This window comes from Diabrotica virgifera, chromosome 8 (assembly GCF_917563875.1).
Source record: "Diabrotica virgifera virgifera chromosome 8, PGI_DIABVI_V3a".
Classification (NCBI taxonomy): domain Eukaryota; kingdom Metazoa; phylum Arthropoda; class Insecta; order Coleoptera; family Chrysomelidae; genus Diabrotica; species Diabrotica virgifera.
The window spans coordinates 59,527,254-59,815,611 of NC_065450.1; the positions used below are offsets into that span (position 1 = coordinate 59,527,254).

General features: G+C 33.3%; 1 protein-coding gene across 1 annotated transcript; it reads right to left on the reverse strand.

Moving 5' to 3' along the window:
- Positions 1–507: 507 nt before the first annotated feature.
- On the reverse strand, positions 508–150,420 carry LOC126890163 (dual specificity protein phosphatase 15-like). The gene is made up of 6 exons (XM_050659016.1): positions 150,205–150,420; positions 108,288–108,404; positions 107,563–107,687; positions 87,897–88,068; positions 49,433–49,751; positions 508–992 (listed from the first exon to the last, which is right to left on the reverse strand). The coding sequence occupies exons 1-6, from the start codon at positions 150,418–150,420 to the stop codon at positions 811–813; spliced, it is 1,131 nt and encodes a 376-aa protein (XP_050514973.1). The 3' UTR covers positions 508–810.
- Between the last annotated feature and the right edge of the window lie 137,938 nt (positions 150,421–288,358).

Consider the following 288,358-nt stretch of genomic DNA (forward strand, 5'->3'; position numbering starts at 1 on the left):
CGGTACAGAGCCTAATTTGAAAAATATATTAATATGTGGAAATTACTCTGTAATTAAATACAATATTAAAAAAACGAGCCTGTACCGCCATTAAGAAGAACAAAAAAATACACTTTCTTCAAATAAACTTTTTTATCCGATGCCCAGATTTTGTGTCATTTTGGAACTACTAAATTTTTTTAGTTCATTAGTAGTTCCAAAATGACACGAAATATAGGCATCTGATAAAAAAGTTTATTTGAAGAAAGTGTATTTTTTGTTCTTCTTAATGGCGGTACAGGCTCGTTTTTTAATATTGTTTTTAATTACAGAGTAATTTCCACATCTTAATATATTTTTCAAATTGGGCTCTATACCGTCATTCTTTATTATATTAGAAATACGTGTGCCAAATATCTCGAAAAAATATTTAAAATTACAGCCGCAATCTTGGAACGCGTTTTGGCTACCTGTTGATCGCTACTGTATCACTTTAAATTCTTTTTGATATGCTGACCATATATTTATTGCTTATCATCAAATTTACGTAAGAGTTTACAAATTTAATATAATTCTAAAAGAATTTTAAAAAAATTATAAAGAATTAAGAGACACATCAAATTTAACTTGAGCAATTTTATGAACCTTTGTGTATTGACAATCTTTATTACTTATTATTACTATATTATTGACAAGTAGAGCAATGTAATATCCAAAATGATCCCGATTTATAAAAGTAGATTTTGACTCATTTTAATCATATCACTAAAAATTACCTTAAATCACTAAAGTAAACCACAACTAAACCTAAACCAGGGAAACCTAGTGGGGCTATAAGTCGCATTCGTCTTCTTTTAAAGCGAGTGGTACAGAAATGTTATCGGGAAAGACCCCACGACGTTTCGGCGATATCGGGGGGCTTCCCATAGGTGTGGATGGGGCGGTTAAAGTTCCAGATGATCCCAACGATGAGAGATCGACTTTTGATCCGGACCTCGACGGTGGGGCCGATCCTGAAACATTAGAAAATGTTACATGTCGTTTAAAATTTTTCAATAAGTACTTTTTTCATTCTAGTTCATCAGATTCTTAATGTTAATATGTTTTAATAAAATTATAAAGAATTAAGAGACACATCAAATTTAACTTGAGCAATTTTGAATTTTTACCGTTTATATGAACCTTTGTGTATTGACAATCTTTATTGCTTATATATATTAATTATATATTATATTAAACATATGGGAAACGTAGTTATGTTAGTAGTCCAGGGCGCATCTGTTTTGAGATGGACGTTGAGAGGTGACTCAAAGAGGACGTTTTTTGCAGAAATTGCTTAAAAATAAATCAAATAATAATATTTGAGTTATCCTCCCTCTCAAAAAGGTCCGAAACATTGTTTAAATAATGAAAATGTCAAAAATTGAAGGAAAAATTCGATTTCTATCTTCGCTTTTTGATTATAACTTTAAAAGTATTCATTTTCGAGAAAAGTTGAACTAACATAAAAGTTGCGTAATTAAATTTACTACAATATAGAATTGGTTAAAGATTTAAAAAATAGTCACCCTAGTTGCAAAATAGCAATAATTGCGAAAAAACCATACAAAAACAAGTATTCGAATTTTACGTTTTTCAACCATTTATGCTACACTTAGGACCTTCATATTTCACCCAGGAAAACTTTACGATATAGTAAAACAATACTGTAAATTTCATTAAGATCGGTTCAACAGATTTTGCAAAATAAATTTTGCAATCCAGCTTTCGCAAAAAAAATTCATTTTTTCAAAATATTACAGGACTGAAAATAAAGCAGATAGCAAGTTGAAATTTTTTTTTCTTATAGAAGTGTACTGTAAATTTCATTTGCAATTTGCAAAATTAAAATCGATTAATTATCACGGCGTCAGGAAATTTTTTAAATAAACATTAATTTTTGGTGCTACGCGCAGGACAGCGGTGTTCGATTCACACAAATTGATTTCCACCAAAATGTGTTCCAATCTTTATCTAATATATTATTTTCTTACTCTATATTTTGTTGTATTTTAATATTTTAATTCCACAAAAATCATTTATTATTTTTTGTGAAATATTGTTTAAACAATTGCATATGTTTAAAAATAATAAACTTTTATTCTATAAGTTAAAATATATAAACAAAGAAAGTTTTTGCTAATAAAAGTGTTATTTCAAAGGAGAGAGTATGTGTTTTTATTTTGCAATAAACAAATTTATTTATTTATATCGAAATGTAATAAAAATTAAAATGTATCAACCATTATCAAAGGTAATTGGAATGCCCAATCAGAGCAAACTATCCGCTGTCCTGCGCGTAGCACCAATAATTAATGTTTATTTAAAAAAATCCTGACGCCGTCGTGTTAATCGATTTTAATTTTGCAAAATTGCATATAAAAGGTACAGTACACTTCTATAAGCAAAAAAAATTTCAACTTGCTATCTGCTTTATTTTCAGTCCTGTAACATTTTGAAAAATGATTTTTTTTTTGAGAAAGCTGGATTGCAAAATTTATTTTGCAAAATCTATTGAACCGATTTTAATAAACTTTACAGTATTATTTTATTGTATCATAAAGTTTTTCTGGGTGAAATATCAAGGTCCTAAGTGTAATATAAATGGTTGAAAAACGTAAAATGCGAATACTTGTTTTTGTATGGTTTTTTCGCAATTATTGCTATTTTGCAACAAGGGTGACTATTTTTTAAATTTTCAATCAATTCTATATTGTTGGAAATTTAATTACGCAACTTTTATGTCAGTTCAACTTTTCTTGGAAATAAATACTTTTAAAGTTATAATCAAAAAACGAAGAAAAAAATCGAATTTTTCCTTAATTTTTTGACATTTTGATTATTTAAACTATGTTCCGGACCTTTTTGAGAGGGAGGATAACTCAAATATTATTATTTGATTTATTTTCAAGCAATTTCTGCAAAAAAATTTGAGTCACATCTCAACGTCCAAATGTACTAATATTTTTACAGATGCGCCCTGGTCTATAGGGAATTTATTTATACGACAGCTCCACTCTTCATTCGGTTTAATAAAGGTTGTCCCAAAATTTATGAAAATTTGAATTTAACAGAAAAGACGTTTTTCTCTTTAGATTGAACTTTTTTTATTGAATCAAATAGTACATAGGATATGGTTATGTATGGAATAGCAAATCAGGCAAATGGACTACACAACTTTGCTAACACATCGCACTCTTTAGTTGAAATATAACTATTTTGCATAAACGTGGCTGCTGTTCGTTGATGGGGCTAATTCTGATCACCCAAACGAGATATTACCATTAACATATTAAGCGTAGACTCGGAATACTCACCAAAAAAGCGTAACGCGGAAACAGGATGGAAACAGTCGATCAGTGGTATATCTATCTCTTTTAACCAAACGATCCCGCGCATGTGACTGACAAGGATGTCTAGACCACTCAATTCTATGTCGACGTTACACCCCGATGCATTGAGTGGCATATCCCTAGCCAAGTCTATCCTTAACATGTATCTGGGCTCTATGGCATGTGGCGCCGTCTTGTTGAAATCACATGTCGTTCATATCGATATCATCCAATTTAGGTAGCAAGAAATCTGTTATCATCTTTCGATATCGAGCACCCCTACACTCACTGCTTGATCAGCCTCATTTTCAACGAAGTATGGTCCAATGATAACTCCAGCCTAAATCCGCACGAAAACAGTCACACGTTGTGGATGCATGCATCAAGGTGAAAATGTGCTTCATCGCTTAAGATGATTTTGCTCGAAGAATCAGCATCCACTTGTTGATGTTCAATTCAACGAACTCTCTTCGATGTACATAGTCAGTAGGCTTTAGTTCTTGTGTTACACTTTGTAAACATGGAGATGCAGATCTGTAGCGAGGATACGCTGTACATAGCTTCTTGAAATTTGTAATTCTTATCCAAAATGCCGAATTGATGGTCTTGGACTTCACCTACACTCTCACGAACTGCTTCGAGCGTCTTGGGTTTGGAGCCATGTTTAGCATCACCAATTGATCCTGTCTCCCGGAATTTTTCAATTATTTTCTTCACAGTTACCGGTGCTAAATTACCATATTTTGTACGAAATTTTCAAACTGTGACTTTCTCATTATTTTTAAAATATTATTCAACAATGAAAACTTGTTTTTCTCTAGAGTAGCGCTCCATTTTTATTAACCCTAAACTGTCAGCTTTCAAACTGTTTATGTTTTATTGCTGCTAACAGCAGTACAAAATGGAGGTAAATTTAAATCTTTCTTGGATTTTGGGACACCTTTTATATTTGTGTTCATATCTAAGGTCAGGTATTATTGCTCTAATCTTTTTTTGCTAGTCGTAGAGATTTTACTCTTACGGATTCTGCCATCTGTACAAAGGGCAATAACCGTGTGTTGCGACCAAAGGAGACTAACACGGAGGGTCACATCTGCAGTTAGTTGTACACTGTACACCTCTGCAGTTAGTGGTATTGTTTAAAAGCATAGTTGAGTCTATATTTGTTGTCTATTTGGCGGAAAAGATGTAAGTATTTACTCTTATAAGTACACTTCGCGTCATATAAAACTGGTACACTTTTTTTCCCCAATGTAAACCTGTGTTCAGACTGACAATTATTGTTCGTGAATCAATTCGTCGTTGCCATCACAAATAACGGAATTGCACTAAATCTAAATACAAAAAATAACATTTAAAATGTATATTTCGAATTGTAAAAGTTATTCATTTTGTATTAATTTCAAATTAAATTTTTAATTTTTCCAGTATGTTTTATTTATTCTACACAACTTAATGCAGTTTTGTCATTGTCATTTGACATTAAACATAATAATTTAAAGTCATGTCAAGATTTATTATCTATCATTATTTTTGAAATGAAATATTTTCATAAATTATAATAAAACACGAATCAATGTATATGGATACTTAATTGAGATGACGGAAAATTACAATTGTTTTAGTTTTTAGTATATTAAAAATGCGGTCTGTCGCACAGCCCCGTTTTTACCTAGTTTGATATAATATTTTCGTTGAACTGGCAACGTTGCCCTAGAAATTGAAATGACACTTGTGACAAGATCAACTTACACAACTTGAAAAACACGATTTTCGGTTATAAGAGTTGTACCAGTTTTTTTTGACGCGAAGTGTACCATTAATTTCTAATTACATTTGATATTTTTTAAAAAACTCAGACTGAACTTGATAGAAGATGCTGCATGATGATAAAACATTTAAAAAAAATGTCTGACATGATTTGTATATGTTTTAATATTTAAAATATATTTTTGTTTTAATAGATTTTTTTTGTTCGTCTTATGTTAGGCCTTAGACATTTTTTTATGACTACCAGCTATTTCCCCATGTTTGGAAGGTTCTTGCTGGTGGTCTGGTGTCTGTGTTGGTCTTAAATCATTTGGTGTTCGGGCTGGTCTTTTACTATTCTTTCGAATAACATGTTGGTTCCATTCCTGTATTTTCTGTCTTCCCTGTCTCATAATTGTTGTATTTTATGGAGACTTCTTCTTCTTGATGTGCTTATCAAGATCTTGTGCAATCTTTATCTTGTCTGTAGCAACTCTGAAAAGCTACACATATGTTATGTTGAACTGCGTTCTCAGGTTCTTTAACCAGGATGTTCTTCTTGTTCTTAGACCTCGCCTTCCAAATGTTTTTCCCTGCAGAATGACTGCTAGAAGTGCACATCTGGATTAATTTTGCATAAAGTGTCTGAACTACTGTAGCCTTCGAGATTTTATGGTGTTTAGTACCCCTCTCTACATTGATTTAAAATAAGCATATGACACGGTCTCCAGAAAACTATGGAACTACAAAAACAATGAAGGAAATTGAGATATCTCAGACGTTAATAGAAGCCCTAAACAACTTCTTCAAAACTACAACTACAACGGTGTCAGAGTCAAAGTCAGCAATACAAAATAGAACAAATTTAAAGTTACAAAGGAATGACTTCAGGGATACTTTAAATCTCGGACGCTTATTAAGATCTTCCCAGCACCAATTTTAAAGCCATGGACAAGCAAATGTGAAGGTAATGGAATAGCAATCCTAGATGACTTCTTGTACACATTAAGTTTTGCAGATGACGAAGTGGTAACGACTCAAGATGAATAAGATTTATCCTATATACAAAACTAGAAGATGATTACACAAAAAATAGAGTGGAAATAAACCTAGGAAAGACCGAATACTTAACAAGAGTACAAGAACCAATGAGAAATTGGGAAAATTAAATGCATTGAAAAATTAAACTACTTAGGATTCATAGTCTCAAAGACTGGAGCCATTGAGCAAGAGATAAACAGCGGAAAGAAAGGTAGACATGTATTTAACAAATGAACGGGGTAGTATATTATAGACAGAAAACCAGAAATACAAAAAAGAAAATGAATATAAACATGTACTGTGACTTACGGAGCAGAGAAATGAGTAATAAATAAACGAAAATGGACCAACATTACATCAACAGGAATGTAATTCAAGAGAAGAAGCTGTAGAGTAACAAGACTGAATCGTATTGAAATGAGGAGATAAAAACAAGAATAGTAGTAGAACAAGCCATACTAAGCAATGAAGAAACACGTTTAATTTGGTATGGACACGTGAGAAGAGCAGATCGTACAACGTGGATGTCAAAGTTTCAAGATTAGGATTAGAGCCTAATAGGAAAATAGGATAGAGAAAAGGAGGCAAATCCCAAAGATCATGGAGCAATGAAGTGGAAGAGGCCATGAAAAGACGAGGTCTTAGGGATAGAGAATAGTAGGATAGAAAGGACTGGAGATCTTGGCTGAAAGAAGAAAGTCGTCAGCTGAAAGAAGAACGTGTTCAACGTGTTTAGGGAAGTTAAATTGTCCTAAGATTCTGCTTCTAATTTCAGATTTTCTTTTTATTGTCTTATAATTTTGTCCATTAAAAAAGAAAGAATCGTAAAAACATCAAAAATCTTTGACTCCTAATATCTTAATTTAAATTTCCTGAATTGATCCTAATTTTTCAAATTTCCGATTCTTCGAACAAACTTACAAACAAGTTTTCCAGATCTTAGATCCTTTATTATTTGTTCTCTTTCTTATACCGTTTTGACAAAGCAATACTTTCTAAACTTTTTAATAAAACTCCTAACTATATCCCTATGTTTTAGCATAATATATCATTCTGAGAAAATAACCGTACAAGAAATTGAAAGACATTTTTAACTACTTCATATTTATTGTAACAATAAATTGGAAGAGTTGGAAAATATTGCCATAAAATATATATATACAGGATTTAAGAAACATATTTATTACATTATGTACATATCTCACTTTTGTAGCTACAAAGCACACGGAAGAGCTTTGAGTCCTAGAAAATGTATTTGTTTCATGTCAGACAATTGTGACTTCTTACTATTCTCATTTGTTATTTTTCATTGCATGATAAACGAGTCAACAATCCCTATGAAAAATATTTTTGCCAAAATTGGGAAAAATATCTTTTAAAATGCGATTAATAGTCCAGGAACCGAAGCTTTTCACATAGCAATTTTTACAGAATGGATCGATTTGGTGGAAAATTTGAGAATAATTACTGGAGAGTTCAAGGATCAAAATCTTTATGATGCCGGAAGACGCTTTTACCATGGGGGTGGTTGCCACCCCATCTGGGGGGTGGAAATTGTTTATTATATTTTGACCACAAAAATTGATAAAAACATTCATTCTAAGCAAAAAATGTTCTATACATTTTTTTTGATAAAATTAATAGTTTTCGATTTATTCGCTATCGAAAGTGTTAGTTTTATATCAAAAAAATTAATGTTTTTCGATATATACTCATTTACTATCCACTCAATTTTTGCCATAGAAAAAGTTTTTTCAAGTCGAGTTCTTGGGAATTAAATAACCTACAATTTCATATCTAAACATTTTTCGTATCTCTGATGCTAATCTTTATATTCTGAAGAAAATCGCATTTTTACCAAACTACAAAAATTCGTTATTCGCTTTTAACTCCGATTTTTTAAAAACTGATTATTCTAAGCCAGTAGAACTTCTAGAATCTATTAATAATAGACAAATACAGAAGAATGAATAAAGCTAATAACTAGAAACACCGCTGACTTACATTATTATGCTTCCAATTGGATTTCTCCTTATTTTTTCAAAAAAATATATTGATTTTTGAACCGTAACTTTTTTATTTTTAGCTTAGAAAGTTTGTTAAAAAAGAAATTTGTAGGTTTTTATAAGGTCTATAAGAATATTAATATTAAATCCTTTTAAAATCCTCAGTCGCAGAAAGTGTTGACTTTGAAAGGGATGGTAAAAGTGGTTTTTGCATGTTATTACACGTTTTAATTGTCAATAGCTCGCTCAATTTTTGCCCTAGAAAAAATTTTTGTAAACCAAGTTCTTGAAAATTAATTAAGCTACAATTTTATATTTAAACATCTTTCGTACCTCTGATGCTAATCTTTCTATTCTGAGGAAAAGAGATTTTTTTTTCAAACTTCAAAAATTCGTTATTTGCTTTTAACTCCATTTTTTTTAAAACTAATTATTCTAAGCCGGTCAAACTTCTAGAACCTATTACTAATATATAAATAAAGAAGACCATTATAAGCTCAATGACTAATTTTAATTAGGGTGGTGATTAGGGGGTTGATTCCGATCACTTTTTCAATGAAAAAAATAGGGACTGACATTCTTTTCATTATAAGTCACTTAATTTTTGAGCTAGAAACTTTTTTTTATTTCTGAAGATAGATATTTCAAATACTTTAAATTAGTTTAAACAAGTTATCCTGGAAAAATGCATAGTTTTGACTTTGAATCTACAATATTTAGCATTTGACGAAGAAGAGCTAACAGATAATAAAATATAGCTCGATTACTATTGGTCTTAAAGAAAATTTAAAAAACGGTTTTCTTTATTTTTTCAAAAGGTACATTTTTGTTAGTAGCCCAGTAAATGAACGGGAAATTCGGCGATACCGTGTAATTTTCAGGGGCAACTCCGAATTGCATGAAAATTTGGATTTAGGTTCTACTTACCCTCCACTTCAAAGTTGAAATTGTGCCGTTGGTTGCTTTTACTTGGGGGGGTGACAGTCATTCTTTCTCGGGGGTGAAAAAACATACGTTCAAGATAAGACCGGAAATGGATAAATTGACTAATTTTAAGCAACTTTTGTTCTATAGAGTTTTATACGTAAGTCAATACTTTTCGAGTTATTTGTCATTGAAAGTGTTGATTTTTCGACAAAAAAACTACGTTTTCAGACGGTTTTTCGCAAATAACTCAAAAAGTAAATATTTTATCCAAAAAAATATCCTTAGCAAAAGTGTAGCTTATAAAAAAAACTATGAGTAAAGTCTATCAGTCAAATAAAAACAAAGTTGTAGCTCATGAAAAATACGTTCTTATTCGTCTAATTCCAAATCGAATATTTCAAGGTGAAATCACCGAAAAATTAAGCAATTTTCGGGAAAAACCCATTTAAACTTTTTTAAAGTGTTTATAAAAAGCTTTGTTTTAATTGTTAACAAAAGTTTTAGCATTAAAAATAAGCGAGTTACGCTCAAAATAAAGTTGGCCCTCTATTTTTTTGTAAAAAATCATGAAAATCTCGCCGTATTTAGCTCCCCAAATGAAATTAATCGCTACCGCTTTACAAACAATTTACTTACCTATCTATTTTTTATATGATCTATTAGTCTCACCGGTTTAAAGTGTTTATTTTTGAAAGGGTTATAATTGAGAAAGCCTGAATGGGTCACTAATCACGAGTGTATGCAAATTTTGAACAGCCATATCTGAACCAATTTTTGTCTTACGGAGAAACAAAATAAAACTAGCATATTTATAATAGCAAAACCTACATTTTTTTACTCTTTAAGATTATTCTTATCACTAATACTTTTTAAGTTATTTTGAAAAAATGAAATTTTTCAAAAATTTTTAGAAATTTTTTTTTACTATAAAACCAAATATTTTTAAAAATAAGCACTTCAAACCAATCAAACTTACAGATCATATAAACAATACACACATAGTTAAAATAGATGGTAAAGCCAAAACATTAATTTCATTTAGGGTGCTAAATAGAGGGAGGTTTTCACGATTTTTTTACCAAAAAAAGGGTCCAACTTTTTTTCAGTGTAACTCGTTTATTTTTGATGCTGTAAACTTTTGTAAAAAACAGATAATAAGCTTTTTTCGATGCTTTAAAAATGTTAATAAGGTTTTCCCGAAAAACGCTCCTTTCTTCGGTGATTTCTCGTTGAATTATTCGATTTGGAATTAGACGAATAAGAACGTATTTTTCATGAGCTACATTTTTGCTTTTACTCAATTTGTAGACTTTACTGATACACCATTCTTTTCGTTTTTTATAGGCTACACTTTTTCTAAAAATATTTTTTTCGACAAAATAGTTACTTTTTGAGTTATTTGGGAAAAACGGTCTGAAAACGTAGTTTTTTTTTGTCGAAAAATCAAAATTTTAAATCGCGAATAACTCGAAAAGTATTGACTTACGTAAAAAACTTTATAGAACAAAATGTGCTTAAAATAAGTCAACTTATCCATTTCCGGCCTTATTTTAAACACGCGTTTTTCACTCCTCGAGAAGAGGTAAATGTTACCCCCAAGTAAAAGCAACTAACGGCACAAATTCAACTTTGAAGTGGAGTGTAAGTAGAACCTAAATCCAAATTTTCATGCAATTCGGAGTTGCCCCTGGAAATTACACTCCAAAACGGTCATTTATTGGGCTATAGGTAAAGTTGATTTGATAAAACGAAAACTTTTTGAGTTATTATCAGAAAACTGATTAAAAACATTGATTTTTTCGATATAAAACTAACACTTTCGATAGCGAATAAATCGAAAACTATTAATTTTATCAAAAAAATGCATAGAGCGTTTTTTGCTTCGAATTAATTTTTTTATCAATTTTTGTGCTCAAAATATAATAAAAATTTCACCCCCGACGTGGGGTGGCAACCACCCTTATGGTAAAAGCGCCTTTCGGCATCATATGGATTTTGATCTTTGGACTATCCACTACTCCTCAAATTTTTAATCAAATCTATTCATTCTGTAAAAATTGCGAGGTTTTGTCCTATTTTAAGCTTCATTACTTGGACTATAATATGAAATGCTTTTGGCATTTTGGTAACAATATATAGGAATACAGGGGAGATGGTCTAATCTGAAGTAAGTTGTAAAAAGTACGTACTTACGTTTTTACAGATTTTCTAATAATTATTAAAAGATGAGATGAATAAGTTAGAATAGTAAAGTAATAGCAATAATAAGCTGAGGCAGGGTTGAGTTGGCTGGGTGTTGAGGGAGTCCTGTCCTATAATTACCTATAGCCCAACAACAACCACCACAAACGAGCCAAAGAACACCAAGAGCTTTACTCGCTGAAGGTGCTGCGCTGGAACATCAGCCGGCGCTCATTCTCAAACGAAACGAGTCTCCTTCAAGTCTGACTCTGTCAATTGCCTTCTTCAAGTTTATCAAACATAGGAATGCGGGTCTATCGTATTATAATCCTTTCTCTGTAATGTGTTTTATGATGAGTATTGTATCTGTACACGACCTTCCGTACATAAACTTTGTTGCTCAAGTTTATGAGATGATTTAAATAATATTTTTCTTTTAAAAAACACCAAGTAGCAAATTAAATAGTTTTTTTTCATTTCCTGTAAAATGGCCATTTCTGGACGTCAACACTTTTTCAGATTCAATAATGTTTTTCACTCTTTCTTTCTTCTTCTCTTACTAAGGTTTCCTAGTATAGTTAACTTAATCTTGAATATTACCGTTGCTTAATTATTCTAATGTCTATTCTCTCTATTATTTCATATTTTTGGGGTTTTCTGTTTCCATGTATCTCTACAAATCTAATTCATTCCTTCATTTTTACCTCTAGTTTTCTAAAGCTAAGTATTAATATTATTACTAAGTACTATATTAAATTAAATAAATTAAAATAATTTTTAGAAATTTATTGATCATTTTATACTATTATAAAATTAAATAAATTAAAATAATTTTTAGAAAAAATAAAAACGCAGGCTTAGAGTTAATAATTTTAAAATCATAGAGATAAATCATCATTTTATGGAAACTATTTCAGTTTGTTACGTCACTGAAATTTCATTTCTAATACATTACAAGACCCAAATACCTAATGTAATAGTTTCATTCCAGAATATTGTATATAATCCTAATATAATCCTATTTACAAACCTAAAACAGTAGAAAGTTGTGGATTTCAACAGGATTTCGAAACATTTAGAACAAAATTTAGTAAAATAAACAAAAAAGATCAAGTATTAATACCGGATGTAGAATCGTCAAATGAAAATGAAGCAAATTTGGATTCATCGGTGAAAAGAATGTTTGCCCATTTTCGTTCTTGCCAAATTTAATGTTCTTCGGTTCGTTTTAATCTCCTTGTGCGATTTCCACGGGATAAAACTGGAACTCTAATACTCTAATGGTGCGTGTGGCGTGAAGATTAGCCTTATGCAACCTATTCCTGATAGTTTGAATATTAGTTTTAACATTAATTTCATGAATATTTTGAAGCTCACTTCTTAGCTGACTAGCAGTAACATTGGGGTTCCTTAATGTCTGAAGGCTAACAAACCGGTCATGTATCTGTTGTGTTCTTTTTGTTGGACCCTTGGTCTTTCCCTTACATCACGAGTTTTTTTAAAACGCTGCGATAACCGTTCTACAGTACTTTTGGTAGAATGCAAAGCTTCTGCTACGTCGCGGATGTTCATACCACCCTGTACCATACCAATAATAGCTCGTAGCAATGTTTCACGACAACGGGACAACGATGATTTATTTGCATATTAATTTGGTTAAAACCATAATAACAACAAATTCTAACTACACTTGCAGCAAAACTTGTACTAAATATACTTTTTACGTTGAATGGATAAACTTAAAACAATTTACCTTTTTTTTAAGATCAACAAAAACACAATACGATATAGTAAATTATGAGAGGATATGTCCAACCAATAATATACAAATCTTATTTTAATGGAAAAATATTGCTTCTTGAAAGTAGACGACTTTCATTTCTTGTCCCATAGACCATTTTTATGTGTGTATATTAAAATGTTTGTTTAATTTAGTTTATTCATATTTTATCAATACTATAATCTACTGCAATATTACAATATTCGTAATATTTTTAAATTTGTCGTGATTTTCTTATTCGAATTCCTGTTGATCTACAACTAAAAAGCAAAGAAATGAAAGCTTTCGTGAAAGTTGCAGTGGAGAGAAGTTCATGCTGACCTTGTGAGGCATTTCTATTTTGCCGTCCTAAATTTACTTACTTATTCAATTTGATTATTGATGCATACCTGTTAATTAGAACAAATAAAACATTTTATTATCAAGGAATTATTAAGTATTACCTATTTGTGATAAGAAATATGAATTAAGTTACCAATTGGCAAATATTGTTGCGCAGTATAAGGCGCTATAGGCCAGGGTAATAAGAGAAAAATATACCCTGTCAGTGACACTTCAACAGCCAGGGTACTGAAGCGTTTTTTAGACGGGTAATACCTATAAGAACAAATTGTAACTATTTCCTGCGTAGGATCTGGCGGCCATTTTTATTTATAAACAATTTAGTGTAAAATAAGGGTCTTTGTTCCCTTTTTTTTGCAAATTAATGGAAAACAGTAAGACTCATGGTTTTCTTAGTACAAACATCTTCGAGAGAATGGAAAAATCTTTAAAATGGCGTATTACAAAGTTTAATACACTCATCTATTGTTAATATAATTGCGAAAAAAGGTCGAAATTTCAAAAAAATTAATTTCGCAATAACTATAGTAAAAATAAGTATAGAGCTTTGAAATTTTTGTGAAATGAGGGTTCTTTGGTGCTTAATATGTGACAAAAATTTGAAAGAGATTCATTCAATTGTTTAAATTTTATTCAAATTGTTTATCCCAGAGAGCTTTTTTGCAATAACATAAGTCAGAAAAAAATAATGTTAGAACCATTCTATTGGTGTCAAATGAAAGAGCATGAACTAAACTTTCAAACTGGTTTAAAAAAAGTAAATAAAAAGTGCATTTATTAGTAATAAATAATTACGCAAAAGTATCGTCAATTTTTCTTTTTTTGAATCTTAAACTTTTTGAATAACTTTTTTCAAAAAAATCTGTTTTTTACCGTTTCTTAGGTGCATAACTACCAAGTAATGTTATTTATATGAATTGATGAAAAATTGTAATAAATATATATAATTTATTATATAACAGTTATTTATGATATAAGTGTTAAAAGTACACGTTTAAGGCACGTATGTGAAAGTTTGCAGAATGAGCGAAGCGAGTTCTGCAATTCACATGAGTGCCTTAAAAATGTACTTTTTAACACGCATATCATACAATATTTTTTTTACAAACGTAATTACAGGACAATATCTAAAAAAAACTTTTACTTGAACTTGACTGACATTCCATTTTTATATTTTTTTGACATTACATCAAAATTGCCTATACGGTCAATACGAACTGCAGTGCCATACAAATTTTAAAGCACTAGTGCCCTAAAGTAGCATTTTTAATGGTCGTATGGAGTGCTAAAAATTGCATTTTTAACACGGTTGTACAAAAAACTAAAAAGTGTATAAGGAAAAATGTGAACATACTTTTGCACAGTTATTTATTACTAATAAATGCATTTTTTATTTACTTTTTTTAAACCAATTTGAAAGTTTAGCTCATGCTCTTTCATTTGACATCTGTATAATGGTTCTAGCATTATTTTTTCTGACTTATGTTATTGCAAAAAAAGCTCTCTGGGATAAACAATATGAATAAAATCTAAACAATTGAAAGAATCGCTTTGAAATTTTTGTCACATATTAAGGACCAAAGAATCCTCATTTGACAAAAATTTCAAGGCTCTATATTTATTTTTACAATACTTATTGCGAAATTAATTTTTTTGAAATTTCGGCATTTTTCGCAATTTTAATATCAATAAATGAGTGTATTAAACTTTGTAATACGCAATTTTAAAGCTTTTTCCATTCTCTCGAAGGTGTTTGCACTAAGAAAACAATGAGTCTTACTGTTTTCCATTAATTTGCAAGAAAAAAGACCATTTTTCACACTAAATTGTGTATAAATAAAAATGGCCGCCAGATCCTACGCAGGAAATATTTACAATTTGTTCTTATAGGTATTACCTGTCGAAAAAACGCTTCAGTACCCTGGCTGTTGAAGTGTCATGGAAAAAATCTTATTACCCTTGACTATAATATTAAGGGATCCAAATATAGGTCGACCTTCACCCATCTGTTTACCGGATGAAACATTTTTTTTTTATTAAATTTCATACATAGATAAATAGGAATTGCATGGGTTGCCTATATGCCGAAAAATATATTTTTTTATTTTTCGTAAAATTAATAGGTGTAATAAAAAACTTTTCCATATTGTTCCATTGTGGGACATATTGTATAATTATATAACTACTACTCGCACTTCAACTTTTTCTTCTTCTTCAATTTCTGTTTTTTTGTCTCATTGTTTCTTTCATACCAATGTAGATTTGAATCAAATTTTATTTGATCATTTGCCAATAAACTACAAAAGATTCACTAAGCAAACCGCTGTTTAACGATTGATTTAATATCCTCCAACACCACGAATCTTACATCTTCTGGCAACGTATCTGATAGGCATTAATCGTATTAGCAGTGCGTGACCAGTCAGTCGAGCATTTTACGTTCCGGTAAAAAGCAGCTAAAAAGGCTTTGCCAAAAATATACGGTATTCTTTAAAAAGTTTGCACGAAATATGAAACATTTCCGGGAACTTCTGGTGTCAACTGTTTTAGAACAACGTTTTTATTAAAAAGAATGTTACGATTTAAAAATATATAGCTATTGATTTACATGCCAAATCATTCGATTGACTTTACGTATTTGCATAAAAATACAATAGCTATTTGGCAAACTTCCAAATCGAACTTTATTTTTAAGAAACATGCGAAATTATAGAATAAGTTGTCTACAGTTTTGGAATTACTAAAAAATTTGCTAAAAATTACAAGCTACAAAATTTCAAAATATGTATAACGATCTAAACAATTCATTTGGTATTATTCATTTAGGAAGTACTGAAATGAAATTTCAATGTATTTACTGTGGGTCAATTGAAAATGATATTTATAGACCTGGATCCCACGTACCAAAAAAGTTGATTAATAACAAGCTGAAAATGTGTTAATAGCTTAACGGTGTCTAGTCGAACAAACTTTGATGTATTGGAACAGGGGAAGTTTTAATTGTGGAACAGGTTAAAAATTTGGAACGTCAGATTACGAAAACGCCTCATGTATTTTGTTTAGTCGAGGAAATGAAACTGAAAAATGTCAAAACCTTGCAATTTTTTCATACAGTATCGATTTGTACAAAAATTTGGGATTATAGTCCGATCAGGGAACACAAAATTTTACGAAAACCTCCAAAAAAAATAAAGAAATAATGAAAATTTGGGAATAGGTAGTTGAAATTGTTTATTATTATATAAGAAAAAGTTTACAATTCTACATCCCCTTCATTTTACAAAAATTGGGAAATATGGGGTGAAAAATATTTTCTCGGGAGTGAAAAAATATACGTTCAAAATAGGCCCGGAATTGGATAAAATGACTAATTCTAAGCAACTTTTGTTCTATACAGTTTTTTCACTAAGTCAAGACTTTTCGAGTTATTTGCGAGTGAATATGTTCATTTTTAACAAAAAAAAAACAAGTTTTTGGACGGTTTTTCGCAGATAACTCAAAAAGTAAGTATTCTAACGAAAAAAATATTCCTAGTAAAAATATAGCTTATAAAAAATTGAAAAAATGGTGTACGCGTGAGGTCTGCAGACCCAGTAGAAGCAGAGTTGTAGCTAATGAAAAGTACATAGGTTCTTCTTCGTCAAATTCCAAATCGAATATTTTAATGTGAAATAACCAAAAAACAGAGCACTTTTCGGGGAAAATTCATTACAACTTTTTTAAAGTGTTTAAAAATGGTTTATTTTTGTTTTTTAAAAAAACTTCTAACATTAAAAATAAGTGAGTTACGCTCAAAATATTGTTGGCCCCTTTTATTTTTTGGTACAAAAATCGCGAAAATCACCCCCTAATTAGCTTTCCAAATAAAATTAATCGTTACCGCTTCACAAGTTACTGTACTTATGTATTGTTTATATTATCTATAAGTTTCATTGGTTTCATTGGGTTCATTTAATTTTTTTAATTTTGAAAAAAAAATTTTTCATGGAATTAACTTAAAAATTATTAGTAGTACCAAAAATTAAACAGTATTACATTTTGCTTTTCTGAATATTTTTACTTTTTTGTTTTCTTGTTAGACAAAAATTGGTTATGCTATGGCTGTTCAAAATTTGCCTAAACTCGCAATAGTTACTTGTTCAGCCATTTTAACTACAGCTTTTTCAAAAATAAGCCATTTGAACCGATGAAACTTACAGATTATATAAGTAATACATAAGCAAAATAACTTGTGAAGTGGTAATGAGAAAATTTATTTGTGATGCTAATTAGAGGGGGGTTTTCGCGATTTTTTTACCAAAAAATAAAAGGGACCAACAATATTTTGAGCGTAACTCACTTACTTTTAATGTTACAAGTTAGAAAAAAACAAAAATAAATCTTTTTTAAACACTTTAAAAAAGTTGTAATGAATTTTCCCCGAAAAGTGCTCTTTTTTTTGCTTATTTCACATTGAAATATTCGATTTGTAATTTGACGAAGAAGAACTTACTTTTCATTAGCTATAACTCGGCTTCTACTGGGTCTACAGACCTCAAGCATACACCATTATTTTCAGTTTTTTATAAGCTATATTTTTGCTAAGAATATTTTTTCGATGAAATACTTACAGATTATATAAGTAATACATAAGCAAAGTAACTTGTGAAGTGGTAATGAGAAAATTTATTTGTGATGCTAATTAGAGGGGGGGTTTTCGCGATTTTTTTACCAAAAAATAAAAGGGACCAACAATATTTTGAGCGTAACTCACTTACTTATAATGTTACACGTTAGAAAAAAAACCAAAAATAAACCTTTTTTAAACACTTTAAAAAAGTTGTAATGAATTTTCCCCGAAAAGTGCTATGTTTTTTTGCTTATTTCACATTGAAATATTCGATTTGTAATTTGACGAAGAAGAACCTACTTTTCATTAGCCATAACTCTGCTTCTACTGGGTCTACAGACCTCAAGCATACACCATTATTTTCAGTTTTTTATAAGCTATATTTTTGCTAAGAATATTTTTTCAATGAAATACTTACTTTTTGAGTTATCTCCGAAAACCGTCCAAAAACATGTTTTTTCTGTTAAAAATGAACATATTCACTCGCAAATAACTCGAAAAGTATTGACTTAGGGAAAAAAACTCTATAGAACAAAAGTTGCTTAGAATTAGTCATTTTATCCAATTCCGGACAAATGTATATTTTGCACCTTCGAGAGGGGGGAATTCTGCTCTATTTTTGTAAAATGGAGGGGACGTAGAATTGTAAACATTTTTTTATATAATAATAGACAATTTCAACTACCTATTACCAAATTTTCATCCTTCCTTTATTTTTTTTTGGGGTCAGATTGTTCTTTGATCGGGCTATTAGGCTCATTACACCCTCTAGTTCATTTTCTATATCCAGCCGTGGTATGCTTTTAAACCTATCCACCAAGTGTCAAGACAAACTTTGTTCTAAACTTTAAACTGAAACTGTCCTTCTTTAAAAAGTTATACGAATATAATGAGAAATGAGAAGAAATTCAACATAGTTCTTCCTAATACTAATGGGAACCTATGTAGCCAGTTTAAGACTCTAAGACGTTTTCTTCAACATTTATCGTACAAACGGATGGACTGTTCTCTCAGATCTTTTATAATTACAGCTTAATAATTAGTTTATGGTTAAATTATCACGGTGTTTGTCAAATTCAGCCAATATTACAATACTAGATTTCATGATGAAACCAATTTGATATTGTTTCCTACAAAAAGAATAAATTTTTCACAAGCTGATTTATAGAAGTTTTCACTTCAAATGACGAAAATATAGCTCCCTATAAACTGTTAGTTTTATTCTATTTTAAGACATACGTTGCTGTTTACAACAATCCTCCCTAATAAAAAATAAAACTCCCCTAAATATTTCGTGACTTCCGCTACCAGCTTTCATCCTCTCTTGTCAATGAACGCTATCGGTAACATTGTAGGTATGTGATATTCAGTTGTCATAAATAATTACACCGTGAAAAAGAGATTAATGAATTGCGTGCATTTAATAGATCGACGAGATTATTTTTATCACGGTATGAACACAATCGAAAATAAGGTTCGGCTATTAAAGTGTAATTTTCTTTTTCAACTTTGAGGTTGAGTTATATAATTATGTTGTGGAAATGGAGAGATTCTTATAAAGAAAAATTCGTAGCTTTTTTAAATCGCTACAAAAGATTAATCATTTTTAAAAGCTATGTATTTAAATATAAGATTTTCCCTATCTTAAATCGGGATTCAACGAAACGTGGAGTGTGCCGGTTCACTGTCAAGGGAAGCCGCACACCAAAGAAACATGAAACGTAAAACATGAAACGTGAAACACGTTTCATGAAAATAAAACAATGCTAAACAAATAGAAGTCCGCGTACCAATGAAACGAGTGATTCACGCGTGTGAAACATTTTTATCTTCGGGAGGTCGCACACCAAAGAAACATCAAACGTGAAACACGTTTCATGGAAATAAAACACTGCTAAACAAATAGACGTCCGCCCATCTATGAAACGAGTCTGATTCATGCCCATGAAACATTTTTATCTTCTTGAAACCTGTTTCATGAAATAGGACGTGTTCTATTTTTCGATTTCAGTTTCATTGTTTTGAATAATTAATTACGTGCGTAAATAAACCAGGAGCCTGTTTCATAAAAGTGACAATTCCTGTCGGATAAGTGCCGAACAAGACTTTTGACAAGTTTGTGTTTCATAAAATGACAAGAGTAGATTATCAGTGACAAGTAATAAGTCTTATTTTTACAAGTTTGTTTTACAATTGTAGGTAGGTTTTTGTTTCATAAAAAATAAATCAATGAAAAGTTGTCATTTTTTCCTAGAATTTATTAGTGTAAAGTGACAGGAACTTAATATCCTATCACAGTCGTATTTTCTCATAAAAAATGTGGCCCAGCGACAGTGAGGACGAAGTCAACGTGTTAGTACGGCATCGACGACGAAGACGTGTATTTCGTCAAAGAGTAAATTTTAATTTTAATGCATTGATGGAGTTCAACGAAAGATTTCGAATGAATTCTATAAAAATGGAGGAAATAATAACAGAAATTGGTCCCCGCTTAATGCATCCAACGAACAGAAATTATGCCTTGTCTCCTTCGCAACAATTACAAATTGCCCTGCATTGGTTTGGAAATGGTGGACAATACCATGGAATAGGAGACATGCATGGCATATCCAAAGCCACTCTTTGCAGATGTGTAAAAGCTGTAGTGAATGCTTTACATGATATATTATTTCCAAGGGTAGTACGTTTTCCTCAGAATATTATAAACATTGTTCATCGTTTCAACGAAGTTGCCGGAATGCCAATGGTTGTTGGCTGCGTAGATGGAACCTTAGTAAAGATAGATGCACCCACACATCATGAAGAAGCCTTTGTTGATAGGAATGGAAATCACTCCATTAACGTTATGGGAATTTGTGGCCCTGACTACATGTTTTATTATTTTAACTCCAACTGGCTCGGAAGTGTCCATGATTCAAGAGTTCTTCGAAATTCTCAAATAAAAACCAATACAGAAGTAAAAACTTCGAGATGTATTCTGGTATAAAATCGTTTATTTAAAAACTATAAAATGTCATCGATTGCAGAACGTTTTCGTTCTAAACAGAACATCTTCAGTGCCTAGAATGAAGTATTTCCACGTTAGATTAAAGCAAAGGGTTAAAAATGTGACTGTTAAAATGAAAAAAGTGTGGGAATACTTACATCCTGCCGAGTATTTTGAAACTAGCACACCGTAAATAGTGTTAACATCATCATATATGGTTTACATAATGTAATATGTTAAAATGTTATGACTACAAGTCGATGTTAATGGATAAAGTGGAACACATGCTAAAAGGGTGCCATGGTTCCCTGCTCGAAGATACTAGGTACTTGCCAATTCAATGGGCACAGACCAACTGAGAAATTATGAAGTGGATTTACAATTTGACAAGGGTGACATGACATGACAAGATAAAGCCAATTTTTGGTTAAAGTTTCATTTGATTTTGGATTTTTTAATAAAATGCGGAGGTTTGTCTGCAAAAATAATTTAAATTATTTGAATAATAAAATCTACTGTAAAGTTTAAATTAGCAACTCTCTATTCCAGAATAACTTATATATTCATTAAATTTAATGCAGATATATTACGTGGTTTAAGTTGTGACGTCATCGGATGTGAAATGACGAGTTGAAAGTTAAGTTTGTGGAAACAAGGAAATACACCACATAGTAAGATAATTAGACTTGCATGGAAAAACAAAGCTAAACAAGCCGAGAAAACCAGAATTTAAGAGTGTTTTTATGTGATGAAATGTTGGTTGCCTAACAAGGCAAGCAGACAACAGGTTGAAGGTAAACGGTAGAATATTGCGAGAAAACAGTATATATACAAAAGGTGGCTATATGTTGTGTTAAATTTATTATTATACTATTGTAATGAATAATTATGTCTGTTAAAAGTTGGAAAATAGTTGTTAACAAAATTAAATAACTAAAGATTACTGTTAGTGAGGTAGATATATGTGTGAAGGATATGATTGTATATAGTATTGTGAAATGAATGAGAGTATGTAATAAAATAATAAAATTAAACTATGTGACATAAAGTCTAATTCATCTTTATGTAGTTTTGAAAGGACTGAATGAATTGGAAGTAATGTATCTTGATAGTCTACCAACGTGGAATAGTGAATAAAATAATTAGAATGAGAGCTACCAATATAGGTCAAATTGTGGGTAGGTGTCAGTATGTAAAGAAGAATCTAAATTGAATGAGTATATGAAATAGAAAAGTATGAGATTGATTTCTATTGGTGATAGTGGAGTAAATAGACTGAACTAAATGATATATATTTAAGTGCACAAACTTTATGAACGTATGTGATTGTAACTGAAATCAAACAAATGCAAAATGTGAAAAAATTTTTATTTTAAATTGGGATAAATGGATATTGGAAGTTGCCTGGTATGAATGGAAATGAAAAGATAGATGAAAAAAGAAGAATAGTGAATGCAATAAAACTTATGAAAGAAGAAACTTTTATTGCATTCACTATTCTTCTTTTTTCATCTATCTTTTCATTTCCATTCATACCAGGCAACTTCCAATATCCATTTATCCCAATTTAAAATAAAAATTTTTTCACATTTTGCATTTGTTTGATTTCAGTTACAATCACATACGTTCATAAAGTTTGTGCACTTAAATATATATCATTTAGTTCAGTCTATTTACTCCACTATCACCAATAGAAATCAATCTCATACTTTTCTATTTCATATACTCATTCAATTTAGATTCTTCTTTACATACTGACACCTACCCACAATTTGACCTATATTGGTAGCTCTCATTCTAATTATTTTATTCACTATTCCACGTTGGTAGACTATCAAGATACATTACTTCCAATTCATTCAGTCCTTTCAAAACTACATAAAGATGAATTAGACTTTATGTCACATAGTTTAATTTTATTATTTTATTACATACTCTCATTCATTTCACAATACTATATACAATCATATCCTTCACACATATATCTACCTCACTAACAGTAATCTTTAGTTATTTAATTTTGTTAACAACTATTTTCCAACTTTTAACAGACATAATTATTCATTACAATAGTATAATAATAAATTTAACACAACATATAGCCACCTTTTGTATATATACTGTTTTCTCGCAATATTCTACCGTTTACCTTCAACCTGTTGTCTGCTTGCCTTGTTAGGCAACCAACATTTCATCACATAAAAACACTCTTAAATTCTGGTTTTCTCGGCTTGTTTAGCTTTGTTTTTCCATGCAAGTCTAATTATCTTACTATGTGGTGTATTTCCTTGTTTCCACAAACTTAACTTTCAACTCGTCATTTCACATCCGATGACGTCACAACTTAAACCACGTAATATATCTGCATTAAATTTAATGAATATATAAGTTATTCTGGAATAGAGAGTTGCTAATTTAAACTTTACAGTAGATTTTATTATTCAAATAATTTAAATTATTTTTGCAGACAAACCTCCGCATTTTATTAAAAAATCCAAAATCAAATGAAACTTTAACCAAAAATTGGCTTTATCTTGTCATGTCATGTCACCCTTGTCAAATTGTAAATCCACTTCATAATTTCTCAGTTGGTCTGTGCCCATTGAATTGGCAAGTACCTAGTATCTTCGAGCAGGGAACCATGGCACCCTTTTAGCATGTGTTCCACTTTATCCATTAACATCGACTTGTAGTCATAACATTTTAACATATTACATTATGTAAACCATATATGATGATGTTAACACTATTTACGGTGTGCTAGTTTCAAAATACTCGGCAGGATGTAAGTATTCCCACACTTTTTTCATTTTAACAGTCACATTTTTAACCCTTTGCTTTAATCTAACGTGGAAATACTTCATTCTAGGCACTGAAGATGTTCTGTTTAGAACGAAAACGTTCTGCAATCGATGACATTTTATAGTTTTTAAATAAACGATTTTATACCAGAATACATCTCGAAGTTTTTACTTCTGTATTGGTTTTTAAACTATGGTATACAGCCAACTATTGGGATTTTCCCATTGAAATTCTCAAATATTTCAACAATTTGAACAAGGTACTTACTTATTAATATCGAAAAAAAAAAACTGTGCATATAAAATAAATTCCCATTAACTATTTTTAGGATGGAGACCAATTCCTGGGGCTATCATTTTGGGTGATAGTGCTTACCCGCTTAGAGACTGGTTAATTCCTCCAATTTTAAGAAATCCTGCCGATCCGGCAAATTTAGTCTTTGTTCAACGACATAAGCAAACTTGCCGATTTATTGAACAAAGCTTCGGAATCCTGAAAGAAAAATTTCCTTGCCTAAATTATTTACGTGTAAACCCATTATTTGCATCAAGAATAATTAAATGCTGTGTTACTCTCTGCAATATTTCTAGAAGTTTTGACGATGAAAACTGGCTCCAAAATTTCGAAGTTAGAAATGATAACCATATTGTCCAACCATACAATGGACCAATATTTAATGAAGGACGATTGATCCAAATTATAAATAATTTTCGATAAAATTTTGATAAAAGAAATTTTATGAAATTAATCTAATTGTTTCAATAAAAAGTTAAGACTAGAAATACTAAACTTTATTTAAACTATCAAACGTATAAAAAACATAACTAAAATTTTTCTTCGCTTGAATATTCAACAAGAGGCCCATTTTTTTTATAAAACTTTTGTGTAAATCTGGATTTTTCAAGTCCTTGTTCTTTTTCCAGAGCAAAAATTTCATGCAAATCATTTTTTAAATTAGAAAAATGTTTTATAATACCTTTAATTTTTTTACTTGTAGCTTTAATTTTTTTTTCCTTAAATCTTCTAAAGTACTCTTGTTGTCATCTTCTTTACTAGAACACTTTCTTTTTCCTTTGTTGGCCATCATTTCCGTGGATGAGGATGAAGCCACATTATTTATTAAAGTTGGTGTCAGACTATTGGCAGTTGAAGATCCATTATTAACAAGATTTTTGTTTCGCTCCGGGCTATTGGTGGACACATTATCAAAAAAGTTTGGAATTGGTTCCATTTCTGCCGCTGTTTCTTCAATTCTATTCAAAATCGGTGAATCTTTTCCCAAAATCTCATACACTAACAGATCTATCTCCGTTTTTTTGGCAATCGCGCCTCCTCCTGTGCCTGTTTTTCTGGCATTGTCCAGCTTCTCCACTGCACGCTTCCGTAAATTTTGCCAAAGTACATTACAGCAATAGGTATATTGCTTGGTTTCATTGATGAGACCCATTGCAAGTGCTATTTTTCTTACTTCACCCCAATGTTCACTTTTCAACGTCTTTGTTAAAGTGGGACTAAATTTTCCAAATAAAATATCTTTCTTCGCTCTAATCGCACGCAAGAATTCTACCCTTCCCAATTCGCGAGACATGACGTTTTGATATACTTTTGACGTTTTGACGTGAGTTTGAAGTTAAATAATTATTACACTTGTCGAAAACAAATGTCAAAAATATTTTTTGACTAGTGTCAACAATCATTTTATGAAACAAATTTTTTAAATACTTGTCAGCCAACACTTGTCACTTGTAAACTTGTAACTTGTAAACATGTCACTTTTATGAAACAGGCCCCAGGACCCACAATAAAACAATTAGACGAAGCAACGAAGCACTAAAAAGCCCAAAACCTAGGAATTTTGTGCAGTAAGATGAATCGTCATGGAACTTTTTGCAATCGATTAGAGAGAGTGTCAGGCAACTTTGTGAACTAAATTCATCTAGGGCAAAAATTTTTGTGCATAAGAAAATGCATTTTAAAAGTGCATCTAGAAGAGGTGAAAATGAAAAATTTAGAACTTGGGAAATATTGACGGAAATGTGTTGAATTTTTATACTCGGAGGTTTTGGGGATCGCTGAGCACGAATTTCATATCGGCGATGGTCTCCAAGGTACCTGGTGCCCACGGTGGAACTCGTCGCCTAGAGTTTTATGTTATAATCATTAAAAATTAGTCAATATCCATTAGGGGGGGGGGGTTTAGGGTCGCCGGCCACGAATTTAATGTTGGCGATGGCATCCAAGATACCTGGTGCCCAGGGTGGACCTAGTCGCCTAGAGTTTTCAGTTATAATTATCCAAAATCAGCCAAAAACTATTACCCTGGGGGTTTTGGGGATCGCTGAGTACGAATTTCATGTCGACGATGGTCTCCAAGGTATCTGGTGCCCAGTGTGGAACTCGTCGCCTGGAGATTTTTGTTATAATAATTAAAAATCAGTCAATATCCATTACACGGCGGTTTTTGGGGTCGCTGACCACGAATTTAATGTCGGCGGTGGTCTCCAAGATACCTGGTGCCTAAAGTGGAACTCGTCGCCAGGAGTTTTTAGTTATAATTATTCAAAATTAGTCAAAAACTATTACCCTGGTGGTTTTGAGGGTCCCTGAGTACGAATTTCATGTAGGCGATGGTGCACAAGGTACCTGGTGCCAAGGGTTGGAACTCGTTGCCTAGCGTTTTATGTTATAACCATTCAAAATCAGTCAATAACCATTACTCGGGGTTTTTTTGGAGTCGCTAAACACAATTTAATGTTGGCGGTGGTCTCCAAGGTACCTGGTTCCAAGGGTGCAACTCGTCGCCTGGAGTTTTATGTCATAATTATTCAAAATCAGTAAAAAACCATTAATCTGGGGGTTTTGGGGGTCGCTTAGTACGAATTTCATGTCGGCGATGGTCTTTAAGTTACCTGGTGCCCAGGGTGAAACTCGTCGGCTGGAGTTTTATGTTGTAACCATTTAAAACCAGTCAATGACCATTACTCAGGGGTTTTTGGGGTCTCTGAGTACGAATTTCATGTCGGCGATGGTCTCCAAAGTACCTGGTGCCTAGGGTGGAACTCGTCGCCTGCAGTTTTATGTTATAATCATTCAAAATCAGTCAATGTCCATTACTTCGGTGTTTTGGGGGTCGCTAAATATATTTTTCATTAATAATTTTTCTTAAAACACTTTTATATTATATCCTAAAAACATACCTATTTAAAAATTATTTTAAAATTTTGTCGCTTTTAAAGCAGTTGTCGTTAAATTTTGACACTAATGACATTTATGAAATTTTGACATAATTGGCATTTCAAGGGTAATTAAGTTATATCAGCGACTTTTTGTGTTTTCTGCGGTAATATTTTAATTTTTAGATTTCTAGTCTGCTTTTATATAAAGAAACAGTGGTTTTTAGAACTCTTTAGCGACGTATTAGTATAATATAATGTTGATGGATTACCGTCGAAGGCCGATATGATCAACCAAAAAAGAAGATGTATATGGTGATTTTTCTATTAACTTTCTTGGGTGTGAATCTGTCTTTTTATTTTATTGCTCCTGGTTTAAAAACAAAGCATAGTATATATGTGAATACCTCCAAGCCACACTTTTATGTAGTTCTGTTCTTTTAAAAATTTTTAATTAATTATAAAAAAACATCTAAAAAGTGATACCGTATATAAAGCAAAGTAAGTTTTTAATGTTGGTGTTTTGAAAAAGTCATATATTTTATACTTATTAGTTTTGTTAATTACAGAATAAATAATAATATTATAATATCAAGCTTTTTAAGATTGGTATTAAAGTAATTTTCATTATCTACAGTCTATAGCTGCGCTGTTTTATAATTTTGGTTTTCGAAATTGCGGAAGAGAGAAATTTGTGTAACTTCAAGTAAGTGCAGTAGAACCCCGATTATCCGTGCTCCTCGGGACCGAAGGGTGGCACGGATAATTGAAAAGCACGGATAATCCGAACATGTATTTCTTATGTATAATACATAATATGTACGTATACACATACATATACATATGTACCTACCATAAAAAATAACAGAAAAAAATAAATCTTTCATTATGAGTCTCTCTTTCCTCATATAGAGTTTCCGTCAAGTGATTTACGATGACGCTATTTTGATAAAACCTCAAAAACGCAACTTGAGTAATAGAAAATCATAGCACGGATAATCCGCAGCACGGATAATCCGCACCCGGATAATCGGGGTTCTACTCTAAATACATTTTTTTATTTTATTTTATTTTTTATTAATTTTTTCATTATATTATAAAAATAAATTGATTTTGAAAACACGTATTTTTTAGATTATTGTATACCTACCTTGAAGACCATCGCCAACATGAAATTGATGCCCAACGACCCCTGAAACCTTCATAGTAATGGTTATTGACTGATTTTGTATGATTATAACATAAAACTCCAGGCGGCGAGTTCCACCCTGGAGACCAGGTACCTTGGAGACCATCACCGTCATGAAATTCATGTTCAGCGGCCCCCAAAACTCCCCGAGTAATGGCTTTAAATGATTTGTAATAATTATAACATAAAACTCTTGATGACGAGTTCCACTTTGGGCACCAGGTACCTTGGAGACCATAGAACACATGAAATTATTGTTCAGCGACCCCCAAAATCCTCAGAGTAATGGTTATTGACTGATTTTGAATGACTAACATAAAAATCCCGGCGACGAGTTCCACCCTGGGCACCAGGTACACAGGAGACCATCGCCGTCATGAAATTCGTGCTCAGCGACCCCCAAAACCCCCCGCGTAATGGTTTTAAATGATTTGGAATAATTATAACATAATACTCCAGACCACGAGCTCCACCCTGGGCACCAGGTATCTTGGAGACCATCGACCACATGAAAATCTTGTTCAGCGACCCCCAAATGACCCCATCTTGACTGATTTTGAATGATTATAACATAAAACTCCAGGCGACGAGTTCCACCCTGGGCACTAGGTATCTTGGAGACCATCGCCAACACTAAATTCGTGGCCGGCGACCCCAAAAACCCCCCGAGTAATGGATATTGACTGATTTTTAATGATTTTAATTTTAAAACTCTAGGCGACGAGTTCCACCGTGGGCACCAGGTACCTTGGAGACCATCGCCGATATGAAATTCGTACTCAGCGATCCCCAAAACCCACGATTATTAAAATATAACTCATTTCCATCAATATTGCAAAAGTACTAAATTTTTCATTTTCACCTCTTCTAGATGCACTTTTAAAACGCATTTTCTTATGCACAAAAATTTTTGCCCTAGATGAATTTAGTTCACAAAGTTGCCTGACACTCTCTCTAATCGAATGCAAATAGTTGATTGCACAAAATTTCTAGGTTTAATGCTTCGTTGCTTCGTCTAAATGTAAATGTTTGAACCATCATTCTACAAAATTATTGAAATTTAGCAAGATGATTATTTAACTCGTTTGCAACCAAACATCTTTTTCAAACATCAAAAATATATTAATATGGAACAGCGCTGTAACGAGTTAAACACAAAAAACGTAATTTCATTTTTTTTCATTTTTAGGGTAAAATTGTGATTTTGACAAAGTTGACCCACTTAAAATTAAAAAAAACCTCATTTTCGTTTTCAGCGCCATCAAAAACAAAAATTTGATCAAAATTAGCCAATTGCCACACCGTGATTGCCTCGAGAAATCATTTTTGGGGAGTGCCATTCGTATATAAAGTCACATAATAACTTTTTTCATATTACATATTTTGACTTAAAATTTTTCAGAAAACTTCTTCATGACCTATGTTTTAATGCTGTGTTGGTTAGAATTATAAACTAAAAAGTTTGTCACCCAACTTTTTTAAGTAAACATGAAACTAACGAAATCTGACGACAAAATGTTTAAAAATTAACAACTCCTCTTTTGATTTGTTTAATCATCTCGGACCAACCTCATTGTTATCTAAATACTTCAAAGATAATATAATGAGCTTGCATATCTCAATCGGTTTCGGCACAATAAATAAATTTTCAGTTTAAAAAAAATTCAACACCTCGTATCTCGGAAACAAAGCGCCAAAATACATTTATATAGCAAATTGTCAATATTTGTTCATTCAAAATTACCTCCAGAAGTTTGTCGCACTGATTTACGAACATCCTGTACACCATTTTAAAAGAAAAAAAAACTTGAAATCTAAAAAAACTCTCAATATATTTAAACGTTTTAACATCAATCAGCCTTCACCGATACCAGTTATAAAAGGAAACTTGGAATATAGTAATATTGAAAAATGTGATTTGATTTTTTCTGTCCATATCTTAGAAATTATCAATTCACAAAGCAAGCAAAGAATGGTGCCAGTAGAGGTTGGTTTAGTCCATATTGTGAGGTCCCTCCCGTTTGAAAAAATTTATGATTCGGTTTGTTTGCTGATTGCTATTCAAAAATATCCATCTTGATGATCTGATGACAAAAAACGGATCGACAAAAAAATGGATGCAAACAGCACAAAACAGGAAGACATACATGGAAAAGACTGAGGGAGACCTATATCTAGCAGTGGATAGATCTGGGTTGAATGATGATGATGATTCAAAAATGCCCCCTTTAAACAAATCTGAAGGGTGAAGGGTGCCGGGCGAGATTTTTGGGTAAACATTGTTTAAACAATTTCTTTAAACAAAATCAAAAGGTTTTTTGCTCCAGAAAATACTTTTTTAGGTTTTTTGGATGATTCTAAACAAGAAATTTATCGTGTAATTTTTCTCAAAAATTGATAGTTTTCGAGTTATGGGTGATTTAAAATCTGAAAAGTGCCAAAATACGCATTTTCGAGACTTAAAAATTCATATGACTATTTTTGGGGTTGCCAAGTGTTTAAATTGAAGTTTAAACATTCAATTTGAAAATTATGATGAGTGATTGGGGCTAATTTAAATTTAGACCATTGTTTTGAATTGTTAATTATGCGCGTCTACTCGAATTTTAAGCCGCCGCGCCGTAAAGTTGTCGCGCATAATTAACAATATAAGACATGAATCAAGACCCGATTACCCTACAGAATCTTAAAATTGAATAAACTTCAATTTAAGCACATAGCAACCTCAAAAATAATATTGTAATGAAGAAAGAAAGACGTTCTCACAAACAATTTATTTTACAACAGACGACCAGTTTCGCTGTCAACACTTTGCACAGCATCTTCAGGTCCCGGTTAAAGTAAAATTAAATGTTTCCGGTAGAAGAGATGATTGTGGTAGAAGTCAATATCATACTTTTGCTCAGTAATTTTCTAAAAGGAGGATTGGTAGTTGGATAGATGTGACTGCATTAAACTAACAAAAATTTTGGCAGGATCTTGAGGGGAGTACGGTGGTAATAGTAAGAAAACAACACGACATTAAAACCGAAAAACCGAAAAATTGTTAGTTATACAGGGTGTCCAGAAACTCTACCGACAAACGAAGACAGGAGATTCTTCAGATAATTTTAAGACAATTTAACCCAATTCACTTAGTCCTAAAATGCTTCCTTAGGGAGCTAGAGCTCTTTGAAGATGGCGTCCATCGTATCGTATTATTTAGAATTTATTTAAAAAGTTATATTGTTTAAACAATTTCTGCTCAAAAATTTCGCCTGGCACTCTTCAGATAGCTCTATTCAATTCACTCTTCAAACCGAATCAGAATTTTTTCAGACGCAAACAGCCTCACAACATGGACTATTTCGACATAATGAAACTTATAAAATTTGCCCCTCGCTGCGCCTAAAATGGAAATTCGGCATAACAAAAATAACGAGAAAAGTCTCCAGGAAATTAATATTCGAAACTTCTGCCACGACTAAAAACACCTTCCGTTCAGGTAACTTTCATAATGAAAAAATTATATTGTGTTGGTTAGATTAAAAAATTGAAGAAGACGAGGGTGTATCATTAAGCAATAACAGAGCGTGAACTTTTTCTTGTTTTTTTATGTCGGTGAATAAAAATCTGGAATTATTTTGGTTTTAAAGTCGGAGGAAAACTGTCAGAGATGAGTTTAAAATGGGGAAAATATATTTTTACGATTTTTGTTTGTATTTTTTATTAAAATGCTCTTATGGAGCCTTTGCTGTGAAAAGTGTAGGTATAACACATGTGTTAAATCATTTTTATAAAAGTTTTTGGCTTTGTGTATTCACTCTACACTAAGATATAGATAGATACTAGATAGACATAGATGGACATTTTCGATGATTCAGATTGTATAGATGTGATGACGATTAAAAAGTAAACATGAGTTGCCAAAAGAAGAAAATACAGGATGGAAAAATAGTAGGTACTAATAACATATTTTTATTTATTAAGCGCAACAGGCCTTGTAGGTCTAGGACTAAAATGTTTACATTTCTGATTACATAAATAATAAATAACTTTATATAACTTACATAACTTATAAATTTTATTTAATTATAGTTCAATCTATTTATACACTCCTTCACCACCTCCCTCCATCTCCTTCTGTCCAATGCTAGTTCCTTTCATCTCTCAATGTTACTTTTCTTCAAGTCTTCCATCTTTTCCTTGGTCTGGCTTTCCTTCTCTTTTTTATTGGTCTCCGTGAGAGTACCATTTTTGGCATTCGTTTACTTCCCATTCTCGCGATGTGCTTTGATCGTCGTCGTGATCGTTGGCTCTTGATATAATTCTTCAAATTCTTTATTGGTTCTTGTTCTCCACTGACCTTCTATTTTCACACCTTCATGTATTGCTCTTTGCATCTTTCTCTCCCATCTTTCTAAAATGTCTGTTGCTGATTTTTTGAGCACCCATGTTTCGCATGCGTATGTTACTGTAGGTCTAATAACAGTCTTATAAATTCTTATTTTTGTTTTCCTTGATACGTATTTGGATTTCAATAATGTGCGTAATGCTCCATATTTTTTAATTCCTTTAGCTATTCTTGCCTTTATCTCCCCTTCTTCAAGTCCGAATTTTTTGGCTTCTGTTATTATGTTTTTAATTAACTTTTGTAGTTCTTTTTTGCTTGTTGCTAATAGCGTCAGATCATCTGCAAATGCTATGCATTGGAGGCCGTTTTTAAATATCGTTCCTTGCATGTTTATTCTACTTTTCCTGATTATTCCTTCCAATGTTAGATTGAATGCAGTTGTTGATAGTGGGTCTCCTTGTCGTAATCCTTACTTGGTTTCAAACTTTTTGGATGTATAATGTATACCCTTTCCATGCTATTTCATTTGTTGTGTTTTCCATCGTCATCTTTACCATCCTGACAATTTTACTTGATATCCCCATTTCTTTCATCAGTTCGTACATCTGCCGTCTGTTTACTGTATCGTAGGCCTGCTTAAAGTCGATGAACAAAGCGTATAGTAAGTACTGTTTTATGTTCGTAACAGGGAGTCTCTATTTCTTTTAAGGCAAATATTTTTCTTATACTTTGTGCCAAGATTTTGTAAACTATTTCTAGTAGTGCGATGCCTATGTAGTTTTCGCATAGCATTCTACCACCTTTTTTATGTATAGGGCATATCCTTGCTGCTGTCCACTCTTATGGCATTTTTTCTACTTCCCATATTCTTTTTATTTCCCTCCTGATTTTATCATTTCGGCCGATATTTCTGTTATTTCTGGGCTTTAATTATTTTTCAGGCTCTTTATTTCGTTCTCTATTTCTTGTTCTGTGGGTATTTCTATTCCTATCTGATCATCTTCAATTTCATGGTTTATTTCCTTTTGTACTTCGCTCTTATTTAGCAGTTCTGTGAAATAGTTTTGCTAGTTTCTCATTATTTTTTCCGGCTCATTTAGCAGCATCCCGTTATCATCTCTCATGTATGGGTTGTTTTTCTGATATCCTCTTTCCATTTTTTTTTGCTTCCTGGTAGAATCTTATTTCTTTTTTTTTAATTTTTCTTCTATTTCTTTCAGTTTGTTCTCGTTGTATTTTCTCTTTTTGCTTCTACATTTTCTTTTCATGATTTTTCTCAATTCTTTGTATTCTTCTCTATTTCTATCTTCGTAACTTGTGAGATTTTTGATTTTTACCTCTCTGATTGCTTCTGCTACTTCTTGACATTCTCCATCGTACCAATCTTTTGTTTTGTGTTTTCTCTTGGTTTTCGCTAGGATTACTTGAATTGTGTTCAAGATTGCTTCTTTTATGTTTTCCCATTGTTTGTCTGGGTTTGCCGTTCCTTGTTCCCTGATTAGTCTGTTGGTTATTCCCTGTTCATACTTCTTCTTTGTGTTATTATCTTTTAGTAGTTCTATGTTGAATTGTTTTGCAATTTCTTGTTTTGTTTTATTGTTTTTCTTTATGTTATGCTCGATTTTGTATTCTGCTCTCACCGAGTAGTGGTCTGAGTTACAGTCCGCTCCTCTCATGCTCAGGTACTAATAAAAATAAAACTCAAAAATAAAAGTATAGAAATAATATTTCTGAAGAAAAATAGTCCAACGAACGAAAGGAACTAAAACGATTATGACTAATTCAGTAATAAAACAAACAACATCAACACGATGAAAAAAGGAAGATGAGTCGTGAAGTAACCGATAGAAGCAAAACTTCTTACGATCTGTATACAGGGTGAGTCATGAGGAACTGTACATACTCCTACCTCGTATAGAGGCCCCTATGGGGAATAACAAATGACCATTAAAAAGTGTCTGCTCCCATTGTTTAATAAGATACAGGGTGAGTTTCGGATTTTGACAGAAATTTATATTCGCCATAATTTTTGAACGGTCAGATCGATGTGTCTCTTATTTTGGTCAATCGTTACACTATTACCACCCAATCAACTGATTTAATCAAACTAGAAAAAAATCAGGTCCGGTTTTAAAAAATTAGTTCGTTTGGGTCTTAGAAAAAATTTCACCCTGTATACGCTTTTTGAAAACTCTAATATTAATTTTACAAATTAGACAAATAGGCAATTAAAATGACATATTTATTTTTTCCCCACACCGTTACTTAATTTTTTACAAAAAAATCAAATTTGACTATGAATTAAAAATTTGGTAAAGTGAACCATAGATTTAAAAAAAATTAACTTCTATTACAAAAATTAATTTTTTTAAACAAATATTTAATTTATGTTACCACCCAATCAACTGATTTATTCAAACTAGAAAAAATCAGGTCCGGCTTTAAAAAATTAGTTCGTTTGGGTCTTAGAAAAAATTTCACCTTGTATACGCTTTTTGAAAACTCTAATATGAATTTTACAAATTAGATAAATGGGCAATTAAAATGGCATATTTATTTTTTCCCCACACGATTACTTAATTTTTTATTAAAAAAATCAAATTTGTCAAAATCGCAATTTTACCATAAAAATAAAAAAAATTAAACGTTTTTCTTAAAATTAAAAGTTTCACCTTTTTTTTATAATCTGTCTAGATCTAAAACTCCCCATACCACTTCTCTTTGGACTCTATAGTTTAACATAGACGTGATCAAATAGATAAATTTTAAATTTTTTCACTTAATTTTTGCGATTTAACTTTGCAATTCACGAAGCTGCACCTTTTGTTTTTAAAAATTCATAATTTTTACGAGAAGAAGACTGAAAGTCTACAACAATTGTCATAGTCTTCACAATGGTAAGAGATATGTGCTGTAAAAATTTCAGAAAAAAAAATTTAAATGGAACGTTGTAGCGAGTTAAATCGTGATTTCATCTTTTTTTTTTCATTTTTAGGTTAAAATTCCGATTTTGACAAATTTGATTTTTTAATAAAAAATTAAGTAATCGTGTGGGGAAAAAATAAATAGCCATTTTAATTACCTATTTGACTAATTTGTAAAATTCATATTAGAGTTTTCAAAAAGCGTATACAGGGTGAAATTTTTTCTAAGACCAAAACGAAAAATTTTTTAAAGCCGGACCTGATTTTTTCCTAGTTTGAATAAATCATTTGATTAGTTGGTAATAGTGTAACGATTGACCAAAATAAGAGACACATCGATCCGACCGTTCAAAAATTATGACGAATATAAATTTCTGTCAAAATGCGAAACTCGCCCTGTATATTATTAAACAAGGGGAGCAGACACTTTTTAATGGTAAATATTTGTTAAAAAAAATTAATTTTTGTAATAAAAGTAATTTTTTTTTAATCTATGGTTCACTTTACCAAACTTTTAATTATTATTCATAGTCAAATTTGATTTTTTTATAAAAAATTAAGTAATCATGTGGGAAAAAAATAAATATGCCATTTTAATTGCCTATTTGTCTAATTTGTAAAATTCATATTAGAGTTTTCAAAAAGCTTATAGAGGGTGAAATTTTTTCTAAGACCAAAACGAACTATTTTCTTAAAGCCGGACCTGATTTTTTTCTAGTTTGAATAAATCAGTTGATTGGGTGGTAACATAAATCAAATATTTGTTAAAAAAAATAATTTTTGTAATAAAAGTTAATTTTTTTAAATCTATGGTTTACTTTACCAAACTTTTAATGCATAGTCAAATTTGATTTTTTTATAAAAAATTAAGTAATCGTGTAGGGAAAAAATAAGTACGCCATTTTAATTGCCTATTTGTCTAATTTGTAAAATTCATATTAGAGTTTTCAAAAAGCTTACACAGAGGAAATTTTTTTTAAGACCCAAACGAACTAATTTTTTAAAGCCGGACCTGATTTTTTCCTAGTTTGAATAAATCATTTGATTAGGTGGTAATAGTGTAACGATTGACCAAAATAAGAGACACATCGATCTGACCGTTCAAAAATTATGACGAATATAAATTTCTGTCAAAATGCGAAACTCGCCCTGTATATTATTAAACAAGGGGAGCAGACACTTTTTAATGGTCATTTGTTATTCCCCATAGGAGCCTCTATACGAGGTAGGAGTATGTACAGTTCCTCATGACTCACCCTGTATACAATATATGAAAGTTAAAAATATTTAAAAATGTATACCATTTTTATTCATTTGCAATGCGAAGGCGAAACCGCCTTATTTTTCACTTAGTATAGAGAGCGCAAACCAGCACTCTTAATCGACGATTTTCGCTTCTTGATGGAAGCATCATCAGAGAGGCCTAGGTTTGCTGCTCTCTGCCCCAAGTGACGAAACTCCGAGAGCTTATCCCCGCATTGCAACTGACCTTTATGATGTAGGTGCCTAGCGACATCTGCTAAATGAAAGTCAAAGTTTTTCAACCTAATAAAAATATTTGAAAAATATTTTTTTCTACAACCGTGTTAAAAATGCAATTTTTAGCACTCCATAGGAGCGTTAAAACTGCTACTTTAAAGCACTAGTGCTTTAAAATTTTTAAGGCACTGCAGTTAAAAGTGAATTGTCAAATTGTGAAACGTCAAAATGTTTATATTTCATTTATTAACATTAATATTAATAGCACAATTTGAAAAAGATGGTTTAAAAGGTTTTTTAAAATTTAATTTAAACTGTATTATTGCATTTTTAACACGTTTGTGGAAAAAACTATTAAAATTTGTTAGAATATACAACAATAAAAGTAAGATGTTACTCTATAGTTGTTATGATTTACGTATTGATAGTATAGGCAGTTTTGATGAAATGGCAAGAAAAATATAAAAATGGAATGTCAGTTAAGTTCAAGTAAAAGTTTTTGAAGATATTGTCCTGTAATTGAGAATGAATAAATTATAATTTTTGATATATAAGACGTTTGTAGAAAAAATATTGTATGATATACGTGTTAAAAAGTACATTTTTAAGGCACTCATGTGAATTGCAGAATTCGCTTCGCTCAGTCTGCAAACCTTCACATGCGTGCCTTAAAATTGTACTTTTAACACTTATATCATAAATAACTATTAAAAGATATTTAATTGAAAAAGTTATTGGACCATTTTTCTGGTGACACCTCTATGGCTTCTAAAAATTGCAAGTTAGATGGATACTGCAGTGAAGACAAGAGGGAATTATAACAAGTTGCAATTCACAACCCCGTCTACAGCTTGGTAAAATTCCAACGGAAAATGGACTTAGAGGAGTAATACTAATAAAAATAAAAATGTATACCATTTTTATTCAGTTGCAATGCGAAGGCAAAACAGTCTTATTGTTCACTTAAAATAGAGAACTCAAACCTCTTGTCTTCACTGCAGCATCCATCTGGCTTGCAATTTTTGAAGCCATGGAGGTGTTACCGTGTCACCAGAAAAATGGTCCAATAAGTATTTAAATTAAATATCTTTTAAAAATATTTTTCAAATATTTTTCAAATATTAGGTTGAAAAACTTTGACTTTCATTTAGCAGAAGTCGCTAGGGACCTAATCCATACCGTCAGTTGCAATGCGAGCACGACTCTCGGTAGTTTGTCACTTGGGGTAGAGAACAGCAAACCTACGGCTCTCTGATGATGCTTCCAACAAGAAGCGAAAATCGTCAATTAAGAGTGCTAGTTTGTGCTCTCTATACCAAATGAAAAATATGACGGTTTTGCCTTCGCATTGCAACTGAATAAATATGGTATACCTTTTTATTTTTATTGGTATTACTCCTATAGAGTAACTAGGTCCATTTTCCATTGGAATTTTACCAAGCTGTAGACAGGGTTGTGAATTGCAACTTGTTATAATTCACTCTTGTCTTCACTGCAGCATCCATCTGGCTTGCAATTTTTAGAAGCTATGGAGGTGTCACCAGGAAAATGGTCCAATAAGTTTTTCAAATCTTTTAAAAATAGTTTTCAAATATTTTTATAAGCTTGAAAAACTTTGACATTTTTTTTAATATTTATAATATTATCGTATACAGTATTTCTCATGATCATTTTTCAGTGCGTAACAAATGATAGGAAAAAGGGTAAGTCCGTGATATAGTCCGTTCGCTAAACTCAGACTCAACTGGCTAGTGATTTAAGCTAGTAATTTTGCCAATTTGATAAAATTGCCAAAAAAATAATTACTAAATAGTTAATAATTACTAAATATTTAGTAATTTTGCAAATTTTGTCAAAATTGGCAAAAAACCAAAAACTTACGTACTAAAATCATTAGCCATTTGCGTCTGAGTTTAGGGAACCGACTATAATACACATTTATGACATTTATTCTAACATGACATTTTAGTTAAATCTGACAGTTGTCACATTTTATTTTCAATTTGGAATAAAAACAAATCAAAAGTGTTTCTTGCATTTATAAAATGGTATTTTCTTTGATTTGTATAGTCTTATAAATTATACAGATTATATTTGTAATATTATTATCTAATTAAAAAAAATATTTTTTTATTATGGCGCCATCTATCGACAACTAGAATAACTAGAATAAATTTTATAAAAATGTCACTGACGAAATGTAATCACCGACGTGCCTTTTTTTCTGTCACATACAATTTAATGCGTTAGAAAGAAATCGAAAAACTGTGACGCACTGAAAGATGATCATGAGAAATACTGTACCTTATATAGCCCAATAAACGACCGTATTGGAGTGTAATTTTCAGGGGCAACTCCAAATTGCATGATAATTTGGATTTAGGTCCTAATTACCCTTCACTTCAAAGTTGAATTTGTGCCGTTGGTTGCTTTTACTTGGGGGGTGAAAATCACCCCTTCTCGGGGGGTGAAAAACGCGTGTTTAAAATAAGCCCGGAAATGGATAAATTTACAGATTATAAGCAACTTTTGTTCTATAAATTTTTTTCAATACTTTTCGCGATTGAAAATGTTGATTTTTAGACAAAAAAACTACGTTTTTAGACGGTTTTTCGCAAATAACTCAAAAAGTAAATATTTTATCGAAAAAGTATTCTTATAAAAAGTGTAGCTTATAAAAAACGAAAAAAAAAAAAAATAGTGTATCAGTAATGTCTATAAATTGAGTAAAAGCAAAGTTGTAGCTCATGAAAAATACGTTTTTATTCGTCATAATTCCAAATCGAATAATTCACGCAAAATCACCGAAAAATTAAGCACTTTTCGGGAAAAGCTTATTAACATTTTTAAAATATCTAAAAGAAAGGTTTATATTTGTTTTTTACAAAAGTTTCTAATATCAAAAATAAACGAGTTACACTGAAAAAAATGTTGGCTCCTTTTTTTGGTAAAAAAAAAGAGGGAGGAAAACCTCCCTCTATCTAGCACCCTAAATAAAATTAATCGTTACCGCTTTACCATTTATTTTAACTGTATGTGTATTGTTTATATGATCTGTAAGTATGATTGGTTTGAAGTTCTTATTTTTAAAAAAATTTGGTTTCATAGTAAAAAAAATTTTTCTAAAAATTTTTGAAAAATTTCCTTTTTTCAAAATAACTTAAAAAGTATTAGTGATAAGAAAAATCTTAAAGAGTAAAAAAATGTAGGTTTTGCTATTATAAATATGCTAGTTTCATTTTGTTTTTCCGTAAGACAAAAATTGGTTAATATATGGCTGTTAAAAATTTGCATACACTCGTGATTAGAGACCCGTTCAAGCTTTTTCAACTATAACGCTTTCAAAAATAAACACTTTAAACCGGTGAGACTGACAGATCATATAAAAAATGGATAAGGAAGTATGTAAATTGTTTGTAAAGCCATAGCAATTAATTTCATTTGGGAGCTAAACACGGGGAAATTTTCATGATTTTTTTACCAAAAATAAGAGGGCAAACTTTATTTTGAGCGTAACTTCCTTATTTTTAATGCTAAAAACTTTTATAAACAATTAAAATAAAGCCTTTTATAAATACTTTAAAAAAGTTGGAATGGGGTTTTCCCGAAAAGTGCTTAATTTTTCGGTGATTTTACCTTGAAATATGCGATTTGGAATTAGACGAATAAGAACGTATTTTTCATGAGCTACAACTTTGTTTTTACTCGATTGATAGACTTTACTCATACACCATTTTATTTGGTTTTATATAAGCTATACTTTTGCTAAGGTCATTTTTTCGATCAAACATTTACATTTTGAGTTATTTGCGAAAAACCGTCTGAAACGTAGTTTTTTTGTCGAAAAATAAACATTTTCAATCGCAAATAACTCGAAAAATATTAAGTCAAATAAAAAACTCTATAGAACAGAAATTGCTTAAAATCAGTCAATTTATCCATTTCCGGTCCTATCTTGAACGTATGTTTTTTCACCCCCGAGAAGGGGTGACTGTCACCCCCCAAGTAAAAGCAACCAACGGCACAATTTCAACTTTGAAGTGGAGGGTAAGTAGAACCTAAATCCAAATTTTTATGCAATTCGGAGTTGCCCCTGAAAATTACACGGTATTGCCGTATTTCCCGTTCATTTACTGGGCTAATATATTACTTATTTTCGGATTTAATTTCGGTCTACAAATAAATTTTTATTTGTGCAATTTTACCATACGTTACTATTTAGTAACAGTATTTATCTTCAAATTACAATTTGATTTATAATAATTGTTACATAAGGTAGGATAGGGGTCATTTCTGCCCCTGAAGTTATTGGTTCAATAGCTAAAATAAGGGACAAATATTTGCGAATCATTTTATTAATGCATCGGCAAAAAAACAACGCCAATCGTTGTGTTATGCAGTGGCATATATAAATCGATACAAAATGGCCTACATAGAGGCTATACATACATCAAAACGTATCACACAAAATATTTTAACTGTATCATCATCAAAAACTAGTAAGATACAAAACAAGCAATTCGGCTTTGTTTTCACCCAACAGGACCGGAAATAGAACTGAAAGTCAATATTTGCTAAGATTACACTAATTTTAAGTCATTTTTGCCAAACTTCCGGTCATAATTTTTTAACCTGAAATGAAATCAAAACTGGACCAAAATATTCGAGTTAAATTTTTCAATACGAGTCGATTATTATATGATATGTACTATTTATGCGACTATAATACTTCCCGGTTACAACTTTTTAATGCGCGTCGAAAAATATATCGCTTCTGCTATTTCAGCGACACTAAAACAGTACTTCCGGTTGCAACTCTAGAACCGGAAGTTGTAGGTCTAATTTCTCATCTTAAATACCATTTTTTGGCAATAAGCTCTCATTTGACACGTCATTTGTCATTCTATCTGTTCTAATAACGGAGGAGTTATGTTTACTTCTTCTTCTTTATACTTTATAAATAGGCCCAATTCCTGTTTTACTTCGGTTTTTAGCCTCAATTTACATTGTCTGACCATCTTTTCCTCGGTCGTCCCAATGATCTTCTTACATTTGGCGATTTGTCTCTTGCTATTCGTACTATTCTATTTTCTGTCATTCTTTCTATGTGTTGATTCCATTCTATTTTTCTTCTTTTGGTCCACATGTTTATTTCTTCTATACCACATCTCGCTCGTATTTCCTTACTTCTTACTCTGTCTCTTAGAGTTTGGTTTGTTATTTTTCGTAAGACTTTCATTTCTGCTGTTTCCAGCAGTCTATGTGTTTTCGCCGGATCTGCTCTTGTTTCCGCTGTATACGTCATTATCGGTCTTATTGTTGATTTATATATCCTGGTTTTCGTTTCCATTGTGAGGTGTTTGTTTCTCCAGAGTGTGTTGTTGAGACATCCTGCTGCTCTGTTCGCCATATTCACTTGTTTTTGTACTTCTTTTTCCACTTTTCCGTAGCTTGACAGTTTTATTCCCAAGTATTCTGTTTCCATCACTTGGTCTATTATTTTGTTATTTACGACCAATTTACATCGTCTCAATTCGGCTGATACCACTATCGATTTAGTTTTCTCTGTTGAGATCACCATGCTGTATAATAATATGAGAGCCGTGTCTTCGAATTCTTTAATTAATCTTTGTAGGTCATCTTCATTTTCGGCTGATATTATGGCGTCGTCGGCGTAGCAGATTATCTTTATTTTCTTTTCTCCCATTCTATATTCTCTCCTTTTTTAACTTTATTTATTATTTCATCCATTATCAGCTTAAATATTAATGGGGTCAGCGAATCTCCTTGTCTAATGCCAGTTTCATACTTGATAGGTTGCGATAGTTTTCCCTTACATCTTACCATAGCTATGTTATCTTTATATATTTATATTCTCAAAGGTTTTTATTAAATCCAGTGATATTCCCTTTCAAGTTATGTTTACGTACGGACAAACTGAATTGGATAAGTTAAGATTTTGTAAAATGGGTGAAAACAATTAATAACTGTCTCAGTACAACAAAGGAGTTAACTGCAGTTAACTACGAAATTTTAAAAATCAAACCTTAATAGAATAGAATAGAATAGAATAGAAATATGCTTTATTGTCACTGAAAATACAAATTTTATGGACAAAGCTTAATTAAAGTCAGAAAAAAATAAATAAATAATATCTAACAATAACAATAACAAATACAATTTTCTGAAATTTGATAAATCGTCAATATAAAAAAAATATACATAAATACAAAATATAAGTTAATAAAGTAAAGAAAAAAAAAACAAAATCGATATATTGCAACAATTTATAGAAATTGCAAAGTGAATATACAATAAAGCAAACTATTTATAGACATAGGAACTAATAAGTTTAAGCTGCTGCATGTGACACCCAAGTATAGATAAGTTTGGTTACTTGTACAGCCGGTTCCTAAAAAAACTGATACGACTCTTAGTAAGATTTGATCATGTTGAGCAGTGTATTTGATTGATCTGACATTATATTTATTATGACAGACAAATAATAAAATAAACAAACAACAAACAACAAACAACTGATTACATATTATGTTAATTCATAAATTGTACTAATTATTAAGGTCTAAATGTTTATATTATTTTGAATTCCTATATTTTATAAAGAACATATAAATGATAGTTTTTACATCAAATAGATCACATAATTATTGTAAACATGGATTATACAACAAAACAAATTAATATTCAATTCAGCCCTGTAACTTATTAAAATAAATATTATAGAAGTTTTCAGGGACTTTCAGCCCTCGATAATAATGTAGTCTTTCATTTTGAGTTTAAATTTTTCAAAAATATTTATTAGTTTTCTCCGGATTCGAAAAAAAATTAATACAATTAAAATACATTGAGAATTTTGACATGCGTCACAATTTTGCATTAACTCAATGTAAAATTCTAAACTGTTGAATTCCAGCTTCCCTAATTATTTGACATCAAATGACATTAGAAACTATTTGTAGAGGATTGAAATCTGTATTGAAAACAATTGTTAAAATTGGTCTACGTAATTAAACATATTCCAAAATTTTGTAAAAATGTAATACATTTCAGTTTTCAGCCCAAACTTAGGCCACACACAATGCAATATGTTCACATTTTTGAACTGTCAATATTTTTATTTTATCATCTATTGTTTAAAAACAATACAGTTGATAAGATACCCTCAGTTGCGAAGAAATTATTAATAATAAAGATTAATAATAAAGTCTAATAACCGTGGAACAGAATAATATATCTGACAAATTTTAAGATTTGGCAGTGACATTGACAGTATGTAAATATTAAGTATCTATCCTTCAAAATACACTGCTCAATTTTCTACAAAATACGCTTCAAGAGTCGTATCAGTTTTTTTTGGAACCAGGCTGTAATTTCTTAGTTAGTCATTAAGAAACTCTTCTACTGAATAATACGGTCTTGTAGATAGATGAGCTTTTGTCATTTTACGGAACTTGGGGAAAGATGTTGCAGATTTGAGTTGTAAAGGAAGATGGTTGTATAGTTTTTTTGCGGAATATAATATAGATTTCTTTACTAACTCAGAGGACGGGATCGGTAAATAGACATCAAAATTTGAATTTCTGGTGGAGTAGTCATGACGAGGCCTTGCTGGAAAGACATGCATGTGTTTACGAATTAAGCAAACAGTTTCTAAAATATATAAAGATGTAAGGGTTAAAATGCCGTGATCTTTGAAGTAACTTCTGCAATGTGTTGTTCTTCTGAGGCCAAACAGATACCTTATTGCTCTTTTTTGTAATTTAAAAATAACATCTAACTGGGCAGCTGTACTAGAACCCCAAAAAGGAAGACCATATCGAAGATGAGACTCGAACAAAGAAAAATATGTTAGTTTAGAAGATGCTAAATTGAGTTCTTTCGAAACAGATCTTATAGCATAGCAGGCTGAGGCGAGTTTCTTACTTACACATCGATATGAAGGGACCATTTGAGGTTGCTGTCTAAAAAAATACCAAGAAATTTTACAGAATCAACGGTAGAGATCTGGCTGTTATTAACAAGCAGGGGTTGAAGAGCACTTTTATAGGATAATGCTACTGTCTTATCCACGTTAAAAGAGAGTAAATTAGAGTCAGACCAGGTTTTTATCGTAAGCAAATCAGAAGTTATAGTTGCATGAAGAGATGCAATAGTTGAGTTGCTCCAAGTGATACTGGTATCATCAGCAAAAAGAAAAATTTTTCCATCGATTTTTAAGTTAGTGATGTCATTTATAAAGATAAGGAACAGTAGAGGACCCAATACTGAACCTTGTGGTACTCCACATACAATGTTTTTGAGACTAGAGTCAGTATCATTTGCTCTAACTAGTTGTTTCCTATTATTCAAGTAAGATTGGAACCAATTCAAAGAAATACCTCGAATCCCATAGAAATTTAGTTTTTTAATCAAAATGTCGTGATTTACACAATCAAAAGCTTTGGCATAGTCACAGAAAACAGTGGCAGTATAAAGATTATTGTTTAGTGCTTGGTAAACCTCATGAAACACAGAAAACAAGGCATCAGTGGTATATTTATTAGTTAAAAAGCCGAACTGATTTTGGGATAAGATGTTGTTATCAATGAGAAAGGACATAAGACGGGTTTTTATGAGTCTCTCAATAATTTTTGAAAGTACCGATAGTAAGGCAATAGGTCTATAGTTGCAAGCATTAGATTTTTCACCACCCTTATGAAGGGGAATAATAATGGCTATCTTTAGGCACTCTGGGAATTTGCCTCTTTCAAAGGAATCATTAATTAGTGAGACGAGGTTTTCCATCACATTTTCTGTGAGATTTGAGAAGATTTTTATGGATAGTCCATCAGTACTACAGGATGATTTGCTTTTGATACTATTGATAGTTTGGATCAGTTCAGATATATCGATTGGTCTTAAAAAGAATGAATTCGAGAACACTCCCGAATTGGGGAGATAGGAAATGGGATCTTTTTGTGGCAAAATAGTAGAAGTTATATTTTTACTCACATTAACGAAATATTCGTTTAGATTTTCCGGGTCTGGAAGGGCAAATGTTTGAACTGCGTGAGTTCTATTTCGAAGATCGTTTATTATGGACCAAGTTTCTTTTGCAACACTTTTAGAGCTTTCCATACGATTTTGATAGTAGGCTTTTTTAGCTGATTTGATGAGTTTTAGATAGGTTACCCTGTACTTGGTGATATATTGAGTGACAGAGACGTTGGTAGCAAATTTCTTGATATACAATAGTGAGCGCATATTTTTGGCTGATATGCGAATACCTTTTGTAGCCCAGGGTTTGTGATGTTTTGGCTTAATTGAAATTAAAGGAAATGCCTTATTGAAGATAGAGACAATCTTTTCTATAAAATCGTTGAAATTATAGTCCACGTCCGCAGAAGGAAAATGCCACTCAGAAGTTAAGCATAAATTTTGAAATTTATGAAAATTCCGAGCGGAAAAAATCCTACCTAAACGTCTGGTTTTCGAGGAGGGTTTGCTGAAGATGTTAAACTTCGTAAATACTGCTTCATGATCTGATAATCCCGCATTAATAATTGTAGAGCAGACAGCAAGGGGTGAGAAATCTGAGACAATATAGTCAATTATGGTAGATGAAGTTTTTGTAATCCTTGTAGGAGAATTAACGTGCATAGAGAGACCATATGATTCAAATATGTTGACCAAGGACATTTGGGTAGCACAAGCAGCATCATAATTAATGTTGAAGTCCCCGCATAGAATTTTTCTGCTTCTATGAGGCAAGTCATCTAACAAATTTAGCAGGCTCTGAAAAAATAGTTCCACAGGGGAGTCAGGTGATCTATAGATGCAAATAATGCCAATAATGAAGTACCTACCTAGTAAAAATTACTATATTAACAATTAAATAGACAAAAAAAAACGTAGCTTTTTTGATGATTAATGAATAATAAATTAACACTTACGTTCGTTTTAAAATGTTTCTAAAATATTTCACAACAAAAATAATTTTATATTTATTAAAAAATTATAATTAAAGAATTATAAAATAGTACATTCTTTCACGGTTTTTGCTGTAAATTTTAAAGAACCGCTTGGATTAATATGAAATTTGGCATACGCATAGCCCACATGTCAAAGAAAAAAAGTGATATGGTGCCGATGTGTGCTTTTGCCCTGAGGGTGAGTTTCACCCCATCTCGGGGGTGAAAAAATATATGTCCAAGATAAGTCCCGAAATGGATAAACTGACTAATTTTAAGCAACTTTTGTTTTATAGAGTTTTTTCAGCAAATCAATACTTTTCGAGTTATTTGCAAGTGAATATGTTCATTTTTCAACAAAATAACCACGTTTTTAGACGGTTTGTCGCAAATAACTCAAAACGTAAGCATTTTGTCGAAAAAAATATTCTTAGGAAAACTATAGCCTATCAAAAAGTGAAAAAAACGGTGTATATATTAGGTCTCTATACCTAGCAAAAGCAGAGTTATAGCGAATGAAAAATAGGTTCATATTCGAAAAATTCCAAATAGAATAATTCAATTTGAAATATCCAAATAATGAAGCATTCTTGGGGAAAACCCATTACAACTTTTTTAAAGTGTTTTAAAAAAGCATTATTTCTGTTAAAAAAAAATTTCTAGCATCAAATGTAAGCAAGTTACGCTTAAAAAAAGTAAAGTTGGTCCCTTTTGTTTTGGCAAAAAAAAATCACGAAGATCACCCCCCAATTAGCAACTTAAATGAAATTAATCGTTACCGCTTCACAAGTTACTTTACTTATGTTGTGTTTATATGATCTGTAAGTTTCATCGATTCAAAGTGAAATTTAAAAAAAAATTAATTTTGAAAAAAATGCTTTTTTTCTAAATAACTTAAAAATTGTTAGAGATACCAAAAACAATAAAAAGTCAGCTTTACTTTTCTGAATATTTTGTATTTTTTTGTTTTTCTGTAAGACAAAAATTGGTAAAGATTCAGTGTTTCTAAATTTGCATACACTCGTGATAAGTGACTCGTTCAAGCCTTTTTAACTACAGCTTTTTCAAAAATAAGGACTTTGAACCGATGAAACTTGCAGATCATAAATATGACCAATACGTACGCGAGTAAAAAACTTCTGTGAAGTGGTAACAATTAAGTTCATTTGAAATGCTAATTAGACTTTCCCGATTGCTTACAAAAAAAGGGACAAACTTTATTTTGAGCGTACCTTGTTTACTTTTGATGCTAAAAATTTTATTTAAAAATCAAAAATAAGCATTTTTTAAACACTTTAAAAAGTTAAAATGAGTTTTCCCCAAAAAAGTGCTTCGGTTTTTGGTTATGGCACGTTAAAATATTCGATTTGGAATATGACGAATATGAACCTATTTTTCATTAGCTATAACTCTGTTTCTACTAGGTGTGGTGACCTAATATATAGGTACACAATGTTTTTTACTATTTTACGTGCTATAATTTTGATAAGAATTTTTTTCTCGACCAAATACTCACTTTTTGAGTTATTTGGGAAAAACCGTCTGAAAACGTAGTTATTTTGTAGAAAAATTAACATATTCACTCGCAAAAACAGTGAACTCACAGTGAAAAAACTTTATAGAACAAAAGTTGCTTAGAATTAGTCATTTTATCCATTTCCGGACTTATTTCGAACATATATTTCACCCCCAAAAGGGGGCGAAACTCACCCCTAGGGCAAAAGCGCACATCGGCACAATATCACTTTTTTTCTTTGACTTGTTATGTGTATGCCAAATTTCATGTCAATCCAAGCGGTTCTTTAAAATTTAGAGGTTTTGCAATATTTTACATTTAAAGAACGTACTCAAAGTTATACAATATATAGCTTTAAATAAGCATTCTAGCTGCGCTGTCTATCGTAAAATAGCAACATGATGATAGGTTAATGCGTATATTAGCTAAGCCTATTACTGTGAGACCAGTTCTAAAATTGGAATACATATTTTTCTGTAAATGACGCTAGTGTAATAAGCATTGTTACATTATAGAGAGCACTTGCTCTATTTATAGGTTATCTACCTGGCTGCCCAGCCAATCAGGAGTAACTTGTAATATGTAAGTCTTCATTCCTGATGAGATTTGTTAAGGAGGTTTGCTTCAAAAGCGAAAATAAAATAGTGACACATAGGTGTTTACCATTTTTTTGTCATATACATACAGATAAAGCATAACTACGTTTATTCAATTACCATATTAAAAGACTCGACAAATTATCGAGTGCGGCAGTACTCGAAATAGAAATTTGCGTTTTTGTTGGACCACAAGAGTCTTCCAATTGAACTGAATTGGCGGAAATAGTTTTTAAAAGTTTAAAAAACATATCACCGAGACTTTCATCTTCGAAGACTGCTAGGCTGACCCTGAGCAATGCAGCGAGTCGAAAATAGTGGGGTGAGAGAGAGGGAGAGTTGATCTGTAAGCCGGTGTTGCCAGATTTCTCCCAACACGTCTCACTCTTTCTCAGCGGCATGCATAGGGAATCTTATTTTACGAATGACCCTAGTAGCTAATAATCGTTTGATTAAAAATGAATAATGAATTACTTACCAGTATAGCTTCGTAGACCCGAAGGACTGGACCGAGGTCTACTACTACTCGTACTGCAATTGCTATTGGTACTTGTACTACTCGGACTCCTGCGCATTTCAGACTGAGACCTACTATTTCTTCTTCTCGTCGTCCTCTTTTGCGTACTTCCAGACCGACACAACCCAGTAGGGCACTGCTCCCCTAAGGCACATTTTCCTTCACAAATCGAACGGGATTGTAACAGTTCTTCGTAATTATTGAGCATCAGAGCACACTGCTCTTGATCCCTATATACTAACGCCAGACTAGGATACCTTTCTTTTAAACGTCTTCGTTCCTAAAAATATGAAAACCGATGAAAATTGTTTGTACATCTACATCTACATACGTCTACATAAACACAAATAAACATTATAGACTAGGTGCCGGTATAGCCCAGTAGGGTTAGACGAATAACAGGCCTAACCTTGCATTAGGAGCTGCCCCAAATTTTATTTTTTTAATCTTTAGGGGGGTCAATAGTAGTGTAAATTTAAAATCCCGACTGAATTACGCCATTGCGTTAGCCGCCATCTTGATTTTAAATGAGAACCGTTTTTGCTCAATATCTCCGCCATTTTCAACTTTTCCACAAAAAGTATAACAACCAAAATTGTTGAACATGTAATTTTCTATAATTTCTATTTTTACAATTTTTTCGTGCCATAGATATTTTCCGAGTTATAGCGGAAAATAGTGACAGTTATATATAAATAGAGCATAATTATTGAATTATCTCGTTTATTGTTAGTTTTACGACAAAAATGTACCTATACAAAAATAGTGAGAATTGAATTCTACACAATTTTAGTTTCTTTCATTTTTTTGCTAAAGTTAATATTTAAGGTAGTATGTATGCGATAATGGCGCGAGCCTAAGACCTGATTGATTTTGTAGCAATTGTTTTTGTTCAATATCTACGCCATTTTTAACTTAAATTGTTCCAAATATGATTTCCTACAATTTCTTTTTAACAATTTTTTCATGCGGTTGATATTTTCCGAGTTAAGTGGGAAAATAGTAAAAAGTGGTGGGGGGGGGGGAGCATAATTACTGAATTGAACCTTTTTTCCAAGCCGCCCCAAATTTTATAATTCTATCCTTTAGGGGAGATCAATAGTAGTGTAAATTTAAAATCTCGACTGAATTCCGAGGTTGCATTAGCCGCCATATTGATTTTAAAGGAGAACTGTTGTTGCTTAATATCTCCGCCATTTTCAACTTTTCGACAAAAACGGTAGGAACTAAAATTGTTGGAAACGCAATTTCCTACAATTTCCTTTCCACAATTTTTTTATGCGATCAATATTCTCCGAGTTAAGGAGGAAAATAGTGGAAGCGGAGGGGAAGCATAATTATTGAATTGTCTCATTTATTATTACCTTTACGACATAATTGTACATAAACAAAAATAAAGAGAATTATATTTTATACAATTTTTGAAACTTCCAATGAAACATCAACCAAACTAAGTACATAAAAGGCATAAATAATAACTTATATGCATTAAGTTCACTGAATTTTATTAACTAGCGGGTTTTATTGGTTGAATTTGTCTGTCGATAATTAAGTTTCATATCAGCTAACATATTTAAATATTTCAACAATTTTTTTTTTAATTTTGGACCCCGTTGGGGGAATTTTTCCATTCCCCCCTCTTAGAACCGCCACTGGTTCTCTCAAAAAATTGTAGTAAATCGTAATTGCAACAATTTCAGTCCTTACACTTTTTGTCGAAAAGTTGAGAATGGGGAAGATATTGAACAAAAATCATTGCTTTAAAATCAATCGGGTCTTACGCTCGCGCCTTTACCGCATACGTACAACCTTAAATATTGATTTTATCGAAAAAATGAAAGAAATCAAAATTGTACAAAATTTAATTTTCTGCATTTTTGTATAAATTAAAATTTGTTGTAAAAGTAATAATAAACGAGATAATTTAATAAATCAATAATTATGCTTTAACTGTCACTGTTTTCTCCCCATAATTTGGAAAATATGGACCGCACGAAAAAAATTATAATAAACTAAATTATAGAAAATCGCATTTTCAACAATTTCAGTTTGTATATTTTTTGTCGAAAAGTTGAAAATGACGGAGATATTGAGCAAAATCCGTTCTCGTTTTAAATCAAGGTGGCGGCTAACGCAACGGTCAAATTCAGTCGAGATTTTAAATTTATACTACTATTGACCCAACCTCAGGATTAGAAAAATAAAATTTGGGGCAGCTTCTAATGCAAGGTCAAATGGTATCCCGACTGGGCTAGTATAGGTGACATTTGCTAATCATTTTAGGCACGATAAGACCCTATAACTTAAATATTAGAACCTAAAATAAAACGTATGAACACTCTCCCGTCACTTTTTAGTGGCACATGCGTCGACAGCGTATCAAACTTTCCACTTATGGACGGGATAAATAAATTAAAAAGTACCCTCCCTCACTCCCAGAATTATTTTTTTTTCATTTTCTTAAGTTCTATGTGATTAAATAATAAGACAGCGTAATTTTAACCCACTACCCCCTTCCCCTTTGCCCCACCTTCAAAAACTTAATTTTTCGTTTTTAATGTTTTTAAGTGGGATGCAATCAATTTTAAAATTTCAAAGAATTCATAGACATATTTGAGGTTTTTACAAAACATGTCCATTTTTTATAGACCCGTAGGTTGAGTGTACATAACCTCAAAAAAATGTTTAATTATTTTTTTGGAAAAAAGCGTATAACTTTTTTATGGAGATGGCTATAGGTCTAGTGTATTTTATATTTTGTGTATTTTATCAAAAACTACGTTTTTAATTTTTTTCAGATTTTTACGTAAGGTTCGCCACCTTCAAAAATCGAAAAAAACTGTTTTATGGGGTTTTTGGGGGTTTGAACGTGTTTCTCTCATTTTTAAATGTTCCAAAAGACTCAGTTACTTCAATTTATATATAAAACATACAAAAAACATTGATTTGATCTATTTTGAAGTCTATAAACTAGGGAAAATCCTCAAAAACCAGTGGCGTACTGAGCATGGTCCCGCGGGTTCCGTGGAACCAGGGCCCGGGCCACACAGGGGCCCGCTATAGCGCCCCTTTTGCTTCTTTTGTTTCTAACTTGATATGGACATTTTGAACCACACAAGTACGCAGTGCACACTAGGAAATATAACTGCTTAATAAATTTTAATTTTTTTGTAGGTACTTATAAATAAAAACGAAGAATACCTACCAATATCAAAATCAAAAAATTTAAAAACAATATTTATTAAGAAACACAGGGACTGGATAAGTCCGGAACTGGATGAACTAACTAATTCTAAGCAACTTTTTGAATAGAATAGAAATATGCTTTATTGTCACTGAAAATTTTTACAATTTTATGGACAAAGCTTACATACAGTCAAAAGAAAAACATAATATAAATAACAAATAACAACTACAATTTACTAAAATTAGATAAATCGTCAATAATGTACAGTATAAGATATAAAAGCCAAGACAAAAACAATTTATTGCAAAATATATATAAATTGCAAATTGAACATACAACAAATAAAAAAAAATGGGTACAACATAAGGAACTGCGCATGGAACCCAATTTTCTTAGTTATTCATTAAGAAATTCTTCTATTGAATAATATGGTCTTTTGGATAGATAGGCTTTTGTCATTTTACGGAACTTAGGGAAAGATGTTGCAGATTTAAGTTGTAACGGAAGATGATTGTACAGTTTCTTTGCGGAATATAATATAGATTTCTTTACTAACTCAGTGGATGGAATCGGTAAATAAATATCAAAGATTGAATTTCTGGCGGAGTAAAGATGATTGGGCCTTGATGGAAAGACATGAAGGTGTTTACGAATTAAACAAACCGTTTCTAGAATATATAAAGATGGAAGTGTTAAAATTTCGTGATCTCTGAAGTAACTTCTGCAATGTGTAGATCTTCTGAGGCCAAACAAATATCTTATTGCTCTTTTTTGCAATCTAAAAATGACATCAAATTGAGCAGCTGTACTAGAACCCCAAAAAGGAAGACCATATCGAAGATGAGACTCGAACAACGAAAAATATGTTATTTTAGAAGATGCTAAATTGAGTTCCCTTGAGACAGATCGTATTGCATAGCAACCTGAGGCGAGTTTCTTACTTAACGAATTGATATGAAGGGACCATTTGAGGTTGCTGTCTAAAAAAATACCAAGAAATTTTACAGAATCAACGGTACTGATCTGGCTGTTATGAAGTGGCAAAGGTTGAAGAGCTCCTTTATAGGATAATGCTACTGTTTTATTTACGTTAAAAGAGAGTAAATTAGAGTCAGACCAGGTATTTATCGTCAGTAGATCCGAAGTTATAGTTTCATGAAGAGATGCAATAGTTGAGTTGCTCCAAGTGATACTGGTATCATCAGCAAAAAGAAAAATTTTCCCATTGATTTTTAAATTAGTGATGTCATTTATAAAGATAAGGAACAGTATAGGACCCAATACTGAACCTTGTGATACTCCACATACCATGTTTTTGAGACTAGAGTCAGTATCATTTGCTCTAACTAGTTGTTTCCGATTATTCAAGTAGGATTGGAACCAATTCAAAGAAATACCTCGAATTCCATAGAAATTTAGTTTTGTAATCAAGATGTCGTGATTTACACAATCAAAAGCTTTGGCATAGTCGCAGAAAACAGTGGCAGTATAAAGATTATTGTTTAGTGCTTGGTAAACCTCATGTAGTACAGAAAACATGGCATCAGTGGTACATTTATTTGTTAAAAAGCCGAACTGATTTTGTGATAAAATGTTGTTATCAACGATAAAGGACATAAGTCGAGTTTTAATGAGTCTCTCAATAATTTTGGAGAGTACCGGTAGTAAGGCAATAGGTCTATAGTTGCAGGCATCAGATTTTTCGCCACCCTTATGAAGAGGAATAATAATGGCTGTCTTTAGGCACTCTGGAAATTTACCTTTTTCGAAGGAATCATTAATTAGTGAGAGGAGGATTTCCAACACATTTTTTGTGAGATTAGAGAAAATTTTTATATATAGTCCATCAGTACTACATGATGATTTGCTTTTGATACAATTGATTGTTTGGATAAGTTCAGAGTTATCGACTGGTCGTAAAAAGAATGAATTCGAGACCTGTATTGAATTAGGAAGATAGGAAATGGGATCTTGTTGTGGCAAAATTGTTGATGTTATATTTTTACTTACATTAACGAAGTAGTCGTTTAGACTTTCAGGATTTTCAGGATTTTTCTATACCTTTTTTTTTCACGAAGTCAATAGTTTTCGTGTTATTTGCGAGTGAAAATGTTTATTTTTCAACAAAAAGCCACGTTGCAGACGGTTTTTCGCAAATAACTCAAAAAGTAAGTATTTTATCAAAAAAATATTAGCAAAAATATAGCTTATAAAAAAGTGAAAAAATGGTGTATGTATAAGGTCTGTAGACCCAGTAGAAACACAATTGTAGCGAATGAAAAGTGAGTTCTCACTAGTCAAATTCCAAATCGAATATTTCAACGTAAAATAACCAAAAAATCAAGCACTTTTCGGGGAAAACTCAAATTTTTTAAAGTATTTGAAAAAAGCTTTATATTTGTTTTTTAAAAAAGTTTCTAACATCAAAAGTAAGTAAGTTACGATCAAAGGAATGTTGGTCCATTTTTTTGTAAAAAAAATCGTGAAAATTACTCCCAGTTATTAGCATCCAAAATTCAATTAATCGTTGCCGCTTCAGAAATTACTTTACTTTTTATTGTTTACAACATCTGTAAGATTCATTGGTTCAAAGTGCTTATTTTTGAAAAGGCTGCAGGTAAACGGGCTTAAACGAGTCACTAATCACGAGTGTATACAAATTTTGAACAGCCATATCTTAACCAAGTTTTGTCTTCAGGAAAATAAAAAGTCCAAAATACAATAGCAAAACTTATAATATAATTATTAAAAAAATATTATTTTTTTACTACTTGAGATTTTTGGTACATATCACCAATAACTTACAAGAGACCAAATTTATTTTGAGCGCTACATACTTAATTTTGATGCTAGAAACTTTCATAAAAAAAAACAAAAATAAAGCTTTTAACACTTTAAGAAAGTTGCTATGAGTTTTTCAATAAAAGTGCTTCATTTTTTGGTTATTTCAAGTTGAAATATTTGATTTGAAATTTGACGAATAAGAACCTACATTTTATTTTATTACCTACAAATCTGCTCCTACTGAGTCTATAGACTTCGTATATACACCATTTTTTCTTTTTTATAAGCTATATTTGTACTAAGAAAATTTTTGTCGATAAAATACTTACTTTTTGAGTTATTTGAGAAAAACAGTCTAAAAACGTATTATTTTCTTGTTGAAAAATAACCATATTCACCCGCAAATTTTATTAGTCAGTTTTTTCAATTCCGGACTTATCTTAAACCTATGTTTTTGACCCCTGAGAAGAGGTTAAACTCACCCCCATGGCCAAGGTACTTATCGGCACAATAACACTTTTTTTTCTTTGACATGTTAGTCATGTTGTACGCCAAATTTCATGTCAATCCAAGCTGTATTTTTAAAATTACAGCAAAGTTCTGAGTAAATGAACTATAAATTAGCTTGAGTTTTTATAAATATGTATATGATAATATATTTTATGATATATGCTGATTTATCTTTATTGTTTATTAAAAACTTTGATATACAATGTGTGTTTTTATTGGGCGAGCGGGCCCGCATCCCAACTGGAACCAGGGCACGATGATCTATCAGTACGCCACTGCCAAAAACCCACAAAAAAAACAAGTTTTTTGGATTTTTGAAGGTAGCGAACGTTACGGAAAAATCTGAAAAAAATTAAAACATATTGTTTGATAAGATACACAAAATAGAAAAAAAAATAGACCTCCAGCCATTTCCAAAAAAAAGTTATACGCGTTTTTCCAAAAAAAAAATAATAAAAAATCCAATAAAATTTTATTTGAGGTTATGTACACTCAAACTATGAATCTATAAAAAATAGACATGTTTTGTAAAAGTCTCAACTATGTCTAAAGTATGAATTTTTTGAAGTTTGAAAATTAATTGCATCCCACCTAAAATAAATAAAAAAAATGTTGGGGAAGTTTTTGATGTTGGGGCAAAGGGGAAGGGGTGGTGGGTTAAAATTCCTCTGAGTCTTATTATTTAATCACATAGAACTTAAAAAAATGAAAAAACTTGAATTCTGGGAGTGAGGGAGGATACCTTTTAATTTATTTATCCCGTCCATAAGTGGAAAGTTTGATGCGCCACTGTCGACGCATGTGCCACTAAAAAAATTAGCAAATTTCACCTATAGCGGCTCTTAGTCTATTACAGTGAATTGTTTATTAATTTTTACACAGCGTTTATATTGTATGCAGTATTTGACTACATGCGATTACTGCTTGCACGTTTTTTAATCTAAAGAGCTACTGGAAAAAGTTAGTGAAACAAACTATCACATAATAGTTTCTCTATACTCTTACTGGGTTGTGGTAAAGCAGTCTGCAGACGAGTCCTCCTACAGGTGTTGTCAATTATTACGCCTGGCCGTTACCTAGGCCGAGGACGTAGCCTAGCGTAATGAACTGTAAAATTCTTCAGCTTAAACTAGCGTAATGAAGTATGCAGTTCTTCAGGTCAATAATGCTTCTTTTAGATAGTGTTAAAACAGATCATTATCCATGCTGGATAAAAGAGAAGTGGCAGAGAAACGACAGAATTGGTCAGAACATCACCATCGATTACTTTAAATTTGAGCCCGCTTGAGAATTTAAGTATCTTAGAACAACAATAACTGAAGACAGTAACGAATCACAAGAAATAATCAATAGGATACAGGCCGGCAACAGATGTCTTTATGTCCTTCAAAACCTTATAAAATTGACAAAGGTAAAATCGTATAAAACAATCATAAGACCCGTTGTGATGTATAGAAGCAAAACTTGGGCGATAACAAAGGCAAACGAAGAGAGACCACGTGTTTGGGAAAGAAAAACCCTAAGGAAGATCTTTGGGCCTGTGCTGGATGAAGCCCAATATAGGACAATATAGGATACGAACTAACAAAGAGCTCGAAGAACATTACCCATACGCCAACATCGTAAAAGAAATAAAGTCCAGAAGACTCCAATGGGCAGGACACTTAGAAAACATTCTGACCAAAGAATAGTTAGGGTACGAACATGCCGAAGATACATGGATGAGCGCGGTGCAGGTCGCGATCGTTGTCGAGGTTTACATACATACCGAAGATACGTCCTTTTCAGTGTTCTTTGCGGTTTCCATATAACCAAAACTTATCGCAACCTGATTACAACAAGAAATGGATAAATACACCAGCCGTATCTCCGGCAAATGCCACGTGGTTTAAAAACTTTAATTTACCACACGATCAGCAGCTCGATCGCGATGTAAAACAAACTATTTTGCTTTGGCATCGACATCGCTGTAAACCGCGATGATTGATAGGTTGCGAGGGTGAATGGGTGACACATCCTTGGTATGTGCGATCTCATAAGAAAATGAAAGTTTGTTGTGACATCGATGTAGCGACCGAAATCGCGACCTACACCGCGCACATCCATGTATCTTCGGCATATTCGTACCCTAAGACTGGCATGGGAGGAAGTCCCAACTAGAAAAAGACCACTTGGACGCCCTCGACTCCGATGGCGAGATAATATAGCAGGAGACCTAAAAGTTATGGGCGTGGAGAATTGGATAGAGGTTGCTCAAGACAGAGAACAATGGAGGCATGTTGTCGAGTCAGCCAAAACCCAGTCGTGGTTGTAACGCCACGGAGTACTAAGTAGTATAAATGGTAAATAATTACGGCCCCTTTCACGTCGACTGGCTGCTATGACTGACCTCTCATGTATATTGACTACCAGACTGCCTAGCGCGTGTAGGCCCTTAGGCCAGTATTTGACTCAGGGGCGTCATTTGACAGGATCGGGGGGCATTTGCCCCCCCTGACCCTGAAAATGACTCAAATTTACAAAAAATACATCGTCGCTGATTTGCAAAAAGGGGCCAAGTAACATTTTTATATTTTTACTAAGTGGGACTTAGCTCCTTTTTTTACGGCCAGTTTTTAAAAAGATGTTACTTGGAACCAAAAAATTATGAGAGTATCTCAACAACAGTAAGTAATACACTTGACCCCTTTTTACAGAATACGTAGAACCTTCGTAATTATCATTTTTGCACATAACCCCTCATTTGAATAAAATGTCACTTGGCACCTTTTTGCAAATCAGCGACGACATCAATTTTATTACTATAGTATTGTATAATGTATTGTATATATAATGCCTGCCCCCCCCCCACAATCAAAATTTCAAATGACACCCCTGATTAGACTAGGTAATTGGTGACGCAACTAGTGGCGCAACTGGTGGCGCAACTAGTGGCGCAACTGGTGGCGCAACTGGTGGCGCAACTAATGGCTCCACCAAATTAAAGCACACAAAATATTATGGGCAACTTGTGGCCGATATGGGCAACTGGTGGCACAAATAGTTACCGTAGTCTAATAGGTCTTATTTATTTTAATGTCCCGTGACGTAATGAGTCACTGGTGGATTAACTTGGTGACGTCACCAGTTGCCTAGTATAATACTGGCCTTAGCGGTTTTAGGCCTCTGCAGTCTCTTTAGTGACCAGCCACAATATCTAATTAGTTCTTTGGTCACTGTACGGTTTGACTTGCGCTCCTTTCACAAGCCTGCAAGAATTTGAAGCCGATATTAAAATATTATTGCATTTTGCTTACCTCCAGGCACCGAAAGGTTTTCTGGATCAAATTGCTATAAATTTATAGACGGACAATAATCAGAAAAAATCTACCTGAGCCCTTAGTTTTCTCCCAATATTCTTACAAACAAGAATTCCAATTAAATAAGGAAAAAGCTAATGCAGCACTCTTTTAGAGTGTTGAGTAAAATAGAAAGTTCCTAATTTTATTGTGTTTAGATTTCTGTGTGGAAGTTTTTTTTCTTCTGACTCCGAGTAGTTTATTTAATGTTTGCTACCGGGAAACGTTCTCAAAGTTTATTTCCGAGAACGGAGTTCCATAAGTGATGTATTACAACATAAATTAATTAGCAAATTTCCCCAGTCTTGTTAGTTTCAACTAAAAAGACATGAGAAGACAAAGTAGAAAGTATCTCTAAATAAATGAGCTTTGAACTTTTAATTGCACTCTTTTTATTCCTGGAAAGATTAAACCTGTGCTGGTAATAATTTTGAGATGTAAAGTCAGAACAAATTATTAAGTACTAAGTATTTTTGTACTTTTTCTAAACTGTTTAAAATAACCACATTGACACAAATATTTATTTTTAAAACGTTTGTTAGAAGATATTACAATAATTAAAACAGAAAAAAATGCAAAGGAACCAAAACATGTTACTAAAAGGATATACAGTCGAAAAAATGAAAGAATACCCATGAACGAACATATAAAACACGCTGTATTTTCCTGTCACCGTGTCACAAAGAAAATTGTCCAGTGCAAGTACATGTAACAATAATTATTACATGTATTGGCGCTGGCCAATTTTTCGTGTGACACGGTGACAGGAAAATACAGCGTGTTTTATATGTTCGTTCATGGGTATTCTTTCATTTTTTCGACGTAAGTAATATTAAAATAGTAAATAATATTTTAGAACCCATGGATGTGTTAGCAGGAAAATGGTCCAATAAGTTTTCAATTAAATGTCTTTTGGGAATATTTTTAATATTTTCAATATTTTTAATATTTCTATTAGGTTGAAAACTTTAAAACTTTGAAATAATATTTTATTTTGAAAACACTGATAAAAACGGAGAAACTGTAGCAGATAAAAATATCGTTGAAAGATTGAAAGAAGAGATATATTTGTTGAATCATATATTCTGGAATCAAATTATTCTTTTTTTGTCATATCAACATGTCTGACTATTTAGAGCACCATCGAGAAGGCTAAATGGTCTTGATGCAATACTTTTTATATTTCGTTTCAAATTCGAATGCTTTCTACCAGGAAGCTGAATTTTTTATTCACTCTACACTACTAATAGGCTAGTTCTAGCATCAGTTTCAAACGGTTTGAAACCATCAGCGAATAGTGGACCAGCGCGAGTAGAGGGGATAGCACTGATGACTGTATTATGTTCTCTCACTGACCAACTGTTTGCTGACGGTTTCTGACTAGTTTGACTGTTTGCTAGAACAAACCTTATGTTACTCCTAGCGACAAACGAACAGCTCGCAAGCGTTTAGTCCTGCCGTACAAACTATACGAATATAGCGTCCGCATTCACAACAGTTCGGTTCGCATATGTGTACCCGGTTTTAATATTACAAAGATTGTGTATTACATGCAGAGTGTAAAGTGGACGTGTGGAATGAATACACCATTATATTAATTTTTTAAGTTTCGTTTTTCACACAAAATAATTTATAATTTATTTACTTTTTTGCGTGACAGAGTTTATTTAAAACGTCTATATTAGATTTTTATCTAGTAATCATCTCTCTGCATAACATCAGAGCCGGCCCGAGGGCCGTGCGAGCCGTGCGCCCGCACAGGGCGCCAAGGGTTTGGGACGAATTTCCTTCCACCCCAAAAAAAATTAAAATGCGATAAATTATTAAATTATGTCAATTTTTTAAGCCAATTATTCATTCATTTATAATGAATTAGTAATATTTCAGAAAGCCTTAGTAAGTTTTAATTTTTTATAGACAAATAATTTCTATGTTCAGAATCATCCAGGAGGTCTACAATTTCTTCACAGGATTACCACATCGTTAAGATGTTCTGAAACAACACGTAACAAACTTGACCCTGAAACCTTTGAGTTAGACTAGGTGGGAGAGTCGAATTAATGTTGTGCCACTGATATATCAGCTTGGGGAAGTCTATGACACGCTTTTTGAATGAAGTCAAGACCAAAAAAGGCTAGACGGATATGCAAGAAATACAGCTACAAGTTTGGCCAAAAAGTTGAAAGATTTCCGATTCATCTGCTGCTTAGTAACGTGGCATATGATTTTGTTTAAGATAAACCTCATACGCAAGAAACTTCAAGAGGTTAACATGGACATAGCAAACTCTTTTGCTTTGATTTCTTCAACGAAGCAATTTTTTCAAGAAACAAGGAGTTGTGCAAGATTCAAGAGAATATTAGTCGATTGCAGGGAAGTGGCCGAAACGATTGAAGTTGACCCAGCATTCCCTAAAGAAAGTGAACTGCGGCCGAGAAAAAAGAAGAAAATGATTTCTCATGAATCAAGTGATGAAACAGTTCTTGATCCTGAGATCGTGTTTAAAACTAAATTCTTCTACGCGGTCTGGGATCAGTATATTTCTTCTCTAGGAGACAGATTTGAGCAGCTTCAAAGCTATCACCAACTGTTTGGGTTTCTACATTCAACGACCACAAGTGATGACAAAACCTTATTAACATGCTGCAAGGACCTACACACTGCTCTCACTAATGGCCAGCACAGTGACAATGATAGTCTTCAACTATATTCTGAATTGAAACTTGTCAAAAAAATGATTCAGAATGTCGAAAAAGAAGACAAAGGCAAAATCAAAGGCCCAGTTAACATGTTGAGCTACTTAGCAGACAACGGATTTGTGGAGAACTTTCCTAACATGTGTGTAGCACTGCGAATCCTTCTTACTTTCCCAGTGTCTGTCGCGAGTGGAGAAATAAGGAGTTTCTTAAAGTTGAAAATAGTAAAAAATTATCTGAGGTCTTCCATGTCGCAAGACAGATTGGTGTGACTAGCTTTGATTTCAATTGAGTTTGCAGTGCTCGATGCAATATTGATGTTAATGCAATTGTAAATGAGTTTTCCCAGAGAAAATCTAGAAAAGTTAACTTTGTTCAACTTAGCCTATAACATAAAAACACAATGTCATGTCTCATTGCCTTACAAGACCTACCACTTTATGTCCAAAGCTCAACATTGTTATTTTCAAGTTTAATTCATTTTAAAGCTTAATTCTTATTAATTTAAAACTATTTTTTCATTGATAAATAACCATATTCATTAAATTTGTATAACCATTTTCGAAACTGTATTCAGGACTTGTAAATAAAATCTAATTGTGTATAACTTGTCAACTTAAGCTCAAATAAAACATGATACTTACAACCATGATTTTACTATAAAGTTGAACTTTTGAATTGCCCCCTCGGGAAGGGGGGGGGGCGCCAAAATAGTAATTCGCACGGGTGAAATATTACCCACGGGCCGGCTCTGCATAACATAATAGACTTTAAAATAATAAATATATAAATTAAATGACCTTTGTTACCATTCTACATGCAATGCATTTTTCAATAACAATATAACAATAATATTTGTATATAAAAGAGTAGAAAGACATATCCAGTCATTTATAAGTTATACTATATTCGAAAGACTAATCGATATTGGAGACTTAAAAACTCACCTCCACTTTATGATGCTTTTAGAGGCCTGTCAAATGTTGATATTACATATTATTTTAACTCAGAGGATAATCTAAACATTGAACATTTTTATTCATGTTTATGTTTGCAACTTATTACTGTGATACAACACAAGCACCATGTAAATTTTTACATGGTTACAGTATTTTGGGATCCTGTTTAGATCGTCTTTCAAATTTTTTAGTTATTTATATTGATGACTCACTGTCTACTGTTGATACATATGCTTTCTACATCCCATCAACTAACATAAAAAAGCTTTGTTGACTAAATTCTAGTTCAAATTTTTAGTGCTGAAGCTGTAGCAATATTATGAAGCTTTAAGTACTAGTACACTTTAGAACAGCGGTTCTCAATCTTTTTGAGTAATGTACCATCTAAAGTTTCTTTTATTATATTTCTATATTTTTAGATTGTATAATCAAGACTTACTATGTACTACTATTTTAAGTTTTTGTGTGTTTTGTGTACCACCGCAAATAATGATATGTACCACCAGTGGTACATGTACCACAGATTGAGAACCGCTGCTTTAGACGATCAAAAATAAGCATTTTTTCAAGATTTTTTTTCTCGGAACCCTTATTAAAAATGAGCATAAAACTTTTTACATATTAATACCTAACTCTTAGTGAATACAAAAAATATATCTTTTTTCATTTATGCATGTACACTGATATTGTAGAGGGTGCCAAAGTCGAGGCCTCGAAAAAAAGTAGTTCCTATGGCGGACAGTTAATCTCAGGATTGGGATCTCTGAAACAAAAAAATCGTACGGCATTGGAAAAAGAAAGGTCTCTTACGTGACAATTTACCACCTTTAGTGAAAAATTTCGCAAAAAACGATTTTACGGAAATTTGAAAAAAATTTGTGAAAAAATCGCCCGTTTTTTTTTCAGTTTTTCATTGTTAAAAAATATTTATTTTTTATTTTTTGGTCAAATTGTGGTAAATTGTCACGTAAGAAATTTTCCTTCTTCAAATGTAGTACGATTTTTTGTTTCAGATATCCCAATCCTGAGATTAACTGTCCGCCATCATTTTTCGAGGCCTCAACTTTTGCGCCCTCTACAAAATTAGTGCACATGCATAAATGAAAAAAGATATATTTTTTGTACTCTCTAAGAGTTATATATTAATATGTATAAAGTTTTCTGTTCATTTTTAATAAATGTCCTAAGAAAAAAATTCTTGAAAAAAATGATTGTTTTTGGTCATCTAAAGTGTACTAGTACGGCTTTATCGAAATGCCTCCCACTTTTTCAGGTGAAAGTAGGATTGCACCAAGGCTCGGTGCTTAGTCCTTATTTATCCTCATTAGTTTTGGACCAGATAACAGCGAAACTACAGGGTAGCATTCCATGGTGCCTAATGTATGCTGATGATGTAGTGTTAATAGAAAATAATGAAAGAGACTTAGAACAAAAACTGAAACAGTGGAGACAAGCTTTGGAGGAAAAAGGTTTAAAACTTAGTAGGACAAAAATAGAGTATTTGAAATGTTCATTTAAAGATGGAGTTACTACAAGTAAAATGGTATCTTTGGATGGTGAAATGATTGTGAAAAGGAATAGTTTTAAGTACCTAGGATCGGTATTACAGAGTAATGGAGAAATAGATGGAGATACATGCAGTAGAATTAGGGCTGGATGGATGAAGTGGAAAGAAGCGAGTGGTGTATTGTGCGATAGAAAAATTCCAATGAAGCTGAAGGGAAAATTCTATAAAACAGTCATAAGACCGGCTAGGATGTACGGAACTGAATGTTGGGCAGTGAAACAGAAAGAGGAACAACGAATGCATGTGACGGAAATGAGAATGCTTAGATGGATGAGTGGAGCGACAAAGAAGGATACAATTAGAAATGAGTATATTAGGAGAAGTCTAGGTGTGGCACCAATTGATGCCAAAATGAGAGAGCATAGGTTAAGATGGTTTGGTCATGTTCAACGTCGAGACGTCAATCACCCAATACGAAAAATAGCTGAAGTGCAGATTCCTGGAAGGAGTAGGAGAGGAAGACCAAAGAAGACGTGGGGGGAGACGATAAGGCAGGACATGTTGGTAAAGAGGATTAACATTGATATGACCCAAGATAGAATTGTGTGGAGAAATGCAATTAGGGAAGTCGACCCCGCATAGGGATAAGGCAAAGAGAATGATGATGAATTAGAATAAAATTTGGACACGCCTATTATCCTAGTCATCTGGCAAAATTAAAATTTTAAATTCAAACTGATGTTTGAGTATCAAAATAAAAGAAATTTGATTTACATTTTCGTGATACACGTGATACCTACACATCGAATGTAAAAAATACATAAAACAAACGGAAGATAATTTTAATAAATGGAAGATTTTATGGATTACAAATAACGGAAGATTTTAAGAAATATCAAAATTTTTCTCCGTACAATATTTATCTACTACACCTAAATGTGAAAATTGTAAATTAATGTTTAATGAAATTTATGTGCAAAAACAAGCTTAATATTTAAATGTAATTAGAATCCTAATCTCTGCTTGTCTGTTTTACTCCATTTGTTGTTACCTCCTATCCATGACCTAATCTAGTTTGCGTTAAAAAACAATGTTTTGATGGGTCCCTAGACGAGAAACGAGTGTCCATGTTTTATACCTATCTTATCCGTAATAAACATTTTGATGCTTAAAATTTGTAATGCTACTTGAGCTTGAAATTTATATTACAGTTTTATATTATACTAGACAATCTTCCTTCTATTTTTTAGAAAATATTAGCGTGTGCCTGGCAGCCTCCATATGCAATAGTTAATCCTTCCTATGATTAACTATTTATATGGAAAATAAGCCACAATTAAATTGAAATAAAAAAATATGAAAAAAAAATTTTTAGGAAACGCTTTTCTTTAGTTACGAGTGACTAAAATTAAAAATATTATAAAAAATCAACTAAAAAGCAAAAAATAAAAAAAATTGACAAAAACCTAACACATTCGTTAAAGAAAAGCGTGGCGCGTCTTCATCGAATAAACGGTTTTCGCTTTTCTTTAACGAATGTGTTAGATTTTTGTCAATTTTTTTTTATTTTTTGCTTTTTAGTTGATTTTTTATAATATTTTTAATTTTAGGCACTCGTAACTAAAGAAAAGCGTTTCCTAAGAATTTTTTTTTTCATATTTTTTTATTTTTTACTTTTTAGTCTTACACTTTTCAAACATTAAAATACATCGTCATGTATATTAAAATATGTATAAAACATATGATGTAGGTACAAACATGAAAAGTAGTTGGAATCGGCAAAAAATTTGAAAGTTTATTGCATAACGTAAACAATTAACGTAAAAAGTGAAATTATGTATAATTCATATAATTAGCTACACTCTGTAAAAGTTTCAAGTTTCTTCATTGTAAAAAACAAGAGATTTTAATCATTTTCCGTTAAAATCGTTTTTTTATTTAGACAATTATTAATAAACATAAACAATTTTTTTATTGACTATTCGTGTATTGTTTCCGCGAATGCATATGTCTGCAAATTTTTAGTCATTTGCATTGAGCAAAAGGCTGTCAAATTAACGTCCAAAGATTTGGCCCAAACGATTGAACTAAAGAAAAGCGTTTAATTAATACGCCAAAACCAATGCGTTAATGTTAATTGTAGCACAAAACCTCTCTACCGGTGGTTTTTCTAAGACTACGATAAAAACAGGAATTTTTTTAATTCGAAGTTTGGTTGAACGATGACTTAGTGTAAAAACCTCGTATCTCATTGTAGAGAATATTTTACATGAGTGACTTTAAACTGAATTTCTGCATACTATAGTCCAAAATATATATATGAAAAATGTATGTGTAATGCTCTAAACATATTCAGAATCAAAAATATGTAAACATAGTTTTTTTGTTTTAAGTTATAATATGCAGAAATTAAGTTTAAAGTCTCTCCTGTAAAATTTTCTGTGAAATGAGATACGAAGTTTTCACAATAAGCTATCGTGAAGTTTTGTTTCGTATCATATTGAAATTTGACACGAATAATAGGGGAGCAAAGTATGCTAAATTTGCAGTCACTTGAGCGATATGGGGACCTATTGAGTTGTGATTATTAGGTCCTAAAACCAAAAAAAGTTAATAAAAATTTTCTATTTTAGTGGGAACTTCCCACTTTTTAATTTAATTTTCCATTTCCAACAATCGTTTTTTCCGATTATAGCGCCATATATCCATAGCTCGAAAAAATGTCTCGAATAAAAGTTGCCTATTTTTACGTAAACAATCCAAATCTGCAATAAAAATTTGGGGCTTCTATTTAAGATTTTAAAGTAACCTCCAACCCCACCTCCGTAGGAGGTCATGTTTGATACCATTCGATAGATTTTTCAAAAACATAATGAAATTGTATTTTGCAGTTTTTCGATCTGATGTTTATTTTGCAAAATATCGCGGGTTTGAATTTAAAATTTTAAATTTACCCCCAACCCTCTCCGTGGGGGGTCATGTTTGGTACCATTCAATCGATTTTTGAAAAATATTGAAGACATATTTTTTAGTTTTTTGATCTGACGTTCATTTCGCGAAATATTCGCTTTTTTTGTGAAACTTTTTGATTCACGCATTTCCTTACGCCCCGCTCAAATCGTCAGATTTTTGAAATATACACTCTTTTGCATGTACTTCACTTACCTTATCTTATGACAATTTCGAGTATTTTTAAGGATAGATTTTTTTTCGGGCCCCCCATAACGAAATTCCCTGTGTTAAGAGCCAATATATGGCAGATGTACATCTGCAGGGTACCAGGTTTCTCCCCATATGATAATCTGACGCGCTCAAGTAACTGCAAAAATCCCCGCTTGGGCTCCCCTACCATAAGCGCCGATTTTTATATAAACAAATATGAGCGTTCAAAATTTGAAACTTCATTGTTTATCTATGAAGCATAACGTAAACAATTAACGTAAAAAGTGAAATTATGTATAGTTCATATCATTAGCTACAAAAGGTAAAAGTTTCAATTTTCTACATTGTAAAAAACAAGAGAATTTAAGCATTTTCCCTTAAAATCGTTTTTTTTTATTTAAACAATTAATAAACATAATAAAAAATTTTTATTGACTATTCCTGTATTGTTCCCGCGAATACATATGTCTGCAAATTTTCATTCATTTGCATTGAAGACAAGGCAGTCAAATTAACGTCTAAAAATTTGATGCAAACTATTGAACTAAATAAAAGCGTTTAAAAATAATTTTATTAACGTTAAAATTATAAAGTCGTCCCAAGACTGCAACTCATAAATATTAGCAATATCATTTTAAAGTCTTCTGCTTTAAAATGTATAATATATGTCTGAATTGCCAATATAAATGAGTCAGATTAAATAAATTATTAGAAGAATATTTTACTCAGCAACAACATTTTTGTTTAATTTAGTAGTATTTTGTATTTTGACAACGACACCCGATTCGGGCGTCGAAACGTTAATAAAATTATTTTTTCAATTTAATTGTGGCTTATTTCCCATATAAATAGTTAATCATAAAAATGCCACAAGGAAATAGCTTCAGAACACCATTAATCCTTCCTAGTATCAAGTTATCACAAATAAATTAAACTCCTAAATCACAAATCAAAACTTTCGAGATTTACCCATAAATTGTTTAGTTTCAGCTTGCAATTTGTTTGCTTGACTAACTAAGATTTATCTTCATCCGAAACCTATTTGTGGAAATATTTAACCTAAGTAGCTGCACGTGGAAAACTAAATCAATATCAAACAACATCATCGACATGGAATTGGAAACAGAAGTTTTCTTAATCGAAATAAAGGATTATATCATCGATGCACAGAACTGAAGCAAAACATTTCAATTAATGAAGTTAAATTTGAAAACTAATTGAATCGAATTGAAGTAATGTGGTTAAGTTACGACTTATTCAGTATTGAAATTTGGAAGAAGCTTAGAATTCATAAATGTATTATCTATTCTACTTCTGAGAATTTAAACAATATTTATTCGCTCAAGATTCATAACAAGACTACCGCTGCATCTCAGTTACCAGCACTCTCAGTAGATTGTACGGAAAAATTATGAAAGCCCTAGAAAAAAACGAATATGAACCATTGGAGCTGAAACATCAAGCAGGATATCGAGTTGCATTAACCACATCTACACTTTAATCCACCTAACTGAAAAAGAATGGCTAGGGATAGATCAACGCATCTGTTTATTTGTGGACTTGATGACGAAAACTTATGATACGATACCTCTATGTAGACTGGACTTGACGAAAGCTTATGATACAATACTCTTATGTAGACTATGACTAGCACTGGAAAGCTCATCTATTAGTATTACACTTGTGAAAGCAATACAACGATTTTACAACAATCTTCGATCAAAAAGATTAATCGATAACAACCAGGTCTCTGAGAATTTTAGAGTAAATAAGCGAGTAAGGCAAGGCTGCAGTCCATCTTCTACACTCTGAAGGAGACATTCAAGAAATGCAGGAGATCACGTTCTGAAATATACCATTAAACGACGACACAATCCTATATACGCATTCTTTCTCGGATGATCAAGTATCAAGTCATCGCACAGGAGCAGGAAGATCTGCAATTTATTCATGAAAGCACGATTAACACAAGAATACGAGTGACGGTGTCTAAAAAGTTTAGCTCAGCAGAAACTAATTATTAGTAGGGGAACATGGTTAACAATGAGACACGGGGAACAATGATACACCTATATTTCTGGCTACCCATACGACTTTTTCGTCAAAATTTTGGCATGCGCGCTAAGGACCACGAGGTTTCTGTTTATACGCAACCCAGGTGTTGCCAGGTGTTTAGTTTCGTTCCGACCGGCAGTGAGTGTTGATATTTACCAATTCTTTTTTTTTTAAAGGTACGTATTTTTGACTTTTTAAGTATTTTTGACTTTTTAACGAAAAACACGTTTTCTTTCATTTTTTTGCGAATGGATAATATGCAGGGCCTTATTATTTTTGATGATTAGATATACTTTTTAATCGAATCGATTAAAGGTTAGATTGAAATTAATTTTTGTTGTTGTACAGGTCGTTTGGGCAACAATGAGACATTGGTTGTTGAGTAACAATAAGACATGTCTCATTGTACCCCATAATGTAAATTATTTTGTGTCTTAAGTTTAAACTTATTTTTTTTAGGATTTTTTTTTTGAAAAAATGCAGCGAAGTCCTCCTAGGAAATCGGACAAAGGGAGCTTTTCAGAGGAACAAATGCGTACAGCTGTAGACGCCGGATCCAGCATCAGAAGAGTAGCTAAGACTTGAAGTTTTGGACATTGGCAAGAAAATGGAGTTACTATTGTAACTTTTCCTTCGCATTCAATGAACAAGTTGCAACCTCTGGATGTGGGAGTTTTCAAGCCATTTATTTTGGCGTACAACGCTGCCAAAAATACATAACAATGATTTTGTCATGTCCTGTTAAACTATGGCACAACGAAACGACAAAACGCTTTTTATTCATTTGAAATTAAGTTCAATTTGAATATTCAGTAAAATTAATATTTATCTAAGGTTATCTTTATTATTATTATTTTTAACTCATGCTGGTGTTTTATAATAAATAATTAAACATTTGATATAGTGTTTCATCATTTTTCTAATGTTTTGCATAAAAAATGCCACTTTTCAAATAGTGTCTCATTGTACCTCCGGTATGGGTAACAATGAGACAAATGACATTTTGATAGCATATTTGTTGTATTTTCATTATTTATCATTTTTTGCATTATATTCTATTCAAAATTATTTTGAGATACTTCTACCATCATGTAACACTCAAAAAATAAATATTATTTGCCTTAGTTTTTAAAATACTAAGCTCCAAAAAAGTGTCTCATTGTTACCCATGTTCCCCTACCTTTCACCCTCCAAGTAACAAACTTGGGCTCAAGTCCAAGAGTAGAGGCAAATACCTCATGATGTTGAAAATAACACTCCAAAACGGTCATTTACTGGCCTATTTAGTTGTTCCCTTATATCTTTGCACAAATGTCATGATTCATTTGCAAACAAGGAAAAGTACGTCGATATGTAACAGCATGTACTGTCAATCATGCCTATTCTGTAACTCATTTCGATGATAGAAGTCAGTAAAATCGAATAGAAGTGACCAAGTCGAATAGAAATAGTCCAAATCCGTATTCCATAACTACTTCGGAATCTCTACAATCGTAATGTGAATAGAAATCACTTCGACAGCATAGGGCTTTTCATTCACAGTCATTTGTTTCGAGCTTCTGTCATGTGTCACATAATATTAATATATCTATGTCATACGTTATTGGTATATACCAATGATACAAACTAAAGACGTATGACGTAGATATATAAATATTATGTGACACATGACAGAAGCTCGAAACAAATGACAATCGATGAAAAGCCCTATTTACCCTGTCGAGATGAGATTTCGATTATCGGAATTGTGGTTGACGCAAGCGCATTTTGTTTTGTTTTGACGTTTATATTTTATATATAAAAATAATTAATTACATACTACTTATTTATAATTATTTATAGTATTTGTACCATTTTTTAGCTGCTTAATTTTTAGTCTGTGGTGTTATTTGTTTAGAGAACTATATATATTTCATTTAGACATGTTGTACGAGTATGAATAATTGGACCTAACCTTATTTATTTGCTACTTGGCGTCTGAATGTTTCCCATTCACATTGTTGCCATATTTTGTTCGCATATTTCTTGTACAATTGCAATCAATGGTATAATGCACAAGAATAGCATACGATAGACTTCTTATGCGTTAATTGATAAATAAATATTATACCAGTATACTTGTATATTTATCAGTCAACGCTCATAGTCTGAACAAATTATAGAAAAGATGCCATTTTTGGGAAAAGCTGTTTAGCAGTTATTTCAACTGGAATCGAATCTTAAAGATTGCATATTATTAGTAATATCAATTTTAAATAATTTATTAATAATAATGAATTAATAACATCAATTTAAATATCTTTGATTTAAAAGCATTTATACTTCTTATCTTCACTTATCTTTTTTATTTATCAGTTTATCTTCTTTTTTATATCAATTTTAATTAACTTTAATTTAAAACCATTTATCCTCTTTTGAGCTTTTTGCATCCAGTATTTACACGAATATTTTATTTACTTCTCAAAACTTTGAGGATAGTATGAAGAAAGTATGAAAACATTGAGGAAATGGCAACGGTGTCATATTTCAAGTAACAAAATAGGTCACAGAACACAATTTCGCTGGTTACTGCGCGGTTGCCACCTCCTCAGAACCGCGTGAAATAGAAGTCAGAGATTTCGATTACGATATGAGTTACAGAATACCGATCCAAACACAAAAATGACGCGATAGATATCAAACATTCCGATTTTGGGTAATTACGATTCGACTTGGTCATTTCTATGCGATTTGTTAAAAGTTACAGAATAGGGCTGAATGTAATAACTAAGGAAATGGTTATTATCAGTGGACGTATTTTATATAGTTATATTGTACATTTACATTTATTGATGTTATGATATATTTAACACAATACAGGGTGAGTCATGAGGAACTGTACATACTCGTACCTCGTATAGAGGCTCCTACGGGGAATAACAAATGACCATTAAAAAGTGTCTGCTCCCCTTGTTTAATAATATACAGGGCGAGTTTCGCATTTTGACAGAAATTTATATTCGTCATAATTTTTGAACGGTCAGATCGATGTGTCTCTTATTTTTGTCAATCGTTACACTATTACCACCTAATCAACTGATTTATTCAAACTAGAAAAAAAAATCGCTGTATACGCTTATTTCTCACACGATTACTTAATTTTTTATAAAAAAATCAAATTTGACTATGAATTAAAAGTTTGGTAAAGTAAACCATAGATTTAAAAAAATTAACTTTTATTACAAAAATTAATTTTTTTTTAACAAATATTTGATTTATGTTACCACCCAATTAACTGATTTATTCAAACTAGAAAAAAATCAGGCCCGGATTTAAAAAATTATTTCGTTTTGGTCCTAGAAAAAATTTCACCCTGTATACGCTTTTTGAAAACTATAATATGAATTTTACAAATTAGACAAATAGGCAATTAAAATGGCATATTTATTTTTTCCCCACACGATTACCTAATTTTTTATTAAAAAATCAAATTTGTCAAAATCGGAATTTTAACCTAAAAATTAAAAAAAAAAAAGATGAAATCACGGTTTAACTCGCTACAACGTTCCATTAAAATTTTTTTTTCTGAAATTTTTGCAGAGCATATCTCTTACCATTGTGAAGACTATGACAATTATTGTTGTAGACTTTCAGTCTTCTTCTCGTAAAAGTTATGAATTTTTAAAAATAAAAGGTGCAGCTTCGTGAATTGCAAAGTTAAATTGCAAAAATTAAGTGAAAAAATTTAAAATTTATCTATTTGATCACGTCTATGTTAAACTATAGTAGAACTATAGTTAAACTATATTAGAAAAAATAATGGTGAAACTTTTAATTTTAAGAAAAACCTTGTTTAATTTTTTTTATTTTTATGGTAAAATTGCGATTTTGACAAATTTGTTTTTTCAATAAAAAATTAAGTAATCGTGTGGGAAAAAAAATAAATGTGCCATTTTAATTGCCTATTTGTATAATGTGTAAAATTCATATTAGAGTTTTCAAAAAGCGAATACAGGGTGAAATTTTTTCTAAGACCCAAACGAACTAATTTTTTAAAGCCGGACCTGATTTTTTTCTAGTTTGAATAAATCAGTTGATTGGGTGGTAATAGTGTAACGATTGACCAAAATAAGAGACACATCGATCTGACCGTTCAAAAATTATGACGAATATAAGTTTCTGTCGAAATGCGAAACTCGCCGTGTATATTATTAAACAATGGGAGCAGACACTTTTTAATGGTCATTTGTTATTCCCCATAGGGGCCTCTATACGAGGTACGAGTATGTACAGTTCCTCATGACTCACCCTGTATAACTTAATAAAATAAACACAATATAAGTTATACATTCCAATAAACACAACAAATGTGCTAATGTCACTGTCACTGAAAATGATAAACGTCAAAACTCACAGTAAATAAGGTATCAAAGACATTCCGTATTGTTTATCCTTGTTTAACTTATTGTGGTTTCTATGGACAAGCGGCTCAATTTTTCGATACTAGTTTCTTTGTGTAAAAAAGAGACCTAGTATAAAAAGTAGTTCGTTAATAATTTCATGCATGTGCAAAGATATAATGGAAGAACTATATGAGCTGTTTGGTTAATTATACGCCAAAATCTACCGTGGAATATTCAGTTTAATTACGCTTTTTAACATAATTTTATGAAATTACCACAGAAAAAACCCGGTTTATTTCTACTCTGGTAAGTTTTTAATTAAAGTCAGATGCAGAACTACTGATACAAATGTACCTTCACCTACGTATAAGCGAACTGGCAATGTAGGCTCCATCCCCAGATTTAAATGGGACTACCCGAGCCTATCCCTGTTTTAGCGTGTTGTAGCAGTATTACAATTTAATAACCAAATTCCTTCGTTTATTTTTAAAACAAAAAGTCTTTATTGGTATTTTAAACGAGACGCAATATATTATATCAATTAGGGTGTCTATCAATAGTACTAGAAATTTGATGAATAAAGTTTTAAATGAATTTACTTTTTTCTTATTATTTGCTCATAATTTCATTCTCTTTGTTACCAAGAAAGACGCTTTCTCTGTAACAGCTATAGTTAACTTAAAGAAAACAAACAAATAAACCATAGACCATAGAGATTTGCGACTTCTCGTGGGTGGGTTAGAAAACATAAGAAGGAATCATTTTAGTCTGGCCTAAAATGATTTATTCAAAGTAGATTTTAGGAATATCTAATTACAGGGCGCCAGCAAAATATGTGAGAATTATAAATTAAATAGTAAATACATATTATAGCTTTATTACCAAAACAAATATTATTTATTATAAACATCAATATAATATATCGTTACAATGTTTGAAATGAAAGAGAAAAACACTTGATAAAAAGTCACCTCGAAGAGGTTTCAATTAAAGTACCTAAATTCCCTAAGAGCTCTTTACATTATTTTAAAATAAAACTGTTGAATAATAATTTTGATATGACTTTAATGAAGTAATAAAATATTAAGTATCTATCTTAGGAACAGATTGACTAGTGAGATATTGAAGTGTCTCTCAAATAAAAAAAAAACAAAAGAATAGTCTTTTCTACGCGAAAGTAGTGATGTAAATAATTTCACTAACCTTTAGTTCCAAAACTTGAACGTCTTCACACCATCAACATTCTTACAAACAACCAATAGAAAAAGTTGCATCCAACAACATCATTACTGCATTTCGGCAAACATCAAATCGGAATAAATATCCGACTTCAGCGGACAAAGGTCTCCAACTAATATTTAAAATATAATTTTCACAGCCTCTATATAAAATTCTGGAAAATCTATGCGGTGGAAACACGTGGTTTTTCCTTTGTACAAAAAAAATGTATGGCTAACGAAGGCTTTCACAGAAACTAGATTCTATAATCTCCAACAAGGAATCGGAATACTAAGTCCATACGATGTTCCACAAACTGATGTAATCTTTAGAATAATCCAAAATATCATTTGTGATAATATATGCACATTTTGATCGAAGGCCGATCGGTTTACTTAAAATACCATGCTTTTACTTCCAGCAATCAACGAAGACCAGCCCTCAAATTAATTATCTATTTCTCACCTGACAGAAACCTTGAACTTGGCCCAATCAAAATAAAATTTAGGTGTATACTATTTCCGTTACTATTTAAACGTTAAATAGGCCTAATAGCTATACAACTTGTTGTACATTTTATCAAGATCAGATATTTATTGATAGTTATACAAGAACTTTGAGAAAAAGACCTTTAAATTTAAACCGTAACATCTTCCTTAATTGCAATTTATTGCTGGTTCTGCGTTTTGTTATTTCCACTAACTCCCTAAGAAGCATAGAGCATTAGTTTCCCAATACTTCGTGCTGCCTTGTCAATAATGCTTCTCCAAGTATCTACTCCGGGATCTGCCTAGCCTTCTATGAGGATTCCAGGTCAGCGCTGTGAGTCTGACCCAGCTACCTCCACTTTCGTTCTATCTGCTTTTCACCACTAATTTGTCCTGTGTCCCAACACAAGTCTTGAAATAATCTCAGGTCACCATATATTTATGATTTACCTCAGACTACGATTGATAAACACCTGGAGCTGCGACGTTATTGATCTATATACTTTCGAGGTCTCACAATCGTACAACAGAACATCCTTAACGTTGGTGTTGAAGAAACGAAGCTTACTACTTCGGGAGATGCACGTGTTAGGGTGCGTTCACTACGGAGACCAAAGGATGGTATTCTAGCCTAGAGCATGGTATCGTACTCTTCATATTAGTCATCATCATCATCATTTGGCTCTACAACTCTATGTGAGTCTTGGCCGCGTTTACTATTTCCCTCCATTGTTGTCGGTCCTGGGCCCAGAGCACGCCATATAGAATTCTATTTTGCTGACGTCACAGAATAGAATTTCATAATGGGAGAATCGACGGTTGCTAGCCAACGTGACGTCACTAAAATAGAATTCTATTTGGCGTGCTCCCGCACCTGAGCTGCTATTTCCCATTGCTGTACTCCCATTTTGCGTAGATCGCTGGCTACTGCGTCCTTCCATCTCTTTCTTGGGCGACCAACTGACCTTTTTCCATCGGGCCTTTCCCAGAATGTGGCGTTTAGAAGTCTTTCGTCACTTGATCTTAGTACGTGACCCGCCCATCGTATTCTGTTTGATTTAATGTAGCGTACTATGTTTTCATCTCCGTATATTGTCTGGAGTTCATCATTGTGTCTTCATATTAGTGAATTCTCGCATTTAAAATAATGCATTTATTTAAAAAAAAACTAAAAAAAAATTAAGTTTTCAATCTAATAGCACATAAAACAACATCCAAAAATGTTATTCTACATCGTACCAGACTGAAAACAATGGGAACCTTCTCTGGTAACACCTCCGAGGCTTCTACAATTTGCAAGCCATAACGGATGCTGAGACTAAAAAAGATGAGGGAATTTTACAATTTATAATTCACGTCCCATCTGCTCAGCGCGGTAAAGTTCCAACGAGAATGGTTCCCTTCGTACCTCAATCAGAGTAAACATGTAAATCAAAAATGAATAATCATTTTCAATTTCGTTGCAACACGAAACTACAGCAGCATCATTATTCCAGTTCAATCAGAGAGCGCAGCAAGCACCTCTACCGGTTTCGAAACTTATTAGTCTCTCATCAGGAGGCACATATGCTGCTCTCTCTGACCCAACTAGGACAAACCCCGGCGTGCAGTCACGGATTGCAACGAACAAAATTTCAGGGTGCCCTAGCGGCAACTGCTATCAAAAAACTAAGTTTTCAATCTAATAGTACATAAAACAACATCCAAAAATGTTATTCTACATCCTACCAGACTGAAAACCCAGGTTCCCCAATGGGAAGGTTCCCATTGAAAACAATGGGAACCTTCTCTGGTAACACTTCCGAGGCTTCTACAATTTGCAAGCCATAACGGATGCTGAGACTAAGGAAGATGAGGGAACTTTACAATTTATAATTCACGTCCCATCTGCTCAGCGCGAAACCGGTAGAGGTGCTTGCTGCGTTCTCTGATTGAACTGGAATAATGATGCGGCTGTAGTTTCGTGTTGCAACGAAACTGAAAATGGTTATTCATTTTTGCATTTACAGTAGAACGTCAATAATCCGGATTAATTGGGACCGAACCCATCCGGGTTATCAAATTATCCGGATTATCGAAATTACCTCAAAAAAAGGCCAGTATACAGTATACACATTAAAGTACAACAAACGTTTTAAAATTTTATGTTTTCTCATAATCACCGACTAAGCCTACCTGGGGCTTAGTCGGTGTACCGGGTGTCCCAATAAGAATGGCTTTCGGCCATATCTCAGGAACCGTTTATAGTAGAGCTTTAAAATAAAAAATTTTATAACAAAAGTTGCCTCAGGAAAAGCCTGGAAATTATTTTCATAATTGTGGGACCACCGCTAGAGGGCGTAATTGAATATCAAAAATTAAAAAATCTAAATTTTACAAAATTTTCCTAATGAAGGGGCACTGGAAATCCGATCGTCGTATTCTTCATAAAATTCTACGCATATTTGATTTGACAAGTTTAGGTCTACCTTTGGAAATAAGAGGTGGGGGTGAGTGGGAACCTTGTTATGAAAAACTGGCTGTGAGTCCGGTTCTGCTTAATCAAATTTTGCAAACTTGGTCTTGTTGTAGACAGATCTTTTTCCTCAATGTAAAAGTTATGATTTCGAACCAACTTACTGAGTAATATGCCAGCTAGAAGGCGTTATTTAATTTTTTTCAGAAATCTAGTGTTCCTTGGAAAATATTAAATACAAACATGCATTTTTAATACCATATTACAAAATTAGACAAAATTAGCAACAGAATAGCGAAAACCCCATGTTAATACCTTTTTTCTATCTCGAGATATCTTGCAAAACGTGTAAATTTAAAAACATAAGTGTTACTGTCACCGGTAAACGAAATTCATTAAAAGTAGTGTGCTATGGAAACAACAAAGAAACATTTTCCAGCTGTCAACGTATATTAGGTCTTTTCAACGCTTCTCATTTGTTTCGAGCCTCGTTCATATCTCGTATATTAATTATTATACACGGATTATACGGCATACGACAGAGGCTCGAAACAAATGAGAAGCGTTGAAAAGCCCTATTACAAAGAAATAAAAACAACTATTTAGTGATGACATAAACGTTCAAATTTTTGCCAATCATTTTCGTTGCAAACATTTACTCTTTCAAGAGTAGATTGAAAAGCAGTCTCAATTTCTGCTCTCGATATGCTTTGAATGGCGTTTAGTATTCTCTGGATAATGTATTCTAGAGTAGTGTATGATGGGCAACAATTTGAATATTTAGGTCGTCACTAAGTGGTTCTTTTTGTTCTGTGTTATATTTAATTTTAATAGTATTGTTTCTCTTTATATTGTTGTTTTAATTAATTATATTTTTATACGTTGACATCTGGAAAATGTTATTTTGTTTTTTTCCACAGCACACTACTTTTCATTAACTTAGTTTACCGGTGATAGTAACAGTTATGTATAAAATTTACACGTTTCTCGAGATATCTTGAGATAGAAAAAAGGTATCGACATGCGGTTTTCGCTATTCTACTGCTAATTTAATCTTATTTTATAAAGTATGATTAAAAATGCATACTTGTATTTAATATTTTCCAAAGAAAACTAGATTTCTGAAAAAAATTAAATAACGCCTCCCAGCTGACTTATTACTTATTAGGATGGTTCAAAATTATCACGCTTACATTGAAGAAAAAGATCTGTCTTCAACAAGATCCAGTTTTCAAAATTTGATTTAGCAGAACCGGACTTACAGCCATTTTTTCATAACAAGGTTCCCACTCACCCCCACCTCTTATTTGCAAAGGTAGAGTTAAACTTGTTAAATCAAATATGCGCAGAATTTGATGAAGAATACAATAATCGGATTTCCAGTGCCCCCTTCATTAGGAAAATTTTGTAAAATTTAGATTTTTTTATTTTTGATATTCAATTACGCCCTCTAGCGGTGGACCCACAATTATGAAAATAATTTCCAGGCTTTTCCTGAGGCAATTTTTGTTATAAAATTTTTTATTTCAAAGCTCTACTATAAACGGTTTCTGAGATACGGCCGAGAGCCATTCTTATTGGGACACCCGGTACAGTAAAGTGTCTAGAGGTGAAATTAATCAAAACATTTTGTATTGTAATCAATGTATTACACTGTATTGTAATTAATTTATAATAGCACCATGTGTACAGTAAAAACATCAGACACTATTTGGGCTTTTAAAAAAATGTGTAAAATATTTTGAACTGCGGCAAAGGTTCGTTTTTCGCAGCGATATTCTTAATTTATTTTAAAAGAATCAGATATTTTTGCTAGATACAAATCCGGATTATTGACGGTCCGGATTTTTGACGTCCGTATTATCGACGTTCTACTGTATTTAACATAACGATCGATAATATAGTTTCGATCACCAGGTAAAATAAATACATTATTTTAAATGCGAGAATTCACGAATATGAAGAGTACGATAACATGCTCTAGGCTAGGATACCATTCTTTGGTCTCCGTAGTGAACGCACCTTTAGGCCCCTTCATTCATTGTTACAACGCTTCCTAGATGGCTCTATACTTTATGACCAGGATCCCGCGTACCAAAAAAAAAGTTGATTAATAGCAAGCTGAAAATCGGACAACCTTTGATGTACGGGAACACTAGAACAGGGGAAGATTTAATTGTGGAACAGTTTAAACATTTGGAACGTCATATTACGAAAACGTCACATGTAATTTGTCGGACAGAACATCCAATTGATTTGTTACCCTTTCATTAAATTCTTATGCAAAAATCGGACTGCTATTACTAACCAACATGATTTGTGTCATTTGACATGTTCTTCGTGTTCCATTCATTAAAAAGCCCAGTTGGTGATAAACACCACTCTGAGTTTTGCGTGAGAATTTATTGAAATGGTAACAAATCAACTGGAAGTTCTGTTTGACAAAATACATGGAACGTTTTCGTAGTCTGAGGTTCCAAATTTTTAACCTATTCCACAATTAAAACTTCCCTGTGCCAGTGTTCCCATACATCAAAGTTTGTCCGACTAGACATCGTTAAGCTATTAACAAATTTTCAGCTTGCTATTAATAAACCTTTTTTTAGTACGCGGGATCCAGGTCTATTTTATTACAGTAATAAGTAGCAAAATTCTCTTTACATAAAAGGTATTTTTTTAGAATTTTACTGAACTTACCAGACGCATCTAGTGACCCCAAAGAAAGGTACAAAAAATTACCTCAAATTAGATTTGCTTCTACATATTTGCTTCCTTTAGAAGCATTACTTACTGAAGGGTGTGCATTCACTACAGATATATGAAGGAAGTATTTCTCATTTTGTCTACTAAGTAGGGTATACTAAATGAGATCAAAAGATGGAAATATATGTAGGGCGCTAGTAAATTAAACCAAATGCTCCTATATTCTTTGAGTAATTTAAAACTTTGCTTAAAATAGAAATGGTTATATAAAATTAATAAAATTTATTCAGAAACCGGCAGATTCTTCTTAAAATTGTTTATACCTGTAGATCTGTCTGCACGGCTGTCTCTTTGTGTATGTATATACGGTAATTCTTGCATAAAAAGTTGCTAAAGGATTGCAAAAGAATTCCTTTTTGTTTGAATTCAAAAAATATATAATTTGGGTTAGAACGTGGAGTAATAGGGCAAAGATCATCACAGTTATAGATATCTCCAGATAGAGAGTTGGTATCTAGAGTTTTGAAACTTTTATATTTTTTTAGAATATGTGACATCATTACATAATGATCCAAATTTAGTATCAATATAATTATTAATGAACATAAGAGCACATAACTTAAAGAACTACATGCCCGAAATCATTGACTTGCATCAGATGAATAGATGTGTAAATTCTTTGTATTCTGCAAAATAAAACAAGTTAGTTTGCGCTTAATTCGCTATTAAATCCTTCGATACTATTGGTATATAAATACTACGGTGTAATAAACATTACCGATATACAAGAAATACATTCAAAAGATCCTCTCATGTCTAAGTGACCCTTTATTGTATAACTTTCAACCGAACATTTCCAGTCGACCGTATTGTGGAAACTTCAGAACTGCAATCCTGAAATGGCAATCAAACTAATACATTTGGCGAAAACTTACAAAATTGGCGTATGTTCTGAATAATGTAGGTACTATTAAGAACTCGTTAAAAAGCAATGAAAAATGAATGTCGCAGCAAAATTACAAATAAAACTTATCCAATACCAAAGAATATACTCTCTCTGTCCAAAAATGTGATATTCACTTATTATGCATTTAGTGCTGTCGTCAGGGGAGGTACAACGGCCTCCTTTATTTAGGTGGACTTACCCAAGTTTTTTTATTTATTTTGACCCGTAGAACACGAATTTTTTGGGTAACAGTTGATTCGGATGTCGATAAGTTTGTTATAAACAAAGAACTTGAGGAATTACATAAGAGCAATTTTTTACAAAACAAAACATTTTTTTTGTATCTTTTGGGTCATTCTAAGCAAAAATGTTCTTAAAAGTTTTTTTCGTAGGATGCATAGTTTTCGAGATAAACGCGGTTGAACTTTCAAAAAATCGAAAAATTGCAATTTTTCAACCCGAATAACTTTTGATTAAAAAATAAAATAGCAATTCTGCTTACCACCCCCTCTGTGTGGCTCAGTGGTAAGAGCGCCTACCTTTGGATCGACAGGTCCGAATGGTCGTGATTTCGAATCTCACCAGGGTCAGAGATTTTTCGTTTATTATAAATTAATAAATGAAGATTGTTTCTGTCCTTGTGGGATCGGTATCCTTGTGGGATCAGAGGGACCGCAGACGTTCGGATACAATTTTAGCGTCTCTTTTCAAAGACAATGACGTCGACTTTGCAAAGAAACAAGACACTTACTCAACACACACACTACACATGACACTAGGTACCTAACTGCAAAAATTCACCGTACCTGCCATGCCAATATTGCCAATGGCCATTAGTTGTCGAGGCATTAGCTAAATAAAAAAATTCTGCTTACCGCATTTGAAAGTTCAATTCAAATTATACCGGTTTTTGATAATTTGCATTCCTAAAAATTATTTTTTTTATTATTATTATTCCCATTAAAAAAAGTTATTACAAAAATGCCACAAGAAAATAGCTTCAAAACAACATTTTTTTTATTGTTAAACAAAGCTATAAACAAATAATGTTTTAATGCGTTTTAATGCATGCTACGTATAAATGGCCTGTTTGTAGGCGCGCCTACTCGTTCGATTTTATATGGGAGATGCATTGAAAACATCACTCAAGCACTATATGCTTATAGTGTTTATAGCTTTGTTTAACAATAAAAAAAATTTTTAGGAATGCAAATAATCAAAACCGGTATAATTTGACTTAATGTTTTAAATGCGGTAAGCAGAATTGCTATTTTATTTTTTAATCAAAAGTTATTCGGGTTCAAAAATTGCAATTTTTCGATTTTTTGAAAGTTCAACCGCGTTTATCTCGAAAACTATGTATCCTACGAAAAAACTTGTAAACATATTTTTTGCTTAGAATGACCCAAAAAATACAAAAAGTTTTGTTTTGCGAAAAATCGCTGTTAAATAATTCCTCAAGTTCTTTGTTAATAACAATCTTATCGACATCCGGATCAACTGTTAGCCAAAAAATTCGTGTTCTACGGGTCAATATACATAAAGAACGTAAGTCCATCTGAATAAAGGAGGCCGTTGTACACCCCTTGGAGACAGGACTAATTTGTAGATGCGTATAAAAATATATCTGTATTTTCAGATAGAACTAGTATATGTCGTGGTAAAAGATTTAGTTCTTATTTTGTTATTTAATAACTAGATTTGCATCTGGGTTTAATTAAAAACTTACCAGAGTAGAAATAAACCGGGCTTTTTTCTCTGGTAATTTCATAAAATTATGTCAAAAAGAGTAATTAAGCTGAATATTCTACGGAAGGTTTAGGCGTATAATTAACCAGGCAGCACATATTAAATTTATTTATATATGAATGACTCATTTTGTGTAATTAATAAACTTTTTCAGGACGAGAGGCACCTGAATTAAAAAGAACTCTCATGAAAAGGGAACAGTTTAGTCACTTGTGTTTTATTAAATCTAGTATTGAAAATATATTTTATAGCATATATGTTTCAATTTCTACACAAGTTATGTTTACAAAATCGAAAATACCTAATAGTAAATAGAGAATATTTCAAACTGTAACAGTTGGATGACAGATAATTCTAGACACAATGGAAGAAAAAAATATGTAAAAATAAGAATCAAAACAAATATGCAAGAAGAATACAAAAAAATAATGAAAGAACTAAAAAAGAAAATTAAAGGGGAATAAAATGCATAGTCTGCAGTACAGTAGAACTGCTGCTTTCAAAATTTGATACACTCAAGTTCCATAAAAGTCTTCAAAGAAAAAATTACAAAACATTTCAGAAAATGTATGCAAAATCTGGTAACCGTCTGTAGTAGATGTTTCAAGATAAGAGGAAATGGCAAAAGGCATTTGACAATGTAAAACAGGAGCTATTGATATAGACGCCAAATAAATTTGGGCTTATGGTGGTTCCTGTTTTTCTGAACCATCTCAGATAGTTAAGGGGTGGTTACCCCCTACTATAGGGGTTGATGAAGTAACACTACTCACAGTATATTCATTTATTTATAAGTTGAAGTAACTACGGTAAAGAGTTGGTGGCTAAATATTTATCCGCTGTGATGTTTACCCGCTGGGATCTCAAATACCAATGATTAATCTTTACGCAATGCATTTAGAACTAAGAATGTGGAATCCCCTGTTTAATGTTTTGGTATATATAAAAATTGAAAGTGTTTGTATTATAGTTGCTGAATCGGCTTGTTTATAAATAAAGAATAATATTTGCTACTACAGCTGACCTTGCATTATCGACAACTGATACACTTGTATAGTAATATGGGTCAATCATGTTTATGATAAACAACGCGTATTCGTTTACCAAGGACATTTAAATATTAAAAGAATTAGTCTTGCACTTAATAAGATGGTTACTAAGAGATGCTGTGAATCCCAATACAGGCTCGATGGACTAAAATTACACAGATAAATGGAAGAAGAATCGCTTTATGAAATATACAAAACCATCAACCAATTAAAATCATAACAAAATATTCCTAACACAGAAGGTCTTATTATAGTAATGGGTTGCTTAATCATCAACAAGGACTGCCAGCAATCCTTGACAATAAAAAAATTTATTTGTGTCTTGTTTTTGAAACGTATTTCACAAAACGGTCCTATGGTAAATTTATTTAATTTAATTTATTTAATTAATGTATTTTTTAAATTTATTTAATTTATTTAATTTATTTAATTTATTTAATTTATTTAATTTATTTAATTTATTTAATTTATTTAATTTATTTAATTTATTTAATTTATTTAATTTATTTAAATTATTTAATTTATTTTATTTATTTAATTTATTTAATTTGTTTCATTTATTTAATTTATTTCATTTATTTAATTTATTAATTTAAATAAAACTCAAAACAAACACAAGAGATTAAAAACCGTATAGAAATAGCAAAACAAAATTTGTGAAAATGAAACATCTATTATGTAGTAGAGATCTAAGAATGGATCTAAGGATAAAGTTGTTGCGCTGCTATGTTTTTACAACTTTGCTCTTCGGATCTGAGGCCTGGACATTGAAGCAATTAAGAATTAAGGAATTGGAAGCTTTTGAGCGTTGGTGTTATCGAAGAATGCTACGAATATCATGGGTAGACGAAATTAGCAATATTGAAGTTCTTGGTAGGGTTAATAGGAAGGAAGATATCATATATCATACAGACAATTAAAAGACGGAAGCTTGAATATTTCGGTCATATAATATATGCCACGTTCATACTATATTATAGTAATAGGTCCTCGTTATAGTCTGCTGTGTTTAATTATAGAGGGCAAAATAAAAGGTAAAAGAGATGTAAAAAGAAAACGAACCTCCTGGTTACTCAAGCTAAGAGAATGGTTTAGTCTGAGCTCTAACCAACTATTTAGAGCTGCTCTAAGTAAAATAGGAATCGCAATGTTGATAGAAGATGGAACCTTAAAAAGAAGAAGAATAATACATCCTGACAATATGGCCAAAGAGGGCAGTGCAATAATCATAAAAGATAATATTATATATTATAATGAAGAGTTGCAATATAAAAATGAATATTATTGCTACTACAGTTCACCCAAAAACTAAAACTTTTGAAATAAATATCAATTCGATCTATTGCCTACCTAAACACTCCATTAAAAAATAATAGTATGTTGAATTCCTGAAAAGCTTAGGGGAGATGTTTATTATTGGAGGAGACTTTAATGTTAAGAACACACAGTCCAAAAAACAGACAACCAACAAGGTACAACTAGTAAGTAGTTAACCAAATTCATAAATGGCCAAAAAATGGAAAATCGGGCTTAATGATTTTTTTTTGTTAATTTGAAAATCTATTTTTATTAATTTTACTAACAAAAAAATAAAATATATACCAGTATTTAAAAAAAATCAAGTATCATTGTGTAGATACTGCTAAGTATTTATGTATACCATTAGATGCCAAACTACGCTGAAAGGCTCACGCCAATACAAAATACTAAGAATCATTGTAGAGACTCTTTGGTACGTTGCAAACAGTGACCTCCATAATGATCTAGGAATAGAAACTGTGGATATAATCATCAAAAAGATGGCAGGAAGTCACGAGGAACGACTTCATAGACACGAGAATATTGAGGCAATCCAGCTCCTCGATACTACTGAACAAACTAGAAGATTGAAGAGGACAAAGTCTTTTGAACTAGTTTGAGTGATAGGTTATAGTGAAAAGCAGAGTATAGTGCTTGTGCACGTGTGCATGTTAGAATCGTGAACTATCTTGTTAGTTTAGATAAAAAAGGCTATAGAGTCAGATCTTAATTTTAAGAAACAGTATGTAATAGTTTAGGTTAAATTAAAATTGTTCATTGGTCATTTAAAATCAGATTGTAATCATCGTACTGATAATTATTAAAAAAAATTCTAGTAGCAATACTTTTTGAAGTTATACTTCTTTAGGTACGAGGGTGAATTTTTATTTTCCCAGGCGCATGCGCACACCGACAGTAAGGTATTAGTCGGTCAAACTTTATACGGGATCTGATTGGGTGTTTAAAGTATCTGTCAATAATTGTTCAATATGGAGATTATGGATAAACTGGGATAAACAAATGTTGTATATATTAGTTTTTATTGTTGTGATGGCAGAGAAAAAAGCAAGTTTATAATTGTATTGACTTTTTAAATAGTTTTTAAAAGCGACAGGTACGTAATAATTGTTAATGTTTCAGTATCCTAATAAAAAAATACATAGGTACCTACCTATTTGGAAAATTTAAAATGAATCTACCAAAATAGTATGTAATGCTTTGATTTACATAATTTGATTACCATCAAAATTTCTACCAATATTCACCTAATATATTGTTATTCCACAAAATATTCCTTTAATTCCACAAAAATCAAACTAATTTGATTAAATTCATATAGGTAATAGACAACTGTCAAAAAGTTTATGGTGTAAACGTTCAGTTGGTGTATATTCCCATATGACAGATACGCGAAGATGGCGCAATGGGAAAGAACTTCGATTTTCGATCGGCGGGATCGACGGGAAGCGGGTTCAATCCCAAATGCAAGTTACTATTTTTTTTATACATTTGATGATTGTAAGTATATTATTATATAATTTTTTTCAGGAAATACGTATTTAGTTAAAATTTTTCGCAGCAATTATTGTTCAAAATAATTTCTAAGTGGCATTTTTCAATGTGTTTGTGTGTGTTTTATTATTTTATTTTTTAATTTTTGGTATTGTTTTAATAAAAATTTTTGGAAAGTAGTAAGTATTAAAATTAGTTTAATAGTTAAATTAAATATAAGTAAACTGTTTAAAGTATATTGATTTCGTTGAAATCATATAATAGAAGTATAACTTCTTACGTGCATACAAAGTACACACATTCTTTTTTTTTTATTTTTATTTTGCAAAGTATTTCTGAAAGCAATATTCTCTAGAAATAAATTACACAGAAAACACTGTATAATATAAACTAATGATATGCATTTTCATTTGATTTAAAACTTACCTCAAGTAACCTAGTGCATTCAAATTCCTCTAATTGCTTTTGAAAACCTAAATTAGGATTGGCAACTGCTCGTCCTGCTCTCACGACTTTTAGAGCTTCTTTCCAATTCAAAGTAGTAACAGACATAATATACGCCACTGCTACGGTTACACTTCGAGACATTCCTGCCAAGCTGCAAACGAAAAACTCAGTAAATTTATATGAATTAGCTAATAAAACAGATTTAATATATTTATGTCTGTCAATGTACACGCATACTCGGCAATGGTGAATATAAAATTCTTAATTGCATATCAAAAAATGCGCAATAACTATCTCTTAAAACCTACAAAATTTCATTTGCATATCTCAACCGGTTTTAGAGCAATAAATAAATCGTCAGTTTGTAAGAAAAAATTCAACATCCCGTATCTCGGAAACGAAGCATTTGCGGACATATGTTTATAAAGCAAACGGTAATTATTTTTTTATGCAGAATTACCCCTTAAAGTTTGTCGTATTATTTAGAAACACCCTGAACTGATGAAGAACGTGGACAGTTGTTAAACTACCTAACTTTTTTGTTATCCAACATAAGCGAATGAATAAAAAAAAACAGAATGTTAAGAAAACCTGAAGCTATAGTTGGATTTTAATTTCAGTATTTTATATATGCTAGAATATTCCACAGGGTTTTGCGAACTTAGAGAAAAAAAAACACAGTTTGATTGGTTCACCCGGTATACAATGAAAATTTACCTGTTTAGCAACAATGTTATTACAGCGATATTGTTAAAGAATAAGGATATAACATGTTAAAAAAATCACTTAAATCGGACAACAGGTTTAGGAAATTTTAGACATCAAATATGACCAATTTTGTGGGCCGCCAATTTTCTCTGACGCGCAGCGTATAATGGATGACCTATTTGCAAACAATCCCAGAAAAGCCCCCTTCGTTATAAAGTTTCTTTTTATAAACGATTTTTTCGCCTATGTCGCCTAATTGTATATACAATTTATCTATAATTCATCCAGCTCTCGTTACAGTCTCTGAGTTTTTATGCATAAATTAGTTTAACAACTTGTCTTCGTTAAATTTTCACACAAAAGAAAATTTATGCCGTGCTTAACCCGAGAATTAAAGGACATGAATAATAATAAAATGTCGGATTCGCCATTGCAGAATAAATAACTATTCTTGTTCTCATGATCATTTTTCAGTGCGTCACAGTTTTTCGATTTCTCTCTAATGCATTAAGTTAGATGAGACGGAAAAAGCGGTAGCTCCGTGATTAAACACAAAAATAATGCAGCATTACAATGGTTATATACATAAGATGTCTATTCCTAACCTACGTTTGATTCGTTGATATTTAGAATGCGCGTTTTTTCTAGCCAATCAAATACTCGTATTACGAACATTTGACGAAAACTTCGTCCATTTTGGCCATTTTTTAGAAGTGTCAAAGAGTCAAGTGACGGTTATTATTCAGGTCAGTATTATGTGTACCTGTCATTTTGAAATTCGAATTCGACTTCCCTTGTGTTTCACAACGTTTTTGTGCATTATTTTGTGTTTTGGTTTAGAATTTAGTTCGTTAAAAGTTAGTCACTGGTGTGAGGAGACTAGAGACATTCGAGATGTACCGAAGAGTGCTAAAAATCTCATGAGTAGATAGAATAGCCAACGTGGAGGTAATGAGACTTACGCATAGGGAACGAGAAGAACTAACAAATAAGAAGAAAACTGAGATATATGGGACATGTGATGAGAGATGTATATCTAATACTCCAGGTCATTATGCAAAAAAAAAAGATCCATAGTAAGGAGACGTAACTCATGGCTAAAGAACCTTAGGAACTGGTTTGGATGTAATAACAATGAATTATTTAGAGCCGCGGTTTCAGAAATAAAGATCTCTCTGATGATTGCCAACTTTTGAAGCGGAGACAGCACCTAGAGAAGAAGATAATAACACAGTTTATGGATAGTTTTGTGTCATTTTTTAATGTTTCCATATTTATAAATTTAATTAACAATATTGTTTACTTTTTAATTTTATTCCCCTTTATAAAAAATACTTACATGTTAACATATTGTGTAAAAATCAAATCTACTAAATTACTAATTAGTTTAATTCCACAAGCTTTTCACCTATGGCGAAGTACGATTGTGGCATCTGTCAGATTCGTCAATAATTACATGAAATAAGTCTCGACACACCCAATACAGTATGTGACGTCATAATTAATGACGCACTGAAAAATGATCATGAGAACAAGAATAGAATGTATTTTAAAATGGAAATGATCCATCATAACGTACCAGATTCATGTTTACATTATATCCTAGGAAATTTACATATTTGTAACATTTGCCTGAGTTTATGAAATCAACTGAAGGGGATAATACTAAGCTGTGACATCTCTGTCCTGTCGTTCCCCATTGCTGAGGATCGTGATTTCTTCCAATATTCCTAACAATGTTTCTCCATTGGTCTCTATCTTCAGCTGCTCTAAGAGCTTCGCAGAATAAGTTTCAAGCTGAATGCTTTATTTGGTCAGACCATCTAGTTGGTGATCGTCCTCTTGATGTTCTCCCCGGAACGTTTCCAGAAACAATTAATCTCTCCAAACTGTCGTCATTTCTGCGAACCAACGTGACCAAAGAATTGCAGAATTAATTGCAGACATATTGTGGACAGCCTTTTTAATATTGAGTTGGTTTATAATGGAAACGTTTGTCATATGAGCTGTCCAAGGTATGCGCAGCATTCTTCTCCAGCACCACATCTCAAAGGCATCAAGTTTTTAGCGCTCGCATGCTCGAAGAGTCCAAGTCTCTGCTCCGTATAGAAATATTGAGAATACAAGGGCATTCACCAGTCTCATCTTGATATTTTGAGAGATAGATCTGTCTTTCCAAACTTTAGTTAGGCAACTCATCGCATTTTTGCCATACCAATACGTCTCCGAACTTCTGCTTCACAGTTACCATCGTTAGTTATACTAGACCCGAGATAGACAAAGGTGTTTACTATCTGGTATTCCTGTAATATGTTAGTCAGTTGAACAGTGTTAAATCTGTCGACCACCATTATTTTTCTCTTAGCTTTATTGATTTTCAGACCAACTTTATTGCTTTCGTACTCAACTCTTCGCAGAAGATCAAACATTTCTTGCTCATTTGCTGCTATAAGTGTAGTGTCATCAGCAAATCTTAAAAATTGGAGATTTTCCTACCAGCTACTGTTACTCTACCGGCCCATCTTTCTTAAACCATCCTCATGACTTGTTCACCATAAATTTTAAATAAGTCAGGTGACAACACGCATCCTTGTCTAACACCTCTCTCGGTCTTGAATTGGTTTGAGAACTTCTGATCTAGTCGTACTGTCGCTATATTAGACGGCTACAGATTTTTAATAAGTGTCATCAGGTGCATTGGTGCGCCCATTTCTATTAAAATTGACCACAGATTTATCCAGCTTACACAATCAAATGCCTTTTGGTAGTCAACGAAGCATATAATCATAGGTACTTGAAATTCTCTAGACTTTTTTAATAGTTGTCTCAGGTTCAGGATTTGTTCCCTTGTACCTTTACCCTTTACAAATCCCGCTTGTTCCTGAGGTATTTGGTAATGTAGATAGGTTTTTAATCTGTTTTTGATGATATGCAACAAGATTTTACTGCCATGTATTATTATTGACAGTGTGCGGTAGTTTTCACATCTGGTACTAGTTCCTTTTTTGTGTAGCGGGATATAAATTGAGGTGCACCAATCAGATGGCCATTTTCCTGAATTCCAAACAGCGACACAGATAGAATGGATGATATGTAATCCTTTGTCACCTAGTAACTGTAGTATTTCACATGGTATTGAATCAATGCCTGGGGATTTATTTCTCTTTAGTGATTTAATGGCATCATTGACTTCAGCGAGTCATAAGGACATACAAAAATCTTAGAAATTCAAATTGAACTCATTTACATGTGTTCGATTTGAATTTAGTTCAATGCCAAACGTGATATTAGAAATGTAATTAGTAAACAAGAGAATGCATTAAATTTATTATCATAATCAAAGTACAAATCTATCTAATCTAGTAAAAACTAGATGAAAATACAGATCCCATCCCCATCAAGAAAGCAGCTAGACAAGAAGACGTAATATCACCAAAACATTTTAATCTAGCCCTCGAAGACGTCTTCAAAACTAAAAATTAGTCAACAAATGTAATTAGTAAACAAGAGAATGTATTAAATTTATTATCATAATCAAAGTACAAATCTATCTAATCTAGTAAAAACTAGATGAAAATACAGATCCCATCCCCATCAAGAAAGCAGCTAGACAAGAAGACGTAATATCACCAAAACATTTTAATCGAGCCCTCGAAGACGTCTTCAAAACTAAAAATTAGTCAACATATGGTATTAATGTTAATGGCAACAAGTTAAAACACCTCAGATTCGCTGACGATATGGTTAGCCGTCATTTGAATTTTAAACGGGAACCGTTTTTGCTCAATATCTCCGCCATTTGCAACTTTTAGATAAAAAGTATGAGAACTAAAATTGTTGAAAATGTGATTTTCTATAATTTCTTTCATTACAATCTTTTTCGTGCGGTCGATATTTTCTAAAACATATTAACAGTTATTATTTTCCCCCATTACTCTAAAAATATCGACCACACGAAAAAAATTGTAATGAAGGAAATTAGAGAAAATCACATTTTCAACAATTTTAGTTCGTAAACTTTTTGTCGAGAAGTTGAAAATGGCGGAGATATTGAGCAAAACGGTTCCCGTTTACAATCAAAATGACGGTTAACGCAACGGCGGAATTCAGTCGAGATTTTAAATTTACACTACTATTGACCCTCCCTAAAGATTAGAAAAATAAAATTTGGGAGAGCTCGGCATGCAAGGTTAGGTCTGTTATTTGTCTAACCTGACTGGACTATCCCTGCTATCTTTGTTATCTACCACATACAGATATTGTTGTAAGAAAAAAAGTTGGCGTCTCGTTAAAATGAAGCTACTCACAAAAAATTAGCTTGCTAGTAGTAAATGGTGAAACTAGGCCTGGGATCCCTGACTATTACCGTAATTTACCAATCGATAGATAAATATTTTATGCATTTTTATTCATATTGTTCAAAGCGATTAATAATTAAATACCCATAATCAATGCGACTGGCACTCTTGTGGATTAAATTGAATTTTATCACATTTATTTTCATTTCACAAGCGAAAATAACTATATAGCAAAAATTGATTAAATTATCTATATTATATAAATATGTGCTACACTTGAAGTTTCCGCGGAAGCTATTTACACCAGGGAAATAAGGCAAAAATATACCATGTTCGGGACACCTGAGCAGCCAGGTTGCAAATGGATTTTTTGGGTACTTATAAATACAAAAATGACCGTCACATTTTGGACGAGAAATTTAGTTATTAACAAATAAGGGTCAAAAATGAGAGTTTTTTCGTTTAAATCGCTACAGGTAAAAATAGGGTCATTAAATGTCTTATTTATAATATTTTTCTTTTAGTAGATGAGTCAAGGTTTAAAATACCGTTTTTTGAATTTTGGTCCGATTATTTGTTGCTTCGGATATTGCAAAATAAAACTAAAATTTCGAAAATAAAAAATTTGCTATAACTTTTGCGAAAATGAATTAAGGACTTTCATATTGCAGGAAAAGTTGAGTCAAATTGTCCATACAATGCACAAAAAATTTTAAGACGATGCGTCAATTAGTTTAAATTTTATTCAATTTGTTTATCCCAAAGAGCTTTTTTTCGCAATGTTATTGTTTAGAAAATAATAATGATACAGCAATTATGTTAAAACAACATGAAAGAAGAATAGTCATATTTTCAAAGAACTTAAACAAATCATTAAAAGTCATTTTTATCACTCAGAAAACATTTTACTAACATAGAGTCATTTTTGGCTTATAAACAATTTGAATAACTTTGTTAATATTGACTCTAGGCTAAAACTACAATGGAAATTGAAAAACTGGTATTTTTATACGAATTTTCAATGAAAAACTTTTTGCCTAGGTTAATTACAGTCAAAGTTAGCCACTTTTTTTATTTAATTGACGGCTACTTTGTTTATAACAATTAAGCAACCTAACTAGAGCCATTTTGAAGTTGAAGATATATATTGTAAAAGTTTGAGTAAACTTTGAACCTCAACAGAGTGGTTAATAAAGCTTTAAAAATGGCGTCCGAACGGAATTAATTCGTGGTCGGTGGAGGGGAATTACTAAAATACGTGCACTTAAAAAATGAAACTGAATCTGCAAACATATGCTGCGATTAATATCGCTGGAACTTGTTGATGGATTTTGATAAATTTTTTTAATTTGTATGTACTCGTAGGCTTATAGAGTACGTTATGTACACACAACCCTACCTAACAATACAAAATGCTGGGGGAAACTCCCCTTATCACTCAGAGATATGAAAAATAGATTACGACCGATTCTAAGACCTACCGAATTATACCTATATAATTTCATAAAAATCGGTCAAGCGGTCTCGGAGGAGTATGGAAACTAACACTGTGACAGGAGAATTTTATAGATGTAAATATATAGATGGCTATTAACAAATAGAGGTTAGTGATAGAAGAGTGAAAATTAAGGGTTGTATATATTTTTTAATTCTACATCATATAAAATTAAGGTAGACAATTTTGTTCAAAAAAAAAAATGTCAGGGTGCCAAGCCCCCTTATAACTTATGGGTATAAAAAATAGATTAAAACCTCTTTAACGTCCTACAGGATAAACGTGAAAAATTTTATAAAAATTTCGTTTTGCAGTAGTATGGTAACTAACACTGTTACAGGAGAATTTTATGTATATAGAAGTTACTGCGAATTAAATAATAAAAGTACCTAACTTTAAACCTAATTTTCTCTGAAAATTCGTATAAAAATACCAGCTTTTGAAACCCCAAAGTAGATTTACTCTATAGTCAATATAAACAAAGTTATTCAAATTGTTTAAAAGCCAAAAATGACTCTATATTACTAAACTTTTTTCGGATTGATGAAAATGACTTTTTAATGATTTTTTTCAATACTTTAAAAACATAGCTATTATTCTTGCATGTGGTTTCCACAGAGTTGCTATGTCATTATTATTTTCTGAACAATAACATTGCGAAAAAAAAGTTCTTTGCGATAAACAAATTGAATAAAATTTAAACTAATTGACGAATCGTCTTAAAAATTTTTGTTCATTATATGGAATGTTTGACTCAACTTTTCGTGCAATATGAAAGTCTTAAGGCAATTTTCGCAAAAGTTATAGCACATTTTTTATTTTTGAAATTTTAGTCTTATTTTACTCTTTTCGAAACAAAAAAGGATCGGACCAAAATTCAAAAAGTGCCATTTTAAACCTTGGCTCATCTACAAAAAGAAGAATATTATAAATAAAAAATATTTAATTACCCTATTTTTACCTGTAGCGATTTAAACAAAAAACTACCATTTTGACCCTTATTTGTTAATAACTAAGGCCGTCCGCACACGGGGCGACGTCGAACTACTCGACTCGATTCCAGTCACGTAGGTCTCTCTCCGCCAGTAAAGTTCCTTCGTTGTGGCATTGAGTTCCTTACACGTTTAAGCGGTCCGCACATGAGTCGATCGAAAACAGGTCTCGAGGTTCGCGCGTCTTGCTCGTCTTGTACGAACCCTGCGGCACAAGCGATTGCTCTCCGCACACTAGTCGATTCAGTTTGCTCACATCTTTTTTATTCATCAACCCAAACGACTATTTAGCTCTGTAAAAAGTACGGTATTGTTACATTTTTAATATCGTTTGTATACAATGAGCATTATACAATTGAGGGTTCTATTTCCCCAAAGAATTTTATAATAAACACCTAGAAACAAAAGTTCAATGTTTTCAGAATTTTATATTACAAACAATATATTTCCACAAAGTTAGTAGGTAGTACTACAATAAATGAACATAACATGCACCGATCTTTAAATAAAAGTAAAATTTCATTCAGCGCAAAAAAACAACAGAAATCGAAGGAAACAAATAAAATAAACTACCTATATGACTGGAAACGTGCGTCTCACTCGAACTTTCTCGTGCACTACGGATCGCAAGAGACGAGAGTCGTACAAGACGAGGAGATTTTGCAATCGTAAACGCCTCGTGTACGGAGCCCAATGCCACAACGAAGGAACTTGAGTGGCAGGGAGAAATCTACGCGATTTGAATCCAGCCGAGTGCTTCGAGCGTCGCTCCATGTGCGGACGGGCTTTTAGTATTGCAAACCTCCTCGTCTTGTACGACTCTCGTCGCTTGCGATCCGTAGTGCACGAGAAAGTTCGAGTGAGACGCAGGTTTCCAGTCATATAGGTAGTTTATTTTATTTGTTTCCTTCGATTTCTGTTGTTTTTTGGGCTGAATGAAATTTTACTTTTATTTAAAGATCGGTGCATGTTATGTTCATTGATTGTAGTACTACTTACTAACTTTGTGGAAATATATTGTTTGTAATATAAAATTCTGAAAAAATTGAACTTCTGTTTCTAGGTGTTTAATATAAAATTCGTTGGGGAAGTAGAAAAATGTCTTCAGTATAAGGCTCATTGTATTCAAATTATAATAAAAATATAACAATACCGTACTTTTCAGAGATCGAAATGGTCATTTTGGTTGATATATAAAAAATGCGTTCTTCCTAGTTGGAAGATGTGAGCAAACTGAATAGACAAGTGTGCGGAGTGCAATCGCTTGTGCCGCAGGGTTCGTACAAGACGAGCAAGACGCGCGAACTTCGAGACGTGTCTTCGATCGACCCATGTGCGGACGGCCTTAATTATAACTGAAAAAATGTTTTGACTTGAAGTATGATAATGAATACTGTAAAGATCAATTTAGGTCAATTTATGGTCGAAGTCAAACAATAAGGCCGAATAAAAATATTTTCTTGACATACATCGAGCATTTACATCGAGCATTTCGTTGGGTAGAAGTAGTGACGAGTATATATGACGTCATTATTATATTTGGTGAGATGGTAAATGGTAACTGACGACTGTCAAAATATTGAAGGTTAAATATAATGTCAACTTATTGTTTTCAAATTAAATTTTATTTATTTAGTTAATATTTTAACGACAGTTTATTTTTTAACCAATTTCACTTTCCCTTCCTTATCCTTGATTGGTCGATTAGGTTCGTAATAGTCTTGTTGTATGGTAGGTTTAGTTAGGTGTTAATTTTAAGAAACGTTGCTGGCTAAATGGGTACAGCTCCCAAAGGCCATAAAAGAAGAAGAAACAAAATATACCAACTGAAATATTACATAATCTTCTATAGAACATGTCTTTGATACATAGGTATATTACAGATTTTTTTCACACTTTTCAAAACAAAGGGAAACTGTGTAGCCGGTAGCTGCTTTGGTAAATACATATGTGTTTTATTTGACAACAGCCATTTTTTGCTAAACTTGACGGTACCGAAAAAACTAATATATGAGGAAAAATTTGTTAAATTGTTTGCCGTCATGTTTGTTCTGGTGGGTTATGATGTCATTAAATATATGACATGCATTCCTAATTGTTTGACTTTTAGTTTAACTTTGTCACTCTCATCGATTATACACATTTAATTATTAATCTGCGCTACAAAAGACTAATAAAGTTTGTAAATGATTTAATTATTGATTGGTAAATTGTAATGCATTGCAATTCAATAGACTGAAAATTATTACATGATTTCCAACAAATAACTGAAATTTTCCGATCAATTAATAAATATTTAAACATTTTCCAGATTTATTCCATACAACAATGCCGTTCAAAAAAACATAAATGCGCAACAAAAACCAATACTTTCCAGAATATTTGATAGAAATCTAGTAGCGAGTGAATGAATGAATAATCAATTGAAGAAGTGTAATGTACGATAATCCTCTACTGATAAAAATTCTCAAGAAACGTAGGCTAGAGGGTCTAGGTAATGTAGAATGAATGTATGTATATTATGGTTAAGAATATTGAATGAAGGTTATAAAAGTGGAAGAGAGAGATAGGTAGAGCATGCAGAAAATAGAGTGAATACCTTGGAACAAGAATCCAACAAAGTGGAAGGACACAATTCGAAATGGAAGAAAGAATTATGAAAGGAATCAAAGTAATAGGAGCTTTGAATTCACTACTATGATCAAAAACCACATCAAAAGAAAAGAAAGCACAGCCATTTAGTAGCATCTTTAAAAGCGTGGTATGTATTGTATGGATGTGAAACCTGGTAACTGAATAAGCGAACAGAACAGAAGTTGCTCGCACTGGAAATAAACTTCTGGCGAATATCGGCCTGCAACTCTAGAGTCACCACACACATAACGAATGAACGAGTATACGAGATATGAGTAGAAAAACAAACATAATAGAAGAAATCCAGCAAAAACAACTTTGTCGGTATGGACATGTACAAAGAATGGAGGAACATAGACTCACCTAGTTGATAATGGAGTGGCAACCCCCGGAAAGTGGCAGACCGAAAACTACCTGGATAAGTGGAATCTAAAAAGCAATGTCTGAGAGAGATCTACAACCAGGAGATTTGACAGAGATTTTTTATCTCAACCCGATACAGTTTTTTTCAAGGTATCTACTGCACATTAGTAGAGCAATTTTCTTCTTTTTCTTTACGTGCCATCTCCGCGACGAACGTTGGCAATCATCATTGCTATTCTAACTTTTGACACTAGACCCCGAAAGAGTTCAGTTGAGCTGCACACAAACCATTCTCTGAGGTTTCTCAGCCAGGTCATTTTTCTTCTACCTATGCTGCGCCTTCCTTGAATCTTTGTCTGCATTATTAATTTTAGGAATTTATATCTGCCACCACGTGTTATATAATCCAAATATTGTAGTTTTCTTATTTTGATGCAATCCAGTATCTCCATACTGTTCTCTATTCTTCTTCATTGGTTATTCTGTATGTCCAAGAGCTTCTCAGCATTCTTCGATACGTCCACATTTCAAATGCTTCCAATCTATTGAGACATTGTTTATTAAGAGTCAATGTCCCCACACCATACAAGAGAACAGAAAATACATAACACTTTAATACTCGTTTTCTAAGATTTAGGCTGAGGCCTCTAGTACATAATATTTGTTTCATATTATTGAATGCACTTCTAGCATTTTTTATTCTAACTCTGATTTCTTTGGTTAATCGTTTGTTTTATTAATGTTTGTCGCTAAATAGTTATAATTCTGAACTCGTTCTGTCGTCTTATTATTTACGTATAGATTGATGTTTCTAATATTTCTCGTTGATATATCTCAATATCTAATATTGGTCCGGCATAAGAATGGCGTAACTGCAAAAGCCAAATTTCTCAGGAGAACAAAGAAACGATTTTTAAATATTTAAAATAGGGATTAACTAAGGAGTAATGGTCCAGGAGCATCGGTATGGCGTTTATTTTAACAATTATGACTTTTATTTTTATCCCTGTTGGCGAATTTCATTATCTTAATTTAATCCCTCCGTTTTCAACCCTTTTTACAGTTGCCTCATTCTTCATCTAAAATTTTTTAAATATTTAAAATAGTGATTAAATAAAGAGTAACCATCCGGAACATTGGTATGGCGTTTATTCTTACAATGATGGATTTTAGTTTCATCCCTATGGGTTCGAATTTCATTATCTTAATTTAATCTTTCCATTTTTAACCCTATCTACAGTTGCGTCATTCTTGATCTGAACATTTTTCTGTACAAAAAAACTATTTTTAAATATTTAGTATGCCGTTTATTCTTACAGCGATGGTTTTTATTTTCATCCTTATTGGTCCGAAATTCATTATCTTAATTTAGTCCCCCCATTTTCAATCCTATTTACAGTTGCGTCATTACTCATCTAAAACAAGGTCTAAAATGGTGCGTATTTCAATAACGACGCAACTACCCTGTAGTGGCTCAGCACATAGTTACAGTTCTGTCGCTTTTATATCATCTGTATACAGTATTTTAGAAGCTAACTACGCAATAAACAGGAATTGACAAAATTTGAAGTTATGCCATTCTTAATCCGGACTGGCGATATTTGGTGACAGACCAAATTCTTCACTCGTTGCAACAAACTTTTGGCCATTCCATTTTATCCAACTACTCCCCTACTGTCTATTTTCCCCTGGATAATCAATTACTGTAGACGGTGTAACGTTAAAAACGTCACATCTTTGCTATTTTATTTTTAAATAATTATTTTATTTTATTTTCTTTGTAATTATTTTCTTAATAATTATTATTACATGTACTTGCGCTGGGTAATCTTCTTTGTGACACGGTGACAGCAAAATACAGCGTGTTTTATATGTTCGTTCATGGGTATTCTTTTATTTTTCCGACTGCATATGCACGTGTAAATCAAATTTTAACTAGTATCAATCATAATTCCATTTAATTTACCCTTGCCATCTATGTACTCGTTTTTGAATACTATTTGGCAAAGGTACATTTTGGTTATTAACTTCTTGATTGTCATTTATACTCATTGTATCTTCTAGTTTTTGGGATAAAAGATCACCGTTCTCCCTCCGGGAGCTTCAACAATCCTCAATCGCCGGCGATACAACAACGAGGGATATGTCATCTAGACTGCAACTATATCACCTAGACTGCAACGACCAACATCTGTAGGCCTGGTGGAATGCAGCCTCTAGAACCCCAGTGCCAGTTGTAGAAACAGCAGTACCATTCGACATCAAGATGTTACCATCAACCAATACCAAAAGACATAAGTATAATCCAGAAATTGTTAGTTTTTGGCAAGAATTTGAATATATTTGTTAATGCATTCAATAAGTTACATTTTTATTATATCTTTATTGAACAATAAACATGATTAGTTAAAGTATTTTTTTGTTTGCTTCCATTGTAAATTTTCATTAGTCCAGGGCGCGTCTGTTTTGAGATGGACGTTGAGAGGTGACTCAAATTTTTTTGCAGAAACTGCTTGAAAATAAATCAAATAATAATATTTGAGTTATCCTCCCTCTCAAAAAGGCCCGGAACATTGTTTAAATAATGAAAATGTCAAAAAATGAAGGAAAAATTCGATTTCTTTCTTCGTTTTTTGATTATAACTTTAAAAGTATTCATTTTCGAGAAAAGTTGTACAAACATGAAAGTTGCGTAATTAAATTTACTACAATACAGAATTGGTGAAAAACTTAAAAAATTGTCACCCTAGTTGCAAAATAGCAATATTTGTGAAAAAACCATACAAAAACAAGTATTCGCATTTTACGTTTTTCAACCATTTATGCTACACTTAGGACCTTCATATTTCACCCAGAAAAACTTAACGATACAATAAAACAATACTGTAAATTTCATTAAGATCGGTTTAATAGATTTTGCAAAATAAATTTTGCAATCCAGCTTTCGCAAAAAAAATTAATTTTTTCAAAATGTTACAGGACTGAAAATAAAGTAGATAGCAAGTTGAAATTTTTTTTGCGTATAGAAGTGTAGTGTACCTTTCATTTGCAATTTGCAAAATTAAAATCGATTAATTACCACGGCGTCAGGAAATTTTTTAAATAAACATTAATTTTTGGTGCTACGCGCAGGACAGCGGTGTTCGATTCACACAAATTGATTTCCACCAAAATGTCTTCCAATCTTTATCTAATATATTATTTTCTTACTCTATATTTTGTTGTATTTTAATATTTTAATTCCACAAAAATCAAACTAATTTTATTACTGTCTGTGAAATATTGTTTAAACAATTGAATATGTTTAAAAATAATAAACTTTTATTCTCTAAGTTAAAATATATGAACAAAGAAAGTTTTTGCTTATAAAAGTGTTATTTCAAAGGATAGAGTATGTGTTTTTATTTTGCAATAAACAAATTTATTTATTTATATCGAAATGTAATAAAAATTAAAATGTATCAATCATTATCAAAGGTCATTGGAATGCCCAATCAGAGCAAACTATCCGCTGTCCTGCGCGTAGCACCAATAATTAATGATTAATGTTTATTTAAAAAAATTCCTGACGCCGTCGTGTTTATCGATTTTAATTTTGCAAAATTGCATATTAAAGGTACAGTACACTTCTATATGCAAACAAAATTCAACTTGCTATCTGCTTTATTTTCAGTCCTGTAACATTTTGAAAAAATGAATTTTTTTTGCTAAAGCTGGATTGCAAAATTTATTTTGCAAAATCTGTTGAACCGATCTTAGTGAACTTTACAGTATTATTTAACTGTATCATAAAGTTTTTCTGGGTGAAATATGAAGGTCCTAAGTGTAGCATAAACGGTTGAAAAACGTAAAATGCGAATACTTGTTTTTGTATGGTTTTTTCGCAATTATTGCTATTTTGCAACAAGGGTGACTATTTTTTAAATTTGTAACTAATTCTATATTGTTGGAAATTTAATTACGCAACTTTTATGTTAGTACAACTTTTCTTGGAAATAAATACTTTTAAAGTTATAATCAAAAAACGAAGAAAAAAATCGAATTTTTCCTTAATTTTTTGACATTTTGATTATTTAAACAATGTTCCGGACCTTTTTGAGAGGGAGGATAACTCAAATATTATTATTTGATTTATTTTTAAGCAATTTCTGCAAAAAAATTTGAGTCACCTCTCAACGTCCAAATGTACTAATATTTTTACAGATGCGCCCAGGTCTACATACTTAGTTCATTTCTAAGATTAGGACTAGACGAACACACACCTTGAGAGACTGAGCTAAGCTAGGGTGAACGATAACTATCTTGGTTGGTTGAAATATTATTTTCGAATGGTATTTCAATTAGCTGAGGTAGTCTACCATCCTTTTCGCTTCAACAATACTTATCGTGTCTCAATATGTGGCCTAGATATTCAAGTTTCTGAAGTACTTCTTTAGGCGCGATTAGGAGTGAATGTATGTGCGCGAATTCATCAAAATTGTTGGTGCTACGCGCAGATACGTTATACGTCTGCTCTGATTCCTCTGATTACAACGACATGTCAAAAATTATCCAATATGGCGGCTGTGGTTAAAGAATGTGTAGTCATTGTTGTCATTTTTATTATTATGGTTATGGTTATATTATTATCATAAGTTGTATTTTAAAAGTTGTGAGAGCAGAGACAAAAGTGAGTTTATAGTTGTACTGACTTTTTAAATAGTATTTATATATATTTTTGGACTTATTAATATACAGGTGTCCCGAAAAGATTGGTCATAAATTATACTACAGATTCTGGGGTCAAAAACAGGTTGATTGAACCTGACTTACCTATATACAATAGTGCACACAAAAAAGTTACAGCCCTTTGAAGTTACAAAATGAAAATCGATTTTTTTTCATATATCGAAAATTATTAGAGATTTTGTATTGAAAATGGACATATGGCAGCAACATCTTAAAAAAAATTAAAGTGAAATTTTTTCAAACCATAAAAATTTTATAGGAATTTTGTTCTTTTAAATCCCCCCTCCCAAACTTTTGTGGTACCATTAGTTAAACACACCGTTTTTAAAACTTTTTTGCCTCTTAGTACTTTTTTAATAAGCCAGTGTTTATCGACATATTTTGAATATTTGTCAAATCCACCACATATTTGTATATTATGGTTAATTTTGGTTATGGTTACATTTTTAGGTATATTTTGAAAAAGAAGGCACATCTCGATAAAAGGTGACATCAAAAAAGGCTAGGAGGCAAAAAAGTTTTAAAAACACTGTGTTTAACTAATGGTACCACAATAATACCACAATAACAGCCATTCTTGCAAAAAATTTAGAAGATCTCCAGACATTAGTAAATCTAGTAAGCGAAGCAAGTTATCGGAGAGGCCTAAAAATCAATATTTCAAAGATAAAGTGGATGGCAGTTGGAAAGATAAATGTAGATCAAGGCGTGCTTTATCTTGATGGAGAGGAGGTAGAACGAGTAAATCATTTAAAATACCTTGGCAGTTGGTTAAATGTAAATTGCGATTGTGATGAAGAGATAATAACCAGGATTGAAATATCACGTAAGGCTTTTACGACCTGGAAACTAAGAAAGTCCCAAAATGTTACGTGTGGTCTATATTATTGTTTGGTTGTGAGCCATGGACGTTAAAAATCACAATGCTAAATAAATTAAAAGCATTCGAATTGTGGTGCTATCGACGAATCCTAAAGATATCGTGGGTTTCGCACACTTCGAATAAAAATGTTCTCCAAACGATGAATTCAGAACGTCTGCTGATAAGCATCATAAAGAGGAGAAAAACAGAATACTTCGGCCATATAATTAGAGGGCCTAAATAACATCCTTTGCCTTATAATACAAGGAAAAGTGGAGGGAAAGAGATTGATTGGTCGAAAAAAACTTTCATGGTTACGTAATATTAGACAATGGTGTGGTTCCACTGTAGAAGAATTATTTCGCGCAGCAGCCGATAGAGAGAGGTTTCAGGAACTTGTAAACATGATGACAGCCAACGTCTGAATACGGACACGGCACCTGAAGAAGAAGACCACAATAATAGTTAAATTGGAACGTACCCAAACATTTGGGGGGTTTAAAGGAACAAAACCCCAGAAAATTTTTATGTGAATATATTAAAAAAGAAGCCGCATCTCGATAAAAACTGGCTTATCGAAAAAATACTACGAGGCAAAAAATTTTTAAAGATGTTGTGTTTAACTAATGATACCACAATAATGAATTAATTGGAAGGTACACGAAAGTTTGGGGGGGGGGGGGGGGAGTTAAAGTAATAAAACCCCCACAAATTGTACTATAATTTTGTTTTAAGATGTTCCTGCCATAAGAATAATACATGTCCATTTTCAATAAAAAATCTCTAATAGTTTTCGATATATTGAAAAAAATCGATTTTCATTTTCTAACTTCAAAGGGCTGTAACTTTTTTTTGAGCACATTTGTACTAAATTAGGTTCAACCAAACTATTTTTGACCCCAGAATGTGTGGTATAATTTACGACCAATTTTTCGGGACACCCTGTATAAAACAAGAAAGTGTGTGTACTTTGTATGCAGGTTAGAAGTTATACTTCTAGTAAAATTGTGTAGAAAATCTGACGTTTTTTGTATGTTCAACGATTCCTCAAGAGAAAAGCAATTGCTGGGACGCTCCAATTCGACAAAAAATGACGGATTAACATTATTTTTCGAGAATTTTAATTTTATTGATTGATTCCTCACGAGAATAACAATTGGGGGAACGCTCCAGTTCATAAAAAATGACGTATTGACGTTATTTTTAATCTTGAAATCATAAAAATAGAAGTATAACTTCTTACGTGCGTACAAAGTACACACTCTTTTTTTTTAATTTAATTTGTTTAATTGTGTGTAATTTGGGCGGTAACAAATTTAATGCAGTTAATTCGCGGAAAGTGTTTGTCTAACGATTTACGAATTGAATGATTGCGAAATTCCATTGTTGCGGGCCATAACAAAGGACTTTCTGGACCTAAAATTCTTCAAAATTTAAGTATTTTGCAAGAAACCCTGAGAAATATTATTTCACTTAAAAAAAACGGGAATTGTTGGATCAAAAGTTTAAACTGGTCGTGTTTCAGAGATCCCTGAAAGGAATGAGTTTATCCCAAAGGATAAACTACGTCTTACAAAGAAATAAAAAAGAAAACGATTTTTGTGGGCAAAAAAGCACCAAAACGGGGTTCAACGTCAATGAAATTCAGTAAGTGATGAATCTTGGGGTCTGTTTGGCGATACATAAAGTAAAGTTATTCGAATGAGAAGGGAAGAAGATTACAAAGATTGCCTCAAAAGAAAGGTTAAGTTCCCGGATTCTGTAAGGATCTGGGAATGTATGCATTCTTAAGGAGTTGGACATTGAATTGACATAATAGAGTGAATGAAAACAATTTTATTACTCAAGACTAAGTTATTTCTACTTACAAACATTGAAAGTTTTCCCGATATTTGGACAAAATTAAAAATATCTCGAGAATTAATGAGTTTAGTAATCAATAAAACTGATAAAATTAAATTTTTCAAAATCCATTTTAATAGGCTGTTGATTATGTTCAAAATAAGAAGCTAAAAGGAACTACAACGTTAACGGGTTCTATTGTTTCATAATATGGTCAATGGACTTCTAAATTTAACAAAACCGCGGAGTGCTACCATTTAAAGGGGTGCGTTTTTGAGAAAGGGGTGAATTAGTCCCTAGGCACAGGGTGAATTAGGGTGAGTTCTATGCACTTTTGGGATAAACACGTCTATAAAAAAATTGTTCCAGGGTAAAATTTACTACCGAAATATCACCTTTTAAGGTCAAAAATATATATATTTTTAAATATATTCAAAGAAGAAAGCAAAAACAACACGAAAGAAAGCAATTTTGTTTTTTGCCCCATAACTTTTTTCCACGGGGATATATGTATAGGCATTGCTTCACAAAAAAATCTACCATCCTTCCTCTTTGAAATGACGTTTCGTAGAAGTCTTCAGGCTTTATAATTTCCGGAATATAATTTTTCAAATTTCGCCGCTCACGGCATTCTTGGGCCATTTTCCCTACTACTTTGCAAACATTGTTCTGCAACTTTTTTCTACGCATTTCTAGGTATATGCAATGGTGCATTTAGTAGGAAGAGAATTAAATTACCTTAAAAATGGTCTACTGCTGTACGACTATTTTTAAGCAAGTTATGGTTTTTCAAAATTTTATACTTTTAATGATTTTTGATATTTTTTACGATTATTTTTAAATTTTTCATTATAACTTTTTTCTTGTATATTTAGTTATATACATTTTGCAATAAAAAGAAAGCTTATTTTTTTCTTTAAAATGGTGTATTGTAAAAAATTCTAGGACTATTTATGAATAAGATATTTCTTATCTTTTTCAATTAGAAGAATATAATTGCATATTATTACATAATTTTTAATTCCAAATAATTTTTCTTTAATAACAGTTTTCGATATTGTGAAATATAAAAGTACTTTACTCTTGAACGAATTTCATATTTTTTAACATACCTATTACACTATTGATAAAATGTTATATATAAAACTTATACTTGTATGAAACAATACTTGTTTCATTGTAGGCATTTCTTTCTTTAGATTTTCATTTTTCCTTATCTCTTTCATTTGTAATTTATATTCACTATTCTCCTCCCTTATTTCTTTTAGTTTCTCAATCATATTTCCTATTGTATTTTTTATATCTTCCAGGTCCTTGTTTTTCTTTTTATTATCGCTTGCTAATTGTCTCATCAGTTCCATCATTTCTTTCTGGCTGCTTGTTTCATTCGTTGGTTTATTTTTAAAAGATACAAAACATGATTTGAAAAAGGGGTATATCTTTATAGATATACCCCTTATATAAAAGGGGTCTATCTAGATTAATAACTTAGTTTTTTGGGTATATCTTTATTAGATTATTAGATAAAAAACAATAATTATTAAATTGTTACAATGAAAATTCAAATCTTTAAAATGAAAACGCATTATCATGTTGAAGATTCGTATTCAGCGGGTCAAAATACATAAAAATCAGTTGTAAAATCTCATGGACCTCAATTGGCCAGGAAGCCCATCTTTGTCCCTAGACTAATAGAGAAATATTATTAAAAATTAATGCTTACCAATGAATGAGCACATTTCCATCCCGGAGTCGGGCTGCGTGTATAAAATCGTTACATAGTGAAAAATATTGAGTTAAATTTTGATCCGGTGAATCCGACGCCATTACACACAAATAGTGTTTATCCTGAAACAATAGAAATAAAGTACAATATACGTTGATATTTATATAGCTAAATAATAGTTGTTTATGATATAAGTGTTAAAAGTACACGTTTAAGGCACGCATGTGAAAGTTTGCAGAATGAACGATATCGAGTTAGAAATATATTCACCCATTCCGACAAATATATCCCACTAAAAATACGGCTGCTAAAATGCTATGTATTTCCAGTCTTGCTGTATGGCGCAGAGGCATGCACACTAACGGAAACATTAATGAGGAAGCTGGAGGCATTCGAAATGTGGGTGTACCGACGTATCCTCAACATATCCTGGATGACTCACACCACCAACGCAGAGGTATTGCGCCGGATGGGCAAACAAAAAGAGATCTCTTTCACAATTAAGAAACGGAAACTTGAATACCTCGGTAATATTAAGAGACATGATAAATATCATATACTCCAACTGATAATACAGGGTAAAATAGAAAGCAAACGCGGACCCGGAAGAAGAAGACACTCATGGCGTCAATGGTTTGGACTAACGTCGATCGAGTTCTATCTATGATGATAGCCAACGTCCGCAACGGGCAAGGCACATGAAGAAGAAGAAGGGTACTTACCGAATGTATTCTTCGTGCAGTGTCGTGGATAGCTAAGATGTGAGTTATACTGTATTTAGAAAGTTGCGTAGAATCCTTAGAATCTCTATAATTTCCAACGTAGAGCCCTGGAAGGACCTGTAACGAATAAACGAATTATCATTGACAATTAACAAGAAATAAATAGGTATGTTAATATTATGTAGGAATGTAGGGGTTAGGACATGATTTCTCTCCAGTAAGGGGGTTGAGAGAGAATCAAAGCTTGCGTATGGAAGGTTGCATATCTAAAGTAAGTCTGTTCTGCACTGGCATTGTGAAAGAGCACCTATACATATAGTACATTCTTTCACGGTTTTTGCTGTAAATTTTAAAGAACCGCTTGGATTGACATGAAATTTGACATACGCATAGCTAACATGTCAAATAAAAAAAGTGATATGGTGCCGATGTGTGCTTTTGCCATAGGTGTGAGTTTAACCCCATCTCGGGGTTGAAAAAATATATGTCCAAGATAAGTCCCGAAATGGATAAATTGACTAATTCTAAGCAACTTTTGTTCTATACCGTATTCCACGAACATACGCCTGTTTTGGATTACTTCGACAACGAATATTTTACTCTGCAAAATAAGAAGAACAAAAGTAAATTGCAAATTACATTGTTGTTTATTTGAATAATTATTAGCGCCATTTACTTTCGTACTTCTTATGTTGCACAGTAAAATATTCGTTGTCGAAGTAATCCAAAACAGGCGTATGTTCGTGGAATGGCCCATATAGAGTTTTTCACCAAATCAATACTTTTCGAGTTATTTGCAAGTGAATATGTTCATTTTTCAACAAAATAACCACGTTTTTAGACGGTTTTTCGCAAATTACTAAAAACGTAGGCATTTTGTCGAAAAAAATATTCTTACTAAAACTATAGCCTATAAAAATGTGAAAAAAACGGTGTATATATTTAGGTCTCTATACATAGCAAAAGCAGAGTTATAGCTAATGAAAAATAGGTTCATATTCGAAAAATTCCAAATAGAATAATTCAATGTGAAATATCCAAATAATGAATCATTCTTGGGGAAAACACATTACAACTTTTTTAAAGTGTTTAAAAAAAGCTTTATTTCTGTTTTTATAAAAAAAAATTCTAGCATCAAATGTAACAAAGTTACGCTCAAAATAAAGTTGGTCTGAAACTTAAATGAAATTAATCGTTACCGCTTCACAAGTTTTTTTACTTATCTTGTGTTTATATGATCTGTAAGTTTCATCGATTAGTGCTTATTTTTGAAAAAATTTAGTTTTAAAGTAAAATTTTGAAAATTTTAATTTTGAAAAAAATGCTTTTTTTCAGAATAACTTATAAATTGTTAGAGATGCCAAAAATCTTAAACAATAAAAAAAGTCGGCTTTAAAGTCGGCAAGACAAAAATTGGTTAAGATTCGGTGTTTCTAAATTTGCATACACACGTAATAAGTGACTCGTTCAAGCCCTTTTAACTACAGCTCTATCAAAAATAAGGACTTTGAACAGATGAAACTTACAGCTCATATGAACAATACATACGCAAGTAAAAAACTTGTGAAGTGGTAACAATTAAGTTCATTTGAAATGCTAATTAGGTGGGATTTTCCCGATTTCTTACCAAAAAAAAAGGGACCAACTTTAGTTTGAGCGTAACTTGTTTACTTTTGATGCTAAAACATTTAAAAAAAAACAAAAATAAGCATTTTTTAAACACTTTAAAAAAGTTAAAATGAGTTTTGCCCAAAAAAAGGGCTTCGTTTTTTGGTTATGGCACGTTAAAATCTTCGATTTGGAATTTGACGAATATGAACCTATTTTTATTAACCATAACTCTGGTTCTACTAGGTATAGTGACCTAATATATACACCATGTTTTTCACTTTTTTACGTGCTATATTTTTGATACGAGTTTTTTTTCGACCAAATAATTACTTTTTGAGTTCTTTGCGAAAAACCGTCTGAAAACGTGGATATTTTGTAAAAAAAATAACATATTCACTCGCAAGTAACTCGAAAAGTATTAACTTGGTGAAAAACTTTTGTAGCACAAAAGTTGCTTAGAATTAGTCATTTTATCCATTTCTGGACTTATTTGGAACATATATTTTTCACCCTCAAAAGGGGGTGAAACTCACCCCTAGGGCAAAAGCACACATCGGCACAATATCACTTTTTTTCTTTGACTTGTTAGCTATGTGTATGCCAAATTTCATGTCAATAAAAACTGTTCTTCAAAATTTAGAAGTTTTGCAATATTTTACCTTTAAAAAACGTACTACTACCCGCTGTAAAATTATGTCGGGTATTATTGTCAGTTAAAAAAAATCTGCAACATACTTTATAAACCATAAAATTAAAATAAATATGTTATTAAAATTTTTGTGTTATTCCAATGACGTACTCATTAATTTTAAATAAAAGCATATAGCAAGTAATATTAGAACTGGATCTCGCGTACCAAAAAAAGTTGATTAATAGCAAGCTGAAAATTTGTCAATAGCTTAACGGTGTCTAGTCGGATAAACTTTGATGTATGGGAACACTGGAAACAGGGAAGTTTTAATTATTAAAGAACGTGATTTTAATTGTAGAACGTATCGTCCTGACAAGTTTATGATTGTGAAAACGAGCAGGTTGTTTTTAAGTTTATTCAATAGCAAACTTTATATAATATTATATGAAAAAATTTTTATCCGACAAATATATTGGGCGTTTTAATAAGTCCGACACATAGAACATTTCAAATGACAGGAATTATGTTGGTGATAAATAGCAGTCTGATTTTTGCACGAGAGTTTAATGAAAGGGTAACAAATCAATTGGAAGTTCTGTCCGACAAAATACATGGGACGTTTTCGTAGTGTGACGTCCCAAACCTGTAACCTGTTCCGCAATTAGAACTTCCCCTGTTCCAGTGTTCCCGTACATCAAAAGTTTGTTCGACTAGACACCGTTAATCGTTAAGCTATTAACAAATTTTTAGCTTGCTATTAATCAACTTTTTTTTGGTACGCGGGATCTAGACTTATATATTGGAAAGCTCATTTCAAATGTTTTCCAAACTATACATTTTAGATTCCGAGTAGTTTCCAAATAAATTTAAGATTACTTTCACAATCCCATCTCTATTTCTCTTTTGCTGTTTCTATTTTTTAAATTGAATAGTTGATCCTTCACGCTCTAAAATTTCCAGCAAATTTCCGCTCTTAAACTTTTATTGTTTTCTATTGTTTTTGAAAACTTTTTCTATCAGTCGAACGGTGACTGTCAAATACTTGAAAGAGATCTACAACACGGCGTCTGCGTCTGTGAAAAAGAAAATCCCATTAAAAAACAATGCTTATTCAAATTAGTTGTATACTCGTTTGTTTATAGTTTTTGAATAAAAATAAAGATCGTATTAAAACGATTCTATTAAAATTTTATACGAGTTTATAAGAGTAAATATACGAGTTCTTTTACAAGTTTTTGAAAGAAATCTCCTAAGGAAGAAATTTGGAACTATTAACATTAATGAAGACGGAGTATGGAGACTCAGGTACAACAATAAACTCTACCAACTGTTCAAAGAGGCACCGATCTCAGAATTGTACATTTGAGGCAGAACATGCCCCAAAGTACACATCAATAATATTCCAATTCCACAAAAATCTGAAGTAAAATATTTAGAGCTGCATCTAGATCACAAACTTTTTTGGAAATGCCATATTAAAGCCAAACGGACACAACTAAACACAAAAGTTAGACAAATGTACTGACTGTTTGAATTACCAGAAATTAATGAGGATGTGTAAAATAGTTCGAAAAGCATATATCCCTTTTCCACCACCATGTGTTCCTCTTATCGATATCGCGGTTGAGGAATGCGAGTTCGGTCGAGCGGGTACCACTTGAACCCGAGATTCTTCCCCCATGACATAAGGAAGAAAGACGCATATTCAGACGTGAAGTGTGCACACACATCGTCGTTCGTTTCCTCGTGTTTCGAATTCGACAAGTTAGCGGTAAGTGGTTTTAATTACCTTTTATATGCTATTACCTATATATTTCCTTTATTTTCGTTTTGAATTAATTACCAACGAATTTGAATTTGTGTATATTATATTGCGCTTGTGGAGAACTACCATTTTCTCTCAACAATAGGCTATCGAATGTATAGTTGTTAGTAGGTATTGTAATTATTGCTATTGTTAAATATACTTATTAATTGTCTCGTTCAATAGCTAGTATTCATACACTGGCTATTTGGAAATAAGTCGCAACTCTCACTCGAGAATAAAATATCTACTGATTTACAAGATCATCCTCAAACATATTTGGTCTTACTGAATTGAACTCTGGGGTCAGGGCCGTAACTACCATTGGGGCAACCGGGGCAGTGCCCCGGGCCCCTGGCCAAGGGGGGCCCCGCAGGTGCCCCTTTTTTGACCGTGCATAGAATTTAACGAGGAAAATAAAAATATGTATTTTAAAAGCCGATTCCAACGAAATATTTTCCAATGACCCAATTTTAAAAAGACCTTACAGGGGCACCCTAGAATAGAACATAAAGTTTTAATTTTTTACTGGAGAAATTAGTATTTTCGACCAAAATGCAATTGGAACAGAACCCTTAGAAGGGGCCCTTGAGGCCTGAGCTAAGCAGGGGCTCCCGAGAACTTAACATAAAAATTTAAATTAATACTTAGGAAATTAGTTATTTCGGCGTAATAAAACCTAAAATGCCATTGGAAGAGGGGCCCGGGCTAAGCTGCGGCCCCCGAGACCTTTCGTAAAGATACAAATTGTTACTGAGGAAATTAGTTATTTTTATTGAAATAAAAACTAAAATGCAACCGGAATAGCGCCCCCCGGTCCCAGCTACTTTGTCTTAACCAATTTACCCCAGATCACATCTTGGTACGTGAACGGAACCACATGGTACCATAAGGGTAAGATGGAATGAGCACATTGAAATCAGCCCTACCAGTACCACAGCATAATAAATCTAACAGCAGTGACGGTATTCGCCCTCGAGAGTGTCACTGCTGAAGGTACCGGATATCGTTTTCTAATATCCTCGTCAAATAGGATTCTGCTCTCATTAGAGCTGTATACAATTATTACTTCTCGACGGTCTCCTCCTTTTTGACATATTCCTATCTCCGTCAATTTTCTTCCACTTTTGCCATATCGAATTTTACCGCATTCTTGAATTTTTCTTCCACCTTTTCAATTTTCTGTATCTCCTCAGCAATCTGATTTACCTATTCCTACATTTTCTCTAAATAAACCTTCATATCTTCATATTTTTCCATTCGGTTTTTGAAGTTTCAACAAATTTTCTTTTTATTGTTTCATTATATTATCTCATTTTGTTTTACTATTTGTTCATTTTGTTGTTTTTCTTTTAAATTTTTCAAAGCGAATAAAAAATAAGGTGATTTCAATTTTTTTTTGTGTTGGTCAACTAAAATAGTAAGATGTAGGTTCAAGAAACTTAAGTCATAGAATCCATTAAAATGCGTTTTCAGGGGGTTAAATATCAAACATTTTTCCGGACCCCGCCTTCCGCTGGGGAGTAAACCCAGACCCCCCGGCAGGGGGCCCCCAGATCACCTTTGCCCCGGGGCCCCTAACATCGTAGTTACGGCCCTGTCTGGGGTTGCAGTAAACCTTCCAACACCAAGATTCTACAAACTTTTCAGTCGAAAACCCTTCGGACAATAGCCAATGCTCCATGGTACTTTTCCAACCATACAATACACAACGATCTTGGTATTCCATTCATAAGAGTAGTCATTGACATTCAGGCAAACAGAGCCAAAGAAAGAAATTCCACAAATAATTGCCAAATCATAAGAGAATTATACCATCCACCACTTCTCAACCCAATCGATGGTAATATCCAAGAACCCAATTAGATGTAAATTAGCAGTGGACGACTATATAATCGAACAGATAATGGATTGTAGATGCTTGTGTGTGGAAATATCTAGCGACAGGCATCTGTGGCAAGAAACAAAACATCCGGTAACGAAAGCAGCGAGAATATCTGGTTTTCTGAGGGATATAATCTGGCGGAATAAATCTATGAGCATCGAAAGCAAAGTTCGCATTTATAAGACATGTGTTAGACCTGTACTGACATACGCAGCTGAGACAAGGGCCGAGACAACAAAGACCAAACAAATAATGGGAACAACAGAGATGAAAATCCTAAGATCTATAAGAGGTATCACACTCAGAGATAGAATACGAAACGAAGACACATTGAGAGAGCTAGGCGTTCAAGACGTAGTGAGATGGACAAGAGAACAACGACGCATGTGAAGAGACCACGTAGATCGGATGGACCCTGAACGTATGACGAAATGGGCGAAGACACAGAAGCCCAACACCAAGCGACCCCTAGGAAAACCCAAAAAACGATGGTACGAGAGCTGGAGCTCCGGATCACAGCAGAGACCGTAACATAAGAAAGAGGTCGCAGTCCTATTAAAAGAAGAAGAAGAAGGCCACTACCTAGACGTCAAAACAGAACCTGGCCCGAAGACCTTGGGGATTAGGTGAAGACTTGAAGAACAGTTAATGAACGGTACCCACTACAAGCCACATATCATATTTACTAAATACTCCTGTACTACTGAGCAGATTGTAAATTAGTTGTAGTAAAAAAATGTTTACTAATATTTAGAAATAGTATTTCGTATTAGTATTTAGTATTATTTGTCTAATTCCTCATGTATTTGTAAATCAATTTAAGTTGGCTACGACCCTGGATCAAGAGTACATATTATATTACTTACTGATCAATCTAATGTTAGCAGTTCCTTTTTTTGTTTTTTATTTATTTATTAATTGCAATATTAATTTAGTTTTGTAGCAAAATGTATTTTTTATCTATCGTAGCTGAATGGATCAATCAATCCAGAGCCATTAAAAAAAAGGTCCTTGGAACTTCTAAATTGTATTGTAGCTCTAATTTATATCAATCAAACGTCATGAAAAATGTCTGCGTGAATACATATATGGATTTGCAAATATAAAAATGTTACGAAAATTACAGGCTATATTTTACGCATATAAAAGAAAATTTCGTCTTTCATGAACTTTCATGAGTTTATTAGCCTTTTCTTTATGTCCTTGAAGTGGTCATTATTTCTAGGCCCTTTACCTATATCTAGAAATATACCTTTTGCTAATTAACATCTTGATAGTCACCAAAAATTGTTAAAATTTTATGGTGTTGTGTGTATTATTACGTGAAATAATTCAGTCGTAAGTACTTTTCGTGCAATTTTTGACCATAAAAAATGACAAAAGATAAAAAAGCCTTTTCTTAACATTATGAATGCTTGCAGAATAAAAGAGGATATCAAATAAAAATTAAGGAAATAAAAATAATTATTTGCAGAAAGTTACGCTTGTGAGAAAAGAAAGAGGTGGAATGAAAATATTCCAATATAATACGAGACAATATTGAAGAATAACAGGTGTACAGTTTTCCTTTAGCTCACCTGAATTTGAAAGAAGAAGATATGGAAGAAGAATTGAAATTGTTGCCATAGCTACTTAATGTTTTATTTAAATCAATTTTGTTTTTTATACTGGTTTTGTAAATTGCATTTTCCTAATACATGTTTAATTAATACATTTAAATCAGTATAAAATTATTTCAACCACTGGAAACACAAAAAAGAGAACAACCCTAATATACAGTCCAGTTGCAGCCCCAAGTTTATTCATTGGTCCTTCGAGCCGGATATAAGAAAAAAACGAGAAGCCGACTTTTAGCCGTTATGCCAATATGCTTAGCTAAGAGTAGAAGTAGAAGAACTTTTAAGAGCGAAACTTTGATTTTTTAATGCATACTACTTGCTACTAATGCTACTTCTTATCGCTTGGTATGATGTTTTTGCACGGATCCAAAATAATATTTATCGTGACGCTAAATATTGAGACGCGTGCTTTAACCTATAAAATGATTTGAGAAAATGATAAAATAACGTCATTTTACTTTTTATATCTTTTTTATAACAAAATATTTGTAGAAGTACAAGGAAGGTTTAAAAGGTGAGAATGATGAAATTGTAGGGAGACTAAGCTTTGTTTTTAAACCAAGAGGAGTGAAATAAAAAGACAGATTCACACCCAAGAAAGTCACTAGAAATATCACCAAATACGTCTTCTTTGTTGGTTGATCATATCGGCCTTTGACGGTTATCCATAAATATTATATTATACTTATGGTAGGGGAGCAAAGTATGCTAAATGTGTAGTCACTCGAGCGTTATGGAGACCTATTGGGTTGTGAAGAGTAGGTCCTAAAACCAAAAAAAGTTAAGTAAAATTTTCCATTTTAGTGGGCGCTTGCCATTTTTTAATTTAATTTTCCATTTCCAATAATCGTTTTTTCCTATTATAACGCCATCTATCCATAATTCGAAAAAATGTTTCGAATAAAAGTTACTTAATTTTACGTAAGTAATCCAAATCTGCAATAAAAAATGGGGGCTTCTATTTAAGATTTTAAAGTAACCCCCCACCCCACCTCCTTGGGTAGTCGTGTTTGGTGCCATTCGATAGATTTTGTAAAAGTATCGAATAAGTGTATTTTACAGTTTTTCGATCTGATGTTCATTTCGCGAAATATCGCGGGATTCGTATTTAAAATATTAAATTTACCCCCCACCCCTCTCCGTGGGAAGTCGTATTTGGTATCATTCGATAGATTTTTAAAATATATTGAGAACGTATTTTTTAGTTTTTCGATCTGTCATTTATTTTGCGACATATTCGCTTATTTCTTGTGAACTTTTGGGACTCACCCATTTCCTTACCCCCTGCTCAAATCGTCAGATTTTTGAAATATACACTCTTTTGCATGTACTTAACTTACCTTATCTTAATCTGACAATTTCGAGTATTTTTAAGGATAGATTTTTTTTTTCGGGCCCCCCTTAACGAACTCCCCTGTGTTAAGAGCCAATATATGGTAGAGGTTCATCTGCAGGGTACCAGGTTTCTCCCATATGCTAATCTGACGCGCTCGAGTAACTGCAAAAATCCCCGCTTGGGCTCCCCTACCATTATATGCCGCTAAAGAGTTCTAAAAACAACTGCTTTTTATATAAAAACAGACTAAAAATCTAAAAATTAAAGGAATAACGCAGAAAATACAAAAAATCGCTGATATAACTATAATTAACCTATGAAATTCCAATAGTGTCAAAATTTTATAAATGACATTAGTGACAAAATTTGATAACACTGGATTAAACTTGCTTGAGGTTGGACCAATTACAAACAAGCTTTAGGACGCGGGAAATTTGAATTAATCCTCTTGGTTTAAAAACAGACTATAGTATACTAAAAACAACAAATTTATTTTCACATACAAACAGTTATATATTATACTCCTTTGGATTGACGTCAATAAAACCGTGGCTATCTTCACCTCTATTTACTATTTTTACTTTTCACGCGAATGACCGGAGTTCGATTTCCCGCTGAGGAGAAATTTTTTGTTTTTTTAAATCCATTATGGTGAAATATAATAATAATCAAAATGAAGTAATTAAGCATATGATAGAGTTCCTCGAGAGATTATGTGGTGGACACTCAATAACAAAGGGTCCCCGGTGAATATGTAAAGATTGTGAGCTATATGTATGAGGGAGCAACAACTAATGTTAGGACAGGTGTGGGAGAGACTGATAAATTTCATGTGAAAGTAGGATTGCACCAAGGCTCGGTCTTTATTTATTCTCATTAGTTTTGGATCAGATAACAGCGAAGCTACAGGGTAACATTCCCTGGTACTTCATGTATGATGATGATGTAATGTTAGTAGGAAATAGTGAAAACGACTTAGAAAAAAACTGGAACAGTACAGACAAGCTCTTGAGGAAAAAGGTTTAAAACTTAGTAGGACAAAAACAGAGTATTTAGAATGTTCAGTTAAAGATGAAGGTAATACAAATAAAATGATATCTTTGGATGGTGAAATGATTGTGAGAAGTAATAGTTTTAAGTATTTACCTAGGATCGGTATTACAGAGTAACGGGGAAATAGATGGAGATGCATGCAGTAGAATTAGGGTTGGATGGATGAAGTGGAAGGAAGTGAGTGGTGTGTTTTGTGACAGGAAAATTACAATGAAGCTGAAGGGAAATTCTATAAAACAGCCATAAGACCGGCTATGATGTACGGAACTGAATGTTGGGCAGTTAAAAAGAAATAAGAGCAACAAATGCATGTGGCGGGAATGACGATGCTTAGCTGTATGAGTGAAGTGACAAGGAAGAATAAGATTAGAAATAAGTATATTCGGTGAGGTCTAGGGGTGGCACCAATTGATGCCAAAATGAGAGAGCATAGGGTAAGATGGTTAGGTCTTGTTCAACGTCGAGACGTCAGTCACCCAATCCCAATAAGAAAAATTTTGGAACTGCAGGTTACTGGAAGGAGTAGAAGATAAAGACCAAAGAAGTGGGAGATGCTTAGGCGGGACATATTGGTAAAGGGGATTAATATTGATATGACCCAAGATAGAAACTTATGGAAAAATGCAATTAGGGAAGCCGACCTCACATAGGGATAAGGGAAGAGAGAATGATGATAGATGATGAATAAATTATATATTATATTTAACAAATTTTGAAAGCTACCAAAATCATTAAACAAAATTTTTAAATTAAAAAAAATGGTAGTCTTATGCTACTAGTTTATTGAGCTGAAACTTGGATTCTTGCTTAAAAGACGAGGCCCACCTGTATTTTCCTCCTTTAGCTTTCTTACCATGTAACTGATATCTTCCTCATCTTGAGCCATCACCACCTGGTCGTCTGCGAAACACAATGTGTAGAGATAATCGTTTATTATCGGTATATTCCCTTATCACTACATTTTGACTTCTAAACTGTTAGGGCGTGTTCTAAAAATATTTTAAATAAATGTAGTTGGTGATATTGGGCATCACCGTAGTAGTCCTTTTGTTGTTTTGAAGTTGGGAACTATCTTGTTTCCGATTTTTATGTATACTTCATTTAATGTAGTACTTAATAATATACTTTTTTAAACCAAATATCATTAAAATCTCTAGAATTTATATTGAATACTCAACTCTACAATAAATAATGAAATATTAATATCATTATTTATAATCAACATTAACATAAATATAGAGTATATAAATCAATAAATAACTAGTATTTATTTTGCTTATCATTACGGTCTTACTCGGTGGTCTTACAAAAACCGGCAAGTGCCAAGCCTCCTAGAGAACTAGTTAAAAGTTTGATCATAAAATTCTTAAGTGTTTCCTCGTGAACTTTTCATTGGTTCTCCATTTTTAATGTAAATTGCAAGAAGAAACTACTCCTAAAATTAGATTTGTTCAAAGAAAAGTGAATTGTATAAAAGAAATTAAATTATGCTGCTGGAACTTTACAAATTAAGCACTATTAGGAAGATTATAAAATAAGATATGCAGATAACACCGTAATTATGGCAAGCTTTGCTGAACAACTCCAACAATTAATAAACAAACAGTGTTTGTGAAAAATATTGACTATAACAAACTAAATACACTCCTCCAAGAAATTAACTAACCACCTTAGAAATTGGTCATTTTTATTGTCTCGAATTTCCTAAACCTGTGGTCCGATTTAAGCGATTTTTTAACATGTTTTATCCTTATTCTTTAACAATGTCGCTGTAATAATATTGTTGCTAGACAGTTAGACTGTCATTGTATACCGGGTGTACCAATCAAACTGTGATTTTTCTCAAAGTTCACGTCACCCTGTAGAATATTCTGGCATTTATAACATACTGAAATTAAAACCCAACTATAGCCTCATGTTTTCTTAACAGTCTGTTTTTTGATTCATTCGCTTATGTTGGATAATAAAAAAGTTAGGTACTTTAACAATTAGTCTTCTTGATAAGATAGGATAAGGTCTGTAGGATGGCCTAGAAAAAGGTGGAATACAGTCAGAGAAGATCTGGAGAACATGGGAGTGAGTCAATGGGAAATAGTGGGAGAGGACCGAAAAACATGGATGGCAATAGTAAACGCGGCAAATACTCTCGAAGAGTTATAACGCCATTGAAGATGATGATGACTACATATTTTTGACGTTAAATTACCAAAGAGGAACAGGTCTTTTTGCATTGCAATCAAGAATATCGTTTTCAGGACAAGCAGTTGTCATCACGAATATGCAATGTTTTAAACAGAGTTATTCAAAGCAGAATGAGCAATAGATTTATGCGAATAATTACAATATGACTCCCACAGCCAAGAAACTAACAATTCGAATTCAAAATTTGGTAATCCAAATTACAATAGGGAACTTGCATAAATTTTTAAATTCGAAAAAATGTTATAAATCACAACAGAACATAATTTAAAACATGTATCAAAGATAAAAAAGTTTTGTTTGTCTTTCGTTTGGCCCCTAAAGACGATTAAAAATTCAAATTAAAACAGGTGGCCCAAAAAGCATCGTGACGTCACTTGGTTTTACGTTTACATTTTTCCAATAAAGTAAACAGAATTTTAAATTAGACGTTATAAACGTCAGTAGAAAATACATTTATGTGACGTTACAAGTGTTTTTGATCGTTTGAAATATTCATAGAAAATTTGTACTTTTAAAAAATGGTTTTATTTTCAATAGTAAACCTTCGTTCCTTTCCTTCAAAAACAGTATAAAACTCCAATTTTAACAAACTGGTATATATTATTATAATGACATACGGTAAATGTCATTAGAATATAAATATTTTTGACTTATTCCACGACGATGAGCTGGCCAAATACCCAAGTAGGTGGAGGCCAATAAACTAAAGAAGGAGAAGAAGAATGTACCTAAATATAAGGTTGTGTCTAGGTATACGCTAACGTGTACGCAAATAAAAAAGTTAGAGTGTCAGTGATTTCTTATTTTTTATTTGTTTAGTGTTTGTTTTTAAATTAATCATGGAGTGTGGACAATTATTTAGTTCTTTTAATGGGTTTAAGAACATTTTAAAACAGTACGAAAAAGATAAGAGACTATAAATTAATATATATTTTTTTAGTTATAAATGAAATAGTATTACCGTCCAAGATTAAAATAAAAGGAAGACCTAAAGCTTTCACAATAATAATTAATAGTCCTGTCGCCAGGGGGGGTACAACGGCCTCGTTAATTCAGATGGACTTACTCAAGTTTTTTTTATGTATTTTGACCCGTAGAACACGAATTTTTTGGGTAACAGTTGATCCGGATGTCGATAAGATTGTTATAGACCAAGAACTTGAGGAATCAAATAACAGCGATTTTTGGCAAAACAAAACACTATTTTGTATTTTTTGGGCCATTTTAAGTAAAAAATATTTCTACAAGTTTTTTCGTAGGATGCACAGTTTTCGAGATAAACGCGGTTGAACTTTAAAAAAATCGAAAAATTGCAATTTTTGAACCCGAATAACTTTTGATTAAAAAATAAAATAGCAAGTCTGCTTACCGCATTTAAAAGTTTAAGTCAAATTATATCGGTTTTGATTATTTCCATTGGTAAAAATTTATTTTTTTATTGTTTAACAAAGCTATAAACACGTAGGGTTTCCCGTGCTTTTACATGTGTTTTAACGCATGTAACGTAGAAATAGTCTTGATTGCACTAGTACCTATTCTACCTACTCGTTCGATTTTAAATGAGAAATCATAGAAACATCACTCACGCACTAGTTGTTTGTAGCTTTGTTTAACAATAACACAATAAATTTTTAGCAATGCAAATAATCAAAACCGACATAATTTGACTTGAACTTTCAAAGGCGCTAAGCAGAATTGCTATTTTATTTTTTAATCAAAAGTTATTCGGGTTTAAAAATTGCAGTTTTTCGATTTTTTGAAAGTTCAACCGCGTTTATCTCGAAAACTGTGCATCCTACTAAAAAACTTGTAGAAATATTTTTTGCTTAAAATGACCCAAAAAATACAAAATATTGTTTTGTTTTGCCAAAAATCGCTGTTATTTGATTCCTCAAGTTCTTGGTCTATAACAATCTTATCGACATCCGGATCAACTGTTACCCAAAAAATTCGTGTTCTACGGGTCAAAATACATAAAAAAAACTTGGGTAAGTCCATCTGAATTAACGAGGCCGTTGTACCCCCCCTGGCGACAGGACTATAACTTGTTCTGAAACTATTATCTTTGTGGCATTTTTGTAATCAACTATTCTAAATGGGATCTAAGCCACAATTTAACTAAAAAAATGATTTTATGAACGTTTCGACGTCTAAACCGGATGTCGTTGTCAAAATACAAAATATTAAATTAAACAAAAATGTTGTTGCATAGTAAAAAATTTTTTCTAATAATTTATTTAATCTGACTAATTTTTGTATTTTGACAATGACATCCGATTTGGACGTCGAAACGTTAATAAAATAAATTTTTTAGTTAAATTGTGGCTTATTTTGTATTTAGGATAGTTGATTATAATAATTCACTTACGTATAAAAATTATTTTAACAATATTTTGTACCTACATGTCATGTCAACTAAATACATATAATTATTTAGCTAACCTAAATATTATATACTTTTATATATATAAATTGATTTATTACAATTAAGGTTGAAACATCTGAATAGTTCTGCTTCCCTTTCCTTAACAAATATTTTTCTATTAAACAAACACTAAACATATCAAAATAGCATGTACCAAAATACAGTTGAGTCCGCGAGTCTTTACCCGTGCGTCATCATTTAAAGCATACGAAATAGGCATAGAGTTACATATTAGCATAGAGAGATTGTCATTCAGAGCGAAGTGACGACACCATCTTTTTTATTTGGATTAGTGCTGTTTCACTCTTACGCATAGTAAAGCTGCTACAGTTGTCCTCCTCCTCCGTGCCTATCTTCACACTGAATGTCATCATAGATTTTCGCTACAATGTGTTAGAAAGAGATACAGCAAACCAGTCCATGAGATCTTGTCGTCAGGAAGCGCGGAAAGTAGGCTCCCTCTATGTTAATATATACCTCTATGGAAATAAGTCGGAAATTTACTAAACGCAATAGCAAGTGACAGAATTAGGCGTACCGATTTTCGTTTTTCTAAACAGAAGCGTTCTGGAGCTATTAAAAAAATACTAATTACAAGACCTAGCTCAATTAGCTCTAGCTCCTTAGGAAGATGGATTAGATAAATTGAAATAAATTATCTTCAAATTATTTCAGCAATCTCCGGTCTTCGTTTGTCGGGAGAGTTTCTGGACACCCTGTAGTAATAAGGCGCTATAAGAAGTATGTATTCACTTCTGTCGGCTCTCCCCAAAAGCCACGCTCATTTTTTTTTATTTCCGAAAACAATATTTTTAATAATTGATAATTTTTGGATTTTGTGATAAACCCTTGCCACATATCATCATATGTTTTGTCTGAGATAAATAAAATAATTTCATCTCTTCGTATATTATTAAATAAAACGACCAATTACCACTTCCAGGCGTTTCAATCTGAGTCGGCTCAGAATGAATTTATAACAGTTTTTGGTGGTGGATAGAATTATTCATTTAAGCACTACTTACGTTTCGGTACGTGCCTAAGGGTGAAATAGAAAACTGAATAATTGAGTTAGTACAACGACCTCGTCTAAAATCAATTAATAACTCAACAGGAGGGTATAGTATAGTGGTATGGCTTGTATTGTAATAATATTTGCCTCAAAATTATTTATAACGTGAGAGTGATACATGGTTAAATATATTATAGCAGCTTAAAATATTGATACTTCTAAGCTAAATAGAGACATATCGATTTGGGATTGTTTTTAGATTGTTTTTCACACATGTTTACATACAGGATAATATTTTTACAGAAATTTGGGGTAGATTTGTTAACGTACTGGAAAACATTTCTTAAAGATATGAAAAGTCCAATATGTAAACAATAAATCTGAAAATTCTCGTGGAACCACTTTTTGGTAACATCCTTAATCTCTGCGTTTTACAATTTATAAGGCAAGGGCACGACGAATACAGAAGATGGAAGGGACCCTAAAATATGCAGTCACATTCCGTCTGTTCGTCTAGGAAAAATCCCAACGAAAGTTGATTCCGTGTACTCAAAATATGAGTAAAATGAAAAATTAAAAACGGCTTGTGTTTCATGTAGGTTCAAATATGATCACCATCTTTTTATTAACAGAATGTGACTGCATGTTCAAAGACAACTGAACGAAAATTTAATTTGGGAAAATATCGGTGAGAATGTCGATGAGGGCTTAAATAAAATCGTAACAACAGTAAAAGAAATCTGTGTGAGAAATTTACAAGGCAGGTCAAAGCTAAAAAAGCAGGCTTGGATGACAGAAGACATATTGGATTTGATGGAACAACGGCGATTAGCGAAAAACAACGAAACAATTTATAACAGCATACAAAAAGAAATTCGACGTAAAATACGAGAAGCAAAGAGTCAACATCTAGCCAAACATTGTCAAGACATTGAAGAAATTGAAAACAAATATGACACGTTTAACATGTATAAAAAAGTGAAAGAAGCGGCTGGTATCTTCAATAAGAAACAAACTGCATTGCTACAAGATGAACATGGTAAAGTAATATTTGAAGTAGAGGACAAACTTAAAGAATGAGAAAATTATGTTACGAACCTATTCGAAGACGATAGGAGTAGTTCACCACCCGATATTACTAACTGCGACGGACCCCTAATAACACGCTCTGAGGTAATAAAAGCCATACAATCATCAAAAGATGGCAGAGCGACTGGTCCTGATGAAATTCCAACTGAAATATACAAGCTTATAAATGACAGCAATGTTTTAGAGGCTATAACTTCGTTTTTCAATACCATTTATACAAGCGGACAACTTCCCAATGGCTGGTCTAATTCAATGTTTATAGCTCTACCTAAGAAGACAACAGCAAAAACCTGTGCTGATTATAGAACCATCAGTTTGTTAAACCATTTATTGAAAATTTTTCTGAAGGTAATACATGGTCGTATCTACAATAAATGCGAGGAATACCTGGATGACACACAGTTTGGTTTCCGTAACGGGTTTGGAACGAGAGAGGCATTGTTTGGAATGAACGTACTTGCTCAAAGATGTCGAGATATATCTGTAGACATATACTGTTTGTATACTCGGTTTGGAACGAGAGAGGCATTGTTTGGAATGAACGTACTTGCTCAAAGATGTCGAGATATATCTGTAGACATATACTGTTGTTTTATTGACTTCCAAGAGGCATTTGATTGTGTTAAGCACTCTATATTGATCGAAGCTCTAAAAGACATAGGCTTGGACGGCAGAGATGTTCGAATATTTGCAAATTTATATTGGAATCAAACAACATCAGTTTTAGTAGATGGTGTGGAATCACAGGCTCTTTATATTAAAAGAGTAGTATGGCAGGGATGCCTCTTGTCACCACTGCTTTTCAACGTTTACTCCGAAAGAATTTTCAGAAAAGCGCTTTCTGAAAAACAAGAAGGAATACTTGTGAACGGTGAAGTCATCAATAATTTGCGATATGTGGACGATACAGTACTCCTAGCTTCTAGTCAAGAAGATTTGCAAACACTACTTGATAGTGTCGTTGAGAGTTGTAGGGAGGCAGGTCTGGATCTGAACATACGGAAAACCAAAATACTCGTAATAAGTAAACAGCAGCATATAAAACCGTCTATATATGTAAATAATACCAAAATTGAGCAAGTTGATAAAATCGTGTACCTTGGACAGCAACTAAATTGTAACGCAGAAAGTCACGGCGAAATTAGATCTAGGATAGAGCAGGCTAGAGCCGCTTTTAGAAGGATGTCCAAGGTGTTATGTAACAGAGACCTAAAATTGGCATTGAGGATCCGCCTACTTCGCTGCTACGTGTTCTCGGTCTTACTTTATGGTGTCGAGTCCTGGACTGTGAATAAAATCGATTTAAATCGCCTTGAGGCTTTCGAAATGTGGTGCTATAGAAGAATTTTAAAAGTTTCCTGGGTGGAGAAGATTCGAAACTCCACAATAATAGAACGTCTCAGCAAGACTACTGAGATCATAAAAAGCATCAAGCAGAGAAAGCTGGAGTACTTCGGACATGTAATGAGAGGTCCCAAATATAGGTTGCTACAAAATATTATGCAAGGAAAAATAGGAGGCAAACGCTGTGTCCAGGACGAAGAAGAACCTCATGGTTGAAGAACTTGCGAGATTGGTATGGTGTTGATACAAGCATGCTATTTAGGGTGGCAGTGAATAAAAGTAAGATAGCTATGATGGTAACCAACGTTCTGAAAGGACATGGTACATGAAGAAGAAGACTGCATGTTGTAGAGTTGCTCTTGTATTCTTTATTCGTCATCTCCTTGTCTTATAAATTGTAAAAGGGAGAGATTAAGGATCTTACCAGAAGTGGCTATACCAGAATTTTCAGATTTATTGTTTACGTCTGGGACTTCTCATTTCTTTAATAGATGTCGCTACAGCATCTGATACGCGAATTATTTTGATAATTCTGCTTAAATGAACAGCTCGGATTCGCTTCGATTTAGAGGTATTCATGTAGTCCTGCTGAAGAGGCCTAGAGAGCAGTGGCGGCCGGTCAGGACACATTTATAGATATAGATTTTTTTAAATATTTAATTTAATCAGAGTTGATGTCATTTGTATCTGTGAAATAAAAAAAATCTGTCAGAAAATACAGACTGAATTTTATTTATGGTTTTTAAAAGGATTCGGTCAATCCGAGCGTTAAGTGATCCCTGCGCATGAGAGACTTTTCAAAAAATGAATGATCCGAGCCATTCATCTGACTGTTTTCGGCAAGCCGACCCCAGCTCATCTCGAGCTTGACGATTTACACGTAAAACTCAACGAAATACGAGTCGAAGAGCAACCAAACGTATATTTCTCTCCGTAGGCATTAAGCGGCAGGTACGGCACATTTAAATCTGCCGATGTTTCATTTGGAAGCATCGGCAGAAATTGTAAAAAATAATCACGCCGTTCTACGTCGTTTAATTGATATTGTAATTTATTTAAGTTGTCAGGAATTATCATTTACGGGACATGATGAATCGGAGCATTCGTTAAATCAAAGCATCAATTAAATAAAATTGTTTAAGAAATACGATTTGAAATTTTATAATTTTTTTTCTGATTCGAAGATATTTAGCGGCGTGTCTAAAACAGTACAGAATGAACTAATATAATCAATTAGTTACATTTTGAATAACGTTGAATCTGAGATTCTGAAAACCATTTGCTTTTCGCTAGAAGTAGATGAAACTTCTGATTATCATGTCATTCACAACTATCAATTGTTGTTTGATAGGCGTTACGTGGTAATATTTATGAGATTTTTTTAGGTTTTACAGACGTCAGTAAAAGCAATAAGGCAGAATATAATTTTGGTGTTTTAAATAACCGATCAGATTAAAATTTTTGGATATCAAAAATAAATTGGTAAGGCAAATTTATGACGGCGCTGCCGTAATGTCTGGTCAATTGAATGGTCTCCAGCAAAAGTTAAAACTGTTGCACCAAAAGCTTTATTTACTCACCGTCATAAATTCTCTTATTACCACTAACTTCTGCCTCAAATTAACGGGATTTCTCTTGTCTCAAAATAATCAAAACGTATTGTCGAAACACTATGCACAAGAGATAATGTCAAGTAAACCAAACAAAAAAAAAAGAAAAAAATCTCCTATAATGATTTAAGCCTTTTAATTAGATGGTATACCTATATGAGGAAAAAAATCTTGCCGACCCTGTCTCTAAGGCCACGAGCCGCCACTGCTGGAGAGACCGAAACGGACGTACTAACAGGGATGGTGGATCATCTCTGAACCTAAATGAAACATAGGCTTTTAATAGTTTCTAAAAAGGTTTTAAAACGGATTTTTAACAAATTTTAATGCCGTAAAAAATGGTCAAAATCAAGGGTAAGTGGTGACCAGTAGGTAAATAAACCAAAGCTAACAAGGTGAAAAAGAGATGTAATGACACTGGAAATAAATCAATCAAATGCTAATATTAAGCTAATATTATGCTCGATATCACAGCGTGATATCGAAATTTTTAAAATGCCGATCCGCCTTGACAGCCTACTCGGAGAAAGAAGATGGCGAGTATGGTCAGGAGGAGAGAAAACGAAGCAAAAGCAAAACCAAAATGAAGAAACAAATAAGCGATATTGATAGTGAATCAAAAAGAAAAACAGGAATAAGAAAATAAAATAGAAATGTCGATAGTTGCCATGGAGGAAATATGAGAGCTATGAGGAAGCAAATGGACAAATTGCAAGAAAACATAGGTGATCAACGAAACAAAACAAAAGTACAAAACTAAGCGCGAAAATAGAAAACTTGTACAAAAATTACTATCACTCATAGAAAACCTGTATTAGATGAAAAAAACACCGAGGAAGTAACTGAGTCCAAAGTACTCTCTATTCACTGTAGTCTTGAAAAGGAAGAAAAAATGAAAAATAAGAACAGCGAGGAAAATTCTTCCTCTCCTTTTTTTCTATTCCCATTCTATTTACTGCTAGTTTATGTCCTTCCTGCTCCTGAAAATGTACTTTTTTAGCCAATCCAGAAGTTTTTCTCCTTGCTCTCACTTTTGTCATTTTTAAAATCTAGTTGGTCCTTTTTGGATCCCTACATTTTCTTTGCGATTATATGGATATTTACTTCTCCAGAGTAAAGTAAAAGTATCCAGACTTATGAAGTAAAAGTAAAGCGAAAAGTGTATGTATGTTACAGTTCAAGTTGATTCTCAGTTAGAGTTGACTCCAACTAATGTCTGTCCCACCTTGACTTTACAGTACACGAACATACAGCAATACAATCCTTATGGGAGTTTTTAGCGCGGCGATGCCGATTTTCTTCAAAAGAATTTTCAATCGGACATTACCAAGGTCCTAAAAATGTAGGTCCCTAAAAATGTTAAATTAAAACTAACCCGTTACAGTCAAGTAAAACAATATTTTTCATTGTTTTTTTTTTGTGAGTGATAGTCATTTTTGAAAAGTAATCAGCAATTTTATAATTGATATGCGTAATAACTTTTTTGGGTTAAGAATGTTAGAATATTCAACATTAAAAGTGGATGTTGTTCTATGGTTGTTAATTTATGTATTGACAGTATAGACAGTTCTGAAATAATTTCAAGAAAAATATAAAATAAAGTCGGTCAAGTTCAAGTAAAGTTTTATAGTGTCCTACCAGGTCCTCCAGTTGAGAATAAATAAAGTATAATAATTGTTGATGGTCAGTTCACCTAAATTAATTATAACAAAGAATATTGAATAAGCTTAACATTATTACTGATAATATTGTATTGAGTAACTCAATACAAATAATACAAATAATGCTTATTTGCAAAATTTGGATCCTAATTGCAGTTTATTGTTATTCTTAATGACTGATTTTCAAGATGAAATTAATGTCATTTTAATGTGTTTACACCCTACGACAGTTGCAGTGAAAGCGAGGAAGACGGGGTTATAGAAAGAAGCTAAAATATATAGTTTAAATGTATTTTAATTATTTCTGTAGGTACCTACGTATTTATTAAGGTTTAACATATTTATGCGCTTAAATACATTAGATATTATACAGAGAGAGTCTGTAAAGTGGAATAAATTCAATATCTCAAATACTAATTGTTTTTTTGGAAAATGCTCAGACCCGTCGATTAGTATTTCAAATTGTCCTTTTTGACATTCAATAATAATGTATACAGGGTGTCCCAATTTAGAGATATGACGTCATCGTCGATTTTCTTAAATGGCAACACTGTCATTTTGATAGCTAATTTGATAGGGTTTGTAAAGTTATACATAACTGCAAAATATCAAATTTTTATTCTCTACCATTTACAAGATAATAGAAAATAACAAAGTTATATCTGTAATTTGGAATATATTCAATAATTAAAATACTAACTGTTTTTTTGAAAAATGCTCAGACCCGTCGATTAGTATATCAAATTGTCCTTTTTGACATATAATAATAATGTATACAGGGTGTCCCAATTTAGAGATATGACGTCATCGTTGATTTTCTTAAATGGCAACACTGTCATTTTGATAGCTATTTTGATAGGGTGTGTAAAGTTATACACAACTGCAAAATTTCAAATTTGTATTCTCTACCATTTAGATGATAATAAAAAATAACAAAGTTATGAAAAAGAAGTAATCAACTAATAATTGAATTTAATTATTTCAATAAATTAAGCAAAAACTCATAATGTTGCCCTCAATTATTGTCAAATTGTCAATGGGCAACGTTATGAGCATTTGCTTAATTGAAATAAATAAATTCAATTATTATTTGATTACTTCTTGTTCTTCATAACTTTGTTATTTTTTATTATCTTGTAAATGGTAGGGAATAAAATTTTGAAATTTTTCAGATGTGTATAACTTTACACACGCTATCAAAAAATCAACGATGACGTCATATCCCTAAATTGGGACACCCTGTATACATTATTATTATATGTCAAAAATGACAATTTGATATACTAATCGACGGGTCTGAGCATTTTTCAAAAAAACAGTTAGTATTTTTAATTATTGGATATATTCCAAATTACAGATATAACTTTGTTATTTTCTATTATCTTGTAAATGGTAGAGAATAAAAATTTGATATTTTGCAGTTATGTATAACTTTACAAACCCTATCAAATTAGCTATCAAAATGACAGTGTTGCTATTTAAGAAAATCGACGATGACGTCATATCTCTAAATTGGGACACCCTGTATACATTTATATTGAATGTCAAAAAGGACAATTTGAAATACTAATCGACGGGTCTGAGCATTTTCCAAAAAAACAATTAGTATTTGAGATATTGAATTTATTCCACTTTACAGACTCTCTCTGTATAAATGTTTTATAAGAAATTATTTTTATTTTGTTCAGATAAAGGTATTTTTCGAAAAAAAAAAATGTTTTAGAACCCCTGACAGCCACAAAATGTCAATAATATTAATTTCTAAGTTATTGATAGTTATCCTATAGAAAAAAGTATGTTTTCTTAAAACCTGTTTCTGATAAAATTTGGCATCACTGTTGGTCATAAGAACCTGTACTGTAAAGTCAAGGTGGGACTCAATAGTTGGAGTCGACTCCAACTGAAACGAGCAGTAAAAGTTGATTTTAAAAATTTAAATCAACTTTTACTAGTTGGAGTTGACTCTTCCTGGATCGATTCAGTAAATGTTGATTATACGAGAATCTCAAGTGCATTTTTGATGAGTGTGCGTTTCTTTGTTTTGACCGTTTCAACTACTTATTAGTATAGCCTGTAACGTCGCCCCCGTTAGGTAAATTATTCTGATTCGATATTTTGCACAAACTTACCCAAAGAAATACATCCGTATAACAATCCTTATAACAAATACACAGGGTGTCACGCGGTACCGCGGTCGAAAAATTGTTTAACCAATTTTTGTTAACCAAATTTACAAAAATAATTTTTATTTACTCTATCTCATATTATGTAAAGCAGCAGTTCTCAATCTGTGGTGCATGTACCACTGGTGGTACATATCATTATTTGCGATCCTGCCAAAGACAAACCATTTTCATTTCCAATAATGACACGAGCCGTCTCACCATGCCTCGGAGAGCACGTTAAGCCGTCGGTCCCCCTGGTCTAGTGTACATCGACACTAGTTGCTTGAAACAGGGTTAAAGATGTAATTGGCGCCAGAACTGTCCGAAAGGCAAAAACGCCATACGACATTATATATTATGAAAGTCAGAAACTAAAAAAAAATCAAAAATTAAAGCTACCTCTATAAGATCCTGAAGAAATTTTTGTCATTATTTCATTAATAAGATATTATTTTTAATTATCAACAATGTATCAACAGCGCTAAGCGTGTATTGAGGCGGCCGTCAATGTGAGTGCGAGTTAGATTCACCATTGGACGGCCGGAATGGTGCATCTCTTTAGCACTCACCATTGACGGCCGCCTAATACGCACTTAGCGCTCATTGTTAATAATTAAAGATAAAGCTTAGTAATAAAATACAGTCCTCTCTCTCTATAACGATATGTAATAGACCGGGAATTTTCATCGTTATAAGGAGAGATCGGCGTAGCGCAGGTGGTAGTGTGCTTGCCTCGCATGCCGGTGGTCCGGAGTTCAAATCCTACCGCCGGCAAAAACAAATAGACATTTTTAAATGTCTATAGGCCCTAGGTCGCCTCAGCCTGAATAAAATGAGTACCTTGGGTAAAACCAGGGGTAATAATAGGCAGTTGAAGCGTAGCACTGGCTCTGTTACCTTCCTTTGTATACCGTAGACCCAAAGCCGAGTGCGGTATAAAACGGGAATCTATTATTATAAGGAGAGATCGTTATAGAGAGAGAGAGAGAGAGAGAGAGAGAGAGAGAGAGAGAGAGAGAGAGAGAGAGAGAGAGAGAGAGAGAGAGAGAGAGAGAGAGAGGAGAGAGAGAGAGAGAGAGAGAGAGAGAGAGAAATCGTTATTGTAATAGTAACTAGATTCGCTTATACCGGTTTTTTTTTGCTTACGGTTTAACCTGGCGGTTATAACCGGCCAAAAAAACCGGTTTTTGGAAAAACCGGTTTTTGGTTTTTTTAATCCAATAGGTTACAAAGTTACATTTACAATACACTTTAGTTTGCGATATTCCATTCGACTCGATATCAATATGATCAAAATTAGTATTTACTATCGAAAGAACATGTATTACTTTTAACACGTTTGTATATTTGTAGAATAGGTACATTTTAACTCATTTAATACTTCCTGTATGAGTGTATCGTTTTGAAAACGTAGCGAAATTCTTGGTGATTCGTATTCGTAATCAGTAATTCGATATTCATAGTCAGAGCATTATTTTTGGTAATCAGAAAAAGTCATTCACCCACTTTCAATGTCAAGAGTTAAGTGTGAAAAATAGATGATGTTTGCGTCTAATTCAACCAGATCACTTCTTATGTAAATATTATGATTACAAATACCTTTTCAAGGAAATATTATAATAAAACTTAATGATTGTTTCTGGCTGATGTGAGATTACACTTTCAGTTTGCTTTTGTATTTTATAAAATAAAATAAAATTTGAATTATGGTTTTGTTTAGAATAATTACTTGAGAATAATAATTATGATTGGGATCCAAAATAATACCTAATCTAATCCTAATCACCGTAAAAACCTAATAACCGGTTTTTACTTTAAAAAGATAAAACCGGTTATAACCGGGACAAAAAACAACCGGTAAAACCGGTTATTGCGAAGTAAAAAAACCGGTTTTAGGTTTACACCGGTAGGTTTTTCCCATCCCTAACCGAGAGTACTCTACGCTTTTTCGAAAACACCTTGACTGTTCACAGACCGAGATACAACCGAAATTGAAACTTAGAAGTCGTCAATAGACAATAGAGGACAACATCTGTGTGAAAACAGTTAAGGCACACCGCCCGAACGATAAAAGCGTGTACTCAACTTTCTGCATATCGGATTGAAATTTGAACCACCAAATTTTTGCTAAATTGGAGCCACAAAATGAATCACTCACTAATCACTTTTTATCAAGTTACACCTACGCAACAGCTTTTTCAGTTATTCCCTGTGTTTCAATTAAGTGTTATCTTTAATTCTTAAAATTCTCACGGTTTAGTTATCTTAGTTATTGCCAAACGCAAATGGTTATCAGTTGTTTCTTGAAAAGTGAGGACATCGAATATTGAAAAGTTATCGTTATAAAGAGAGAACGATATCGGTATAGAGAAAGAATTGATACATTGTCCTTATGACGAACCAAACAATGTTTAGTATTTTGATCGTTATAGAGGAATTATCGTTATATAGGGAATCGTTATAAAGAGAGACTACTGTAGTGACAAAAATTTCTGCTGGATCTTGTAGAGGGGGCTATAAACTTTGATTTGGTCACTTTCTGACTTTCATAATAATAGATTTTAACCGAGTTATTAAGCCTTGAAAATGGCCATTTTCGCATTTTTCAAATTTTTAATCGCGTATAACTCGACAACAATCAATTTTAGAGAAAAATCACAAAATACCTTTTTTTGCTCAGACTAACCCAAATGATCTAAAAAAATTGTTCGAAGTGAAAAAATTATTTTTGTGAATTTGTCTAAAAAAATTGTTTAAACAATTTATCGATCAAGGTACTGCCTGGCACCCAGTAGATTTGTTATAAGGACCACTTTTTGAGTAAGTTTGTGAAAAAAATTCGAATCGGAGTAATTTACCTAACGGGGGCGACGATACAGCCTAGACTAATTTGAACATATTCAGTAACATTTAATTTCTAGAATCGGCTGTTTGTGTGAATCAGAATCAACTTTTACTAAATGGCATTGGGAAGAGTATACTTTTCCTAGTTGGAGTCTACTTTTACTAGTAAATGTTGAATATAAATCTTCATTTTATATTTATAATCAACTTTTACTGAAACCAGCCGTTAGAGTCCAACTAGTTGGAGTCAACTCCAACTGGATAATCAACTGTAACATGTATATTGATTGCATATTGTGCTTTTAATAATAATATAGTTATTTTTGTTTTTTAATATAGGTAGAAATAATTTATTCCAACAGTCACGCGACTGCTTGTCTAGGTATTTATTATATTTCATTGATTTTGATTAATTATTTAAATATAGAATTAATTTTTCGAGCAAACATTATTATTATAATATGTACTGACATACACCTAGTCAAAAGCTGTAATATATTATATTGCTCAGCAGCGACGATAGTGGCATAACTCAAAATTGAACATTTTAGGGAAAACCGATCACGAAAATAATGGCATTAAAACTACTATTTTGACAACATTAATACATTAATTATATAAAGGGTAGCCCAATGAAAACAACTGTGGGAGCACGCCAAATAGAAATCTATTTTAGTGACGTCACGTTGCCTAGTAACCGTCGATTTTCCCATTATGAAATTCTATTTTGTGACGTCTGCAAAATAGAATTCTATTTGGCGTGCTCCCGCACCAGTTCTTCTCGATATTTGGCAGTATTTATTAGATTTTAAGAAAATGAGGAAATAAGTCGATTTAAGTTCTAAGGCGGACACATTTTTACGATACATACATCTGCCATTTTTCAACCCCTCCTTTCCACTTCCCCAACCCCTTGTTTTTAAAAAGGGAATATACCATCATTAGAAAGACATATACATGAAACATTCAGACAGAACGTTTGTCCATAATTTTTTTTTCGATATTAACACCGTTTTTGTAAAAAAAGTCTTAATTCATTTTAAGTAAATTACCTCTTCAAATGGAACGTAACGCCTATGGTTTGCTAATATGTCATTTTTTCTGTCATGGACACCATTTTTAACATCTAAATAATTAATTTGATATTAATAGTCCTGTCGCCAGGGGGGGTACAACGGCCTCCTGTATTCAGATGGACTTACCCAAGTTTTTTTATGTATTTTGACCTGTAGAACACGAATTTTTTGGGTAACAGTTGATCCGGATGTCGATAAGATTGGTATAAACAAAGAAGTTGAGGAATTAGATAACAGCGATTTCTCGCAAAACAAAACATTTTTTTTTGTATTTTTTGGGCTATTCTAACCAAAAAATGTTCCTACAAATTTTTTCGTAGGATGCATAGTTTTCGAAATAAACGCGGTTGAACTTTTAAAAAATCGAAAAATTGCAATTTTTGAACCCGAATAACTTTTGATTAAAAACTAAAATAGGAATTCTGCTTACCGCATTTGAAAGTTCGAGTCAAATTATATCGGTTTTAGTTATTTGCATTGCTAAAAATTTATTATTTCATTGTTAAAAAAAGCTACAAACACCTAGTGCTTGAGTGATGTTTTCAATGATTTCTCATTTAAAATCGAACGAGTAGGTAGAGTAGGTACAAGTGCAAGCGAGGCTATTTCTACGTAGCATGCATTAAAACGCATGTATTAGGCACGGGAAACACTATGTGTTTATAGCTTTTTTTACCAATAAAAAAATAAATTTTTAGCAATGCAAATATTCAAAACCGATATAATTTGACTTAAACTTTCAAATGCGGTAAGCAGAATTGCTATTTTATTTTTTAATCAAAAGTTATTCGGGTTCAAAAATTGCAATTTTTCGATTTTTTGAAAGTTCAACCGCGTTTATCTCGAAAACTATGCATCCTACAAAAAAACTTGTAGGAACATTTTTTGGTTAGAATGGCCCAAAAAATACAAAAATATTTTGATTTGCGAGAAATCGCTGTTATCTAGTTCCTCAACTTCTTTGTTTATAACAACATTATCGACATCCGGAACAACTGTTACCCAAAAAATTCGTGTTCTACGGGCCAAAATACATAAAAAAACTGGGGTAAGTCCATCTGAATAAAGGAGGCCGTTGTACCCCTCCTGGCGACAGGACTATAATAGTAAATTGATAGAACGCCAAGAAGACGAAATTGGAAATAGGATAAAAGCAGCCACAAGAACATATCATTCGCTGTATAAAAACTTCTTAAATAAAAATTTAATAACTAGGAAAAGCAAAATGATAATATTTAAAACAATTTACGTACCTTACCTATCACTACATATGGAGCAGAGAATTTCGTATTGAACGACAAACAAGAAAAGAGATTGCAAGCCGCCGAAATGAGGTATTTAAGAAAAGTCGTGGGAGCTAGGAGAACCGATAAAAGACATAGCGAAGGTATTAGAAGAGAATTAAAAATAAAATCACTAAAGGAAAAAATCCAGGAAAAGAAGTTAACATGGACTGGGCATTTATTTAAAATGAACGACGACAGACAGGTTAAAATGACATGGGAAGCGAGGCCGATAGGGAAAAACAGTAGAGGCCGACCAAGGAAAACGTGGAATACAAGTGTGATGGAAATATTGCAGAATAGAGAAAAATCGTGGCAGGAAGCCAAAGAATTAGCTAGGGACCGAAAAAAGTGGCGTAAGTTCGCAGAGAATAACGAGTAAAGAAGACACCTCGACACCTTACGGTATAAGAGGATCATCGATTATGTATGTATGTTAAGTAAATTATTTAATGTATCATCACTTCTAATTTATTTAATTTTCGTTACATTACAAAATTAATTTATTGCTTTTGTAGTATTTGTTTTAATTCACTTTTGATGTGACAGAAAAAATGACATATTAGCAAACCATAGGCGCTATGTTTCATTTTTAAGAGTTGTTATACTTTAAATGAATTAAGATTTTTTTTTTGCTTAGACGGTGCAAATATCGAAAAAGAAAATCGTGCACAATCGTTATGTTTGAATACTCCATGTAATTGCGAGGTATATATGCCGCTAATGATGTGCCGCACATGGTATATTCTCTATTTAAAAACAAGGGGTTGGAGAAGTGGAAGGGGTTGACCAATGAAATATGTATCTATCGTAAAAATGTGTCCCCCTTAGAAAAAAAAATCGACCTGTTTCCTCATTTCTTTAAAATCCAATAAATACTGAAAAATATCGAGGTGGACTGTTTTCATTGGCTCGCCCTGTATAATTGAAACCCTAAGCAAGATCGTTGCAAAGATTTCCTGTTTTGAAGTGTATTTCCACGATAATTTCTTCAGGTAAATATGGTTTACAAATTAAGTGCAATAACAAGTATCGCATTTCAACATACTCGTAGTTTAGAGATATAATTTATAGGCCATAATTTTCATGGGCGTGTGCATGTGTATACTGTAAATATAATGTGTACTAATAAATTACAGCATTTAACATGTAGCTTTAATCTCATGACGTAGTATGTTGTATATTTTCAACGGTAATTGAATAAAGACTTGGATACACCTGTCATCCAGCCTTTCGGTCATAATCTGGTCCGATATTGCTCAAAAAATCTGATCGGTGTAGGATCGGTGTGCAGAAAGGAATGAGCACACATGTCATACTTACATATATACTTTTTTTTAAAAGTTTAAAGTGTAGTACACAAAAAGATAAAAGGAATCTATTATAGGTTTTATAGCTGTTATTACATCAATTATTGACAGAAAATAATACCAAGGAAAAATTGAAACATCACACGTCAAGATTCCCGCAGCAACAATACGAATAGTCTGTAATGTCGCTCTATGGGAGGAGATAAGTGGGAATAAAACTGGATTCGATAATTCTGAAAATATTAAGGGCAGAATACGTCACAAACAAAGTGGTTCTGAGAAAAATAAATATAAAGAAATGTAAGTCTCAGCGGCGGCTCGTGGCCTAAAAAAGTGGTGAAGATGAGGACAGTCTGCCGGACCCAAAAGAAATTTCGGTATACTTATACCTATGACGCGCCCAAATCTCATTAAAAATTCTTTAAAAAATGTTTAGAGTTTAGGGCCCTAACAACTTGAAAACTTTTTTATGGCACTTATATTAGAGACGAGGATGAAGCGATACTTAAACAAAAAAGCAGTATGTATTAGATAGATTAATAAAACTGACTTAATCAATTTTTATAAATCAAGTCGAGACTTTGATCGTTTATGGAAGCAAATCTATCAATTATATCTTCATAGAAAGGATAAACTAAAAGTTTTTAGCCTTTTTAAGCACGAAAAACTTCTCTTTCTACAGATACGGTATTAGATGGAATTGTCAGAATTAAACAAAACAAATTAGAGGCTTCTGTAACAATGTCTTTAATTGGTTGTAATTTTATAACCATTTCTTGCAAATTACCATTTTTCAAATTTCCGTCAGCATAAAAAAGGCAGAGCTCTCTTTTAAGTCTTTGAGTTTTAGTAAATATTTGCCAAAAACTCAAAATAAATTTTGAAAAGCGTCGGAAGGAATGATCAAACTGTATGACCCAAACTTTGTTGTATCTGCTAAGCTTATTCATTACAATCACAATTCACAAAGAATTTTAATTCATCACAATCCTGAAAATGTAATCCATTTCCATTAAAATATATATATTGATGTGATCTTTATTATTGATATGAGATAATATTCTGATATGTCATTTAATTTAATCAATGCATTAATAATAATCTAATTAATTTACCAGATCACATTTCAATATGTTTTCAATCTCAGGGCTTTTTATAAAATTAATTACTTACTTACGTGGCTTCTAAGTATTTCTCAATGGTTCCTAATCGGGATAGGAAAGAAAAGAGTAAAATAATACACACATATGGGTTACAATTATAATCAAAATATTGTTTATTTTATTTAAATGGCAATCACTGCTTAATATTTGCTATATCTTATTATTCTTAAACATAACATTTACACATGGGAATCTTATTTCCTTTTGGTTTCCAATTGAAAGTTTTTATTAACATTTAACTATTATGATTTATTAGCAACAATTCTATTTAAGTTTGATGAAGCTTTTCTGATATTATTGATTATGTTCTTCAATTTTAAATGTGGTATTTAATACGAAAAACCCATACATTCATGTCCAAACAAATGAGACTGACCTTTTTCTGGTGAACTGAGAATGCCTTCACACAAGACCCGTTTCCTGCTATCCTTGGCTGCGATCAACACCTCGTCCTGGTTTCCAGTAATGTTCTCCTTTGAAAACTAGCTCGTATAGCTCCCGTTCCTGCTTCTGTCGTGATGCCGTGTTTCTACCTTTTTCGAAACTTCAATCAGCTACCGGGACACTCTTGGCTCAAGGAGGTTCTTTACTCTCGACCTGGCCTACCTCTCGTTCCACGATAGATACTCCACACTCACGGAACTACACCGGCCTTCTCACTCTCCGTACACTACCGTCTACTACTGGACTTCACTTCTCGACAGCTCAAAACATTCTGATCTATCTTTTTCATCCATTCCCCTACTTTCTAAATATCCCTTCCAAATTCACAAATCAACCTTCCACCACCAACTCTCATTCGCAGCCTTCCTCAAAACCAATTTTTAATCTTTCTAAATATGCTTAATGGATTTCAAAAAAAAATAGTTAATTCCCATTCTAAAATTACTTTCTACTATTTACAAAATTTATGACCTATTATCTACTTCAACTGAGTCTTATTTAGCATAGGCTAATGATCGAACCTTCCGCGAACAACGATAATGACCTATTATCTCTTTCAACTGAGTCTTATTTAGCATAGGCTAATGATCGAACCTTCCGCGAACAACGATAATGGTACGCGCCATTGACTTTGTTTATTCTCGGCGCATTGTCCCGAGTTCCGTAAGCTTTTTCTAATCACTTCTTAAAATTAAATATAACAATTTGTTGTATACAGGTTGTTCTAAATTTATATGCCCGTGGTTGAGAAAATTGAAAATATTTTATATTAAATTGAATTCTGTTTATAATTATCAAAATTTAATTTTCATATCAAATAGAAATATAACAAATCCCCGTCTTGTATTCGATAAAATTTATCTGCATTTTTAAATAAATTTTCTCGATGCAAAACCAACTCCCTGTATATTTCCTTACTTTAATCTACGTCTTATATCCTAACTTACTATCTACTTCATGTATCTGTCTTTTATTCGTGATATTTGTATACATCGTGAATATTATAAATTCCTCGGATCTTTTCCGAGTTCCTGTGCCTCAACTCATAACTATTTATCCCATTTTCATTATTCACGATGTACGGGCCTTCGAAAACAGGCATCAACTTTGCGCAAATGCCCCCAGGAAGATTTGATACTCGTAATGCCCTCACGAGTACTTTTTCACCCTTTTGGAAAGTCACTGGTCTTCTTTTTCTATTTTGTTCCTGTCTTTGGATATATTTTTCGTTGCTTCGCCGTAATCTTCTCTGTACGGTTTCAATCACCTGTTGATATTCTTTTAGCTCTTGGTCTTCCCATGGCCTTATCGGCAGTACACCCTTCATGATGTATTCTGGGGTCTCTTTTGTTACTGTGCTCGGGATTGTATTTAGATACCTTTCTATTTCCGCCATTTTCCTGTCCCAGTGGCGATGTTGACCATCTGTTGCAATGCGAAGAAATTTCGTCACTTCCTGTATGAATCGTTCCGAAGGATTACTCTGTGGATGCCTGATGCTGACAAAATTTGTCTCTATTCCTCGTTCTCGAAGTTGTCCCTTGAAACGATCATTTCGGAAATACGTTGCATTGTCCAGTAGAATCTTTTTTGGTGTTCCTACTATGGCTATAAAATTGTCGATTTTTCTTAATATTTCTTCCCCCTTTGTGGTGCGGCAACTATATAATTTTACGTATTTTGAAAACACATCCACCATTACCAGAATATGCTTGTTCCTTTTAGTGGTCATAATTAGATCGCTTAACATATCTATTGCTACAATGTCTAGTTTGTTTCGGGCTTCAATATTTTTGGCAACATTTTCGTTTTTGAAATTCCGACTCTTATATTTTTGACATGCATCGCACTTCTGGGTAATTTCTTTTGCAATGCGGTAATCCTGTCGGCTGATGTAATTTTCCCTAAAAACGAGCCAAACTTTTCTGCTACCGATATGCCCATTGTCCTCATGTAATTTCTTTATTATCTTTTCGGCCAATGTCTGTGTCACTAAATATAGTTCCTTTCCGTCTATTCTCTTAAAATATATGTTATTTTCTACTTCCGCTCTTCTTTTCTCTCTTTCCTCTAGGTCTTCCTGGTTTGTCCTTATCTCATTTAACGAATATATCCCTTCTTCTTGTATTAATCTATTTAGTCCCACCTGTAGAGTAATTGTTTCCTTTTTTCCGGTGTCCTCATCCCGTGTTAGAGCGTCGGCTATTATGTTGTCTTTTCCTTTTATATATCGGAACTCAAAATCATACTCCTGTAATAATAGAATGCCTCTATGTATTCTATTATTTACTAATCTATTCTTCATGATATGTACTAAAGCTGCATGGTCTGTTTCGATTGTGAATTTTGCTCCCAATAAGTAAAACCTCAATTTGTTTACGCAGTATAGTACACTGGCAAACTCCAATTCTGTAACACTATATTTTCTCTTATGTGTTTTAGTCACTCGAGATATAAAACATATCGGCACTTCTTGGTCGTTTTGTATTTGAGACAGAACTCCTGCAAATTTTTGTATGGACGCATCAGTTCGGAGTATAAAAGGTAAATTGTAAATGGGGTGGTATATTTTCGTTCCTTTTGCGAATTCTCGTTTTAATGTTTCGAAAGCTTCCTCCTGTTCTTCTTTCCAATTCCATTTTATTCCTTTTTTAAGCAATTTTATCAGAGGGATTTCCTTTTGGCTCAAATCGGGAATCAGCTTTTTAAAATAATTAATCGTGCCAAGAAAACCTCTCAATGTTTTCAAGTTCGTTGGTCTTGGGTATTCATCTATGAGCTTGACTCTGTCTTCGGCTAATCTTACTGTTTTAGTGTCCAATTGAAAACCCAAATAAATGACTTCTTTTTGAAAAAATTGACATTTTTCAATGTTTAATTTCAATCCCGCTGTGTCCAATTCTTCCAGAATTATTTCTATGTGTTCCAGATGACTCTGAGTATCTTGTGAAAAAATTAATAAATCATCGATATAATGAACTATGAAATCTTCATGGCGATTCAAAATGGTATGTAGAGCTCGGACGAGTGCAGCACAAGCACTCTGCAATCCAAATGGCACTACCTTAAACCGGTAGACAATACCATCAATAGAAAAAGCGGTGTAGTTTCTACACTTTTCAGCTAACGGTATCAACCAAAAACTGTGTTTTAAGTCAATTTTTGAAAATATGTGTGACCCGGTGATTCTTCCAAAAATGGCCTCGATGTTTAGAGGTGATCCATATTGTGATACAGTGTGCTGGTTGATATTCCTGGCATCTAAACATAATCTCAATTCTCCATTGCTTTTCTTTACTATCACAATCGGGTTAACATACGGTGAATCACATCTTTCGATGATTTGATCTTCCAACATTTTATTTATTTCTTCTTTCACCTCTTGTCGATACTTGTATGGAATCGGGTAAGTCTTTGATCGAAAATTTCCCAAGTTTTTCACCTCAAATGAATGTTCGTACTTTTTAGCCACTCTGTTTTCCTCATTGATCAAATTTTCGTAGTTTCTTAACATCAACCGCAATTCTTTTTCTTTCCCTTCTCCACATATCAATTTTCTGTCTTTTTTCTCAGATTCTTCACACATGTTTACCGTGCATTCTGCATCCTCGTTTGCATATACCTCCTCTTCAAATACTACTGTTTCAAACATATTCTTTTCACTTTCATTTTTTTGCTTTATTTCTTCTTCTCCTGAGCTCGTCTCTTCTTTTGAGGAATCCCAGGTTTCCTTTGTTTCTGATACTCTCAAATTTTCTTCTTCTGGGCTCAACTCTTCTTTTGAGGAGCCACAGGTTTCATTTTCTTTTATCTTTTTCTGACCTTTTCTCCTTTTTTTTCTTTGTCCTTGCTTCGCTGCCAAATTCATTTCCACTGTTTGTTCTTTACCTGATTCGTCCGTATTTTGTTTCTCATGTTCCTTGTCCTGTTCTTTTTCTTCTTCTTCTGTTAGTTTCATCGTATTATTTTTAAAATCTATCACTACATGTTTTTCTGCCAATTCGTCAACTCCTACTATCATGTCATGTGACATGTTTGGCATTATTACACATTGTAGTGCATACATATTCTTACCCAGTCGTACCATTACTCGTATGCCTTCATTTATAGTTGCCAATGTCCGTTTGTTTGCGCCCACTAAATTTACCCTAGGTATTTTGTAAATTAAATTTATTAAGTTAACTTCTTCTATTAGTTTTCTGTTGACCAATGTTATTTCAGATCCAGTGTCTATCATAATTTTAATTGGTTTCTCGTTGATAAATCCATCCACAAATTTTAAATTAACTCCATTTTTCTTTTCGTTGTTTCCTGCCAATTTAATAAACTCCTTGGGGTGACAAAAGATTCCTGTTTGATTTTTGGTTTTTAGTGAGCGCCGTCGTGAAAAGACGCCGGTTGCTCATCGTTGTTTATATTTTCGTCATAATGTCTCTCTCCGTCATATTCATCTGTCTGGGTATTATTTACTTCTCTTCTATTTTCTCTTGGTCTGTCGGATCTGTTTCGGTTTTCTCGATATCCCTGTTCATTTTGTCTACCATTATTTCTGTTTTCTTGATTTGCGAGTGTGGTGTTTCTATTCTGGTATTCCCGATTTCTGTCCTCATTCCATTGCCTATTTCTTTGTTCATAATTTCCTCTTCCGTTGTCTCTATTTTCGTTTTCCCTTCTGGGATTAAAATCTCGTCTTGTATAGTCCCTCCTATTTTGATTTCTATCTCTGTAATCCTGTGTTTCTCGGGGCCTGTAATCTTCTCGCGACCTTCTTGATTTTCTTTCTCTTAAACGTGATTCTCTTATTTGTAGGAATTGGCATAGACTATCTATGTCTTTGTAGTTTTGCAATGTGATATGGTCTTCCAGCGTTTCTTCGAAATGTCTTGCAATCAGTTCGACTAATTGTTCCGATGAGTAATTATATTGTAAATGTTTTGCATTATTGTAAATTTGTAAAGCATATGTCCTTTCTGATACCCCCATCCTATCATTGTATTTCCCATTTTGCAATTCCTTGTTAATTTCCAATTGTTGAACTTTTCCCCAGAAATAATTCAAAAATTTTTGTTCAAATTGTTGCCAATTGCCGAATTCTTCTTCTTTACTATCGAACCATAGGCTTGCTTCATATTTGAGATGGTTTCTGATAGTTTCTTTTGCTGTTTCGAAATTTCCGATGTGCTGTATTTTCTTTTCAGGCTATTTATGAACGGCACTGGGTGTAATCTTCTTACATCCCCGCCAAACCTTATCTTCACGTCATCTGTGCTATGTATAACCATTTCTCTTCTTTCTCCGACATTCTGTTGCGTCCTGTTTTCGGTGACTTGTTTTTCTATTTCTGTGATTCTTTTTTCCACTTCTTCTCTGTCTACTTGGATAGCATTTTCCAACTTATTTTCCAAATTTTCTAATTCCTTTTTCTGGCCATTCGTTATCTCCTTTATTTTATTTTGAATTTTCATTTCTTGATCTTTCATCTCGTTTTTCATTGTTGTTAAACATCCTTTTACTTCCTTTTCATACTTTCCTATGCGTTCCTCCATTTTCTTGTTGTTCTCTTCTATTGCTTGTTTCATTTCCTTCTGATTTTCTTGCATTATTCTTTTTGTTTCATCCATTTTCTGTTGTGTTTCATCCATTTTTTGATCCAATTTTTGTTGTGTTTCATCCATTTTTCGTTGTGTTTCCTCCATTTTTTGATCCATTTTTTGTTGTGATTCATCCATTTTCTTTGATGTTTCTTCCTGATTTTTATCCATTGCTTGTTTTGTTTCCTCCTGATTTTTATCCATTGTCCTTTTTGCTTCATCCATTGCTTGTTTTGTTTCTCTTTGTTTGTCATCCAGTTTTTGTTGTGTTTCATCCATCTTCTGTTCCATTCTTTGTGACTGGAGTTGCATCATTTGTAATAATTTATCTATTCCTGATAATTCTTGCTGTTCTGATGCCATGATTGTCGTGTCTAAAATATCTTCTTGGTCTGAATTATTCTCTTGATTTGAATGTTCTTTTTGTTTTTTTGTTGTCTTTGCTTTGGCTTCTTGTCACAGACATTTGTTTTCAAGAAGTACTGTCCCCGCCAAATATGAAATTTTACTAGTATGTTACCAAGACGACTTTTTCTCACCCAAATATTATAAATTGTCAATAAATATATCAAATGTAAATATCGTAAAAATAAGATATTAAATCAGTTATGTAAAATTTGTACCTAAAGAGATCTAAAATTTTATGTTATCAAATGTAAGTATCTCACTTTTTACCACAGGCATATAAATTTTCAAATACCGGCTTTACTCTTTCTATCCTTCAAATTTGCCACTAGAAATACTTTTCAATTCCCCACGTTGGGCGCCAGTTGATGTGATCTTTATTATTGATATGAGATAATATTCTTATATGTCATTTAATTTAATCAATGCATTAATAATAATCTAATTAATTTACCAGATCACATATCAATATGTTTTCAATCTCAGGGCTTTTTATAAAATTAATTACTTACTTACGTGGCTTCTAAGTATTTCTCAATGGTTCCTAATCGGGATAGGAAAGAAAAGAGTAAAATAATACACACATATGGGTTACAATTATAATCAAAATATTGTTTATTTTATTTAAATGGCAATCACTGCTTAATATTTGCTATATCTTATTATTCTTAAACATAACATTTACACATGGGAATCTTATTTCCTTTTGGTTTCCAATTGAAAGTTTTTATTAACATTTAACTATTATGATTTATTAGCAACAATTCTATTTAAGTTTGATGAAGCTTTTCTGATATTATTGATTATGTTCTTCAATTTTAAATGTGGTATTTAATACGAAAAACCCATACATTCATGTCCAAACAAATGAGACTGACCTTTTTCTGGTGAACTGAGAATGCCTTCACACAAGACCCGTTTCCTGCTATCCTTGGCTGCGATCAACACCTCGTCCTGGTTTCCAGTAATGTTCTCCTTTGAAAACTAGCTCGTATAGCTCCCGTTCCTGCTTCTGTCGTGATGCCGTGTTTCTACCTTTTTCGAAACTTCAATCAGCTACCGGGACACTCTTGGCTCAAGGAGGTTCTTTACTCTCGACCTGGCCTACCTCTCGTTCCACGATAGATACTCCACATTCACGGAACTACACCGGCCTTCTCACTCTCCGTACACTACCGTCTACTACTGGACTTCACTTCTCGACAGCTCAAAACATTCTGATCTATCTTTTTCATCCATTCCCCTACTTTCTAAATATCCCTTCCAAATTCACAAATCAACCTTCCACCACCAACTCTCATTCGCAGCCTTCCTCAAAACCAATTTTTAATCTTTCTAAATATGCTTAATGGATTTCAAAAAAAAAATAGTTAATTCCCATTCTAAAATTACTTTCTACTATTTACAAAATTTAATGACCTATTATCTACTTCAACTGAGTCTTATTTAGCATAGGCTAATGATCGAACCTTCCGCGAACAACGATAATGACCTATTATCTCTTTCAACTGAGTCTTATTTAGCATAGGCTAATGATCGAACCTTCCGCGAACAACGATAATGGTACGCGCCATTCACTTTGTTTATTCTCGGCGCATTGTCCCGAGTTCCGTAAGCTTTTTCTAATCACTTCTTAAAATTAAATATAACAATTTGTTGTATACAGGTTGTTCTAAATTTATATGCCCGTGGTTGAGAAAATTGAAAATATTTTATATTAAATTGAATTCTGTTTATAATTATCAAAATTTAATTTTCATATCAAATAGAAATATAACAATATATATATATATATATATATATATATATATATATATATATATATATATATATATATATATATATATATATATATCAAGCGATGAGTCCCGGGACATTCTAAGCGACCTAACGATGACTTCAGGGACATTTACTGAATTCCGGGTCTGGCCGGCATTCCTATACGTCTAATGATGACTTCAAGGACTGTCCCGGAAATCAATTTATGTATAATGCCTGCTTCCGGTACAGTTTTAAGCATCTCGAAAAAATAGTCATTAATCTAGTAGGATACTTATTTTTATGAGCTCATGTAAGTTATAACTGTAAGAAAAAAATTCATTTTCTGTTCACATTTTAAAGTTCTCCTTTATACCCAATACTAAAAATTATAATTTCGACTTCTAGCATCTTTGACAGTTACATGTTTCAAGTTTCGTTTTAACTGAGACGACTTTATTTGAAGCTAGACGAGAAGAAGATAAACTTGATAATACCTATATTGTGAATACCATTTACTTATTTTTAATGAACATTAGGGTGGAGCTTAAATTTATTTTTTTCGGATTTCTTTTTCGCGGGTTGTTTTCAACCCGCGATTATTTCAAAAAATAATTCAATAGAGTCAACTAGAGTACACGATGATGTTTTTATTCATTTATTTAAGCTATTAGGACTACAATATGAAGAAATAAAAGAAAAATAGTCAATAGAAAATAAAAAAAAATATGCTTACAAATTGAAGAATAATATAAAAACTCATTGTGAACGATAATCTTTCTTAGTATCAAATTTAGACATCAAAAGGCATGATTTGAGCTTATTCTTAATGAATCCGTCTCTCCTTTGTGGTACACAGATGCCAGCACTTGCTTCTGTAACTAATTTGAGACACCTTCCAGTGGATTATGTGTGACACGGAATTTTTCCAATATTTCTTAGGATTTCATTTTCTACAATCAGTGGCTCTATGATGGCCTGAGACATCATTTCGATACTTAAATTCTTCGTAGGTGGAGGTTCTATCTTGTTTTTCCAATCTATAATATCGATTTAATCATCAGCATCCATATTTAAAGTAGGTTCTTGGAAAAAAAAGTAAGGCTCCGATGTCTGGTGTCTCTATAATCTTCAATATTCTGCAGAGTGCAAGACGGTTAACAGAACATTAAAAAAATTGAAAATTGATAGACAACTCTCAAACTTTATTTATAATATACAGGGTGTAACAAAAATACAGGTCATAAATTAAATCACATATTCTGGGACCAAAAATAGTTCTATTGAACCTAACTTACCTTAGTACAAATGTGCACCTAAAAAAAGTTACAGCCCTTTGAAGTTACAAAATAAAAATCGACTTTTTTAAATATATCGAAAACTGTTTGAGGTTTCTTAATGAAAACGGACATGTGAAATTCTTATGATAGTAACATATTGAAAAAAAATTATATTGAAATTTGTGCACCCCATAAAAATTTTATGGGGGTTTTGTTCGCTTAAACCCCCCCCCCCCCCAAACTTTTGTTTACGTTCCAATTAAATTATCATTGTGGCACAATTAGTTAAACACAATGTTTTTAAAACTTTTTCGCCTCTCAGTACTTTTTCGAAAAGTTAGTTTTTTGAGATATTTTGAATATTTTGTCAAATGCACCACATATTTGTGTACAGTTCAGTACGATTTTAGAGACTTATAATAATATGAAAATTTATTTATAAATTACAGTTTGAGGTATACTTTGAACCATATTAATAAAGAAGCACATCTCGAAAAAGGTGCCTTATCTGAAAAATACTAAGAGGCAAAAAGTTTAAAAACACTGTGTTTTTACTAATGGTACAACAATAAGAGTTTAATTGGAACGTACACAAACATTTGGGGGGTTTAAAGGCACAAACCCCCCATAAAATTTTTATGTAAACATATTAAAAAAGAAGCCGCCTCTCGATTAAAACCGGTTTATCCAAAAAGTACTAAGAGGCAAAAAAGTTTTAGAAACATTGTGTTTAACTAATGGTACTACAATAATAATTTAATTGGAACGTACATGAAAGTTTGGGGGGTTTAAGAGAACAAAACCCTCATAAAATTTTTATGGGCTTCACAAATTTCACTATAATTTTTTTTTAAGATGTTCATGCCATAAAAATGACACATGTCCATTTTCATAAAAAAATCTCTCATAGTTTTCGATATATCGGAAAAAATCGATTTTCATTTTGTAACTTCAAAGGGCTGTAACTTTTTTTGTGTGCATATTTGTACTAAGGTAAGTTAGGTTCAATTGAACTATTTTTGGTCCCAGAATATGTGATTTAATTTATGACCTGTATTTTTGTTACACCCTGTATATATCTTTTGTTTTACAAGACAAGAGGAATTTTTGTTCATACAAACGAATCAATTTGGTTTAAAATATTCTGAAATTTTTGTTTTACTGATGCTTCACATTTTTCTTAATCCGCGTAAGATCATGCAATCTACTTTATTGGCTTCTTGTCAAGAATACCAGTCGATGAATTGTTGCATGTGTGATGCAGCTTTTCTAGCTTCTTTACGCAAATCTTTGTCAGTTCAGTCAGTTGCAATAACATCATCGACATCGCCACCATCAAATTCTGAGTCTGTGTCAGCTTCTGAATCTGTTTCGTCCTCCACTTTTGCCATTTCAATGATTTCATCATCTGTCAGCAATCGATAGCCGTTTGCGTCCTTATCACAAATTAACGATTCGTTTATGTCATCTTTAGTCAACGAAAACAAAACAGTTGATCCAGCCATAACTTTATTCGTTACCGCAATGTACATTTCAGCGAATTTCGTTTGGCTTATCGCAATGCTCAAACAAAATGACTTCATGACCCAATTTTTGCTTATGTAGTCAATACAACTTACGTAGGTGACGGTTAATGGAGAGACGGATACTCGAGGTTCCACTGTACATACTTCACAGTTAGTAACTGCCTTGCCAATGGGACCTGTAAAACCTTTTGGTCCACTTCTATTGTCATTTAGATGTTGAAAAAGATGACGCAATATCAGTTCATTTACGTGTAGTTGGCATATGGGTCATTGGAGTGGACGTTGAAACCTGGTTTCCAATAAACCAATAGGGCCACATTTGTTTCCTGTATTAACGGCAGTCCCATCACAACGAACAGCCATTATTTGATTTGCATCGATAGAATTGGAAGGAAGGAATGTCAGAACAGAGTTGCAAATCGTTTTGGCGTCAGCAATTTTCAACGAAATATGGCCTAGGTATTCAGAGTCTTGTTCTTTCAATATTGTAATATGCTCCTCCTGAGTGACTCTTCTACGACCATCTTCGTGTATCAACGTTTTATTTTTTCTACCATCGTAAAATATTCCGATGATATCAGCACCAAAAATTGTAGGTTCATCTGTCATGTAGCCCTAGCGTTAGAAGGAGCTCGTCGAACTCTACTTCTGTCTATAACTCGTGATGAATCATTTTCAGCAATGAGACCAATGTCGTAAAAAGCTGCAGAAATTATTGCAACTCCAGCACGATCTGAAACCCCATAACGATCTAATGTTCTGGTAACAACCGGAAATATGACGTCAGCCATTGTGAGTGAAGAAGTGGAAATAATCGATTGCGATTGGAAGTCCTCAATCTGGCTGTTGAACATTCGATCGTATCTTTGAAATTATAGGCAATCTAGAAATACTAGGAATGGATTCCACCTCTATTTGCAAGACAATTTGTTCTTCACGTTGCTTTTGTTGGTGTAATCTAAGTAAATTCATCTCAATTTTTTTGGTCCCTTCACGATCAAACTACCAATCGTGTATTTAGAATTATTGAAATTGAGTGGGAGGGTGAAGGTCGACTCCTGTGACAGGTTATAATTGTTTGGTTGCACTGTTGGGTCGGGGTTGTCCCAAAATTCAAAATAGATCAATTTCAGTAGAAATAGAAAGAAATGTTATTGAAGTTTTCGATTCATATCCTAGAAGCGGATTGATTGATACCGCACCCCGCGTATGTAAAAATGCAAAAAAAATTTTTTTCAAATTTCAAAATTAAAATCACGTTGGGGCAAATGTTAGAGTGAAAATATAAAAAATGACAATTAACTTTTCGAATCCTTTCCCACAGTAGCATCGATCCCGCACACCACGTTTGTGAAAATTGTTATTTCATTTTTCTCCATATAACAGCGCTCCACCCTATAATGAACATATACGATAACCATACTCTAACTAAACCTATAATCTACGCTACTTTAATTGATACTGAAGGCTTACAAACAGCTCATGTTCCTTTTTGATACTATGTTCATAAAAGATGGATCGCATATGGATAAACCTCGCAATTTTTACAGAATGGATCGATTTGTTTGAAAATTTGAGAATAAGTAGTGGACAGTCCATGGATCAAAATCTATATCATGCCGAGAGGCGCTTTTACCATGGGGGTGGTTGCCACCCTATCTCGGGGGTGGAAATTTTTTATTATACTTTAATCCCAAAAGTTGGTAAAAACGTTCATTCGAAGCAAAAAGTGTTCTATACATTTTTTTGATAAAATTGATAGTTTTCGATTTATTCGCTATCGAAAGTGTAAGTTTTATGTGTTTTTTTTGACAAGCAATTAAGAATTTAATATTCACCTTTGGCGTGCATACGTAACATGACTCGTTTGTTTAGAATTACCCCTTAAAGTTTGCTATACTTATTTAAAAACACCCTGTATTAATGAAAAATTTGGCTAGTTGTTAAAATACCTAACTTTTTTGTTATACAACATAAGCGAATGAATCAAAAACACAATGTTAAGAAAACATCAGACTATAGTTGGGTTTTAATTTCAGTATTTTTTAATAAAATAACCGTTGCCCTACCCAAAGAGGATGCATATGACCGGTACTAGAAACTTGCAATTTGTGAAATAGATTTATCTCTGGAAGTAAATAGCCGTACCAGTTTTAGTTTTTCTAAATAGATGTGTTCTAGAAGTATTTAAAAAAAACTAGAGCTCCAGCTCCCTTAGGAAGCCTTTTCGGAGTAGGTGATTTAGGTTAAACCGTAATATTTTAAGCCCAGAAATCTACAGTTATATTTTCAATTATTAATGAAACACCCTGTATTGTTTTGTTTTATTTCATTGTCTTTTATTTTGTAATAATATTGACGATTTGTGTAATTTCAGTAAACTGTATTTGTTGTTGTTTTTTTCCTACTCTTTGTACCTACGCTTTGTCCATAAAATTGTAAAATTTTCAGTGACAATAAAGTATATTTCTATTCTATTCTATACACGCGTTTTTGCTGCTTTTGTTGAACATTTTTTAGCACTATCCCATATCAGTCGTGGAAAAGGGCCCCGCGACACTTTGATATGGGGCCCCTGTGGCCCCCCATACGGCTAGCTACGCCACTGTATGAGATACAAAAAAATATGTAACAAAAATTTTGAAAATTGGATTTATCCGCATTATGAATAATACGGTAAACATACATAGCGAATTAAAGTATTCATATAAGAACACTTATTTATTGGATACGTAGTCAGAGGTCATAATAAATTATTACAATGTAAAAATAAAATATTCCATTCTTTCCTAATATCAGACGACGCGACGCCTTCGCTTAGAAATTAATTGTAACTGTCTAGATTTTGAGAATAGCTCCATTCATAAAATAATCTTCCTGTGTTGTGTGATGCCGAAAGTAAAATAATATCGCATTTAAACTTTTAAAGATATAATATGTCGCCTAAAAGGTGATAACAATATAATACGAATAGCATATCCACTGTTGTTACGGACAGCCACTCAATTGTTTTTGTACAGACTAAACGTCCTACTTATAAACTGTTTGCAGAGTGTGCAATTAGATATTAGGTCAATCGGCCAAACAAAATTTTTGCTGAAAAAGCACTAGATGGCTACCCTGTATAGTCCATTCACTCACGATAGAATTTTACAAAACTTTCAAATTTTAAAGAACCGCCTGGATTTTGGATTGACATGTTTTCGACTAATTCTAAGCAACTTTTGTTCTCTTTTATTCATCTACAAATAAACCAAGTCAATACTTTTCGAGCTATTTGCGACTGCATATGTTCATTTTTCAACAAAAAAAAAATATTACGTTTTTCTTTTAAGTATGTAGTGTCCCGTGTAGAAAGTATTAATGTACCCAAAATTTTGGGTCTCTATTTACACCTTAATACTAATTAACTAAATACGTTACCTGAAAAAAGTTTAAAATGTACGGGAACTCATCAATATATGAGAAACTCAAAAATATTACTGTTTTTGTAAAAGTATATAGTGTACCGTGTAGAAAATAGTAATGTACTCAAGATTTTGGGTCTGTATTTACACCTTAATACTAATTAACTAAATATGTTACCTACCTCAAAAAAATTAAAATGTACCGAAACTCATCAATATATAAGAAACTCAAAAATATTACGTTTTTCTTTTAACTGTGTAGTGTTCCGTGTATAAAGTATTAATGTACTAAAAATTTTGGGTCTCTATTTACACCTTAATACTAATTAACTAAATACGTTACCTGAAAAAAGTTTAAAATGTACCGGAACTCATCAATATATGAGAAACTCAAAAATATTACGTTTTGTTTTAAAGTATATAGTGTACCGTGTAGAAAGTAGTAATGTACTCAAGATTTTGGGTCTCTATTTCCACCTTATTACTAATTAACTAAATACGGTACCTGAAAAAAGTTTAAAATGTACCGGAACTCATCAATATATGAGAAACTCAAAAATATTACGTTTTGTTTTAAAGTATATAGTGTACCGTGTAGAAAGTAGTAATGTACTCAAGATTTTGGGTCTCTATTTCCACCTTATTACTAATTAACTAAATATGTTACCTACCTCAAAAAAATTAAAATGTACCGAAACTCACCAATATATGAGAAACTAAAAATATTACGTTTTTCTTTTAAGTATGTAGTGTCCCGTGTAGAAGGTAGTAATGTACTCAAAATTTTGGGTCTCTATTTACACCTTAATACTAATTCACTAAATACGTTACCTGAAAAAAGTTTTAAATGTACCGGAACTCATCAATATATGAGAAACTCAAAAATATTACCGTTTTTGTAAAAGTATATAGTGTACCGTGTAGAAAATTGTAATGTACTTAAGATTTTGGGTCTGTATTTACACCTTAATACTAATTAACTAAATATGTTACCTACCTCAAAAAAATTAAAATGTACCGAAACTCATCAATATATGAGAAACTCTCAAAAATATTACGTTTTTCTTTTAAGTATGTAGTGTCCCGTGTAGACAGTATTAATGTACCCAAAATTTTGGGTCTCTATTTACACCTTAATACTAATTAACTAAATACGTTACCTGAAAAAAGTTTAACATGTACCGGAACTCATCAATATATGAGAAACTCAAAAATATTACGTTTTGTTTTAAAGTATATAGTCTACTGTGTAGAAAGTAGTAATGTAGTCAAGATTTTGGGTCTGTATTTACACTGTAATACTAATTAACTAAATACGTTACCAGAAAAAAATTAAAATGTACCGGAACTCATCAATATATGAGAAAATCAAAAATATTACCGTTTTTTTTTAAAGTATATAGTGTACCTACCAAACAGAAAATAGTAAGATTTATACCTTAATACTAATTAACTAAATACGTTACCAAAACAAACTGCTGTATTATTTATTTGTTCCTAAAAAGTTGGTTGCGAGTGTTTATGGGATTTTTGTAAACACGTTGTTTCATTACTCCCTATACACCACCATACACCAAAATCGAGCGGATTAAATTCTGGGCTACGTCGTGGCCAACGAAAATGACTACCACGACCAATCCAGCGTTCAGGAAATTCGGTATTTGGGTATGTTCTCACTGCCCTCGTATAATGTGGGGGTGTATCATCTTGCATGAACCACAAATGTTGCCTTAAGTTTAATGACAATTCTTCCAACAAATTAATAAGGTCATTTTGTAAAAAATGTAAATAGTTCTCGCCATTCAAATTACAAGGGTAACTGGCATGGCTGATTTGAAAAATGCGATTAGCTCGAAAACTGTTGAGTTTTAAAGTTATTAACAAGTTTACCTTTTTTCCACACAAATAGCGATAACTTGAAAAACAAAAAAGTTAAGCCCAAAATTTATGCCATATACCTACGTGTCATATGTGGCGGCCTATATAAGCTACATCAATGTATGTATCAAATTATAATTGCACATACTCAGAAGCCTCCAGTCATAAATTTTTATATGTAAATGTCCACATTCATGAAAGTTATAGCAAAAAAATTTAAAATTGCAATTTCAACACCCTGTATAATTCTTAATATCAACATTTTATTAAAGCAAGTTGGCTTAAATCGCAATATTTTAAAGTGTATCTACTGTTTCTTTATACACTATATACTGATTTTTAAAAAGTATATAGTGTACCGTGTAGAAAATAGTAATGTACTCAAGATTTTGATCTGTACTCGTATAGACACCTTAAAAGAAGTCCCGGTAGTCATCGTTTGACATATAATTAACTAAATACGTTACCTGAAAAAAATTCAAATGTACCGGAACTCATCAATATATGAGAAAATCAAAAATATTACAGTTTTTTCAAAAGTATATAGTGTACCTACCAAACAGGACATAGTAAGAGATTTTGGGTCTGTATTTACACCTTAATACTAATTAACTAAATAAGTTACCTGAAAAAAATTAAAATGTAGCGGAACTCACCAATATATGAGAAATTCAAAAATATTACAGTTTGTTAAAAAGTTTATAGGGTACTCTGTAGAAAATAGTAATGTACTCAAGATTTTAGGTCTGTATACAGGGTTGTCCTTAAGTAATTGTACAAAAATAAACAGTAGATTCTACACTTTAAAATATTATAATGTTAATATTAAGAAAGATACAGGGTGTTGAAATTGCAATTTAAAATTTTATTTTTCGCTATAACTTTAATGAATGTGGATATTTATGTATAAAAATGTACTTGTATACTTGTTAATAACTTCAAAACTTAACAGTTTTCGAGTTAATCGTATTTTTCAGATCAGCTGCATAACTCGGCTTAAATGCAATTACTGCAGGCAACAAAGGAAAAAAACAAAAACAATAATACTTGTGAATACGAGTACTTTTGACTAAATTGATAGTTTCCAAAAGATTGACGATAAAAATAGTATACGCTAATATTTTTTACATACATCAGTAGGATATTTAATAACGTTTTATAGGATTTGATATCAAACATTTTACGTTTTATATTAAATTAAAGTCATAATAAAATACATTTTATTTATAAACCAAAGTAAGAATTAGTTAAACTGAATAACATTAAACTTTTTTTCAAAGTAAGTGTTCGATATATCCACCAATTTCTTCAATGTATTTAGGTATCAATACGTTGCATAAAAGATCGTCTCATATTAAATAGCATCGTTGGTTCAAAACAAACTGCTGTATTATCTGTTTCTTCCCAAAGTTGGTTTGCGAATAAAGTTGGTTTGCGAATGTATATGGGATTCTTGTAAACACGTTATTTCTTTGCTCCCTATGTACCACTATACACCACGACCAATCCAGCTTTCAGGAAATTCGGTATTTAGGTATGTTTTCACTGACCTCGTATAATGTGGGGGTGCATCATCTTGCATGAACCACAAATTTTGCCTTAAGTTTAATGGCAATTCTACCAACAAATCAATAAAATCATTTTGTAAAAAATGTAAATAGTTCTCACCATTCAAATTACGAGGTAACCCGCATGGCTGATTTGAAAAATGCAATTAGCTCGAAAACTGTTGAGTTTTGAAGTTATTAACAAGTTTTTTCACACAAATAGCGATAACTTGAAAAGCAAAATGTTAAGACCAAATTTATCCCGTATACGTGGCATATGTGGCGGCCTATATAAGCTACATCAACGTATGTATCAAATTATAGTTGCACATACTCAGACGCCTTCAGTCATAAATTTTTATACATAAATGTCCACATTCATGAAAGTTGTAGTAAAAAAAATTTAAAATTGCACAACACCCTGTATAATTCTTAATACATATCAACATTTTATTAAAGTAAGTTGACTTAAATCGCAATATTTCAAAGTGTAGAATATACTGTTTCTTTATACACTGTATACTGTTTTTAAAAAATATATAGTGTACCGTGTAGAAAATAGTAATGGACTCAAGATTTTGGTCTGTATAGACACCTTAAAAGAAGTCTCGGTAGTCATCGTTTGACATATAATTAACTAAATACGTTACCAGAAAAAAATTCAAATGTACCGGAACTCATCAATATATGAGAAACTCAAACATATTACCGTTTTTTAAAAGTATATAGTGTTCCGTGTAGAAAACAGTAATGTACTCAAGATTTTGGGTCTAAATAGATACCTTAAAAGAAGTCCCGGTAGTCATCGTTTGACATAAATAATTAACTAAATACGTTACCTGAGAAAAATTAAAATGTACCGGAACTCATCAATATATGAGAAACTCAAAAATATTACAGTTTTTTAAAAAGTATATAGTGTACCGTGTAGAAAATAGTAATGTACTCAAGATTTTGCGTCTGTATATACACCTTAAAAAAAGTCCCGGTAGTCATCGTTTGACATATATATATATATATATATATATATATATATATATATATATATATATATATATATATATATATTAAATAAAAAAATTGGGTAGAAATTGCATTCGTGCTCATACCATCATCACACCTATAGATCTTTTCAAAGTATTAATAACGGTCATTGTGCTTGCTTTGTCAAAAACAGAATTAAAAAATTATTCACTTCTTTTATCACGTATTAATTGACGAGTCCTTTTTATCTAGTTTAAACAAAAATGAATATCTAGGGACGTTTTTTTAAGAACGTCATATAAAATATCTGTTATAATATGAAACATGTCGATAAAAACTGCTAAAAATGTAAACTCGAAATAATTTAAATCTCATAAAAAGCCTTTAGCCAGCTGAACTGATTTGCGGTCTTCCATCTTCCGAAAAAAAAAACGAATACTGCCCATCATAGCACGCATCCAACTAAAATTTTACTAGGTGAATACGGCAGACTTATTTTTAAATTCATCTGCACTTGCTAATTTGGGTACTACCAGTGCCGATATGATGACGTCACGTTGCCATGACAACCGTTGACGCTTGTGCAGCCGAGAGCCGAAAGGGCCTAGCCGGGTAAGATGGTAAAAAGTGCCCCAAGCTCGATTTAAATTCCATATAGGCCACTTTTTAGCACATATAGAGGAACTCACTTTCTGAAATTTTTAGCCCCCTAGGTGGTCACGTGACCCCCCTAGAGCCTAATTAGGCATTTTATGTTTTTATTTTTTATCTCAGCCGCATCAAGAGCTAGCCAAAAACTTTATTTAAAAAAGTTGTAAGTTTCAAAAAGATCTATATGAAATTTTTTTTTTTATTTTTTGGCGGGAAATTCGAATTTTTAGAACAATTTTAAACTTTTAAATAACTCTTAAAAAAAACTAAGACACTCGTTTTTACGAAAATCAATTATAATGTGTATTTTTGCACAGTCTTTCACGCTGAATTTTTTCAGATTTTTAAAATTGGTGAAACGTACCTTTAAAAATAAAAAACCGCGTTATTTCGGTTTTTTTTCCGTTTTTTGATACAATTTTATACATATTTTTCAAAAAAGGTAACACTGTCACTAGAATAGGTAAAAACTGAAAAATAATTGGGGTTTGCTTAATAAAAATTTTTTGTAACGCCATCGATTTTCAAGATACAGGGCGTTGAAGAAAACCAAATTTTACACATTTTTTACGATTTTGCTGAAACTACTGGCAACATTGTAATAAAACTTGGCGGGATTTAAGAGGTAGTTATTGTGCATGTTTTGACATACAATTAAGGATTTGATATTCATCATTGGCGCGCATAGGGGTAATGGTCTGAACTTTTTAAAGAATAAAGATAGTACGCCACTGACATATTTCAAATTAACAATGGTTTTTGAATTTCTCGTTCAATTTGTGACAAAAAATGTATCTTCTTATTTTTTCATCCGACGCGCCATTTTTATTCAAAAAATAAAAGATCTTAACCCTTACAAAGTATTCGAACTTCTAGTATTTTCTACATCTACATAATAAACTACCCGTGTTGAGCTGGCCCCCCCCCACTTGCAAAAATTAAAAAACAAATAGCCCTGATTTATGAGCTATTTATGAGCTCTCATATTCCGCAAACTAAAAATTTTGAGCTCGTTCCACTGAGCAGGAATTTAATACCCTAGAGTATACCCTGAGTCAGCCCCCCCCCCCCCACTACTTAAAAATAGGAATATTGAATCGGTTTTTGCGGCAGAATTACGAGCTATTTATGAGCTCTTGAAATTATATAGTTTCGATTTTTGAGCTCATCCCCCTCACCCTCAAACAACCCTTTAATTGATTTAACTTAAGAGAAAGATGCTGAGAAAACTTAAAATATATCGTATTGCGAATATAATTCCTATAGCTTATATACTCTAAGAATAAACTATTAAATCAAGAGCATTTAGATTATTGAGCTACAACCCCTTCGCCAGAAAACCACCCTATCTTCCCGGCTTAAGAGAAAGTTGTATTTAAAATGCGTTAAACTAATTATTTGGCGACTACATATCATTTAATAATTTATAAGCTTCCAAATTACGCGCATTTAGATCAGTAAATTGCAATTTATTTTGTATAGTGCAGTCACTGAAGGTAAAAATCAACGATTACCTTCAATTTCGGTGAACCTTCATCGATTTTCACGAAAATTGGTCAGTGGTTAGAGGATACGTCAAGAAACAAAGGTGACATGGTACCACCTTGCGCCTTTACCCTGAGGGTGGATACCGCCCCTTCTCGGGGGTGAAAATTATTTTATAAAAAATAAATGCACAAATCAATAAAAGAACAAATTAAAAGCAAAATTTATTATATAAAGTTAATAAAATAAGTCAATACTTTTTAAGTTATTAAAGATCAAATATTTTAATTATTTGTAAAAAAAATGCATGTTTTGAAAAGGTTTTTGTAAATCACTGAAAAACTGTAAGTTTTTACAAAAAAGTTAATAGTAGTTTAATTCGTATAGCTTATATTCTAAGAATAAACTCTTAAATCACGCGTCTTTCGATTATAGAGCTACAACCCCTTCGCAAGAAAACGACCCCATATTCCCGGCTTAAGAGAGAGTTGTTCTTAAAATAATTTAAATTAATTTTTTGGCGACTACATATCGTTTAATAATTTATGAGCTTGCAAAATATACGCATCTCAATTATTGAATTGCCATTTTCTTTCTATAGTGCAGTCACTGAAGGTAAAAATCAACTAGTACCTTCGATTTCGGTAAATCTCCATTCATTTCACGAAAATTGGTGAGCGGATTTTGATACTATCAACTTTTTCTGCATCTTATTTTTCATAGGTATTTCTAAGTACTTTGACAAGTATTTAGTACCTAAGTGTTATAAAATGCATCTCTTTCCCGTTATTTAAGCTTGAACCCTTAGATTTTAACAGTCGCGGAAAAAATATACATTTAATTACCAATAACTTACTTTAAATTAACATTAAAGGGTTTTTCAAGTAAGCAATTTATTATATTTTTTATTAGCTTCAATTTTATTGATGAAAACTTTTTTGTAAAAACTTACAGTTTTTGAGTCATTTATGAAAAATCGCTCTAAAGCATGCATTTTCTTTCCAAAAATTAAAATATTTGATCTTTAATAACTCAAAAAGTATTGATTTATTTTAATCACATTATATAACAAATTTTGCTTACAATTTGTCCCTCTCTCGATTTGTGGGGCTATTTTTAATAAAGTAATTTTCACTCCCGAGAAGGGGTGACATATACCCCAGGCTAAAACCCCAAGTTGTTATTGTCAATTCGTGAAAATAAATATAGTTTTACCGAAATCGAAGGTACTAGTTGATTTTTACCTTCAGTGACTGCACTATAGAAAGAAAATGGCAATTCAATAATTGAGATGCGTATATTTTGCAAGCTCATAAATTATTAAACGATATGTAGTCGCCAAATAATTAATTTAAATTATTTTAAGAACAACTCTCTCTTAAGCCGGGAATATGGGGTCGTTTCCTTGCGAAGGGGTTATAGTCTATAATCGAAAGACGCGTGATTTAAGAGTTTATTCTTAGAATATAAGCTATACGAATTAAACTACTATTAACTTTTTTGTAAAAACTTAAAGTTTTTCAGTGATTTACAAAAAACCTTTTCAAAACATGCATTTTTTTCACAAATAATTAAAATCTTTGATCTTTAATAACTTAAAAAGTATTGACTTATTTTATTAACTTTATATAATAAATTTTGCTTTTAATTTGTTCTTTTATTGATTTGTGCATTTATTTTTTATAAAATAATTTTCACCCCCGAGAAGGGGCGGTATCCACCCTCAGGGTAAAGGCACAAGGTGGTACCATGTCACCTTTGTTTCTTGACGTATCCTCTAACTGCTGACCAATTTTCGTGAAAATCGATGAAGGTTCACCGAAATTGAAGGTAATCGTTGATTTTTACCTTCAGTGACTGCACTATACAAAATAAATTGCAATCTACTGATCTAAATGCGCGTAATTTGGAAGCTTATAAATTATTAAATGATATGTAGTCGCCAAATAATTAGTTTAATGCATTTTAAGTACAACTTTCTCTTAAGCCGGGAAGATAGGGTGGTTTTCTTGCGAAGGGGTTGTAGCTCAATAATCGAAATGCTCTTGATTTAATAGTTTATTCTTAGAGTATATGAGCTATATGAATTATATCCGCAATACGATATATTTTAAGTTTTCTCAGCATCTTTCTCTTAAGTTAAATCAATTAAAGGGTTGTTTGGGGGTGAAGGGGATGAGCTCAAAAATCGAAACTATATAATTTCAAGAGCTCATAAATAGCTCGTAATTCTGCCGCAAAAACCGATTCAATATTCCTATTTTTAAGTAGTGGGGGGGGCTGAGTCAGCCCCCCCCCCCACTAGGGTATTAAATTCCTGCTCAGTGGAACGAGCTCAAAATTTTTAGTTTGCGGAATATGAGATCTCATAAATAGCTCATAAATCAGGGCTATTTGTTTTTTAATTTTTGCAAGTGAGAGCAAATTTCAGAAAGTGAGTTCCTCTATATGTGCTAAAAAGTGGTCTATATGGAATTTAAATTGGGTTGGGGGCACTTTTCACCATCTTACCCGGCTAGGCCCTTTCATCTATGTACGTCTTCATCTAACTCTGCTCGAGTCATAGAAGTCAAATGACACAGGTCAGTATCTGACCGTCAAGGACCTACAGTTTTAATTTTTGGATTACATATTGAAATTCTTTTTTAATTTTTGGATTACATATTAAAATTCTTTTTTAATTTTTGGATTAATTAAAAAAATAGGTTTATAATTAATTTCAGTATTTAGATATAATAATGCTACTTATATTTTTTTATTTTTTTTTTGTCTCAATTTGATTATATTTTTTGGTGAAGATCACCTTCACCTACTTCACCTGGCCGGCCGCCGCTGGTAAGTCTTAAATACAATCAAAATCAGAAAATTGGAATAGCTCGGACATACTATACGTGAAGAGAGATAAAAGTTACTCCAACTCATTATATAGGAGAAGATCCAAGGAAAAAGAAGCATAGGGAGACACACAATATCATGGCTGCGTCACCTGAGAGAATGGTATGGATGTACATAAAATGAACTTTTCAGAGCAGCCGTCTTTAAAGTCTGAACAACAATGATGATTGCCGACCTCCGTCGCAGAGATGGCACTTTGAAAAGAAGAATATATTGTAACTTGTAACTGAAAACAACTTTTTGTACTAGCTAATGAAGCTTCATTTTTTTTTGGTCTTTCTTGTCAGGTTTTAAAAAAATTGATGCCAGTTTCTGGGATGTCCAACAAAACGTAAAATGTTTTATGTGAAGTTGTTTTAAATTTATATTAAAATAAAAACTTTAACTTTAACTGAGTATTAATTTATATATCATATAAATTTTATACCATTAACTGGCTTATAAAAATTCGAGTTGATATCAATTACTTATGAATAAAATAATGCTAGAAAAGAAATTCTCGACAACCGAACACAACCCATTACTATAATTCTCCATAAAATACGATAGTCCAAATTTGGAAACTAAGAATCACACAATAATTATTCTTCTTGATTTTCTCTAAAAGCGATTCACTATAATATTAGTCCGTAGAATAACGACCACATTTTATGCGTATCAGGCAGGAGAGTAAATTGGTATCGGAAAGAGATTTAGTATTGTTAATCACTCAATAAAAATACTAATAAAAAAAGCTAATAAATATCAGAACCACCATTTATTACACACTTTAACTTTCGCAAATGATTCGATCTTGTAGAATATTGTGATGATTACAATCTGTTCATTTTTTTTTTGTTTTTCGTAAGTTACCGGATTAGTTGAAGAAGTTAACTCCCTTTCGAAGAAAAAAACTAGGTATCTTTTGAGAGCGTTCTATAAATAGACATAAAGCTATTTATTCCCGTAATTTTTTCTTCCTAAATGTGAAACAGCGCTAAAACTTATTATCGTGAAAGATCGTAAAATAGAACAGGGGTTCAGTCAACGTCATTTGTATTAGGATAGGGTAGGGTTCTTTATTTTTTGGATGAACTTGACTTGTCCCTGATTAGCTGGTATCCAACAGCCATGGCACGCCTTGAGAAATAGAAAAAGATAGAAATTAAAGACCAGAATCAATGCAACGTGAAATACCGTTATTTCTCTCAGAATTTGCGATTTATGGCAAATTGAACCATCTATTTATGTCCGGTCTGGATCAGTACGAAGTGTTCCATCGTTTGTCGGTAAATGGGCTCGGTTTAAAAGAAGCCAGAAGCAGAAACAAACCCTTCCAACTCGGCTAGCGGCTGATACGGTTAGTGCCGTCATGCCCATCGATATAAACTGCTCGTCAAAAGTTAGGGTACATTCCATGTCAAATCAATCAGGCAAAAAATTTTAGATCTCCGATTTGTCTGAAAATTGGTATATAGCTTCTGCGGGACATAAAAATAGTTATGCGATATGTATACAAAATGTTATTTTATGCGATTTTACAGTGATTTGGTGTTTATTTAAACAAATTTGCATTTTCATAATATTGTACATAATATAATAAACATAATATTTTAATAGGAGGGACTCAAAAATGTCATTATATGGCATTATAACAAGTTATTTTGATTCAAAACAAGGTTTTGATCAAATTTTATAGTGTAGAAAACGTTAAAATACCGTTTTTACATTTTTCTCCATTTCAAAAACCATTAGGACTTTAAGTGGTTAAAAGGATTTGAATTATATTAGAATGCCAAAAAAGTTACATGCAGTAATATCAGACTCAAAAGTATATTAGTCCAGTCGGAAAAGCATTTGACCTTGCATGCTGAGCTGCCCAAAATTTTATTTTTCTAATCTTTAGAGGAGTCAATAGTAGCCTAAATTTAAAATCACGAATGAATTACTCCGTTACGTTAGCCGGCATCTTGATTTTAAAGGAGAACCTGTTTTGCTCAATATCTCCACCATTTTTAACTTTTCGACAAAAATGGTAAAAACTGAAATTGTTCCAAATAAATTGTGTTTACAATTATTACAATTTTTTTGCTCCAAAATTGAGTGATTTGAAATGGAGTCACCCTTAGGGATATAGAAAATTCTGCTGATTTTCATAGTTGATTTTTTCGCGAACAGACGGATTCCGCTATTTTTTTTATTTTAGCCTTTTCTTTAGTATTTACACAGTTGTGCAAAGGTTTACTCAAAACTTATTTTTTGTACTTATACCGGGTGGAAGAAAAATAGGTTTTTCTTGTGTTAAGTTTGAGACATCCTGTAGGGAGAACGAGGTACAAATGTGAGTATACATCAGAATAATATTGTAGTCTTATGTTTTGTGAACATGCTATTGTTTGAATGTCCCTGATATCTTTAGAAACAAAAAAATAGCCGGTTTTGTAATTTAACATGTGTTTTAACCGAAACAAAAGTTTGAGACACCTTGTAGGGAGAAAAAGGCGCAAAGGTGAGTATACCCCGATATTATGTTGTAGTCTCATATTTTTTTAATATTTCATTTTCTTTATTTCTCTGTTTTTCTATGTTTCACATGTGTGATGTGACGCATGTCGTCAGTTAAAACACATATATTAAAGAGTAACATCGTCTAGTTTCTTTGTTATTAAAGATATCGGAGAATTTAAAAAAAAAACAAAATATTCACAAAATATGAGACTAAAACAAAATATCGAGGTATACTCACCTTTGTGCCTTTTTCTCCCTACAAGGTGTCTCAAACTTTTGTTTCGGTTAAAACACATGTTAAATTACAAAACCGTCTACTTTTTTTATTTCTAAAGATATCAGGGACATTCAAAAAGGAAAATGTTCACAAAACATAAGACTATAATACGATTTCGATATATACTCCCATTTGTACCTCCTCCTCCCTACAGGGCGTCTCAAACTTAACATAAGAAAAACATTTCTTTTCTTCCACCCGGTATAAGTACAAAGAAAAGTTTGAGTAAACCTTTGCATAACTGTGTAAATACTAAAGAAAAGTCTAAAATAATAAAAAAAAATTAGCGGAATCCGTTAATCTGTTCACGAAAAAATCTACTATAAAAATTCAGCAGAATTTTCTATATCCCTAACCTTTGACGAGCAGTTTATTAGGGATCGGTCTAATGAGAGTTTTTAGACAGTCCTACGTAATGGATTAGTCCATCATTTTTGATTCCGTAGCTTAAGACATTAGTATATGTTTCTTTTGAAGTAGTTAAGCATTTGACGAATTTCGTATTTTGACCAGTCCTTAGCGATTTTACTCTCCAAAATTTGGCGATAGGGAAATCTTGTTATTTTAGTTGGGTCAATTCTTCTTCGGAATAATCGATGTCTACATTCGTTATGCAGAACATTTGGTTCTTGTATTTTGGTGGTTTGGGTGCTTGTGGAAGATCTGTTCCTGTTCGTGATTTTTGTTTAGTTTGGATGTCTTCTACGTTTAGAGAGTGCAAAGTTCGGAGGTGTGCAATGCCGTGAGGCAAGTCTTTAATCGAATGGAGTTTTGATAAAGTAGTGGTACCACATTTGCGACACGAAAGCATATTTTTTAGAAGATTCGAACACCTTTGGATTGTTTATGGAGTTGGTGACGTTTGGGTTAGGCCTTAGCACAGAGAAAGTGGCGAAACTGACAGTTTCGCCCGACAGTTTAACTAGTCTAACTGCGCCCCAACGCAAGTACTCCCCGTGCGCTCCTATTTGTAGACTCATTCTCTCCCCTCTCCATAACCTCCAACGAAACTAACAATGACATTTCTCTAGACTATACACCACATTGTACAAGCTCTATCCAATTAGAGAAAGATTATTCAAAGAAATATGAAGCTAGGACAAATAATCCCCGGACAAATAATCCTCGGACAAAAAATCCCCACAAAAAATCCCGGACAAATAATCCCCCCAAATGTTTTTTACAAAATATCCCCACAAAAAGTCCCGGACAATAAATTTCCAAGAAATATTTGCTGTCGAATATGAAATTTTAACAAATTTCGAATTCCAATTCCATGCTGAAAACTTTAAATTATGCATGACAAAAAAGTGTGAGTTTCTTCAAAAATCGTGGAAAATATGGGGAATGAGCTAAGGCCCCGTTTTAATGACAGGCGCTTAACGCGCGATTACAGCTACATACATTTTACTTGAGACCATTCACATGCCAACGAGCGTCTTAATGACATTAAACGCGCGTTAGCATGTGAACGGTCTTCAGTAAAATGTAATATGTAGTTGTAATCGCGCGTTATCAAAACGCGCGTTAAGCGCCTGTCATGAAAAACGGGGCCTTAGCTCATTCCCCATATCTTCCACGATTTTTGAAAAAACTCACATTCTTTTGTCATGTAAAATTTGAAGTTTTCAACATGGAATTGAAATTCGAGATTTGTTAAACTTTCGGGAAAACTTTTAGAGAACTATTCGGCAGCAAATATTTCTTGGGGATTTTGTGTTAAGGATTTTTTGTGGGGATATTTTGTCCAAAAAAATTTGTGGGGATTATTTTTCCGGGATTTTTTGTGGGGATTTTTTGTTCGGGGATTATTTGTCCGGAGATTTTTTGTCCGGGGATTGTTTGTCCAGGGATAATTTGTGGGGATTGTTTGTCCGGGATTAATTGTCCGGGGATTATTTGTCCGGACCCCTTTCCAAACATCATTAACATAACTTGAAGCGTATGATATCGCAAGCTACAATATAATGTTTATGTTCCGTTTCTCAAAATTTGATTAATTTTACTAGATGATGCACAGTCAAAGAGCTGCCTACAGCTCATAGTGACAACACTGTACGTTAATTCCTATTCCCTGACAAAGCCACTACGGCTCTTCGAATATTTTTTTACATTTATTTTCGGTAAGCTACAGGGATTTTTGTTTCAGCATATTTTTTTGCTAAAAATTTTTCAGAATTTTGCGCCCCCGTAAGGCCTGCTCCCCAATGCACAGCATTGGTTGCATTGGCGTTAGTTACACCACTGGAAACTGTGCCGAAAGAAACTTTTGGGGCTGATGTGTGGGGTTGCATCGTAGAAGTGGAAGGCTGATTTCGTGATGTGTAGGGTTGTGTGTTTAGTTTGCAGTGGTACAATTGGATGACGTTTTCTGGGGGTGGTGTTTGGTTTGGCGTGTGACAGTATCGGTCGGCAATACCTTGAAGTCGAGGCTCGATAAAACGCAATCACTATGGTCGTTTCTGGCAATTTCGTTACGCTTCATGTTGAAGCGCGCTGATAAAGCTAAAATTTCGGTGTAAAGAGGTATATGTTCATTACTGTAGGCTTGTCAGTTGAAAGTGTTGTCTGGGATGTTGTCTTCGTCGTCAGCGGTTACCAGGGGCCGTATGGGTTAGACCTTACTACGAGTATGTGAACGAGTCACAGATCTCTGGAAGTGGCAAACCTGGTGGAAGCAGGAATTACAACAGGGAATTAGAAGCTATAGAGGAGCAGACCGCTAAAATCACTAGAGTCTCAATGTGATATGGAGGTAAACCTCTTGGAGATATAAGGCTTGTCCTACTTAACATGCTCTCTATATTTTTGGTAGTGGCTCTACTTACAATTAATACATTTGTGGTTTGCCCCGCTTCTGTAGGGTCTCTCGGTATACACCTTCGAAAGATGACAGAAAAACAATTTGTTTTAAAAAGTCATCGATTACGTAATCACGTCCAGGTGAAAAACGTCACTAGTATGATTTTATATGCCAAAAGAACATCAAAAATCAAGTTTAAAAATGGCAATCTTATTTCTGGATTTCTCTTCAAAGTCGCCTATCCCCGAAAAAATGAATTGATTCCATAATTTTGTCGCTTACTATATATCTAGGAATAATGTACATTTAATTTAATTTTTGTATATTTTTAATGTCCTAAGGATTTGTTGCCTACATAGGTATTTCTGTTTTTTTTTCTTTTAAAAGAATTTTTAAATGCAAGGCCTCTCTTGTTCTTATATTTAACACACATACATACATATATTTATATAATATTCAGAGTTGATTTTCTGACAAATAACCCATAACCAGACCCTTTTGTATCTCCTGACTCTCTTTTGTTCTATGAGACATTGTCTAGAAACAGAATCGTCTTGAACATACGTAACCATTCTCCCCAAACTATCAATTTCCATTTCCAAGGAAGGCCCTTTATTCACCCTCCGTCACTTCTCTCGTTTATAAAATGTATATTAGCCCGAAACAAGCTATAATATAAGCCCTTTGGCATTTCCACTTTCCTTCCTCTCATCATACGACCCCGAATTTGGCCTAATTTAATAGTTTGTTGGCTACACAGCAAAAAGTTTGATGGGTTGAAAATTAGCCAACAATAACGTCGATATGCACATAATGTTTGTTGCGTAGGGAGGATGATTTGAAAGGGGATGCTATTGGAAAACAGAATTTGGTGTGTGTTCGAAATTTTAATGAAATATTTGTTTTAGTCTACGCTGTTTTTAAATATAAATTAAAATGGAATATAATGGGTTTAAAAAAACTTCGAAGTGAAAACTTCTATTTTGATTGATATAAATATTTAATTAAAAATTTAATCAAAAATCCAAATACATTACAATAATTGATTATTGTTCATCTTCGTTGAACTTTGAAATATTTACGCTAATAATCGCAAAGCCAAACAGTGGTTAAGTTTAAATTGAAGACTATACTTAAAAGTGTTAAATTAAACGACACATAGATGAAAATAGAAATATCTATCAGGAAACAGTATGTGTCCCTATTCTTCTTTTTCTTTTTTCTTCTTCTCTCTAAGTGAATCTTTCGCAATGGTAATGTATTTTGTTTTCTGCGTGGATATGTTCATGTTGAGTCGTCGACATGCTTGGTAGGTCATCCTCACCCTCCGAGGCGAGAAGACGCGGACGACAAGAAGCCAGACGGTGAAAAGGTTGTTTTCGGCTAGCAGGAATTCTCATTCCATCACGAATGTAAGCGTGATAGCGAAACCGTAACACTTTTTCGCCTTAGGCAAGAAGGTGAGGCAAAAGCCGTTCGTCTGGATGTGGTGAAACTTAGGGAATTTCTATTGAGTTCTCTGAGACGCCACAGCTAGAGATCGGCTAGCGGAAAAAGAAATAGCGGGCTCGACGAGAGCCCGCTACGGGATATCTACTGCGCCTCCGTAAGGGAAGGGTGTAGTTTAAAACACTGCACCTCGACACTGCAGGGTGTAGCTTTTGAGAATCTACATTGATGCAGCCCTGGCCCCTAGGTCAGTAGATCGAGAAACTCAAGTGGAACCCGTACTCAGTTCTGTCTGGGTACGTGAACAACCGCGCTTGGTGCAGGGAGCCAACCATCCAAACCAACCCAGGGAACCAGGGCACCAGGGCTTCATCCAAAATTAGGACCGTTCGCCCCCAACCCCAGACGATTGATCGAGCTAGGTCTCGATCACGCCCCCGATCCATGGCGCAATCCCCGCCAATCTATGAGGGCTCACGCAAAGTGGGCTCTAACCTGTTTCAGGAATTAAGTTCCGACACCGATGACTGCTCATCCATGGATGAAAATGGGTTCAAGAAACCTAGAAGCGAGGGGAAGAAGGAGAAATCCAAAAAGAAGAAAGAGGAGAAATCGAAGAACGACGCAGAAGCGAAGAAGGACGGAGAAAATCCAATAGCAGAGCCCATGGATGATGAGGCAGAGCAGGCAGTCAGAGGCACCACCAAACGAACGAAGCCGAAATAAAGAAGACTTCCCAAAACTGAAGTCACCCATCTCAAAAGACGAGACGACATCATGGGAAAACCAAGCAAGAAACGCCATGAGAGCTGCTTCACCCCCACCAGAAGACTCCTTCAACCTACCCCGAGGAAACGCCCCACCAATGCATCCATCTACGAGCACGGGTGGAGATGCGCCTGCCGCACGGCATCCCAAGGATTCACAAGACCACAAGCCACCGGCACCACCTACGCCCAGGCCACGCAGAACAACCAACACCAAACAGCGATCCCTGGTGAAGACTACATAGTCAGAATAGTGACTAGGGTAGTTAGAGAAGTTATACAAGGCACCAGGGAAGCGCAGAAGTAATGCTGACAGACAGGGGATATTTGAGGATAGGCTCCTGGAATCCGGGCGGTATCAACGAACCAAAACATCATGGATGAAATTGCCAATAGATATGAGATGGACATCGTAGCAATCCAGGAAACCAAGCTAACAAACAACTTCAACCTAAAGTTCCCTGGGTACGATGTATATAGGAACGACCTCAATAGAAGATCAGGAGGAACGGCCATCCTAGTTAAGAAGGGAATCACTCCCACCAGATTCACCACTCCACCATTAGTTAACATGGAGGCAACAACAGTCGAAGTGAAAATGAGGCAAGGCGCAGTCAGAATAACATCAGCCTACGTAAGACCGCAACACCCATTAATGGACGATGACCTAGACGCGTTCCTTAACATCGCTGAAACATCCATCATAATAGGAGACCTGAATGCAAGATCCCCCAACTGGAACGATAGAGCTACGAACAGAAATGGAAGACTACTAAATAGCTATATAGAAAATAATGAAGATACAGTGGCGATGGGCCCAGAAGAACCAACACACTTCCCAGGAAATGGACTTCCCACCCATATCGACATAGTTGTGGCCAAAAACCTAGGACTACAATCAGAACTAATCACGCTGGACGAAGGATCAACAGACCACAACCCCATTCTTCTAGAAATTGGAACATGGGAAGAGACAAACCCACCGAAAAGAACAAAAAAGAAAACAAAGTGGACGAATTATAAAAGATTAGTGAGTGAAAGAATAAACATAGTGCCAGTTATAAATAACCCTGAAGAAATAGAAGTAAAAGTCCTAGAGCTTGAAAACATCATCCAAGAGGCAATCAGAAACAGCACAACAGAGGAAGAAGTCGAGATCCACACGGGAAGGTTCAAAGACATACCACAAGAAACTCAAGAGCTGATAAGGGAAAAAATAGAGCGAAAAAAATAGCCAGAAGAACAAGAAATCGAGTAGACAAAACCTGGGCAAATACTCTAAACAGAGAGGTCAAAACGGCCCTACAACTCCACCGCAGCAAAAAATGGGACAACTTTGTACAAGAGATGGAAGAACTAGACTCAAACATGAAAAACGTTTGGAAGCTCCAAAAAATGTTGAGAAGCGACAGAAAACCCATCCCCCCATTACATGGAAGAGACGGCATGGTATACACCATAGAGGATAAAGTAGAGGCGATGAGGGCTACACTCGAAAGAGAATGCGACCTAAACTACCACCAAGACGAAGACGACGACTTCCTGGAAGAAGTCGAAGAACAAGAAGAAGGACCAGAAGACCCAGAGGACATCATTCCCCAACATCACCGGAAGAAATCAACGAACACATCCGAAACAGTTCACCGAGAAAAGCACCTGGTCCAGACGAAATAACAAACAGAGCCTTAAAGTATTTGCCCAGAAAAGCTATAGTGTACTTCACAAACATAGTGAACGCGATACTAAGATTCAAGACATTCCCGAACAGGTGGAAAATGGCCCACGTCATTATGATCCCAAAACCTGGTAAGAACCACACATTCCCGCAGAACTACAGGCCAATCAGCTTACTTCCAGCGATCAGCAAGATAGTGGAAAGAATCATTCTTAGCAGACTGCAAGCGGAAACAAATAGATTAAACATTATCCCAGAAGCTCAATTCGGATTCAGAGCAGAGCACTCCAGCGATCTACAAGTACTCAGACTAACCGAGTACATAGCAGCTGGATTCAACGACAGGCAGTACACTGGAGCAGCGTTCCTGGACGAAAGCAAAGCGTTCGACAGAGTATGGCATACGGGGCTTCTATACAAAATGAGGGGCTACGGGTACAGCGGGGCTATGACGAGGCTAATCTCATCGTACTTGGGCGGCCGGAGTTTCAGGGTTCGGATAGGACAAGTCCTGTCCGAACTCGGGAACCCGGAGGCTGGAGTACCCCAGGGAGCGGTCCTGTCACCCCTGCTGTACACGATATACACCGCTGACGAACAACCAACACCAAACGGCGATCCCTGGTGAAGACTACATAGTCAGAATAGTGACTAGGGTAGTTAGAGAAGTTATACAAGGCACCAGGGAAGCGCAGAAGTAATGCTGACCGACAGGGGATATTTGAGGATAGGCTCCTGGAATCCGGGCGGTATATCAACGAACCAAAACATCATGGATGAAATCGCCAATAGATATGAGATGGACATCGTAGCAATCCAGGAAACCAAGCTAACAAACAACTTCAACCTAAAGTTCCCTGGGTACGATGTATATAGGAACGACCTCAATAGAAGATCAGGAGGAACGGCCATCCTAGTTAAGAAGGGAATCACTCCCATCAGATTCACCACTCCACCACTAGTTAACATGGAGGCAACAACAGTCGAAGTGAAAATGAGGCAAGGCGCAGTCAGAATAACATCAGCCTACGTAAGACCGCAACACCCATTAATGGACGATGACCTAGACGCGTTCCTTAACATCGCTGAAACATCCATCATAATAGGAGACCTGAATGCAAGATCCCCCAACTGGAACGATAGAGCTACGAACAGAAATGGAAGACTACTAAATAGCTATATAGAAAATAATGAAGATACAGTGGCGATGTGCCCAGAAGAACCAACACACTTCCCAGGAAATGGACTTCCCACCCATATCGACATAGTTGTGGCCAAAAACCTAGGACTACAATCAGAACTAATCACGCTGGACGAAGGATCAACAGACCACAACCCCATTCTTCTAGAAATTGGAACATGGGAAGAGACAAACCCACCGAAAAGAACAAAAAAGAAAACAAAGTGGACGAATTATAAAAGATTAGTGAGTGAAAGAATAAACATAGTGCCAGTTATAAATAACTCTGAAGAAATAGAAGTAAAAGTCCTAGAGCTTGAAAACATCATCCAAGAGGCAATCAGAAACAGCACAACAGAGGAAGAAGTCGAGATCCACACGGGAAGGTTCAAAGACATACCACAAGAAACTCAAGAGCTGATAAGGGAAAAAAATAGAGCGAAAAAAATAGCCATAAGAACAAGAAATCGAGTAGACAAAACCTGGGTAAATACTTTAAACAGAGAGGTCAAAACGGCCCTACAACTCCACCGCAGCAAAAAATGGGACAACTTTGTACAAGAGATGGAAGAACTAGACTCAAACATGAAAAACGTTTGGAAGCTCCAAAAAATGTTGAGAAGCGACAGAAAACCCATCCCCCCATTACATGGAAGAGACGGCATGGTATACACCATAGAGGATAAAGTAGAGGCGATGAGGGCTACACTCGAAAGAGAATGCGACCTAAACTACCACCAAGACGAAGACGACGACTTCCTGGAAGAAGTCGAAGAACAAGAAGAAGGACCAGAAGACCCAGAGGACATCATTCCCCCAACATCACCGGAAGAAATCAACGAACACATCCGAAACAGTTCACCGAGAAAAGCACCTGGTCCAGACGAAATAACAAACAGAGCCTTAAAGTATTTGCCCAGAAAAGCTATAGTGTACTTCACAAACATAGTGAACGCGATACTAAGATTCAAGACATTCCCGAACAGGTGGAAAATGGCCCACGTCATTATGATCCCAAAACCTGGTAAGAACCACACATTCCCGCAGAACTACAGGCCAATCAGCTTACTTCCAGCGATCAGCAAGATAGTGGAAAGAATCATTCTTAGCAGACTGCAAGCGGAAACAAATAGATTAAACATTATCCCAGAAGCTCAATTCGGATTCAGAGCAGAGCACTCCAGCGAGCTACAAGTACTCAGACTAACCGAGTACATAGCAGCTGGATTCAACGACAGGCAGTACACTGGAGCAGCGTTCCTGGACGTAAGCAAAGCGTTCGACAGAGTATGGCATAAGGGGCTTCTATACAAAATGAGGGGCTACGGGTACAGCGGGGCTATGACGAGGCCTATGTCATCGTACTTGGGCGGCCGGAGTTTCAGGGTTCGGATAGGACAAGTCCTGTCCGAACTCGGGAACCCGGAGGCTGGAGTACCCCAGGGAGCGGTCCTGTCACCCCTGCTGTACACGATATACACCGCTGACGTACCTAGAACACCAGGTACCCACCTCCCGCCGAGGCTTTGGAATTCCCAGCTGCCGCATACGTCACATGCGACAAGTTCTATAAAAGCTGGTGGTTCCAAACCTCGGTATCTCAGTCGGCAGTCGTCCTCCGGTCAGCACGGGCTTGTCCCGTCAGCCTGGGGCGCTGCAATCTACCTTACCCTGACTCTGTGGTCTGGGGTCATTTCCAAGCAGAAACTGGCGTTTTATTTTAGTTCCAGTAGTTATAGTTAGCAGTAGTGTTTTATTTTAAGGTGTACATACAAATCATAGTGTAAGAAAACGAGCTTTGGTTTGGTTCTTTTCAGAACCAACCAAAGTTTAATAGAAGATAAGCCGTAGTCCTTAAGTGTAAGGACTGTACTGAGTTCTGGTTTGGCAGAACTCAGTACAACTCTTCAAGTAGCTGTAGTTCCAGTTAGTTTTATTTTTAGGTGTACAATTTTAAATGTAAGAAAACTTGTATCGAGTTCTTTTTAGAACTCGATACACAATGCACTGGCCTTTGTTAAGGCCCATGGTGCACATTCCCCATGGCAGGATGCCATAGCCTTAACCCAGGAGGGTTAGGGCCCAGCTGATGACCAGCGATGCCGTTCACAAGCATATGGACGAGGACCCAATAGGCCGGGATTGAACTGAGTAGCCCCTTGCATGTCATAAGTCGGAGGCCCTTCTGGGGGACTTACACTCCGACTTATTTCCCCTATTGAGGACAGTATGTTGGCCGTAGTGGTGTCGTTTGTTTTAATTTTTGTCGTGTTGTTACTGTTCATTTGTTTTATGACTTCCAAAATGTTTGCCGGTATCTTTTTTTGCTTCATTTTCCGTAATACACCGCTAAAGCTGACTCTGTCAAATGCTTTTGTTAGGTCTATGAAGCAAATATATGCGGGTTTGTTATATTCTATCGACTTCTCTTTCACTTATTTCTTGACAAATATTGCGTCCGTCGTCGACCTATCTTTTCTGAATCCTTGTTGTTCTTCTCTGTTCGTTATCTGTGATTCCAATTTATCTTTGGGTATGCCTGCAAATAACTTCATTGTCGTATTTGAGAGAGTTATTCCTCTGTAGTTGTCCGGACATGTTCTTTGTCCCTTCTTAAAAATCGATCCTATTCGAAATAGCAAGATCTGTCTTGGTCTGCAAGAATTGACAGGATATTGCTCTAGCATCTATGGAGAAGCCATTATGGGCGAAACAATATCAGAATGGAAAGGGGACATATCCATAAGTTTCTGTTAGGGCGAGTAAAACGAGTGGGTTTTGAAGCTGTAGTGCCATCAACCAGAAGTTTTAAGGATCAGTGACATCGAAGTGGCTTTATATATCTGAGTACCCTCCCTCGTAACCAACTCTGAGGATGCATCCAAGAAATCAAAATAAGGTCAACAATGAGTAATGACAAAACTAACCAAATATGGAAAATTCTGATTACCATATGGGTGAGTCATGAGGAACTGTACATACTCCTACCTCGTATAGAGGCCCCTATGGGGAATAACAAATGACCATTAAAAAATGTCTGCTCCCATTGTTTAATAATATACAGGGCGAGTTTCGCATTTTGACAGAAATTTGTATTCGTCATAATTTTTGAAAGGTCAGATCGATGTGTCTCTTATTTTGGTCAACCGTTACACTATTGCCACCTAATCAACTGATTTATTCAAACTAGAAAAAAATCAGGTCCGGCTTTAAAAAAATTAGTTCGTTTGGGTCTTAGAAAAAATTTCACCCTGTATAAGCTTTTTGAAAACTCTTATGTGAATTTTACAAATTAGACAAATAGGCAATTAAAATAACATATTTATTTTTTTCCGCACACGATTGCTTAATTTTTTATAAAAAAATCAAATTTGATTATGAATTAAAAGTTTGGTAAAGTGAACCATAGATTTAACAAAATTAACTTTTATTACCAAAATTAATTTTTTTTAACAAATATTTAATTTATGTTACCACCAATCAACTGATTTATTCAAACAAGAAAAAAATCAGGCCCGGATTTAAAAAATAACTTCGTTTTGGTCTTAGAAAAAATTTCACCCTGTATACGCTTTTTGAAAACTCTAATATGATTTTTACAAATTAGACAAATAGGCAATTAAAATGGAGTATTTATTTTTTCCCCACACGATTACTTAATTTTTTATAAGAAAAAAATCAAATTTGACTATGAATAATTAAAAGTTTGGTAAAGTTAAAAGTAAAAAATTACTTTTATTACAAAAATGAATTTTTTTTTGAACAAATATTTAATTTGTGTTATCATCCAATCAACTGATTTATTCAAACTGGAAAAAAATCAGGCCCGGATTTAAAAAATTAGTTTGTTTGGGTCTTAGAAAAAATTTCACCTTGTATACGTTTTTTGAAAACTCTAATATGAATTTTACAAATAAGACAAATAGGCAATTAAAATGGCATATTTATTTTTTCCCCACACGATTACTTATTTTTTTATTAAAAAATCAAATTTGACTATGCATAAAAAGTTTGGCTAAATGCATAAAAAGTTTGGCAAAGTTTTTGCATAGATTTTAAAAAATTAACTTTTTTTACAAAAATTAATTTACAAAAACAACGTTTTTCTTAAAATTAAAAGTTTTACCATTTTTTTTTCTATAACACGTCTAGATCTAAAATTTCCCATAACACTTCTTTTGGACTCTATAGTTTAACACAGACGTGATCAAATTGATAAATTTTAAATTTTCCCCCTAATTTTTGCGATTTACAAGTTTGCAACTTTTACAAGAAGAAGACTGAAAGTCTACAACAATTTTCATAGTCTTCACAATGGTAAGAGGTATGTGCTGTAAAAATTTCAGAAAAGAAATATTAAAATGGAACAGAGTTGTAGCGAGTTAAACCGTGAGTTCATTTTTTTTTTCATTTTGATTTTTTAATCAACCGTGATTTTTTAATAAAAAATTAAGTAATCGTGTGGGGGAAAAATAAATATGCCATTTTAATTGCCTATTTGTCTAATTTGTAAAAATCATATTAGAGTTTTCAAAAAGCTTATACAGGGTGAAATTTTTTCTAAGACCCAAACGAACTAATTTTTTAAATCCGGACCTGATTTTTCTCTAGTTTGAATAAATCAGTTGATTGGATGGTAATATAAATTACTTATTTGTGCAAAAAAAATTAATTTTTGTAATAAAAGTTATTTTTTTTTAAATATATGGTTCACTTTACCAAACTTTTAATTCATAGTGAAATTTGATTTTTTTTATAAAAAATTAAGTAATCGTGTACGGAAAAAAATAAATACCCCATTTTAATTGCCTATTTGTCTAATTTGTAAAATTCATATTAGAGTTTTCAAAAAGCGTATACAGGGTGAAATTTTTTCTAAGACCCAAACGAACTAATTTTTTTAAAGCCGGACCTGATTTTTTCTAGTTTGAATAAATTAGTCGATTAGGTGGTAATAGTGTAACGATTGGCCAAAATAAGAGACACATCGATCTGACCGTTCAAAAATTATGTCGAATACAAATTTCTGTCAAAATGCGAAACTCGCCCTGTATATTATTAAACAATGGGAGCAGACACTTTTTAATGGTCATTTGTTATTCCCCATAGGAGCCTCTATACGAGGTAGGAGTATGTACAGTTCCTCATGACTCACCCTGTATATAAAGATGAGGTTTTTTGAAAAACAACGGTCTTGTCCATTTTTTATATGAATCTTAGTGCTGGTCGTTGAAGGATGTTCCGGAAAAAAATGGCCCGAAACATTGTTACCAAAAAATCAATGCAATCAATCATGAGGTGCATATCTATCATCTGGAGAAGCTAGTAACATTGCAAGGAGCGAAAGCCCGGGGAAGAACATCAACAAGATATAATATGGACCACATTCTCACTAAACTGTTGCTTTAGAGTTCCAGAAGTCAGAGAAACATGGAAACAAATCACGAATCATGAGTGAGAATTCAAGATTGCACGATGTTTGAACCGGACGACGAACGAGGAAGTAGAAAAAAGACGTACCTAATATAAAAAAATATTTCTGAATAATGGTACGAATGTGAAACAACAAGCAGACAGAGTATAATATGTGACCTTTTGGTATCAAATATCTAGAGGACAGCTTTATTTAGAAATATATTAATTTCAGACACATATTTTATGTTTTGCTAACTTTATTTGGGGTTGTATTTCAGTTTCTGATTCAAGGTCATCGGTTATTCAGCTTTCCAAATATCTGGACTTGTTTACTTGTTTGGTCTCAGATTGTTTACAGTAAAACGAAGTTGAATATTACTGTTTGACATGGATATTGCTATCGATACAAAAACAGCGCTTTGTTTTTGTAAACAAGCCCTAAAATTATTAAAAATAACAATATATTCCCATCCTAAATTATACTGAGTGATAAAAATGCAATAGTAGGCTCGGAAATCGGCTAGAAAATTTAAACCGAATATAACAATATTCAGTTTGGCAACATGGTGTGTCAATACCAAGTCTTCTTGGATATCAACACAACGGTTCCGCTAATGAACTTTTTTGTACTTACAAAAAAGCTTAATTTTTCTTGCTTCATATGTATCGTCTAATTATTTTAAGGCTTTGTACACATGACGGCGCTTTGCCAGCGCTAACGTCGCGTTTTACCTCTTTTACCTTATCTAACCCTAATGCCGCCTTTCAAGTTGCCCAGGAAAACAGGTAAAACGCAGCGTTAGTGCTGGCAAAGCGCCCTCATGTGTACAAAGCCTTGCAGTACTAATATGCAAGTGTTTACTGTAAGCTCTAAAACGTCTACTTTACAATGATTAGTGGGATGTTAAAATACCGGCATGTGCAATGTGCATACTCAAGTAGCACAATAAAAACATTTTAGTTTTATTTAAGGTTTATAAAGGTTTTATTGTGGTAAATAAGAAGATAATGGTTTTAAAGTTACATTGTAGATATACTGCCAGAACTTTAAAACTGTTAAGCATTTGTCACTAGTTTTAAAGTATTTACTAATAGTATCAAATAAGACTAATTATTCTTAATAGATAATTTGTCTTATTGTAGTTTTAAAATGGTTTATTCTCAGTTTACTTTAAAACTAATCAGTTTTATGAAGAACTTCCGGACTATTTGGTTTTATTAGACTCTAGTTTGTTACCTTTTAGTTTTATTGCAGTTTTTAAGATTCTCCTAATATGACTATTAAAACCTATTATTAAAACTACTTGATCTCATGACCATTACGTCAGTAAAACATATGCCTTAGCTATTAGCAGGCTATATTAAATTATTATTAATTAGCAATTAGTAGGCTATATTAAAACCAAACGCTCTTAACTGAATCAATTTGGTTATCGTAAAGACTAAACTATGCTTCTTGTTAGAAACAATAAAACTAAACTCTTCTCCTCTTCTTTCATGTCCAAAATGGTCGGTCATTTGTTTTAGAGCGAAAGAGTGGTGTAGTGTGTTGCAAAAAGTGGAAGTACAGTTAGTATGGAAGAAATAAGTCGCAAGTACTTAAAATATAAACGAACTGGTCATTTTAAAAGAAAAATACAACACACACAGCAATACGACGTCTCGATTTTATATTAGATTCACATTAAAACCGAGTGGCATTATTGACAGCATCATTAAAACTAAACGGTTTTAATTCCAAGGCAACCTTGCTTTTATGTAGGATATATGCTCTTGGAAAGGTATAAAATAAAATCATTTGATCTTAACAATTCTCTGTCGATAGACAAAATAGTTTTATTTGGATTTCGGCCATATTGCTTTCTGGAGATGCTGAAAGCCATGATAGATTACAATATAAGGCTTACATAAAAATTATAAATAAGCGTCAAGACATAAATTTGATTTATTTTTACATTAAAACTGTAGATAAAATTATTTTTCTTTCAAATTAATATTTTTCGGATTTAAATTTTTTTATTATTTTTATTTTGTAATCGCCAAAAGTCAGAAATTTTAGGACGCGTGAGTTATTTAGACCTATTTACAATTATCAATAAAGTTGGGTGCGCAAGTGTTTTTCTACATTGACAGTCGGAAATAACCAAGTACTTTTTATTATTTTATGGTTACAAATACGTATCTACCTATCATAACACATGTAAAAATTTGTTGGCCAATATGGAATATATGGCTTTAAAGAATCATTTAATATGGTAAATTGTCTTTAAAAGTCTCCGTTTAAGAAAGTTTGCTAAAAAACTGTCTGCTCTTAAAGTGTCTTTTAACATGGTTTTAAAAGCACCTTCACAGCAGCTTGAAAACCAGTTGCTTAAGAAAACAAAGTTTTAAGAAGGTTTTTATTTTTGGTTTATTGACCTCTTTTAGAGTGGGCCCTTTTATGCTGAAAGCGGTTTTATTGCAACCTTAAGGTTTACTTAAAATCCAAATGGTTTTAATTTTAGTTTTATTCTACAGTTTTAAAGCATCCTTAAAAGACTTAATAAACCCGTTAGGTGCTACTTAGGTATCTTAAACATATATACCACACACTGATACCGCCACTGTGTTGCGCATTCCGTTTTTTTTTCGTTTTCCGTTTTATTTTCGCTTCTACTATAAACACCTAAATATTTTTATTCGATTTTAATTTTTGGTATAGTTCTTCCACGCTACCTTTTCTCATGCATGAAATTATTCACTAATTACATTTTATACTAGGTCTCTCTTTTACTCACAGAAACTAGTATCGCCAAATTAAGCCGCTTGTCCATAGAAACCACAATAAGTTAAACAAGGATAAACAACATGGCATGTCGTTGATATGACTTTCGTTTTACTTTGTTTGCTATTAATTTTGACGTTTATGTTAAAGTGACAGTGTCATTAAAGCATTTGTTGGTTATTATTTGACTTTATTATTTATTGGTTTTTCAATTTATTTAACTTTTAGTTCTTATATGTATATGTTATTGTAATTTTTATTTTCAAACATAATTATTGTTAGAACCACTAACTACTTTCCTCTCTTAATTTAATTACTTCCGGTAAGTACCTATTTATTCTTTAATTAGAAAAAAAGACAAGTAATATTTATGAGTGTGGCTATAGTTCTGTCTAATGGAAATGTATTTGTTTATTTTCGAGATTACTGTTTACCTTTTGGTTTTTATTATTTATTTATTAACTTTTTATATTTATCTCTATACTAGTAATACTCGGTATGATGTTCAAGCTGTATAATGTTGAGTCAATCTCCTCAATAGTGAAAAAAGATTAAACACTTCAATAAAATAACTTTATAAAATACGTCCACGGGATAATAGCCATTTCCTAATTATTACCATTGACAGTACGTATCAATGATGCTACACATCGACGTAAGTTTCACTTTATATTTTGATTTAACTTGTTTGAAAATGAATCGTGATGCATGGGAAAATATAAAATGGAACAACTATATACATGTTTGGTGTTAGTTACTTACTACTTCTAGTTTTTTAAATGTCGTGTCCGTATTCAGACATTGGCCATAATCATGTTTACAATTTCCTGAAACCTACCTATATCTTCTTATATTAATTAATAATTCTTTTACTTACCAGTAAATTGATTAAAGTTAAAGTTTCAGTTTGATTCGTCAACTTACTACAGAAGTTGGTTCAATATTGTTTTGAGGATCCACGATTTCTTACGCACTTATTGACACGCCTGGATATCCTTCTGACGAGGTGGTGGATATCCTGTTGGAGTTGGAGTACATTATTCCATGCTACTGCAATCTCGTGAGTAAGATCTGCTAAATTCTGTAGAGGATGTTGTAAATTCAAGAGTTTGCGACCTATTATGTTCCAGACATGTTCAATTGGAGACAGATTGTAACTCTTAAGACTCTTGTAACCAAGGTAATGGTTTATGTGATGTTGATCAATGAAGGCTAATGGTTCTCTGGCAACATGCGGTCTGGCATTGTTTTGCTGAAAAATAGAGTCTTCTAAAAGAGAGCCGCTCTCTATCAAATTGTAGGTCACGTCTTTCAGTGCGTCCCCTTCTCACTCTTGTCTGACCATCGTGCATCCCCAGACAGAAGCGTAATTCGTCACCAAAGACCACCTGATTCCACACCCGGTACCGTAAAACTCTTTCTCTACACCAGAGCAAACGGTTACGCCGATGTTCAGCTGTGAGAGGTAGCACCCAAACAAAAAAGGCCAAACTGTCGCATTCGGCGATTTATCGTACGCATACCAACCATCCTTCCATGCTCTTCAAGCCACCGATTTACGATGACTCAAGTACTACTGAACCTGTTTCTTAGAGCCAAAAGTTTTAATCGGCGATCTTGTCGTTCTGTGACCGCCAGAACCCTTCGCTTGGTGTCCTCGGCCTTCCTGAGTCCACGATCCTCTACACTGCAGTATACTGCGTAAAGATCTGTGGTTCTCCTAATAGAAACTTCTCAAATAGATAAACCGACTTTAAACAAACCCGACAATAAGTCATTTAGCTGGGACACTCAGCGAATTCTACGCATTCTAGGCATTTTGAGCAACCAGCCCTTTACATAATATGGTATTGTTGTCATCTTTGAATCCTTTCTTGTGAGTGTCTTTGGAATGCTAGTGATATTGTTTTCTTTAATATTGTGAAATTCCTTATTTATAAATGACAGTGAGTAGTTATTTTTAGTCAAAATCTTTGTGTGTAGGTTTTTTCTCCTTAAAATACATTTTCATGCACCTGCTCAAATAGACTGTTAGAACCTTGTTGAACCTTGACTGAACAGATAAACCTGAAAATGTTTTATCACTTGTTGTTTGTGGCAAGATAAGTCTATAATATGTAAAAAATTAATGAATTCTAATAAACACAAGAAGGTGTTAACCTTTTTTGCCACTCATAATAAAACTAACGCATCTCTACAAGGCTTTATCATTGGTGTTATTTGTTTGCAAAAAGATCCTGAAAAGTGTTTTAACGCAACATAAAAAAGCTTGTCGTTTATCACAACGTCGTAGGTACTTAACTACTGTAACTTGCGCCGTCAAAATTAAAAAGCACTAATAATGAAGATTTCACGTGCTGCTTTGAGAATCTCACAAGCTAAGTGTCGTTCAACACGTTACGAGTAGCGAATTTACATGTATGAAACAATGCTCACTTTCGAAATAAAAATATGGAGAGAGCGTACAATGAAGTTTTATTACGAACAAAATGAAAACACATCTATGCACTTGCACGTGCCAAATATTTCCAGAGAGAATAGAGTATACCTGATTTCTACACTGAGAAAACGGAAGCCATACCTACTGTTTGAAATGGAAATAACGGAAATTTAGGATGGGACCTAAATAGAAAAAAATGAAACTTTTAAGGAGTACTACTACTACTTATATCGGCTCACAGCGTTCTGCAGCGCCTTCCGACTCCTAACCCCCATTCTTATCTGTTTAGCCATAGACCTGTGTAACGGTACGGAAAATCAGTATCATTTTCGCTCCACCCTATATGCTAAAACCGTTTCAGGAATTTTACCGTGTATTGCGTAGAATTAGGTCATCTGTGATTATTTTTCGTTTCTCATAATATTAAATCGATCATCGAATATTGTGCTGTTTATCTAACTTATGTTCTCTGGAATTTGGCGTGGATATCGTAAGTACCTCAAATTATTTATTATATTCTACAGAGGACGCGGTATTAACTTCAAAGAGGTATTCGTGAGAAGTTGCCTGGATGTCGCTGTTATGTTTATCTTATAAAGATAAAGTGTCTCTGAGTTGTTTATGTAGTATACCAAGTTCGCACGTGCAATATTGCTAACGATGTGAGAATCAGGAGAAGGCCTTGAGCTGAGATATAGTCATCAGAAATTTGTTGATCGATTCCTGTTCGCTAAAAAGAAATAATTGCCTTTTAGAGGCGTGGTTAAGTTTGCTTAAAGTTTTTCTATTCGTTTTGAAATGGAGAGTGGAAATTGGCTAATTTTTTTATTGGTAAAAGAGGACATCGTTGAGTAGGATGGAAAAATGGGGAGAGGGAATGAAATGAGTTTTGGGTTGTGAGAGAGTTCTGGAGGATTCATGATCAGTTCTGGTAGTCTAGGTCTAGAGTAAGAAGCTGGTGCCTTTCCGTCAGCAGGCTCTTTGCCTTGCTGACGGGGAAATTGTTGATAATAGTTCAATGGAGATAGTTGTTTGTATTTAGTACAGTTCAGTTTTTGTTCCAGAGCCGAAGTAGGCTTAAGTGGCTGCTGTGGTCGTAGAGTGTAGATTTTCGACCGTATTTTGTGTTTCTAGTGATGGATTTAACTGATCCATTGATTTTCTTTCGTCGAAAAGTTCTTCGTTTCTTTCAACGAAGTTTAATCACTAGCAATAATAATAATAATAATAATAAAGTACGATCTTCAGCGAAAGTAAATCTTCAGCGAAAAGTACGAACACACCTCACAAAGGCACAAAAACACCACCCTAAAAGTGCAGTAGAACGAACGACATTACCCCGGTATTTAGGAGGAAGAGGACTTATGGATATAGGTGAGCAATTAGATAAACAAATTGCTAATTTAAGAACTAATTTTCAGATGCAGGCTCAGACATCTACTCTACATCGCGCTATCTGCGCAGTAGATGACACAACACCGATCAAACTGAGGGAAGCAGAACTGCGCATAAACCACCTTACTAAGGACGAAAAAGTGCGCGCCTGGATGGGTAAACCTTTGCACGGGCGACATCCCAATGAGGTCAGCCAAGATTATGTCGACAATATAGCGTCGAACTACTGGTTGACATCAGGAAAGATGTTCCCTGAAACGGAGGGTTCATTACTGGCCATTCAGGATCAGGTTATACCAACCAGAAACTACCTGAAATATATCATAAAAGACCCTCAGGTTCAAAACGACAGATGCCGATATGGATGTCAAGCCCAAGAAACCATCCAACATCTTACAGGGGGCTGCCAGGCATTTGCTGCAACTGAATACAAGGAACGGCATGACGCAGTGGGAAAAATCCTTCATCAAGAGATAGCTATCAAGCTGGGACTTCTCCAAACGGACCATCTCCCGTATTATCAATACGTCCCTGAGAGTATGCTTGAGGATGGCAACTACAAGCTATACTGGGACCGCACTGTGCTCACAGACCAAACAGTGGCACATAATAGACCAGATCTCGTACTAGTTAATAAATTAACAAGACAAACAACACTAATTGATGTGGCGATACCTAACAACAATAATCTACGTAGTAAATTCACTGAAAAGATCGCCAAGTACAGAGATCTAGAAATTCAAATACGAAGGCAATGGAGAATGCAAAGTACCCAGACGATACCTATTGTTATATCTACTACTGGAGTCATTCCGAAGAACCTCCTCGAAAGCATAAAAAGGCTGGGTCTAAATGAACATCTTTACAAGACCATGCAGAAAGCTGTACTACTCGCAACGGCCAGATGTGTACGAAAATTTTTGGGAGATACACCTGCATACCAAGTCACCTAGGGCTCGATAACACGGAAAGAGTCCCACCAGAGCTCAATCCTTTTGATACCGTAGGTATCTGGGATGAGTCAATTTTCCCCTTAGAGGGAGTGTGAGCCGTATGGCTAAATCTGGATAATAAATAATAATAATAAGCCGGCGCTCACTCAAGCGGGACGACCGAGGCAGCGCATGAAATGGACTGCGTCCATTAATGAAAACATTTTGCGCTTCTACTACAAGGTGACAAACCTCGGTCAAGAAACGATCGGCTACCGACAACAGCTGTATGCCGAATTTTGCAGAGAGTACCCAGATATTCAAGTATCGGAGCAACGAGTATCAGATCAATACCGGGTAATTATCAGAAATAATCTTATCCCAGAGGCTAGACGCGATGCCATCAAAAGCGAAGTCGAACGGGAGATTAACAATCAAGGGCTAATTTTAGATCAAGTCCCTAATGAAATCCCTGATGAGCAGATTCCTGAGCTTTCCATACCAGAAACTCAACCTGATAATACACCGCAGGAAAACAACGAGTTACGAGATAGCCTAGTAAACGAAATGGCTCGCGCCGTACAAGAGTTTAATGGAACAAACCCACTTAGCAGACCACCGCTACCAAGAATTAACTCTTGTAAGAAACTAGGTGCGCTGTTACAAATTGTGAATACTGAAGTCCTACCCAATTACGTCGTAGAAGCTCACACATTAGAATATTTGCATATGCTCATCTACTGTGCAGCAACAGCAATTGCTAATGTAATGTGCATTAAGATCAGAACACGACGGGGTACTAATAACGGAAGAACTGGTAACAGAATTTCACTCTGGGAAAAAAAACTACAAGGGAAGATTGAATTACTGCGTAGGGATATTGGCCAAGTCACAGAATATTTACGGGGAGTACCAAGTAGAGAAGTCATTAGGAGAGCTGAAGAAATAATGCGGAACACTGCAAGACACTCGAGATACGATCCAGACAATAACACAGCCCAACAGTGTCTGGATACATTAAAGCAAAAACTCTCCGTCTATTCAGGGCGACTAAGGATGTACAAAGTTAGTAACAACCGAAAAAGTGACAATGCACTTTTTGAAAATTCCGAGAAGGCGTTCTACCGAAAACTCAATTCCACCGTAGAAAGTGCCGACAAGTCTTACCCAAGCCTAGAAGAAATTCATGAGTTTTGGGGAAATCAACTTTCCACACCAGCTGCTTTTAACAACAATGCTGGATGGATAGAAGATACGACGCACAACTGTCACCACTACGTTACTGCTAACTACGAACCATTCACGACTGAAGAGGTCTCAAATGTCATCAAAGAGCTTCATAACTGGAAATCCCCTGGACCAGACGGAGTTCAGAACTTCTGGCTTAAAAAGTTTTGGTGTATTCATGATTGTTTATCAACATTAATAAATCATGTAATTTCTAATCCGCAGGAAATACCATCATTTCTAACTCAGCGAACTACTTATTTAATACCAAAGGATCAAAATAACACCCAAGATCCATCCAAGTACCGCCCAATTACTTGTCTTCCAACTTTGTATAAATTGGTCACATCCTGTGTAACCCGGCGTATCTACCAACACTGTGCTCTAAACAATATCATAGAGCCTCAACAGAAAGGATGCCCTAAGGGTTCCATGGGTTGCAAAGAACAACTTATCATCGACTCAGTCATTTCTAACCAGGCATTCACAAAAAAAGGAACCTTTTTACTGCTTTTATTGACTATAAGAAGGCCTTTGATTCAGTACCGCATGAATGGCTTATAGATATATTAAGAATATACAAAGTCGATGATAACATAGTGACCTTTTTAAGGCATATAATGAGAGATTGGAAGACTAAAATTCACCTCCAAATACCCGGTGAAAACAATATCGAAACCGAAAATATCTCAATCAACCGGGGCCTGTTTCAAGGAGACTCGTTGAGTCCATTGTGGTTCTGCTTAGCTTTGAACCCCCTTTCCCAGCTATTAAACTCCACTGACTCAGGTTTTAGCATTAGAAACAATAATACTGTGGTAGCGAAGCTCAATCATCTGTTGTATATGGATGATTTGAAATTAATGGCTTCCACTCGAGAACACCTAGAACAGATGCTAAAAACTGTAGAAACATTCTCTAACGATATTAGCATGCACTTCGGACTAGACAAGTGCCGTGTTTTGAATATAGTCAGAGGAAAGGTACAGCCCGGTGGATTCGATATGCAAAATGGCCAGAACATCGAGGCCATGGGCGAAAACTATATGTACAAATATCTTGGGGTAAAGCAGGCGCGGAAAATTGACCATAAGCAAATGAAAACTGAGATAACTACTGAGTTTATACGAAGGGTAAAACAGCTGCTTCGTTCACAGCTTAACAGTAAAAATTTGTTTAAGGCACTAAACACCTACGCTTGTTCCGCGCTTAGCTATTCATTTGGTATTGTTAAGTGGACAAAAACGGATATAGAACATCTTCAGCGAAAAGTACGAACACACCTCACAAAGGCACAGAACACCACCCTAAAAGTGCAGTAGAACGAACGACATTACCCCGGTATTTGGGAGGAAGAGGACTTATGGATATACTAATTTAAGAACTTATTTTCAGATGCAGTCTGAGACATCCACTCCACACCGCGCTATCTGCGCAGTAGATGACACAACACCGATCAAACTGAGGGAACCAGAAATGCGCATAAACCACCTTACTAAGGACGAAAAACTGCGCACCTGGATGGGCAAACCTCTGCACGGGCGACATCCCAATGAGGTCAGCCAAGACTATGTCGACAATACAGCGTCGAACTATTGGTTGACATCGGGTAAGATGTTCCCTGAAACAGAAGGTTCAATACTAGCCATTCAGGATCAGGTTATACCAACTAAAAATTACCTGAAACACATCGTCAAATACCCTCAGTTTCAGAACGACAAATGCCGATATGGATGCCGAACCCAAGAAACCATCCAACATCTTACAGGGGGCTGCCAGGCATTTGCTGCAACTGAAAACAAGGAACGGCATGACGCAGTGGGAAAAATTCTTCATCAAGAGATAGCTATCAAGCTGGGACTTCTCCAAACAGACCATCTCCCATATTATCAATACGTCCCTGAGAGTATGCTTGAGGATGGCAACTACAAGCTATACTGGGACCGTACTGTACTCACAGACCAAACAGTGGCACATAATAGACCAGATCTCGTACTAGTTAATAAATTAACAAGACAACCAACACTGATTGATGTGGCGATACCTAACAACAATAATCTACGTAGTAAATTTACTGAAAAGATCGCCAAGTACAGAAATCTGGAAATTCAAATACGAAGACAATGGAGAATGCAAAGTACCCAGACGATACCTATTATTATGTCTACTACTGGAGTCATTCCGAAGAACCTCCTCGAAAACATAAAAAAGCTGGGTCTAAATGAACACCTTTATAAGACCATGCAGAAAGCTGTATTACTCGCGACGGCCAGATGTGTACGAAAATTTCTGGGAGGTACTCCAGCATACCAAGTCACCTAGGGCTCGATAACACGGAAAGAGTCCCACCAGAGCTCAATCCTTTTGATACCGTAGGTATCTGGGATGAGTCAATTTTCCCCTTAGAGGGAGTGTGAGCCGTATGGCTAAATCTGGATAATAATAATAATAGTATCCAAGTGTTGCCTGTGTTGCACACAATAAACGAATAATGGAATTTTATCTTTAATATAATGAATAGTTGTACTTTATCTGTCAAAATGAGTATCGTTATGTGCCGTGACAACAAATGTGCAGTAACATCTATCCTTCCTATAAAGTAATCATGCATGAAAGTAGCTACGGTAAGTACAGAATTGATATTTCAAGTAACCGGCATTCTTAGTTTTATATTTTTTTATAAGGAAGCATATATTATATTTTCTTTTTTTAATTATGGCGCCCCCCGAGCATTTGAGTTTCAATTTTATTTAACATCTATTAAGAATCCACACCCCTAGGTCTCTGAAGACTTAGAGCTACCGAGGTACATCAAAAAGTTACGTAGCACCAAGTATATTTTTATATTTTGTTAAATTTGTCATGGATTATATTATTTTTTTGCCTTTGTTATCCATAGGCGTGCTACAATTAAATGACTTCCATTTATGGGGCTGTTATATAAAAATGTCGCCCTGATACCCATTCGCTAGTGCTACAAAATGGCGCCCACCGTCAAGGCTTTGGCATTTAACGTATTAATAATAATGGTGTTATGCCTGGAGGGACTTCTCTTTCCTCTAGTTATTTTTCAATTCCCTTCCCCCAGCTTCTTCTCGGCCTCCTTCTTTACCATCTGCCTTGTGGTGTCCACGCCAATCTGTTTAGGGATGCTGCCATCTGACATTCTCTGTACATGGCCGTACCATATGAGTTGTTATTGTATGTATGACTCCCATCATTTCCCATATTCTTTCATTTGGTATCCGATCTATTCTTGATTTGCCTGCTGCTCTTTTCAAGAAATGCATTTCTGTTACTAGTACCATTTTTCTGTTCTTTGTTTCAGTGGATAAACTGCACTGCCATATGTGATTATACTTTAAAATATGGTATTGTATATGAGCTGTCTGTTCGCTTTAGATATTGTTTGGTCCCACAGAATGCCGTTCATCATGGATATGACTTTTCTATCCTGTATGTTTCTGTCTTTTATAGCAGCATTGAGTGTTCCATCTTGATTTATCTTCATCCCAGGCACTTGTATTCATCACAGTGTTTAATTTCTACCCCATTGTCTAATGTAATAAACTGCTTTGTCCTTCTAATACACATGGCTTCAGTTTTCTTAATGTTGACTCGAAACTCCATTTGTTATATTCTATTAGCTTCCGCGTCATATATCTTAAGTCGTCATGATCTGAGCAATCAGAATTTGGTCATCAGCGAAACATAAAGTGTATAGCATTGTCTCATCATTGAGAGGGATTCCCATGTCATTACATTTTCTTTTCCACAGCTTGAGTGCTTGTTCCAGATAAATTTTGAAAAGGGTAGGCGAAATACAGCAAACCTGCTGCAATCCTTTCGTGACTTTAAATCGCTCAGACATCCTTGATCCAGTTTTAATTATTTCAGTCGTTCCATTATACAGACTTTGAACTGCTTCGATAAAACCATGTTTAATGCTGGTTTGCTGAAGGGTTGACCATAGTTTGCTGAGGGGCACTTTTAAGGAGTAACTTTGATATTTTTAAAGGATAAGGATTTGGTAAGAGTGTTTAAAAGTAGAGTCCTGGAAGAGTTTGAGTAGAAAAATAATCGGTCAATTACTGCTGTGGAGCCAACACCAAAGTTGTGGTACGAGTGAGACAGGAAGGCCAGGAAAACAGCTAGTAAAGGGCCTTCTAGGGACAAGGAAACTTGATGGTGGAATGATGAAGTGCAATAGAAGGTTATTGAGAAGAAAGAGACTAGAAAAGGGTATGACAGGTCTAGAACAGAGGAAGATAAAGGATATGCAATGTAGCAAAGATAGAAGCAAAGGTCATCATAGGACTTGACTCGTGTACGGAAGATTAAGAGTGCATATGGAAGAGGATGCAAGATTTTAAATGATAATGTAATACCGGGGATAGCGAAAGGCGAGGTTGTCGAGGCGTTAAATAGTATGAAGAAAGGAAATGCAGTAAGACCTAATGGAATAGCTGTGAAGGTTTGTAAGGCTTCTTATTTAGACGTGTACGCGCCTATCCGGTAGGGATCTATGGAGGAGTATCACCGATTCGCAAGCCTTCATATCTTGCCGTACTGCTCCTTCATAGGTCGATCAGACACCAGCGTGTTCTAGGTTAAGCAGCAGATTCACTTAATATTTTAAACTACTACGTTAACCTTGTTTGTTTTTCTGGCCAGGACCTGTACCACCGTTCGCTAAACCATTCAACAGAGAAGCGAATATGAGTGGACTGTCTATCCCACTTGGTTGCCTGACCAACACAAAACGGTTATTTAAAACTAAAACTTCTAGAAATCGGACTATTTTTTCGATAAATTTACTTAGATGAAATATTTCATTTCCAAAATTAATTAAAAGTGCTTTGTATTCAATCGTTTCAATAAACTGTAATACTTTTTGTTATCAGCCTTAACATCAGGCACGTTATTTTCCAACGAAATCATTAATCATTAATATTTTTAAAAGTCAGAGCCCGTTCCAATAATTACTTATCCGTAAAGAAGGAATCGATTTTACAAAACAATACTCTGAATATTCTATACCGTGTATCGAATTTGATATCTAGGTTAATCTTTAAGTAGATGGATAGAGAGAAACTTAAGTTTTATCCGAGGGACACAGTTAAAACCGCAGATATCACAGAACGTGCTGCACGCTTTTATAACTTCCAAACTCCAAACTTCCAGAAAGTGAGTTTAACGAACACCACCTTCAGAAAGCTTAGAGTATACGTGGATACGTGTGCGGGAATTACATACGTGTCAAGAGGGTGGATTGCTCTTTTTTTAGATACTTGGTGCAATACTATCCATCATAAAATTGGTAATGAAGGATGAGACGTGTGGAGATGTTATGACACTCTACACTTGATTCTGAAGAGTATCAACCTCACTAAAAGTCAGTAATCAAAGTACAGTAGACTCCCTCTATAACGAGAACTGAAATGGCAGACTAATTACCTCGTTATAAACGGATCTAGTTATATCAGACAACATTGAAATGTTTTGATGTCTCTTAGGTAGTTAATTAGGTGTCGATGGTCGACCTGAACAATGAGACTTCGCCATCGTAAATTGTAAATTTTCTACAATATTCAATAATGATCGATAGATAATCAGAAATAAGTTTATTACAGGTGGTGGAGTTTATTGCAGCATTGGCCTCGATAATAACTCAGATATTGGGCATTTCTATATACAGGCAGTTGGGGGTATTTATTTATAGCTATTACTGCACTAAAAACAGGTAAAGAAACATATTCTTCTATTTCATTTTTCCTCGTTATAACTAGATATGCCTCGTTATAGAGGTGTTATAGTTCAATAGGAATTTCATGCGACATTTAGTGTATCTCGTTATAAGCGAAATCTCGTAATATCCGTGTTCGTTATAGAGAGAGTCCACTGTATTATAAACTATCGGATTCAGTAACCTCAAGTAACATTGAAATGTCAAGTTTTTTATTGTTTAAAGGTGTATACAGGGTGTTTGGTAACGAATGGGCCATGGCTTAACCTTTGATTCCTGAGCTTAAAATAGGTCGATTAAGGCTAATTTACTTTATTACGAAAGTTGATATTAACCGAAATACAAGGTAACACATTTTTGGAAATTATTATAGTTTTAAGTTTATTTTTCGGGTATAACTACAATGTTATTATGCAAAAAGTTATGTTGCATCGTAAATATTTAAAATGCGTTTATCTCGAAAACGGTTGAGTTTAGCGAGATAAATGTAGTATACCTTTTTAAAAAAATATATAAGTTTTTATACAAGAAGTATGTAAAGTGGTACTAAAAAAATTGAACCTATTAAATGAGCGCGCTGAAAGACGTATGTGGCGTCCTCTGGGTAATGCATCATTTTTGGTAGCGAATTTAAATTTCTGGTCCTAAAAAACCCCCTCTTACCAAATTTCGTGTTGTTATCTCATGCCTGTCAGGAAATATTCAGCAATAAATAAAATTATAAGTTTTTTTGACACCCTGTATTTCGGTTATTATCAACTTTCGTGCTAAAGTAAGTTAGTTTAAATCGACCTATTTTGACGTCAGGAATCTAAGGTTAAGCTATAGCCCATTCGTTACCAAACACCCTGTATAAACAGAACCTGGTGTTAAAGAATAGTTATTATAGTTAGTATTTATTAAAGTAAAGGCGATGGTGACATAATGTGGAATAGGTCGTGAGAGTAGTGTTATTGTTTATACCAGGGGTGGGCAAAATCCGGCCCGTTGAGAAATCCCGCAAGCAACTTTTTTAAGTGTATACGCGCAAAATTTCGGGCTAATGCTTTCTAAATGCATTTATTTGTTTCGAATCCTGAGAAAAATAATAAGTATTTATGAAAAATTTAAGCACAGAATGAAATATTACATTATTACAGAGGGCCGAAAAGTCCCTGAAAACTTCTATAATGTTTATTTTAATGAGTCACAGGGGTGAAAAAAAGAGAAAATTTAGTGCGATTTTTAATTTGACATAGCTCATTGAAAAGAAACTTTTTGTTTATTAGGGACCTTCGGCACTCGGTAATAATGTAATCTTTTATTCTGCGTTTAAATTTTTTAAAAATATTTATTATTTTTCTCAAGATTAAAAAAAATGAATGCATTTAAAAAGAAACGTGGGTAAAAAGGTATTCTATTAAACGGGTACCGGCTAGATAGCATCAGGTATGCCGATGACACCATAGTATTTGCGGACAACCTAGAAGACCTACAAGTACATATGAACAAAATCACATATTACTGTCAGCAGAACTGAAGTTAACTTTCATCAGAATTTCATATCAAGGTATGTGGACTCAGCATATGAATGTAAATGTTTATATTTTATCTTCTAAACATCTAGCTTGATATTTTGAATCAAGATCTTTATCCGAATTTGTTCGAATATCACATAAAGTATCATAAATTTCTGACAAATATTTGTACAATGGCTTTAAAGCATCAATTCTGCTGGACCAACGTGTATTAGATAAATGCTTTAAAGCCAGACTTGCGAAGAATTGTTTTATGATATCCCCACGTCTGGTAAAAGCTGAAAAAAAAATGGGTAAGTGTTGTTTTGGCCCGCCTAAAATTTTTGTCACAACTCTAGTGGCACCCCTTAATTGCTGGTGCTTGTGTGCGCCGCACACATTGCACACGTGAACGGCGCGGCCCTGATAACAGAAATAGTGCAGTTGACAATGTGATTCCATCACATCAATTCAGATATCGATAAAACCGTTCTATAACTCAACAGCGTCACAGAATCGTCAATAAAATCAAAGAAATCCTGGTGGAAAAAATGTATACCTCAGTATTTCCTGACTTAACAAGCTTTAGATAAGGTCTGTTCTTTGTAGACAAAGACTGTGTAAATCAAACCAGCATTCACATTATCAACTTTATACCTACCTATTCATCATAATTTCATTTTGATGAAAAAGGAACGTGAACGTCACATATAAATGCTGAGAAACATCAGCTTGAGCTAATTTAAAACATGAGTTGTCTAAATAAATAAAATCAGGATTGATTATGATGGTAATGCAATTAAAACTTTAAAACAACTTTTTTAGGCTTCATTTACGATAGCATCTATTTTTAATCTTAAAATCTCATGGGATGTAATGGTTTATTTCACACGAACACCTAAGTTTAACCACCTGTTGCTTTGCTACCTAAAACCAGTACAGTACACGTGATATAAAGTTTATGAGATATAAAATTTGAATCTATCGGCTTAGACAGATGGTGTAAAGTTTATAGTTGTTTAGGAAACTCACTCTAATTATGTGATAGGCACGATCTCACGACATTTGAGATGTGGGAGTATGAAAGGATTTTCTGAGAGGATAAAATACCTCAACGGGAAGTACCTACTCGAAAGGATGAATAAATGGAAAGGGGTTACATTAGCAATTAAAACGAAAATACTAAATATAAAGCATTTGGGTTTAGACGTAAAAATAAGTAACGCAAACTTAGCATTCTGAAAGGTGGAAGATGATGATGTTAATAAATTTTGAGTATGCTTGCCTAGATCAGAAAAGAAAAATATATGGCCAAATAACGAAGTATTGGGAAAGTTTATTAAATTTCAATAAAGGCGCGTTTAAAAAAACAAAAACGGGAGCTCGCCGAAGCATTTCTGAGGTTTACGGCGCCACTGTGCCGTAACGGTTGCTTATACGAAAAAAAAATGCATAGGCCCTTATTTGTAGAGAAAATTCCAAAAATAAAATATTTGTCAATGTTCCATATATTTCAAAAACGATAGCTTTTTCAATTATAATAGTTCATAATTAAGTCCAAATTAATATTTGGGACTTTTTTTGTACAATATTAATTCTCGATGTGTCTGGCGTAAAAGCTAAACTTAGCTTTAGTAAGTGTAGTCTTTTTAAATAAACCAATTAGGAAAAAGAAGTAATTTATTCTACAACCAAGAGACGGAGAAAACGGTTTGGGAATTAATACCAAAGCGATACTTCTTCATTTGGTCATAGACTTTAATACTAGTTTTGTTTCAAAAAAGTGTATAGGTAATGAGAAAATCGTAACAACATGCTTGCCAAACTTATTTTCAAGTATGGGGGTAGTTTGTAATAACCATATATATTTATGAAAAACTCTATTGATGGAGCATAGACCCAGATGGGTTAAACAGCAAAAATTTTTTTCTTTTTGAACCCCCCGTTTTATTATTTTTTTGGGCTACAGCAGTTGCACCAGAAAATCAATTTTGGTGTCCATACATGGGTAATAAAAAAATAATACATATATGCAGCATTTTAATAAAGGGCATGGTGTGTGAAGGATTCCAAAAAAAACCACTTTTTTTATAATTCTTCTTTTTTGGGATGGTTCCGGGAAAAAATGGGGTTGAATTAAACAACTTTGTAATTAACTCCAGCACGTGGATAATCGCTGAAAGTTTTTTTAAATTTTTCAACTTTGGGGCGCTACCCCCACTAAACGGTGTGTAATAGACATGTGCTGTCGCGGAATAAACTTTAGGAAATATGGCCCTCTTCATATTTCTATTAAAGATTTTTTTGCAAAAACGTACAGGAAGAGCTACGTTTCACAAAAACCACAAATTACCCCCTTTAAGGGGATGAAAATGGGTGTTCCGTAGAAGTTAGTCTCATAATAAGCACCCCATGATATACCAGAAAAAAAATAAAACCGGACTTGTGTCGAGTTTGCGAAGTTCAACCTCTGTTTCCTACACTATCGCGATTCTGAAAACAGCGACTAATAAATCGCAGTGGAGGCACCCTCAAGATTTTCTGCGACAGCAATTTTTTTGTCGCCGCGAGGAGAAAAGATAGAGGAGGACTTTATGAAAAGAAAAGAAAAGAAAAAAAAAGAAAAGAAAAGAAAAGAAAAGAAAAGAAAAGAAAAGAAAAGAAAAGAAAAGAAAAGAAAAGAAAAGAAAAGAAAAGAAAAGAAAAGAAAAGAAAAGAAAAGAAAAGAAAAGAAAAGAAAAGAAAAGAAAAGAAAAGAAAAGAAAAGAAAAGAAAAGAAAAGAAAAGAAAAGAAAAGAAAAGAAAAGAAAAGAAAAGAAAAGAAAAGAAAAGAAAAGAAAAGAAAAGAAAAGAAAATAAAAGAAAAGAAAAGAAAAGAGAAGAAAAGAAAAGAAAAGAAAAGAAAAGAAAAGAAAAGAAAAGAAAAGAAAAGAAAAGAAAAGAAAAGAAAAGAAAAGAAAAGAAAAGAAAAGAAAAGAAAAGAAAAGAAAAGAAAAGAAAAGAAAAGAAAAGAAAAGAAAAGAAAAGAAAAGAAAAGAAAAGAAAAGAAAAGAAAAGAAAAGAAAAGAATACACCATCACGTGAATTAGGGTAGGCACATACTGAAACTTTGATATATAACTTTTTGTTGTATACTATTATTGATTTAAACTGTTTTTACAACCACTAAACCTACTAAACTAAAGTATATATTTTCATATTGCTAAAACATTAAATATTTATATTATTATTACATATTGGCAGTTTAGTAAGATGGAAAAATCATGTTTATCTAATAGCCACTTACCAGAACGATTTTAGAACGATTATTGAATTTATAAATGGATCTCTACCAAACCGTAAAAATAATTGGGTAGTTTAATGAATTCAACTCTTGAAATTTCCCACAGGGATAATGCAAATCGAGGTACATGGAAATCGAGAGGAACAAAAACGTACTCGCTTGCACCTAACGATGTTTTAAAAAACTAGATTTATTTTTCAGGCCGTAGAGGCTAGTAACGTTTTTTAGTTCTTTTTGCAACATTTGTGAACTGTGACCTACATGTTACAAAATCCGCTTAGGCTTTGTTATGGGTTAGAATTTAATCCCATTGGACCTGTAATGCATTTTAGATGACACGCCTTTTAACGTTTTTAGTTTGTATCATGATAATTCCTTTAATATATCAGAAATTTTTGAAGTTATACTTCTTTAGGCGCGATTGAGATTGAGGGTGAATTTATATTGATCTGCGCGCATGCGCACACCGACAGTTTGGTATTAGTCTTTATACGGGCTCTGATTGGGTGTTGAAATGTATCTGTCAATAATTGTTCAATATGGAGGTTATCGGTAAACAAAAAATGTTGTATAATATATTAGTTTTTATTGTTGTGAGGACAGAAATAAAATCAAATTTATAATTATAGTGACTTTTTAAATAGTTTTGAAAAGCCACAGGTACGTAATTCTAAATGTTTCAGTTGTATTCCAATAAAAAATTATCTTCATACCTATTTGGAAAATGTAAAAAAAATAATGTACTTACCTAGTACTTGCTATGCTATACCCCTAGTAGGCAATGCTTTAATTTACATAATTTGATTACGAACAAACTTTCTACAAATTTTCATCTAATGTATCGTTTTCTTACTCTATATATTGTTGTATTTTAATTCGACAAAAATCAAACTAATAAAAATTCATATAAACAAAATGTCAAAAAGTTGTTCAGTTTGTGTATATTCCCACATGACGTATACGCGAAGGTGGTGCAGTTTGAAATCGCTTCGACTCTCGTACGGTGGGATACACGGGAAGTAGGTTTAAGCCCAATGCAAGTTATATCATTTTTTTATTTTTTTTATAGATTTTATGATTGTAAGTATATTATTATATAATTTTTTTTCAGAAAATACGTATTTCATTAAAATTTTTGGCAACAATTTTTGTTCTGAAATCATTTGTGGCATTTTTCAATGTGTTTGTGTGTGTTTTATTTTTTTATTTTTTTAATTTTTGGTACTGTTTTAATAAAAATTTTTGGAAAGTAGTAGAGAAACTGTTTAAAGTATATTGATTTCGTTGAAATTATATAATAGAAGTATAACTTCTTACGTGCGTACAAAGTACACACATTCTTTTTTTTTTGTATATACTGTATAATATGCTTTATTTCACACGTCTTATTTGCGAGCTTTTTTTTTAAAGTTAGAACATTCATGTCTAATCCGAGTGTCCAGGATTTTTTTCTATATCCAACTTCTTTCATTATCTAACCACTGAATTTTAAGAGCGTAGGCGCAAAATTTCATTACAATGCTTTTTAAATGCATTCATTTTTTCGAATCCTGAGAAAACCAGTAAGTACATATTTAAAAAAAAAATAAATGCAGAATGAAAGACTACATCATTATCGAGGGTAGAAAGTCCCTGAAAACTTCTATAATATTTATTTTAATAAGTTACAGGGGTGAAAAAGAAGAGAAAATCGAGTGCGATTTTTAATTTCAAATATCTCATTCAAAATAAACTTCCCATTGTTCCCAAGTGAAAAGGTTCCCATTGTTTTCAATCTGGTAGGATGTAGAGCAACATTTTTAGTGTTGTTTTGTTGCTGTTAGATTGAAAACTTAGTCTTATTTTTTAAAGAAACTTCTTGTTTATTCTAGGCGACTTCCTACCCTCAATAATGATGTAATCTTTCATCCTGCGTTTACATTTTTCAAAAATGTTTATTAGCTTTTTCTGGATTCAAAAAAAATTAACACCAGGTCTATGGTGATATTTTCCAAATCGAACATTCGCTATCTTTGTCATACAACGCACTCGAACAGAATGTGGTGACAAGACAGTGACAAACAAGGCTACTAAATAAATATTTGACACGGTTTCAGGAATATTTTGAGTTGTTTATTAAATAATATTCATTGCGTACTTGATAAATAATTGATATAAGACGTGAAATTAATAAGAAGGTATTTATTTTTTATTATTTTGTTGTTAAAGATGTTCCAAATTGAAGTGTTAATATTAAAATCACTTTTTCTCTTTTCTCGACTATTAGTTTTTATTGTATAGTATATAAATTACTGTAATCACTACACTGAATATATAGGGTGAGGCAGATAAAGGGCCTATTAGAAATATCTTGAGAACTAAAGGCAACAGAATCATGAAAATTGGAATGAAGGGGTTTTGAAGAGTGATCTATTGAATGAAAATATTTTCATCTATTTTCTACTTCCGGTTATACCGGAAGTTGCTTATAACTTCGTTTTTTTTTTAAATGGGACACCCTGTATATTTTTAGATTTTTGGATTTTGCTCGATGTCTCCTTTCTTAGTATATGAGGTTTTATATTATTATACAGGGTAGTTTAAAAGATAATTACGTGTTTTTATTAATTTCATAGCAAATTTCACACCCTGTAGAATTATAGTACTTTGACATCAAAAACTCTATTAACGTTCAGATGATTTCTAATATAGTCTACTATTGTTAACCATTATTAATATAGCTATATATTGAATTTTAGTATACAGGGTTGGTCAAAACACGGAATGAATATTTTCTGAGTTTTCTTAAATGGCACACTTTGTATTTTAGTATTGTAATGAAATGATATTTTATGGTACTTTTTTATTTTATAAGCATTCCCTATACCTAACTGCTTTAATTTGTGAGTTATTGGTGATTCAAGCCAAACATTAATTGCAACAAAAAATACGTGAAATTTGATTAGGTTGGCCTTGAAAATATTCAGTCACAAATAATTTTTCGGAAATAAATACATATTAAATAAAATTAATATGAAGTAAAACTCCCTAGTGTAGTTGGTATATTTAATAAAAATTCTAAAAAATTTTTAAAAATCCAAACGGATTACGTTCAATACGTTTTCGGACTTATCAGTCCATTATCAGTGAACTCTCTGTCCTTGCTAAATAGCCACAATGCCAAACACTGGTCAAGATGTATATTCTAACTACATGGTGAAATTTGTTAAATGATTTGGCTTACATTAGATGCCAACGGATTAGTACTAGGTACATGATGCTCTACTCCATTAATTAAGAGATTTTTTTATTATGAATAGGTCTACATTGAACTACGTTTAGTCTATCAATCTAACCCTAACCTTCGGGTATTATCCCATTTTAAATACATATTAATCTAGACTGATTGTTAAAATTCCCAATAATGGTTGAGCTCTCAAAATACTTACGTAGTTAAGATTGTTGGTGCGATTACCAATTAAGCACAAATTTAAGCAGTTAGGTATAGGGAATGCTTAAGAAATAAAAAGTACCACAAATATCATTTCACTACAATACTAAAATACAGGGTGTTCCATTTAAGAAAACTCAAAAAATACTCATTCCGAGTTTCGACCAACCCTGTACACTAAAATTCAACAATTAGCTATACTAATAATTTCTGAGAATAGTAGACTATATTAAAAATCATTTGAACATAAATAAAGTTTTTGATGTCAAACTACTCCAATTCTACAGGGTGTGAAAGTTGCTACGAAATTAATAAAAAAACGTAATTATCTTTTAAACTACCCTGTATAACAATACAAAACCTAATATTTTAACAAAGGAGACTTCGAGTAGAATCCAAAAATGTAAAAATATACAGGGTGTCCCATTTAAAGAAATGAAATTATAAGCAACTTCCAGTATAACCGGAAGTAGCAAATAGATGAAAATATTTTCATTAAATAGATCACTCTTCAAAACCCCTTTATGCCAATTTTCATGAGTCTGTTGCCTTTAGTTCTCGAGATATTTCTAATAGGCCCTTTATCTGCGTCACCCTGTATAGCTAGTTAATAAATAATCCTATTAGTTAACTGAATTAATAATTTAAGCGATTATACAAGTAACGGTTATGCAAGAACATTCAAAAACTGAACTAAATACGAAATAGCCATCTCTATGTTAATTATGACAATGTCAATGTCAACTAATGTTCTCATCTCCATATCAGTGAGAATTTTACTACACGTAGTTTGCCGTGTAAAGAAAAAAAAGTAGGGATAGCCGTAAAATATTTGCACCAACACTTTTCAGATATACATACTGATAGAGATTTCATTCTTAATTAAATATATGTTTTAGCTCGTATATTAACTCGATTCTAGGGTAGATACAGTGGTGAAAGATATATTTTAACTTACACAAATAACAGATAAAAAACAGTGGCTTTAGATGACGAGCTAACTAATGAAGAGAAAAGGATAAAAGAATATGAAGGATATTGCAGCAAAAGACAAAGAACACCGCAAAATAGAGGTAAAGAGGACACAAGTGTAATCGACCAAATGACGAGACCAATGAGGGATTTAGCAATGGATGAAAAATACATAAAAAGCAACAATATACTTTGATACGGATACAAAGTCAGACAACTAAAGAGAGATATTAAAGAACTAAAAGATCAACAAAGCCAATACAAAAAATTAAACAATAAAGCTAAGAGAAACACAAGAAAAGACTATAAAACGAGTAGCCCAATTAGACCAGGAGATTAACACAGTAAACGAAAAAATAGAGAAATTGGAGAGAGAAAGAAGGAGAAAAATGTAATAATACAAGAGTTGAAAATTGATATAAATGATCAAAAATGATTGCAAGAGGCTATGGAGAATTTTATGGAAAAATAACTACAAGTACCAGTAGATGTGCCGTTACTCCATCGGCCCATCCTTCTAATCTTATCCTGATGACATGCTCACCCTAAATAACGAATAAGTCAGGTGACAAAGCGCATCCTTGACTAATTATCTCCGTGCTCTGAATTGGTATGACAACTTCTGATCTAGTTGTACTCTTGTCATATTCCACTAGTATAGATTTTTAATAAGTGTCATCAGGTATATCAGTGCACCCATCTTCATTAAAATGGACTCCAGGACCATATAGATCCAAGGACCATATAGGTCCTGTGTACAAAATACTATTGCAAATAAAATGACAAAATAGACAATAGATGACAGAACAATATCCAGCAGTTGAGAAATCTGCATCTATTATAAACACATAGAACGACTATCGAAAAGTCATGTCTAAAGTTTAAATCATGTTGTATCTCTAAACTCATTTAAAATATAGAAAAAAATTGAAAAGTAAAAAAGTATCTAAAATAAAAATGTATACCATTTTTATTCAGTTGCAATGCGAAGGCAAAACAATCTTACTTTTCAATTAGAATACGGAGTGCAGTCCAGTCCCTTGAATCGCGATTTTCGGCTCTTATTGGAGCCTTCATCGGAAGGAACGTAGGCACTGTTCTCCATATTTTAACTGATTCGTATCGAGAGGTTTTCCCACCCATTGCAACTGAAGTGATGATAGTAGGTGGCTAGCGCCATCTGGCATTAAAAGACGAAGTAGTTTTCAATCCTAATAGTAAATTATTAATATTGAAAATATTAAAAATATTACTAAAAGATTATTAAATTGAAAACTTATTGGTACACTTTCCTGGTGACACCTCCAAGACTTCTACAATTTGCAAGTCAAATGGATGCTGCAGTGAAGACGAGAGGGAAGGAATTCTACACTATGCAATTCACATCCCCGTCTGCAGCTGGTAAAGTTCCAACGGAAAAATGCACCTAGTTACTCTACGGAGTAATACGACTATAAAATAAAAATGTATACCATTTTTATTCAGTTGCAATGCGAAGGCAAAACAATCTTACTTTTCAATTAGAATACGGAGTGCAGTCCAGTCCCTTGAATCGCGATTTTCGGCTCTTATTGGAGCCTTTATCGGAAGGAACGTAGGCACTGTTCTCCATATTTTAACTGATTCGTATCGAGAGGTTTTCCCACCCATTGCAACTGAAGTGATGATAGTAGGTGGCTAGCGCCATCTGGCATTAAAAGACGAAGTAGTTTTCAATCCTAATAGTAAATTATTAATATTGAAAATATTAAAAATATTACTAAAAGATTTTTAAATTGAAAACTTATTGGTACACTTTCCTGGTGACATCTCCAAGACTTCTACAATTTGCAAGTCAAATGGATGCTGCAGTGAAGACGAGAGGGAAGGAATTCTACACTATGCAATTCACATCCCCCGTCTGCAGCTGGTAAAGTTCCAACGGAAAAATGCACCTAGTTACTCTACGGAGTAATACGACTATAAAATAAAAATGTATACCATTTTTATTCAGTTGCAATGCGAAGGCAAAACAATCTTACTTTTCAATTAGAATACGGAGTGCGGTCCAGTCCCTTGAATCGCGATTTTCGGCTCTTATTGGAGCCTTTATCGGAAGGAACGTAGGCACTGTTCTCCATATTTTAACTGATTCGTATCGAGAGGTTTTCCCACCCATTGCAACTGAAGTGATGATAGTAGGTGGCTAGCGCCATCTGGCATTAAAAGACGAAGTAGTTTTCAATCCTAATAGTAAATTATTAATATTAAAAATATTAAAAATATTACTAAAAGATTTTTAAATTGAAAATGTATTGGTACACTTTCCTGGTGACACCTCCAAGACTTCTACAATTTGCAAGTCAAATGGATGCTGCAGAGTTTTTATTTTATAGTCGTATTACTCCGTAGAGTAACTAGGTGCATTTTTCCGTTGGAACTTTACCAGATACAGACGGGGGATGTGAATTGCGTAGTGTAGAATTCCTTCCCTCTCGTCTTCACTGCAGCATCCATTTGACTTGCAAATTGTAGAAGTCTTGGAGGTGTCACCAGGAAAGTGTACCAATAAGTTTTCAATTTAAAAATCTTTTAGTAATATTTTTAATATTTTCAATATTAATAATTTTCTATTAAGATTGAAAACTACTTCGTCTCAAAAAAGTATCTATCCTCACACCATTTATTCGATGAAGACGCGCCCCACGCTTTCTTTAACGAATGTGTTAGTTTTTCAATTATTTAACGAATGTGTGAGATTTTTGTATATTAATCTTTCTAACAGTTTTTATCGAATAATCCTTCGAGTTTGAATTTTTTTTATTTTTTTCTTTTAATTGATTTTTTTATAATATTTTTAGTTTTAGTCACTCGTAACTAAAGAAAAGCGTTTCTTAAAAAATTTCTTTTTTCATATTTTTTATTTTTCACTTTTTAGGCTTACACTTTTCAAACATTAAAATATGTTTAAAAAAAAGGATGTATATTTATGATAGACACATTTTATGCATTTTTTTCAACATTTGATACATACATTGTACATTTTCTGTCATTTCTTCATTCTGTAACATTCACAGCACATAGGCCACAGAAACACACTTGTTTATAAATGACCGTTGAATATGTTTAAGGGTTCGTAACAAACTTTGAATTAATACGCCAAAACAAATTCTAATGTTAATTGTAGCACAAAACGTCTTAACCAGTGATTTTTGTAAGACTTTGCGTGTTAAAAACACGAATTTTTTGAATTCGAGTTTTGGTTGAAGTTTTGTTTCGTATCGTATTGAAATTTGACCCGAATAAGCGCCGGTGTTTATATAAACAAAGATATGAGCGTTCAAAATCGTCGCCGCTTAGGATGTTTAAAAACATGATGTACAAACATGAATAGAATAGAATAGGTTAGAATAGAAATATGCTTTATTGTCATGAAAAATTTAACAATTTTATAGAGAAAGCTTACAAGAATCATAAATAAAAACAATAACAAATATAATTTACTAAAATTATACTTACAAATCGTCAATATAAATAAAACATAATAAAGTGAAATAAAAATCAGTAACAATCTATTGCAAAATTAAAAAAAATGCAAATTGCGTAATCTACGTTAAGAAATTTAATAAGTAATTTAATAAGTTATGCTGCTGCATATGACACTCAAACATAGATTAAGATTCTACTTATACATAAGAATACTGTAATTTCTTAGTTATTAGTTAAGAAACTCTGCTATTGAATAATATGGTCTTTCAGATAAATAGGCTTTTGTCATTTTACGGAACTTGGGGAAAGATGTTGCAGATTTAAGTTGTAGAGGGAGATGGTTGTATAGTTTTTTTGCAGAATATAATATAGATTTCTTTACTAACTCACTGGACGGGATCGGTAAATAGATGTCAAAAGTAGAATTTCTGGTGGAATAGTCATGTCTAGGTCTTGCTGGAAAGACATGTAGGTGTTTACGAATTAAGCAAACAGTTTCTAAAATATATAAAGAAGGTAATGTTAGAATCCTGTGATCTTTGAAGTAGCTTCTGCAATGTGTTGTTCTTCTGAGGCCAAACAGATATCTTATTGCTCTTTTTTGTAATTTAAAAATAACATCGGATTGGGCAGCTGTACCAGAACCACAAAAAGGCAGACCATATCGAAGATGGGACTCGAACAATGAACAGTATGTTATTTTGGAAGAGGCTAAATCCATTAAATCCATTTCCTTCGAGCAAGATCTTATTGCAAAGCAAGCTGAGGATAGTTTCTTGCTTAACACATCGATATGAAGGGACCATTTAAGGTTGCTATCTAAAAAAATACCAAGAAACTTTACAGAATCAATGATACTGATCTGGCTGTTATGAAAAGGTAAGGATTGAAGAGTTCCTTTATAAGGTAATGCTACTGTTTTATCTACGTTAAAAGAGAGTAAATTAGAATCTGACCAGGATTTTATTGTGAGTAGATCAGAAGTTATAGTAGCATGAAGAGTTGCGATATTTGAGTTGCTCCAAGTGATACTGGTATCGTCAGCAAAAAGAAAAACTTTTCCATCGATTTTTAAACCAGTGATGTCATTAATAAAGATAAGGAAAAGTAGAGGACCCAATACTGAACCTTGTGGTACTCCATATACAACATTTTTGAGACTAGATAGATAGATAGAGATAGATAGACATTTATTGTTTTTAAAAACTACAGTTTTATAACAATGAGTTTAGTAAGTACAGAATATAACTAACAACTAGTCTAGAACATAAATAACTATTAACAAATTTAAACAAAAGTTAAGCGCTATCACTAACTGAAATGGAGAACTTGGTTTTTTTTTAATAAACACCAATGAAGGAGAAACTGAAGTACAGAATATAACTAACAACTAGTCTAGAACATAAGTAACTATTAACAAATTTAAACAAAAGTTAATCGCTATTACTAACTGAAATGGAGACTTGTTTTCTTAAATAAACACCAATGAAGGAGAAACTGAAGCTTATTCATTTAAAACAAAAGATCTAAGTTTTATGATATTCCAAATATATATTGAAATTGCTTTCAGAGATATTATAGTTACATTATTAAGACAACCAATAAGGTCGGTGCAATTATTAAGGGGGGCCATATTAACCGGTTTCATTGAACTGTAAATGGGACATTCAAACAGTAAATGTTCAAGAGTTTCCAACTTGTTTGTGTTACAAATAGTACAGATTTCAGATGGTCGTATATGATATGTTATACCATTATAGGTAAATTTTAACACATGGCGATTAGATGTTCGAAGTTGCGCCATGGCACGAATGTATTTTATGGGAATTTGAAATTCCAGATATTTCTGTACTGAGGTATCTACGGATAAATGTTTGTAAATAGTTGAGAATGTTGACATGGAGACTGCTTGAATGTCTTCTTGATGAAGCATATCCATATACTTTTTTAACATGCTTTTCTTGTTTTTTAATAGCCAATCAGAGATGTTTTCATCCCAAGAAAATTCATAATCTAATATTTGAAAATATTGCTTAAACTGTGAAACCCAGTTGTATCTGTTCGTATTTATTGAATTATTTGCTGAAGAAATTTGAAGCTGACGCAGAAAACAAATAAGAGGAAGTCTTAAATCATGCATTTGCGATAGCTTGATAAGCCAATTTAAAGTTAGCTTGAAAATAGTAAAAGAAATTTTTACTCTTCCTGTCTCCAACCTAACAGCATAATCAGGTGTATTGATACTGAGATGTAAAAGTTTTTTAAAGAAAGTTATTTGTATTCTTTCTAACTGGTCAGCATATCTCATTCCCCAAACGGGCACACAGTTCATAACAAGGCTTTGAACTAGCGAATCGAAAAGTTGCACACGAGATGTCCAAGAATTCATTTTGGTTTTAGCCATTAAACCTATCACGTTACCAATTGCGTGTTTTGCTCTTTCCACTGTTGTATCGGCCATTGCTTTAAAAAGTGGTGTTGTGGTTAGGGTGACTCCAAGATATACAAATTTGTTAACAACTTCTATTTTTTCATTCTTATATAGGAACTTAACGCCTTTATTGCCAATTTGACCGCTTCGGGCAAATGGAAGAATTTTGGTTTTGCCAACATTTACAGTTAGCTGGTTTTTGTCACTGTATTTTTCTAGATAACTTAAATTTTTACCGAGTTCAACTTCCGAGTCACAAAGAATGACCAAATCATCAGCATACAATAGCATTATTATTTGATTTTGGCTATCAATGGAGATACCTTGTGATCCTTGACTAATAAAAAACTGTTCTATATCCGCAATAAATAAACTAAATAATAGTGGACTCAAAGGTTCACCCTGTAAGACTCCTGTTGAAATATCAAATGGTCTTGTGTAGCCGTTTGGAGTTTTGATGTACATCCTAGCATTATCATAAATGTTTTTCAAAATGGCTATTATTTTAGAACTCACCCCAAGGCCAAATAGCTTTTGCCACAGCAAATGATGGATAATGGAGTCAAAAGCCCGCTTATAATCTACAAAGGCAGCGTACACTTTGCGTTTTTTCAGTCGTAGTTGCAGTTGTACAGCAGAAGTGAGGGTGAATACATTATCAATGCAACCCCTTGATCCCCTGAAACCCGACTGACATTCGGGAAGAACATTATTTACTTCAACCCAATCTCTGAGTCTGTTTAACAAAATATTAGTAAATATTTTTTCAACACAATTAAGTAAGGCAATACCTCTATAGTTTGCTGGATCATCTCTGTTGCCCTTTTTAAATATCATAGTAAAAATGACTTCGCTCCAGTTATGCGGCGTAATGGTTGTTTCCAGTATTCTATTAAACATGCCCGTTAAATACAGTATCCAATTATTTGGAAGATTTTTAAAGAATTCATAAGAAATATGGTCAGTTCCAGGTGCTTTACGATTGGGACAGTTATTTAGGACTCTATATATTTCGTCACTGGTTATAATAGCGTCAAAAATGGGATGTCTTGCATCAAAAAAACGGGCATTATGATATAGTTTTGGGGGATATATATTCGAATAAAATTGCTCCCATACGTCTACATCGATAAAAGAAGTATTGTGATTTTTCCGAAATTTCCTAATCACTGACCAGAATGTTTTGGAGTCCCTGCTGTTTGCAAGTTGAGAATACAGGTTATGAAAATATATATGTTTTTTCTTTTTAATTATTTGTCTATAGGCTTTTTTTGATGTCAAAAAATTTGTTTTATAGGGGTCGCGGAAGTTATTTGATTTAGCTGTTTTGAGGCTTTGTTTCATGTTGTTTTTAGCTGAGGTACATTCATGATCAAACCATGGAGGACTTTGCCTGATACACGACGGGAAAGATTTTTCTTTACAAAGTTGTAATTGCGAAGCAGTTTCTTTAATTGCTGACATTAGATTATTGTATAGTTCCTGTGCATCAATATTTATAGAAAGAGACGTTTTATTCGAATGTTGCATAGAAATTTTATAGAAAAAGGCAAGGTCAGTATTCCATTGATATATAGTTTTTTTTTGTATAGGAAGTGTTTTTTGAAACGACTTTCTCGAAAAAAGTCGGAAACGCAAGTTACCAGTATACCAAAGTGGTCAGAAGGGCTGTTATGGTTCATTACACATAAATCTTGGATAATAGGTATTGCACTGTTCTGGATAAATGCTAAGTCAATTACACTATTTCCAGCTTTGCTAATGTGAGTAAATTGTGCCGGTGTATCAGACTCAGTCCTCCCATTAAGTGGACAGAAAGAGTTGGTGTTCATGAAGTCAATAATATGGCGCCCCTTAGTATTTAAAACCATGTCATTGCTTAGACGATACTCCGATAGATTTGTGCCCTCCAGCATCTCTGGCGGAACTTCTCCAATATCTGATATTCTACTGTTAAAGTCACCGCCAATTAGAAGCGGAACATCGAAATGGTTTTCTAGAATTTCCGACAGAGATACTTGAAAATGTTCTAGAATATACACAATATCTAAGGACGGTTTAAAATATACTGTGCAAATAATAATAGACTCTTCCGAAGGAGAAACCAGTCTGCAAAATAGCCACCACGGTGTTTTTTCTAAAATTACACAGTTGTATACATTTTTATAAAATATGTAGATACCACCGCTTGCTCTGCCCACGGATTTCTCTTTCGAAGCAGGACTACTTATAACATTATAGGATGACAAAACAATTGACAAATTATTACACTCATTAAGTAGCCATGTTTCAGTAAGACATAAAACCGAAAAATCATCGTAATCTCTAACAAATTCATCCAGATTGGCAAATCCTTGACAGTTCCAAAATACTATTTTCAATGATTGCTATTCAGGTACAGATGAGTTTGCCCCACATAAAGCAGGCTTTGAAGTCTTGAGTCCCTTTTCACGTCTAGGTGATTCCTGTTCCTCTCTATCACGTTTGGTTGTTCCTCTTGTAGTAATTCTAGGTATTTTGTTTATGTATCTAATCGTTAAATTTTTCTCCCCATTATCTATACGACTTTGTAGCTCTGTTCGTAATTCAGCTAGATATTTTGACTGGCAAGGTGTCAGATCTTGTTTTATGTATATGTTTGAGTTTGAGTTTTGATTCAGTTTAGATTTATTTTTAAGAACAAAAAGGGCATCTTCACTGGACATCATAGTAACTTTCAGCGGCCTTGGTTTCATATCTTGGCGAGGAAAGCCAAGCCGGCGATGCGAAGCTATTTGTAAGTTAGGAGCTACCTGATTTAATATTTGTTGTGCATTAACTTCATCGGATTCTGTATTTTCTGGAACACCCATGAGCAAAACATTTTTTTCCCTTTGTTTTCTATCAGCCAGCTCTATAAGGATATTTTCGGGAGGAGAGGATTCTATTTTCTGGATTTTAATTTTTAGCTGTTCGTTTTCTCTTCTTAGAACCGCTATTTCCGAGATGCAAGCGTCAATTTTTGTCGACTGAGAATTTACTAAATTATGTAAGTCAGACATTCGAGTGTTACATGTTGCGATAGCGTTACTTAAATTAGCAAGCTGAGCCATAATTGCGTTGAAGTGCATTGTGCTAGCATCTGCTTCTGTGGTACAATTTTGACACTTCCATGTCAACAAGGTTGCAGGTGAAAAATTTAAGGGTTGAGGTTGAGCACAAACACCGTGCCATGTTGTTTTGCATCCAGAACATTCCAGTTTGCTACCATCTGTCGGTGTTATAATTTTATGGCATGCCTGACAATTTAAATCCATTATAGTAATATTAACCGTACTATTAAAGGTACCACTAATTACTTAAGTTTTTGTCTAAGGCAATACTCAAGTTTCAATTAAGTAGATCGCTGAAATGTAGATTGTATTTCTTGTTTAAAAATTGGGTTTTTCTCCTTACAGGTGTGTTTATAGTAAAAACTATTCAACTGTTCTAAGGCAATATTCTGGTTTCGATTGAGTAGAACGTTGAAATGTAAATTGTATTTCTTTTTTAAAAATTAAGTTTTTCTACTTACAGTTGTGTTTACAATAAAAACTGTTTAACTTTTAACTTATATTGGTTAAATTCACAAGCCACTATTAAACGATGTTACCTCTACGGCTGCTAGAACTAAAAACTGCATTTTTGAGACTAGAGTCTGTATCATTTGCTCTAACCAGTTGTTTCCTATTATCCAAGTAAGGTTGAAACCAGTTCAAAGAAATACCTCGAATTCCATATAAATCTAGTTTTTTTTATCAAAATGTCGTGATTCACACAATCAAAAGCTTTGGCATAATCACAAAAAACAGTGGCAGTGCGGAGATTATTGTTTAATGCTTGATAAACCTCATGTAGTAAAGAAAACATGGCATCGGTGATACATTTATTATTTAAAAAGCCGAACTGATTTTGTGATAAAATCTTGTTATCAACGAGAAAGGACATGAGTCGGGCTTTTATGAGTCTTTCAATAATTTTGGAGAGTACCGGTAGTAATTCAATAGGTCTATAATTGCAGGCAATAGATTTTTCACCACCCTTATGAAGAGGAATAATGATGGCCGTCTTTAGGCACTCTGGAAATTTACCTTTCTCAAAAGAATCATTAATCAGAGAGATGAGGACTCCCAACACATTGTCTGGGAGATTTGAGAAAATTTTTATGGATAGTCCATCGGTACTACAGGAAGATTTGCTTTTGATACTATTGATTGTTTGGATCAGTTCAGATTTACCAACCGGTCTTATAAAGAATGAATTCAAAACCTTTCCTGAATTAGGGAGATAGGAAATGGGATCTTGTTGTGACACAATAGTTGATGTTTTATTTTTACTCACATTAACAAAGTATTTATTTAGATTTTCTGGGTCTGGAAGGGAAAATGTTTGAGCTGTGTGAGTTATGAAAAGTAGTCGGAATCGCCAAAAAATTTGAAACTTTATTGTTTATTTATGAAGCATAACGTAAACAATTAACGTAAAAACAGCTACAATCTGTAAGAGTTTCAAGTTTCTACATTGTAAAAAACAAGAGAATTTAAGCATTTTCCATTAAAATAGTTTTTTTATTTAAACAATTAATAAACATAAAAATTTTTTATTGACTATTCGTGCATTGTCCCCGCGAATGCATATGTCTGCAAATTTTCATTAATTTACATTGAAGAAAAGGCAGTCAAATTAACGTCTAAAGATTTGACACAAACGATTGAACTAAAGAAAAGCGTTCAATTAAAAAATAGAAGATATTTTTGGGGGTTAGGTGTAATAGAATTTATTAGAATAAAAGAAAAAAATGCGAAAACTGATTAATTTTATTCTGCCAAAATTTTCAATGGAAAATGTGAACGACATTGAAAACTACTGGTTCGGCGCGAAATAAAATAGAGTGTTTCTATTACGAAACATGCATAGAGCGTTGGAGGGTGAACAGTTTGGCACATTAAAATGGAATACAAAAAATTACTTACACGAAAAATATACGATCGGGAATATAGTTTTATTTGTAGGAGCAGCCATCGATTTAAATTTGGATCGTTTCCAGGAACGCGATTAAGTATCTGAGCGCAGAAAGCTACATCAAAAATTAAAACCTAAATGAGTCTATTCAACTTAGACGGAGCTTTCTAGCACTTTTATATAAAATTTATGGTTCAGAGAGATTCAAAATAATACTGAATTTATTACAAATGAGCTAATATAGTCTAGGGGACAATTTTGTCTCAGAACATCTCAATAACCAAGTATTTGACTTTGATTTCCCAATTATATACTTATACGATAGCTATGCAGAGGGCATAGCAGCGACATGGAAACAATACTGTGAAATGCTCTTTCATAGTGACCATGAAGATGTGAACCCAGAAGAAATAAATGACGAAAAGGAACCACATATTTTAAAATCGGAAATAGAAACCGCAATAAAAAAATTGAAAACTGGAAAATCTCAAGGAAAAGAAGGAATCACGGCGGAAGCACTTAAAAAAATGGGAGTCGTAGGAGTTGAAGTGATGTTCAAACTGTGTAATGAAATCTGGAACACAAGAAAATGGCCAGATGATTGGTGTAAGCTTACTTTCACACCCATTTATAAGAAAGGCTCACCAACTGATTGTAATAACTACCGCACTATAGCCCTGATCTCCCACGCAAGTAAAGTCCGTCTAACTATAATTAACGAGAGATTAAAATCAATACTTTTACCACAGATCCCACAAGAACAATGTGGATTTGTCCCTGGAAGAGGCACACGAGAACAAATTCTTAATCTCAGACAAATTATAGAAAAATCTAGACAATTTAATCTAGAAACATATTTGTGCTTCGTCGACTACTCAAAAGCGTTCGATAATGTAAAGTGGCATAAAATGTGGGGAATACTGAGAGACATGGGTACCCCAGAACATCTAATATACCTACCTGCTGAAACAACTGTATATCAACAACACAGCAAACGTAAGAGTCAACAACACATACTCCGATAATTTTAAACTAAAAGCCGGTGTTCGTCAAGGATGTATTATCTCTCCCACGTTATTCAATATATATAGCGAACACATCATGCGCATTGTAATCGACGGATGGCTAGGAGGAATATCAGTCGGAGGCCGAAAAATCAGCAATCTCCGCTATGCTGACGACACTTTAGTACTAGCATCATCAACAAATGAACTTGAATACATCATGTACAGACTAGATACTATTAGTCGTGAATATGGACTTAAAATTAATGCACAGAAGACCAAGGTAATGATAATCGATCGAATTAGAAATAACCAGCCGGATATACGAAACGTAGCGGGGTTTGAAGTGGTAAGCCGTTTCAATTACTTAGGTTCTGTTATCACAAACAATGGTAGATGCAAAGAAGAAATACGCCGACGCCTTACAATGGCCAGATCAGCAAACGTCAAACTCACTAAAATATGGAAAGATACGGCCATAACCAGGAACACGAAACTGCGCCTGGTACGGACGCTTATCTTTCCTATCGCTGCCTATGCTTCAGAAACTTGGACCATTAAAAAGTCCGACTCACGACGTATAATGGCCTTTGAAATGTGGGTATATCGTAGAATGATGCGCATACCCTGGACAGCACATCGCACAAATATCTCAATATTATCAGAACTCGACATCAACACTAGGCTTACCACCATCATCAACCAAAATATATTGAGGTACTTTGGACACATTACCAGACGAAGAGAAAGCATGGAGAGGTTAGTGGTTGAAGGCAAGGTAGAGGGTAAAAGAACTCGAGGAAGATCGCCACTCCGATGGTCAGACCAAATAAAATGCGCCACCGGTTACTCTCTGTCTGAGGCAGCACACCGCGCCCAGGAGAGAGAAGAATGGATAGCAACCATTCGTCAAATACCATAACGTCACCACATCCTTACGAAGGATAAAGGACAGAGGAGGAGGAGGACGATACCTATAGTAAATATCTATGAAGATAAAAGATGGAATGCTGAAATACAAAACTGGAGACCGTGGACAGGAAGAAGAGGAAGAGGAAGACCTCAGATGCGACGGAAGTACGATATTGTAAAAGCTGCAGGAACTAACTGGAAAAGCGCAGCCAAGGACAGACGGAAATGGAAATATTTGGGGAAGGCCTATGTCCAAAGTTGGATAAAAATGGGCTAAAGAAGAAGAAGATACCTATAGTAAGCAAACCATATTTTTTCTGCAGAAATTTCAGCGCCGTTTTTTAATTATTAACAATTTAATGCGAAAAATGCTATTCCTTAGAATTTTTAATTACCATTGAAAATGTAAGAAATGTTACTATGAACCATGCTAAGAAATAGAAAAACCTTTCTGACACTTTCTAGAACAGTGCGGGTGAGATGTACCATTGGACGGCCGGAATGGTGCATCTCTTTGTCACTCAACATTGACGGCCGCTTAATACGCGCTTAGCGCTCATTGTTAAGAATTAAAAATAACAGTTTAGTAATAAAATAATGACACAAAATTTTTCGGGATCTTGTAGTGGGTGCTTTAAACTTTGATTTGGTCACTTTCTGACTTTCATAATAATAATTTTTAACCGAGTTATTAAGCTTTGAAAATGGACATTTCGTGTTTTTCAAATTTTGCATCGCTGATAACTCGACAACAATCAATTTTAGAGAAAACTCACACGAGAGCTTTTTTGCTCATAATGACCCAAAGAATCTAAAAAAAATGGTTCAAAGTGAAAAATTAATATTTTGAATGTGTTTAAAATAATTGTTTAAACAATTTATCAACTAAGGTACCTCCTGGCACCCTGTGGATTTGTTATAAGGACCTCTTTTGAGTAAGTGTGTGCAAGAAAATCGAATCGGAATAAGTGAAAAAGACAGTTTATCTTTCCTTTCCATTCAGAGGCGATGCACAATCTCCAAACAGCTGTTTCTGTCTTACCACTTCATTGGTGGAGCTGCGTGCACGCCTCTGAAGCAAAACGAAACCAAACTGTCCATTACTGACTACTGATTTAAAGATTGTTTAAAATCCACATTTGACACGCGTCAGCGACATCTCTTAAATAAAAACGAAAAGTCTCAGATACAGAATTCACCGTTATAACAAAAATTAAAATGGTAAATAATTATTTAAATCTGAAAACTTTTCTTGTTGGAAACTGTAGCGGTTACGCATTGATTAAATTAATTTAATTAAAATTAATAATAAAATATCCCTCAAAAAATTTCGTGTGATACGCCTGCGATCGATTTAAAAACGACATTTCTCTACACACGCGCGGTAACCATTTTGGAGAGAAGCGGAATTGATTTCCCGATTCGGACCATAGTTGGTCAAACTCATTGAATTAAGCACGCCTCATATTGAGATATATTCTTATTTTTAAGTGGCGGATTTGCAAGAAAATTTGGAATGGTAACGAAATATATATAATTAAAAGCAAACCAAACATCAGCCAAAACCATTTGCAAAACTATTCAATCAAAATTAAATATATCTTTGGACTTCTCTACATAAAAGAATTATAGTCCAGGGTAATAAGGATTTTCTCGGGACACTCAAAGATCCAGGTAGCTGACTACTTTTTTAGTTATTTTAGACCTATAGGATGAAAACCTACCTGTTTCCTGCCTAGAGTTCGGTCCGTTTTTTAATTATTAACAATTTAGTGCAAAAATTGCCATTTTTTCGATTTTTTGCACTCCATTCAAAAGCTAAATAGTTGACATAAAATTACAAAATTAAGTTTTTTAGAACATTGAAAATCCATCAAAATGCCGATTTTTGAAAGTTAAAAAGTTAATTTGTTGCTACGCAAACTGCAAAATAAGTGAAAGTCGTTATTTGTTAATAACTTTTACTAAAACTACCTTAAACCTTTAGTGTTTCACCCAAAGTTGGATAGTGGGGTACTTAACAAACCCTCAAAATTTGAGACCGATACATTAATTAGTTTAAGAGTTATCCTATTTGTTTATCCCAGAGACCTTTATTTTGCAATAAGATAAGACAGAAAATAATGAAGATAGAGCAATTCTGAGTATGCCAAATGAAAGTAGAAGAGCGATAGTATCAAAATGTATTAAAAAAAGATAAAAAATAATTAACATAGTCAAAAATCCTAATGCCAAATTTTTAAAATTTTGTAGTTTATAAACATTTAGAATAACTTAAAAATGTTGTCCGCAGAAACAATCTTTTTAACACGAATTTTCAAATAAAAAAATTTAACCTGGGCTCATTTGGGACAAAGTTAGCCATTTTTTTTTTAATTCACAGCAATTTTTTTTATAATAATTAAGGAATCTCATTAATGCCATTTTAAAGAATGGGATTTGTATTTTTTCTTAAAAAATTTGCAAAAACATTATACCTTCACAGCACCCTCTACGATTTTTCAAAAATGTAGTGCAAACGATTACTAGGGGGAACCTACAAATCCAGCGAGTTAAAATACCGAAAAAGCAATTTCAAACGAATATAATTTTCTGTATCTTTCTGTAATGTATTTTGATCTTTATTTCTTTAATTTGTATGTAATTTCTACGTACATTACAAATATGCAATTTGTTTATAAATTTATTAATTAATAAACAGTCTAATTTGTTTAAACTATTCTTGAAAAATTATTTTTTTTACAAAAATCTATTTTTTTACTCATAGTATCATTAATGAACATAGAAAAAGTTAAAGTACACTGATTTTTATTAGATCATTATTGATTGAAGATAATTTATTTATTAAAGTATACCTTAACTTTTTCTATGATTAATAGGAATAGTATGATTAAAATCATGGATTTTTGGTAAAAAATTATTTTTTCAAAAATTGTTTAAACAAATTAGACAGTAGATCCCGAGATATAGAAAATGATAGTAGTTTTAAGTTGCCTTTTTTAGTTTTTGAACTCGTGCATTTGTCGGCTCCCAGCTCTCCCTTCACTTACCACGACTAGTCACCAATTGAACTACATTTTAAAAAGCTCGTGTAAAATACCAGCTTTTCTAATACGTAAAATGACTTTTTCTATACGAACAATATTTTTAAAGTTGTTCTAAATGTTTATAAACTACAAAATTTCACAAATTTTGCATTAGGATTTTTGACTATATTTTGATAGTATCAGTTTTCTACTTTCAAAAAGACTAAGTCTTCACTCTAATGGCATATAAAACAACATAATGCTATTCTACATCCCACCAGAATGAAAACAATGGGAACCTTCTCTGGTTACACCTCCGAGGCTTCTACAATTTGCAAGCCATACGGATGCTGAGACTAAGGAAGATGAGGGAATTCTACAATTTGCAATTCACGTCACATCTGCTCAGCGCGGTAAAGTTCCAACGAGAATGGTTCCCTTCATACTCCACACAGAGTAAATGTAAATGAAAAATGAATAACCATTTTCAATTTCGTTGCAAAACGAAAATACAGCCGAACTATATTCTAGTCCAATCAGAGAGTGCTGCAAGCACCTCTACCGGTTTCGAAACTTATTAGTCTCTCATCAGGAGGCACATATGCTGCTCTCCCTGATCCAACCAAAACAAACCCCAGCGTGCAGTCCCGGATTGCAACGAACGAAATGGCATGGATGCCCTAGCGGCAACTGCTAGAAAAAGACTAAGTCTTCAGTCTAATGGCATATAAAACAACATAATGCTATTCTACATCCCACCAGAATGAAAACAATGGGAACCTTCTCTGGTTACACCTCCGAGGCTTCTACAATTTGCAAGCCATACGGCTGCTTTCATTCTGGTGGGATGTAGAATAGCATTATGTTGTTTTATATGCCATTAGAGTGAAGACTTAGTCTTTTTCTAGCAGTTGCCGCTAGGGCATCCATGCCATTTCGTTCGTTGCAATCCGGGACTGCACGCTGGGGTTTGTTTTGGTTGGATCAGGGAGAGCAGCATATGTGCCTCCTGATGAGAGACTAATAAGTTTCGAAACCGGTAGAGGTGCTTGCAGCACTCTCTGATTGGACTAGAATATGGTTCGGCTGTATTTTCGTTTTGCAACGAAATTGAAAATGGTTATTCATTTTTCTACTTTCATTTGATGAAAGCCCTATCTTCATTATTTATTGTCTTATGTAATTGCAAAATAAAGGTCTCTGAGATAAACAATTAGAATAACTCTTAAACTAATTAATGGATCGGTCTCAAATTTTGAGGGTTTGTTAAGTACCCCAATACCCAACTTTGGGTGAAACACTAAAGTTCTAAGGTAGTTCTAGTAAAAGTTATTAACAAATAACGATTTTCACTTATTCTGCAGTTTGCGTAGCAACAAATTAACTTTTTAACTTTTAAAAATCGGAATTTTGAAGGTTTTTTTAATGTTCTAAAAAATTAAATCTTATAATTTTATGTCAACTATTTAGCTTTTGAATGGGGTGCAAAAAATCGAAAAAATCGCGGTTTTTGCACTAAATTGTTAATAATTAAAAACGGACGCGAACTCTAGGCAGGAATCGGGTAGGTTTTCTTCCTATAGGTCTACAATAACTAAAAAAGTAGTCATCTACCTGGATCTTTGAGTGTCCCGAACATGGTCTATTTCTAGCTTATTACCCTAGAGTATTACATTTGCCGGCGTGTTTGCTGTTTCAAGTAAGTAATATATATTTATCATTTCTTCGTCATAAAATCCATCGCTATTCATGAAAACAGCATAAATTCATCATTTATATTATAACTTTGGTATTTGGTTTGCGAGGAACAGGATAATTTCATGTAGTTTTTATGTAAAACTTCAATTTAAATTTATTTCTTATCCATTTACTTATCAGACCTTTTTGTAGGATCTGATAAAAAACTTTTCAACGGTTTCGAAGTTTCATCGCTCAGATGCGTGTGAACGCGCATGCCTCTGTTAATGCTTGGATTGACAGCTACTCAGCTCGTCACAAATTTAGACATAACCTCATGTTTTGTTTTGGTCTTGTACGGTCAATCTGTACTGCTACACTTATTGTAATAAATAAGAACTGAAATTTGATCAAATTTAAATTTTAGATTCCGTCACTTACTTACTTAGTAACTTATGTACCACTTATATTGTGGTAGCAACTCTTTTACGGTTTACCCGTAAAGTTTGCCCTTTTTGATGAGACAATTACCTGATTTGACTGCAACCAGGATTCTCCAGTGGGACTGAAGCAGCCAACCAGTTTTTACCGTGCCAAGAGGACATTCCTAACTAGACTTTCAACTTTTTACTTTTAATAGCTGCTGTACAAGGTAAGTGTTATTTACTTTTCATTACCTACTTTTGTTAATATACATTTGCTTACAAGTGTACACTTCCTCACATGCAGATCATCAAGTAAGCTAGATATTTTTTTCTTAATAGATAGGGTTTTTGGGTCTTTGTTTTTGTTCAATATAAGATATAAGTAATAGTTTTTTTTTTCAAATAAATAAAAACAGGTCTTGGTAAATAATAACTATAAATAAGTGAGCCTTAAAATGTTTGTTAAAATTTATGTCGAGGTTTTTTTTAAATGGGGAATACGTCTAATAGGGTTTTAAATAGGATATAAAGAGTCAGACCAACTCATTTATATAATTAGTACGTTTGCTAGGTGAGATATTTATTTTGTGGTAACCTTTTGATGTTCTTTTTCTTGTATCTGTATCTAGTTTATTTAGGTAAAATTACTAACTTTTCGTATTAAGATATTTTGCTGTTTCCACGGACTTTAATGTGATTGTGCTATAAATACGTTTGCTTGGCACAGTGGTAGTGGTTTTGCTTGTTAGTGGCTATCAGGTTCTTTTCGATTTTCACACCACCCACTGCCACTCTTATTCAGTTTTTGCTTTATATGTATGTTAGCTGTTGATATTATATTTATTCTAAACATATTTGTTATTAGTACGTTTGATTTTTATTTCAGTCTCTATTACCAGTATATAATCGTCACTTCAAAAACTCGAGCTTTTCAAATTCGCGGCTCAAAAAACTCGAGCTGTCTCGAGTTGGCGCCCTTTTTTTTCTCTCCTAGTCGTACTTTTCATATCATTTTATTTCCAGCGTTCTTATCTGATTGCCTTCAATTTTTGTATTAACAGGTCTCATTTTCTTCCTTGTTTCTATTACGTCATCATCACATATCTTTGTTTTTATATCTCAAAGCCAATATTCAGTGCATTGAAGCTAGCCCGAATACTCACTTGAGATTTAGTGTCTCTCTGCCTATTTGATTTGTTCTTCTGAGCTAAGCCACTCTTCATTAGTATCTTAAAGCCCTTCTCTTCCAGTTTACCCCTATTTCGTCTGTTCTTCCTGTTCAAAATCTCAATACTCAGAGTATTGAGGTTTCAAAACTTCTTTCTGGTATATCCTTAATCTGTGACTTTTACAATTTATAAGATAACAGTCGAAGAAAAAATTCGGAATCGGAATAATTTACAGTATGGGGATTATGGGGGCGAGCATACAGCCTGGACTATCGGTGTAAGCGTGTATAGGTATTCAACACAAAAAAAGGAATTGATAAAATAAATATTAACACTTTTTTCTTTTAGCAATTTAAAGAGATACGTTTTTGAATTTTGATGTCTAGAAGTCGTTTAAATGAATTTTATTTTGTCTAAGTATACGATCTTATTTGATTTGAATCTGTGAAAAATCAAGGTGTGAGCAAACTGTTCACAGATTTTTTTCTTTAAAATGCGTCGTTTGAATATTTATCTTTTCCATTCCTGATAAAGACAAACCGTTTTTCGGAAAAGCTGTCAATATTGTAAAATAATGTACATAAATAATGGAATGCGAGGGAACGAATGGATCGATATAAAGGCAGGAATACGACAAAGGTAAGTCCTTGAAAACCTGCAAAATGTTTTTCGTTAATGAGTAGGTGTGAATAAAAAATGAGATAAAGTATAAAATTGTGTTGTTTTATTTTTATAAAATTAGAAAGGACGTTTATATTATAAATGCTTTTTAGCGGTTTATACAAAAAGAGTAAAAAAATCCACAAGGAAATTTTTTTCCTGTACCTGGCAGTATACCATAAATATACTATAATCCAAGAAATTAACGCACCACCTTAAAAATGGGTAATTTTTGATGTCTTGAATTTACTAAATCTGTTGTCCAATTTAAGTGATTTTTTAATATGTAGCCTTATTATTGAGAATATCGCTGTAATAATATTGTTGCTAAACAGGTAAATTTTCATTGTATACCGGGTGTGCCAATCAAACTGTGTTTTTTCTCAAAGTTCACCACACCCTGTGGAATATTCTAGCATTTATAAAATACTGAAATTAAAACCCCACTATAGCGTCAGATTTTTTAAATTTTTGATTTAATCGCTTATGTTGGGCAATAAAAAAATTAGGTACTTTAACAACTAGCCATGTTTTTAATCAATAAAGGGCATGCGACAAACTTTTAGGGGTAATTCTGCATGAAAAAGAAATTGCTTTATAAACGTATGTCTGCAAATGCTTCCTTTCCGAGATACGGGGTGTTGAATTTTTTCTTACAAACTGACCATTTATTTATTGTTCTAAACCCGGTCGAGATATGCAAATGAAATTTGGTGGGTTTTAAGAGGTAGTTATTGCGCATTTTTTGATATATAATTAAGAATTTTATATTTACCAGTGGCGTGCATACGGGTAATATGACCCATATGCGCGCCAATGGAGACTATAAAATTTTTAATTGTATGTCGAAAAATGCGCAATGACTACCTCGTAAAATCTACCAAATTTCATTTGCATATCTCAACAGGTTTTAGAGCAATAAATAAATCGTCAGTTTGTAAGAAAAACTTCAACATCCTGTATCTGGGAAACGAAGAGTTTGCGGACATATGTGTATAAAGCAAACTGTTATTAATTTTCCATGCAGAATTACCCCTAAAAGATTGTCGCACTTATTTAGAAACGCCCTGTATTGATGAAGAACATGGCTATTTGTTAAAGTAACTAACTTTTTTATTATCCAACATAAGCGAATGAATAAAAACAAAAAAAGAAAACCTTAGGCTATATATAGTTGGGTTTTAATTTCAGTATTTTGTAAGTGCTAGAATATTCGACAGGGTGTGGTGAATTTTGAGAAAAAAACACAGTTTGATTGGTACATCCGGTATACAGTGACAATTTACCAGTTTAGCAACAATATTATTACAGTGATATTGATAAAGAATAAGGCTATAACATACTAAAGAAATCACTTAAATCGGACAAGTTTAGGAAATTCGAGTTATCAAAAATGTCCCATTTTTAAGGTGGTGCGTTAAATTCTTGGAGCAGTGTATTTATTGAAAACCCTTAAAGGGCTACATCAAAATCACAGAACATTTTCGATCTGAAAAGATCATCATCAGTTGTTAATTATCATCTGTAATGTGAGGACATATCCTCCCGGATGAGCAGCCGACGTGTTGTATGAGTGGTCCTTTGATGGCTGGTGCCATATCTACGACAATATTAACCATCACCTTAAATTATATATAATAATAAAAATCTATCATAATTTTAAAACATTGAAACGGTTTTTAAACACAGGAATCCGTCGAGGCGATTCACTGAGCCCTTTCATATTTAATTTAATAATCTACAAAATAATAGATAACCTTCCCAGAACATCCCAGAGTCGTTTGCTAGACTGACGATGCTGTTCTTATCGCCGATTCTGAAGACAATCTTCAAAGGCTACTGCATGCATTTAATACTAAAGCTAAAGAACTAAATATACTCATCAACACCGAGAAGAATAAGTGTCTAGTAATTTCCAAAGAACCGATAAGATGCAAATTTGAAATTGGCTCCAAAACTGTGAAACAGGTGAATCACTTCAAATATCTTGGTGTGGAAATGAACAATGAAAGCAGCTAGAATCTCGTGATGCCTGAAAGAAATCGTATGGAAGAACAAATATCTTAATACTGAAAGCAAAGTCAAAATATTTAAAACATGCGACAGAAACAAGACCAGATACAAATAGTACGTTGACAGGAACAAGACATGACAGAAACAAGACCAGATACAAATAGTACGTTACAAATGATGAGAACAGTTGAAATGAGAACAATAAGAAGAACATCATCATCAGTGGCGTTACAGCTCTTTATGAGCCAAAGCCTTCTTCAGAACAATCCTCCATTCGCCCCTGTATCTGGCAACTCTTCTCCATGCTCTAATTCCAATAGATTTTAAATCAGTTTCTATGTTGTCTTGGTACCTAAGTCTCGGTCTTCCTTTTGCTCGTTGTCCTATCGGCCCTCTTCGGTCAAAAGCTTTTCTGACTATGGCATTTTCCTCTCACCTGATTACATGACCTATCCATCTAAGGCGTGCTACCTTAATGAATTGTACAACGTCAGGCTCTCTAAAATTTCTATACAACTCAAAGTTGTAACGCCTGCGCCACAAACCTTGTTCTTTTATGCCACCATATATTCGTCTTAGAATTTTTCGCTCAAAACGTTTGAGCAGTTCTTGGTCATTCTGAGTAATTGACTAAGTTTCTGAGCCATATGTTAGCACTGGTCTTATTAGTGTTTTGTACACAGTTAATTTAATTTTTCTAGGTATTTTTGAGGCCATCTGTCTTCTTAAGCCATAGTAGCACTTATTGGCGAGCACTATTCTCCTTTTAATTTCTTCACTGACATTGTTATCTCTATTTAACAGCGAGCCTAAGTATATGAAGGTGTCGACACTTCCAGTTCTAGGTCGTCAATTATTATTCTTATAGGTGTCTGGTTGCTTGACCTAGTGCAACACATATATTTGGTCTGTTGAACATTTATATTTAGCCCCATTCTCTGTGCAGATGCTCTTAACGACCGAAATGCTTCAGTCAGAGATTCTTTAGATCTACCTATGATGTCTATATCATGTGCGTATCCGACAATTTGTACTGATTTGTTAAAGATAGTACCATTCGTATTAATTTGGGACTCTCGAATTATTTGAACAATAAGAAGTATACAAGGCAAAACTCAACGTAACAGAATAAGAAGTGAAGGCATTTAGAATCAGACAAAACTGTGGAATACAGGACATAGGAAGGTGGGTCAGACAGAGATGAAGATATTGGAATAAACATATAAAGAGAATGGAGGAGAGCAGACTCGTTAAAAGCGCAATAACGAATAAACCAGTCGGTAAAAGACCACAGGGTAGACCACCAAAACGATGGCGAGAATGCTGGACCTCATCGTCCGGAGAAGACTTGATGGCAATGAACAGGCAGCAGCCTACTAGCATGCTCGATCATGCTAGAAAGAAGAAGAAGAAAGTGGTTTTAGTTACATATGTTGGTGGCTCAGCCTATTATAAACCTGTTATCAGCACTGATGGTAATCTTTTCAGATCGAACGCCGTGGATCGAATTTTTTGCACCTCAGTTTATATATACATATTATAAAACTAGTTCATCCTGTTGTATTTAGAGCAACTATGACATTGTTTTATGTATGTTTTTGTTTAGTATGCATTAGTGACTGATTATTATTGTTACTTTCTTCCCTTGAGGGCCACAACAGTAACGAGATCGTTTAAATTTAACGACTCTCTCAGAGTAAATGCCCTTGTGTTATAATTGACACATTTTAATTTTAATAATGGATATGCTTTGTTAATACAAATGGTCTTTAATTTTTGACGGATGTAAATTTACAACGAAGCTATTAACTTTACTTGAATTTATTAACTTTTTCTTGAAGCTTTATTAAAATATCTTATAATCAGGTTCATAATAATTGCCAAGGAAAATATTGTAACCTTGATTTTAACGTTACGTAATCAAACATTCAGCTTTTTTATGATGCATTTTAATAACATTCATTTTTTCCGAATCCTGAGAAAACTAATAAGTATTTTTGAAAAATTTAAACGCAGAATGTGAAAGATTACTGATTACCGAGGGCCGAAAGTCCACGAAAACTTCTATATTGTTTAAGTTACAAGGATAAAAAAAAAGAAAATTTAGTGTTATTTTTAATTTCAAATATCTCATTCAAAAGAAACTTTTTGTTTATTCCAAGGGACTCTACCCTCGGAAATAAAGAAAACCTTCATTCTGAGTTTATTTTCTGAGTAAGCAAGGCTACTAAATATTTGACACAGCTTCAGGAATATTTTGAATTGTTTATTAAATAATATTGATACCTAGTGTATTTGGTAAATTATTGACTTAAGACATGAAATGAATAAAAAGTTATTTATTGTTTATTATCTAAGGTAGATTCAAGCATAGAATACACCAGGATATATTCTGTGATCCAACTATTTTCTTGTTAAAGATCTTCTCAAAATTTATCTAAGCGTTCCATAGTAATAATATAAGTATTATTAAAAAAATAACTTTCTCTCTTTTCTCGAGTATTAGTTTTTATTGTATAGTATATAAACTATTGTAATCACTGAACATATAGTTAGTGAAAAAGTAATCCTATTAATTACGTGAATTAATAATGTAAGCGATTAAACAAGTAACGGTTATCCATGAACATTAAAAAGGAATCTCTAAGTTAATAATGACCATGTCATTGTCAACTACTAATCTCTATACCTGTGAGAATTTTACTACACGTAATTTGCCGTGTAAAGAAAGAAAAAGTAGGGATAACCGTAATTTTTTTGCACCTACGCTCTTAATAATACAAGGTGGCTATATGAAAACGAAACAGAGGCATTATCAGGAACTACAACAATATTTTTAAAAAATTCAGCTACACGTCGATTTTTTTGTTAAAGGGGGACATACTTTTCTGGTATTGTCGATTATTCTTTACTGTGTGTGACCTCTAATAAAGCTCTTTCAATTTTTTTTAAGTTAATTATAAACATTATTTGCAAGGAAGAAGAAATCATCCAAGAAGAAATCGTGGATGACAAACGAGATTTTAGATATGATGGAAGAGAGGCAAAAGTCCAAAGATCAGGACATGTCATTATACAAAGAATAGATAAAGAGATCAAAAAAGCAATTAGAATAGCTAATGATACACGACTAAGCGAACAGTGTGCGGAAATCCAGCAATTGCAACATAAACACGATTCATTCATTATGCACAAAAAAGTTAAAGAAGCTGCAGGCTTATACAAACCTAGAAGAGTTGGGTGTTTGGCAGATAACCAAGGCAAACCACTGTCAAGTGTGGAAGAAAAACTAGACACGTGGAAGGAACATGTGGAAGTAACTTTTGCAGATGAAAGGCAGAATACCATTGAAGACACTGAATGCCAAACAGGACCCACGGTTACCATTGAAGAAGTCACGACAGCTATTAAAACAACTAAAGATGGTAAAGCTGTAGGGCCTGACCAGTTTTATGTAGAATTCCTAAAACTCATGGATGAAGAAGGAATAAAATGGATAACAACTGTATTCAACAAAATATACGTATCTGGAAAAATACCCCAAAGCTGGTTAAAGTCGACCTTCGTAACTTTACCCAAAAAAGTAAATGCCAAAACATGTGAAGACTACAGAACAATTAGCCTAATGAGCCACTTACTCAAAACGTTTCTGACAGTGATACACGGCAGAATATATAAAAATGCGAAGAACAGATATCATGGACACAGTTTGGATTCCGCGATGCCTTAGGCACCCGAGAGGCTCTATTCGCTGTCCAAGTGCTTATACAAAGATGCAGGGATGTTGACTGTGACGTGTATATTTGTTTTATCGACTACAAAGGCGTTTGGTAGAGTAAAACATGATAAACTCATAAACATCTTGAAAGAAGTGGGAGTAGATAATAGAGACTTGAGAATCATATATAATTTGTATTACAACCAAACTGCCAATATTAAAGTGGATGACCAATTGACATAGGCAGTCTCCATAGATAGAGAAGTGAGGCAAGGACGCATCCTGACCCCGGTGCTGTTTAATATATACTCTGAATGTATCTTCGAGCAAGCGCTGGAGAATTACAGGAAGGCGTATTAGTCAACGGAGTGCGTCTGAACATTAGATATGCCGACGACGCTGTAGTTTTTGCAGACAGTCTAGATGGTTTGCAAAGAATAATGTCGCGCATATCAGATAAAAGTAGAGAATACGGACTTGATCTCAATACGAAAAAAACAAAGTGCATGGTAGTCAGTAAGCGCGAAATATTAAATACACAGCTTTTGGTTAACCAACAACTAATTGACAGGGTCGACAGCTACACATACCTTGGTACCAACATAAACAGCCAGTGGGACCACTCAAGTGAAATAAAACAACGCATAGGAAAAGCGAGATCAGCGTTCATAATGATGAAGTCTCTTTTCAGAAGCCACGATTTACCTCTTGCTACCAAAATCTCTATCATCAGATGATATATATTTTCTACGTTATTATATGGAGAAGAGTCCTGGATACTTTCCGAGGCTTATTTGAAAAAACTCGCGGCATTTGAGATGTGGTGTTACAGGCGCATTTTGAGAATTTCGTGGGTGGATCGTGTGACAAATGTTGAGGTTCTACGTAGAATAGGCAAGGAATGGGGATTATTAACACAATCAAAGAGCGCAAACTAGAATATCTTGGCCATGTTATGAGGAATGAACAGAGATATGGCTTGTTGCCACTCATTCTTCAAGGAGAGGTATTTTGAAAGAAAGGACCAGGGAGAAGAAGAATATCTTGGCTTCAAAACCTGAGAATGTGGTTTAATATATCGACAACCGGACTATTCAGAATATCAGCAAGCAAAGTTAGGATAGCCATGTTGATCGCCAACATCCGGAACGGATAGACATCTTAAGAAGAAGAAAACCCTCATCCTACTTAACGAAGACAAAAAATGTGTAGTAAACCCATCAGCATAATGCAGCAAACTTTGGTTGCCAATAGGAAAAGAAGATAACAACAAGCTTCTTCTTATTTAGGTGCCATGTCCTTATTCAGACGTTGTCCGTCACCGTGTTTGCAAGTTCCTAAAACCTTTCTCTATCGGCTGCTGTGCGAAATAATAGGGCTTTTCATGGCTTCTCACTTGTTACGGGCATTCGTCATGTGTCACATGAATGTATTATATGGCACATGACAAGTGCTCGAAACAAATGAGAAGTGATGAAAAGAAGTGATTTAATTGAAAATTAATTCACGGACTATGTTGGAAAGTTAAAGGACTAAGGAAAATCCTAATGTTCCAGTAATTTTTTTAATGTTTCCGATGTTTAAGAAAAAGATTTGAAAAAAAAATGGAATACTTTATTCTTTCGTCCAGCCTATAATTTTACAGGAAATAAAGAATCTGATATGATGCCTTAATATTATTTTTCTACAACCGTGTTAAAAATGCAACTTTTAGTACTCCATACGAGCGTTAAAAATGTTAACTTTAAAATGCACTAGTGCTTTAAAAATTTTAAGGCACTGCAGTTCGTATTGCCCGTATAGACAATTTTGATGTAATGTCAAAAAAATATAAAACTGGAATGTCAGTCAAGTTCAAGTAAAAGTTTTTGTAGAGATTGTCCTGTAATTACGTTTGTAGAAAAAATATAATGCTTTCACATGCGTGCCTTAAACGTGTACTTTTAACACTTATATCATAAATAACTATTAACCGATTTAATCTTTTTTAAATAAAATGCCAATTAGTGTAGGAAACAAAGGATAAACCTTGCAAAATGGACAAAAGTCAGGTTTTATTTTTTTTTTCTGATATATCAAGGGGTGCTTATTATAAGACTAACTTTTTCTGAAAAAATTTCTCCCCGGAACCCCCTTTTCACCCCTCTAAAGTGGGTAATTTGTGGTTTTTCCGGAACGTAGCCCTTCCTGTACCTTTTACAAAAATTTCTTTTATAGAAATATGAAGCGGACTATATTTTCTACGATTTATTTCCAAAATTATCTATCTATCATACACCGTTTAGCGGGGGGTGGCGCCCCAAAGTTGAAAGTTTTTGAAAAAGATGTTTTTAAAAAAAATATATTTTTCCCTAACTGTAACGGAAATTAAGAATAAATCCTGCTGAGATTATTTATAAATAATTGATTGATTTTTTGGTATAGGTTATCTTCTTAGGGTGCCTGTCCGTTCCGAACGTTGGCGATCATTCTGGCTATGATGACTTTGTTAGTTGCTATACGGAATAGTTGAGTTGAGGTCTTTCTATACCATGCTCTCAGGTTAGCAAGCCAGGATATTCTTCTTCGTCCTGGGGTCCTTTTTCCTTCAATTTTACCTTGTAAAATGCACTGGAGTAGCTGGTATCTGCCTTGATTTCTCATTATATGCCCTAAGTACTGCAGCTTACGGCCCTTCACGATGTTGACTAAATCTGCGGTTGTGTTCATCCTCCGTAGTACTTCTTCATTGGTGACTTTGTCTGTCCATGGTATTTTCAGGATCCTTCTGTACAGCCATAGCTCAAAAGCTTGAAGTTTCGATAGAGTTTCCGCCTTCAAGGTCCACGTTTCTACTCCGTATAAAAGCACTGAGTACACGTAACATTTAAGGAGCCTTATCTTTGTTTTTAGAGTGATGTCATGGCTCTTGAACACAGAGCTCATAGTCAAGAATGCACTTTTTGCCTTTCCGATGCGACATTTAATCTCTTGAGTATTGTCCCACGACTCATTGATTATAGTGCCCAAATAGTTGTATTGTGAGACACGTTCAATTCTCATTTGGTTCACATACAGATTTACGCCAGTTATGTTTTGCTTGCTGATGATCATTAGCTTGGTTTTGCTGGTGTTTATATCTAGTCCATATGTTCTACTGGTCTCAGTTATTTTATTCATTAAGTTTTGCAGCCCTTCTATGGTATTGTAAAACACTATTGTATCATCTGCATATCGCAGGTTACTGAGCTTGACTCCATTTATTGAGATGCCTTCATCAATATCTTTTAGAGCCTCTTCAAAAATGTGCTCTGAGTACAGATTGAATATCAGCGGTGAAATTAAGCATCCCTGTCTCACTCCCCTTAAGATTTTGATCTGATCTGTATATTCTCCATCTATTCGGAGCACTGCTGATTGATTCCAATACAGGTTGGCTATTATTTTCAGGTCTCTTCCGTCAATCCCTGTCCTCTTCAGCACTTCCATCATTTGTTCATGTCGGACTCTATCAAAAGCCTTTTTGTAGTCAATCAGGCATGCAAAAACATCACAACTGACATCTCTACATTTCTGAAACAACACCTGCACACTAAATAATGCCTCCCTTGTACCAACGGCGTTCACAAATCCAAACTGATTGGGCGCAATTTGTTCTTCGCATTTTCGGTAAATTCTATTATGGATGACTTTTAAAAACAGCTTGAGAAGATGGCTCATTAGGCTTATGGTCCTATAGTCTTCACAAACTTTTGCTCCTGGTTTTTTGGGCAACAGTACAAACTCAGATTTGAGCCACTCTGCTGGTATTTTTCCTGCCTTATATATGTCATTAAATATTTCAGTTATTATTTTTATTTGTGCTCCATCTAATAGCTTTAGCAGTTCTGCAGGTATTTCATCAAGTCCCGGTGCCTTAATATAGGTTATACTTAAGGATAATTGCCCTTTTTTTAATTACAGGGTGTTACATTTTAAAAAACCCCTTTTTATACCATCTGAACCGTTTATGCTAGAGTAAAAACACTTTCAGCGATTACCCATGTACTGGTGCTATTTACAAATTTGTATAATGCACTCCCATTTTTTCCCCGGAACCACCCCAAAAAAAAAAAGAAGAATTAATAAATAAAGTGATTTTCTTGGAATCCTTCACACACAATGCCCTTTATTAATATGCTTCATATATTATATTGTGCACGTTATTATTACCCATGCATGGACACCAAAAGCGATTTCCTAGTGCAACCCCTCCAGCCAAAAAAAAAATAAAATGGGGGGTTGAATATTTTTTTTGTTTTTTGCTTTTTGATCCATATGGGCATATGCTTCATCAATAGTGCTTTTCAAAAATATATATGGTTATTGCAACATCCCTGCGGAAACCACCCCTATCCTTGAAAATATACTGCAGAAACTACCCCTATCCCTTGGCGAGAATGTTTTTACGATTTTCTCATTACCCATGCATTCTTTTTACACAAAACTTATACAAAGTTAAAGACCTCTATTTACTCTAAAAATTAGGTCCTATTCATTTTTTTCGTATAAGCAACCGTTACGGCACAGTGGCGCCGTAAACCTCATATATGCTTTGGCGGGCTCCAGTTTTTGTTTTTTTTTTTCGTCATCTGTTCGTTTTATTGATAAAGTACTTATGTAAAATAAAACAACACAGTGTAACCTACAAATTATGACTTATGCACATTTTACAATCTTTGCGCCCCAAAATGGCCAAAGTCAATTTTTGCATATTTTCGCCACCTACGCGCATTTTATTGCCTTAATAATAGCACAATATTCACACTTAAGTGGTCGCTAAGCAGTGGCGGATCCAGGGAGGGGTAATGGGGGCGATCACCCCCCCTCTCAAACCAAGGGATATTATATTTAAAGATTATAAAAATATTCATTCATTTTTATAGAAATTTAACCAATTGGCACCTCCCTCTTAACGATACTGGATCCGCCACTGTCGCTAAAGCATAAAAAGTGCGCCATTTTTATAAAAATAATAATATAATATAAGTATTTCTATAAAAATAAATGAATATATTTATAATCTTTAAATATAATATCACTTGGTTTGAGAGGGAGGGGTGATCACCCCATCACCCCTTCCTGGATCCGTCAGTGCTTAGCGACTACTTAAGTGTGAATATTATGCTATTAAGGTAGCATTAATGCAATAAAATGCGTGTAGGTGGCGAAAATATGCAAAAATTTATTTTGGGCCACCACTGTGGCTTTGGAGCGCAAAGATTGTAAAATGTGCATAGGTCATCATTTGTAGGTTACACTGTGTTGTTTTATTTTACCTAAGTACTTTATCAATAAAACGAACAGATGACGAAAAAAAAAACAAAAACTGGAGCCCGCCAAAGCATATATGAGGTTTACGGCGCCACTGTGCCGTAACGGTTGCTTATACGAAAAAAATGAATAGGACCTAATTTTTAGAGTAAATAGTGGTATTCAACCTTGTAAAAGTTTTGTTTAAAAATAATGCATAGGTAATGAGAAAATCGTAAAAACATCCTCGCCAAGGGATAGGGGTAGTTTCTGCAGTATATTTTCAAGGATAGGGGTGGTTTCCGCAGGGATGTTGCAATAACCATATATATTTTTGAAAAGCACTATTGATGAAGCATATGCCCATATGGATCAAAAAAGCAAAAAACAAAAAAATTTTAACCCCACATTTTATTTTTTTTTTTTTTTGGCTACAGGGGTTATACTACGAAATCGCTTTTGGTGTCCATGCATGGGTAATAATAACGTGCAGAAAATGATATATGAAGCATATTAATAAAGAGCATTGTGTGTGAACGATTCCAAGAAAATCACTTTATTTATTAATACTTCTTTTTTTTGGGTGGTTCCGCGGAAAAAATGGGGGTGCATTATACAAATTTGTAAATAGCACCAGTACATGGGTAATCGCTTAAAGTCATTTTACTCTAGCATAAACGGTTCAGATGGTCTAAAAAGGGGTTTTTTAAAATGTAACACCCTGTAATTGAAAATAGGGCAATTACCCTTAAGTCAAACCTATACCAAAAAATCAGTCACTTATGTGTGAATAATTGCCGCAGGATTTCTTCTTAATTTTTGTTACAGTTAGGGAAAAATATATTTTTTTAAAACATCTTTTTTAAAAACTTGTCAACTTTGGGGCGCCACGCCCGCTAAACGGTGGATGATAGATATATACTGTCGGGAAATAAATCGTAGAAAATATAGTCCTCTTCATATTTCTATTAAAAAAATTTTTTGTAAAAGGTACAGGAAGGGCTACGTTCCGCAAAAGCCACAAATTACCCCCTTTAAAGGGGTGAAAAGGGGGGTTCCGGTTCCGGGGCTAAGTTTTTTCAGAAAAAGTTAGTGTTATAATAAGCACCCCTTGATATAACAGAAAAAAAAAATAAAACCGGACTTGTGTCCACTTTGCAAGGTTCAACCTCTGTTTCCTACACTAAATGGGCATAAAGAAAATTAATTAGCTTTGTTCCAGTTTTCAATGAAAACAAATATCAAATTTTCCATTTGAAATATAAAAGGCAAGTTACCTCTTTGGTTGCATTCAATGATGTGATATTTACGAAGATAAATCGTTAATCAAAAGAATTTTTATTCCCTTTATGATATTACTGAAATAAAATATGATGAATTATTATTTCAGTCTTTTGTTATTCTAGCAACACATTGTGATGCTTCTATTTGATAGATTATAGGAATAACTAATTCCTTGGTTCAAGAGATGATTGATTAACCTTACGTTTTTACTTTTTTCTTTCTAATAAACTATAAAGTAATATGTTCGTTTTCGGTCCTTTTATTATTGATTTTCAAACGACTATTGTTTTCACCCAATTTTGAAAAAATGTGACAACTTTGAATTATCCACGTCTGTCTGTCCGTCTGTCTGTCTGTGAACACAACTCCTCCGTCGTTATACCAGGTAGAATGACAAATGATGTGTCAAATGAAAGCTTATAATCCAAGGATGGTACTATAGGTGAGAAATTTGACCTAGGTTGTCTGTCCGTCTGTCCGTCCGACCGCCAATATAACTCCTCCGTAATTGTACCAGCTAGAATGACAAATTAGGTGTCAAATGAAAGCTTATAATCCAAGGATGGTACTAAAGGTGATAAATTTGACCTAGGCTGTTTGTCCGTTTTTCCATCCGACCGCGAATATAACTCCTACATCATTATACCAGGTAGAATGACGAATGAGGTGTCAAATGAAAGCTTATAATCCAAGGATGGTACTAAAGGTGAGAAATTTGACCTAGAGACTGTCTGTCGGTCTGTCCGTCCGACCGCAAATATAACTCCTCCGTCACTATACCAGCTAGAATGACAAATGAGGTGTTGAATGAAAGCTTATAACCCAAGGATGGTATTAAAGATGGGAAATTTGACATCGGACTTCCGGTTTTAGAGTTGCAACCGGAAATACTGTTTTAAAGTCACCGAAATAGTATATGCGGTATATCATTCGACGTGCCTTAGCAAGATGAGAACATATGTAAAATTTTGGTTTTTATATCATTTCCGGTTAAAAAGTTATAACCAGTTGTATTGGTATTGAAAAGTTGAGTTTAAATCTTTAGTTCTGGCTTTAAAGTCATTTCTGTTTAAACAATGATGACCCAAAGTTTAGTAAAAATGACTCAAAATTAGTAAAATCGTATATCAATCGACGCAAAGTTACATGAGTTCAAATGTCGACTTTCAGTTCTACTTTCGAGTACTTTGGGTGAAAACCTAGGACTTACGAATTCTAATTAGATACTTGATTGTATTGTTACTAATTCGTCGTGTATTGTCCTTCTTTACAAGACTATTATTCACTCTCGACATGGGTAGTCCAAATATTTCTTTCTTTATAGTATCTATTCTGAGGCTTATCCAGCTAATTTCTTATTAATTCTACTTGTTTTTTTGTCCAGTGTTCTTGTCTGTTGTTTTGCTCTATGCTCAATTCAGCTTCCTTATATTCTGATTTCTAATATTTTTTTCAAAAGGAGGTGAGATGCGAGAGGAGAAGAGAGGATACAATACCTGGGGTGGGGGGTCAACTTTGGGAGGCAACTTGGAAAACTTTAATCGGAACCCCCATTTTTTATTGCAGATTCTGATTCTACAAAACTTTCTTAAAAAATTGTATTCAGTAGCATAAAAATTATTAGTCTGCAGACGGATTTGTATAGGTTTGCTGTGATTACAGCGCCATCTATCATGATTCGAAAAATGCCAGATAAAACTTGTGTTGTACTTTTTTACGTAGAATTCTAATCCACAATAAAAAATGTGGTTTTCCATTTAAGATTTCAAAGCTGTTCCCCACCCCACCCCAGGGGGTGGGAGTGCTGAACTAGACTCAAACATGAAAAACGTTTGAAAACCAAATACCTAGGAGTCATCATGGACAAAGGATTAACCTTCCAAAAACACGTAGAAGCCACAGTCCAGAAGGCCAACACGGCGAGAGCAACATTAAGAGGACTCACAGGAAGAAAAAGTAAATTAAAACTAAAAACGAGGTTAAGACTAATAAATAGCATAATATTACCGGTATTAACATACGCATCTCTCGCATGGGGACAAGTATGCAACACCCACAAAAAGAAGATACAAGCTGTCCACAACAGCAGCCTAAGAGAAGCAGCCAGAGTCCCAAGATATGTAGCAGAAAGATTCCTGTTCAGAGAACTTCAACAGGTGAGAGTCACCGAAATGATGACAGATAAGGCAAGAGTCAAATTCGCGGAGCTGGAGCACCACCCAAGTCACATACTGCGAGAGATGCTAGAGTATGACGCTTTCCACAAGCACAAACGGCCTAAACAACAAATAGTGGATTAAAGTGAATAATAAAGCAAACAACGTGTGACAAAGTAAAGGAAAAAGTAAAAGTAGTAGATAGTTCGTAGCTCGAAACACCAAGTGCCGAAAAAACACGCGTAGGTCCAACATCACGACCAGGTAAAGTCCGCCAGTAAGAAAATAGAGAAAAAGGCGCAAGCCAACAAAAAAAAATACAAAAAACAAAAAAGGCGTAAGCCACCAAAAAAGACATAAAAAACACAAAAAACATAAAATTCTTGAGTTCCAAGCCATTGGACCGAGCTCAATGGGGCTTGGTACAATGACTTGGGGCCCAAGCAAGCAATTTTAGTACCGCGGTTAAGTAATTAGAAGATAAAGGCATAGAGCGCTTCACGCTGGCCTAGTTTTTGTACTCGATTAGGACACCACATGGAATCTTATTACCCAGGATTCCATTGTGAAGAGCATTTGGCTGATAGTTGTGCCCCCATCGCGTATCAGTGTGCTATGGGGGGAAGGGATGGCCTGAGGCATTGGAGCGAAATGGGGTGATCCCTGTTTTTACTCGGGTCAAAACACCTCGCTCCAATGAATTGTTACACCCGAATGTACTTTTTCGATAGGGTGGACATCTCCCACAGGTCGGGTTGAATCAAATTGCTTGCTTGCTTGGTTTCAGTTTTTCGATCTGATGTTCATTTCGCGAAATATTCGACCTCTCCACTCCTTTTCATACATCCTGTTTAAACGCTCACACCTCACACTTATTTTGTACGTTTAATTTTTTTATGGATTTTTTGTCATTATTCAATACTTTTTGTAGCTGTGTATTTTTATTAGGTAAGTTTCTTGATAAAACTCCGCTTCGTAAATTTCTGCGGTGAAAGCATACAGTTTTATTTATTAGGGTCCAAACGGAAATAGTATTCTACTTTATCCTTCTTTGTTCTGTAAAGTATACTGCTGTAGAAACCGATTTCACTTAAAATTGTCCTCAGAAATGAGCTCTTGAATTTTATGGCCTTATCCTTTACATGTTTTATTTCAAAATGATTTACAACTAAGAAATACAAATATTACAGCAAACACAGCCAATGGGGACGACATCGACATTGTTGTGGAAATAAAAGAACTGGTTGTAATAATTTATAAATTTTTTAGAAAAAAAATGTAAAAAATGTAAAACAACAAACAGTGTCTTTACTAGTCTAGGCGCCAGAGGGGTCACCGTGTCCTTTTCAATTCTGATGGACAAACTCAACGGTTTCTTAGGGATTTTTGGCTGCTGATTACGAATTTCGTGGGTGGATTTCGATCCGAGTGGTCAAGAAATTGTTATAAACAATTTAGTTGTTTATAAATTGTTTATAAGGCTCCGGCTCATAAACTAAATGAGATAAAAGAGAATGTTTCAAATAAAATTTGTTCGTTAATAAAACGAAGAAAATAACGTTTACTAAACTTAAATCCAACAATTACAACTCAAGATATTGTAAAATTAGTGCACAATGCAAATTGCAAATTGCAAAATAAGTACTTTTCGAAGCTTTATCGATCGTAACTCGGCTTCTGCGCATGAAAATGAGCTTTAGAAGGTTTCATTTTAAATCTTCATTAATAAGCTTTAAAACAAAGTTTGCTAAATTACTTTATATTCATTTGTTTTAAAGTTATATCCGTTTGAAGTTATAATTTAAAAAAAAGTTGTACATTAATTTGTTTATAAGGGTTTCAAGTAAATTTAAGCTGTAAACATTTATACTTTAATCAGGGGCGTAGCTACCGCCGTATCAGCCGTATCAATTATACGGGGCCTCCGACATTCAGGGGCCCCTGTGCGGCATGTCGAAACAAAATTCCATTTACAAAGATTGAACTAAATATTCTATAATTATTTCACTATTAAAACGCTTTGAAACAGTGTATATTGTTTGGATATCAACATTTTGGTGCAATGGATTCTTTATCTATGCCTATATAAATCATATTTACCTATTTTTTATTCTCCGCCCCATAAGAACAGAGCTTTTTTGTTTTCAAGCTACCTTTCATTGTCAATTCAGTTGGCTGTGTGTGAGTTATTATATAATCTATGCCAAAATGTAATTTTTGTACTCGCAATGTAACTTTTGTACATCTTTGAATATTTGAAACAGTACGTATTGTTTGGATATATTTTCGTGTATTCTATTCTTTTGTATTGTATTGTATTTATGTATATCTACACTTCTCCAAGAAATTAACGCACCACCTAAAAATTGGTAATTTTTAATGTCTCATATTTCCTAAACCTGTTGTCCGATTTAAGTGATTATTTTAATATGTTATGTCTGTATTCTTGAACAATCTCGCTGCAATATTGTTATTAGATAGGTAAATTGTCATTATATACCGGCTGTATACCAAAAAAACTGCGATTTTTTCTTAACATTCGAATCACTCTGGGGATATTATAGCATTTATAAAATACTGAAATTAAAACCTAACTATAGTCTGATGTTTTCTTAATATTCTGTTGTTTTACTCATTCGGTTATGTAGGATAATAAAAAAGTTAGGTAATACTAGGTTTGTTCTAACACAACGAGAACCTTCATTTAACGATCACCTTACTACAAAATAATGTGTTCCATGCGTTCTGTGTCTGTATATCATGCGTTCCATGGGATATTTTGTTTACTGGACAACTCACTCACTCACTTACTGGATTTCTCAGGACGGTGATCGTTACATGGACGGTTTCTCGTTGTGTTGGAACAAACCTTCTTTAACAACTAGTCTTATTTTTCATCAATACATCAATTTTTAAATAAGTATGGCAAACTTTAAGGGTTAATTCTGCATGAAAAAATAATAACAGTTTGCTTTCTAAACGTATGTCCATAAATGCTTCGTTTCCGAGAAAGGGGGTAAAGGGGGAAAATATCAAATTTTTCTTACAAACTGATGATTTTTTTATTGCTCTAAAACCCGTTGATATGTGCAAATGAATGTTGGTGGGTTTTAACAGGTAGTTATTGTGCATTTTTGTTATACAATTAGGAATTTAATATTCACCGTTTGCGCGTATACGGGTAATATGACCCGTATGTGCGCCAATGGTGAATATTCAATTCCTAATTGTATAACAAAAATGCGCAATAACTACCTCTTAAAACCCACCAAAATTCATTTGCACATTTTAAACGGTTTTAGGGCAACAAATAAATCGTCCGTTTTGTAAGAAAAATTTTAACAGCCACTATCTCGGAAACTCAAACTGTCATTATTTTTTCATGCAGAATTACTCCTTAGAGTTTGCCATACTTATTTAAAAACACCCTGTATATTGACGAAAAACAAGACTAGTTGTTAAAGTAAATAATGTTTTTATTATCCAACACACGCGAATGAATCAAAAAACCAAATGTTAAAAAAACATAAGGCTATATATTATTATGTTCGTTGGGTTTTAATTTCAGTATTTTATAAATGTTAAAATATTCCACAGGATGACGCAAACTTTGACAATGACAATTTACCTGTCTAGCAACAATATTATTACAGCGACATTGTTGAAGAATGAGGCTATAACATATTAAAAATTCACTTAAATCGTACAACAGGTGTTATGAAATTCGAGACCTCAAAAATGACCTATTTTTAAGGTGGTAGGTACGTTAATTTCTTGGAGAAGTGTATTTGCCGGCCGCTCGCCGTTGTACCATAGCACAGTGCTTTTTTTTGTGTTTAGGCTATTTCTCAATGTTCATTCTGGACTGTTCATTCAAAAAACTGAATCTGTTTTCAAACAATTCTCGGCAATTCAAATCTATTTTTTGACTTTGGTTTATTAGAGTTTATTAGGTTTATTATTATTATCTATATTTGGATGTCATAAGCAGAATTTATTAGTTCCTAAGTTTGTATTATGTAATTTGCAATTTATTTGAATTTTGCAATAAATTGTTTTATTTCATTATGTTTTATTTTGTATCTGCTAATATTGACAGGAAACTGTATTTGTTATTGTTTTTTTCCGACTTTTTGTCAGCTTTGTCCATAAGTTTGTAAAATTTTCAGTGACAATAAAACATATTTCTATTCTATTCTATACAAGCGGTTTTGCTTCTTTTGTCGCGGTGGAAAAGGGCCCCGCGACTAACTTTGATATGGGGCCCCCGTGGGGCTAGCTACGCCACTGACTTTAATTAACAATAATGATATAACAACTCAAAAGGAATAATTTGAGCTTAAGAAAATGTTCGTAAGTTTATTTTTGGTCAAGATATCGATATTTTAATGACGCTCTCTGAGGCGCAACATCAGCTCACAGTCAAGTATTTTTCGACGCTTTATCAATCGTAACTCAGCTGCTACGCATGCAAATGAGCCAATATGTGATATCCATATAAAAATGGATCGAGTTATTTTGCAGCATTATCATTACATATAAAACGAACATTTATGTTGTGGCGGCATATGTACACACAATTGACGTGCATTGATGATGCTGCAAAAGAACTGGATCCACTTTATATGGATGCTATCCACTATCCGCTGGATATCTATATGATATAGATTATATCTATATCATATAGATAATTAGACTCTGAAGCCCCAGAAAGTTTTAGTTTTACTGCCTACAAGAACAGACTTAGTACCACCATGTAACTGTAAAAATTGCTCTAAGAACTTATGCAGATGTCAAAAAGTTGAGATTCCCTGTATATCTCGATTCAGATGCATGAAACAAAAGTTTTTAGAAAATAGTATTAATAAATAATATCAACTTACTTTTGGTTCTATTTCTAAAATATTAGTTTTTAATTTTTTTTCTCATTTAGTACAAACAATAGAAGACACAGTAAATAGAATGAAATGTGATACGAGGTACAGTATGATGATTTAATTATAAGAATTATATGAAAAAATTTTATAAGAATCTTCAAAAATGAACATTGAAAATAACGTATATATACATGGAAATTATAATTTGCATCGAGAAGTTAACGCGTGAACCTTTACGCGGTGAGCCGATCTTGCGCCTCAGAGCGCACTATTAAAATGTCGATATCTTGGCCAAAAATAAACTTACAAACATTTTCGTAAACTCAAAATGTTTCTTTTGAGTTCTTCTATCATTATTGTTAATTAAAGTATAAATGTTTATAGCTTAAATTTGTTTGAAACCCTTATAAACAAATTAATGTACAATTTTTTTAAGAAAATTATTACTTCAAATGGGTATAACTTTAAAACAGATGAAGATCAAGTAATTTAACAACCTCTGTTTGGAAGCCTATTAATGAAGCTTTAAAATGAGACCTTCTAAGGCTCATTTTCATGCACAGGAGCCGAGTTACAATCGATAAAGCTTCGAAAAATATTTATTTTTCAATTTGCAATTTGCATTGTGCACTAATTTTACAATATCTTGAGTTTTAATTGTTGGATTTAAGTTTAGTAAACGGTTTTTTCTTCTTTTTTTATCAACGAAAAAATTTTATTTGAAACATTATTTTTTATCTCTTTTAGTTTATGAGCCAGAGTCTTATAAACAATTTATAAACAATTAAATTGTTTATAACAATTTTTTGACCACTCCGATCGAAATCCACCCTCGAAATTCGTAATCAGCAGCCAAAAATCCATAAGAAACCGTCGAGTTTGTCCATCAGAATTGAAAAGGACACGGTGACCTTTGTTTGGCGCCTAGACTATACTTACTGTTTCTAGTAATAATTCTGTTAATTATTTACATATTCGACATGAAATCTGGCCATTCTCCCATCCTTCTCACAGTAATTGATATTGTTCCACTTCCTAAACTAACTAATGGACCAATAGATGGGCGAAATTTTCAGCTTCACTTAAAAACTAAACACGAACCTAATGAAGAAAGGGAATCTTTTGTTAAACAAATTCAACAAGCTGCATGGAATAACTGAAATGAACTGGTCGACTGGTCCATAGAGTTAAATTTAATAATTACTCGAGTGATGTCAGAAAACTTACAATGGAGAAAAGAAGACTCAGAAGGATCTGGTAGTGCTCTAGAACTTCATCTGTTAATAATTATCTAAGACCTAAGAGAACTAACAAAATATGTTAGTACTCTTAGATAATTACTAATTAATTCGATTTTATTTTTTAAATGATAGCACAATAAACTGATAATTCTCTCTGGAGAAAAAAAATCTTCAATTACGAAATACGGATGGAAGCTAGGCAAGTTACATAAGGCTAATAACTAAGGCTAAATATCTTGAGGAAACATTTCAGTCGAATGAAGGTGGTAAAAATGATAAATAACACACTTTGGTGGAAAAACTTGACAGAGGAAGAAGGTGAAATTTAACTAGTCAAACATCAATCTTCTTCAATTTGATGTTAATAATGCTCGCTAACATAGTCAGGGTAACAGTGCAATACTTGCAGATGTTGGTATTCAGATACTAGCCTGGTGTGGTATCCTAAAAGTGCAGACCTTAATCCCATAGCGTATTTAAATGACAACTTAGAAAGAGTATATTAGCCAAAATTATGACGAGATTTAACTTACTTCGGATTAAAAAAAAATTATAAATTTCTATTTGTCGTTAAATTCAATCAATATTTTGGAACTAATTTTATGATTGTTTATTGATCATAAAATAAAAAATATTGAAATTTAAGTTTTTTTAAGATTTTATAATTTTACTGAAAATAAACTTCGCGTTTGGTTAATTTTGCGGGCCAGTGTATATTAAAGTATCACAGTAATCGAAAAATCAATAATTAAATTTAAAAGTATATCCAAAAGAAGCTCAAAAGCTCAAGAATCTTGTTCGTTAAGCCCTTCAGCTTTAGATTTACGTTAAATGGAAATCGACTTTAAGCGGGAGTGTCTGTCAAAACAATGGAACTAAATATTTCAATTTTAGAATCATATTCGCTTCAAACCCCGAAATTTTTCCAATTAACGAGTGGAAAACAATTTTTGTAGAAGATTGAAATTTGAGAACTTAAAGATCTTTTAAGGTGTATTAGAAGAATACAGATGAAATTACAGGATTAGATCGTTTTTATTGTATAATGTATATGCCTACTGCGAGACATTAGTTAGGGGGTCTACCTCAAAATCCCGACAGCCAAAATCCCGATATCCAGTTTGGTAAGTTTCTTTTTAACATATAATTACATTTATTTCTTGTTTTTTGTTTATGGTCACCTGTTTTTTATTTTTTGAATTCAAGTTTACTTTCATATAATAGATATTATCATGTCACTTAAAACCTTCCATGTCAGTAAGTATAGGTATAGCTTTTATATTATAAAATAAAGTGTTTAAATAATTTTTTCTTTTAAAATACATAATAATTAGTACCCGTACTTTATAGTAAGTAATAATTTTTCAATTTCAATACTCTATATTATGATTTGGTATTGTATTTGAAAAGGAAACAATAATTATTCAAAATGTAGTGGTCGGAATTATTACTTATGCGAGGATTGTTGCATGTCAGGATTTTGGCTGTCGGGATTTTGGGCGCCACCGAAGTTCATAAACAGATTAACGGATTTCGCTAATTTTTTATTATTTTAAATTTTTCTTTAGTATTTAGACAGTTGTGCAAAGGTTTACTCAAACTTCTTTTTTGAACTTATACCGGGTGGAAGAAAAAACTGTGACTTCAGAAATTTCATTGGTATACATTTTTGCAATGCTTAGTGGGTCTAAATAGCCTGTACAATTTTCGAAGAAATCTATTAGTTGATCATAATTTAAGGGATAACTGAAATTTTGATCTCTAAATAATTCTTCTGTAGGTTTCAGTATTTCCTCTAACGTATTTTTTGGTATATTGTCTTGGTTTAATTTAGTATTTTTCTCTTTGTTTTTTGGTACTTCAAAAACATGTTGTGATAAAGGAGTTGGGGAATGCTCAAAAACTGTGCGTTTTTTTGTACTTGGTGTTTCATTTTGCACAACTTGATCGTTCAGTTCGGTTTGATTTCGTGGGATGTCACTAGTTACTTCGTCAGTCATCTTATTGTTACTATTTTCAATAGAGTTCTCACCTGCTTCTGTATCGTAAGGAATTGAAGTGGTGTTGCCTGATACAGATGCCTTTGCTGGACAGTCTGTTGCTGAATGCTTGTTATTTTTACATTTAGCAGGTCTGGTTGTCTCAAGATAACCATATTCTATGTGATGTCTCCTCATAAGTGATAATGAAAGAATCGGGTAAGGTATGGTTGGTTAAAGGGGATATATAGGTTTATCGCCTGAAGGTTAATATATGCTGGAATTCAGGACTTGAAGTTCCTAGACGTAGAAATGATAAGGGTGACAAAAGGTTGACACCAAGTGCTTGCAGTTCTGACTCTAAGACTGAGTGTGGAATAGATGGACATACGTTTGAGAGTACTAGTCGTTGGTTGGGTGTGATTAGTCGACGTGCTTATAAGAGTCGTTGATTAACATTAATTTTTCCGTGGTTGGTAATAAAATCATCCACTAATTTTTCATTTGCTCAGTAAGTGCACATTCGTTGTTGGAAAGCTTTGAACATAAAATAATATTGATTTTAAAGTAATCTTCAATTTTGGTGTTGTCAATTGCGTCGAACAAAATTGCTTGATTTCTTGATGGGAAAACATTAGCGGTTGGTTGTATGGTTACGGAAGAGTAACTTTTAGGTTGTGGAGATTGTTGGTCTGGTGCCGAACTAGGTTGAGTTGACGTAGATGACGATGCCATGATATATAAATTAATTGGGGCCATTAATTTTAGCCTATTTATAAAGTTGTCTACACGTATTTAAATGAAGTAGCCTTGCCAATATTTTTATCGTTAAAATAGAACACATTCACAAAACGCGTTTTTAGCTTTTGCAAGAAACAGTAAGCGGATAATTACAATTTAACGTGTTTATTCGTGAACTGCTCCGATAAGACTTCCCAATAAATCTTTTAAAATATCAATATATCTCTGAATAATAATAAATTACAGAATTCCAGAATATTTTATTCTTATTCCGTATTTTTATCTAAAATTTTTTATTTTCTAATGATTTGTGTTGTGTAACTTTAAATCTGTTCACTTATAAAATTATAATTGCTTTATTCATGAATACTTAAGCCTCATATAATTAGTTCTTGCTCTCTCTCTCTCTCTCTCTCTCTCTCTCTCTCTCTCTCTCTCTCTCTCTCTCTCTCTCTCTCTCTCTCTCTCTCTCACTCTATACAACCCTTTACCTGTTAATAGAATTATGAACTCAACAACTGCCTCTAAGGTAAATATTTTACAGTAATTTAAAGTTCATCATAGAAAATGTAGAGTGTATATTCTCGAGGAAAATGGAGTTTTAATCACAAAATCTCGGCGGTGGCATGCATGTAATCTGACTGATATGATAATGTTTTTTATATAAATTAACTCTGTAAAAATATTCAAACTATTGTTTATTTATAACATATTTAATTCAGTTATTATAGTTGCAGGAGAGGTATTGCACTCTGTACAGGGTACTTAACACTAGATATAAAAGAAAGGAGATAAAAGAAACTATTTATGTTTTATTTTTTTATCGAGAGTGACAAAGAATTCCAATTTACCGCTGTAAATGCTAGTTCTCAATCACATAACTATAAATTCACGTCAGCAGACATCGCGACAATAAACTATAAAATTATATATAAACTATAAACTATTAAGTCGGGGGTTAGCTCCCATTTTTCACTGATCGCCAGACTAATGTTCGAAGAATAATATGAACATTCCAAAGGGGTGCTTAAAAAAGGGAGTTCAGTTGAGTTTTACATTACGAGGTGGATTTCACGCACTTTTACATAATTACACCTAGATATTTTTAATATAGGAGGAGATTGGAAACGAGACGTAGTTTAGGCATAGTCTTAGGGATAAAAAAGACGTAGACTAGGTGAGCCCTATTATGTAGAGTTCTCACCAAAATTTTAAAATCAAGAAAAATAAAATGCTACAATGTAATATACTTCATCAATCATAATAAACCATAATAACCAATTTAAATGTAAGTTCTAGTTGCATCCAAATTTACAATCTATACAAAAGACCCTATTACGCGTTATCAATGTTCTACATTAAATAGGTAATAAGCAATTTTGGAATTATTAGCTAACCGAACACTGATTGTAAAGTTGATAGAGTCAATTCGCTTTTGGTGATAATTTCGCATTTGAAAGTCTTCGACTAATGAAAAGACGAACGAAAACTTTCCTTTCTTCAAATAGTTAACTTTCAGACCATCATTATTAACGCTAATAACTACGCCCATATTTTATAATAGTTTGTTCTTTCCTGGACTTAACCAATGCAATACGTAGACGTCAACGTTAACACTTTCTACACTTTCGAGGAAATCGTCCTCATCTACGATTTCATCATCGGAGGATTTTTGATCCCACTCGCCACATAATTGGAGTTCGGGCACCTTGTAGACATGGATAATCAGGAGTAAAGGAGGGCGCTAATGGGAACACCCCGCAGGCCCGGAAGCCTGCCGAACCCGTAGACATTATTGTAACTTGAGACCAGGCTTTCTGTAGAAGTTGGCCAAAGTACCTGCGTTTTATCTTCTTTCCAGGATTTGCATTTCTGCATTTGGCAGCTGCACTTCGGTAATAGGCCTTCAATGGTTTGAAAAACGATCGGTCGAGAGGTCGAGGTAAGTAATGTGTTATGTGGCTGAGAAGGTAAAAAAATTTGACATCATTTTCCAGCGCTATCTCCAACATATTCGGCGAGTTAGTAGGTGATCCTTGTCCGTCGAGCAGTAATAGGCATAGACCTTTCTTGAGATAAAGTGGTTTTCCAGCCAATTTTTGAAGAGGTCTTCATTTATGTAGGCTGATTTTCCACCTATCACCACTTCAGATCCGTTAGGCATATTATCGAGCCATATTTGTTGTTTGTATACACCTTTGAACACTACGTAGGGCGGTAAAAGTCTTCCTTCTGCACTTCAACAGGCAACAACTGTCACTAGCTCTTCTTGTTCTTTTGATTGTCGTACTTGGACTGACTTACTACCTTTTGCCACTATACCTTCTTGCGGAGATTTGTTCAATTGCAACCCTAACTCATCTACACTCATTGGCCTATTCGAGTTGCTAATGATTGCTTTTTCCAGTTGCCAATGATGGCTCTTTTTTGAGAAATACCTTTCATCCCCTTTCTGCTTGAGTTACCTGCTTGTTACCCATGAGTCATCCCCTTTCTGCTTTGCTTTTTTCTACATTCTAATGACCGTAGCCCATTTGTTCAGCCTGGTTTAATGCCACTCGGCAAAGTGAATCACTTGTTGGTATGTACCCCGCAGCTTGAAATCTCTTGACATGAACCACTAATTTTTGTTACTTATTTTTGTATCCCGTGACTGACAAATTTCACGTAAAAGTATTATTTATTTTCATTAGTTTTAACAGATAACAGCAAAAGTAGAGGGTAACAGTCTGGTGCCTAATGTAGGTATGCAGATGATGTAGTGTTAATAAAACATATAAATTTGGATCACCGACTGGTGATATCCCTGAAGATTGGTTAAAGTCCGAATTCATAACCCTACCAAAAAAACAACGTCCGAAAAACTGTAGCGATTATAGAATGATAAGACTTATGAGCCACACTTTTAAAATCTTTCTACGTATCATCCACAGTAGAATGAGAGATAAATGTGAAGAAGATCAGGATGAAACACAATTTGGCTTCAGAAATGGACTGGGAACCTGGGACGCACTCTTTGCACTAAATGTATTATTGCAGAAATGCCGAGATCAAAGAAAAGACGTCTTTGCTGTATTTATTGACTATGAGAAGGCCTTTGATCGAGTACAACATTACAATTTAATTAAAATATTAATAAAGGATAAAGGAGTTGATAGTCAAGATGTACGAATCATAGAAAAATTATACTGGCGTCAAACAGCGACAGCTTGCATAAATGGAAAATCAACAGAAATATGCAAAATGCAAAGATGTATCAGTCAGGGTTGTATACTGTCCCCACTGTTATTCAATTTATATTGAGATATAATATTTAAGGAAGCGCTGCATAATTTGGAATGGGGTGTGAAAGTTAATGGAATTCTGATAAATACAATCAGATATGCAGACGATACAGTTCTTTTAAGTGATGATATGAATGGATTACAACACCTTTTAAATGCCATTGCTTTTAAACATAAACTGTTCAAAAACAAAATACATGGTATTTAGCCTTTTGGCCCATCAAGATTCACGGTTATATGTTGAGGGTCATATAATTCAAAGATTACCCAGTTTTAAATATCTTGGTTGCCATATTACTGAACAACTAAGATCCAGATAAAGAGATGAAATGTAGAATCTAGATAGCTTGTACGACATTTTAAAAAATGAGGTAATTCTTCTGTAATGTTAACTTGCAACTTCAACTTCGAAAGCGCATGATTAAATGTTACATTTGGTCAATCCTCTTGTATGGTGTCGAAGCATGGACATTAAAAATATCCACCATTAATCGTTTGGAGGCCTTTGAAATGCGGCTGCACAGACGTATACTGAAAATACCAAGGACGGCTACTGTAAATACCAGACCGCGAGCTGCTTGATAACATCAAATATAGAAAGATGGCCTATTTTGGACACGTAGTAAGGGTAGACCGGTATAATATTCTTCAACTTATTATGATGAGTAAAATCGAAGGACGCAGAGGAATTGGTAGAAAGCAAGCCTCTTGGTTGAAGAATATCCGAGAGTGGACAGGAATAAAGAAAGCAGAACACCTCTTTAGAATAGCTCGAGACAGAGACAGTTTCGCCATGTTAATCGCCAACGTCAAGGGGACTTGATAGGGCACGTTAAGAAGAATGACACATTTCTCTTAACTATAACTCTTGGTTAAAAAAATTGTATGGCGCATTCAATACGGATTAATACACTTCATCAATCATAATAAACCATAATAACCAATTTAAATGTAAGTTCTAGCTGCATCCAAATATACAATGTATACAACAGACCCTATTACGCGTTATCAATGGTCTACATTGAATAGGTAATAAGCCTTTTTGGAATTATTACCCAACCGAACACTGATCGTAAAATCGATAGCGTCAATTCACTCTTGCCGATAACTTCGTATTTGAATTGAAAAACTCTGGACATTTCAGTAAATTCGATTTATCGGCGAACATCATCATGGATTTGTAAATACCCTGGTGATATCTTGCCGTCATAGTTTACCTTTGTTACACACAAATCCATTTAAAATATGACTTGTTTTGAAGCGAACTTCTAGTTCGTATCTGTTTACATTATTTATAGTCCAGGGAAAAAAGGTTTTTCTCAGGACACTGAACTATTCAGGTAGCTAATAACTTCACGGAATCACGGAATTTTAACCCTTCCATCTTTATACTTACTTACTTACTTACTTACTTACTTAAGCCGTCCTCTTGTACCTTACGGTGTCGAGGTAAGTGGAGAAATCAGACGCCTCCATGCCTTTCGGTCAGTAGCTAGTCTTTCTGCTTCTCTCCACCCAATATTTCTTTTTACGCAAGCCTTTACAATATTTGCGTTTCACGTTCTTGCTGGTCTGCCTCTTCGTCGTTTGTTGTCAGATGCCGCTTTCCATACCCTCTTTACAGTTCTACCTTTACTCATTCTCGCCATATGTCCGAACTACGATAACTGTTTCGTTTCAAGTCTAAGGTCATTCCAACACCGCACCTTTCACGTATGTCTTCATTTCTTATACGATCACGTCTGGTCACCCCGGATACCGCACGTAAATATCTCATTTCGCATGCTTGAATTTTACTACGGATGTTGTCGTTCACTGTCCACGTTTCACTACCGTAGAGTATCACCGGCTAGTGTACAGTTTGAAATACTTTCATTTTTGTTTTCAGCCTTACTTCTTTCTTCCTAATAAAACTTTTATTTAGTGCATACTATAATTTTGTTGCACTCATTACCCTGTTGTTTATTTCTGGTTCTATATTTCCTTCCCATTCATTGTTGATCCTAGATACTTGAAGTCCTCTCCTTGTGTAACGGTCTCATTATTTAGCTTTACATTTATATTTTCTTGAGTTTTCGATATTACTAAAGCTTCTGTTTTTTCAATACTTATTTTCATCCCAAATTTATTAAATGCTTAATTCCAAACATTCACATTCACTTGCAAGTATTTTTCTGATTTTGCCACAATTACCAGGTCATCGGCATATATCAACTCTGACACGTAAACTTGTTGAAGTTTATACACCCCAACCCTAGTTCTTTTTACCTTAACCCTGCATTCTTTTGCAATTTCCTCCATTAAAGTGATAAATAACAAACGACTCAGAACACCACCTTGTCTTACACCTGTTCTTGTGTAGAATTCTAGAGATGAGCGATTGTTCGTTCTTACATTATTACGTGTACATTTATATATACTCTTTATTGCTTGGATTAACTTCGGTTTTACATTTCTACGGCTTAATATTTCCCAGATCTTGTTCCGTGGCGCGCAATCAAATGCTTTTTCCAAGTCCACAAAAGAGAGAAACAACTTACTGTTATGCTCTAGGGCTTTTTCTGATAACTGTCTCACCGTGAATATGAGATCGGTTGTACCTCGCCCTGGCCTAAAGCCGCATTGGCTGTCATCCAGTGTGGCCTCGACATTTTCTCGCAGCCTTTTCTCTAGTATTATTTCGTAGATTTTACTAGCAACTACCAACAATGATATTCCCCTGTAGTTAGAATACTTATGTTTATCACCTTTTTTGTGTAATGGTAGAATAGTTGCAAGAGTCCAATCTCTAGGTATGCATCCGGTACTCCAACAGCTCCTTATGATCTTCCATAGTAATTGTAATCCTTCTCCTTCCATATCTTTAATTAGCTCAGCCTTAATATTATCGTGTCCTGCAGCCTTGCCATTTTTTAATTTTAGAATTGCTCCCCTGTATTCTTCGTATGTCATGTCATCATCATCTTGTTGTTCATTTAAATTGTACTCCTCCCTGTCATTCTCTATTTCTTTGTTGTCTCCCATTAATAATTCCATAAAATGTTCCCGCCATCTTTCGGTAATCTCTTCACTTTTTAATAATATGTTAACATCTTTGTCCTCTAAACCTGTTACTCCATTTGATTTCTTTTGTCTTAGATTTTTAGGGTCCTATAGAGTAACTTCGCATTACCCTTACTATCACTTTCCATTTTATTTCCAAATTCTTCCCATTGACGATTATTAGCTTCTTAATTTTATTTTTAACCAGTATTCTCTGTTCCTTATATTCTTGATAATTACTTTCACTTTTATTGCTTATATACTTTTTCCACAATTTTTCTTCTTCGAAACTTCCAATTTTATGTCATTATTCCACCAAGCTGTACCATTCAGATATCTTCCTTTCGTTACACCACATACTTTACTCCCAGTTACATATACCAGCTCCTCAAAAATATTCCATCTTTATATATTTTAGAAACTGTTTGCTTAATTTGTAAACACCTGTATGTCTTTCCAACAAGTCCTCAACATGACTGCTTCACCAGAAATTCAACTTTTGATGTCTATGTACCGGTCCCGTCCTCCGAGTTAGTAAAGAAATCTATATGATATTCCACAAAAAAACTATACAACCATCTCACTTTGCAACTGAAATCTGCAATTTCTTTCCCCAAGTTCTGTAAAATGACAAAAGTCCATCTATCTAAAAGACCATAATATTCAGCAGAAGAGTTTCTTTTTCTTAATGACTAACTAATAAATTACAGTAATGTACAAGTAACTAAAGTACATTTATCTATATTTGGGTGTCACATGCAGCAGCTTACACTTATTAGTTCCTATGTTTGTATTTTATTATGTTGAATGTTCAATATGCAATTTATATTAATTTTGCAATGTATATTGGTTTTATTTTTGATCTACTTTATTAACTTGTATTTTTTTGATAGACGATTTATCTAATTTCAGAAAATTGTATTTGTTATTGTTCTTTTTTTGCCTCTATGTAAGCTTTGTCCATGAAATTGTAAAATTTTCAGTGACTATTAAGCATATTTCTATTATATTCTTCTTTAGTTAATGTAGACCTATAGAAAGGAAACCTACCTGTTTCCTGCTTAGAGTTCGAAGCGGTTTTTTAATTATTAACACTTAAGTGCAAAAATCGCGATTTTTAGATTTTTTGCACTCCATCAAAAAGCTAAATAGTTAACATAAAATTACAAAATCTGATTTCTCAGAACATTGAAAAAGCTTCAAAATGCTGATTTTTGAAAGTTAAAAAAGTCAAAACTAACGTAGAACTTTAATGCTTCAGCCAAAGTTGTGTATTTGGGTACTTAACAAACCCTCAAAATTTGAGACCGATCCATTACTTAATTAGTTAAAACGTTATTATATTTGTTCATCCCAGAGACCTATTTTTTGCAATAACATAAGTAGTATAGTATAGTTGATCCAAAAGATGGCATAACCCAGACATCCAAAGTGAAAGTTATCCTTCAACACCAAATTGTTCTATATGGTCCACACAATGTCCAGAAAAAAATAACACCATTTTGAGCTTCGGGTTTGGGGGGGGAGAGGGGGGAGAAATCGGTAAATTCGTAGTTTCTTAAGTTTTTCGCCAATATTTCTAAAACTATGCGGTTTAGCATGAACAACCTTCTATACAAAATTGTTCTACATTAAATTTGAAATAAAAAATGCCCTATGCATCATCTTTTCAAAATGAACGGTTCCAAAGTTACGGAGGTAATATATTATAACTGGTCCAAAAAAAGGCCTAACCCAAACATCCAAAGTAAAAGTTTTCCTCCAACACCAAAATGTTCTATATGGTCCACATATTGTTCAGTAAAAAGTCACACCATTCTGAGCGTCCGGTTTGGGGGGGGGGGGGAGATGGGGGAGAAATCGGTAAATTAGTAGTTTTTTTACGTTTTTCGTCAATATTTCTAAAATTATGCTTTAGCTTAAACAATGTTATATACAAGAATATTCTATGTGAAATTTAAACGAGGGTTTACGGAGGGTGAAAAGTCGAGGTTTTCGATACTTTTTATATTTTTTGGACAATATTTATGATATAACTATACCAAAAACCCAGACATCCAAAGTGAAAGATATTCTCCAACACCAAATTGTTCTATATGGTCCACATAATGTCCAGAAAAAAGTCACACCATTTTGAGCATCGGGTTTGGGGGGAGAAATCGGTAAATATAAAAAGTATCGAAAACCTCCACTTTTCACCCTCGGTAACTCTGGAACCGTTGATTTAAAACTACTAATTTACCGACTTCTCCCCCATCTCCCCCCCAAACCGGACGCTCAAAATGGTGTGACTTTTTACTGAACAATATGTGGACCATATAGAACAATTTGGAGTTGAGGGAAAACTTTTACTTTGGATGTCTGGGTTAGGCCTTTTTTTGGACCAATTATACTATACTACCTCCGTAACTTTGGAGCCGTTCATTTTAGAAGGGTTATGCATAGGGCCTTTTTTATTTCAAATTTAATGTAGAACAATTTTGTGTAGAGGGTCGTTTATGCTAAACCGCTTAGTTTTAGAAATATTGACGAAAAACGTAAAAAACTACGAATTTGCAGATTTCTCCCCCCTCTCCCCCCAAACCCGACGCTCAAAATGGTGTGACTTTTTTCTGAACATTATGTGGACCATATAGAACAATTTGGTGTTGGATGATAACTTTCACTTTGGATGTCTGGGTTTGGGTCTAACTATACCATACTAAAGATAGATAATAATGATGAGAGGACAATTCTGCGAATGCCAAAAATCCTAATACCAATTTTTTATAATTTTGTAGTTTATAAACATTTAGAATAAATTTAAGAATATAGTCCGTAGAAAAAATCTTGTTACGTATTCGCAAAGCGGGCGTCTTAACAAGATTTTTAAGCAAAAAAATAATGATAATCATTAAGGAACCTAGTTAATGCCATTTTAAAGAATGGATTTATAATTTGTTGTCAAAAAAATTGCATAGACATTGTACCTTCACAGGACCCTCCACGAATCTTCAAACATGTAGTTCAAATGGTGACTAGGGGGAACCTACAAATCCACTAAGTTCACATACCGAACAAGCAATTTCAAACTACTAAAATTTTCTATATTTCCGGATCTACTCAATGGATTTTGATCTTCTTTTTTTAATTTGTATGTGTGTAATTTCTACGCACATTACAGATATGCAATTTGTTTATAAATTTATAAATAGTCTAATTTGTTTAAATAATTTATGAAGAAATAATTTTCTTCCAAAAATATTTTTTTAATCATAGTATCATTAATATTCATAGAAAAAATTAAAGTACACATTAATACATAAAATTATTTTTAATAAATAACTATTTATTGGATATAATTTATTTCATAAAGTGTACTTTAACTTTTTCTACAATTAATAATGATAATATGATTAACAAAAAGATTTTTGGGACAAAATTATTTTTTCCAAAATTATTTAAACAAATTAGACTGTTTCTCAATCAATGAATGTCTAAACAAATTGCATATTTGTAAAGTACACAAAAAGTACATACAAAAGAAAGATCAAAATCCATTGAGTAGATCCCGAGATATAAAAAATGATAATATGTAGTTTTAAGTTGCTACTTTAGTTTTTGAACGAGTGGATATGTAGGCTCCCAACTCACCCTTCACTTATCACGAATAGTCACCATTTGAACTATATTTTTGAAAATTTGTATAAAATACCAGCTTTTCGAATATGTACACATATTTTTTCTAAGAACAATATTTTTAAAATTATTTTAAATGTTATAAACTACTAAATTTCACAAATTTGGCATTAGGATTTTTAACTATGTATAATAAATAAATTTTCTTTTTTTAGTACATTTTGCTAGTACATATCACTTTTCTACTTTTATTTGCCATACGAAGAATTGTCCTATCTTCATTATTCTTTGTCTTGTGTTATTGCAAAACAAAGGTCTCTGGAAAAAACAAATAGAATAACTCTTATAGTTATTTTCCTAGCAAGTGCAGAAAGTCATAGTTTTCCGCACGCGATTGCAGTTTGCCGAACGACGCGAAGCGGAGTTCGGCAAGCAGTCGAGTGCGGAAAAGAGACTTTATGCAAGAGTTAGGGACACTATTTTTTCTACAAGTCTTTAAAAAATAACCAAATCTTAATCAATTAATTTAATTAATATGAAAATACATACACAAATTAATTCTTTGACAAGGTTGTCAAAACCAAACTTTCAGCATAATTGGTTAGCATGACGACGATCTTGGTTTCCATGACGACGATTTAAAACCACTGTTATTGTCTACTGATTTGACTTTCGAATATTATGTCAAAATAATTTTACTTCATCGAATTGTCGCGTTAATTTCATTAAAACTGAACACAATAAGATACATTTGAAATAAATTTGTAAATAATATCTAAATATTAGTTTATTGCATGTATTATAATTATTTTAAGGCCATATTAAAATATCTAAATTCAGTGCGGAAAAGTAATGCGGAAAAGTAGTGCGGAAAAGGAATGCGGGAAAGTAAAACTTTCTAAACTAAAACGCGTGCGCGAAAGTAGACATTTTCGCACGCTCGTAGAAAAAATTAATTAATGGATGGGTCTCAAATTTTGATGGTTTGTTAAATACCCTAATATCCAACTTTGGATGAAATATTAAAATTCTACTTTACATAGTTTTAATAAAAGTTATTAACAAATAACGATTTTCACTAATTTTGCGCTTAGCGAAAAAACAAATTGACTTTTTAACTTTAAAAATCAGCATTTTGAAGGTTTTGCAATGTTCTGAGAAATCAGATTTTGTAATCTTATGTCAACTATGTAGCTTATTTAGTCAGGGGGCGTCATTTGATAGGGGGCAGGGGGGCATTTGCCCCCCCCCCTGACCCTGAAAATTACTGAAATTTACAAAAAAACAGATTAATTTTGTATTATGTTTGCATATAAATGTATTGTATATATAATGCTTGCCCCCTCCCTATCAAAATTTCAAATGACGCTCCTGTATTTAGTCGAAAAAACCTAGTTTTTGCATTAAATTGTTCATAATTAAAAAAGGGGCCCGAGCTCTAGACAGGAAACGGGTAGATAGGTTTTCTTCCTATAGGTCTATCATAACTAAAAAAGTTATCAGATACCTGGATGTTCCCAAACATGGTCTTTTTTTGCTTATTTCTTGCCGTCATAGTTTAACTTTGTTACCCACAAATCCATTTAAAATATCACTTGTTTTGAAGCGAAGTTGGAAGTTCTAGTTCACATCTGTTTACCCTATTTATAGCTGAGCTGACATTGAATATTTTTAAGGTAAAAAGGTTCCTTTGGAGGAGTCGAGGAATCGATGCAAATATAATATATGAATTTCTAAATGGATCAATATACAGGATGAATGTTCACTATTTTACCTCCAGAAAATTTGAATTTTTGTTCTTAAAAATAGGGGCAACTCTAGTCAGAACGTACATAAACAAGGGATTTAGTTTTATAAAAAAAATTATGGAGCCATATCTTTATACAGGGTGTCCTGAAAAGATTGGTCATAAATTATACCACACATTCTGGAGTGAAAAATAGTTCGATTGAACCATATTACCTTAGTACAAATGTGCTCATAAAAAAAGTTACAGCCCTTTGAAGTTACAAAATGAAAATCGATTTTTTTTGTCAATATATGGAAAACTATTAAAGATTTTTTATTGAAAATAGACATGTATCATTCTTATGGCAGGATCATCTTAAAACAAAATTAAAGTGAGATTTGTCCACCCCATAATAATTTTATGGGGGTTTAGATCCCTTAAACCCCCCAAACCTTTGTGTACGTTCCAATTAATTCATTATTGTGGTACCATTCACAGTTAAACACAAGGTTTTTAAAACTTTTTTGCCTCTTAGTATTTTTTCGATAAGCGAGTTGTTATCGAGATGCGGCTTCTTTTTTAATATAAACTGCTCGTCAAAAGTTAGGGATATAGAAAATTCTGCTGAATTTTCATAGTAGATTTTTTCGTGAACAGGTTAACGGATTTCGCTAATTTTTTTTTATTATTTTAGATTTTTCTTTAGTATTTACATAGTTATGCAAAGGTTTACTCAAACTTTTTTTTGTACTTACACCGGGAGGAAGAAAAGAAATGTTTTTCTTATGTTAAGTTTAAGACACCCTGTAGGGAGGACGCGGTACAAATGTGAGTATACATCAAAATCTTAGTGCAGTCTTATCTTTTGTGAACATTTTTTTTTTTGATATCCCTGATATCTTTAGAAACAAAAAAATAGACGGTTTTGTAATGTAATGTGTTTTAACCGAAACAAAAGTTTGAGCCACTCTTTAATAACAAAGAAACTAGACGGTATTACTCTTTAATATGTGTTTTAACTGACGACATGCATCACATCACATATGTGAAACAAAGAGACACATATTAAAGAGTAATACCGTCTAGTTTTTTTGTTATTAAAGATATCAGAGAAATTAAAAAAATAAAATATTCACAAAATACGAGACTACGACATAATATCGAGGTATACTCAACTTTGTGCCATTTTCTCCCTACAAGGTGTCTCAAACTTTTGCTTCGGTTAAAACACATGTTAAATTACAAAACCGTGATATGTTTCTAAAGATATCAGGGACATTCAAACAACAATATGTTCACAAAACATAAGACTACAATACGATTCTGATGTATACTCACAATTTGTACCTCGTTCTCCCTACAGGGTATCTCAAACTTAACATAAGGAAAACGTTTCTTTTCTTCCACCCGGTATAAGTACAAAAAATAAGTTTGAGTAAACCTTTTCACAATTGTGTAAATACAAAAGAATAATCTAAAATAAAAAAATAGCGGAATCCGTCTTTTCGCGAAAAAATCAACTATGTAAATCAGCATAATTTTCTATATCCCTAACTTTTGACGAGAAGTTTACTTACATAAAAATTTTATGGGAGTTTTGTTCCTTTAAACCCCCCAAATGTTTGTGTACGTTTCAATTAAACTATTATTGTGGTACCATTAGTTAAACACAGTGTTTCTAAAACTTTTTGCCTCTTAGTCTTTTTTTGATAAGTCACCTTTTATAGAGATGTGGCTTATTTTTCAAAATATACCCAAAAGTGTAAATTATAAATACATTTTCAGATTATTAACAGGTCTCTATAATCGTACTTAACCATATACAAATATGTGGTGGATTCGACAAATATTCAAAATATCTCGAATAAGCACTGGCTTATCGAAAAAGTCCTAAGAGGCAAACATGTTTTAAAAACAGTGTGTTTAAGTAATGGTACCACACTAATAATTAAATTGGAACGTACACAAAAGTTTGGGGGGTTTAAGGGGAACAAAACCCCCATAAATTTTTTATGGGGTTCACAAATTTCACTTTAATTTTTATTTAAAATGCTGCTGCCATAAGAATGCCACATGTTCATTTTCAATGAAAAATCTCTAAGAGTTTTCGATATATGAAAACAAAATTGATTTTCATTTTGTAACTTCAAAGGACTGTAACTTTTTTGTGTGCACTATTATTGTATATAGGTAAGTGAGATTTAATCAACCTATTTTTGACCCCAGAATCTGTGATATAATTTAAGACCAATCTTTTAGGGACACCATGTATATCAGGTTTTTACAATTAAATACAATTTTTTTTGTTAGAGAAAACAACCTTTACGTTCTACAGAAAAGCGCATATAAAAAAATCGCATAAAAGAAGACTTAACTTGTATTGAAAAAGTAGGAATACGTTCCGTAGTTTTCTAAAATCATATAAAATGATGGACATTTGTCCACCAAAAATTGTATGTGTTTGATGTTTTTTTTTTCTCCATTAGGCCAAATAAAATTTTAAAGAAGGAATTAAAAACGCAGACTAACGATATTGAAATTGCAAAAACATCTTCTAATGAAACATAAAACTTTATGACACTTAATTAAATGTTTCAATCCAGAAATCAAAATGTGTTGTTTATTATACTGCAACTTGAAATCAGCAACATTTAAACTCTTAAATACTGAAACATTTAAATTTAATTTCAAAAGAATTACAGGTTATACCTTTCAATGCGAAACTCAGATTGATGTAATAGCTACATGCTACATCATGGAACAAGGGGAATACCCGAATTGCAAACCCTCAGGTTAATGATATCTGGATGGGAATAGTTAATATTAATTATACTAGTTATTAGTAATAGAAATTTTTGGATGAAATACAAACCGCATAACTTCAAAATCGCATTAAAAAACTCCGCATAAAAAGAGACCTTACTGTACTTGTATCTTGAGCCAGAGATGCCTGTATGCATGTTTCATCCAAGAAAGGTGTGAATTTCATCACAAATCTCAATTCAATTTCAAAGAACGTCTATCTGTATCTGTAGAGTAAGGCGGGTGAATAAAGTCCCACAGCACGTAGGCCACAATTGATCCATTGTGCATCCTTCCGGGAACTGTCGTTCTTAGCTCATTTCCCCTCTTGCTCACCTGCCTTCCTAGCTAGCTGGTCAGTAACGCGGTTGCCTTTATTTCCATTGTATCCTTTAACCCACTTCAGTGTGATGTTACCATCCGAAGCTTAGCCTAATGATTCATGACACTCCATTCTGCTGTCTGTGTAGATTATTATGGTTTTACCGGCTATACCTTTTCTGGTTATCTCTTTCTCGGCTATCAAGATACCAGCCAGTTCAGTCTGGACTACGCTGGCATTTTTGCCCATACGCCATTTTACACTAAGGTTCAGTTATCTGAAGTATATCCCGCATTCTGAGCTTTCTTCCATTTTGGAGCCATCGGTGTATATGCAATACACATTTGCTAGGTTTGACTCCCTATGTTCTTTTGTTTCGACTTTGTAAAATATTTTAGTTTGAAAATCCGCTGAAAATATTTTAGTTTTTTATCACTGTTGCCTGTAGCACTTCTGGTACTCAAGCAATAGCTCCGTAAGTTAGCATTGGCCTAATGATAGCAGTGTAGATAGAAGAACGTCTGTATTTATCTCAAATAATTTTATCGGATTTATCATAGCTAAAGTCCGGATTATAAGCATTTTGCTTTTTTTGTTTTTTTTTTGCTTATAATTAGGATTTTTAGTAAAAATGCTTATTTTAATGATATGTTGCTTATTTTTGTTTATTTTTTTTTCCTATGATAAACAATAGTTAAACTGCATGTATACTTCCTGTCTTGCAAAATTCTATGAAGTATACAGAGTTATAAAACTCTAATAATTCAATAAACCATAAGAATTTCAATCCCTTAGGCTTAGGAGATAAACGGGAACACCCATCGTTATACATGTCCATGTAATAAACTAATATTTGTCTCAAAATACTTTTCTCAGAGAACATTCTCGGAGAATATTATAATCATTCAGTATCGGTACATTTGTCTAAATTTAAATACGCACCAATCACATCTGTAGATGTTGAAAGAACTTTTTCTACGTATAAATATAGAAGACAGTCTTTTTGCAATAAAATTTTTGAAAAACATATTATTGTTAGTTGTTTTTGCTAATGGACATGAATCAAAAATATATTAATATGTTAATTATTTTTCGATTTTTTATTATATTACAGTTTAACAATTTTGTAATTTTTTATTTATTGTTAATAATACGAAAATTAAAAATAAATGTAATTTAATGTTATTGTCCTTTATTCATATTTAAATCATTATATCCATGTTCACTTACAGGTTTTTTTTCTTGAACCTTGCTTATTTCATAAAAACTTTGCTTATTTTTGCGACAATAAGTGCTTATTTTGACCTTTCTGTCATGCTTATAATCCGGACTTTAATCTTCTTCTTCTTCTTTCTCATAATCCTTAGTGCCCTTCAGGGCGTCAGATGGACTTTAATCATAACCTACTTTTTAAATGTATTTAAACGGCAGAATTGGATAATTATGATTTCTTCTCATCATTACATGAGCCCTTTTCAGGGAGTGGAAACACTCTAAATATTGTTAGCTTGCTGTTTCCTCTGCAAAAACGGCATGGACAGCTTCATGTAGGGTCATCAATTAGAAGTCATTGCTAGGTTCTTCTTTAAACAGAGTATAAAAATAATGTGTAACTAATATACGAATAATAATATTTACACCTCGTCTAACCCGTCATTCTGTGACACGTGTTTCGCTATTATTAGCTTTTCAGACAGAATTTGCTTGAAAGACGAATTAACGAGAATATAATTTCGTACCTATATCTATTATTGTTAATACAAAACCATGCATTCGTTGACTAGTGCAATCTGGATTTTATCGAAGTAACCTACTAGCTTGACTTTCTCTGTCCCTTTTCTTAATTGACGGGCGTTCTTAGATATTCCTTTAAAAAAAGACATAGAAAAATTCATGCTAGTAGGTTGCTTCGATAAAATCCGATTGCACAATTCAGTGAGTGAGTACAGGGTTTTGTATTAACCACCGATATACAAAAGGATATTCTCTTTACTTTGTCTTTACCAGCAAGTTCTGTCTGATGAGCTAAAAATACTGAAACACGTGTCACTGAATGGCATGTAGACGAGGTGTAAATATTCCTTTTCGTATATTATTTACGCATTATTTTACTACTATACAGGGTGTTTGGTAAAGAATAGGCCATAGCTTAACCTTAGATTCCTGAGGTTAAAATAGGTCGATTTAAGCTAACCTACCTTAGTACGAAAGTTGATAATAACCAAAATACAGGGTGCCAAAGTTAAACTTTTATTTTATTTATCCTTGAATATTTCCTAACAGACATGGGATATTAACACGAAATTTGGTAAGGGGTGGTTTTTTGGGACAAGAAATCTAAATTCCCCACCAAAAATGATGTATTACCTAGAGGGCGCCACATACGTCTTACAGCGCTCATTTAATACGTTAAATTTGTTTAATCCCGCACTCTACATACTTTTTAAATCAAAATTTTATTTTCTTAATATTTTTACTTAAAAAAGGTATACTCCATTCATCTCGCTAAACTCAACTCTTTTCGAAATAAACGCATTTGAAATCTGTGATACAACATAATTTTTTGCATAAAATCATTGTAGTAAGACTCGAAAAATAAACTTGAAACCATAATAATTGTGCCAGTTCTCAAATTTGCGATACATTTTTGTAAATTTTTATGGTTTTAAGTTAGTTTCCGGGTGTAACTACAATGATATTATGCAAGAAATTATGTTGCCTCGCAGATTTAAAATGCGTTTATCTCGAAAACGGTTGAGTTTCGGGAGATGAATGTAGTATACAATTTTTAAGTAAAAATATTAAGAAAATAAAAATTTTGATTCAAAAAGTAAGTAGAGTGGTGGATAAAAAAAATTGAACGTATTAAATGAGCGCTGAAAGACGTATGTGGCGCCCTCTGGGTAATACATAAATTTTGGTAGCGAATTTAGATTTCTCGTCCCAAAAAAACCCCGCTCACCAAATTTCGTGTTAATATCCCATGAGTGACAGGAAATATTCAAGAATAAATAAAATAAAAGTTTAACTTTGACACCCTGTATTTCAGTTATTATCAACTTTCGTACTAAGGTAAGTTAGCTTAAATCGACCTATTTTAACCTCAGGAATTTAAGGTTAAGCTAAGGCCTATTCTTTACCAAACACCCTGTATTTAGACCCTATATATTATTTCCTTTTTGACATGTCTATAGTGTAGGTATAACCTTTGTTTTCTCTATTTGTTTAACATTTAGGAAAAGGCATGCGATGGGTTTTTATATAAACAAGACGTTTTATTTTAATGTGAGAATTTGGTTTTTAACCGATCTAAAGCCTAGTTGTTATTCCCCTATTTCTCTCATTCTTTGCGTCATTTTCTTGCACACTCCGCCAGTATTTTATTGGTTACTTCTAAAAATGCTAATTTTTGAAACAATGTGTTTTTGTTAAAGGGCGTTTTTGCCAATCTCCTTATTCGGCTTTATTTAACCCTCTGATTATTTCAAACAATATTGCAGTATTCTTATAGGACGAAGAGTCCAGTTTACTTCGAATATACGATTCGGGTGCACAGTTTATTTCAACAATCCGTTTTCTTTATCCTTGATTTGACATTGTGAGAATGTTATTTTTTGTTGCCTGTAGAAATATGTCTACTGCTTTGGAAATAACACATCAATCTCGTATATCGTCTTCGATTATGTCCCTCTCTTGTTATCAATTTCTCTAATGATTAATTTCCCTTTTTAAAAACACTCAGAGTCACAATACTCTCTTAATCATATTTTTTATCCCTCAATTTTATTATTACCATCTATAAAGCTCTGAGCATCTATAAAGCTCTATAAGCATTTAAAGAAACAAAAACCTCAACACAAACTAGACATCCGATTATTGAAAAACGACATCATACAACACTCAGTAAATAAAGAATTAAATAAAAATTTAAGAAATATTGACCACCACAGAATTATCGAGTCCGATGACATAAACGTTCTTTGGAAAACTATTAAAGAACAAATGAACAATGCAATAGAAAAACATCTAAAAGTATCATCCAGAAATAACAAACAGGAATGGATGACAGCTGAGATTTTACAATTAATGGACAAACGAAGAGAATCTAAAGGAAAAGATGACCAGGATGGAGAATATAAAAGACTAAATTGAATAATTCGAAGAAAAATAACTGCAGCAAAAGAGAAGTGGCTGGAAACAAAATGCGTCGAAATAGAAGAACTGCAACGAAGGCACGATTTTTTTAATTTACATAAAAAGGTAAAAGAGTTTACATCAACTACCAAGCGAACAACTTTTCACACCATGCTGTACACGGATGGCAAACTGCTAGAATCAACGGAAGATAAACTGAAAGAGTGGGAAAACTATATTAAAATTCTTTTTCATGACATACGAGAAGAACCAATATTGGAAAATAACAACGAAGGACCAGCAATTCTGAAATCTGAAATTATGAATGCAATTAACCAACTCAAAACAAATAAAAGCCCAGGTCCAGATGGAATATACTTAGAAACGTTGAAACTAATCAGCGAAGAAAATATCGAAATATTTGTCCTTTTATTCAATCGCATTTATAATACAGGTAAAAAAACACCAAGACTGGCTAGAGTCAATATTCATCCCACTACCAAAAAAGCCAAACCCACAACACTGCAATGAGTTCCGTCTGATAAGCCTTATGAGTCATGCAGTAAAAGTCCTGTTAAAAGTCGTACATAATCCTATCTATAGAAAGTGCGAAACAATCATCGGAGACGATCAGTTTGGATTCAGAGCTGGCATGGGAACGAGAGAACCCTCTTCAATTTACTAGTTCTCGCGCAAAAATGACGAAAAAACGACCAACAGAAAGATATATCTATATGCTTTATAGACTTCGAAAAAGCATTTGATATAGTAAGACACGACCTACTATTAGAACGTTTGCAAGAAGTCGGTTTAGATGGAAAAGACATCCATTTACTAAAGAACTTGTACTGGAACCAAAACGCCAGAGTTAGGATGGAGGGTTCCACATCCGCAGAAGTAGAAATTAGGAGGGGAGTTAGATAGGGATGTGTTCTGTCGCCTCTGCTGTTTAATCTTTACTCCGAGTTTCTATTTAAAGAGGCACTGGAAGACTCCAAGGATGGAGTCAAAGTGAATGGCGTAAATATCAACAGCATCAGATACGCCGATGATACGGTGTTAATTGCGGATTCCGACTTGGGTCTACAACGACTCATCGACAAGACCAACTCGATCTGTGAGCAGTTTGGTATGAAAATAAACATTAAAAAAACCAAAGTGATATCAATCCGAAAAAACCAAAATGTACCTCAACCTTGCACAATAAACGGGCACATTTTAGAACAAGTCAATAGATTTTAAAAAAGCATGACAGTTTCAACCTCCACAAGAAACTTAAATATACCTCCGGAATTAGAAAACAGAAAAATGCTCACGTACTTAAAACCGCAGATGGCAAAATTTGTGATCACGAACAACAGTGCAAAGAATGGGAGAGACACATCAGTGACCTTTTTGACGATGCTTCTCGAGAAAATACTCCAAATACTACCTGTGCCAACCAATTAGACAGAGATCACAGTATACTGAAGTCAACAACAATAAAGCACCTGGACCAGATCAAATCCCTGTTGAGCTACTTAAACTTTTAGATGAGGAAAACATTACCTACTTGACTACTTTCTTTAACAAAATTTACAACGAAGGAAAAATACCAGATGATTGGTTGGAGTCACTGTTTATAACATTACCAAAGAAAAGCAGGCCCACCAAATGCAGCGACTTTGGACTAATCAGTTTGATGAGTCACACACTTAAGATACTTTTACGTATTATACAAAACCGAGTATTCCTTCTGGTCGAAACTAGAATGGGTAATAAGCAATTTGGATTTAGAAATGGTCTAGGAACTAGAGAAGCACTATTTTGTATGCGCGTTCTATTACAAAAAAGTTGTGAATTCCGAAAGAACGTTTATGTTTGTTTCATCGACTTCGAGAAGGCATTCGACAGAGTACAACATGATACACTTTTCGATTGCCTGCAGGCAGCAGGACTTGACCACTACGATATAAGACTGCTGAAATACTTATATTACAATCAAGTAGCCTCTATCCAAATTGGAGACAGTCGTACTGAAAAACTGCCTATAAAACGTGGAGTACGACAAGGTTGTGTTTTATCACCCACCCTTTTTAATCTGTACTCTGAAGAAATCTTTAGGGAGGCTTTGGATGACAGACAAGAGGGAGTAAGGCTAGGCGGAGAAGTAATCAACAATATTAGATACGCTGACGATACAGCCATTCTTGCTGAAAGTTTACAAGATCTTCAGATACTACTAAATCTAGTCAGTGAAGCAAGTTATCGGAGAGGCCTTAAAATCAACATTTCAAAGACAAAGTGGATGGCAGTTGGAAAGATTAATATAGATCAAGGTCAGCTTTCTCTTGATGGAGAGGAGTTAGAACGGGTAAATCATTTCAAGTACCTTGGAAGCTGGTTAAATGTAAATTGTGACTCTGATGAAGAGATAATAACTAGGATCGAAATATCACGGAAGGCTTTTATGACCTGGAAACCAGTTTTATGTAACAGAAACCTGTCAATGAATATTCGAAAGAAGGTGCTGAAATGTTATGTGTGGTCTATCCTATTGTACGGTTGTGAGACATGGACGTTAAAAACCACAATGCTAAACAAAATAGAAGCATTCGAATTGTGGTGCTATCGACGAATCCTAAAGATATCGTGGGTTTCGCATACTTCCAATGAAGATGTTCTTCAAATGCTGAATTCAGAACGTCTGCTCATAAGCAGGACAAAAGAGGAGAAAAACAGAATACTTCGGCCATATAATTAGATGACCTAAATACCATCATCTGCTTCGCCTTATAATACAAGGAAAAGTGGAGGGAAAGAGATGGATTGGTCGAAAGAAACTTTCATGGCTGCGTAATATTAGACAATGGTGTGGCTGCACAGTAGAAGAATTATTTCGCGCAGCAGCCGATAGAGAGAGATTTCAAGAAATTGTAAACATGATGACGGCCAACGTCTGAATACAGACACGGCACCTAAAGAAGAAGAAGAATAGATTTAAGTACTTGGGATGTTGGATCGATAGCAGCATAAATCCTGATCTAGAAATAAGATCGAGAATAGAACAGGCCAGAAAATCTTTCGAAAAAATCAAAAAACTGCTTTGTGATTCTCGAATAAATGCTACGTCTGGTTGACTCTTCTCTATGCAGTTGAGACACGGACCCTTAAAATATCAACCATAAATAAGTTGGAGGCCTTTGAAATGTGGATCTACCGGAGAATTCTCAAAATTTCGTGGACATCGCATACCTCAAACGAAGAAGTGCTGCATAGAATAGGCAAGGCAAGAGAACTTTTCAACGCAGTGAAAGTTAGAAAACATCATACCTGGGCCACATACTGAGAAATAATAAGTACCAATATGCTCAACTTATAGTGAAAGGAAAGATCGAGGGAAGGAGAGGCCTAGGAAGGAAAAGACTATCGTGGCTCAGAAATATCCGACAATGGACAGGGCTAAATTTTGAATAGCTAATAAGAAAAGCTGAAGACAGAGAAGAGTTTGCAATTGTAGTAGCCAACCTCCATTGAGGAGACGGCACTCTAAGAAGAAGAAGATAAAGCTCTGACGCAGTAAGCAACACACATTTTTTTTTATTTTTTACTTTTTTAAAATATTAGGTATATATATTATTACATGTGTACAGAAATATCCGAAACAATGAAGGTCACTCAGGTAGCAAATCAAGGAGAGGAGACTTCAACAAAGTTCTCGAACGCCCTTGGCGGATTTAGATATTTCTGTCGACCTGTACTTATGTACTTAACTGCATATAAATATTAATTAACCTTTTATTGACTAGAACGAATACTCTTCTCATAATTTAAATTGATCTCTTTATCTAATACTCTCCTGAACTGAACAATAGCTGACTTAGAAAAGTTTTAGTGTAAGGAAACGGAGCTCGATTAATCACGACCACTTTATTTTATCCTTTGTTCATCTCGATTGTCAGTAAAGTTTCTAAATCTTTATCTATGCATTAGTTCCCAACAAACAAACTCAATAATAAACTTCTTTAAATAATTCTGATTTTGTCGTTACCTCTACAAAACTTTATAAATTAAATACTGGTGCAGATAATAGATATCATTATACATACTATTACTTGATAGTCGAGTCTAAAGTAGTAATGAAAGTATCCAAAAAATTTAAGGTAGATGCTATCAGCGCCCATATTCTTTCATACAAAAATATACAAAGGTTATAGGGGGATACGATTCTTACTCGAATTTGATACACTTTGTTATTCAAATATCCTCATAAAAAAGCCGGAGACAAATCTGGAGACCTTGGTGGCCATTCGATAGATCCCCTTCTACCTATCCACCTAGCTTCTTCTTCTTCTTCTTCTACGGCACTACAGCCCAAATGGAGCCTTGGCCTCCTTTATCTTTTGCCTCCACCCTTGCTTGTCTGTGGCTGCTCTTCTCCATACACGGACTCCTAAAAGGGCTTTTGCGTCGCTGTTTACTGTGTCTTCCCAGCGCTTTCTTGGCTTTCCAACCGGTCTCTTTCCCTGCATTCTACCATTCAGTGCTCTTTTTAGTAGCCTATCCTCTCCAATTTTTATCACATGTCCGGTCGATTGCAATCTTTGTATTCTAATGAAGTCTGACAGGGGTGTTTCCTTATAAAGTTAATAAAGCCCGTTGTTGTATCGACTTCTGAAGATTCCGTTTTCCCTCGCAGGTCCTAGTATTCTCCTCAGTACTTTCCTTTCAAATGTGTCGAGTTTGTTTTTGGATGTTTCTTTCAGGACACTGGCTTCACTGCCATAGCATGTTATTGGTCGAATTAAGGCTTTATACATTCTCATCTTTGCATTTCGGTGGACACTTTTAGACCGAAATATTATATGGGAGAGGGCAAAATAAGCTCTGTTTGCCTGCGTTATTCTCTTCCGTATCTCTCCATCTTCTGATCCGTCGGCATATATTTCTACTCCCAGGTATGTAAACTTTCCAACCGTTTCAATGTCATCTTCATGTATAATGTTTTGTGTTACTATATTTCTTCTCGTCTGAGTCATTATTTTTTTTGTTCGGTGTTAATTTCCATACCTAGCATTTTTGTTTGTGTTTTTAACTCTGCTTATGTTTCCTGTGCTCCTGTTGATCTTCTACTCATAATATTAATATCATCGGCATAAGCGGCCAGTTGAACCGTTCGGTTGGTCAGTAGGTTCCCTCGTCCAGTTTGCATTTGCCTAACCGCATACTCCAGTGCCAGGTTAAACAATGTTGAAGCCCAATGATCTCCCTGCTTTAGTCCCTGCGACATTTTGAAAAAGTCTGTCTGGTGGTTTTGTATTCGTACACATGCCTGAGTTTTATCCATTGTGGCTTTAATGAGTCTTATTAGCTTGTGTGGTATTGCCAATTCAGCCCATATATTTATAGTATAGTTTGTTTCTTTTGACTGAGTCGTATGATTGTTTGAAAACTACAAACACGTTGTGAACATCAATATCGTGTTCCCATGATTTGCTCAAGATCTGTTTGACTGTCAATATTTAATCCAGTGTCGATCTTCCCCGTCGGAAGCCCGTCTATTTTCCAATAATATTTTCTGCTAGTCGTTGGAGCCGCTGGTTTATAATATACGTGAGGAATTTATATGCTGTACATAGTAGAGAGATTCCACGGTAGTTTTTGCACTGGAGTTTGTCTCCTTTTTTATAAATCGGGCATACTATACTTTTCTTCCAGTCGTCGGGTATTTTCTCTTCTTGTCATATGTCTTTTATAAGCGAATGGATGTGACTTGCTAGGTGGTCGCCACCTACCTTATACAGTTCTGCTGGTATTTCGTCAACTCCCGGAGCTTTATTGTTTTTCTGAGCCTTAATAGCTTCGAAAATTTCCTCTATGGTTGGAGCTTCCACTCCATTCTCTTCTACGTAGTTCATATCCATTTCATCTTCCATGCTTCCAGCATTCTGTGACTTTCTGTTGGTCACTGATTATTTTCCCACTTTCATCTTTACATAGTCTTGTTTGAGGTTTACACCTACTTTTTATCTTTTTTAGGTATTCGTAAGCCTCTCTGATTTCGTTGTTTTTGAAATTTTCTTCCATTTTTTCTATTTGTCCATTTTCATAGGCTCTCTTTTTATTTCTACATATCTTGTCTGCTTTCCGTCTTGCGACTTCAAATAATGTTCGTCTTTCCCGTGTTCTTCTTGTTATGTACATTTTGTATGCTTCATTTCTTTCATCTATTGCTTGTCTGCACTCGCCATCAAACCATGCTCCTCTTCTCTCCTTTTTCTTGTTTCCCAGGGTGGACGCTGCTGCTGTCAGTATTGCTGTTTTGATATTACTCCATTTGCCCTCTATGGAGTGCAGTTCTAGCGTCCTTAAGTCATTTGCGACTTCTTGTTCGAGCTTCTCTTTACATTCCTGAATCTTCAGTTTTTCCAGGTCCAGTTTGTTTGTTCTTTGTTGTTTTTCGTTTCTTTCTATCCACCTACCTGGGAAACGTTATTTGAGACATTTCGTACCTCAACCACGTAGTGTGGGGTAGCGGCATTCTGTTGGAACTACAAATAATTTCTACTTGGAAATAGCTGATTCAGCTATGCCCTCAGATACTCCTGAAGGAATTCTAGATAACGAGGAGCAATTAAGTTTTCCTAGACAAAATATGTGCTCATAATATGATTTTTTTATAATGCCGACCCTAACATCCACCTTCTCAGGATATTGTGTTCTATATTCTTCCATCCTTCTGAATTTTCGCTTGCCCAGTATCGATGTGCCATGGCGGTATATGTGACCGTTGAGCTTGAGCATAAAAGTCGCTTCATCTGAAAAAAGTACCTTTTCTATGAAACTCTGATCTCTGGTACTTCGTTCCATAATGGTTTCCCTTAATTCTTTTATCAAGGTCATCTTCTAACAGCTCCTGGATCAGATGTACTTTTTATGCATGCCACTTTTCCTTTTTAGCTCAACAACAGTTGATTGGTGGACTTTTTTATCTAGTGTGACCTGTCTCGAACTGCTGTGGAGGTTTTCTTTAAACATTTCTCTAGCACTTTTTGTTACATTTTGCAACATTTTTCAACATTTTGCAACATTTTGCAGCCATTTTGCTAATTGTTGATTGAAAAATCGGTTCGCGATTGGGGAGTTAAATAAATTACGAACTTCGGTGTCAGTTTTCACTATATCTCCACAACCAATCATGATTAAAACGTCGATTCTCGATTCGTTTCATTTTTTTATTCTAGTTACCGCTATAGGCGGCATTCAGAAGGCAATGTCGGAAAGGAATTTTCACCCTGGCGAATGGAACGACCAACAAAGCTGGAAACTGGGAACTGGAAGGCGAAGAACGCTATAAATAACCGGGAATAATAATAATCATATTAAAAAGGTGATATTATCTGCTTTACGTGCCATCTTCGCGACGAAAGTTGGCAATCATCATTGGTATTCTAACTTCTGACACTACAGCCCGAAAGAGTTCAGTTGAGCTGAATCCAAACCATTCTCGGAGATTCCTCATCAAGGACATTTTTCTCCTACCTATGCTGCTCCTTCCTTGAATCTTTCCCTGCATAATTAATTTTAGGAGTTTATATTCACCACGTGTTATACGATCCAGGTGATATACAGGGTGAGTCATGAGGAACTGTACATACTCCTACCTCGTATAGAGGCTCCTATGGGGAATAACAAATGACCATTAAAAAGTATCTGCTCCCATTGTTTAATAATATACAGGACGAGTTTCGCATTTTAACAGAAATTTGTATTCGTCATAATTTTTTAACGGTCAGATCGATGTGTCTCTTATTTTGGTCAATCGTTACACTATTACCACCCAATCAACTGATTTAGTCAAACTGGAAAAAAATCAGGCCCGGCTTTAAAAAATTAGTACATTTTCGTCTTAGAAAAAATTTCACCCTGTATACGCTTTTTGAAAACTATAATCTGAATTTTACAAATTAGACAAATAGGCAATTAAAATGGCAAATTTATTTTTTTCCCCACACGATTACTTAATTTTTTATTAAAAAATCAAATTTGTCAAAATCGGAATTTTAACCTAAAAATGAAAAAAAAATGAAATCACGGTAATTCGCTACAACTCTGTTCCATTTTAATATTTTTTTTTCTGAAATTTTTACAGCACATATCTCTTACCATTGTGAAGACTATGAAAATTGTTGTAGACTTTCAGTCTTCTTCTCGTAAAAGTTATGAATTTTTAAAAATGAAAGGTACAGATTCGTGAATTGCAAAGTTAAATCGCAAAAATTAAGTGAAAATATTTAAAATCTATCTATTTGATTACGTCTATGTTAAACTATAGAGTCCAAAGAGAAGTGTATGGGGAGTTTTAGATCTAGACGTGTTATAGAAAAAAAATGGTGAAACTTTTAATTTTAAGAAAAACGTTGTTTAATTTTTTTTATGGTAAAATTGCGATTTTGACAAATTTGATTTTTTAATAAAAAATTAAATAATCGTGTGGGGAAAAAAATAAATATGCCATTTTAATTGCCTATTTGTCTAATTTGTAAAATTAATATTAGAGTTTTCAAAAAGCGTATACAGGGTGGAATTTTTTCTAAGACCAAAACTAACTAATTTTTTAAAGCCGGACCTGATTTTTTTCTATTTTGAATAAATCAGTTGATTGGGTGGTAAAATAAATTAAATATTTGTTAAAAAAAAATTAATTTTTATAATAAAAGTTAATTTTTTTAAATCTATGGTTCACTTTACCAAACTTTTAATTCATAGTCAAATTTGATTTTTTTATAAAAAATTAAGTAATCGTGTGGGGAAAAAAATAAATATGCCATTTTAATTGCCCATTTATCTAATTTGTTAAATTCATATTAAAGTTTTCAAAAAGCGTATACAGGGTGAAATTGTTTCTAAGACCAAAACGAACTAATTTTTTAAAGCCGGATCTGATTTTTTTCTAGTTTGACTAAATCAGTTGATTAGGTGGTAATAGTGTAACGATTGACCAAAATAAGAGACACATCGATCTGACCGTTTAAAAATGATGACGAATACAATTTTCTGTCAAAATGCGGAACTCGCCCTGTATATTATTAAACAATGGGAGCAGATACTTTTTAATGGTCATTTGATATACCCCATAGGGGCCTCTATACGAGGTAGGAGTATGTACAGTTCCTCATGACTCACCCTCTATAAGTATTAGAGTATTCCATCAAAATAAGGAAACTTCAATACTTGGGTGATATTATATTGGTACTTAAAAGTTGCAGATGTAAGTAAATACAACATCTTGTTCTAAGTTGAATTGTTGAAATAAATTTACTTTGATCAATGTCAACAGTTGTTCATCATTGAAGAAACAGGGGACATTACATAATATATCATAATAATAAATGGTAGTTCTCAATCCAAGGAGGTATAATAAACAATAATGGTTATCCACATAAAACATATTTTCAAATATTTATAATTGTGGAAGCTGGACAATGATTAATCAACGCTTTATATCTGTATACTTCTTGTCATAAATTTTTTAGAGCTTCCTTCGTTCGTCTCTCTTTTAATTAATTTATTGTTTGTTTAGCTGCCAAGAACCGCAAGTTGGGACGACATTGTTGTATAAAAAGTTTCGCAAACTTGAAGCGATATCGTATTTTATAAATATACCGAAAGGAAGACAATTTATAATTTGCGGCTCTAGTAATATACAGGACGAAGAGAAATCAGTTTACAAAAGAAAACAGCAAAGACTGTAATATTATTCTTTTACACCAAATAAGGCACATCTTATAATATTGTATGAAAGGGCCTTTGTCAGTCCCGGTGGCATCTAAACATTCCGTATATGTATTTGGCACCTAGCAGTTTTCTATTGGTTCCTTGCGGCACGCGGTCATATTTCAACCAATACGCGGCGAGGTGCCAAACGCATATACGGAATGTTATTCGGTGCGAAATTCATATACGGAATGTTAAATATTCGTAGACGGAAAAAGATAACTTTTTATTAGTCAGTTAAAAGGAGATTGATTTTAAAATACTTGTTAATGCATTATTAAATAAAAAATAAAATAATTAGAGTATTTGGAATGTTATTTGGTGCGAAATTCATATCCGGAATGTTAAATATTCGTAGACTAAAAAAGACGACTTTTTAAGTCAGTTAGAAGACTGATTTTAAAATATTTTGTTAACGTATTATTAAATAAAAATAAAACAAGTATAGCATATGGAATGTTATTTGGTGCGAAATTCATATATGGAATGTTAAATGTTCGTAGATAAAAAAGACTACTATTTTCGTCTGGTAACACGCAGCACTAAACTTCAACAGAAATAACAGAATTGAATAGCTGAAACATAAATCTAAATACACGATACAACACGTGCAAGTCATTAAAATTCTGCGAAAGCCAAATAGTCAAATAAAGAAATAATAAAGTCTCTCAAATATATACCATACCATTCCATTTATAAATTTCGCATCAAATAACATTCCAAATAGTTAATAATTGTTTTATTTTCATTAATGTACTGTTATGCTCTACCTTTTCTATTTATTTAGATTAATTAGCAAATTCTTAATTTGATTGATTATCCAATTATTTTATTTATTGCCCATGTAAAGACATAACTAAATTCCAATTAAATTTTCCAAACAATTTTATTATCAGGGCTAATTTTGTATTTCATACAATACCTGTAATCTGTGGCTTCTAGTATTTCTAGTTGCTTACTTCTTCCAGGGTAGAAACAGGGAAATTGACAACACTCAAATTCATATAAATGTAATCTATTGTTTTTATTAAATGGCGTGTACATATGATTCAAAAATATTAAAATTTAACTTTGTTGCAACAATCTCTAACTTAATAAATTAAAACTCTAACTCTGATATCTCCTTGTTTTGACAAAATTATTTATTTAATTAATTTCTTATTTACTCATACTAAATTGAATGAATTTTACTTTTCTTCTTTTGAATTGATTTCTCAAATTTGAAATGACTAACTGTGTTACAAAAATATTGTTCAATAAACAAGTAAACAAATATGGTCTTGATATAAATAACTTTTCTCCGTTCAGAAAAATGATTTGACTAACCTTATATTCTTCACTCCCTCGTTTTCTGGATTGCGCTGTCCTTGATTCTCTCAACACGTACTGTCTGGTTGTTGCGAAAAAATCCCCCTCGTCAAAACTGCTTCCAAGAAAAACACACAGGACTTGCTCGAATATCTAGTGCACAAACGGATAAGAATCAGCTACTCGTTCTAGACAAAACAAAGGAATCTCCTTCGGACCAGGAAAATTAACTCTTCAACCGGTCGACGATTTGGTTTCAACTTGACTCTGCTCGAAAAGGCTGATCACACCACTCTACACTGATTATACACTTTTAAAACTCGACTGCCTTGTTCTGATGTCAATTACACAGTGCCTTTATTTTTCTCTCCAATCCATACTCTCACATCCATTATCCCTTCTCCCGATATTTTTCGTCCACTCAACAACAACCTCTCTCCAACCATTTATTTCTTAAGAAACCCAATATTCTTCCACATAACTTTTCCAATTTGTCAAATTCAAGGAAAATCATAATTAGTTATTTTCTACTTTCTACTCTTACAACTAAAATAATACCGTTTGTATACCACATTAAAATACCTTTCCGGAAGGATCTTAAAAACGTTATTGTCCCGTCAACGCTCTCTCCACTTTCTAATCACCGAAATTTTTTGTTAATGTTCCGTCAATTTCGTCGAATAATTATCACTAATCGTTTTAATTTTTCCGAAACACTTGTTTACTAGTAAAATTAAATTCTAAACAAATTTGGCCATATACAGGGTGATGAAAAACTATCATTTCATGGTCGTTGATCTAAATTTAATTTTTTTGAATTTCTTTAAAAAAAAACAATTCCACTACAGTACATTAACAAAATATTTTAAAATCAGTCTTCTTTAACTGACTTAATAAAAAGTCGTCTTTTTTAGTCTACAAATATTTAACATATCGCATAATATGAATTTAGCACCAAATAACATTCCAAATACTATAATTGTTTTATTTTTATTTAATAATGCATTAACAAGTATTTTAATCAATCTCATTTTAACTGACTCTAATGAAAAGTGTCTTTTTCGGTCTACGAATATTTAACATTGCGTATATGAATTTCGCACCGAATAACATTCCGTATACGCGTTTGGCACCTCCCCGCCTATTGGTTGAAATATGACCGCGTGCTGCAAAGAACCAATAGAAAACTTCTAGGTGCCAAATACATAATACGGAATGTTTAGATGCGTCCCGGTGCTAGTGTGTGAGGTGCCCGCCTGCAAAACTAGCATAGGTGCCCTTCGGTTTTTTAATTAGTATTGTATAAAGGTAATACAGTGGAACCCCGATAAGTTGGCCTCCGATAACCCGGAAGTCGATTTTCATCAGACAAAACAAACATTTTTTTAGTTTGACTGAGTTTTTTACCAAGAAATTAACAGCACTGTAGTATACATCATCATCATGGCATTTACACTCCTAGTGGAGTGATTGCCGCCCTCCTTGGGCTCTTCCGATTCGTTTGTCGCGGTGAATCAATCCGCATTAACATTTTGGTTTTACAATTGGTTGTGTGACTTGGCATTTTCTATAATTTTCCTACATTCGTTCCTTTTTTTGCTTCTGGTTACCCATTCTCTGACTCCCATATTCCTAAGGTCCTCTACTATCTGGTTCTCCCATCTAGTTTTGGGTCTTCCTCGTGGTCTACCTGATACAGGTCTTCATTTGGAAATTTTCTTGATAACGGCTTCTGGATTCCTCCTTTCTATATGTCCCATCCATCTGAGTCTCTGTGCCTTGATAAATCTGACGATGTCTTCTCCTTTCAGAAGTTCTCTTACTTCGTGGTTCATGAGTTTTCTAAATTCATTATTACCTAAGTTTAGTGGTCCTGCTACCCTACGAATTATTTTCCTTTCTAGGATCCTCAATCTTTCTTCCTCTTTCTGTGTCAGACACATTACTTCAGCACCATATGTGATTACTGGTCTAATTGCTGCTTTGTAAATTTTCAGTTTTGTATTTTGAGTAAGCTTCCTATCCCTTAGGAAGTTACTGTATTTCCAGTAGGTTCTGTTTCCTGCCTGGATTCTTTCATTAATTTTGATACTTCTATCATTAGTTCCATTAACTGAGACTCCAGGATATTTAAAATGTTCTACCTTTTCAAATTTATATCCACCAATATTTAAGCTTATCATATTAACTGGGTTTTTTCTTGAGCATATTAGGTATTATGTTTTGTTTTGATTTATTTCTAAACCCCTTTTGGATGCTTCTTTGCATAACTTCACAAATTCTTCCTTTAAACTGTTTAGGTTTCTGCTAATTAATGCTATGTCTTCAGCATACGCCACAAGTTGCGACGTCGATGTTATAATCGTACCTTTTATTTCCGTAGCTCCTATTGTTCCTTCTATAGCGACATTAAATAGTGACGTTGATAGAGAGTCGCCTTGTCGTACTCCACTTGCTATTTCTATATTTTTGGTGATTCCGTTATCTGTAATTATTGCTGCAGTCGATTCTTTCATTGTCATTTTCGTAAGCTTTATAAGTTTCATTGGTATATCTAGATTTTTCATGTCTTCTATTAGGTCGGGTCTTGTTAAGCTGTCAAAGGCTTGCTTGAAGTCTAGGAAAAGGATGTGTAAGTCGATATCATGTTCGTAACATTTCTCAATTGACTGTGTAATTATGTGAACTGCGTCTATTGTTTACCTTCCCTCTCTACATCCGTGCTGTTAGTCTCCTATACAGTCCCTGGTAGTATACAACTTATGTAATTTAGATGTACTCTGCATATGTATTTTGATGTTTTTGCAATTATAATGGAATTTATCATAATCACTAGAATAAATACCCGGCAATAATGGCATCAACACCCAACAACGAAGCCAGAAATATCAGTCCTCAATTCACTGTTAATAACTTTACCTTTGAACTGGTGAACAAATTCACATATTTAGGCTCACTGATGACCAATCAAATTCCATAACGGAAGAAATCAGATGGAGAATAATTCTGGCAAACAAGTGCAGTTTTGGCAGCGTAAGTACATGAAAAGTAGAAACGTAAACTGGAAAACAAAAATAATAAATACGGCCAGTGCTGATATATGGGGATCGGAAACATGGACCATCTCCAAGACAGATGAAAACTTGCCACATATGAACAAAATCCGAAGAGGACTGTTCTTTGGCATCTGTAAAAATGGTATTTGGACGAAAAGTATAAAAATGCTATATTAGCTATATACCACAAATATAAAGATAAATCTGGTGAAAATAGGAAGACTAAGATTAGTGTTGCCCAAAATGGGTCTTGGTTTTGCAGTCTTGGTCTTGTTCTTGCCTTTTCGCAAGACCAAGACCAAGACCGCCTAATTTTAGCAAGACCAAGACCAAGACTGAGCCTGCAAGATTTGAGCAAGAACAAGACTAACCCTGCGAGATTCTTGCGTCTTGCAGTTAGGACCAAGTGTCATTTAAGTAGTATAATATTTCTCTAGAGACTCTATGAGACGCAAAAAAATATGTAAAACAAAAATTTTTAAAATGGGACTTATGCGCATTACGAACAATACCATAAGCACACATAGCGAATCAAAATATCGAATAATAGTATATTATTCAACGAGCATGTAATGACGGCTATTACTCACGATGATGAAGTTTGCGACACGAGCCGTAGGCGAGTGTCGTAATTCATCAGAGTGAGTAATAGCCATTACATGCGAGTAGAATACTATACTTTTTCTACGACCTTTTTTTATTTTAATTAGTAAAAAATATACTGGAATAAACTACTCGATATTTAAATTATAATAATTTACAAAAATTCCTAAATGCTGTTTACCCCTAATATGTGGCTGTATTGTAAAATTCTAAATTCTGTTTCTAAATTCTTATGTATTGTAAAAATACAACAAGAAATAGTCAATCCAAGTTCTAGTCGTTTCAGAAAAATTATAAGCATAAATTTGTACCTACCGTCAATGAATCTAATAAATAGCAATTGGCTATTATCGGTGGACGTATTTCATAAGTTATAATGTATATTTACATTTACCTATATAATATAGTAATATAACTATAAATACAATATGTTATCACATATTTAACACAATATGGTTTAAAAAATAAACACAATATTAGTTAATTCCAATTAACACAAACAAAATGCGCTAATGTCACTGTCACTAAAATAAATTAATGATAAACGTCAAAATTTTTAGTAAACAACGATATAAACGTAAAAAATATACTGACATTGTTACAGTTAAAATTCCTTTAAAAATTTTTCGAAGATAATTATTGATATAAATTACAATAATTATTGTATTAAATAAACAAGTTTAAGTAATTTTATTTGCAGTTTATATACGATTAATATTAAAAGTGGCATGCGCCACTTGCATCTAACTTCAGCCCGTGAGTAATGACCCGGGAGTAACTTCAGCCCGTGAGTAATGAAATATTACTCACGGGTAAAGTAATGGGTGCTATTATCTATGAAAAAATAGCGAATAATGAGCATATTATTAAACGGTCGTAGAAAAAAGAAAATTTGCCACATTTGATACGTACTCAGGAGTTGTTCTGAAGCTATTTCCTTGTGGCATTTTTATAATTACGTATTTTTTATGGGAAATAAGCCACAATTTTACTAAAAAATGAATTTATTAACGTACTCAGGAGTCATAAGTACAATGTAAAAATAAAACATTTTGAACATACTTTCCCAGCAGACGATTTCTTCGCTCTGAAATTAATTGTCCAGATTTTGATAATAGCCGCCACAACATTTTAAAAATGTTTCTTTCTTTCTTTCATATGCAATTCTTTTAGTGTTTATGACACCGACACATGTCGCGTTGTTAATCGCGAAACAGATTATGTTACTTTTTCAGTTTTCGGTATGCTTATCTTTGACAAAGAAATTTAAACTCATCATTCTTTTTAATCGCGCAGCAGACTACAAACAAAAAATTAACAGTTTAAACTTCATTGACACTTTCGCATTTTAAACTTAAAGATGAAGTCTCTATTTTCATGCTTTTTTAAATTACTTTAATCATTGTAGTATTAATGTTATTCAAAAGTAACGAGACAAATTAACAGATAGTTCCGGCTGCCCTATAAACAAAATACCGAAATATTTAAAGTAACGAAGTAACGGTATAGGGTATTGGACTATTGGACTAGGGAAAGTAACAATATCCTACTTATGGTATTGGATACTTTGGATAGTAACGAGGATAAAGAATTGTATTATGTATTTTGTATTAATTCTTGGTCAAAAAAATTAATATAAAGATAAAGTAACAGTAACGCCAAAGCAATTGCGTACTGTTCTGTAATTTAATTTGCATTGTATTTTATTTTTTATTTAAATACATGGCAAATTGTATAACTCTTTTATTCCATTTCATATAAGGTGAGGGTCGATCAATCCCTTTCTAGACAGATAATGGTCTTTGAAATGCAGTCAACTTTATGTCATTAATTTGGTTTTTTTGTATTTTAACCATGTTTTAGCACATGTAAGCTTATTAAATGCAAACGTTTATTAAGAAACAGAGTGACTCCCGTGGATCATGGATTGGATAGCTCAGTTAGAGCATAGGCACGGATCGCTTAAATCGTGGGTTCACACCTTACCCAATGTCAGTTTAGACATTTATTAATTTTATTGGTGATGGCTATGTTAATCAGTGGCGTAGCTAGCCCTACAGGGGCCCCGTATCAAAGTTTGTCGCGGGGCCCTTTTTGAATTTGTTCAACAAAAGAAGCAAAAACGCTTGTATTGGACAGAATACTTATTAAATATAGTTCTAAAGTATACAAAAATATGCTCCTGCAAGCCAATAATATTTATATTACCATATAATTTAAAAATTAACTTCTTTTCTCGCCTTTTGTTCGGCAAACTTATTAATTAAAGCATCCATAACTGAAGAAGATTTAAATTTCTCTAAATTTTCCATAGAAGTTCTGAGGTAGTTTTTAAACAGTTTTAATTTCAAAAAACTTCTTTAAGTTTTAGTTAAAAAAAATAAAAACCTTATCTTGTAAAAAGGTATATTTAAAATCCCTAAAAGAGCTGTATCACAACAAAACGTTTTCGGAATCAATATTCCATCATCAGTGTTATCACCTAAAATAAGTATAACTCTATAAGTAAAACAAACGTGAGGTTAAATTTTGACAAAAGTAAAAAGTGAATAGATAGTTATACTTACAGGTTTACATGCTTTAAGCTTCCAAAATGTACGGGTAAAAACCCTTAAATTTATATTAAACAGTTGGGGTTACATTATATTATCTGATTTTAAAGTATGTTAAAAATATTTCCAGATGAACCCCTGGCATCACATGACATCAACCATATTGGTTGGGAAAACATTGGTTGGTTTTTCACTACTGTTATTATTTTAAATATTAACATAAAATTTAAATTCTTTTGGCTGAAGTAACTACACATATTATTACATTCTGTCAAGGTACGGTGTCAGTCTAGTGCTGACATACTTCAGAGGGCCATTCCGGTCAGTTGTCACCTAAACTCTGCCATGTAAGGTTCTACCTACAATTTCCCAACCAATATGGTTGATGTCATGTGATGACAGGGGTTAATCTGGAAATATTTTTAATATCCTTTAAAATCAGATAATATAATGTAACCCCAACTGTTTAATATCAATTTAAGGGTTTTTACCCGTACATTTTGGTGGCTTAAAGCATGTAAACCTGTGAGTATAACTATCTATTCACTTGTTACCTTTGTCAAAATTTAACCTCACGTTTGTTTTACTTATAGAGTTATACTTATTTTAGGTGATAACACTGATGATGGAATATTGACTCCAAAAACGTTTTGTTGTAATACAGCCCTTTAAGGGATTTTAAATATACCTTTTACAAGATAAGGTTTTTATTTTTTGTTATTTATGGTATACAGCCAGTACAGGAATTTTTTTCCTTGTGATATTTTTAGTTTTAAGTTCGTAGTTACCGGAAGGATCAAAAACAGAAAACATGTTTTTATTACTTACCTCCAGAAATCTGGATGCAAGGTTATTATATTTTATCATTAGTAAGTTTGTAAGTTCTGTAACATATTATTGAATTTTCTGATTTTCAGTTTGTAACCAGATTTTTAAAGCAAGTAACTGTTCGTAAAGATCCAATGAAATGTCTTTATCGTATTTAGTAGTCAGTATTTCGATTTACTCCTTTATAATAAAATTTCATTTGGAAATCATAGAAGTTTCTCCGGTTGTAATACTTCAAATGTCTTACTCAACTCACAGAAACTTACGATTAGGCTATACGATTCCGAGTTTAAAATCCTCTCATCCTCTGATAACTCATCAAAAAATAGCTTTGTTACTTTTCGCCTTTTGTTTTTAAAAATAGTTGTTATCCCCACTTTTTTGCTAGGTTTTTAGACTCGTGTATCAAATCATGAAATTAATTTTGATTTCTTTTTATCTTTCAGCCTATTTAAAAGATTGAGTACTTAGTAGAGTACCTACCAGATTTCTGTAAATCATTGTTTTCATTTTGCTGAGCTTTAGAAACAGGATTCATTATTTCAAACAACAAATGGAGCTTTTTTAATTTCTGAGACAATTATTTTCCTAATTTTAGTACCAAGTAAACTAATACTAATTTGATTTTGAATTTTGTATCTGAAATAATTTATCTCACCTTTGGGCTTTAAACTAAGTTCTTTTAAAATAGGATCATAATTTGATATGAAGCGAAAGATAAATACAATTACATAAATATAATTTATAGATAAAGAATAGATTATACGAAATCGCCGGTACCCAAACAATGCAATATTCAAAGGTAAATCAATTACAAAAATTGCAATTTTGTATTACAGTGCCTCGCACACAACACAGCCAATGGTAAATGGACAATGGAAATTAGCTTAAACAAAGATACTCTGTTCTTATGGTATGGCCGGCGGCGGCTAATAGATGTACCTACATAATACATAAATATAATTTATATTTATATACGAAATACCGAAACAATACACACTGTTTCAAAACGACCTAATAGTGAAATTGTAGAATATTTTGATCAATTTTTTTTAAATGGAATTTTTGTTTCGACATGCCGGGGCCCCTGAATGTCAGGGGCCCCATATAATTGATACGGCTTATACGGCGGTAGCTACGCCTCTGATGTTAATTCAAGATTAAAATGTACCTACTTTGTTACAGTGCAGGTGCCGGTGGGGGATGGCCTCTATGCGCAGTATTATAGTCGGTGTATGAGAGAGAAAGTATTCGAAATAATGAAATAACAAATAATATTTAATGAAATAACATTTGTTATTTCATGATTTCGAATACTTTCTCTCTCTTACACCGACTATAATACTACGAATAGACGTCATCCCCCACCGGCACTTTTAGAATATGTGAAATGTACGTTGTTCTAAGATCTAAAGTAACGCTTAATAAATAAATAGCAATAGGCTAATGGGTAACTGCGAGACTTGCAAGACTCTTGCTGCAAGACCAAGACCAAGACCAGGTGTATTGGCGCAAGACAAAACCAAGACTATCTAAGTCTCGTCTTGGTCTTGCATTTGGGCAACACTAACTAAGATGGACAAAATATCTAGCGAGATCACGGCAGAACAACACTCCAAGACGAATTCCTATGTCAAAGCCAGTCGAAAGGAGACGAAGAGGTACTACTATAGTGCTGTAGCACTAATGATGATGAGATAATTAATAATTAGTTCTTTTGTAACGATGTGCTGTCCACCCGGCGTTCTTGGCCTAGGCCAAACTAGTTTATCCTAACGCGTTCAGGAAAAACTAGTTTGGGCTAGGCCAAGAGCCTTGACTAGGCCTTGCGCTAGTTTGCCCTGAAATCGGGTTTGGCTGATAACATATATATCACTTAAAGACCAGGCCATTTAGCACTAAAAACACCGGAATAAATCGATTTTTAAATACATCACCTAGAGACTTAAAACTTTTTGCATTGTGTTCAGAATGATGTCAGGACAAGAAATCTACAATTCAAAAATAGGTGGAAATGCATAATCATAATTGTATTTTAGACTGCATAAAATGCATCCAAAAGTGCTTGGATGGCCAGTCAAAATAAGTATATTAAGGGCCATATTTTGTACCTCTGGGGTTTATGGGGTCTCCGAACACTTCTACATCATCAGAACCGATCTCCGGATCATTCGGTGCCCAAGGTCACTGCTAAGGCACGTCATCTTAAAGTTCTTGGAGTCACTGAACAAGAATACGCTGGAGTTTCGAGGGATTTCGGCACTAAATTGCAAACAGATTACTCGAGGGGTTTTGTGGTTACTGAGCACGAACACGCCATCAAAGCTGACCCCCAGAGCAAGTGGGGCCCACGATCACTGCTAAGACACGTCATCTTCTGAAGTTTCGAAGATTTCCTGCCTTGAATGCATAAAAATAGATCACTAGGCGGTTTTTGGGGTCGCTGAATATGAATATGCCATCAGAACCGACCCCCGTACCATTTGAAACCCAAGGTCACTGCTAAGGCATGTTATGTTCTGTAGTTTAGAGAGTTTTTGGACACCAGGTGCACCGAGGGCTCGGTTACGATGGCATATTCTGTTTAGCGACCCCAAAATCCCTTAAGTAATCTGTTTGCATCAATTTAGTGCCGAAAACCCTCCAAACTTCAGTTCAGATGACGTCCGTAGTAGTGCACCTAGGCGCCAGGTGTTCGGTTGTCAGTTCTGATTGCGTATTCGTCTTCAGCGACTCCAAAAACCAGTGAGTAACAAAATCTGGCCCGTACTTCACCTATTTGGACATACTTGTGAAGTGTTGGATGTATTTTACGCAATTTAAAATGCAACTATGCATTTCCACCTATTTATCTATAGTAGACTTTTTTCTTGGCATCATCCTGAATACAATGCAAAAATTTGCAAGTCTCTAGGTGCTGTATTTAAAAATCGATTTATTTTGTGCTATGTAATCGACCAGATAGAAGTATTCAAGTACTTAGGGATAAGTTTGAACAATAAAGGGGCACAAGAAGACGAGATTGGTGCCAGAATAAACTGAGCAACTAAAATATATCATGCACTATACCAGTGTTTTTCAATCTTTTTGATTTTGCAACCCCTTTACAGGTTGAAACATCTTGGCGACCCCGTGGTGTCAAAGAAAGCCAAAAAAAAATAATTTAATTAAAAACTACATATAGTATGATATAACTAGACTCAAACCCAGACATCCAAAGTGAAAGTTATCCTCCAACACCAAATTGTTCTATATGGTCCACATAATGTTCAGAAAAAAGTCACACCATTTTGAGCGTCTGGTTTGGGGTGGAGAGGGGGGAGAAATTCGTAGTTTTTTACGTTTTTCGTAAATATTTCTAAAACTATACGATTTAGCATAAACAACTTTTTATACAAAAATGTTCTACATTAAATTTGAAATAAAAAAGGTCCTATGCATAATCCTTCTAAAATGAACGGTTTCAAAGTTACTGAGGTAGTATAATATAATTGGTCCAAAAAAAGGCCTAACCTAAACATCCGAAGTAGAAGTTTTCCTCCAACACCAAATTGTTCTATATGGTCCACATATTGTTCAGTAAAAAGTTAAACCATTTTGAGCGTCCGGTTTGGGGGGAGATGGGGGAGAAGTCGGTAAATTAGTAGTTTTTTTAAAGTTTTTCGTCAATATTTCTAAAACTATGCTTTAGCGTAAACAATGTTCTATACAAAAATGTTCTATATAAAATTTAAAACAAAAAACGTCGTGTACATAATTGTTATAAAATCAACAGTTTCAGAGTTACAGAGGGTGAAAAGTGGAGGTTTTCGATACTTTTTATATTTTTTGGGCAATTTCCTACTGATTTTCTTTAACAGGATTGTGTTTTATAAATCTAATTTGCTATTTCAGTGGCCGATGGTATGTTAGTGATAAGCCCTTGAAAAAACGTCAACCTTACCACCCAAAAGCATCATCAATTGCCCAAAAAATATAAAAAGTATCGAAAACCCCCAGTTTTCACCCTCCGTAACTCTGGAACCGTTCATTTTATAACAATTATATATAGGACCTTTTTTGCTTTAAATTTTATGTAGAACATTTTTGTATAGAACATTGTTTACGCTAAAGTATAGTTTTAGAAATATTGACGAAAAACGTAAAAAACTACGAATTTACCGATTTCTCCCCCCTCTCCCCCCAAACCCGACGCTCAAAATGGTGTGACTTTTTTCTGAACGTTATGTGGACCATATATAACAATTTGGTGTTGGAGGATAACTTTCACTTTGGATGTCTGGGTTATGTTATCTTTTGGATCAATTCTATCATACTAATACGTTATGCAATAATTTTTTCCTATTTTGGTACATTTGTCTTTTATTCACGCGAGTCAAAAATTAAAGAACAGCCAACATTTTGCTTTGCAGTTTGACGAATTTACAGGTGTTTCCGATTATGCACAGTTTGCAGAATTTGTGCGCTTTGAAGCAGATGACAATATCATGGAAGAAATCTTATTTTGCAAAGCACTTCCTGCAAACACTACTGGCCAGTGTTTGTACGATATGTTTTTAGAAAGCACTTGCAACTACGATATTCATTGGGAAAAATATATCGCTATTTGTAGCGATAGCGTTAAAGCTATGAATGGCAAATATAGCGGACGCATTGCAAAATAAAATCGATAATGCCAAACATATCCTTGACACACTCTTTTCTTCATCGACAGGCTTTAAGGTAGTACCTTCTAATATAAATAACGTGCTCAAGGAAGTAATAAAAATTGTAAATTCTATCAAAGGTAAAGCTTTGTAAACCCGGCTATTCAGAATCGTTTGTGAAGATATGGACTCGCCTCATCAAAATCTCCTTTATCACACAGAGGTCAGTTGGCTATCCAAAAGAAAGATGTTGACAAGTGTTTTGGAACTGACAGCTAAATTGTTAATGTTCTTACAAGATGCAAAATCTAAATATGCTTACGGTTTTTCTGACCCTATTGGCTCTTGAAATTAGCATTTTGACAGATATTTTTAGCCACCTGAACAATTTGAACAAGAACCTTCAAGGAAGAGAAGAGGATATTTTAACAGCTAAAGATAAAATGAAAGCGTTTCACGCAAAGCTTCGTTTGTGGTCAACCTCTCTGCAAAACAAAATGTTTGAGCCTATTCCATGTGTTCAGAAGATTGATGAAGATAATGCAACAGACCAAAGTTTTGCAGTATCGGCTCACATTCCTTGCATTATACAGAGCTTGCATAATTTACAAGAGCAACTTTTCTAAAACCTTTGTTGGACACATCAA

Bases quoted from the DNA above. Each gene is read 5' to 3' on its own strand.
- LOC126890163 (XM_050659016.1), bottom strand. From the start codon at position 150,420: ATGTACATTGCGGTAACGAATAAAGTTATGGCTGGATCAACTGTTTTG. The intron at 108,405-150,204 runs GTTATTGCAACT...TATTCGTTACAG, and splicing joins ATGGTGGCGATGTCGATGAT to GTCCTTCCAGGGCTCTACGT. The intron at 993-49,432 runs GTAAGTAATTCA...CTAATGTTTCAG, and splicing joins GGGTCTACGAAGCTATACTG to GATCGGCCCCACCGTCGAGG.